Raw genomic sequence first — 260380 nt, 5'->3', positions numbered from 1 at the left:
AAAATGGTAATCCCCTCTTTTTAAATGGCACCTGTATATACATCTAGTTAATATATATCCAGTTAATAATTCTTACCCAATCTGAATGTTATTTTGCATTATCACAGTCATCAGAGTGGCAGATTTGAGGTGTGCCTGATGAAGACTCATCTTTCCTGGAAAGACCAACTTGGCTGCTTATGACAAAGCTTTGCAAGTGGCCTTATATTGGGGTGCCACCCTTCTGGGTTATAAAGCTCAATTTTGTCGGGCACCTCTGAGGTGTTGGCTTTTCAGGACCCAACTACACAAATCAAACTCCCAAAAGACTGGTATTCTCACCAGATTGAGAATTTATCTGTCTGTAATGAGAAATTTACTCTCTCCAGAACCAGAACACTCAGGTCTGCTGTGTAGGCAATGCCTCTCCCTGAACCAAGGTGCCTAGGAAAACACTGTTTATCCGAAGATTGGATGAGCATGGAGTTAGTGAAAGATAGTATATGTAGGTCCTGAATAAGACGGACAATTTCTACTCCACAAGAGATTCCAGGAATGTCAGTGTCTCACATTTGGTTCATTGAGTCACTCAACAAACCTTTATCAAGCCCATCTCTTTCCAGTACTACATCTCAGGCATATTTCTTGCGGAGAGTGGCATTAAGAGTTATTACAGGCATTTTTAGGATCTGAAAAGAAGCCATTGACTTGGGAATCTATTTGGTGAGGGTTTAGCGGCTCGCAATCTCTTCTGTAAATAGTTTAGTCCTCGCTGGCTTCCCCATGTTGGAATAGCATCTGGGAATGCTTCTGTAGCCCAGTGAGGTGGCTTGCTCAGCAATGAGGCATGAACATGCCAAGCCAGGAGTCACATTACAATCTGAACATGTCCTATTGCATCGAGAGTATATGGAAAGTGGAAGAGAAAAGAGGTTTCAAACATAGAATTAGAAGCAAACCCATGGAAAATTCTTTCAGTCTTCATGCATGTGAAATTTTAAGTAGAAAATTTAGTTATCACTAATACTTATTCAAAATGAAAGTTTTCCCCATTAGGAATAGACTGAATCATGCCATATATACAATTATAAACATGCCATACTTTTGTTTTCTTGACAGAAATGGGGCAAAATAGAACTTATTGGAATCCATGTATTTATAGGGTAGTGTTGTAACTCTAAATACATCTGTGTGGAAAGTTGAGTATTCTTTTAAGATTTTATTTATTTGAGAGAGAAAGAGAGAGAGCATGTGCGCACATGTGTACAGAGGGAGAGAGAGTGAATCTCAAGCAGGCTCCACACTGAGCCCAGTGTGGGGCTCAATCTCACAACCCTAAGATCATGACCTGAGCCGAAATCAAGAGTTATATGCTTAACGAACTGGTCCACCCAGGCACCCTGAAAGTTGAGTATTTTAGATATAACAAAATTTTTTTTTAATTAACCAGGCTAGAAGACTGAATTATCCTTCCATTCTCTCCATACAAAATGATAATACAAAATTATTGTCACTTAGAGATTATCCAGATTTTAAAGTGCAGTAAAAATAGCGTTATAGAAGTAATTTATTTATTTTTTAAGATTTTATTTATTTATTTCAGACAGAGAGAAAGAGAACGAATAGGGAGAGAGGCAGAGAGAGAGAGAGAGAGAGAGAGAGAGAAGCTGACTCCCCACTGAGCGGGAAAGCTGACGCACAGCTTCATCCCAGATTCATGATTCATGACCTGAGCCATAGGCAGATGCTTAACCGACTGAGCCACGCAGGTGTCCCCTATAGAAGTATTTTAGGCAACTAATAAAGTATGTTGTTTCTTTCTGGATTCTGAGAGTGAGTGGCATTTGTCATCTCTTAAAAATTTACCATGAGCGGGGTCCCTGGGTGGCTTGGTGAGTTGAGTGTCTGGCTTCAGCTTGGGTCATGATCCCAGGGTCCTGAGATTCAGCCTCCCCATCAGGCTCCCTGCTCAGTGGGGCGTCCGCTTGTCCTTTGCCCTCTGTCCTCCCTGGCTCATTCTTGTGTACATTCTGTCTCTCTCACTCTCTCTCTCAAATAACTGAGTAAATAAAATCTTTAAAAAACAACAACAAAAAAATTTTTTTGAAAAAATTTCCATGAGGGAACCCTAAAAAAAATGAAATAAACTTTTTTCATTAAAAAATGTATTTGTCGAGGCATCTGGGTGGTTCAGTGGTAGAGCATTAGACTTTGGTTCAGGTCATGATCCCAGGGTCCTGGGATCAAGTCCCACAGTGTCAGGCTTCCCATGGGGAGCCCACTTCTCCCTCTGCCTATGTCTCTGACTCTCTCTGTGTGTCTCTCATGAATGAATAAATATTTTTTTAATAAAATGTATCTGTGGTGGTTTTATTTTCTCATTCAAAATAAAAATTTTCCTTTGTACCTTTTTTTTTTTTGTATTTATGCTGTTGTCTACTTTTTCTTAAAGAGAGTTTCAGGCCCCACAAAACTTGGATCTGCTGTTGATTGAGCAACTGCCATCTGCATAACTACATATCTAGGAATGCAGAGGTGAACTAACATAATCTTTGCCATCAACAAGCCTGTATTCTGGTTGAAGACCCGTAAAGCAATCAAGATGGTACATTGTTGCAGTTTTTATAGGGAGTAGACAAGATCTTTACAGGGGAAGTGTGAATCTCAGTCCACACACTCAGAAATGCAACAAGTATCAAGTTATTGTCTTTGCAACAACTTAATTGCAATCCTGAGTCTCCACACTCCAGGTTGGCTGGAAATTCCATCACAGGCCCTTTTCTCATTGGAACTATCCAGATGTAGACAGGCTTTCCCAGTACCTAGAAAACGACAAAGTGACTCTCAGCTCTTGCCCATCCAAGTCACTGCTGCCAGTCTTAGGGACCCAGCCTGTGGATCTTAAAGGCTGGCAGCGTTCTGCTATCACACCCAGTGCTCCAGGCCAGGAATCTTCCCTGGCCGGGACCCTGGTGCAGAGGTTCTGGCTCTGTAGATACAACATGGGGCTGCACCTGCTGACACTTGCCAGGGAGTGCTGCTAAGCAGTGTGAGGGCGCCTGGTTCCCCTCTCCTAGTCCACTTTGCCCTCTCTCTTTTTCTCCAGGACATCCCACATAGTCTTTTCAAGGGACTTGAGACTTTTACCCCATCCAGGAGGAGGCATTGACAGTACACTATCTGCCACGTTTTTTGGTCTGGTAAAAATCCCCAGGACAAGGAAGCATGAAAGGGCCTGTCAAGAGCACCTGGGTGGCTCACTGGTGTAGCATCTGCCTTGGGCTCAGGTTGTGATCCCCGGGGTCTGGGGATTGAGTCCGGCATGAGGCTCCCCATGGGGAACCTAGCCTGCTTCTCCCTCTGCCTATGTCTCTGCCTCTCTCTGTGTGTCTTTCATGAATAAGTAAATAAATTCTTTTAAAAAAATACAAAAAAAAAAAAAAAAAAAAAACTTCTGTCCCCCCCCCCCCAAAAAAAGGGCCTGCCAATCTGCTCGAACTGGGGAAAAGTGAAAAATATTGAGAATACAAATTAATAGGACTTAAATATAGCACTCAGGGAGGAGTGAAAGTACTATAGGAATAAAGTGTGGAAGAGGGGAGCATAGAAGAAGGTGTACGTGTCTGAGTGCAAGTGGAAGGGGTTGAATCTGACAGACGCTAACAAATTCTTGCTCTCCAGGTTCCTAGAGAAGCTGAACAGATCTTTCCAAAGGCCTTCTTTTTGCAAACTCTACTCCAGTTGGTTAGTTTAGGCTTTGTTGGTGACAATGGCATTCCAGTCATGCCTCCCTGAGGTCATCTGGATTAAATGTGAGGATTTTTTGAACACTTTACAAAGTCTTTACTAAATATTAAATAGATTGAAAAAATGTATAATATAATACAATATAGCTATATAGATATATATCAAGTACTCAACCTTCAAGAACACAAGTTAATCCCCTTCTCTTCCCCCTCAGAGGTAAGGACTATCTTGAATTTTGTAAATAGCATTCCTTTGCTTTGCTTTATAGTTTTATCTCATGTTTGCTATCCTTAGACACTATATTGTTTGGTTTTGCTTATGTTTTATTTTTAATATAAATGGGATCATGATGTAGGTATTCATCTGTGACTTGCTCTTTGGCTCTGTGACTTGGGCAAGTCTCCGGCACACATATGTAAGTTTCTCTACGGAATTTATCCAGTAGTGGAATTGCTAGCTTTTGGCCTATGTGTCTCTTCATCTTTGATTAGATAATACTAACAGTTTTCAAAAATTATTGTAACGATTTATATGCTTATCAGTGATCTGTGAGTTTCTTCCCATACTCGATACACTTTATTACACTTGCTACCATCAGAAATTTTAGTTTTAGACAAACTGGTTATACAGTGGTGTCACTTTATGATCCTAATTTGCATTTTCCTGATTACTAAGAGCATCTTTTCCTGAGTTTCTTTTGTGAAGTGAAGGTTAGGACATGTTTTCCTCATTTTTCTATTGAGTGGTATGTTTCTCATTTGCTTTTTAGGAGTAATTTTTTATCTAGTTATACATTATCTCTCAGTTATATTTTTACAAATATCTTCCCCAACTTTATAGCTTGTCTTTAATGACTAGTTTGGGGGGATTATTTTTTTAAGTGCAGTTGGTTATATCAATTTTTTTCTTTCAGCTTTATGTTTTCTAAATCCTGTTCAAGAAATCCTTCCCTACCATGAGATCGTTAAGATATTATTCTGCATTTTTTAAAAGTTTTATAGTTTTGTCTATACTTTAATGTATTCAATCCACCTGGAACTGATTTAGGGGATATGGAATAAGATAAAAGTCCAAACCAATTATTTCCCTGTGGGTAAACCATTGATCCAGTATCCCTCGTTGATCCTTTCCCCAGGACCTCTGCTGACAGTGTAGACCCAATTCAACTCTTCATTTCTGTGTGAGTCTGTTTATAGGTTCTTTATTCCGTTTTATTGGTCACTTTGGCTATTCCTAAACTAATATCACACACTTGATTACTACAGCTTTATAGTAAATCTCAGTATCTTGTAAGACAACTACCCCCAACTCACCCCCAACCTTGCTTTTCTTTAAGCTATTCTTGGCCTGTTAGTTCCTATATGTATTTTTTTCTTTTTAGTTTTTATTATTTATTTATTTTAAGTAGGTTCCATGCCCAACATGGGGCTCAAACCCACGACCCCAAGATCAAGAGTCGCCTGCTCCACCAACTGAGCAAGCCAGCACCCCCTCCCACCATATGTATGTTTAAATTAGCTTATCGAACTACAAAAAAAAAATAGAAAAGAAGAACTGTTATAATATAGATTGAAATTGCACTGAATTTGTAGAACAATTTGGGTAGAACTTACATGCTTATGAAATTGAGACCCCCAAACCTAAAGTGATACATTTTCCCATTTATATAGGTCATCTTTAATGACTTCAACAAACTTAAAAAGAATGTTTCATATTTGCCAAGCACTTCTTTTGTTACATATTTCTATAAGCTTTGTTAGGCTATTGTAAAAGGTAACTTTAAAATTTTCACATTTTAAAAAAGATTTATTTATCTATTTTAGAGAGAGAGTGCACACAAGTAGGGGAAGGGGCTAACAGAGACAAAGAAAGAAAGAATCTCAAGCAGACTCCCTGCTGAACATGGAGCCAGGGTTGATTCCACGACCCTGAGATCATCACCTAAACCAAAATCAAGAATCAGCGGCTTAACTGACTGAGCCACCCAGGGACCCCCAAATTTTACGTTTTCTTACTGTTGCTAGCATATAGGTAGTATCATTTTTACCCATTAGCCTTGTTAAACATTCTCATTAACTAGTTAATTATCAATTTTATCTGTAGATTCTTTCCAATATTCTTTCGAACTCACAACCCCAAGATAAAGAGCCACATGCTCTGCTGACTGATTCAGCCAGGTGGCCCTCTAATCCTTATAATTTGATTTTCTTTTTCTTTCTTTCTTTTTTTTTTTTTTAAATCTTATTATTCCCATCAGGATCTCTTATATGATGAGTATAAACAGAAGGGATAGAGGTACTCCTGTCTTGTCCTGATCTTAAAAAGAATTTGTTCAGCATTTCACCATATGATACGATAATTGCTATAGGTTTTTGGTAAGAATTATAACATTCTCACCAAATGGTAATAATGGTAAAAATGGTAATAATAATGGTGTGTATTGCTGTGTAACACACCATTTAAGAACATAATGGCTTAAAACAGCAAGTATTTACTAATGGTTCTGTGGGTTGGCTGTGGGGTTCAGTTGGGACAGCTCACCTCTCCATTCTAGGTACAATCAACAGGGCTGGCTGAGATTGGACAAGATTCAAGCTGGTGTAGTACAGCTGAGATGGCTGGAATACAGGGACTTCTTTTTCTTCATGGTCTTACTTCTTTTAGGACCTCTTTCTTTGGTTAGTTTATTATAGCAAAAGTGCCTGACTTTCCTATATGGAAGCTCAGGGCTTTCAAGTGGATAAAAGTTAAGCCACATGCTTCTTAAAATTTAGACTTGGAAATCACATAAGGCAACTCACATTGCATTCTGTTGGCCAAAGCAAGTCATTAGGAAAGCCCATTTTCAAGGGGAAGGAAAATAAAGTTGACCTCCTGATAAGAGGAACAGCAAAATACTATATATGGCCATGTTTTTCCAACCTGCCATGTGGCTTATCTCTTAATGATTTGCTAAAAATTGTGGTCATTAATGGACACTGAATTTTAGCCAAATCTTTTTGTTCATCTTTTAGAATAATCATATAGCTATACTTCTTTAATCTGTTAGTGTGGTGAATTATATTAGTTGATTTTCTAGTGTTAAAATACTTTGTATTTCAGAAATAAATCCAACTTGCTAGGTACAATTACAAATATTTTGCTTAGTATTTGCCCCTTCACATCCATAATTAAGACTTTTTTAAATTTTAATTCCAATATATGAGTCTAATTTTTGTTTCTTGCTCTGTCCTTATTGTTTTGATTCCAAGTTTATATTATCCAAATAGTATAAATTAGGGAATTTCTGTCTTTTGCTCTAATCTGGAATAAGTTTTTAAAGATTAGAAGGATGTGTTCCTTGGATGTTTGGTGGAAATGACAGCAAAACCATTAGGGGTAGTGGCTGTGGTGGATGTTTTGGTTTGATTTTGTGGAATATTTTAAACACTTTTAATTTTTTAAGAGTATACTCAGTTTTGGGGTGCGGGGTGCTTGTTCTTTTTTTTCTCCTTGATTAGCTTTAGTCCTAAGTATTTTTTCTTTTTTTTTTTTAAAGATTTTATTTATTTATCCATGAGACACATACAGAGAGAGGCAGAGACATAGGCAGAGGGAGAAATAGGCTCCTCTCAGGGAGTCCTATGTGGGACTCGATCCCGGATCCTGGGATCATGCCCTGAGCCAAAGGCAGATGCTCAACTGCTGAGCCACTTGGGCATCCCTATTCCTAAGTATTTTATCATTTATGATAAAATAATGATATGATAATTGTAAATGGGTTGTTTCCTTAGTTTCTCTTCCTTCTACGTCATTATTAATGTATAGAAATATAACAGATTTCTGTATAATAATGTTGTATCTTGTGACATTACGGATTTAATCTATCAGTTCTGGTAGTTTTTTTGGTGGATACCAAAAAAACCTTAGGGTATCATGTCACCTGTAAATAGTGAAAGTTTGACTCCTTCCTTACCAATTGAGTTGTTTTTCTTGTCTGATTGCTATGGCTAGGACTTCCAATACTATGTTGAATAAAAGTAGTGAGAGTGGCTGTCCTTGTCTTGTTCCTGATCTTAGAGGAAAAGCTCTCAGTTTTTTACCACTTAGTGTGTTCTCATACGTGGCCTTTATTATGTCAAGGTACATTCCCTCTAAACTTGTGACAACATCTTATTTTATATATATATACACACATATATACATATATATGTATAATATATATGTAATTTTATATGCTTTATTTTATATATACATGATCTATACACATATAATAATATGTAATACATATATATTGCCACTTTTTTTGCTTTTCATCTCTTCTCACATCTCATACTTCCCATTGGGGATTATGTTACTTCTGCTTGAAATACATTTTGTAGAATTTCCTTCAGTAAATTGGAAAACTCTTAATTCTTGAAAGATACCTTTTGACAGCTATACAGTTTTTTGTTGATTGTTTTTTCTCAACCCATTACAGATATTAATTTACCATGTTTTGACTTCAACTTTTACTGGTGAATCTAATTTCTATTCCTTTGAAGATAATTTTTTTTCTCTCCATCTTTTTTTTTTTTTAATTTTTATTTATTTATGATAGGGCACACAGTGAGAGAGAGAGAGAGAGGGGCAGAGACACAGGCAGAGGGAGAAGCAGGCTCCATGCACCGGGAGCCCGTGGGACTCGATCCCGGGTCTCCAGGATCGCGCCCCAGGCCAAAGGCAGGCGCCAAACCGCTGCGCCACCCAGGGATCCCTCTCCATCTTCTTTTAACATCTTCTCTTCTACTTTGTTGTTCTGCAATCAAACTGTACATCAAAGTGTGAGGTTTTTAAACTTTTTGTTTATCTTGCTTGGGATTCTTAAAAACTGACACAAAATATAGACAACTATTGAAATTGGGAAGACAGGAGTCAGATTATGGAAGGTTTTGAAAGTCATACGAAGGAGTTGGGATTTTATTGTGTAGAGCAGTGATCCTCAAACTTTGTAGCTGTGCACACTCTATCAAAACTTTGAAAAGTATTTGTTCTCTTGCACATGATTAAGTTGAAATGTATGATTTTCATCATAAGGTTAAAAATGTCTTTCTTGCTAATAAGAACAAGGGTATGTTGAATATTTTCAAAACTAAAATAAGGTGAGGACTGACTAAAATTGGGACTACATTTTATGGTATGCCTTCAATCTATCATATTTGATAAATATTTGGGTGTGACTATATACTACTTGAAATTCATTTGTGTGCTTATTGAAAAAGCATGCCACTAAAAATAAATCACATAAACTTTATGCATCAGTTTTACTAAATGTGTCTTTACAATATTATACATTAAAACATGGTTTACTTAAAACAATAAAGAATTATTTACCTATATGCTGCTTCAAATGTTTTGACTTTAGACCATTTCCCTGTATGAGATCAATACTGTTTCTAACTTAAAGCTTTACCCTTAACAGAACTATGTGTAAGATACAAAAAGACAGAAGGACCCATGGTGTTTGATTAATCATTAAGGAAGCTTCCCCGAAACCAATTGTCATTCCAGGTAGTGCAAACAAGTTCTACAATGTGATCATGGTTTCAGCTTCCACCTATGAGAATTTCTCCCTCCCCCACTCCCTCTCTCTTTTGACAAATATGTAAGCAGAACTGGATGCCCTACATCAACTTTTTGGGAAGGGATTCACATAGACAAAGTTTTGCTCACACATGAGTATTTGCTTCAAAGAAAGAATGAGTGAGGACCTTTTTTCTGGGGCAAAAATGATTGGCTGTGGAGAGGTCCGGTCATAACTCTCTCATTTGGAGGTAGGTTCAAATGACCCACCTAATGGGCAAGTCCTTCTCTGTTCTTGTAGCATTAAAGAGGACATTGGCACAAGGTGGGACAGAGACTTTTTTGAAGAACATGCGAGCATACATGTTCTATTATTGCAATATTGTGAAACTTACCTTTTTGAGAAATGTACAAACTGATCTTGGTGTATTTTACTTGAAAATAATACACGAGAGTTACTAATAGTTATTTCCACTTTTTTTTCCCAAAAAGAGAGAAATATGGGAAAAGTGTCATGGAACTTTAGAGCTATAGAGAGGAATTTGACCCAGAGTATACAAGAATGAGGGTTTTTAAAAAAATTTTTAAAGATATTATTTATTTATTTATTCATGAGAGATACACAGATAGAGGCAAAGACATAGGCAGAAGAAGAAGCAGGCTCCCCATGGGGAGCCCAATGCAGGACTCAATCCTAGGACCCTAGGATCATGCCCTGAGTTGAAGACGCTCAACCACTGAGCCATCCAGGTGTCCCCAAGAATGAGGTTTAACGCATATTTTATGGTTAAGCATTAACTATCATCAGTTATAGGTTATAGACTTGATAATAGACTAATCATTCAGTAACTGGAGGAGGTATAGCATAGTGACCAAGGGCATAAGCACAAGAGCTACACTGCCTGTATTCAATCCCAGTTTTACCCCTAATTAGCTCTGTAGTTTTCAAGACCTCTCTATGTGTCAGTTTCCTTGACAGAAGTAAGAGGATTGAAATGATATTTACCCCCAGATGATTATTTTGAAGATTAAACAAAGATGTTGGTTTCCTTACCCATAGATGGTCTCTTTTCAACAGAGTGGTTGTAGGAGATGAGTTATGGGTGTATAGTGTTTAGCACCAGGGCCCACCTTGTGGTAGGAAAATAGCAAGTAAGGAAATAAATCTGTCTTTACAATACAAAATTAAAGGCTCATTTTACTTTCACACCCCATATTACATTGGAAATTTGGGAACTTAACACACTGTGCTGATAGTAAATATGCTAAAGGAGAGAGGCAAGGCATTAACTTTGAAGAAAAAATTCCCCTAGTACCTTTGTATTGCTTTGCACAAATTACCAATTAGATATAATGGGAAAGAATAGTAAAGATATACAAAGACCTAAATGATTTTCTGACTTTTTTAAAAAAGATCTTATTTATTTTTTCATGAGAGACACACAGAGAGAGAGGCAGACATCGGCAGAGGGAGAAACAGGCTCCATGCAGGAAGCCCAATGTGGGACTCAATCCCGGGACTCTCGGGTCACGCCCTGAGCCAAAAAGGCAGGCGCTCAACTGTTGAGCCACCCAGGCATCCCGGTTTTCTGACTTTTAAATAGAGCATATCTAGATTTTAGTTCTTTTTTCAACCCAATTATAGAAATGCAATAACAATGCAATGTCTCTGTTTTTACCTCATATTCGTTCTCTGGTTTAGCACTAACTTGTTGAGAGTGAACATGGTATGGTAAGACACTAAATCACTCATTAAAATCTGATTTTTTTTTTTTTTTTTTTTGGAATCTGATGGTTTTTAAATCATGTCCAAAAAACCCAGGTTACGTGTTCTAGATCCTAAATGTAATTCATCTGATTTATATAGCATCCAGATTTTTAAAATCGAGATAAAACATGTAAAAATCCAGCTAAAAAAATAAAGGAGTTAATTACCCATATTTTTCATAAAACACCAAAATAATTAAATATTTAGAAACGTTATAGGACTGACTGAATTTTTCACTTTTTATTTAGACATTTATCATAATCGTGAAGACATTCACTAAGTGAACATAAGCTAAAGCTAGTCTGAATTTTTGAGCTATCCAGTGGAAGCCCCCTTTTTATTTTTTCCTTTTTAATTTCCCCAATTTTCAAGCTAGCCATAATGTTGAACATTATAGCAGGCAGCTATAGTCTTTGATTGTTCAGAACCACTTTTTATTTGGAGAACTATCCCTTTGCATTTTCTTAAGACATTGCTGGGGCTCTCAATCATAGTACTGGGTCACTCATTCTCTTCTTATCATGGTGACAAGTAAATAAACTAGCCCTGGCTAATCAAGGCAACCCAATTCCCCAGGTAAAGTGCAATCACTTTAGGCTCAGGACACACAACCTAAGATCACCTAATCAAAGTCCTTCCCTTGGACTTTTTAATCAGAAATAGATGTGTGGGCTAGAAAAACGTTCATCTGGAGTGCTATCTTCTCATCTGTAGGAGTAGATGAGATCCACACACCAATTGAAGAAGTTCTGAGACAAGAAGAGGAGGACTGATTATATTGCTTGGGCCTCTAGATTTAGTTCAGGTTTGACATTGAGGCCTCATATCACCACACATGTGGGTATATTTTAAAGATAATTTGAGTGGGTTTATCGCACTTGCAACTGAAGGAGTCCCCGTAAGTACAGACGTCTTTCTAATTTACTCATAAATGCAATGATTCACCACGAAAATGAATATATTGCAATAAAGCACATTAAAAATATGATCCAGGTGTCACTTGAACCCAGGCAGGATAACAAAGCAATTGAGAGCTTAGCCTCTGGAGTCAGTGTCTGCCTCCCTGCAGATTATACATCACCTGGGGCTGAGAAGTGCTGCCTCTCCATAAGAAACATGCACTCTCCAGGTGCCACAGGGAGGGCCTCACACACCATAGACCAGGGCTGATGGCCATTTATCACCAGAAGGACACTGCATCTTTCTTAGGAGTATGTTATGAGGGGATCCCTGGGTGGCTCAGCGGTTTAGCGCCTGCCTTTGGCCCAGGGCACGATCCTGGAGTCCCGGGATCGAGTCCCGTGTTGGGCTCCCAGCATGGAGCCTGCTTCTCCCTCCTCCTGTGTCTCTGCCTCTCTCTCTCTGTCTATCATAAATAAATAAATCTTTTTTTTTTAAAAAAAGGAGTATGTTATGAGACATGTCAACTATTTCTTGTGTCTTTCTTTGTACCAACACTAGGAAGAGAAAGGCAGAACAGGAGAACCAAGAAACACAGGAGTGAACCTTTTTCTCTCTGGATGAGAACATTCCTACAGGTTGTGCTTGTAAGGAAAGAATACAATCTAAGTCATCATTGTGAAGTCACCACTTCATTTACTTTCATCACCTACGTGGACATTTACCACCCTGGCTTGATGGCTGCCTGTCCCATAATATGTTCTCCAATACTGCTTGAATATTTTCACTTGCCTGTTATGCTGCTCAAAACGTAGAGATTCATGTGGGTTAAGAAGCATTTCATAATTAGATACCACCACCACCACCCCCAGTAAGGTAAGGATGAGAGCACCATCTTCAGTAGTAGACTGCCTGGATTCAAAACCCAACTCCATCACTGACGATAGCGTACTGACCTTGGGCAAGCTATTTAACCACTCTGTGCCTTGGTTTTCTCATTTGTGGAATGCAAATGATAGCACCTCCCTCTCAGGACTGTTGAAGATATAAAGAGTGGATGTGTGCAAGGAACTCAGGAAAACACTTCCTATGAAAGCTATGCTTGTTCTTAGGTGTTCACACCTCATTTAAATCAGATCTCCTTCTCCCTAGTTTAGCCGTGGATGCTTCACTGAGGGAGGAGAAGAGAGGGGGTTGGTGACTAGATAGATGAGCAGGAGCTAGGGATGGAGCTGGGTAGAGGAAGAGTCGGAAAAAGGGACATGGAGAGGATAAAGACCGCTAAGGACAAACTTGCAAAGTGAAGTAAGCCTGCATAATGTAATGCTACAGTTGTAGAGTTTGGGCCCCTAGAATAAAAGATATTAGAAGATGGAAGAGAAGAAAAGGAAAGGAAAGGAAGTGAGAGTGTGCCAAAATAAATAACACACTCTTCAAAGCCTTGTCTAGTGTTGACTTGCATCCAGAAAAGGGGTAAGAAATTCCTTTTCCTCCCCCTTACTCTTGGACTAGGGTCATAATTTAACCATGGTATGAATGAAATAGAGTGCCGTGAACAAACCTGGGATTCCAACCATCATTTATAATGCTTCAACAGGAAATATTTTCTGAGTTCCAAATAACAGGCTTCGGTGATCTTTTGGAACAGGATCCATTTGTATGTTGGGGGCTGCTGGTTTCATGGGGTAGGGGTGGGGTGAGGGGTGGGGAACTGCAGCTGGGCAGGTCAGATAGAGAGCTAGTGTTTCATGATAGAAGACACTGGAGCTTGAAGTGGTTGAGTTGTCTGGATTAGTGACACAGCTCAGAACAAGAGCCCAAATCTCCAGGTCTCCATACTTCTGGCAGAGGCTGGATGACCACCTGCTGTTCTTTGTAGTGGAATCCAAATATCAGGTAGGAGGAGGCGGAAGAGGGGAGGAAAACATGGAGAGCTCCTCCAAATCCAGGATTCTACGATGCTACACAGCCAGATTTTAGCCTAGACCATAGTAAACATTACTTGTTTTCTTTTTTCTGTTTAGTTGCTGCTGGATCATATGAATTCTGCATTGATAAAAATCAGTTTTATAACCTGCCCTGAATTTCCAGGAATTTAGCACCAGTTATAGACAACATCACATTAGAGGAGCGATAGTGACATTTTTATTTATTCTTTTTAAAAGAAATATCCCAAGATCAATGATGTCATTGTCCTCTCTTCTACTTGACAGCTGTGAGGCTAACCATGGGAGGTGAAATGTACTTTCCACTTGACAGCTGTGGGATTAACCATGAGAGGTGAAATGTGAGCCACCTCCCAATAAATTCTCTGGTGGGAGAGGGAGCTAAAGCAGTGATATGTGGCTCCATACTAAGAGAATTGTCTCTTTTTACTGATTAATGAGGCATAAACATCAATGAGATTAATAGTCTGATAGGTTTTAACACAACACAAGAAAATAACAGCACTAATAGGCTTGGCGAAAGGGTAGATCCTTAAAAATACCTCTATGTTGATTTTTTCATGCAACAATAATTATGTGAATTGCTAAGAGAATAATAACAACTATATTAATTGGGCATCTACTATGTGCCAGATGCTGTGCCAGTTGTCTTTCCTACATTACCTCTGAAATTCACAGTAGCTCTCTTACTAAGATTTTATTTTCCCTGTTCTTCCAAGAAAGAGCTGAAGCTGAGAGAATTTCAGTGACTTGCTTGAAGTCCCATGGTTGGTAAAGAACCGAGTTGAGACTCACCTTCTGGTAGGTCTAATGTTGCCATCCTATGCAAGGCAGCTAGGGGCTTTGGGTTTGGTATTCTGAGAGGTTCTCCAATGTTGGAAATAACCATACTTAATAGTTTGCAGTGTCATGCGGTGTCATAGTTTGGTGGTAGTGTGAGACTCGCATGAAAAACAGAATCCTATGATAACAATAAAGGAGATGTGTTAATAATATAAAGGAGACAGCGGGTGGAGGAGAATCATCTCTGCTACCTGAGTACATTACAAACCTTTTTTTTTCTTTTTTTACCAAAAATCATACCTTTAATAAACATTTTAGATTAAACATGTTGTTCAGGAAGCCATTGTAATAATGCTTTCGGCCTAGGCGGCAATAGAGTAGAACAGTTAAGACCACGCGCCTGGAGCAAGAATGCCTTGCACCAAATCCTGGTGCTGCACTTCCTAACTGTGCGACTCTGAGCTGACTACATGTGTTTAGTACTTGCCCTGTAGGCTGCCATGAGGGTTAACTGATTAAATGTATATGAAATGCTTAGAAAGCACCTGGTCTGTGGAAAGCACTTGGTCAATATTGATCAATACTGTGTGCAGAAAGATGAATGAATGGTGTGATAGATTCAGGTTATGATCCCCACTTTTAAGAAACTTTGAAACTTGCTGGGAAGAGAAAGGAGCTGCTTATAATATGTCTTGGGAAAAGGTTCAAGATAAAAACAGCTCCTGTAGGCAAGATATACACCATTGTATCACTAATAAAAATAAAGTAAGAAAGGGAGTAAAAGAGAAAGTCAGCGATGACCTGAATTTTGAAAGGGTTGCTGGCTTACTACTACAAACATTTTAATTCAAAGGCTTTGGAAAAATGACTTGTCCATTATTATTGTTAATCTTGATTCATTATATACCTAATGATAAAACTTCTCTGGGTAAAACATTGGGATGATGGTAAGGAAGGACTACACATTTATAGATCTTATTCTCAAGGAGTTTAAAGTCTTTCTATAAGAAGTTAGATATTAAAAAAATACAATGTGGGGAGTGCCATAGAAAAGGCATTGCCATTTGGTAATGCAATGGTTTCCAGAAGTTCTATTAAGTACATTAAAAAAAATTGGGTGAATCTGGCACACAATGGATGTGTGTATCAGATGCCAAATGTAATGAACGTGAGGGAGATCTTGTGTTTTTTTTTTTTGTTTTTAAGATTTTATTTATTTGTTCATAAGAGGCCAGAGAGAGAGGCAGAGACATAGGCAGAGGGAGAAGCAGGCTCCCCACAGGGAGCCTGATGTGGGACTCGATTCCAGGACTCCAGGATCACGACCTGAGCCAAAGGCAGACACTCAACCACTGAGCCACCCAGGTGTCCCGGGAGATGTAGTTTTTTATGGAAGGGCCTCCTGGGGTATAGTAGGTATTGGGACTAGTTCTCCCTGGCCTTTGCAGGATGAGAGACTGAGTCAGGATCCAGAGGATAAACAGACCCTACTCAATGGGCAAGATATGAACCAGAGTGAGAATTTTCTAAATGCCCTGGCTAGACTGCAGAGCTGATCATCTATATGGCCTTTTAATTTCTCTATCCACCTCCACCCCTCACCACTCCTGGTAAGATTCATTTTGGGAATAAATTATAGATCAAGAGATTGCCTGGTGTGAGTCAGATAGATTGACATTTTCCATCTAAGAATATTTCGGTTTTAACTACATGACCACTTTCGTATGTGGACAATTACTTTTTACACTCCTCTTTTTCCATTTTTTCCACTCCAGTAACACATTTCTTTCTTATGAAATTTTTTCACATGTTAAAATTTTCAAGTTTGGATTTCTTTTTTTACATTGGCTACACTTTGAGTTTGTTTTTGATAGCATTTGGGGAGAAAACTTAAGTTTCTTATAAATCCCACTACGGGATGGGTTATGTTGGAAGGCTTTCTATAGAAAACAAATACTATTACCTAATAGTTGAATTATTTCTTTACCTGAAGATTTCATCTTCTTTTTTGGCTTTTTGTCTCCACCTCTTGTCCTAGATCTTAAATAGTATTTTTAGATTTGACTTCTGTTTGCTGATTATATAATACATTTTATATGGTTAATTGAATAGGATTCCTATTTCATCTGAAACCTAAGTACCCAGTTGCCTGTACCTAGGCAGTTGTATAAAGCCTGAGAAAATCACACTGAGAGCCTGCCTAATGGGAAATAGATGTATACAGGTAACACCAAATTGAAATAAATATAAAAGGAAAAGAAGTTAGGAAAGCATTTATAAGAAGAATAGGATAGAGCTTCGTCCCTTCTAAAGAAGGATGGAGGTTGAAAGATGATTGATTTCTTTGGATACCGCCAGGTGGCTGCCTCCCTGACACAGCAGAGATGCAACAGGAAAGTGAGTTCTTAAAATGTGAGTCTAGAACTAACATGGGTTTATCACATAAATAACTGGAAAGAATAGGTATGTTGATTAAATGCTGCCTGAGTAAATATGTGAATTCCCTTTCCAGGTAAGATAGGCCCAGTCCAGTTTCCAGGAGCCTGAACTGGACATGGGGAGGGCAAGGCTACCAGGCATTAGTAAAGCAGGGCATTGGACGACATCTGAAAGACAGTGTCAAGGCACAAATCTGGAATAAAGTTCACACAGCCTAACCTAAGCATTGACCTGATGACCTTGAGTAATTTGGAAACAAGGGAAAGAAAATGGAGATACTCCAGCAGTGCAGGTCTTACAACCTCAAACTAGCACCAAAATTTAAATCAACATCAGTGATGGAGAGAAGCGCTCTGAAATGAACATTTTAACACATAACAAATAATATTACTTATAATAGCTGGCATTTAAAAACACTTCTCAAAACGGTTTTGTTTTTGTTTTTGCTTTTGAAATGTTATCTTCAGAATAATGATATGAATCTTCAGAATAATGATATGAAGAAGATACCATTATATCATCATGGAATATTATCATGGAATATCAGAAATATTATCATCTTATTTTTAAAGTGATAGAAACTGGATAGGGAAAGTAGTGTTGTGTTGTTGATTGTGATTTACTGGGATAGTGATGACTAACTCCCAGTTTACCAGTATAATAGTACTTGAACTAAGATCAACATTGAGAAGTATTAATAAATAAAAGATTAGTTGTTAGTAAGGAGGCTTGAAAATAGTCTATATGTCATAGTTCATATTTTAGCTAGGAAATGGTTGGGTGTATGAAGTAGAGAACCACTCCCAGTAGTTCAAGAAACACACAAGACAGGCAACCACGAGGATAGGCCTGAATTGTGAAGTCAGGAATCATCTCTCATATGACTTCTGTCCCTGTCCTCACCATGTTTGTACTCCTCTCTGGAGATGGGCTTTCTTTCCCTGCTTCCTTGTGTCTTTCCCGCCATACATCGAGTGCTATGTAACTTAGCAGTTTGACCCCCACGTCCAGCTGAATGTTTCTGTGAACTTATTCCAAATTCCTGGGAGAAGCATAGTGGTTTAGTTTAGCTTAGGTCATCACTCCTGGTGGTCAAGGGAGTAACATTTTCTGGTTCATTGTCACTTAGGGTCACCATTTTAGCAGGGGCTCTGGGTGATGGCTGAAGTAGAGAGGTACACACACTATAAATATGAAAAAAACATACGCTATCAGTATTGTTCTATAAGTAAAAACCAAAGACACTACAGAGTATATAGTCATTAAAATATTATATTCAAGAGCATTGTTTATTATAGTGCAGGGCCTAATTTGGGGCATTTCCACCAAAAAAAAAAAATGCTAATGGATTCAGGAATGATTCAGAGGAGAATTACAAAATTTATTTTGATTGGAAATTAAGACTTTTTAAATAATGATAAATGGAGGCATGAGCTCAGTAGGTTAAAAATGAGTTTTAAAAAGGAGATATAAAATTTGAAAGACACAGGGTGCCTGGGTGGCACAGTGAGTTGAGCGTCCAACTCTTGGTTTTGGCTCAGGTCATGATCTCAGGGTTGTGAGATGGAGCCCCGCCACCGGCTCCATGTACGCTTTGGAGTCTGCTTAAAACTCTCTCCCCCTCCCACTCTCCCTCCCTCCTGCTCTCTCCTCTCTCTCAAAATAAAAAAATATATATCTTAAAAAAATCAGGGCAGCCCGGGTGGCTCAGCGGCTTAGCGCTGCCTTCAGCCCAGGGCATGATCCTGGAGACCCCGGATCAAGTTCCACGTTGGGCTCCTTGCATGGAGCCTGCTTCTCCCTCTGCCTGTGTCTCTGCACCTCTCTCTCTGTCTCTCATCAATCAATCAATCAATCAGTCAATCGTTTAAAAAAAGTAAAAGACACAAAAAGGCAAACAGCAAAAAGTTAGTATCTCTTTCACCAGGACATCTAGCTACCAGTTCCCCTTACTGGGGGAATCACCATTATCGATTCTGGTGTATCCTACCAGAAATAAGCTCTCTGTGTATAAGCACACAGCTCCACATCTTGCTTTTTTCAGTATACTTTAGAAGTCATTCTATATCAGTACATCTAGAATGATCTCATTTTTTTGCAGTATTCCAGTGTATGAGTATAATATAATTTTTTGGACCAGTTTCCAGTTGATGACATTTCATGTATTTTCAGCCTCTATTACTATCCTTGCATATACATCTTTTTATATACAAATGAGTTTATCTGTAAGATAAAATTCCTAGAAATGGAATTTTTGGATTAAAAGGAATGTTTATTTTTAATTTGGAAAGAAATCGCCCAACTGCCCTCTGTAGAAATTTTACCAGTTTTCTCCCAATCAACAATTTATAATAGTGCTGGTTTGCCCACATGTTTAGCTCAGTGTAGGGTTATGATATGGTTAGGTCCGGAGTCTTTTACTTGCTGGGGAATTTCCTCAATTTTGTCTTCCAACCTCCTGCTGACATCTTTATACTGGTTGTTATATTTTTAATTTGTACGAGCCTTTCCTCTGTTCTTTGATGGTAACTTTTTCATGGTATCCTAGTCTTTTTTTTTTTTTTTTAACAAATGCTATAATGTATCTTACTATAGATATTGATTCAATCTTTTAAAAAATTTCCCTTTGCTTTCACCTTTTTTTTTTTTTTTAAATTTATTCATGATAGTCACAGAGAGAGAGAGACGCAGAGGCAGAGGGAGAAGCAGGCTCCATGCACCGGGAGCCCGACATGGGATTCGATCCCAGGTCTCCAGGATCGCACCCTGGGCCAAAGGCAGGTGCCAAACCGCTGCGCCACCCAGGGATCCCTGCTTTCACCTTTCATGTTAAACACTTTCCTAAAATGTGTGGTGGTCCTTGATAGATTGCTCCTATTTAAAAGTCAGAGACCTCTCCTCAATATCTCTGGTTTAATTCTCTATGGAACAAAAATCCATTCTCCTTCCTGGAGGCAGGGAGGGATGGCAGCTTGAGGGCAAGGGGCTGTGTGTCCAACTGGTCCTTATGTGGACTTTTCTCCAATTCCATTTTTAAAGACTTTTATTTGTGTGAAAGAGAGAGAGAGAGGGAGAGACCTTGCTTGCAGGAGCAGGGGGAGGGGCAGAAGAAGAGGGAGACTCAGGCTCCCTGTTGAGCAGGAAGGCCAGAGGCAAGACTCCATCCCAGGAACCTGAGATCATGACCTGAGCCAAAGGCAGATGCTTAACCTATTGAGCCACCCAGGAACCCTCCAATTCCATTTTTTTTTTAAAGATTTTATTTTATTTATTCATGAGAGACACAGGGAGAGGCAGAGACATAGGCACGGGGAGAAGTAGGCTCCCTACCAGGAGCCCGATGCGGGACTCGACCCAAGACCCCAGGATCACAACCTGAGCCAAAGGCAGATGCTCAACCACTGAGCCACCCAGATACCTCTCCAATTCCTTTTTTTTTTTTTCAATTCCATTTTTAAAGGCATTTTTCATCCTTGCTGTTCTCTGTCCTATTGTCTCCAATTCCTCAACTTTTCAGAGTTCTGATGTGCAAATCAACTGACTTCTTTTTACCTTCCCCTTCAACAGTTTCACTTTTCTCTGCTTAGTTAAATCTGTTTACCCTTTTTCCCCCCCTATCTTCCAAATTTTTTTATTTGCTATCCTCTCCCTTCCCATTCTTGTCATTCTTCACTGGAATTTTAGGGCAGTTTTGGGAGGTAAAAAATGTAAACATGTATATTCCATTCACCATGTTTAAAAGTGGTCAGTAAATATATTTTTAACTATCAGAAGCCCTGCTCCTCTTGTGGTTAATATTTAAAAATTAATAATGTTGACAAGAAAGAAAAACAAATACTGAAACGTAAGTAAATCAACATAAGCAATATTTATGTTTAGATATAACTCAGCCCAAAGCCCATTAATTTTAAAGTGGTTTTATTTTAGTTTCAGTGTGTAGGCTGGTAATGTTTATACCAGTAAATTTAAAACAATTTTTTGAAAAGTAACTAACATATCAGGCTGTTTTTATTTTTGAAGTCATGTTTTCTAACTGGAGCCATAGTCTGAAAGTCAATCTGTAACTAATTTTGCCACACTACACTTTCTCAAGTGAAATACTCTTAAATAATAACTACTGTGCTACAGATACGGTGACTTTTAAAGGCAGATATAATTGCCAGTATCCAACAGTGAGTTTCAAATTTGTGTATGCAGGATTCAGTCATAATGAAGAAAGTCTGTCTTGCTAAATGAAGTCTCAATTAAATACAGTAAAAAGTACATAAAATATATTGCTTGATCTAACAGAAGTACTTTAAAATGCTTATGTTACTAATTTCCAAGAGGAGTAAGAATATTTCTTTCTGGAATGTGAAACCACAGATAGAATTGCATGTCTCCAGGGAAATGGACTCAGTGGTTATGCAGTAAGCTTTTCCCATCTGTAATGTGATAACCAACTTTATTACCGCACTACTATGGTAGAAAATTATCTCCTGAAACATATTCCTTAATACACTTGAGTGGACAAAATGAGGAATTGGACCTAATGCAATTTTTTTCCATTCGACTTTTCCTATTATTCTAAATGTATGTAGGTTTTTTGAAAGCAGTTTTATTCTGAGACTCTTGAACAAGCCTCTATAACCAAACTAAATTCTAGAGAAGACTGTTCTTTTTTTTTTTTTTTTTTTTTTTTTTAAATAGAGAGAGCATGCAAGCAGAGGGTAGATGAGGCAGAGGAAGAGAGAGAATCTCAAGCAGACTCCATGTCCAGCAAAGAGCTTCAGGTGGGGGTCCATCTCATGGCCTTGAGATCATGACCTGAGCTGAAACCAAGAGTCAGTTGCTTAACTGACTGAGCCACCCAGGTGCCTCTAGAAGACTATTCTTAAACATGTATGAGGCACCCGGGTGGCTCAGTCAGTTAAACAGCTGACTCTTGGTTTCAGCTCAGATCATGATCTCAGGGTGGTAAGATCAAGCTCCGAGTCCGGCTCCTGGCTCAGTGCAGTCTCCTTGAGATTTTCTCTTTCCTTCTCCTCCTGCTCCCCCCTCTAAAATAAACATATAAAATCTTTTAAAAAATTAAATATGTATGAGGTATCACATGTCAAATTATTTGTTGTTAGCATAAAGTATATTATATTTAAGAAGTATTTTCCACACTGTATTAATGTACATGCTATTGTGCTGTTAATTGATAAGAATATATGTAAGATAAGAATTAGCCCAAACTATGTACATAAAAAAGTACTCCTGCTTGATCTTTTAGATTTAGCTATTCTCCACACCTTTTATTTTCTTTTGTACACACCTATTCCTATATGATTTTCATTTTCATTGTCTCACATATCTTCCCCACCCCACTCAAAAATTTCCAGTCCTTCATTGTGATTTACTAATGTGACATCCAGGGACTTCCATAACCTCAGTTTACCCCACTAACCCACCTCATCACCACTGCACACACTAGCCAGGCCATCTTTTGATTTATTCATTCAAAAATCAATCATATGGGGTGCCTGGGTGGCTCAATAGGCTCTGCCTTCAGTTCGGGTCATGATCCTGGGGTCCTGGGATTGAGTCCCGCGTCGGGCTCCCTGTTCTGGGAGGAGCCTATTTTTCCCTCTCCCTCTGCTGCTAAATTTAATTTAATTTTGATAAGAATATATAAGAAGCATAATTTTATAGGGAGACAGATAGCCTGGAGACTGAGTGAGCCTGCCTGGATTTAGTTCCCAACTTTGTCATTGCCTAGCTGCATGACCCTAGGCAAGCTGTTGAACTTCTCTAAGCCCCATTTTCAAAATGTAAAAATATCTTCAGGGTTGTTGTGAGAACAAAATAAAATGACATAGGCTAAGCATTTAATGTGTTGTCTGTCTACTGTAAATGCTCAATAAACATAAATCCAGAGAGAAAGAGAAAGCGAGGGAGTGAGAGTAAGAGGAAAGAGGGATTACATTGTGTTCTCCAGGAGCTTAAATCTATTGGAGAATATAAGAAATGCATATACTGGTAAAATTAGAAGTCATGATATAATGAATTTTCAAAGTGAAAGATTGATACCAACGATAATCTGCAGAAAGGTTTAGAGAAGAGAGATGTCAACATGAAATGGATGTACCAGGAGGTATATCCTCGTGGAAGTTGCAGAGGCCAGTCTTAAGTCAGGCCCTAAAGAGTTTTGGAGTAGACAGACAAGAGGGCATGGGAAAGGTGTGCTGGAGTGGAATGATAGGAGTAGGTCCATAATTGGTGCTTATGAGGAGAAGTACATTTTTTAAAAGATTTTATTTGACAGAGAGAAAGAAAGAGAAAGCACAAGCAGGGGGAGCAGCAGAGGGAGAGGGAAAAATAGGCTCCTCCCAGAACAGGGAGCCCGATGCGGGACTCAATCCCAGGACCCCAGGATCATGACCTGAACTGAAGGCAGAGCCTATTGAGCCACCCAGGCACCCCATATGATTGTTTATTGAATGAATAAATCAAAGGATGGCCTGGCTAGTGTGTGCAGTGGTGATGAGGTGGGTTAGTGGGGTAAACTGAGGTTATGGAAGTCCCTGGATGTCACATTAGTAAATCACAATGAAGGACTGGGAATTTTTGAGTGGGGTGGGGAAGATATGTGAGACAATGAAAATGAAAATCATATAGGAATAGGTGTGTACAAAAGAAAATAAAAAGTGTGGAGAATAGCTAAATCTAAAAGATCAAGCAGGAGTACTTTTTTATGTACATAGTTTGGGCTAATATTTGAAAAAAAAAAAACCCTGCAAAAAAACCTACAAGGATCAGAATTAATTGGATAAATAATAAATAAAAGAGTTAGAGGTGATTCTGAAGCCTAGAAGATGAAAAGAATGATGGGAACAATGGTGTTGGCAGGAATACTGATTAAGGAATTAAAATATTTCAAGTTCAAGAGAAACCCACACCTTTCTTGTTGTTGTTGCTTTTATAAAGCTATACATACTTCTAAAAATGGGGCAGCTGGGTGGCTCAGTCAGTTCAGCATCTGCCTTCGGCTCAGGTCCTAATCACAGGGTTCTGGGATCCAGCCCCTGCATTGGGCTCCCTGCTCAGCGGGCAGTCTGCTTCTCCTTCTCTCTCCACCCTCCCACCTCCTGCCCCTGCTCATGCTCTTGCTCTCTCTCAAAGAAATAAATAAGATCTTAAAAAAACAAAAACAAAAACAGCAATAGCAAACAATGAAAAATGAGAGTTCCCTTTTCTATCCTTGATTCCATTCCCTGGGGGTAACCACTGTGATCGTTTACATAGCTTTCCAGCCTGATTTCTACGTATGTACAACCAAGACAAGGAAATGGAACACTAGTGTACATAGGCCTCATCAACTTGTTTGGGTTTTTTCCATACTGGTTTATAGAGCTATCTTTTCATTGTAAGGAAGTATTATAATTGCATATACCCACTCCCGTTATTGAGGGACATTTAGTATGCCAACTTTTGCTATTACAGACAGTATTTAATGAGCAGTCTTGTGTATTTCTTTGAACATTCTCAAAGCATTTTTGTAGGACAAGTATCTATGTGTGAAATTGCTGGGTCAATGGGTACGTACATGTAAATTTTTCTCTGCTTTCGGCAAATTGCCCAGCGAAGAGATATGCCCATTTATACTCCTACCATCAGTGCAAGAGAGATCCTATTGCCCACATCTTGGCAAAACTGAATATTATATAGATCTTATTAATTGGGGAGCCTTTGAGGCAAAACATCTTGTTTTAATGTGTCTTTCTTTATCAGTAAGGATGGACTTATTTTCCTAGGCTTTATTAGCCATTTTAATTTGTTCTCCTGGGGTTCTTTCAGTTTTGACATGTAGAGGTTGAACTGGTGATGGAATGTCCTCATAGAGATGTCACGGAGGCAATTTAATGGAAGTTTGGGTAAGAACTCCCAGTGGAGCAGTGGTAGCTGAAACAGTAAGACTGTCTAAATCCCCTCTATGATCACAGACAGGAGAGAATATAGGCCCACAGGAACCTCAGAGTTAGAAAGGGGAATAAGGGAAAATGATAGAAACTGAACAATAGCAGGTTAGCAGCTGTAGACAGAAATAGAATCAAGACTGTGCCATCCTGCTAACTGGTTAAGGGATTTCAGGTAAATCTTGAATCTCTGAGGCTCAATTTCCTCATTCATTAAATAAAAAGTTAGATGATTCTTCAATTATAAAGTGCATTGTTTCTATAATTTTAACCCAAAAGGTGAAACAATTTCAAAGGAGCAAAAAAGTCAGTGGGATTTGGCAGTAAGGTGGTCATTTAAAATAATTATAATGCTAGAGTCTATGGGTTGCTTTTGCTGCTGCTGCTTTTTTATTTTTATTTTTTGAAATTCTAACATTTAAAAAAAATCTTTTTATTTGGAAATAATTTCAAATTTATAGACTTTTTTGGGGGGGAACACCCAAACTCCCTTTACCTGATATCATCTATTGTTAACTTTTTGCCTGTTTATTATGTTTTCTCTCTATATGTAAATATTTCTCAATCGTGCATACCAATTAGTCGTTTACTCCTAAGAACCACAGCATTTAGGAACATAACCACAGTACAGTTACCCACTCCAGTGATTTTAACATTGATACTTTAATCAGTCTACTATCTATTTTCCAATTAACCCAATAATGTACTTTATAGAATTATTCTTTTCTCCATTAAAGGTTCCAGTCTAGTATTTCATATTGCATTTAGTTGTCATGGATCTTCAGCTGGAATATGTTCATAGCCTTTGTCATTCATGGCATTGATATCTTTGAAGACTACAGCCACCACCACCCTCACCCTATAAAAAAAACCAGAATATTCTTCATCTGGAATCTGATATTTATCAGATTCCTCATTTGACTTCTTCATTTCCTCATTAGGTGCTATGTCCTCTGGGGGAATCACATTTCAAGGCAAACCGTGTCCCTCATTCATGATGTTAATTTTGATTACCTGGTCAAGATTTTGTCTAATTTCTCTAGCATTTAATTAGTGTTTTTCCTTCTTTGCAACTAATAGGAAGTCTATAGGAAGAACTGTGAGATGATGCAAATGTCTTGTTCCTCATCAAAATGCTTCCTTACATTTAGCATCCATTGATGGTTTTTGCCTTACCCAATCTTTGCCACAATGGTTGCAAAATGATGATTGTCCAACTCCAGCACTCCCTCCCCGCTTACCTGTTGGCATTCAATATTCCACCCTAAACAAGAGTACTCCTTTCTTCCCCACTTATTTTATCTACTTATTACTGGTGTGGATTTATGAATTCCTGGGGCTTTTAATTCTAACCTTATTTTGAATGCAGGACATATATGGAAAGTACTGTGATGAATATTATCAACAAAGATCCTCACCTTCAATTAAGGATGGAGAACAATACCTAAAGCAAGTACAATGCAATAATGATTCATTTATCTGGTAAACTCATCTATCTAAAATATTGAGGAAAGCGTGAAAGTAGGCAAATGGCCTTTCTGTTAAATAAACGTCCTCCAAATACCAGAGTTGTTTTAGCATAATCTGAGGTTCTTTCCTCTCATTTTACACATACATTAAAAATATTGGTTGTTTGGCTTCCCAGACTAACGTGATAAGACAATCCAAGGGAGGTGTGTGAATATATGTATGCAAGCAGTGCTGTAGTAGAGCTGCAATGACAAGGAGGGACAGCAGGAAGGTCGATAATGAGCACCATCCAGATCAATTAGACTCAAAGGAATTCAGGAATATAGTAGGCCACAATTATTGTAGGGTGAAGGATACAAAGTACTTCTATGCTCCTAGAGACATCTCCGCATTATCACTTTTGATTATAAAACACTTCTGGGTCATTAGGAATATTAAAACTTACTATGTTCTAATAGTTTAAGGCAGAGAAACCAGTGATATTTCAGGGAAAAAAATCAATACACGTGATTTAAATTAAGTTGTTTCTAGTGCTTTAAGACGAAAACCTTTGTTATCTAGAATATCTGATTATGTTCACTGCCTCCTTTCTTTATCCTGTTGGATAAATGAGGCATTACTGAAATCGTCTTTAAAGTTAATATTGAAAATTATTAGTTCGTGTAAACATTTATATACTAGCTGGTCCCCAAGACTAGTTCCAGGGAAACATTAGTCATCATTAGGTAAATACTTCCCCACTGATCCATTCCCTGCATTGAGTTGTTCATATGAGAAACAGCTCAATCTCAAGTTAGGCCTTATGCCTTTTGATGGTTAGTACTACTTGTATTCGAATGGACTTATCTTTATTCTTGGTATCTGTGGCATGTCTCACTTGATTGGGAATCACAGCAGGCTCTCCTTGTAGCTTGGTGTCAGATTTCTGGAGAATGTGTGTATCTGTCTCTTCAAAGTCCTCATATATCTTTTCCCTCAAAGTGAATTCTGGGTATGTTATTTTACCAATATTTTAAATCAGAATATTGCAAACATTACCGATAATTTTTTTAAAAAACGTCCAGCCAGATATAGGTATTTGAAAAAAGAGATTAATGGTTAGAGAAATAATAGAGATCTATGTGATTACTGAAATTCTGTTGGCTGTGATAGAATTGGGTGTTATTAAAATAATAATCTTTCTAACTATGCTAGTTTGATTTTGACAGCGATAATGAGAAGAGTTGTTTGTTGATCTGTTGCTGTGGTGGTCTCTTGTTTTTGAAACTCCTTGTTCTGTATCTAAATGAGTTCTTTGGCTTACCTCTTAGAAACAATTTTGATGGATAGTAATAAAACTGATACATAATGGTGATTCCTCTGAAATGATTTTAAGCATATTGAATTCTTATTGATTTCTATTTTATATAATGGCATTTCTCTTTTATACATTAGTACTTTTTGTTATACTAAGGCTCTGCCTATTTTTTGTCTTCTGGCAAAAGCACATGGAAATACATACATAAAGCAACTTACAGAATTTAACTGTGATAAAAGATGCTCTGGTAAAGAGAATTTGCTGCTGGTCCTCTCTAAGTGTAAAGAGCCATTGTTCATTTACATATCAATAAATGGGAAAGGACACTGGCTTTCTAAAATAATTCCCAAACTATGACAAAAAAAAAAAAAAAGACGTTGAGAATAAACTTTCTCTATTTTTATTTGCAAATTCTTAATCTTCCCAACTTCAGAAGTTTGAACATAACTCTAAAGGTTAATAAAACTACTATTTTAGAGGTTATCCACATGAGAAAGAGATTTTTTTTTCTCTTTTTGAGAAAGAGATTTAAATCATTATTCCAAACTCAGAAATTCCGTACGTATAAGAATTTAGTATATCCATGGCCTAGCTTCATGAGTCACATGCTTTTTTCTCTTCAAAGTCCAAATGAAAACTTCACTGCTCTTACAGTAAACTGTGAAAATTATTGGCAGAGGTAGGAACATAGGCTCATTTGTTTTTACGAAACCCTGACTCAACTTTAGAGTAATTGCAAGACATTAATATGCAGTAGACTCTCTTGCTGGTCCTCAGTTTTCTTATTTCTTAAAAGCAGTGATAATGGGATATGTGTGTGTATGTGTGTGTAATTGTTGTATGTATTATTGTTGGCACACAGCCAACCACCTATTCCTTAATCTCTTACTAACACTTAAAAAGAATAAACATTTACCTAACCTGATAGCTATATGGGTTTTTCTTCCAAGTGCTAATTCTGTTTGCCTGTTGTTTCTTTGGGACTTGAAGCAATTAGCATCTATGGGAAAACTTCCTTTATACATAAATGCTTCCCCCCTTTTAACTAATAGTCTGTTTTCTTTTTTCCTAAGTCTATTCTTGTTTGAAAGTTGTTTTTTGGTTTCTCTACTTCTCCTAGTGATTTCATTTATGATTCCTCTCAAGACTTTCTTTGGAAGCAAAATGCAATAAAATTGAAAAACCACAAACTCTGTCCATCTCTGTTTTTGTTTGTCAACTTACCTTTGGGTGTGGGGAGGGGAAGGGAAGGCTTTAAAGAGGTAACCCTATTTGAGGGAAAGGGTTGAAGGACATTCTAGTTTCCCTAAGAGTAAAGGGCTGGGATACCAGGTGGTCAAAGAAGGAGATAGATAATTAGCATTCTTCAATATACAAGATTAAGCATTTCTGCTTAGTGGTTATTAAAGGGAGAAGACCCCAAAATGGGAACAATTTTGGTCCTTTTATGTTTTACACCCAGTGCTAGTACGCAGTATTCCTTCCACATTCTACTGCACCTTGCCTAAAGAAAGAGCTGCAGATCATCAAATAATGATCCATTTCCAAATGGTCTAATGACAGCATATACAAAGGCGGCTCGCTTAAAACCTTCCATTTATAGTCACGCTGCATCAAACGGTGCTAATTTTAAGTAGGCCACCCCATACCGTGCACCCTCCCAAACAACACCTTTCCAACCGTTTATACCGAATCTATTCCTTTTTCATTCACGGAAAATATTTGAGATTTCAGAATCTCGTTCTTGCATTGACGTGAACACACTTTTCGCCTGGAACTCATCAGAGCCCCCCGCCCCCGGGGATGCCAAATTTCTGTCATTTGCTTACACTTAACAAAGGCCTATTCCTAACACCTCCCGAACCTTTACGCGGGAGCATAAATCGATCGCTAGCATGTGGGGTGGCTCTTCTTCACATTTGGAGCCCTCTCACTAATTCTAGAGCCACCGCGGGCAGCGTATTCCATCCGGGGGCCAAGCGTTTGCAGACTTTGTTCTCGGGCCTCGGAGGCGAGGTGCCGGCGCCGGGAGCGGGTGGGCCCCGCGCGGGGGGCGGGGGGCGGGGGGCGGGGGGGGCGGAGGCGGCCGGCCGCAGCGGCAGCCCCACCTGTCGGGCCTCCAGCCCCGGCCCGCCCCTCGGCTGGGCGGGTAGCGGCCCTTCCCTCCCGCGCGCGCGGGGCCGAGGGGCTGCGGCAAGCGGCGCGCGCTGCGCACAGCGGTCCCCGGCGGCCGTTGGGCTTGCGGGCGGCAGAGCGGCCGGGGCGCGGGGGGCACGCGCGTGCGCGCTCGTTGGGTGCGCGCTCGTTGGGTGCGCCCCGCCCTCCCCGCGCGCGCCCGCCGGGCCGGCTCTCCTCCCCCACCCCCGGCGCGGACGGGGTGGATCCAGCGCGCTCCCCTCCCCCGAGCGGCGGCGGCTGGCGCTGAATGAGAGACGCCGAGTGCTCGGGTCCCCGGGCGCTCGCCGAGGTGGCGGCGGCGGCGGCGGCGGCGGCGGCAGAGCCGGAGGCCGGCGTGGTCTTCCCGTCCTCCGAGGCGACGGCCGCGGCTGCACAGGTCGGTGCTCTGGCGGCGGGCCCGGTGCGGGGGAGGGAAGGTGGGTGCGCTGCGCCCCCCGGGCGGCGCGGGGAATGGCGGCGGCCCCGGCGCCGCGGCGTGGATCTCCCGGCCGCGGGCCCGGGCCCCGGGGCTGCTCGCCCCCGGCTCGGAGAGGGGCTGCGGGGCCGCGCCTCGCTCTCGGCGGCCGGCTCTCGGCGGCCGTGCGGTCCCCGCTCCCGGGCTCCGTGCCGCCCCCGAGGCCGCCTCGCTCGCCCTCCCGGCGGGCGGGCGCCTCCAGCCCCGGCCCGCGCTGCCCTGGCGCCCGGCTGCGCCTCTGCCTGCCTTCAGGTAAGCGGGAGCCGGGAGCCGGGAGCCGGGAGCCGGGAGCGCGGAGCCGGGCCACACCCCCTCCCCTGGCCCTGCCCTGGCCCTGGCCCTGGCCCTGGCGCTGCGCCCCGCGGTCGCGGTGACCTGTTGCGGAGCGGCCCGCAGCCCGGGTCTCCCGGCGGCCCCGGGACCCGGAGAGAGGCTGGCGCTGCGCTGCGCTGCGCTGGCCCCGGGCCGGGCGCGGGGCTGCGGGGCGCGGGGTGCGGGGCGCGGGGCCGGGGGCGCGGGGCCGGGGGCGCGGCCGGGGCTGGGGGCTGGGGGCGGGGGAGCCGGGGGAGCCGGGGGAGCCGGGGGAGCCGGCTGTGCGGCCGGGAGCTGGCGCACTGGGATAGCGAGCGGTTCCCGACGGGATCCGAGGATTCCCTTGCAAAGCCGGGATATCAGTCTGCAAAGATCCGGAATTCCATTGCAGTATCGGGTTAGGGAGGCTCGTAAACACCGCGCTTTGGAGGTGATTTGGCAGAAACCCGAGCCAAGTGTGAGGACCTAATATCTGGAAAAGAGCCGTAAACCTGTGCGGCGCCAAACCATCCTCCCACCTGCCCCCCTCGGAGCTCTTTTCCTGTAGCCGTGTGTTGTGTAGACGCAGGGCCGGTTTCTGTGTACGTGGGCGTGTTTGGGAAGAAGCTGCGAGCTGATAGGAGGTACCTTAGTACAAATGTTAATTTGTTTGAACTGGGAGGGGTGAGGGAGGAGGAAGAAAGGGCACCGATGTGAGCTGTGGAGGAGGGGCGATCGAAACACTAAATTTCTGTTTAAGAAAGCGCTAAAAAAAGAGAATCCTAAACCCCGGGGCTTAACACCGTAAAGTAGGAAACAACAGGCACCGGTTAATTGTGTTGTACCTTTTACGTGCCCTGGGTTTCTTTTCCCCCCTTCTCCCAACGCTGTGTAGATATAGAGAGCCTTATTTTCGTGCCGGTGTTTATGAATTGATTTTGTTGGATTTTTGCTTTCACCGTCAAATCGACTGGTTTAAGCCTCTTTGAAGATGATCAGCAGAATCTTGGGACACTTTTCGATCCTTGCACGTATATTATTGCACTCACAGATCATAGCTTGCTAGCCATAAAGCCTGTTCCACCCAGGTAATTATGATTGTGCAAGTTGGGTAGAATCATAAATATACTGCATATTACTGTACTGTTACTGCCGCATATCTTACTGTAGACTTTAGAATTAGGAAGGAACTTACCCATACAGTATTATTTTAATAAAAATAACTTCTAATTCAGGCTTTGTGGGTGTGTATTTATAGATCATCTAGCTCAGAAATTTTGGAAAATAACTTGTTTTATCAGCTTAAAGATCAAATATAAGGATATTAGATGCCTTCTTGCAGAAGTAATTTAAACTGTTTTCTCTTTTTAAAATTCAGGATAATAATTTTGAAATGGTGAGATATACCTTTTTTTCCACCATTTTATTTCACCTTTAATTAAAGAGTTTGACTTTTCAAAATATTCTAGATGGGACTCTGGAAATGCTGTTCACTTTGCCTAAATTATTCTACATTGCAACAAAACTTAAAGATAGTATTTGGTTTATCAAGACTGTAGCAGTGCTTTTCTAATATATGTGTATATTTTGATATCAGAAGGAACACACTAAAATTTCCTGAGGAAAAAATATAACTAAAAAACTAGCTTTGTGAATCTTTTACTTTGTGTATTACACATGTGAGTAATATACTTGTGTGTTTAAATATCTAGTGTGTGTCTTTTTCAGTTTATTAGGTCAATACAGTTGAGACTGGTTGTACTGAGTGATGGATATTTAGTGAAAATGTTCTTTTGCAACTTAAAACACTTAAGCTTTAGTCTAGAAGCCCACTTCACTCCCTCATTCATTCATTCCACACATATTTATTGAGGTCGTACTGGTGCCAGTTAGGTGCCTCGGTGTTGGGGTACAACGGAGAAAAAGACAGGTCTGTGCTCTGATGGAGTTTAAAGGCTAACTGTGCAAAATAGTCTGCTACTCCATTGTCAGATAATGCTGTTTGTTTAATGTCATTTAAAAGTTTAAGACGTAAAAACTCCTGTGATGAGTTTCTGTTAAGGATATTGTTTGTGTTTCTCCTTCCACGAACAGTGGGAATTATTACTGAGTGAACAAAAGCATTAAGACAGTTTGAAAAGTAAAATAATGCTGATGTTTATATATATTGGTTATCTGGTTCCCAAGTATAACCAAAAATAAACATTCTACCTGAAGTCAGAGATGCGCAGTTTACATGTGGTTAAACAACTTTAGTCTTTTGGTTTGTATAGTTAAATATGTGCTAAAAATATTCTCTCTTGGCACTTGTTTTTAAGGGAGTCTAATTTTTCTTTAGGTCTAAAAAAATAAAATAAAAAAAATCCTCTTTTCTTTTTCTGGCTGTGTGTGAGTGGACGGACCAGTGTCCTTCTGTTCTTCCATAGAATCTGAAAGCCATTATTGCTAAAATCAGAAAAATTTGAAAGTGATAGCTTTCCTTTTTGTTTAAAATATGACAATATTGGTATAGTTCTTTGGAGATTACAAAGCTTTTTAATATATACTATTGATACTTAAGTATATGGGTACTTCTCATTGACAGAACTGCTAACTTTGTTGTTTTTTTCTAAAAAGATTTATTTATATGAGAGAGATACACTCACAGAGTGCACATGTGCAGGAGACGTGTGCCAGCAGTGGGAGAGGGAGAGTGAGAATCCCCAAGCAGATTTCCTGCCCAGCGGAGCTCTCCTGGGACTCAATCCCAAGAGATCATGACCCCTGCCAAAATCAAGAGTCAGATGCTTAACTGACAGAGCCACGCAGGGGCCCCCAGGACTGCTAACTTTGTCAACGTTATTATCTCTATTTTAGATGTGGAAGCACAATGCCAGTAAGCAAGCAGGTAACCCTAACCCAAGTTGTAGCTGTTACTATAAAGCAGTGCTCGATCTTGGGAGTGTAGAGCTTGATGAAGAAAGCATTAACATCTGGTGCTACAGTTCAGTGTACAGTACAGTTACTGGTCTGCCTTTCCAGAAATTTCTTTTTTTTTTCTTTCCAGAAATTACTAAACAACTTTTAAACTTTAAACCCTACTCTTAATTGAACTATATAGTTAGTTGAATTTACTTTCTTTCTGTAAGTTAAGCTTTAAAACCTAAAAGTATCACCATTACAGGATTCTTCTCCTTTGGTGCCCACGGTTCTTGGTCATGCCACTTGGAAGAATGAAGAGGTGGTAGACCAGACCAAGAATGATGAATAGCAAAGCAAAGCTGATGGAGCCATAGTAGAGTTTATTGACTGTACAAATTTCCTAAAGAGGGAGGGGACCGGAAAGGGTTGCTGATTTGGTGGCTTTGCATTTGAATCTAGGGGTTTTTATGGGGTTGTTGGTGGGCTGTTTTAATCTGATTAACCTTCCATGCACTTGTCCTAATCAGGTTTTTGTCATCTATCAGTGAAAGAGGTGAAGGGCTCCTAGTAAAATCCTTGTAAGGGTGGTTTCCTCTTAGGGCACGGAGAGGGGGTGGTGGCTTGTCCCTGCATGCCTTTCTTCTAACTATCCTTCATTATCAATTTTTTTTGCTATATGAAAAAGGCAGATAGTTTTGATGTACTTTTTTTTTTTCTTAAGATTATTTATGTATCTATTTGAGATAGAGCTAGCTGGAGCAGGGGGTAGGGGCAGAGGGAGAAACAGACTCCCCACTGAGCAGGGAGTCCCACACTCGCTGATTCCAGGATCTTGAGGTCATAACCTGAGCCAAAGGCAGACACTTAACAGAGTGAGCCACCCAGGCGCCCAGTTCTGATGTACTTTTTAGTGGCATAAGTGTTTTGAAAATAAGATGTATTAAAATCAATCCTATTTTTTTTAATATGCAGTTTTTATTGTATGACAACTGTATGTGGAATAAAATTATATCTGAATATTACATTTTTTTCAGTTACTCAATTTTCAGTGAAAAGATAATTCAAAGAGATTGAAACACTACCTCAGCCTGAATGAAGTTCGTTGGAGAGGAAAGTGAGTGTATTGCATTACCCTATAAATTGTATCTTTACATGTGTCTTATTCCCATTGGTTTGGAGTTCTCTTAAGTGAGAGAGTAAAGATTGGATGTGATAAATTTTGGTAACGTGGAATTGATCTGGAATCTTTCTTGGTTAATGTGTTGAGCTTTTGATTTAGGAAAACTTTTAATTACATAGTTAGAAACACCTATGTATTCTATGGAAAGAAAAAGTTTGAGTATAAATTTATGTAGTAACTTTAACAAAGTAATGGCTAGTTATGGATATAGGAAGAGTATGAATAACAGTGTTCCTGTGACATAGGTCGAGGGTGCCTAGTGATTTATGTGCCACTACTGAGAACTCCTGGTACAAGCTCTAGAATGATACGTTGCTTTGGAATATGAGAGACTTCAACCTCACTTTGAACTTAATTGATACTCTTCTGTAATTTTACTTTCATGACGTTTTCTCAAAACATATTTTCATTTTTAGGTTGATTTCCTTTTTGCTGATTCTTGGAAGGAGCCGTTTTCTAAAAATCATACTTAAATAACATCCTTATCACACTCTGCCCTTTATTTTTGCCTTTATCTGCCTGCCCTATTACCTTTTTTTTTCTTCACAACTTTAATTTATCTGACATTATACATTAATTTGTTTATTATCTTCTTCTCTCAGGATGTAAGCTTCATGAGGGCAGGGACTTAAGTTTTCTTCACCGTTGTATTCCTAGCACCTAGAAAGTACTGGGCATACAGTCAATACCTAGGTAACATTTGTGGGGTGAGCAAATTAATTAATCTTAAATGACACACAAACCATTATTTTTGTTTTGTTTTAAAAAACAAACACATTAATTGTTGACTTTTAGTAATACAACTGTGCTCTTAAAAAGAAAATTGTACTACAGGATTTATAATGAAAAATGTCATCCCCTGCCTCATCTTGGTATAACTTTTCCTCCTATGTTCTGCTCTCTGGGCAACCATTTCTGATACTGTTAGCTGATATTTACTCCCATATTTTAAAATACTATTTGTTTTTCAATTTTAGATATTATCTCCTGGCTTGCTACTGTGGAGGATGAGTCTGTGCTTTAGGATTCTTAGGCCACCTTGAACATCCCTCTCGTTTTATCTCCCAGCATATCATGCTTTCGGTTAAACCAGTGTTCATTGTTCTCTTTATTATGACCTTGTAAATATGTTCACCATTGAACCTTGTGGTGTACTATGATTATATTTCTCAGAGTTAAAATTTTTTCTTCTTTTTTGATTTTTGCTTAGTTTCCCATTTGTCTCTAATTTTTTTTTAGAAGCTCTCCCAATATGTTTAAATCAAATAAATTGATAGTTCATTTTTTTTTTTTTAATTGGAAAACCCTAGGTCTTTCTGTGCTTTTGCTCAAATCTGGACTGTGGCTCTCCACTTCTGCTGCACAGGTTTAGCCCGTGATTTCCCTTCATGATTCTGAGAATTCTCTTTTGCCTTTTGTATCAGAGCCTGTGGTCTCTGGATCTAATGCCTTCTTTTTTCTCCATTTATACGTCTATTTTGGTGAAATGCATCCCTCACTAACTTCCCAGAAGGAGTGTCTGAAGAGGTGAAATTTTTGAGAGTTCGTATTGTTGAAAATACCTTTCTCCCATGCTAATATTGGGTTAATAATTTGGCTGGTCTGCGTGTAGAATTCCAAGGTAGAATAGTTTCCCCTCAAGATATAAGGGATTGCACTATAGTTTTCTTGTTTCAAGTGGTTGTTCGAAAATCTTAATGCTGTTCAGCCTTCATCCATTATATGTGACCTCTCCCTATTAAGATCCTTTCTTTTATATATCAGTATATCTGATATGTCCCTGATGTTATAGGTGTCTTGTGTGGATCTTACTTTATTTCTTGTTCATGGAACCTAGTGGGCCCTTTCAGCCAGCAGTGCCCATATTAGATGAGAGGAAAGAGAATCTAGTGCAGGGGTCAGCAAAGTTTTCTTCAAAGGGCCAGATAGTATTTTAGGCTTTGTGGGCAAAATAGTCTCTGTTACTACTACTCAGCTTTACTTTTGTAGGATGAGGATGAAAGCAACCATAGATAGCATAGGCATGGTTTGCTGACTCCTGATCTATGCACAGGTGGAAGGATTAGCCTTTGCTTTAATAGGAGTAGGGAGAGTTTATCTATAGAAACAGGAGAGAAGATGGAATACAGTTGACCCTTGAACACCACAGGGGTTTGGGACGCTGACTTCTGTGCAGTCAGAAATTCTCATATAACTTTTGACTTCCCCAAAACATAACTATTAATAGCCTACTGTTGACAGGAAGGCTAACTGATAATATAAGTGGCCAATTAACATACATTTTGTATATTAATATGAATTATATACTGCATTCTTACAAAAAGTAAGCTACATAAAAGAAAATGTTACTAAGAAAGTTGTGAGGAAAATGTATTTACAGTACTGTATTATTGAAAAAAAAATCCACATATAGGTGAACCTGCACAATGAACCTTGTGTTGTTAAAGGGTTAGCTGTATATAGACAGAGACATGATGGTGGTGGCTTAGGGAAGTTTTCACCTCAGATTTTCTGTTTGCCTTAGCGTATGGGAAGCAAGGTCATTAGTTAAGAATAAGGAAAAATAAGAGTGTACATTGGAGGTTTGAGAAGTGGGAAAATATATGATGTAGTCCTCTATCAAAGAATGGAAAAGTGAAGAGAATATGGAAATACAGTGTGATTGCCGGGCAGCAGCATGAAGGGCTCACTTGAATGTTCTATTCCTGACTTTAGTAGGAGTGCCTCTAAAATCTCATCATTAAGTATGATATCTTACCATATAGGTTTTTATTAGGGTTATTTTATTAATCTTATTGGAAATATTTTCATGCATAATATGTGCATATATGTATTGTATTTTTATGATTACAATCTTAGCCTATTGTAATGCTTATATCGAGGGAAATGGCAAAAGAAAGTACTATAATTTTCTTTCCACAAGTAGAAATTTTGATTTAGGAATCATTCACTTATTTATTCATTTAAAAAAAGTCATGGAATGGGGCACCTAGGTGGCGCAGTCATTTGAGCCTTGAACTCTCGGTTTTGCCTCAGGTCATGATCTCAGATTTGTGGGATCAAGCCCTGTGTTGGGTTCCATGACCAGCAAGGAGTCTGCTTCAGATTCTCTCTTCCTCTCCTTCTGCCCCTTACATTTGTGCTTGCTCTCTCTCATTCTCAAATAAATAAAATCTAAAAAAGTCATGGAGCAGGGGCACCTGAGTGACTCAGTGGTTGAGTGTCTGCTTTTGGCTCAGGTCATGATCCCGGGGTCCCCAGGGTAGCCTGCTTCTCCTTCTCCCTATGTCTCTGCCTCTCTCTCTGTGTCTCTCAAGAATAAATACATAAAATCTTTAAAAAAAAAAAGGCATTTTTTTTTGTGCAGGAATAGTTCTTGGTGCTGAGGATACAGCAATCAACAAAAAAGATAAGTTTAACCAATTAACATATAATATAACTAAAAAGACACACAAGAACAAGTAAGGAATATTTGTAATGTGTTGTGAAAGAATTTCCCCATTGAGTTAATTAACCCACCCATCACTTTACATGTTTACCTTTCTTTTGGCGAGAACATTTAAGTTCTACTTTCTTAGCAAATTCCAACAATATTATCAGTTGTTGTTACCATGTTATACATTAGATCCTCAAGTCTTATCTTATAATTGAAAGTTTGTATCCTTTACCAATCTCTTCCTATTTTCCTCTACCTAAGTTTTGACAGTAAAAGCTCAAGAAATACCTTCTAGTCTTGGTTTTGCAAGAATTTTTTTTTTTTTTTTTTTTTTTTACTATCATGTAAGGGTTGAATTTTATGAAGTGCTTTTTCTATGTTGGTAGAGATAATCATGTGTATTTTTTCTATTACATTAATAGATTATCTCCTGTTTGCATTATTGGGTCCAATCCTACTTAACTATGTTGCATTTGTCATACACACTGTCATACACATTGCTAAACTTGGTTTGCCATTGTCTGAGAGGTTTTTTAAAATCCACATTTATGTAAATTTATCAGAATATCAAAATATGTATGTATTTTGGTGTCAATAAAATGAGCTGTGGAGCTTTTTTTTCCCTATCCCTGAAATAGTTTTATAACACAGAGAATGCGCATATGCTCCCTGAAGGAGCTATAGATGTAATATGAAAGGTGAAAAAATAAGTTTCTAGAGAAAAAATGGAAAAAAATCTATATGACCCTTTGCTAGGCAAATATTTTTTTTTAAACAGGACACAATAAGTGCTAACCAGATAAGACTGATAAATTGTCCTTTATTACATAAGAATTTCTGTTCATCAGAGGATACTATTAACAGAACACGTAGGCAATTGACACACTGGTAGAAGTGTCTGCACTACTTAGACCTGACAGAGGACTTGTATCTAGAGTACATAAAAAAATAGTCAAAACAAAATAGTAAAAACACCAGGAACCTGTTTTTGAAACAAATGGGCAAAAGACTGGAACAGGCATTTACAAAGTGAGTTATTCAAATGGCTAAGGTGAAAAGGTACTCACATAATTTTTTGACAATTGCAGATTAAAACTATCACATGATAGCACTGTATACCCACCAGAATTATATTAATGAAAAAGTCTGAAACTACTAAGTGTTGACAAGAATGTAGAGCACTTGGAACTCTCACACATTTCGAATGGGTTTGAGAGTTGGTAAAAACCCTTTTTTAAAATTCTTTGATCTTGTTTGCTAAAGCTCTACACATGTATGCCCTATGATCCAGCAATTTCACTTGTTTTAGACTCAATAGAAATCAATACATATGCACATCAGAAGACATGTACTTTAGAAGAAAACATAAGGGTAAATTTTTATGACCTTGGAATAGGCAAAGCATTCTTAAGATACCAAAAGCAGGAGCAACAAAACAAAAATAAGATAAATTGCATTTCACCAAAATTTTAAACCTGTGCTTCAAAGGATTCAAAGGAAAGTAGAAAGACAATCCACAGAATGGGAGAATATATTTGCAAATCATATATCCAATAAAAGACTTACATTCAGAATATATGAAGAATATTACTCTTAACTTAGTAATAAAAAGACAACCCAATTTAAAAATAGACGATCTGGGGATCCCTGGATGGCTCAGTGGTTTAGCGCCTGCTTCAGCCCAGGGCGTGATCCTGGAGTCCCTGCATGGAGCCTGCTTCTCCCTCTTCCTATGTCTCTGCCCCGCCCCCCACCTGTGTGTGTGTGTGTGTGTGTGTGTGTGTGTGTGTGTATCTCTCTCATGAATAAATAAATAAAATCTTAAAAAAATAAAAATAGAGGATCTGGGGGGTACCTGAGTGGCTTGGTTGGTTAAGTGTCCAACTCTCGGTTTTGGGTTAGGTCCTGATCTCGGTGTCATAAGTCCTGCATTGGGCTCCATAGTCAGCAAAGTCTGCTTGAGATTCTCATTCCCTCTCTTACCCCTCCCACTCCTGCACATGCATGTGCACACACACACGCACGCGCGCGCACACTCAACTCTTAAAAAAATAGAGGATCTGAATTGACATTTGTAAAAGAAGATATGCAATAAGCACATGAAAAGATGCTTGGTATTATTAGCTATCAGGGAAATGAAACAAAAATCATGATGAGATAGCACTTTTACTAGAATGACTAGAATCAAAAAGTTAGATGAGACAAATGTAGAAGAGGATATTAAGAAATTGGAATCTTCATACACTGATAGGAATGTAAATTGATATAGCTACTTTGGATGACCGTATGGCAGTTCCTCATATTATTTAACATAGAATTACCATAGGACCAGTAATTTCTCTCTTAGGGATATACCCAAGAGAAAGGAAAACATGTCCTTGAAGAAAATTGTACATGAATGTTTAAAGCAGCAATGTCTTATTCATTATAGACAGAAAGTAGAAGTAACCCAATGTCTGTAAACCAACTAATGAATGAGCAGCATGTGGTATATCCACACAATGGAATAGTATTCAGTCACTAAAAGGATTAAGGTGCTGATACATGCTACAACATCAGTGAACCTCGAGAATATTATGCTAGGTAAAAGAAAAACAAAACAGAAAAAGCCTGTTATGTGACTCCACTCATATGAAATGTCCAGAACAGATCTGTAGACTAGTAGGTTAGTGGTTGCTGAAGGGGTGGTGAGAGCTAAAGGACATAGAATCTCTGAGATGATGAAAATGTTCTAAAGTTGACTGTAGTGATGGTTGTGTGTACCACTGAATTGTATTCTTTATTTTTTAGACTTTTAATTCCAGTATCATGAACATAAAGTGTCATATTAGTTTCAGGTATACAGTATAGTGATCAAGCAATTCTGTACTCTGTTTATCAATACAAGTGTACTCTTAATCCTCTGAATTATACACTTTAAATAGGTAAATTGTATGGTATGTGAGTTATATCTCAGTAAAGGTGTTAATGAAATAAGACATGGCAAAAATATCAGTGATGTGAGGACATTGCCATCATGCCTAATTGAGAAAAGCAGGATGCAGAGGAATATATAAAGTATCACATTTTTGTAGAACAACAAAAACAATGTATGTGTATGTGTGCATCTGAGTGTAAGTGATCTAGGTGATATAGAAAGGGTGAGAAAACGTTGCACACTAGATCTAAAAGTTTCTTTCTAGTTCGGCTATGGTAAGGAGAGGGAGAAAAAAAGGAAAAAACTGAAAGGAAAAGGGATTGATGTAGAAAAAACAGCATGTGTAACATAATCTCAACTATGTAAAACATAAATCTTAAAATGAAAATTGTAGTTGTATATGTATGTGGTGAGATGTCAGATTGTTTTTCCTTATATTTCTCTGGGTTGTCTGATCTGTTTTATTTTATTATTAATAGAAATATCTAAAACTAAATTAGGAGACAGTGCAAATAAAATAAATTATGAAACCTGAAAAAACATAGCTTTTTTTTCATAAAAACTCCCAATGAGATAGAATCCAAATGTCCATTAACAGAAAAATGGACAAATAATATGTACTATACTTTACATTGGAACACTACACATTAGTGAAAGAAAGGAGCTACTGCTCTTCCCAGAAAATATGGGTAAACATCACAAGCAGAAAATGTTGAGCAAAAGAAGGCAGGCACAGAGTATATATAGTGTATGATTCTTTTATTTTATTTTATTTTTTTAAAGATTTTATTTATTTATTTATTCATGAGAGGCACAGAGAGAGAGAGAGGCAGAGGGAGAAGCAGGCTCCACACAGGGAGCCCGACATGGGACCCGATCCCGTCTCCAGGATCACACCCCGGGCTGAAGGCGGCGCCAAACCGCTGAGCCACTGGGGCTGCCTTGATTCTTTTATTTTAAAGTTCAGGAAAAGGTCAGACTCCCCTGTGTTAAGTGTCTAGCATTTAGGGGTTAGGACCAGAGGAGCAAGACTGCTGGAGCACTGGAGATGTTCTATATGTTCATTTGGTGGTTACATGGAATGGCTATATAGTAAACATTTGGTGAACAGTATACCTTATATAACTGCACATTTTACTATTTTAAAACTCAATTAAAAAAGATAAAATCAGGAGTGCCTGGGTGGCTCAACTGGTTAAGGTCATGATCCCAGGGTCCTGGAATCGAGCCTCATTGAGTTGGGCTCCCTGCTCATCAGGAGTCTGCCTCTCCCTTTCCCACTGCCTCTACCCCTGCTCATGCTCGCTCACTCTCTCTCAAATAAATAAATAAAATCCAAAAAGATAAAAAATAAGCCAGAAAAGATTTTTTAAAATCTAGTGCTCATTTAAAAGCTTTTGTATACTTGTCAATTATACTTCAATTAAAAATAAATAGAAGAAATTTAAAAATTAAAACAAAGGGAAAAAATAGGCTTTGTATATTTCCAGGAATACTTACATGGCTTTCAACGACAGTTTCCATTATTTTTAATACTGGCATACTATGATGTTGTGTGGTATAATTTTTTAAGCAAGCTCTTGATGGACACTAGGTTGTTTTTAACTTTTATAAACAGTTAACATCTTTTTTAGTAGGTCTTCCTGTATTTTTCTGATCATTTCCTTCTGATGAATTCCTAGAAGTGTTGCTTGTTTGGCGGTTAAGTAGATTTGCATTCTTGCCGGTGGTGTATAAGTGTTTCTGTATGCTATCACTGATTTGGTGATAAGCTTTAAAAGCATATATATTGATCTCTTGTGTAATAAATTCTTCCTAATTGTTTTAATTTGCAGTTTTAAACATTTTAAATGGAATTTTTATTTTCATGTATTTGGATATTTGTGTTATATTCTCCAGTCTCCTTTTCATAGCTTTTACCCATTTTCTTATGTTCTTTAAAAGCATGTTTTTTGATTTAAAGTCTTTTAATGAGGGATCCCTGGGTGGCGCAGCGGTTTGGCGCCTGCCTTCGGCCCGGGGCGTGATCCTGGAGACCCGGGATCGAATCTCACGTCGGGCTCCCTGCATGGAGCCTGCTTCTCCCTCTGCCTGTGTCTCTGCCTCTCTCTCTCACTCTGGCTCTCATGAATAAATAAATAAATAAATAAATAAATAAATAAATAAATAAATAAGTAAATAAATAAATAAAATAAAATAAAATAAAATAAAATAAAATAAAAAAATAAAAAGTCTTTTAATGAAATAAATCAGCTACACAAAAAGTATAGACTCTAGTACATTTAACTCCTAATTTAAGAAATGATACATTACCAGTTCAGTGGAAACACCCAGTTAGTTAACATTAATAACATATAAGAGCTTTTTTTTTTTATGATTTTATTTATTTATGGGAGACACAGAGAGAGAAAGGCAGAGACATAGGCAGAGGGAGAAGCAGGTGTTATGCAGGGAGCCCGAAGTGGGACTTGATCCTGGGATCCCGGGATCATGCCCTGAGCCAAAGGTAGATGCTCAACTGCTGAGCCACCCAGGCATCCCATGTAAGAGCTTTTTATGTATTAAGAATATTAAGTCATTTGCTATGGATCTTTTTCCTATTTTATCTTTTGTCACTTCAGAGTATCTTATTGAATCTAAGATGGTTTTGATTGTAAGATACAATTTTATTTACAACTAAGAACATATATGCTGTCAGTTAAACCATGGCACTCTTGATTTGGAGAGACATCTTGATTTCAGAGATGTTAAAATGTTAGAATATACTCATCTTAGAATTGATGAAGTGTTTTACTGTGTGTCTTACATTTTCTTTAGTCAGATATATCAGTCTCTTGTGTTGTTTGTTTCTACTGTTAGTCCTAGAAAGACTTTCCTATGCCAAGATTTCTTTTTTTTAAATCACATATGTTTACTTCTAGTATTTTTATGGCTTAAATGTTTTTCATTTTTAATTCATCCAGATTATTTTACTGTAAGATCTAGTTCTTGTCTTTTTATCTATTTAATTAGCTGTCATAAAGTTGATGGCCCTAATAATTTTCTGCACAAGGAATGATACACTTAAATGTACTTGCTTGAGAAACATTAATATGGCTATGGATTTGGTTGAGTCTAGTCTAAAAATTATCATTTGCATTTTCTATTAAGTGTGTATCTTTTTTTTAAAGATTTTGTTTATTTATTCATGAGGGGGGAGGAGGCAGAGACATAGGTAGAGGGAGAAGCAGGCTCCTCGCAGGGAGCCTGATGCAAGACTCTATCCCTGGACCTGAGATCCTGCCCTGAGACAAAGGCAGATGCTCAACTGCTGAGCCACCCAGGCGTCCCTATTAAGTGTGTATCTTAAACTATAGTTTAATTTTCATTAAAATTCTAATAATACATCTGAGTGTTCTTAGAATCAATCAGATAATTTTCTAAGATCTAAAATAATTTTTTTGCAACATAGGCAGTGGCTTTAATCCTGTTTAAAGTATGTATGAATCTGGGCAAGTTACTTAATTTCTTTAGCATTCAGCTTTTCTATTTATAAATAGGTATAAGAGTGTCTTTTCATAGGATCATTGTAAGGATTAAATGAGAAAGTGTAAGCAAAGTACTTAGCTGAATTAGTTCTTCACTCTTCCTTTTTCAGGAACTTGAATATGGAGTGTAATCACAGCCTAGATTCTCTTGTATCTGGGGTTGCTCTAGGTCTCTAGGGTTACTGAAGTAAATTATTTGTTAGACCTCTTCCAATCCTGATTTAGATTCCCAGGATTTGACTAGAACTTTTCTGGCCTTTCAGAATTAACTTACACGACAAATCTGTAGTGTTTTCTGTTCCTGCTCTTAAGCTGCTCTTCTGTGAATGTACTGAAATCTTTATAGATTTTCATAGATTATAGGATTTTGTAGGTGGGGAATTAGTACATAAGTTTGATCAACATAGCTTTTTTTTTTTTTTTAAGATTTTTTATTTATTCATTAGAGAGAGAGAGAGAGAGAGAGGCAGGCAGGCAGGCAGAGACACAGGCAGAGGGAGAAGCAGGCTCCATACAGGAAGCCTGATGCGGGACTCGATCCTGGGACTTCAGGATCCTTCGCCTGGGCCGAAGGCAGGTGCCAAACCGCTGAGCCACCCAGGGATCCCCAATCAACATAGCTTTTATTCTGTTAGTTGTTGCTAGATAACAAGTCTGTTACTTTTTAGTTTTGATTTGTGGATGTAGTTTTTGTAACTTTATGTGATTTAGATCGTGTCTTTTAAAGCTGGGGAGACAAGGGTAAGTCCACTAAAAGAAATATTTTGAGGATATCTTACAGATAAGAAATTCCACTTTTGACTAGCTTTTCATCAACAATACTTTTGCATGTTTTATGTAAACATAGGACTGTGTTACAATAGAAGTTTAAATCTTCTTGGTAAAATGAAATCTTATCTCTGAAATCACAGTAAATAGCATAAAGCAAAAAAAAATTGCATAAGACCATATGTAGTTATGTGTCCAATTGACTGGAGAGGAGGCTCAGTGAGGGAAGGGTGGAGTGTTCTTAAAGAATGTGTTTCACGGGGCATCTGGATGGCTCAATTGGTTGGGTGTCCAACTCTTGATTTCAGCTGAGGTCATGATCCCTCAGAGTTGTGGGATTGAGCTCTGCATAGGGCTCTGTGCTGGACGTGGAGCCTGCTTGAGATTCTCTCTCATTCTCACTCTCTAAAGAAAAAAAAAGAATGTGTTTCATTTGCAGTGGGATGGAAAATACAGTTACATTTGATAAGGCGGGACAAGATTATATAAGGTGGACATCCATGCTGGGAGAAGCACAAAATTCCAAGTGAAAAACCATGAGGTTTGAGAGAGAGACAAGCTCAGAGTAAGAGATTGAAGATTTTGGTTTCTGGCTCTGTGGATGCTCTTCCATTATTCTAGTACTTCTGTGGTTCCTGCCCTTCTTGGGACCATATCCATTTTGCTCCCAGAAAGGAGTACAGGCATTGGTGTCAGGAGACTTTGGTGGTAGAAATCTGACTCTATCTGGCAATTCAGATTTGTGACCTTGGGCAGGTTGTTTAACTTCTCTCGGTCCTCCTCATCTATAGCATGAGCATCATAAATAATAGCTTTCTTCATAGGATTAATCTCAAGATTAAATGAGATGACACAATGCTCTTAGAACAATACTAAGCATATAACAGATGTTCAATAAATAGCACATAGTGCATACATGTATCATACATGTCACATGTATAGTGCTGTTTGGGGTAACTTGAATGAATTTCTTACAGCTTAAAGAACTTAAGGAATTGGGCAGCCCGGGTGGCTCAGCGGTTTAGCGCTGCCTTTGGCCCTGGGTGTGATCCTAGAGACCTGGGATCGAGTCCCACGTTGGGCTCCCTGCATGGAGCCTGCTTCTCCCTCTGCCTGTGTCTCTGCCCAAAAAGAACTTAAGGAATTAATTTGCTTGCACATTCCTTAGAGTAGGGCAATCCAGTGTGCAGGCTGGGTAAGAAATAGTATTTTAGGTAGTGTGTAGAGCATTAAAAAATACTGTTTTGTGTAGTTTGAATAATAGGACTTGGTATTTATTAAGGATTTAATAGAGACTTGGCGCTGTTCTAAGCATTTTACCTTTATCAATTCATTGAATCATCATGATAATTGGCAAACTGTACATATTATTGTTTTCATTTTAAAGAGAAACAGAAGGCTAGCCATTTTGCCTAAGGTTATATACAATATGTAAGCGGCAGAGCTAGGATTTGAACATAGGTGGTATAGTTGTACAGTTTAGTTGGAGATTTCAGGACCTCTTCTGAGTATTGAGGGTCACAAAGATATAGAGAAATTGAACAATATTGTTAACTGATTTGCCCTAATTAACATTTATAGAATAGTCCACCTAAACAACAGCTGAGTGTTCGTCTCAGTTCTTTTTTTTATTTTACTTTTTTTGTTTTTTAAAGATTTTATTTATTTATTTATGAGAGACACAGAGAGACAGAGAGAGAGAGAGAGAGGCAGAGACACAGGCAGAGGGAGAAGCAGGCCTCACGCAGGGAACCCGACGTGGGACTCGATCCTGGGACTCCAGGATCACGCCCCAGGCCGAAGGCAGGTGCCAAACCACTGAGCCACCCAGGAATCCCCGTCTCAATTCTTCTTAAGTACATTTTCCATGATGGACCATACTTGAGACCATAAAACAAGTCTCAATAATTTAAAAGGGTTGAGAACCTATGTTCTCTAATCACAGTAGAATTAAATTAGAAATTATTAGCAGAAAACTGTGGAAAATTTGCTAATACTTGGAAACTAAATACAAATCTAAATAACCTATGCATCAAAGAATAGATCAAAAGGAAATTTTTTTTTAATTTTTTTATTTATTATTTATGATAGTCACACAGAGAGAGAAAGAGAGAGAGAGAGAGAGAGGCAGAGACACAGGCAGAGGGAGAAGCAGGCTCCATGTACCAGGAACCCAACGTGGGATTCGATCCCGGGTCTCCAGGATGGCGCCCTGGGCCAAAGGCAGGCACTAAACCACTGCGCCACCCAGGGATCCCCCAAAAGGAAATTAAAAAGCATTTTTTTATTAAAGATTTTATTTGTTTATTCATGAGAGACAGAGAGTGAGAGAGAGAGAGGCAGAGACAGAAGAAAGAAGAAGGCTCCCCACAAGGAGCCTGATGTGGGACTCGATCCCGGATCCTGGGATCAGGACATGAACTGAAGGCAGACGCTAAACCGCTGAGCCATCCAGGCATCCCTAAAAAGTATTTTTTATTAATGAAAACACATACCAGAATTTATGAGGTGCCACTAGATCAGTACCTAGGAGGGAATTTATAGCACTGAATGCCTATATTAAAAACGAAAAGATTTCAAATTAATTACCTTCACTTCTACCTTAAGAAATTAAAAAACAAGCAGATTAAACCAGAATAATTAAAAGGAAATGGTAAAGATCAGCGTGGGGAAAATGTATAGAAAACAGAAAAACAATAGACAAAAATCAGAAACCAAAAACTGTTTCTTTGGGAAGTTCCACACAATTAATAAAGCTTTAACTAGACTGCTTAGTATCAGGAATGACAGAGGTGACATCACTATAGATTCTACAGACAATAAAAGGATAATAAGGGAGTATTATAAATAACATTATGCTTATACGTTTACAAGAGAGATGAAATGGACAGATTCTTCAAAAGACACACACTGCTAAATTCATTCAAGAAGGAATACTTCTATCTGGTAAAGAAATTGATTCTATTAAAATATACCCACCAAAAAAACCTCTAGGCCCAGATGGCTTCACAACTGAATTCTAAATATTTAAGGAATAAATTATACCAGTTCTAAACAAAGTTTCAGAAAATTGCAGAGAAAAGAATATTTATTAATATTACCAGCATTACCCTTAATTTCAAACTAGATAAAGACATTAGGAAAAAGATGAGCATACCTGCACAAATTCTAAAGAAATTATAGCAAATCAAATGCAAACATTTTTAAAACAAAACATCATGACCAAGTAGGGTTTATTCTAGGAATGCAAGGTTAGTTTAGCATTTAAAACCAATCAATAGGGGTGCTTGGGTGGCTCAGTGTTTGAGCCTCTGCTTTTGGCTCAGTTTATGATCCCAGGGTCATGGGATCGGCCCTGCATTGGGCTCCCTGTGGGGAGACTGCTTCGCCCTCTGCCTATGTCTCTGCCTCTCTCTGTGTCTCTCATGAATAAATAAATAAAATCTTTTAAAAATAAAAAAATAAAACAAATCAATGTAATTTATTCTGTTAACCAACTAAAAAAAAGCCATATGATTATCTCCATAAATGAAAAAATATATATAAAGAAAAAAGCATTTGATAATCTTACCTACATTCCAGGTAGTAACTCTGGGCAAATTAGGATTAGAAAGGGACTTTTTCAACCCAATAAAGGACATCTCTGAAAAAACTACAGATAATACAGTTTTAATGGTAGGAGACCAGATGCTTTCTCCTTAAGACCTGGCACAAGGCAAGATTGTCTGTGCTCACTACTTCTGTTCCACAGTGTACTAGGGGTTCTAGGCAGTGTAGTCAAGCAAGAAAAAAAAAAAAGGCCTCTAGAATGGAAAGAAGGAAGTTGCAGTATCTTTTTTTTTTTTTTTTTTTTGCAGATGACAGGACTACAGAAAATCTGTTGAAACCTACAAAACTACTAAAACTAAGTGAATTTAGTAAAGTTGCAGGATACAGGATTCATATATAAAACATCAGTTGTACTTTTTAAAAATTTTTTTAAAAATTTTTATTTATTCATGATAGTCACACACACAGAGAGAGAGAGAGAGGCAGAGACACAGGCAGAGGGAGAAGCAGGCTCCATGCACCGGGAGCCCGACATGGGACTCCATCCCGGGTCTCCAGGATCGCGCCCTGGGCCAAAGGCAGGTGCAAAACCGCTGCGCCACCCAGGGATCCCCCATCAGTTGTACTTCTTAAACTAGAACAATTAGTTAAAAATTGAATGTAATATAAGCAATACCATTGGCAGTAGCAGTACGTATGAAATACTGAAAACTATACAGCATTGTTGAACAGAATCCCCAAATTGATCTGTTGATTCAGTGCAATCCCATTCCAAAATCTGCATTGGTGGTTCAGTGGTAGAATTCTCAGCCTGCCATTCCAAAATCTTAGCATGCTTTTTTGTAGAAATTGACAAGCTGATTCTAAAATTCATTTAGAAATGTAAAGGACTGGGATGCCTGGGTGGTTTAGTGGTTAAGCGTCTGCCTTTGGCTCAGGGCGTGATCCTGGAGTCTCAGGATTGAGTGCCACATTGGGCTCCCTGCATGAAGCCTGCTTCTCCCTCTCCCTGTGTCTCTGCCTCTCTCTGTGTGTGTGTCTCATGAATAAATGAATAAATTTTTTTTTTTTTTTTTTGAAGAGGGGGTCCCTGGGTGGCTCAGTGGTTTAATGCCTACCTTCGGCCCAGGGCATGATCCTGGAGTCCAGGATCAAGTCCTGCATTGGGCTCCCTGCATGGAGCCTGCTTCTCCCTCTGCCCCCCCCCCCCCATAAATAAGTAAAATCTTTTTTTTTTTTAAAAAAGAAAGAAAAGAAATATTAAGGACCTAAAATATCAGAAACAACTTTGAAAAAGAACAAAGTTGAAGGGTTAATACTATCAGATATCACAATTCATTCTAAAACTAAAGTAATCAAAACAAGTGTAAAGGTAGATAAATAGATTAGTGGGATAGAAGAGTCCAGAAATAAGCCAATGCATATGTAGACAACTGGATTTTAACCAAGTACAAAGGCAATTCAGCAAAGAAAGGATAGCCTTTCTTTTGACATCATTTGACAAATGATTGGTGGCACATATACAAGCACATGATTTTCAATCTGTATCTTGCCTGTAGAAATTAACTCAAAATGAATCTTATTTAGACTTAAATGTAAAAACCTAAAATTATAAAACTTTTAGACAAAACCAGGAGAAAATCTTTGTGATCTTGAGTTAGACAAGTATTTTTAAATGTAACATCAAAAGCATGATTCAGGGATCCCTGGGTGGTGCAGCGGTTGGTTTGGCGCCTGCCTTTGGCCCAGGGCGCGATCCTGGAGACCCGGGATCGAATCCCACATCAGGCTCCCGGTGCATGGAGCCTGCTTCTTCCTCTGCCTGTGTCTCTGCCTCATTCTCTCTCTCTCTCTCTCTGTGACTATCACAAATAAATAAAAAAAAAATAAAAAAAAAAACAGTAAAAAAAAAAGCATGATTCATAAAACAACACATTGAAGAAATGAACTTTTATCAAATTAAAAATGTGTGCTTTTCAAAAATATTAGAATGAAAAGATAAGTTGTAGAATGGAGAAAACATTTGCAAATCAAGTATCTAAGGATTTATATCTAGGATATATAAAGAATTCTCAAAAATATTTATATATAACAAATATTAGTCATTAGAAAAATGTAAATTAGAAGCATAGTGAGCTACCAATACATACCTTCTAGAATGACCAAAAAGGCTAATTAATTACCAAGTGTTACTAAGGGTGTCAAAGAACTCAAACTCTATACTTTGCTGTTGGAACTGTTAAGTAGTACAACCATTTTAGAAAGTACTTTGTTAAAATGTTAAATATAGTAGACCTAGTAGCTGTTCTATACCTAGATATTTACTGAAGAGAAAAGACTTGCATACTAATATTCACAGCAACTTTATTTGTAATAACTACTAAAATTCAGACTTCTCAATAGATGAATGGATAAACAAATTATGATATATCTGTACTACTTAGCAATAAAAAGAAATGGGCTGTTGATACACAACAACAACACAGATGAATCTCAAAATAATTATGCTGAATGAAAGAAACCAGGCACTTTGAGAACAACTAGGTATGTTCACTATCTTGATCGTAGAGGTTTTTTCTTGGGTGTTTACTGTATGCTTTGAACATGTGCAGTTTATTGCACACCACCTGTGTATAAATAAAGCTGTTTATAAAAAGTGATGTGATAAAGCTCCTAATGTAGATGTGAATTGGTAAAAGAGTTATTACTAAAAGCTTTATATACCATGCATGATTGCTGTACCTTTCATGTAATTATTTTAAGTATACACAAAGCAGAAAAAGTCAGTTGAAATCTTTTTCATAGAAGTCATCAAGAAATTTAACTCACTGGAAGCAATGGTTCTCAACTGGGGTGATTTTGCCCCCCAGGGGACATTTTGTAGTATCTGGAGACATTTGATTGTCAAACTGTTAATGATGTCTAGTGGATAGAGGCCACAGATGGCTACCAAACAGTCTACAATGCACAGCACAGTCCCTTTCAACAGAGAATTATCTGGTCTCAAATGTCAATAGTGCTAGGGTTGAGAAACCCTGATTATCTAAACCCTGAGTATCTAAAGTCATTGTAGCTGCTTGTTATTTGAATCCTGTGTTATTACACATTCCTGTATTGAACACTGCTATTGACAAAACAAGTTGCTAAACAAAAATCTTTGAAGAAACTAGTGTCTTATACTTCTGGGAATGTGTGAATGATATGAGACTCTCATTTTTGAAATATTTTTTTAAGGATTTATTTATATGAGAGAAAGTACAAGCAGGAGGAACAGAAGGAGAGGGAGAGAGAAACTCAAGCAGACTCAGCTCTGAGGGCAGAGCCAGACTTGGGGCTTCATCTGAGCTGAAACCAAGTCGTTTGTACCACCCAAGCGCCCCGAAATTATTTTTGTATAGCTACCTGGAGTTGACCTATTTGGATATGTCGCAATATTTGTTTTCATATAATTTGAAAAAAAGGTCAAAACATCACCACCACCATGGATATAATTTCCCAACCACGGCTATTAGAGGCTATCAGTAGAGCCTAATTTTAATCAGTGGACTAAAATTTAGTTTTTGTTTGGTTTTGAAATAACTAGTAGCTATTTGAAATACGAAGTTTAGATTTAAGAGACATTAATTTTAAATGCCTATCTTTTTGCCCATGTTCCACATACAGACCAAGGACCCTTGTTCTCAGATCAGATACTTCAGCAGTTTTTACACGATGATACTTGGATATTAGGATTTTCTTTTTCCATCTTAAAAGAGAACCCAAGGGAGGAAAGGCAAGTTTGAGTGGAAGAAAGAAGGCTAAGGACAAGTATTTGGATTGGGTTGAGAACATTGGCTCTTCATACGTTGCTGGTGTGGAGTGTTATTTTTCCAATAGAGTCATTCTTGGACTTTTGTATATTTGATTAGGAGTAACTTGCTGCTACTACAGATATATCTGCAGCTGCACCGGAAGACTGATGTTACATGGCTGAATTTGGTCTACATACAGCTGCCTTCTGCATACCCCCATCTATTATGCTAATGGAGTGCTTTCTGAAGTTGAATCTGTCCTGGTTTTTGTTCTACATCAGGGATCTGCAAACTTTCTGTAAAGGCCCAAATCATAAATACTTTAGGCTTTTTTTTGCAGGCCAGTCTGTTGCATCTATTCAGGTCTACCTTTGCGGGGGGGAAGTAACCTATAAACAATATATAAATGAATGAGCATGGCTGTATTCTAATAAGACAACTTTAATTTACAAAAACAGGGCTGGATTCAGCTTATGGGCAGGTTTGCCATCCCCCTGTTCTAGACCATCAGCATTTCCTCTTTGGGACATTTGGTGTTAGTTCCCAATGGTAACTGGTTGCAAATGGAAGAAAATGGTGCCCTTTCACTTGTAGCTGCTCTTGATGAACTAGATGGCTTTTATAGATGATGGTGTGGAATAAGTGAATGACACGAACTATAAAGGAGAGGAAGAATGATAAGGCATGGTTATGCCCTTTTCTCGCTTACAACCCAACCCATATGCAGATGGTCAACAGCTTCTAGCAAGTTTACTTTTGAGAAGTCTATGGGATTAGGTTTTTAAAAATGTAAGATAATCTCCTGCCTGAAGTAGGGCAATAACCTCCTTATTGCTGTCTCTGCTTTTACGGTTCTTTCTCTAATCCACCAGCCTCCACACATGTTGCCAGTTCCTTTTCTAAAATAAAAGTGTTATGGCACACATCCCTGCCTGTAGTTACTGTATAACTCCCAGTCACCCAGAATAGTGGTTCTTTACCACTTTTTATTCCTGGGCCCTTTTGAAAATCATTTGATAGCTCTGAATCCAGGAAAATTAATTTTTGTGTGTTCGTTACACAATTTTCATACCTTTGGGAGGTTGTGCAGTTCATGGCCCTAGGATTTAATTCATGGTCTCTTAGGTAAGGAATTTTGATGGAGAGAATCAAGTGCCTATTTCTTCCCATGCTGTTTTACATGCTTCATGACCTGTCTCCAGCCTGTCTTTGAAATTTGTTGTCGGTGTTGCCTTCTTCCCTCCCCTGCCTTCTCTCTCCGTCTCTCTTTCTCTCTCACACACACATGCACACACACACACACACACACACACACACACTTTTTTTTCTGCAAAGAATTAACCAGTATTCATTCTTCTGCCATGCTGGTTTCTTCATTTCTTCTGTCTTTGCGAGTGTGATTTTCTCTTGCCGGGAATGTCCTTACTACTTCTCTCCATCTGCCCAGTTTCTACTTGTTAAGACTCATTTCAAATATCAGATTCTTAGTGAAGACTTCCCTGATATTTCCTCTTTGTCAAACATAAGTAAGTATGAAGGAATTGTAGCCAATGAGACAGGAAAGTCTTCCTTTTTGGGGGTTGGGATGGGAGGAGAATGAGGGGACGAAAACTCTGAGGGAAGATTTCTTTGCTCTTTGCTAAGAGATCTTCCTCTTCACCTCTTTGAGCCTCAGTTTCCTAAGTTGAATATGATAATATTTATCTTGGGCTGTTCAATAAAGAGCAAGGTTCCAATCTTTATAGCACCTTAATATTTAGACAGGAAGTGCTCTTCTGGTCAGGGGGTGATCCTAAACATATGCAGGAGTCAGCATCTTCAGAGACCCACTTCTGCTAGTTCTGAATAAACTGTCCTAATGGAAAACTATATTGTAAATTTACTAAAGCAAGATTTCTTGAAATCCTTCTGCTGAAATTATTTTAAGGTGTGTGTAAGGTACAAATTGCCATGCAAGTATTTGTGTTGTTATAGGTATTGCTACTTTTTAAAAGGCCAGTGGGATTTTTACTGTTAGAGTACATGGTGCTTTTTTGGCTAGTGAGTTGCTGATAGAATAGATCTCTCTTTCACAAATTAGCACTTGTGGTTTTCACTATTCTGTGAATGACTTGATGAGTGTATGACATGATGATTTGTGATTTTGCTGAGCACAGATGTGTTACTAGTCCATCACACTGTTGTCAAAAACCAGCCACTGTAGAGTTTGGGATAAAGAAGAACCATAGCTTTTTGTTTTGCTGGGCAAAAGAGGTTGGAGCAGGCTAAGGCCTTCAAAACTGTAAGCCTGCCCGGAGGAAGGGGCTGGGGGGATTTATAAGGAAATACAGGATCTAGCTTGTTTTGACAGTATCGTGTACATGCTGCTAGCCTCCTTGGTCATGTTTTCAGGGTAGTACCAGGTTTGTGAAACAAAAGCCTAGGAAGGGAGGAGGGGAGGTTTTCCAAAAAGAGGAGAAAGATTACTTTGTTGAAGATTGAGCCTCTTTGCTGAAGCATTAGTGCAGTCATTTTGATTTTTGTTCAGCTTTATGCTTTTAAGTGGCCTCAAGCAGGTAGGCATATCTCTATGGCACTGGATATGCTCTACTTTTTTGTATGGTAACTTTTGTTGCCAGTACTGTTTATGCTGCCCAAGCCAACTCCTAGTGCTGATGACAAAAGAGAAGCAAAAAGCAATAGGTCTAAGAAGAGGAATTTTGGATAGAATAAAATGTAAGATTATGTGATGGCTTAAAATAATGGTATAAATCAGTCCACTTTGCGATTTGTATGGCAGTGTAATAATAAGTATAAATTACACTATTTTTAGATTCATTAAAAGGCTTGTAGGAGTAAAAAAAAAAAAGTTAGTTATACTTTAATGTGTTGTATGCCATAGCAGTATTTTCAAATTTGGGGATTTTTTTCAAGATGATCAGAGACAGATTTCTCATAACATCACGGATCTGTTGTACTTGAAGTCATCACCTTGGTTATCTATTTGTTGAGACTTCTGAATTCAGTAGGAATGACTAATATGGTTTCTCTCTGTGTGTGCAATATAAATCTCTCCTTCTGAAAGTAACTTCTAAGATCATATAAATTAGCAGTCCATTTATAAGGACTCTACCTTTTTATTGCCTAAGGATAAAGTCCAGGCTTTTCTTTTTATTGTAATAAACATTGCCCTTTTTACCTACTTCTCCAGACTCAGTTTCTAAAGCTTCTCAGCTTTCTTTTACATTTTGCTCTTTTAATTATACTGTGCTTAGCGATTGGGAGTTCCCTGAATGACTGTGACAAAGGATTTCACCATTCCTAGCCTTTGTACATGCTATTTCCTGTGTTTCCATGTTCACCTGATGAACTTCTATTAAAAGTGAAGATGGAGAGAAACTAGATATTTCACTGTCTGCCACTGCTGAGTTTTCACAGTATTTAAACATTCAGTGAGGGGTTTGTTAGGGGGTGGGGTAATTTTGTATTGTAGAAAGCGCTGAGGATTTGGGAGCCAAAGACTTAACATTTAAGACCTACCTCTATGATGAACTAATTATGTGAGCTTGGCCAGGTCACATAACCTCCCGTGAGATTGTTGTCTTCTGTAAAATCGGGGGATTGAAAAAAACCGTAAGCAAACTTGCTTTTTTCCCCTCTTCCTTTTCTTTGTCTTTCCTTCCATTTTTCTTCCCTCCCCTTCTTTCATTCTTACACATTTAAAGAATACAGTATTTTTCCATTACTTGATAGTAAATTACTACAGCTGTGATTTTTCAAGAGTGGGTATAGGGCATGCCCTGGGAGTAAAATAAAGGAAGACCTGGGGATTTGAAATGTACCCTAATTTGAGATCTCCAAAGATCTGAAACTTTCCACCTCTTAAATAATATTCATCTATATTATTCTTTGTATTAATAGCATGAGACAAAAATATTTGTGGGTATATGTAGCTTTAATTCTAAAAGACTGTTCAGGGAGTCCATCTTGGCTCTGAAGTAAAAAGTGACCAATCACGCCATCTGTTGGTGAGAGTTGTACTTTTTATTGGATGTGTAGCTTAGTTTCTACGAAATTTTGCAAATAAAGGTTTTTAAGTCGAGCTTCTGTATAATTCAGGGGAATTAACAGGGTCCCCCCTCCCTACTTTTTGTTTTGAAATAATTTCAAACTGTCAGTTATAAGTAGGTCAGAGTCACAAAGTCACCAGTTTTTTTTAACATTTTGCCCCATTTGCCCTATTAATTATTTCATATACATATGGATACTGTTTTTCTGAAATATTTGAAATTAGTTTGAATACCTTATACCCTTCTACTTTTTAATATTTCAATTTTATTTCTTAACAGAATTATTCAATTTTATTCTTAACAGTGTAGTTATCAAATTTAGGAAACTGATACAGTACTTTTTTTTTTTTTTTAAGATTTAATTTATTTATTCATGACAGACACGGGGGTGGGGCGGGTGGCAGGCAGAGACACAGGCAGAGGAAGAAGCAGGCTCCATGCAGGCATCCTGACTCGGGACTCCATCCTGGGTCTCCAGGATCAGGCCCTGGGCTGAAGGCAGTGCTAAACCACTGAGCCACCCGGGCTGCCCAGTACTTTAATCTATAGTTAATAATTTTGTTATTAATCCACAGTTAATAATTTTTTAAATTGTTCTGATATTTTATAGCATTTACTGCCCTCCAGTATAGGCTCTTTAATTGTCATGTCTCTTGAGTTTCCTTTAATTTGTAATGGTTCTTTAGCCTTTCCTTGTGCTTCATGAAACATTGAGATTTTTAAAAGAATGAATTCATAAAATGTTCCTCAGTTTATTTTTGTCCATTTCCTCGACATTAGATTCAGGTTATGCACACCGCCAGCTCAGCTTCTCATAAGTAATGTGCCCTTCCCAGAGTATCACAACAGAAGCACATGATGTCATTGTGTTCCTTGTTGTCAATGGTAATTTTGATCCACACTCTGAAGGTGTTGTCCTGTTTCTTCACATGGTGTAGCTATTTCTTTTCCTCTTGCAGCTAATAAGCAATCTGTGGGAAGACACCATTTTTGTTTTTTACTTTTTTCTAATGAAAATAATGTCTCTATAGAAAATTTTAAAAATACAGGTAAGCCAAAATTAGGAAAAAGTGACTTGGAAATCTAGAAATAGCTACATTGTAGTGCATATTGGTATAATCTCTGATCTATACTATACTAATGATAATGACAGAAGGGTTATACCTTAAGTACTGTTTGGTAAGTTGCTTTATTCATTTAGCAGTATATTGTGAATATTTTCCCACATGTCACTGAGTTTCTTCTGTGGTATTTTAGTGACTGCATAGTGTTGCATTGTGTATAATCCTTTGCCAATGGATTGTTCCGTGATGTTCAGCTTAGCCTCACATTTCAGGTACAAGAATTTCTTGGGGCCCAGGCTATTTAATTGCTCTTCTTTTTAGGCTTTTTCTCTTTTCTTAGAGCTTAAGAGAAGCAATGCTGTACTGTTAGCCCATGTGAAATTTTCACTCCAACAGTATAGTCCTTGACAAACTGTGCTATTCCATAGTTTGGTACTACCACACTGAGTTCCTTTCTCTGACCATTTCTGGGCCTATAGTGGCATACTTCTGCCAAATATATAAAGCTGTTTCTGATTCAGCTGGATTGTTTTAATGCTTTAATTGTTAATATTGTATAGTATGTTGAGTTTTTTGTTTTATTTCAAATATATAGTTTTATGAGTTAAATGGACGTTTATGGGCTAGTCTTCTGAGCAGAGCGTCTGGCTAAAATGCACACACACACCCCCACCAAAACCAAAAACATACAGAAACATTTGGAGCACAGCTTATCTTTTTGCTTGCAACTTTCTGTTATCTGAATTCTAGTTAACCTATATTTATATTTTGGGCCAGGTTGCCTGGGAGATCTCAGAACTCTTAGGTATTAGAATCACTTGGCAAATTATCTTCAGTGAACCTTCTCTACTGGAGATAGAGCAGAACCTTTAAAGGCATACTTAAGACTTTTCCTCTTTATTGTTCAGTCATTTGAAAATCTCTCTTCAAGTATTTCGTTTGCGGCCAGTTAGGTACATGGATATATAAGCTCTCTGCTTAGATATGGGCCAGTTAATAAATGGATCATTCCAGTATTGCTGCACTTCAGTACAAATGCAGCAAAATCACATCTGAAAGGCTATGTGTAGTCTTTGACTTAAGGTAAAACCATTAAAAAAAAAAAAGGTAAAACCATTTTAATGCTAGTGAATTCTTTAAAGTTGCTTCATTATTTTTAATCCTTTCTTTACACTTTGGATGGCTGCTATTTTATAGATGGTGGGGTACATTTTACATGGGTCAGTTATTTTCCGTTGCTCTTAATATATGCATTCTACTCCAGGTAGGGTAATAAGGTGGCATCGTGATAGGTGAAACAATTTCCTGCTATCCTTATCTTTTTCTTTTTAATTTAAGATCTTAGTTTAGTCTGTTTTGAAAATTGGCTTTCTCCAGATTCTCATACACATCTTGAGTATGTACCTAAATATTTAGAGATAAAATATATGCCTGGAAAAAATATAAAGGTATTTAACTTAAATAATAATTTGGTAATGATCTACAAACTGTCTTGCTAGGAAACAATTAATTTAGTTTTTTGACATGAGTCTTCTAAATGTGTGGATTAATTTAGACATCATCATTTTTTTTTTCTTTTGCAACGTGGGTGGTGTGAAATTGCTAAACCTGTCATTGTGGTTGGCTCACAGTGATTGAAGTTTCTCCAGAATTTTTTTTTCCTTATAGTTTGGTGTGTTCTTCTTTTCCATGGGAATTGCTATCTTTCAAAAAAATGCTTGCCACCCTTTGATTAAGAACGATTTGAAGCTTAGAATTGTTTTAATCACTTATTCTATAATACTAGGGTTAAATGGAATAATTTCAAGCTGCATGCTTTTGGATAAATTTATAAAATAATTTATAACATTTATGTTTAATTTTCACTTAGAAATTAATCTCTCTTAGGAAACCCATCATCAGTTTAGTGGCTTAGTATTGCAACACACTTGTATATCTATCTTTTCTTTGTCCTGAGAGATATAATTATTATTGGTTAACATGTATACACATTTAGACCTTCTTTCAAAGGAATGAAATTTTTTTCAAGATTTTATTTATTTATTTAAGAGAGAGAACAAGCAAGGGGAGGGGCAGAGGGAGAGCAGGCTCCCCACTGGGCAGGGAGCCTGATGGGACCCTGGGATCATACCTGAGCTCTGAAGGCAGATGCTTAACTGACAACCACACAGGCACCCTGAAATGAATGTTTTTTAAGTAGAAGTATTTTTTAATCATTTGGTAAATTTCTTTTCCAGTGTACTTAAGTCTTTCAAAATGCTTCATTTAGTGGAATACTTTTACTCTTTCTAATCCATTGATTTATATTGTAATTTTCACATGCTTCTGGAATTTAGAAGTAGAAGTGTGCCTCCTCCTCTGCTTTTTTTCTTTTTTAAGCCATGTCACTGATAGATGGACTTGGAGCCTGTGGTTAAATATTAGCAAAGTTTTTTGTCCAAGGCCTTACAGCTGGCTGATAGTGCCTAGACTAGGATTTGAACCCAGGGCTTTTTGAGTCCTAAATCTGTGTTCTTTCTATTATACTATACCATTTCTAGATACATGGGATTTTTTCCTTTGATTTCTTTTAATTCTTACAGAATCTCTCTGAGGTGTATTTTGTCATTCCTTATTTATAAATGAAGAAACCAAAGTTCAGAGATTAAATAACCCAGCATAAGACACCTGGTTAAAGTCCTAGAGTTAGTATTCCATATCTCATGATTTTACCAATGAACTGCTGTCTCTTCTCCTTGGTATAGAGTGGGGGGAGGGGAGTTTTGCGGGTGGTGTTCATGAATTGACATGAATTCCATTAATTTTTTGTTAATATCCTCTAACTAGGATTGCCATTTCCACAGCACCAGGGATTCTGAATTAGAAACTGGTAATGGGGATTCCTCGGTGGCTCAGCGGTTGGGCGGCTGCCTTGAGCTCAGGTCATGATCCCGGGATCTGGGATCGAGTCCTGCATCAGGCTCCTGCAAAGAGCCTGCTTCTTCCTCTGCCTGTGTCTCTGCCCCGCCCCACCCCCCTGTGTGTCTCTCTTGAATAAATAAATAAATCTTAAAAAAAAAACAAAAACTGGTGGTGGTAGGAGAAAGGTGACTGATGTGAAGGGGGTACAATGTGACCATGGAGATTTATACAGCAGAAGACTAGAAGAAAGTCCTAGTGAGCAGAGATTGGAGAAGCTTGGCTAAGAAAGAGGTCTGCATACCACTTGAGATACTTTGCTGTTTTTGGCAAAAGGTGGAAGAGTGTTGTTTACTATTCACCTTCCCTCAGACATAGTGGCATACCTCTGGCCACCAAAATACCTTGAAAATACTGGTTTAAACCTTGAAATACTGGTTTTAGTTTTCTAAGATCACTTCCCTACTTAAGAGACCTTTCATGATTCCTGGTGCTTGTCCCTTCTGATCTAAATTCCCCCAGTTGGCAATTGAGATCCTCCACAGTCTGGTCCCATCACTTCTTCGAACCTTTCCAGAGTTCACTACAAAGGTTCTGCTAAGCCTGCAGGTCAGCACTCCACATTGCACTTCCTCTCTAGGTCATCCCCGCTTTTAAATTTGCACTCTTGTTTATGGTGTTTTTATTTCTCCCTTCTTCTGACCCTTCACCTTGTCTTTCTTTTTTCTAAGATTTTATTTATTTATTAATGAGGGAGAGAGAGACAGACAGAGCAGCAGAGACACAGCAGAGGGAGAAGCAGGCTCCATGCAGGGAGCCTGACTCGGAACTCGATCTGGGGTCTCCAGGATCACACCCTGGACTGAAGGCGGCACTAAACTGATGAGCCATGGGGGCTGCCCTTGTCTTTCTTTATAAACCTACACATCATTTCATTCTGTAGAGATCATGTGACTCTTGAAGCTGAATAGAAGTATAATGGATAGTAGCATTCTGATTATTTCATTTCCTGCTCTTTTCCCTTCTACTTGCTCCGAGTAGGAATAGCTTTTAGGTTCCCTTTTCTGTTTCCCTCCTTCCCTCATTTTGTTCTCTCCTCTTCCTTCTCCCTTCCACCTTTCCTTTCTCTCTTCCCCACACTCCTCCTCTGTTCTGTTTTATTTCTATCCATTTATCAATTCATCTGTCTTTTCTGTCCTTAATTTTTTCCCTCCATCTGTCCTCCCTTTTTTCCTTCTTCCAGCTGTCTGTCCCTACTGTGTAGACTTGGGCAAATTACCTATCCTTTTATTTCTAAAAATGGGGTATAATGTTATATTTCATAGGGTTATTCCAATGATTGAATTGTTAATGAAAAGCACTCAGAACAGGCCCGTGAGGTAATAAGCACTCCTGGATGTTATCTTTTGTTTGTGACTGTTGTACTGATTTGTGTATTCTAATATACAATTCCGATATAAAACAAATGCTAGAATCCACGGTAAAAGGAGAAATAGTTCTCTTTTTTGCATAAAAGTAGATAATTTTAAAAGTATTTATAGAAATTAATTTTGAACTTTTAAGCACTTAGACAATAATCAAAACATTAGTCCTATTAATCATAATAATTATTTCTGCTTTGAGACAAATTAGTTTTTCATGTATTACATTTTTAATTGCTTGCCATATAGATTAATTTTGTGGTCAATTCTTTGTCTAAAAGTGTCTTTATTTTGCCTTCTCTTGAATGAGAATGTAGCTGGGTATGGAATTGTAGGTTGACAGTTATTTTCTCTTAGCACTTTGAAGATACTTTCTTTTTTTCTGTGTGCATTATTTTTGTTGAGAAGCTTTTCATATAATTTTGTTCCTATGTAAGTAAAGTGCCTTATTCCACTTGCTTTTAAAACAAATATTCTTCAGTTTAGAGTAATGTATATACAATATGACTCTTTTTATTTTTCCTGCTCAGGGCTTATGATTCCTAAATATAAAGAGGTTTATGTCTTCCACATATTCTGGGAACTTCTCAGCCTTTTTCATTATCTCTTTCCTCTAGAACTTTCCTTAGACTGTGTTATATCTTATTCTATTTTTCCTTTCTCAGTCTCTACATATTTTCTGTATCATTAACTCTTTGTATAGAATTTTTATGTAATTTCCTTTCTATTTTCTACTTCATAAATTCTCTTCAGTTGTGTTTAATATGATGTTTAATTCTCCAGTGATTATATTTTTCTTTTCTTAAAAAAATATTTTTTATTTGACCTTCTAACAAATATTTGTCTTGCATTCTTTGTAACGTCTTGTTGTGTTTCCAGTTTCTTCTTTTTAAGGTTGCTGATTTTAACCTTTATTAGATACATTTTCATCTAAATTTTTCAAAAGGTAATCCCAATAATTGTTGTGTTTCCCGCTCTTATGTATAGTGTGTCGTTTGCTTATAGAGTTGATAAATATTTATTTTGAGCTTGCCAGTGGGGCTTTATTCATAGGAATCCCACATTGCCTTTTTGTTCCCTCCATCTGTCTTGGGTTCCCAGGAGTTTTTGACTTTTGAATATATTTTGAGGATATTTTGTCTTAAGGGTCTTGAACCATGCTGATAGTATAAATTCAAATTCTATATCTGCTGGAGTATGCCTAGGATTACTGATTTTCATTTTGTAGACAAATTTGTGGACACTCTCCTCTAGCCTTAATGTTAAGCTCAGAACAAACAAGTTCCCTTATCTTATAACAATTTTCTTCTTTTCTTTTCTTTTCTTTTTTCTTTTCTTTTCTTTTCTTTTCTTTTCTTTTCTTTTCTTTCTTTTCTTTTTTTCTTTCTTTCTTTTTCTTTTCTCTTTTCTCTTTTTTTCTTTTTCTTTTCTTTTTTTTCTTCTTACATTGGTAGGGTAGACCACCAGTCTCTTTCTTTTTAAAATAAACCATCTTACATTGATAGGGTGGGTTAGGGAGGAGAGAGTGTGTCTCTGTTCTCATCTCTTAGTTGTCTTGTCTATCCAACTGGTATCAAAATTTAACCTACAATTCTTAAATTTCTTTTGTAGTACAATGGTTTCTTTAAAAAAGATTTTATTTCTTTATTTGTGCGAGAGAGAGTGCACAGACGGGGGTGTAGGGGCGGAGGGAAAGGGAGAAGCAGACTCCCCTTGAATAGGGAGCCTGATGTAGGGCTCTGAAACCATGACCTGACCCAAAGATCCCAGGACTCTGAGTCCATGACCTGAGCCAAAGACAGATACTTACCCCATTGAGCCACCCACACACCCCAAGATTTTTATCTAGTTTATCAGATATATTGCTGGAAGTAGAAATCCTCATCATATCCTCTTAAATATGTGTAGTATTGTATGTATTGATTATTTGATTGCCATTCACCTTATATTTTAATTGGGCATTTATATAATGTTGTCCTGTAAATGACTACTTTATTCAGTTATTCACTTTTTTGGTAAATACTAATTAATAAGTAGGTAATTGAGATCAATTATTGTGTTCATGTGTACATTAATGAAAAGGTAAAATAATGGTTTTTGTGTCATGTTTTAAGTATTGGGTCTTTAATATGAAGGAACTCTAAATCCAGTAGGGAGAAATACATAAATAAATGAGAAAAGATGGCATTAGAATTTTGACAAAAGAGCAGTGGAAACACAGAGGCAGGAGGCATTGGGGGACTCATATAACCCTGCGAGTGTACATCAGAACCTTTTTCTTTTTAATTTTTTTTGTAATACCTTGGATTTTATTTATTTATTTATTTATTTATTTATTTATTTAAATAAATTTATTTTTTATTGGTGTTCAATTTACCAACATACAGAATAACACCCAGTGCTCATCCCGTCAAGTGCCCCCTCAGTGCCTGTCACCCATTCACCCCCACACCCTGCCCTCCTCCCCTTCCACCACCCCTAGTTCGTTTCCCAGAGTTAGGAGTCTTTATGTTCTGTCTCCCTTTCTGATATTTACCACACATTTCTTCTCCCTTCCCTTATATTCCCTTTCACTATTATTTACATTCCCCAAATGAATGAGAACATATAATGTTTGTCCTTCTCCGACTGACTTACTTCACTCAGCATAATACCCTCCAGTTCCATCCACATTGAAGCAAATGGTGGGTATTTGTCGTTTCTAATGGCTGAGTAATATTCCATTGTATACATAAACCACATCTTCTTTATCCATCCATCTTTCGATGGACACCGAGGCTCCTTCCACAGTTTGGCTATTGTGGACATTGCTGCTATAAACATCGGGATGCAGGTGTCCCGGTGTTTGATTGCATCTGTATCTTTGGGGTAAATCCCTAGCAGTGCAATTGCTGGGTCGTAGGGCAGGTCTATTTTTAACTCTTTGAGGAACCTCCACCCAGTTTTCCAGAGTGGCTGCACCAGTTCACATTCCCACCAACAGTGTAAGAGGGTTCCCTTTTCTCCGCATCCTCTCCAACATTTGTGGTTTCCTGCCTTGTTAATTTTCCCCATTCTCACTGGTGTGAGGTGGTACCTCATTGTGGTTTTGATTTGTATTTCCCTGATGGCAAATGATACAGAGCATTTTCTCATGTGCATGTTGGCCATGTCTATGTCTTCCTCTGTGAGATTTCTCTTCATGTCTTTTGCCCATTTCATGATTGGATTGTTTGTTTCTTTGGTGTTGAGTTTAATAAGTTCTTTATAGATCTTGGAAACTAGCCCTTTATCTGATACATCATTTGCAAATATCTTCTCCCATTCTGTAGGTTGTCTTTGAGTTTTGTTGACTGTATCCTTTGCTGTGCAAAAGCTTCATATCTTGATGAAGTCCCAATAGTTTATTTTTGCTTTTGTTTCTTTTGCCTTCGTGGATGTATCTTGCAAGAAGTTACTGTGGCCGAGTTCAAAAAGGGTGTTGCCTGTGTTCTCCTCTAGGATTTTGATGGAATCTTGTCTCACATTTAGATCTTTCATCCATTTTGAGTTTATCTTTGTGTATGGTGCAAGAGAGTGGTCTAGTTCATTCTTCTGCATGTGGATGTCCAAATTTCCCAGCACCATTTCTTGAAGAGATTGTCTTTCTTCCAATGGATAGTCTTTCCTCCTTTATCGAATATTAGTTGACCATAAAGTTCAGGGTTCACTTCTGGGTTCTCTATTCTGTTCCATTGATCTATGTGTCTGTTTTTGTGCCAGTATCACACTGTCTTGATGACCACAGCTTTGTAGTACAACCTGAAATCTGGCATTGTGATGCCCCCAGCTATGGTTTTCTTTTTTAAAATTCCCCTGGCTATTCGGGGTCTTTTCTGATTCCACACAAATCTTAAAATAATTTGTTGTAACTCTCTGAAGAAAGTCCATGGTATTTTGATAGGGATTGCATTAAACGTGTACATTGCCCTGGGTAACATTGACATTTTCACAATATTAATTCTGCCAATCCATGAGCACAGAATATTTTTCCATCTCTTTGTGTCTTCCTCAATTTCTTTCAGAAGTGTTCTATAGTTTTTAGGGTATAGATCCTTTACCTCTTTGGTTAGGTTTATTCCTAGGTATCTTATGCTTTTGGGTGCAATTGTAAATGGGATTGACTCCTTAATTTCTCTTTCTTCAGTCTCATTGTTAGTGTATAGAAATGCCACTGATTTCTGGGCATTGATTTTGTATCCTGCCACGCTACCAAATTGCTGTATGAGTTCTAGCAATCTTGGGGTGGAGTCTTTTGGGTTTTCTATGTAGAGTCTAGCAATCTTGGGGTTTAGTCTTTTGGGTTTTCTATGTAGAGTATCATGTCATTGGCGAAGAGGGAGAGTTTGACTTCTTCTTTGCCAATTTGAATGCCTTTAATGTCTTTTTGTTGTCTGATTGCTGAGGCTAGGACTTCCAGTACTATGTTGAATAGCAGTGGTGAGAGTGGACATTCCTGTCTTGTTCCTGATCTTAGGGGAAAGGCTCCCAGTTTTTCCCCATTGAGAATGATATTTGCTGTGGGCTTTTCGTAGATGGCTTTTAAGATGTTGAGGAATGTTCCCTCTATCCCTACACTCTGAAGAGTTTTGATCAGGAGTGGATGCTGTATTTTGTCAAATGCTTTCTCTGCATCTAATGAGAGGATCATATGGTTCTTGGTTTTTCTCTTGCTGATATGATGAATCACATTGATTGTTTTACGGGTGTTGAACCAGCCTTGTGTCCCGGGAATAAATCCTACTTGGTCATGGTGAATAATTTTCTTAATGTACTCTTGGATCCTATTGGCTAGTATCTTGTTGAGAATTTTTGCATCCATGTTCATCAGGGATATTGGTCTGTAATTCTCCTTTTTGGTGGGGTCTTTGTCTGGTTTCGGAATTAAGGTGATGCTGGCCTCATAGAACGAATTTGGAAGTACTCCATCTCTTTCTATCTTTCCAAACAGCTTTCGTAGAATAGGTGTGGTTTCTTCTTTAAACGTTTGATAGAATTCCCCTGGGAAGCTATCTGGCCCTGGACTTTTGTGTCTTGGGAGGTTTTTGATGACTGCTTCAATTCCTCCCTGGTTATTGGCCTGTTCAGGTTTTCTATTTCTTCCTGTTCCATTTTTGGTAGTTTGTGGCTTTCCAGGAATGCGTCCATTTCTTCTAGATTGCCTAATTTATTGGCATATAGCTGTTCATAATCTGTTTTTAAAATCGTTTGTATTTCCTTGGTGTTGGTAGTGATCTCTCCTTTCTCATTCATGATTTTATTAATTTGTGTATTCTCTCTTCTTTTTAATAAGGCTGGCTAATGGTTTATCTATCTTATTAATTCTTTCAAAGAACCAACTCCTGGTTCTGTTGATCTGTTCCACAGTTTTTCTGGTCTCGATTTCGTTGATTTCTGCTCGAATCTCTATTAACTCTCTTCTTCTGCTGCGTGTAGGATCTATTTGCTGTTTTTTCTCTAGCTCCTTGATGTGTAAGGTTAGCTTTTGTATTTGAGTTCTTTCCAGTTTTTGAATGGATGCTTGTATTGCGATGTATTTCCCCCTTAGGACTGCTTTTGCTGCATCCCAAAGATTTTGAATGGTTGTATCTTCGTTCTCATTAGTTTCCATGAATCTTTTTAATTCTTCCTTAATTTCCTGGTTGACCCTTTCATCTTTTAGCAGGATGGTCCTTAACCTCCACATGTTTGAGGTCCTTCCAAACTTCTTGTTGTGATTTAATTCTAATTTCAAGGCATTATGGTCTGAGAATATGCAGGGGACGATCCCAATCTTTTGGTATCGGTTCAGACCCGATTTGTGACCCAGTATGTGGTCTGTTCTTGAGAAAGTTCCATGTGCACTTGAGAAGAATTGTATTCAGTTGAGTTTGGATGTTAAGTTCTGTAGATATCTGTGAAATCCATTTGGTCCCGTGTATCATTTAAAGCTCTCGTTTCTTTGGAGATGTTGTGCTTAGAAGACCTATCGAGTATAGAAAGAGCTAGATTGAAGTCACCAAGTATAAGTGTATTATTATCTAAGTATTTCTTCACTTTGGTTATTTTTTTTTTTTTAAAGATTTTATTTATTTACTCATGAGAAACAGAGAGGCAGAGACACAGGCAGAGGGAGAAGCAGGCTCCATGCAGGGAGCCTGACGTGGGACTCGATCCCGGGAGTCCGGGATCAGGCCCTGGGCTGAAGGCAGCACTAAACCGCTGAGCCACCTGGGCTGCCCTTCACTTTGGTTATTAATTGATTGATATATTTGGCAGCTCCCACATTCGGGGCATATATATTGAGGATTGTTAAGTCCTCTTGTTGGATAGATCCTTTAAGTATGATATAGTGTCCCTCTTCATCTTTCACTACAGTCTTCGGGGTAAATTTTAGTTTATCTGATATAAGGATGGCTACCCCTGCTTTCTTTTGAGGACCATTTGAATAGTAAATGGTTCTCCAAACTTTTATTTTCAGGCTGTAGGTGTCCTTCTGTAACTTGAATTTTTTAAGGGTGGCAATAGCAAAGATAATTTTGCTTAGTGTTATGCTAGAAACGGTTTTAAGATGCAACCATGTTTTTTTAGTAAACTTGCTAGAATAGCTCGATATCAGTTATGTCAAAAACCAGATCTTTTTTCTTTGTAACTCAAGAGCATTCTGGTGACTTTAATTATTGAAACAAAGTACTGGGGAATTGGGACTAACTTCTCATTTTCTTAGATTAAAAAAATAAAGGTGGTAAAAGTTTAACTGTCACAAATGCTGAAAGTGAGTTGCCTTAATGGTATACACAGGCTGTGTAATTTCTTTTTTTTTTTTTTTTTTTTTGAGAGTGAGTGAGGGGTGAGGGGCAAGGAGGAACAGAGGGAGAGGGGGAAGCAGACTGAGCAGGGAGCCTGACATGGGGCACAATCCTGGGACTCCGAGATTATGACCTGAGCCAAAGGCAGACGCTTAACTGACTGAGCCACCCAGTTGCCCCCCACCAGGCTATTTAAATCTTTGGACCTTCCATGAGTGTCATGTAAAATATATCTTTAATACTTACTTAAAAATGTTAAAGGAGAGCAAGCTCTTTAATAAGTTTTAAATACTAAACAGCAATTATAGTGTTTTAATTTTACCCTCTTTTTTTCTCATGAAAATTGTAAGAATATTGTTACTATGAAGGTTTAGTTTCTATTGTTGAACCTTCATTTCTATTTTCTTCTTTTGTATAGTTGTCCATTTGAATTTCTTAATGTGGTTGTGTACAAGGGCATTAAAATGGTTCTCACAGTTGTAAATATCACTTGATTAAATAAGCTGTATCTAGTTTTTTCTTTCTCCAGAGTTTTTATGAGTTTCATAAGATGAGATTTTAAGCCAAAGTGTATGAGCATATCAGTTCTGTATTGTCTGAATGTTTCCAAAGAAATTGCTCTAATTAATTTCATTTCCCTACCATTTCCCTTATGGTTGTTTAACTCATTTAGAGTATTTCTATAAAACTATTAAATTTCTGTAGCGTAATATTCCTAATGATGATAGCATAACTTGTTTTAGAAAAGAATATGTAACTACTACTGTGAAATGAGATTAGTGAGAAGTTGACATTTTTACTTTAATCCTTGTTCATTTGGTTAGAAAATACTGGCTTCTGGTGTGAATATCATTGAGAAAGCAAGTGTTTAGGAGACTGAATATGTCTGCAATTTAACAATCTAGTTCAGTGACCTCAAGGAAGGAACTAAATCTACACGTTTCAGATTTCCTGTTTGGGGATTATATTGCGTGGAAAGAAGCAATATCCTTGTTTTTGGATTATAATTGCTTAGAAAGAAGCAATATACTTGTTTTGGAATTTAAACCCAGAAGAGATTAACTGTCTTTAGAGGTTTCAGAAGAGAATAAGTAGGAAATAATGAATTTCGTTAAAAAAAGAGCGGTTGTGATGTTGGTATTTATGAATGATTGTGCCATTCATAGCACTAGGAAAAGCATGTATTTGTGTTGTTTAATTTGAACTTTCCTGTGTGCAAAGTACAGAAAGGTTAAAAATAAACCCATTTTTGTCTCTAAGGACTTAGTGTTTTTATGGTATCATATGAGGTTTTGTTGTACTTAAGCAATATTAAATACTACTGACATGTAGTACATTTATAAATAGTTTTGAGTACAATTTTCTTTAAGGTATGCTTTGCTGTACTTATTAATTTTTTTACATGTAATGAATTTTAATATAAGCTTAGTAATATGGAATATTTGAGTGGTATTTTAATTAAAACCAGGCAGAGAAGATTGATTCTTATCGTTTAGAATGTGTAATGTCTTATAGTTTAAAAATGTATAATTTTTATTCCTGGTCTGTATTATCTCATTTTCAGTAAATAATAGTAAAAAATATATATATATATTTGAAGAGTAGATTAAGAATACAGTTCCTTTAACAATTTAATTAAAATATTTTTCTTAACACTAGGGGGCACTCTTGAATTACAGATTCATATCTAAATCCATCTACACTCGCACTGTGGTTTGAAATTATTTGAAAACATGTCATTGCCAACTGAGTGTTGACTTCAGAGAGAATTTGGATTATCAAGCTCCTAGTTTGTAGTAGTGTAAATACAAGTTGATCCTTAATAGTGTTTGTCATAAGGATAATGAAGCTTATGAAATGCTGTAGATTGGAGGAAATTAAAGTATTTCAGTGCTCTGTTCACCTTTGCATTGGTTTTCTAAATGTGTTCTTTTTTTTTAATTTTTTTTTTCTAAATGGGTTCTAAATGGTTTTTAAAACCCATTATTTCTAATATCTTTCTCATTTAAAAAAAGTCTAGCACCATGTCTTGCTCTTAGCAGGTACTTAGGGTATCCGAAGAAATGAAGATTAATTTAAAATTTAAGATGTGGCCGAAGGCTGCTATCATTAATAATAATTTTTAAGCATTTGAAAACCAGCAGCATATTTTGCTACATACAGGAAACATTTTAGACATTTTCATTCACTTGTGTTTGCAGTTAGGATTTTGGAGATACCCACGAGCATGTATTTTGCCAGAGGTATATTTCTAAGGTTTTTGTCTTCTTTAATTCGAAGGCTCTATGGAATTTAAGCTTTGTGTGGATTAAATAAACAAAATCTACATCATCCTAATTGCATCCTTACCATGTTTCAGCATTGTTTTATGGGCTTCGTATGTATTCATTTCTCCTCACCACAACTCTATGAGGCAGGTAGCTACTGTTATCTTTAATAGATAAGGAAACGGAACCCAGAAAATTTAACTTTGCTGGGCTCAAACTTAGGCAGGCTTGTTCTAGAGTCTGCTTCTAAATCACTGTCCTCTATTGATTCTCCAGAGTGGAAACTTAGCATCAAGAGAATTATTATTGTTATTTCAGACTTAGTTTTTTAAGTCGGTATAATTTAAAATGCCTAATTTACAGACACTTAACATTTCTCTTATGAGAAAAGGTCCTTGAAATTCAAAGTTGGAAAGGGGCCTTGAGTTCATTTGCTCTTGTCATTTTCATAGAGGAAGAAATTCCATTGGAGAAAGGTGAAGTTACCAACATAGTGCTATAGGACAAGTTATTTGTGGAAAGGGATGGGAAACACAAATAAATACTCTGGCTTACAGTATAGTGGAAAGAAATGTGGTGTTATGGAAATAATATTTGACTAGAATTTCAGATGGCTTGAATTTTATTCTTGGCTCTTTCATTTACCAGTCTATGTCCTTAGAGGTTCTGTTTCTTTGTGTTATGTGAGCATCATAATGTCTTCCTTAATTTAGTCTTTTTTTTTTTTTTAAGATTTCATTTATTTATTCATGACAGAGACAGAGAGGCAGAGACACAGGCAGAGGGAGAAGCAGGCTCCACGCAGGGAGCCCGACATGGGACTCGATCCCAGGTCTCCAGGATCACACCCCATGGTGAAGGTGGCGCTAAACCGCTGAGCCACTGGGGCTGCCCCTCTTCCTTAATTTAGTCTTACTGGTTGTTGTGAAGATCAGTGAGATAATGATTGAAGATATTTAATAAACTTTAAAACCCTAAACAAATAAACATACATTGTAGACTCTGTATGACACATTCCATAATATTTTATTTTCAATTATTTGTGGTATCTTTGTAAACCAGTTTATCAGCAATGGCAAACTTACTCAGTGTTGTTTCTTTATAGAAGTCATTTAGATCTCTAAAAGATATATTTATCTTTTACCGTGTTAATTTGTGACATGTAGTTTTATACTTTTTAAATTAAAACTAAAAAAGCATTTTTGGGATACCTGGGTGGCTCAGTTGGTTGAGCATCTGCCTTCAGCTCAGGTCATGTTCTCAGGGTCCTGGGATCAAGCCCCCATGTAGGGCTCCCTGCTCAGGGGGGCATCTGCTTCTCCTCCCTCTGCTGCCTCCTCTGCTTGTCAGCTCTCTGTCTCTCTCTCTCTGTGAAATAAATAAATAAAATCTTAAAAAAAAAAAAAACAACTAAAAAAGTGTTGAATTTTTCTTACAATAAGTGAAAAATTATACTTAAGCTTTACTGATGACAAACAAAAGAGTAACCTGTTTTGAGCATTGCCCGTTTGGGGGTTCTGAAACTTAACTGAAATTTTTAAAAAAAGGTTCAATAAAGTTGAAGTGTTTTATTTCTTGGCATGGTGATAGACATCAATTTGTTTTCTCAAACCTTTTTTAAAAGATTTTATTTATTTGACACACAGAGAGAGAGATTAAGAACATAAATAAGCAAGGGGAGCAACAGAGGGTGAGGGAGAAGCAGGCTCCCCATTGAGCAAGGAGACTCAGGGCTCGATCCCTGTTTTCTCAAACTTTTAATAAGACATAGATTTAAATTTTTCTGTTTATTTCTTACAGGAATAATAATGTATTTGTGGCCTTGGACATGAAGCAGTCAGTCTTCTGTTGCCGTTAACATAGCGTCAAGGACTGATGCTGTGGGAAGCATGGACCTAATGAACGGGCAGGCAAGCAATGTTAATATTGCTGCTACTGCTTCCGAGGTAAGACATTTGAGAAGTTTAGCTGTAGAATTTCTTACCTGACATTCTAATTTTTCAATCATTATGGTTGGTCACAGATTTAAATCAGAACTTGAGGGCAGCCCCTGGTGGCTCAGCAGTTTAGTGCCACCTTCAGCCCCAGGGCCTGATCCTGGAGATCCGGAATCGAGTCCCATGTCGGGCTCCCTGCATGGAGCCTGCTTCTCCCTCTGCCTGTGTCTCTGCCACCCTCCCCCCCCCGCCCCCGTGTGTCTCTCATGAATAAATAAAATCTTAAAAAATAAATAAATAAGAACTTGAGCTACAAATTTTTTAGTTTTAAAATTTTAATTATTCTATTCACATGTTCACTATACATCTTAGAAATAGTTCATCCTTATCCACCTAAGATATTTGACAAATAATGATTACTTAAAACCTTTTCTAAAAAAAATAAAAATAAAAAAAATAAAACCTTTTCTAGATTTTAGTTTTAAAGGATATATAAAACATCTTTTTTTTTTAAAGATTTATTTATTTATTTATTCGTGATAGACATAGAGAGAGAGAGAGAGGCAGAGACACAGGCAGAGGGAGAAGCAGGCTCCCTGCCGGGAACCCCACACGGGACTCAATCCCAGGACTCCAGGATCACGCCCTGGGCCAAAGGCAGGCGCTAAACCGCTGAGCCACCCAGGGATCCCCATAAAACGTCTTTTTTAGGGTATTTTTACATTATATGAACCTTAAGGGCAGTAGTACAAGTGAGAATAAAAGACTCTTTTATTTAGAATCACATAATTTTCACCCTGTCTAGATCCCTTGATTCCAAGCCTGTTGAAGATCATAAACGATTAGGCTGCAATGTTGGAAGCGATGTGGTTTAGAGTGTAAAGATGGAAGTGAAGACTAAGCTGGATGCCCATCTCTCCAGTTAATGTGCTGTGATTTTATTTATGCTTCACAGTTTTTCTTTGCTTTGTCCTTAAATCCAGGGTCTTTGCCTGCTTTCCTTAATAACTTTAACATCTAGCTATATTTCTCCTTTATTTTTCTCCTAAAATAGAGATGAAAATAATGTCTATGACTTTTTAACACGTTGGCCTCAAAGTTCATTAATAACTTCAGCTCCATTTTACTCCAGCCAGTTACTTAGGGCTTGCTACCCATGAAAATAGTCGGAGTCTGTGGTTTTGATGTTTCTTCTTATGCTGATGATGTCTGTATTTCTATCTATAGTTCTGATTCCCTCATACATTTTTATTAAGTGTTTCTGATGGACCAGAAATTTTATGTATAATATGAACAAACTCAAATTACTCATTACTATTCTGCTGTGCGATTTGTAAAGAAAATAGCGCGACCCCTCTCTCTGACTTCACCATTTCCCATCACTGTGTATCTCAGCACTGTTTTCCTTGCTGTCTCAATTTAATCTTTAGATTTCCCCTTGGCGTAGCACAACCATTTTCTCATCACAGCAGAGAGAGTTTGCTAGCAGAACAGAAGTTACGCTCTTCTGTAATGTCATCATGGAATGTCATCATGGAAGTGACAGCCTGTTCTCTTTGCCATATTCCATTGGTTAGAAACAGGTCACAGTCCTGCCCACACTCAAGGATGTGAGTGCCAGGAGACGGAGACTGTTGGCAGCTGTCGGAGAGCCCGCCTCAGCATACCTCATTGCCTGAGTCCGCTCCTTTTCTCTTATTTCTACTAGCACCATCTGGGTTTGGTAATTATTTTGTGTCTAGATTATTACAGCAGGCATTTAGTTTGATCTTGCACTTCCATTCTCTGCTGTTTTTGGTCCATTTGACTGTAATTCCATTTTAATATTCTTAAAATACAGTTCTTAAGCTTTATTGTATCCCCAAATTGTCCATGGTTCCCCGTTGCCTTCTAATTAAATACAGATGGCCCTAAACCTTTTATTCAAGACTTCTGTCAAAGGGACTAAATTATCCTTTTAATAGATTTAACTCCCACCAATTATTGACTTGAAGTTTCATTCTAATGAAAGAGTACTATATCTTACTGATTATTTGTATAAACCATTCTTTTCTCCTACTTTGTTATAGTTTTATCTGTATCACTTTTTATACATCAACTTTTCTTTCTCCTTGAGACAGGGATTATATGTTTGTATATATGTTTATATTATATGGATGTTTACTGGAGATATTTTTATAACCATGTTTTTGAATATGTTAAGTGTATGTGTGTGTGCATATATGTATATCATATTTGTAACTATATATTCTGAAACATTTGGTCTGGTATTACAGGAAACAGTATATAATTATTTGTTAAATAAAATAGATTATTTTACTTGTGAAAAATATCATTTGACTTTCCTCAGGACTCAAAGTAGTATAATACAGTATATGGTAAGTGGAAAAAGACTGTCTTTTAAATTGTTCTACACTGTGGCAAGAAAGTAAAATTGAAAATACGTATTTTCCACCTTCTCTTAAAATATAGATCTGTTAACATACCAAAATGCAAATGTCCCATAAATCTGATGAGCTTACAAAATGGATAAATACTTGATCTGGGTGAATGGCTTCCCTTGTTCCTTTATATTTAACCTGTACTAGAAGCTTCTGAGATTAGAGTGAATCTTTTTCAGATATTTGGAAGTTTCAGTGATTTTAGTCTTCTCTTAAATAAAGAATTACTACTATTCCCTTAGTGGACATTATGTTGAAATGCTGTGTAGCTTATCAATACCAACTTATTTATTGGTATTGGGGAAGCAGATAGAAACATCTTGCTCATAATTTCTTAAGCCTCTCCTGATGACTTGTAAGAAGGAAAAAAAAGAAAGTGATTATTTGTTTTGATAAGCAATAAAATTGCCATTATTTGCTAACTTGTCTTGAATTAGTTAAAAACTTGGAGAAAGTTAGGTTTAAAATTAACATCTTTACTTGACAGAATGAATTTAGTTATTTGAGCAATAACATATCTGTTTGAATGTTTAACATTCTGGATAAATTTCTAAATTAATCTTGGGATATAAAAGAATACTGTTGACATACTATAAGCTAGTCATAATTACAGAGAATAAACAAGTGAAATAAAATAAAATACTATGTATAAAATCTGATTATGGGACTTTCGGTTTCTGCTCAGATATGTAAAGAGGTTGGAATTTATTACTCCTGTCTTCACAACATGAAAAAAGCTGAACAAACTGAAAATCAGTAACCCTTCTTAGCTCTGTCAGAAAATTGATGTCACAGAGCAAACTGACAGTGATGACCCAAAAACTGGAGAGAGAGACAAGTAAAGAATTAGTTTACCAAGAGCAGAAATCACTGAAGGCAGAAATGGGTAGGAAAACTTAAACTATAGTTGAGAAATTGCTGGAGGCTATGTATGGGCTACCCTGAAGTTAAACACTCCCGGGGCCCAGTCTTAGGTTCTCCCAAACCTCACTTTTGTGTTTTACCTCTGGAAGCTCCACCAGATTCTCAAAGGGAAGATTGGAGAAAAATTCCTTCTTGCCTCACATTTTGAAATGTGCCCAGGGCCTTCGGTTCTCCCCATGACCTCCAGGGAAACTACTTTATCAGAGCCTAACCTACTGGGAGGGCGAGAAACACCCAACTCCAGCCCCTTCCAGGATTGGCGGTGGCATTGGGGTACTGGGAAGTATCTGAGGTCACACCCAAGGGCAGGCACAGGCTCACTAAAAGTCCTGACTGTAGGACTTAGAGAATACTTGTCCCCCCATACTTTACCACCACATCAGCAGGATTCCTGTATAATAATGAAAGATTATTAAAAAATAATAAATTAAAAAATAATGAAGGATTATAGCTGAAAGAACTGCAGAGCATAGATTCTAAGAGGGAGTTTCTAGAGAAACCCAAAGAAGGACGCTAGAGGAAATTGAAGACTCAAACACCTCAAGTACAACAGACAGTAAACACAGCATAACTCCTCCCTATATAGAAGTATATATCCTTACATTAAAGGCCTATTTACCTCAGTTCCTTATTACACAGTATGTTATGTCTGGTTTTCAGCAAATTATAAGCCCTACCAGAAGGTAAGAAACATACATAGTCTGGAGAAATAAAGCATGTAACAGAGCCAGACTCAGATATGGCAAAGATTTTGGAATTAGCAGACTGGGAATTAAGATAACCACAATTAATAATGCTAAGGGCTCTAACGAAAAAGTGGACAACTTGTAAGAACAGATGGATAATATAAGCAGGAATATTGAAATTCCAAGAGTCAAGAGAAAATATTAGAAATCAAAAACATTGTGACAAAAATGAAGAATAACTGATTGGCTCACCAGTGAACTGGTAGCCAGTATTCAGCCAATGAAAGAATTAGTGAGCTTGGAGATATGTCTATAGAAACATCCCAAACTAAAATGCAGAGAGAAAACAGAATGAAAAAAAAAATGGGATAGAATATCCAAGGACTGGGACAATGACAGAAAGTGTAGCATACGTGTAATGCAACTACCAGAAGAAAAAGGGGCAGAAGAAATATTTGAAATATAATAATGGTTGAGAATTTACCCAAATTAATGACAGATCCTTTCTTTTGAAATGATTTTGATATTTAGCTGCTAATGAAAGTGAAAGAAAACATAAAAATGAGGCATAAATGACAAGCACTCAAAACTGATGTGTAACAGCTGGTAGGTTGACATATGTATTATATACTGGTAGCTGAAACTTTGGTTAATTTTTGAGACATTAGCTGTAGTTCAGTATCCTGTCTCCGTTTAATAGAGCATAATTTAAATGTTCTTACAGAAATGACACTCAGATTTCAACCAACGGAGGCAGAAAACATTTTTGTCTCATAGTACACATGTGGAAATAGGACAGAAGTAAGTTCAGAGCCAAAAGCCACCTTTTGTTCTACATGTAGTAACAGCAAATTCAAACTTGAAATAGTAACCTTTAAGCAAAAACCCCTTAAATTTATAATAGTAAGAATAATATCAGTTTTACTATCACAGGGGGACATCACTTAGTTAATGAAGTTTTGAATATTGTCTTATGGTTTAAGTTATGAAAACAATTTGTCTTTGTCTTTAAAAAATTAGTTTAAAAATTATAGAGATGTTCTTCTCCCCTAACTTTTCCCCTTAACCTCATTTGAGAATCCTCGAACTTGTTAAAATCTTTAATTTCTATAAGAAATGGTAGGATGTCAGCATGAGGAAATGGACAGACAAGAAAATGACTCAAGAACCTAGAAAGTAGGAGAGGTTAGACATTCAATTGCCTGACCCTTTATCTAGTGCTCTTCAGCTGAGCAGGATGTTGTACCCATTTTATCTGCTGTGTTTGTTGACAAAGTGCTTTCCCATTCCTTGTTCAGTGTTTAATGCCAGTCGAATTTCTACAGCATCGAATGTGAGACAGTATTAAAATGGCTGCATTTTCTTTCAATTTAACAGAAAAGTAGCAGTTCCGAATCGCTAAGTGACAAAGGTTCTGAGCTGAAGAAAAGCTTTGATGCTGTGGTATTTGATGTTCTTAAGGTTACACCAGAAGAGTATGCGGTAAGTCTCCCACCTCCCCTTTTTCCCGTTCTTGAACATAACCTACACATTGATGCTGTTGAGTGAAGGCACAGCAGAAGGAGGCGGGGGCAAAACACTGGATGTGGGAATTGATGGAGAGAGTAGCACAGCAGCGGAACAAGCAGAGGGATGAAACGGGGAAGGGAGGAAGAGGTGGAGAGAGGTTTAGAGCAGCTTCCTACCTTATACCTTCAGCTTGGCAAATGAGAAGTAAATACTTACTACCTGAAAGGAATGTAACATCCTGTGTCAATTCTACTCAAAACAAAAAAAGTCACATGAGGAGAAAAAAAATGTATTTACCTTTATGGTAAATTGCTTTTGCCCCCTAAACCAACTGTGCTTTACTGACCTATGTAAGAAGTATTTTCACATTTTTATAAGTTAAAAAATTGAAAAATGGAATTTGAAGGCATTATTGCAGTATCATGAAAGATACTTAGAAAAACTTATTTTTTAACTGATACAAATATTCACTTAAGTTCTCTTTCTCCTTTAACTTGTGTTAACAGCATGTATTGATTTCCTGATGGTTGAGCCACTCTTGTATTCCAGGAATAAACTGTGTTCAGTCATACATAGCATATTCTTCTTTGGTGTATTATTGGGTCTTGTTTTACATCTGTAGCCTAAAGTGAGATTGAGGTAGGTCCACAGCTATGTGCAGTCCTTCCAAGAGCTTTAACCCCTGAGCTATGGAGCCAATCCGTGTGCAGTCCTTAGGTAGGAGTCGCCACTAGCATAAGTTTCATTGACTTTTATAAATGGGGAAGAAAACTGTTTTTTATTAGTATCAGATTTTATATTACTGTTTGAGGAAATATGATTTAATAATCACCATAATACTTCTTTCTCCATGAACCAAGAGAACTGATTTTTGGTTTTGATTTTGATATAATGTATGTCCAAATTTTTAAAACCATTTTATTTTCTAACTTTACCTCATTTATCTCATAAGAAAATATGCATAGGCATGAGAAAATTTGAAATAATCATATTTAATAATGGTATAAGGGCAACTTTTCATTTTCTATAATCCTTTTTAAAATTGATACTTTTTCTAGTAAAAATTTTGAGTATTCAATATATTTTAGTATAGAATATAATTTTAATTTACTATAGAGTATAATTTCATGTCATAGAATTCCCAAGGAGAAATTGTCATTTTTTACCTTTTATTTCAGGGTCAGATAACGCTAATGGATGTTCCAGTATTTAAAGCCATTCAACCAGATGTGAGTAATTTTAAGAATTTTTCCTTTTAAATATACAGAATGATCATTAACAGTATCCCCAAATTAAGAAGTTTTAGAAATGTCAAATTCACATTAGTGTTTAAATGTTTAAAGCTTTTGATGTGACTATCCATATGATATTCAGGCCTCAGAAGCTCATGTGGCAGTCATAGGTATACATCATTGAGCCATAGGTAGGATTTTGAATCATTTTGGTTGATTAGGCTTCATCACTTTTCTGAGTGGTGAACAGACTTAGGTTGAATGATTTACCCAAGGCTTTGAAGCTTTTTCATAAGAGAATAGGAATAAGAAACTGGGTTTCACAACTCCAACACTTTTTTCCCTTACATCTTTACTTATGACTTTATATATGATGGTGTGTTGACATTTTGGTGAGAAGAGGGAGGATCATGGGAGGCATTTTTTAGGTCTACCTACTATAAGCCATTTATTATGCTATGTGTGTGTGTGAACCTGAGTGTGGTGTGTAGTGTATTTTACTGATGAGAAAACAGAATGACAGTTGTCCTTGCTTCACAGCTAAGTGTGGGAATTGGATTTCAGACTCTAAACACATGCTTTTTCCACATTTACCAAGTAAGAATATAAGTATGATTTTGAACCCCAAAACTAAGGAAATGATGGGGCGCCTGGGTGGTTCAGTTGGTTAAGTGTCCAACTCCTGGTTTTGAGCTCAGGTTATGATCTCAGGGTATGAGATCAAGCTCCACATCAGGCTCCAGTTTCAGCATGGAGTCTACTTGAGATTCTCTCTCTCCCTCTAACAGTCCCTCTTCTGTCCCTCCCCCCAATTGTGTGCATGAGTGCACACATGTGCTCACTCTCTCTCTCTCTCTCTCTCACACATCTTAAAAAAAACACAACTAAGTGATAATACCAATATTCAATACCATGAGATATATTTCTTAGTCCTTTTGGAAACAAAATATAGTGTGTTTGCCCTGAACCCTGTAATTATTGTAAGGAGTTAGAGAAAACATCTGTGTCTCAAATGGTATAGACCGTATTAGTCTTATGATTTTCAAGTAAGTTACCTAATGTCTTAGAGGCTCAAGTTTGTCACTTACAGAATGAAGGGGTAGGCCTAAATTATCTCTGAGTCCCTTCATTTCCACAATTCTGTGTTTTCCTAACATTTACCCCATACTATGAGGATTCTCTCAGCAGAACCATTAGATTAACATTAGGAACAGTGTATTCTATACATAAAGCCCAAAAAGAAAATGGCTATTGAATTTAAATGACAAAAGCTGAAATACTAATTTCCTCCCATCTCCTGAACAAAACAAACTACATTCTTGGCAGACATTATACTTTTTTTTGACCTTAAGTTCAGCCGTCTTACCTTTGATATATTTTTTCCTTTTGAATAAATGGCAATGACCATATTGTTATTTCCCATGAGATTAGTGCTACCAATGGAAATACAATGTGAGCCACTTATATAACTTTACATTTCTAGTAGCCATGTTATGAAGTAAAAATGAAACAGATGAAATTAATTTTAATAGTTTAATTTAACCTATAACATCCAAAATATTATCACTTCAACTTTCAATCAGTATAAAATTACTGAGGTATAGTCTATATTCCTTTTTTCTCTACTAAGACTTTGAAATTCAGTGTGTATTGTACAGTTATGAAACATCTTTATTTGGACTAGCCACATTTCAAGTGCTCAATGGCTGTTTGTGACTAGGAGCTTTGGACATTGAAGTTCTAGGTGATGATATTAAAAACAGAATTCAAGTCAATATGGGAATTTTTTATTTTCCTGGGACATCTAAACTACTTTGTAAAATTTGCAAGTGAACCTTAAAATTCCCTTGGCTCTATTCCCTTATCTAACTTAATACCAGTCTCATTGATTTTTTTTTTAACATTTTAAGAATCTTATCAACCCATTCTCTCTCTCTACTCCCAACACCCCAATTGAAGATACCATTTTGTGTCAACTGTGTATCCTCTTACTGATTTACTTGCATCCACTGACCATTCTAAACTCTTCTCTATCCGACACCCATGGTAGTGTTTTCAAACATCTAAATCTGCTCATGTGATCCTTCTGCTTAAAACACTTTAGTGGCTTTCTGTTGCTCTAAGAATAAAGACAAACTATCATAATATTGTCTACAAATCTCATAGTTTCTGGTCTAGCTACACTGGCCTTTTAGTCCCTGTACCACTGAGCCTGTGCACATCCTAATTAACTCCTATTCATCCTTTGCTTCTCAGATCAAGTTTGACTTTCTCAGAGTTAAGCTTTTCTTGTCTTCCTGCAGGTTCTTCTAGCACTCTTTGCTTCTTCACTGAACTTATCAGTTGCAAGTTTACATGATGTTTTGTTACTCAACAAGTCTTTGCTGAACGTCTATTATGTGCCAGGCACTGGTTTAGTTGCTGGAGGCCCAGCAGTGAACAGACTAAAACTCATGCCCTGGTGGATCTTACATTGAGTGAGGTGAACTAGATAGTATGTCATGAAAACTATAAAGCAGTCAGAAGAGACTAGAAAGTGAAGGCAGTGGGAGTTTTGATTGCAGATGGGGTGCTTTCACTGGGAGGGTGCCATCTCTCTGAGAAAAGACCTGAAGGAAGAGAGTAAATCATGGGTATTTGGGGGAAAAATATTCCAGGCAGAGAACAGCCAGCACAATGGTCAGTGCGCTATAGTGAGGGTGGGAGGTAAAGGCTAGATGTCATTCAGGCCTTGCAGATCATTACTCTAAAAAAGATAGGAAGTTCTTGGAAGGTTTTGAGGAGAGGAGTGACAGTTTCTGACTGAGACTGTAAGTAGTACCTCTTTAAGTCTCTTCTGACTCCTGACTGCTGACTGGTACCAAAGACGAATCAAGGAGACCAGGTGAGAGACTACGTGGCAAGCTTGGTTCAGGATGGGAGTGGAAGAAGTGGTGGGAAGTCGTCAGACACCACGTGTAAGAGTTGTCAAGGATGATGCCTGGGTTTTTGGCCTGACACCAGAAACATGCAGTTGATATTCTCTGAGATGGAAAATTATTATTATTGTATTCACAACTCCTGGCACTGCCATTCACATGGAATATTATGTGCAATGTTGCCTTGTGGAGAAAGGCCCGAGCAGCAGATGGGGAGGAAAGAGCAGGAGTTTGGCTTTGGACATATTTAGGTTTACATGTTTGTCAGAATGCTGAGTTAGGTCATACGTAACTACATTATTTGTCCAGGCAAGTGTAGTTTGAGAGAGATGACTGTAGAGATAAAGTGTGGATTAGGTTACCAAGAAAGTGAATATAGATGGAGAGAAGGGTTCTAGTTAGTGTTTAGGTGGAACTAGCAAAAGAGATAAAAAAGCAACAGTGAGTGATTTAGGAGGAAAGTCAAGTTATTATGGTATTCAACAAGACAAGTGAAGGAAGGATTTTTAAGAAGGAAGGAGTGATGAGGTGTAAAGTATGTTAATCGTGTGCTAATTTGATTAAATGCTGGCTGCTTCCACTAAGTTTTAAGCTACTGAGGGCAGAGACTGGTAATTTTGTTTCTTCTGTTTTATCTGTCTGACATGTAGTGGGGGTCAAAGTTAGAATGAGAAAATGAATATAGTGTTCAGTAAATATTTGTTCAGTGAGAGAACCATTTTCAAAAATTGAAACTAATTCTTTTGGAAGAAATGATATAGCACAGAAATATTCTTAAGTGTTAGTCTCATATAATCATCAAGATTACATGAAATCTGGCAGTAAAAACAGATTGTCATCTGGCAGAAAAATGTTTTCTAATTTATTATGAAATATTCAAGACCTACAAGGCATGAAGACTGATTAAGATGAACCCCTGTGTACCTACCTAACCAGTACTGTTGAAGCCACTCTATGTTCTCCCTTGTTTGCCCTCTTCCCTCCTCCCACCATGGTAGCCACTATCCAGTATTGATCTAGATCATTCCTTTGTGTTTAACTATATTTCTTCTATAAATATGTATAAATTTTTATGTAAATGGCATTCCGTTGTTTTAGTCGTCCTTAGCTTGCTTTTTATGTTCAACATTGCTGACGAGCACCCCTTGTAATATGTGCATTCTAGTGCATTAATTACTGAGTTGTAGAGCATGAATATCTTTGAGTATGTTAAGTACTGCCAGTTTCCTGAAATGTTTGTACAGATGTTGTTTATCATGTCAAAACTTTTGTTATTGACAAACAAAAGATTAAGCTATGATGTCAGTCTAATGTATTAGTCTTATTTATTAGCATAAAAAAGTGTTTACCTCATTATGTAGTTAACTTCAGTAAAGAATGAATTCTTTGGTTAAATCAAAATTTAACCTCATGTTATGAAAAAAGAGTAGTTATCACTGAATCTAGTAAGTTTATCTTTGTGTTTCTGTCCATATCAATGTTCAAGTCTCTATAGATAACTTTATGGAAAACTTTTAAAAAGTGTATATATACTTTATGAAACTTTAAAAGCTCTTTAGTTCACTAAAACTACTAAGATTCACTATTACATGTATATATCCGTATGTAACTTTATTTCAGATGTTAATTTATTCATGTTTTCTAACTTGAAATTTGTAATAAATTTGAACTTCAAAGAAAAATAGATTCTGAATCCAGCCACGTGGTTTAGTGATTTCATACAGATTGGTGATTACACCACCCAAGTCTCACTGGATTTGCTATGATAGAGGCAATTTGAGTCACCTGGAACTTAGTAAAATATGTATCTCTCATGAATTCAGTTCCCAGAGTAGATCCTGTAATTCCCAGCAGTTTGTGGAATTCTATATTCTCAAGCCTTTTGTGTTAAGCAGAATTTAGCCAAAGTTTTTCTAAATTGGTAGGAAGAAAGGGGCACCTCTGCGAAGGGCAGCCATTTCCTCAGGGCCAGGCCTCTTCCCTATGATGTCAGTCACACAGCACAGCACACCTCAGAGTTGCTCAGGGGAAAGGCAAAATTCCAGGCCTTTTATTTCACAGTAGAAACCGTTCTTCCTAGGGACTTCCCTTAGTCATCAATAGAATACAGGCTAATAAAGTCACATCTTTAAGAGCAGATGTGAATCAAACAAATACTAAGTCTGGGTTTTCTCCAGCCATGTCTCACATATGAAGTTACCTCAGATTGAAAGAAGAAAAAAGAACAGATTTGGTACTTCATTTCTTAGTTTTTTTGTTTTATGGTTGGAAGAACCAATGCTTACTAGTGAAAAGAATTTAATGTTACAGGAAAATTCATCAGTGATATAAAAACTATTTAGTAGGAATATAACTACAAAGAAAAAAATCTGTTTTTATTTTTAAAGATTCCATGTCTGTGTGATGTACACCATCTGTCCGTTTTTAATACCAATTTATTTTACCTCCTAAATAACTTTTCTCCCCTTCCCCATCTCTGTCAAATCTGAAGGATAGTTATTGAGAGTACAGTGTTTTTATAAGGCTGTAGCTCACTGGTTCTAGAAATGTGAGCACTCCCTAGTGTCTGTGAACATTTGTTAGGCCTGGGACACGGCTCTGCACAGCCCGTCCTCTCTGTACCAACAGGTCCCTCTCTGTCTGAGCACTTTGCCCTGATATTCCCATAGCTGGTGCTACAGAAATCCTAAGAATCTTCATTTGCCCACTGGCCCAGTCAAAGTGGCCAAATTTGGATGCTTCTGTGGATGGTGATCCCTCTCACTCAAAACCAGCTCTTCTCTCTTCTTCCCTCCTCTCCGTGAGTGGTCATCTCTTAGTGATGGGGAGACCACACAATGATATGGTTGTCCAAACTGTCATCATAGTGATTACAAAGAAGGGAAAAGGTTAGCAGTTCTAATGTTTGTATTCACCACTGTTAATGTGTCTTTACAACTCTTATTTCCATGGAGCCGCCTATCTCTCTCTTTTTTTCGTTTGTTCAAACCAGTTTTGGGCACAAATTGCCATGTATTTTGCTGCCTCTTTTCTCCTTTTTTAATTTTTTTAATTAAATTTTTTAAAAAGATTTTATTTATCTATTCATGAGAAACACAGAGAGAAAGAGAGGCAGAGACACAAGTAGAGAGAGAAGCAGGCTCCATACAGGGAGCCTGATGTGGGACTCGATCAGGACTACAGGATCACACCCTGGGCCGAAGGCGGTGTTAAGCCACTGAGTCACTCGGGCTGCCCTCTTTTTTCTTTTAGTCAGTGTCTAACATTCATAGCTCTAAATGGGTGCTCAAAATTTTAATTACTAAATTTCAACTATTTTAAAATTTATTTTAAAGCCTTTTAAAAAAAATTAAAAAAAAATAAAGCCTTTTGAGTCCCAAAAGAGAATTTTTAGTGGCAAAACATAAAAACAGGGAGCCAGAAGACTTGTAGTTTTTTTCAGCTTTGCCATTTATAAATTGTGCCATTAATAGAATCTATTTCATATCTTTGGCCTTTTTAAAAATTATTGAATCTCTGAAGTAAAGGGTTTTGGACTATTGGGTCTTTAAAATACCTAATGTGTCTTCCAGAAATTCCTGGAAGTAGGATTATTTTTTATTGGTGACTTCAGAGTAAGAGCTGCACTTAAGGGTAGTTCTCAATCAGTAACATATAATTTTGATCAAAACTGCAGGAGTCTTAAGGAGGTAAAAAAGGGTTGAGTGGTGGTTATGAGTCAAGCTCTTTAAGATTAAGGTGTGTTATCCTCTCACTAGAACATAAATTCCACAAGGGCAGAAACTTTTGTCTTTTGTCTGCTTTGTGTTCACTGATGTATCTCTAATGCCTAGAATAATACCTGTTCAGTATTTGAGTTTGGTAAATGACCATTCCAAAGCTTTATACTGCATAGCCTACAGACACGTCATCACCCATTGTTTATTATGTTTGGTATCATTTCTGCAAAAGTATGTTACTAGTCTAAGAGTGTGATTCTTATTAAATAATATTCTTTCTATGGAAACAGGAGTGTGGGTTTTTTTCCCCCACCCACAATTAAGAACATTTTCAGGGGATCCCTGGGTGGCTCAGAAGTTTAGCGCCTGCCTTCGGCCCAGGGCACAATCCTGGAGTCCCGGGATCAAGTCCCACATCGGGCTCCCTGCATGGAGCCTGCTTCTTCCTCTGCTTGTGTCTCTGCCTCTCTCTCTCTCTCTCTCTCTCTCTCTCTGTCTCTCATGAATAAATAAATACAATCTTTTTTAAAAAAAGAGAACATTTTCAGGTTTTTCTCCATAGTATGAATTATTTAATGCTTAATAAGGGAAGGTTAAGGATTCTGTACATTCATTAATTTCTAGTATAAATTTTCTGGTACTTGGTCGAAGCTCAGCTCTTGTTAAGGCTTTTCCACATTCTTACACATACAGATTTCTTGGTGTGGTTTCCCTTTTGATCTTGGAGGTTTGTTTTCTTTTAGAAAGCTCTTACACATCTATAGGGCTTCCTTCTCTGTGAGTTCTTTTATGTTGAGGAAGCAATGACTGTATTCTGAAGGTCTTTCCATGTTTATTATATTTATGGGTTTTGGGGTTTTTGTCTATTATGAGTTCTCTCATGTTCTATAAAGCTTGTATTTCTTCTGACGACATTGCCATGGTTATCACATCAATGGGGTTTCTCTTCAGAATGAGTATTGTATTACTCAACATAGGATGTGTTACAACAGAAAGTTTGCTTGCAGTCAGATTTTCTTTCTAGTCGCCATTCTCTGGTGCTTTGAATAATTCTCAAAGGGTGAACTGTGCTTGAAATCTGTACTGTAGTTATTACAGTGGATAATGTTTGCCTGTCTTATGAGGTTCTCAAGTGTTCATAAAGTGACTGACTGACTGAAGGTCCCTCTGATGTGTATTACAGTCAAGGAAGAAAGCTTTACACTTTACTATAAGTTCTAATAATCAGGTCAGTGAGTGGTTTAGATTATATCAATAAACAGGACAGATAAGGCCCTCTTGTGTAACTGGGATACACTAGAGATTGAGGAAGAATGCTGGTGAAATGAGGAAAAGCACAGAATAGGTAATCCCGACTCTTACTGAAACATTTCTGAAAAACGTACAATTGAGATATTTCTGACAGAATATGTAAAAGAGCTTTCTTCTGTATGCTGATTTTTTTGTGTATGCAGAGACTAGATTCTTGGCATTATCCAAAGTTCCAAAATCAGGATTACCATAGTTCTATGTTTATTTTAATGAAAATTATCATTTGCGTTAGAATTAAAATACAAACAATTCATGAATATAGTAAGAGGTTTGAAGAAAGCAAAGAAGACATGAAAGATTTGACATTTTCTGTTAGAAGCAAGGTGCAAACTGTTTTATAAGTTATATTATTGCTGCTCATCACCATGAACTTATTTATTATGTAGTACGGTTAGGGTTAGAATAAAACCAGAGAAGTAAAGAGGAACATTGTTGATTAGGAGAGTAGGTATATCATGGCATCACTGGTAGCACAAGATAGCTCCTGCCTTTATCTCTGCACTCATTCTAGAGGCAGCTTTAATGTGTCAGGAGGCAGTGTGGAGAGGGGACAGAGAATGTGAGTATGTTAGAAAAGAGAAGGGATATTTTTTATTTCATATAACACATTGAAGTTTTATAGTTTCAAAAGTTTGTTGTTTAAAAATACAGGAATCATAATGAGCACATCATCTGTGGCTGAGACTTCTTTCTGAATAGCCATATAGACTGAATGCTAATGGAGATACTATATCCCTTTAAAGCTTTGCATTTTTGAGCATAAGAGTATCTTAACAATAATTATCTTCTGTGTGTCAATTATACCTCAATTAAAAAAATTTTTCTTCTTGTGAGGACCCCCTCTCCCTCCACAGTCTTTTATAGATTCCATCACTTTTTCTTTTCTTCTCTCAATCTCTGTCTACATGCTGGTCTATATTGGCCTTTTCTCTTCTTCTATCTTTAGGTATCCCTACAACATCACCCTTAGAGCAGTCCTTTTAAGAGTGTTGGAACCTACAAGATGAAATTTAGAACAAGAATTTGACTTTACAGAACAAACCTACAAGAGACATAAGAGAAGCTGTGGCTCCTGTGAAAATCAGTAATTCTTTCATAGGGTAGGTGGTCACCAGTTGTGGTGTTTGCTCCCCACATGCTTCCAAAATAAAGTCAGTGCAAAATTGGGCTCGACAGTTTCATGGTTCAAAATGAGCCCATGAATATTCTTTCAGATACACTTCAATGACCATTTAAAAATTGCTTTTATATCTGTGAGTTGCTGTTAGATTTCTTTTTACTGCCTGATTCAAAAATTGTAAATTAATCCAGTTGAACATATTTTAAGAGGTATCAAGGCTGTTGTGTTTCATTGTGCCTTTGCCAAAATAGAGGCTTACTTACATAGTGCTTGACTTTAATCATTCCTGTTCCTAAATCAGACGTGTAAAAAGCATCCTTTGAGTCACAAAGGTTACTTTTTGATGTTCATGCAAGATGTTTTAGTATAGAATAACCCTTGACTAGGCTGATAAATGCTATCAAATGCAAGACCCCGCGCACGAGTGGAAGAATTTATTTCTTAGATTGCTTATGGTGCCTATTGGAAGAAGATTCTAGAATCTGAGACAAAAAGAGAAAAGGGAAAAGCAATTTTTTTTTCTTATGGGGAAGTTCAGTGACTATTGAGAGGTAGATGTGGAACAGGGTAAAATTCCTTTTAAGGCTAGCTAATATAAATGCATGGAAGTTTCAGAAGAAAGTAGTGAGTTCCTGGAGTCCCAGTGCAATTTCAGCTCCATAATTCATTAAATTGATTTTTATTATTGTTGTTTAACTTTATTTTGAAGTAATTATAGATTACTGGAACTTGCAAAAAACCATACACGGAGAGATTCATAGGAGGTTGCAAAAATATTGCAGAGATTCCCCACTTACCCTTCACCCAGTTTCCCAGGGAAGCTACATGGTACATAAGGATGGTACAGTAGCAAAACCAGGGAATGAACATTACACAACATGTATCTATATAGTTCTATAACATTGTTTTCTGTGTACAGTTTTGTCTAACCATCACCTCATGCAGGATACAGAACTATTGCCATACCACAGAGCCCTCTCTCCCTTGTGTTACCCCTTTGTAGTCAGCCAGTCCCACTTCTGCCTACTCCCCACCATCCTTAACTCCTGGAACCACTAATCTGTTCTCCATTGTTATAGTTTATTGTTTGTTAGATGTGCTAGTAGTATAGCATTGTCTCAAAGGGGAAATATTTTATGAAGCAGAAGCTACTGTCTTAAGAGGTTTTGTAAAACCTGCTTATGTCTTTACATTTTCCAATTATACTTTCTTTAGAGTGGATGGATCCAGTGGAATTTTCATCCATTTGCACCCAAGTACTATGTGACCATAGATTCATTCATACCTACCTCCTTTCTGTCACCTTCCAAGAGAATTTTGTTAGAGGGACAATACATTTTTCTATTAAGGTAATGATTTTGAAATATTCTACGAATTGGATGAACTTTTTATCCAAATTTTTATCTTTTTTTATTTGAGGAATCAGAAAAGCATTCAGAAGTTTTTAGTGTAAAAAAAAATAAAGCCGTGATTCACTGATACTTTTATCTGGGTTCCTTGTTTATCATTATTTATAGTAATATCGTGATGAAGATAGATTCAAAGGACTTGGTATGTATGTATAAAGTATTTAGAATAGTGCCTGGCATTCAAGAATCTCTGTATTAGTATTAACTATTACTTTTACTGCTTCTATCAAGACATCTGTTCTCAGGCTGAGGCAGCCTTTTAAGCATAAAACCAGAAGATTAAATCACACAAAAGAGGACAGTAAAAGTATTGGCTACTTTAGACAAGAACTAGGCCCCCAAATTCACATAAAGAAAATTGGGAAGATGTTTTCATAGATTCTCTCCATGGTGGGTTTCCAGGTGATTCATGGCCCCTACCTTCCCTTTTCTCTCCTTTGAACCAACATGATTACTCTTACAGATGGGGAAATTAAAGAAGTGATATATGGAAACTTTTAGGAAAGTGACACTCAATTATAGTAGTATAAATGACTCTGTACTTCAGGAGGGCAATTTGACAGATATCAAAGCCTTGAAAAGGTTCATACTCTTTGACCTAGCGATTTGAAGGACTGTTTTTTTAGGAAATGATCAGAAATGTTAGAAAAGGTGTGAGGATATTCATTATATATAGTGTAGCCTTACTTATAACAGGAAAATGAAATTCATTTTATATGTAAAGCTTTGCTATTGAGTTTGAACTCCATCAAATGGCTACGTGAGTAATTTGATAAGTATAAATCAATTTGACACAGACAGCATGAATATAAATTTGGAAATAATATTAATTTGTTAAAAACTAGTTCATTATTTATAGATTTAATCCTAGGAATCCCTAAAATGCGCCATCTTTCTATAGTTATATTAATATGTATTAATATATTTATATTGATATTTTTTAGAACAAAAATACTTTCTAGCAGTTAGATGTTTTTAATATAGTTATATCATTTTTACATTCACGTAATGTCTGTTACTAAGTATCTTCTGTCTATGCAAGGAGGTAATGTGAAATGACCCTAGATCTAGGCTCAGTAACAAATAATTTTTTTTTCTGTAACATTGCTTCTGTTGTTTATATTTTCCTTCAGTAAATTCACTTTTTTTTAAATTTCTTTTTTTTACATTTGTTTTTATTTAAGTTTGATTTGCCAACATACAGTATAACATCCAGTGCTCATCTCATCAAGTGCCCTCCTCAGTGCTCATCACCCAGTCCTTCAGTAATTTCAAATCTGAAGATTGTAATCTAGCTTTCGGTTTTAAAAAAGTTAGTGATTGATATCTTCAGAGCATTGACTGCTTATCCACTGTGTTGAAGCAGTAATTGCTGTTTTCTTCCCTCAATATTCTCCATTCCAATTACTCAGACCAAAAACAGGAATCTGAGTACCTTTGGATACCTCCTTCTAAGCTTATACTGTGTGAATACTGTTTTTGACTAAGGCCTCCCTGCCTCCAAAATATCTTGAATCTACCACTTTTTTTCAGTATTCACTGACACAGCCCTAGTCAAGGGAATAGTACCTGTGTTTATGGAGTATTGTATCGTCATGACTATTTCCTCCATCTTCCCCTCAGTCCATTTCTTTTTGTTCTATTTGTAAATTTTGTGGAAGATCGGAATATATCACATTTATATCACATGTCATGTATTTCTACCAGCCCCACCCTTGAACCCACATCCATCCAGTGTCTTAGCTGTTCCTCCTTGGAGAAATATATACCCAGTTTTCAAATAATGCATTTAACTGCCTATTGTTTATAATTTTGGATATGATTTATTGACTCTGTACTGTAGAAGATGATTTCACACTCTTACATTCTCTTACCCTGACATTTATACATTTTACTTCGTCCTCTTTTTCACATATAATTAGGTAATAATTTTGACATAAGTAATCATGGGTCAACTATTCTTTACAGTTGAGCCACAATCAATTTTGTTTTCCATGAGCTAATAACTTATTTAAGCTTTCTCTGTACTTGTCACTAATTTTTCTGCCAGTGGTGAATATAGTGAATTGTTTCTTCCCAGTGTGTTCAAACTCTTAGTTAGGTATTGCTTCATCTTTGAGAGGCACCTCTCTTGGAATTTCTGTCCTTTTGCTAGTTAATATCTGAGCAAAAAAACTTTGCTCATAGTCTTGTCCCAGGATCTCCCTTTAAGTTAATCTGGGTATTTATAGTATTTTCTTTTTATGTTGGTTACTCAATTTCCTAGATCCTGTGTCTTTTTCTTAATTTGCTAGTTTATTTTGAGGAACCACATACTTTTCTAGCTCTCTGATAATAGATGCATGGAAGACAAATACTCTGAGACTTTCATGTCTGAAAATCTCTGTAGTACATTTTCATACTTAATTCATATTTTTGTTGGACACAGAATTCTAGGATTTTGAAGACATTGTTTTAGTTGTCTTTGACTTTCAGTGTTATTCTTAAGGTATCTGATACCTTTGATCCCTTTTTTCTCCATGTGATCTATTTTTATTTTGGTTTGTTATTGAATCTTACAGATTTATAATTTCATAGTCTTAATGTGCTGTAATTTTTTGATGTGAGGCCTTGGTTTTCAGGGATTTTTAAATTTAATCCATTATAAAGGGCATGAGACAGGTCTTTTCTTGTCCTTTAAGTTCTAGGGGGCATTAAAAAATTTTTTTTGATAAGTTGTTTTTCTCTGTTCTTTCTTAAAATTCTTGTTATTGTTCAGACACTGACTCTTATGAAGTCTAATTAACATAATATTTTTACTCCTATTTTGAATTTATTTTTTAAAAGGTTTTATCACTTATTTCACAACTCTTATGTTGGTTTTAAAAATCTTCCTTATTGTGTTTTTCATTTCCAAAAGCTCTTGTTTTGTTCTCTAAATCTATTGCCCTGTATTTACCTAATGGGAGCAATATCTATTTTCATCCATCTGAGAGAAATAACTATATGATTTTGTTTTTCTTTTCTCAGTTTTTGTTTGTTTTGTTCCCTGCTCTAACTTATTTTCCTCTATTTAGATAGATTTCTTCAGATAGATTCTGTTTCTTTCTAGTGGTGGTTATTGCATTACAGCAAAGTTCTTAACCTATTTTGAACCTTGGACCCCTTTGGCACATGAATAAAGCCTATGGAGTTGAACTCTGCTTTAAAATAAAATCAATTCTCTTAAAACATACCTATCAACATACTTTTCTGTCACATAGCAACATATATATGCTTCTTTATTAACATATTAAGGTCCACAGATGATGAGCTCATAATTTCATACTAGTGATAAGTATAAATGATTATATCTGTACCAGCTGTAATGTGATATGAAAATTTTTTCAGTGATAAAGTCATACGTATTACTAATTCTTCTGTAATTTGTACTCTACATTTATAATTAAAAGGAATGTCACATCGTTAGAACTTAATATGAAATAAAAGTTTAATTTTTTACATACAAGTTTACTGAGCCCTTTGAATTCTATTGACAGACCCTGCAAGGTACCAAGAACTAATCTTTATTAGCAATTTCGTTACATATCTGGGATAGTTGGCTATCAGCTCAAATAGTGAAGTACTGGAAAGCTAATTAGAAGCTCTGAGTAACTGAATGGGGCCTGACTAGGCTTCACTGTACATTGTAGGAAGCTCAACTTTCATTATCTGTAGTTCCTTCCTTTTGGGATTCAAAGGTCTACAAAGATGAATCCACCAACCTCCCTGTAGAGTGTAAGTCTTGTTATCTATATTCTCATAGACAAGTAATTTTGCTCTCTTGCATTATAATAGAATTTGTTTTTATGATTTAACTGAGTGGTTATAGCATTAGATATGTTCCTGTTAAATAAAATGGTTCTAGGAAAGGACACAGCTGTCTTGTATGTTTTGAAACCCTAAATATAACATGAAAACTGGGGTATTTCATGAATGTATTTTAAACTCATTTTTGCAGGAGCTTTCAAGTTGTGGATGGAATAAAAAAGAAAAATATAGTTCTGCACCAAATGCTGTTGCCTTCACAAGAAGATTTAATCATGTGAGTTGCTTATAAAATTTTGGTAATTTAGTTTGTGAAATACAATTCCTCAATGTATTTTCATTAAGAAGTAGCTTAACTTTTCACATCAATGCTGAGATACTTTCAGCCACTCTCTCCAAACATTGTCTCTCTGCATGATCTCTGTTTTTTTTTTCCTGTAATTTCTATTGGAAATTTGTTGAGGCTTGATATTCTTTTCTACTTGTATCTTAACCTTTCAAATTTTTATATCTATTTCTTGGTGCTCTATTCTGCATGATTTCCTCAGATCTATATTTCACTTCACTAATTCTCTTATAGAGAGATCATATATGTTTCAAATATGTGTGCTTTTACACTAGTGTCATTTTTAATATTTCTTAAATCATTTTCAACATTTTATTTTATAATTTCTGTGTTATCCAAAGTACTAATTCTTTTAATTTCTGCTCATCCATATGCAAAATGGTTTGTTTTCTTAGGCATTTTGTAATTTTAAATTGAGAGCTTATGTTCCTTTAAGCTTTATCTGTACTTTATGGGAATTCTGCTGCTGCCTAGATTGAGGGTGTTATCTCTTCTGAAATGCTTTGTTTGCTTTTGCCGGTACTAAGGACTATAACTAAGGACTATAATGACTTAGTTCTGTTTTTCATGTTTTGGTTGGGAATATCCATACTTTGTTATAGTGAAAATTTAAACTCCAAATCCAATTAAGGACTGTTTACATATTCTTACAAAAAACTTACTAAATTATATTATTCTTAAACCAGAAAGTTGTCAGAGTCAAATATGTCACATAGTACCAAAAGCTTTTATCCTTATTCCAGATCACAGTTGATCCTATAATCTCACTTATTTGCTCCATTATCCTATTAATTTCTCCTAGTAGGGTCCTAGGAGATTTAAAATAGCAAATTATGAAAGATATTAGAGTCTTTTAGAAGGAGCCTATCTGCGCCATTATTTTTTTTTTTAAAGATCTTATTTATTTGAGAGAAAGACACACACACAGTGAGCATAAGCAGAAGTGGAGGAAGGGCAAAGGGCTAGAGAGAAGCCGACTTCCCACTCATTGGGTTGCCCAGCACAGGGCTCAGTCCCAGGATCCCAAGATCATGACCTGAGCTGAAGGCAGACTTAACTGACTGAGCCACCCAGATGCCCCTGCACCATTATTTTTAAAATGAATCTTTTGTAGACAGCATATCATTGGGTCTTCCTTTTATTTTTTTAAATCCAGTCTGCATCTCTGCTTTTCAGTTTAGACTTAGAAGAGGTGGAAATATATTTCAGAGTTTCCATTTATCCCTATATATCCATAATTGTTGAAGCTGTTTAATATGTATCAGAGACTTCATTGTTTTTTTCTGTTTAACTCATTATACATTTTAAGTTTTCCATGATAAACAGTTAAAAAATTATCTTTAAGTTTACTGTATTTTGGGCTGCAGATACAAGGTTTTTATAACACCTCCACGTGATTATAAAACTCTGAATAAAGCAACTACAGTTAAAAATATACTATGAATAAATGTTTTCTAAGATTTACTTGTTTATGAAATACTGGGTATATTTCAAAGGATGTGTTAAATATTTTAATCATGTGAAATTGCTGCTGTTAGGTTCAACAATTGTTAGCCTACAGAAATGACAAGTTCATATAATGTTTTAAATATTAAGAAGCATTCTAATAAATGACTTTTAATTCACCACATAAGCTAAGAAATAGAATATTACCCAACCTGTTGAAACATTTTTTCAGGTTCTTCCCTCTACCCTCTCTTAAGGGGTAACCATTATCTGAAAACCTTGGGGTTTGTGTTTTGGGGGCTGGTCTTTTAAATTTTCTGAAACTCTTCTTGTAATTCTTTTATAGATGTATCAGAAATATTTGTATCCCTAAGTAGCATGTTGTATAATCTTGTTTTTCATCCTTGTAAAATATAGCATCAAACTATATGTATTCTTTTGTGGTTGGCTTTTTTTCACTTTGGTGTTTCTCCATATATATGGTCATGTATATAGCTCTAATTCATTGATTTTTCACTGCTATCTAGTATTTCATTGCACAAATGCATCAAAATGAATTTATCATTCTTTTGAGGATGAATATGAGATATGTTTCCTAATTTTTTGCTATTATGAAGAATGCTACTAGGAATATTCTGAATCTTGGTGCAATAGTTTCTCTAGGCAGTGGCTTTCAAACCTTCTTGCAGGTGACCCACAATAAGATAAAATATTTTACACTGCAATTCAGTATGGACACACAGCTGTAACAAGTATTCTGAAATAATATTTATTTTTATTAGATGATATGTTCTTTGATCTTTACAATAACTAAAAAAAGCAGTAACATTAATATTTATACTCACTAAATTGATACATTAAGATGTGTTAAAAAAATTTGCCTAGATGTAAAATTTGTATCATAGAAAGTGGCTGCATATTTAACTATAAAATACTGTGTCTTTTTTTTTTTTTTAATGGCTGAACCAGTTTGCATTCCTACCAGCAGAGTACAAGAATCTTTGTTACTACTTATCCTTATAAATACTTGGTATCATCAAACTTTGTGATCTAATTGTTATCAAATGACTTCAGCTTTCATTTGTATTCAATAAATATTAAGTTTCTGATATGTCCTGGCACTGTTCTCAGTGCTTGGAATATATTAGTGAACAAGAAAAACAGATCACTACTTCCACAGACCTTCTCATTCTAGCTCTTTCTCATTTTAATTTCACTCTCCCTCCGCATCATTTTCACAAGATCTGTCATTTTCAAATCTCCCTGATCATTTTTATTATTCTCTTATTTCTTACTCATTTTAAACTAAGTAAAATTAATTACTCATTTTACTAAGTAAAAAATGGACACAAAAAAACCCACAAAACAAATACATGGTTCAATAAATTATTGTCAAGCAAATATCCTTGTAACACCACCCAGGTCAAAGAATAAAATTTTACCAAATACCCTAGAAACCCCTACATGTGCCTCAGCCCTGTCACACCCTTTTTTCCTCCGAGAGTAATCATTGTCCTAACTTTTAATCATACTTTCTTGTGTGTCTTTTTATAGTTTTATCACCTATATGTAGCTACTTAAATTCTACTGTTTAGCTTTGTCAGTTTTTAAAATTTGTTAAATATATAAGATTTTTTAATTGACAGTATCTTCCTTCATCCCTTTCTTTTCCTTACCATTTACCTGTGAAGGCACCCAAGCATTCTGATTTAATTTTGAGTCTCCCACAGTCCAGATTGCCTCCAGTATAGTTTAATATGTTATGTTTTCTGGAAAGTAGATGCTGGTTCTAAAGATCCGTGTTCATTGCATTTGGCAAGAATATGTATTATGTTTTTTTTTCTTTTCATTAGGAGGCACATAATATGTAGTTGTCTTTTTCATGGTATTAGCAGTTGTGTCTTAATTCATTGAGTTGTTAAAAGGTTCATTCTCGTTTCATTCTTTTTCATTTTATTAGTTGAAATGCCTTTATAAAGATTACTTATTTATTTGTTTGAGATAGATAGACAGCATGAGCAGGGGGAGGGGGAGAGGGAGAAGAAAAGCAGAGAGCCCAATGCAGGGCTTGTTGTGAGGCTGGATCCCAGGACTCTAGGACCATGACTTGAGCCAAAGGCAGACAATTAACTGACTAAGCCACCCAGTTGCCCCTTGAAACACTTTTACAAAGAAACATTTTTCCCTCATCTGATATTTGCTTGTCCAGAGGTTCATTTCCTATAAACAAGGAAGGATAAATGTTTGATTCTTCCCTTTATTTAATAATTCTGAAGGTAATGAATTGGTGTTCTCCCTTCCTCTAATAGTGACCAAGTACTTTTTACATTTTTTAATATCATTATGAACTCATAAATTTAAATGCATATGATATGTTTCAACACACTGCAGTTATTATCTTTATTTAAAGTAATATTGTTCTATCTTTGGCCAGTGGAAGTCTTTTCAAGTTGGCTTTCATGTTCTTTGTCATGATCCCAGTAGTCTTGAATAGTTTACTAGCCATCTGGAACACAAAGATGTTTCAGGTTCACTTTATCCATTACCTGTCCACCACCTGGAATCAACATTTCTTTAGTAAGACCTGGTTTCTTACAGGAGGAAATGGACCTGGATGCTAGGAATGCTCATTGCTATCGGAATGACAATTTCCACACCTTTTTCAGCAGAGATAGCTAGGTTATCTGTATCATACACATAGACATAGAACTGTTTAAAGATAGAGTGTCTCGTGAGTTCATATTGATACTTCTAATTCAAATTCAGGACTAGAGTTTTACTTCCAAGCTCTTCAGTATTACATCTACATGTTCTTTCTTCCATACCCAGGATCCTGGCTTTCAAGGAAAACAGGACATGTTACAGTACCCTATACTCATTTGCTTTATCCTTCATAACAAACAACAGACTCAGAACAATAATACTAATACCAATAATGTTATTATAAACAGATACATGTTTTGCAGATGTTCTGTTTTTTATAATTGTACTACATATTGTCTTAGTATATAGGCATTATATACTGTACTCTCTTTAAAACTCTTCTTAGTCTTAGTTCTATGAAAAAATACCATCCTTATATTGGTGTTTCTCTAGGCATGTTGGTTGCCTGAAGCTCATTCTCCATTACAATACTCAGAAGGGCTCATTAGAACACTAATACCTAAAAAATAAAATAAAATAAATAAATAAATAAAATAAAATAAAAAAGAACAGTAATACCTGAATTCTTCCCTGCTGACATTTTTTTCTGTCCTCTGCATAAAATTTACTTTCCTTGATGATATATATTATTCCATTTTTTTCCTGATAACTTGCTGTTGAAAAGTCTGATGATAATTAAATTTTCTTTTCCTTAAAAATTACTTTATCTTTTTGTCTGAATGGCCAACAGATTTTTTTTCTCAGTAATTTCATTGAACTTTATCTTAGTGTTGGTCATTCTGGATCAGAATTCTCAGGTGTGGTTGGCTTTAGCTGGGACTCTTAACTGGGGAGTGCTGGCTAATCCACACTTAGCCTTTCCAGCATGGTGATCTTAGGTAGTCAGTTGAACTTCCTACGTGGTAGTTCAGGAATCTCTGACAGAAGTTCCAGCAATCAAGGCAGGGGCTGCATGCTCTTTTATGACCTTGTCCTGGAAGTTAACATCAATTTTGTTAATCTTCTGTTCATTGAAGCAGTCATAAGCCTGTCCAGATGACATGACAGGTGACATACACCCCAACTTTTTCAGTGGAAAGAATGACGAAAACTTTTTGGCCATGCTTTAAAATCGTGTCTCACATTAAATTTATAAAGTCAGTGATCATGCAGTTTAGATTGAATTCACGAGTGATACTTGCTAAGGTTGTTGATAAAATATCTATAGCTTTTTATATATTTTAGGAGTATACTTTATCAGAATCAGGGATAATTATTGCCATTAGTACCCCAATTCAAATATGTGAATTGAGTAGTAGCTGTAGGGCATGGATAATAAATGCAGCAAGAGAAAAGGAACATGGATTTCAAGGATGATCAGAATTTAGAGATGAGGTTGAATAGGGCATTCCACAAGAATAATATTTTATTAAAACTCATAACAATTCCAAATATACTAACAAATATGAAGAAAACTAAAATATAAACATTTTATATTTACATAGGTACATTTATAAAATCTATACAAAATATGTTCATTTTAGCAGTTTATAGATGAAAGCTTTAAGTGAAATCTGAAATGTTTCTCACTAAACAGGGAAAAAAATATATATGAGGCAATGACACTGTCTTTTGCACTGTCATTTCTTACTAATATACCCTGTTTTTAGAAATATATAAGTTTAAGCCAGCTGATAGTGCTTTGATTTTCTTTTCATGGTAAATGAATTTTTAAAATATGTTACATTATATCATATGGCAAGCAGACTACTTTCATCAGAGTAGATAGAGTATTTTAGTAGTGTTGTAGATCTAGTCTGCCTTCTAAAGAATGATTTTTAATGTTTTTAAAAAGAATTTGTGAATATGGTTTATTGAATTAGAGGAAGCATTACTGATTTTTAAAATACAATCTTAGTTTAATTTTAGAATGACTTAGATATATTTTTCTTCATGATATTTTCATTTTATTCATACCAAGAAACACTTGGGTTCCTTCACACTTAGGATTATGCTTAATGTAAATAAATGGCAGTGTGGGCCATTTTCAGCCACAGAAAAGCATGCTGTAAGCAGCATATTTTATAATGTCTGATCTTAAAGCTTATCTAATTCTGCCACAGTGTTTCAGAATATAGCAAAATCACTTATATTTGTGTAGTGTTCTTATTGTATCACTGGTTTTATTGCAATTTGTTCTTTTTCTTCACAATTTCTGTCTGCTTTTACAAATCAAAATTCATAGTGATGTTTTTATGTGTGCAGTATCTGATGATAGGGTGGATATATCCTGGCGGTGTGCTGGGAAAGAGTATAGTTTTTTAACCAACTATAGGTATAGTTCATCAAGTAGCTCTTGTTATTATTTGGGTTCTAGTGAGTAAAGAATCTTGCCATTCAACTATTTTTTGTTTTTATTTGCAGGTAAGCTTTTGGGTTGTTAGAGAAATTCTTCATGCTCAGACATTAAAAATTAGAGCAGAAGTTTTGAGCCACTATATTAAAACTGCTAAGGTAAGAAAGACTTATGTTTTTATTTTTGAGTCCAACCATTCTGCACTGTTTGTGAGTGAATGTTTGCCTCTGACACTTCATTTACTATTTAGTGACACTCAAAAATAAGACCTACTGATAATCTGTCAATTTTTTCAATTGAGTACCTGTTTTCTTTGCCTTTTTTGTATTTCTTCTGTCTTCCTTTTATATCTTTCTTCCCTCTCTCAGAGTAGCTGGATTATATTATTTATTTGACTGGATAAGTAGGCAGAAATCAGATTATGGTGAAGTATGATAGTTACAAAATATTAGACTCTTCCTGTAGGTAATTGGAAAAACCTTACAGGATTAAGTACAAAGATGCATATCAGTTATTTGCTTTTGAAATATGTCACTGCCAACCATGTGGAGAATGATAAGACTTCATTTATAGAAGAATAATACAAACAGGATATTAACCAAATATGTGAATGGATATTAACCAATATGTGAGTAGTAGTTGTAGGGCATGGATAATACATGCAGCAAGAGAAAAGGAACATGGATTTCAAGGATGGTCAGAATTTAGAAAGGAGGTTGAACAGGCCTTCCACAAGAATAATATTTTATTAAAACTCATAGCAATTCCAAACTTACATTAGATTCAGTAAAAGGTGGTATAATTGTAGCTACATTCTTCATTATTCTTATAATAAATACATAACTTATCCCATGTACAAATGAAAGTGGACTAAAATGAGGATACCATTTTTTCAGGTTTAAATTATTATAATTATGGTAAAATTGTAATTGTTGTAAAATTGTAATTACCGTAAAATATTAATTACTGTGAGCTGTAACGCTTCCGTATTTTCTGTGAGCACCTGGAAGCAATCGTATTCTAACATTCTATGGCACTAGGTGGCAGAGCTAGCTTTCTAACTATGATATTTTGTGGGAATGTCATAAAATGTTTAAAAACATTCTCTGTGATGTTTGATAAATATTGTGTTTTAGCTAACAGAAATTCATGTCTTTTCTCCAAAGAGTCTGAAGTTGTTTTATTGTTTTCTGGTATTTTGTTAGTTTTTTATGTGCTTTGCATATTCTACTCAAAACACCAAATTCTGTCTATCAGGCTTACTGTTATTCTCCTCATCAAGTAATCATTTAATTCCAGTTCAGACTCTTGAGCTTGAAGTTATTTCGACAGTAGCCCTAAATTCACAACTTTTTTGTCTCACACCATCTCTTATCCCTCCGTTCTGACTCTCTGCCTTCTATATTCAGTCTGTGTAAACTAGCAATACCTTTTTTCTTTTAGTAGATTATATCAGTTAGGATTTTCTAGAGAGGCAGGAAAAATATACATCTATATAAAATATATAAAGAAAATTAAGGAGTTGGCTCCAGTAGAAGGGGGAGGGGGCTGCCAAGTGTGAAATTTATTGTAGAGCAGGTGGATAGTCTAGAAAGTCAGACAGGAATTGAAGCTGCAGTCTTGAGTCACAATTTCCTCTCTGAGAAACCTTAGTTTTTATACTCATAAGGCATTTCAGCTGATTAGATGCAGCCTACCATATTATCAAATATAATCTCTTAATTAAAATAAACTGATTATAGATGTTAACCATATCTACAAAATTATTCCACAGCAACACCTAGATTGTTTCATTAAATAACTGGGTGCTATAGTCTAATCAAATTGACACACTAAACTGATCACATAGACACACAAAAAATTATAAAATAGATTTAAGGTATCAGAAGAATGGTGAAGTGGATACCCATGTACCCATTGCCCACTTTGAATTCCCATAGATCTCTTCATAAGCAACCCCCTACTCTCCCACTACATAAGGAACCATTGCCCTGAATTTTGTTTGCTTATCTTTTGTAGTTTTATACGTGTGTGTGTGTTCCTGAATAATATATTGTTGTATATATTTTTAATTTTGTTTAAATTATATCATTTCCTAATGACTTTCATACTTTTAGACCTTTTTTTTTTTTTAAACTCCAAACTGTTACTGGGTTTAGGGTATATCTCTGTAGTAGAGTGCTCTGTTGTTTGCATATACTACAAATTGTTGTTTGAATATAAACAAATTCTTGTTGTTATAAACATTGCTCCTATAAAGCTTTCTTGTGGAGTCTCTTGGTGCTCATATGAGGGTTGAAACCTTAGAAATACAGAGAGAAAAGATAAGTTACCTTTTAAAAAAATGACAAATGGCTTTCATTGAACATGATGAGAATAAACATTTTTTTATGTGTTGGCCATTTAGGTTTTCTCTCCTGAAATGTCTGTTCAAAATCTTTGAACAATTATCTATTATGGTGTCAGTCTTTTCATTGATTTTTGTAAGGGTTTTTTATTTAATTCTAGATGCTAGTTCTCTGTTACATTTTTTTCATATGCGTCTTTCTATTTGTGACTTAACACTGTTCATTTTATCTTTTGATATAGATATTCTTAACTTTAGTAGTCAAACTTACTGATTTTTAATTTTATTGTCTTATTTAAGAGTATCTCATTTAAGAAAGTTTTATAGCTTGATTTTTGTACTTGAGTATTTAATCCATGTGGAATAAATTTTTATATATGTATGAATTATGGATTATTATTCGTATTTTTCATATGAATAATCTGGCACCATTTTTTATTGACATATAATCGATATCTGTTAGTTTCAGGTGTACATCTTACTGATTCAGTGTTTTTACACATGAAATTATCTCAGTGATAAGTCTAATTACCATACAAAGTTATTACAATATATTTTACTGTATTTCCTATGCTGTACATCACATTCCCATGACTTATTTATTTATTTAATCCCCTTTGCCTGTTTCATCTACTCCTCCAAACCCTTCACTTTGGATAACCAATAGTTTGTATTCTATAAATGTTTGTTTTGGTTGTTCATTTAGTTTTTTTAGATTCCACATATAAGTGATATCATACTATATTTGTCTTTTTCTGTCTTATTTATTTCACTTAGCATAATACCCTCTAGACCCAACCAGGTTATCACAAATGGCAAAATTTCATTCTTTTTTTATGGCTGAATAATACTGCATTGTATCACATATACCACATCTTCTTTATCTGTTCATCTATTGATGGGCATGTGGGTCTATATCTTGGCTATTGTAAATAATGCTACAATGGACATTAGGGGTGCATATATCTCTTTGAATTGGGTGTTTTCATTTTCTTTGGTTAATTACCCACAAATAGAATTGCTGGGTCATATATGGTAGTTCTATTTTTAAATTTTTGAAGAACCTCCACAGTGCTTTCTGTAGTGGCTATATCAATTTACAGTCCCACCAGCAGTGTGTGAGGGTTCTTTTTCCCCACATACTTGCCAACACTTGTTATTTTGTGTGTCTCTGTGTGTGTGTATTTGATAGTAGCCAATCTGACCAGTATAAGAGGATATCTCACTGTGGCTTTGATTTGCATTTCCCTACTGATTAGTGATGTTGAGCATCTGACACCATTTCTAAAAATCCTTTGTTAAAGTAATCTTTATTTTATCTAACCTGGAAGTATCTTTATGTCACCTTGTTCTTAGAAAAATGCTATTCCATGGGACACGTGGGTGGCTCAGTGGTTGAGTGTCTGCCTTTGGCTCAGGGCATGATCTCAGGTCCTGGGATCAAGTCCTGCATCAGGCTCCCCACAGGGAGCCTGCTTCTCCCTCTGCCTATGTCTCTACGTCTGTGTGTGTGTGTGTGTGTGTGTGTGTGTGTGTGTGTGTGTCATGAATAAAATCTTTAAAAAGGAAGGAAGGAAGAAAAAAAGAAAAACAAACACACTTCTAGTGGTTCCTGGGGAGCTCAGCCAGTTAGGCATCTGTCTTCAGCTCAGGTCATGATCCCAGGGTCCTGGGACTGAGCCCCATTTTGGGCTCCCTACTCAGCAGAGAGCCTTCTTCTCCCTTTACCCTCTGCTTATGCTCTTGCTCTTTCTTTATCAAGTAAATAAATAAAATCTTTAGGGAAAAAAAATGCTATTCCATACTTACAGTTTTATGTATTTGTTTTTGTTTTTTACTCTGCTTGGGATTCCTTGAGCATCCTGACCCTAGAAATTAATATATTTTTCAGTAATCTGGGAAAAGAATCAGCCATTATCTCTCAGATATTGTTTCTGCCATTAATTTTTATCATCTTCTTCTGCAACTCCAACTAGATAAGTGTTGGCCTTTTTTCTCTGTGTTTCATGTCTCTTAACCTTTGTTTCATATTTTTAAAAAATTCTGTTTTTTATGTTGCATTCTGGATAATATCTTCATATTTAATCTTCATTTTATTTGAGGCCAATACCTGATACTGTTCTCCATTCATATGATTTCTTGTTTCTTTATGCTCTTTCAATTTCCATTTTTTAGAAATTGGGTTTTATTGAGTTCATATTTCTTGAAATTTTATGTAAATTCTTAGACCTGAGTTAAGGTGATATATTGACCAGAGTTTTCTAGAGAAATAGAACCCCTCTCCTTCCCTTAGTTCTAATGTTCAAAATGTATTTTTGCCTTGGAGTCTCTTGGTGGTAGGCAAGGACCATTGTAAATGATTTTCACATAGAACCATTAAGATGTAAGTATCTGGTAGTATGAGGAAATCTAGGAAATTAGCAATAAATGTCAAGTAGATCTGTTGGCAAACTGATGGAACCAAATGTTAGATGGGAGACTGTAAAAAGCAAGGTCTAGTATTGAGAAGCAAGTGGATGCCCCAACATGAATGACGAACAAAGGATCTGAGAATTCAGGCAGGAGGAAGCAGGAAATTAAGGACTGTGGAAAGCAGGTTTGAACCCTAACCCTGGAATTATGAGGGTACTGAGTAGGAAACTAGATCAGGATCCTGGGCACAGACCCTTTCTTGAAGCTGAGATCATAAGGCAGAGGCTTAGTATTTCAGTATATAAGGAAGAGACTCTTTACTAAAAACTGGGATGGATGATCATACTGGGTAAACTTGATACTGAGCCATAACTTTGGTTTTCTTAATTTATTACTGAACTAGAGGTAGTTTTGTTCCCAGAGCTTGAGGACAATGCCAGGTTAGAATGTGGAAGTTCTGTTGTGGGCCAAAATCAACTTATTGTTGGCTACTCTAAAGACAAATCTCATGATGAGGGTAAGAAGTACTGGAATACTACCAGTTGCCTAGATTTTACTTGTTGTTAATCTGAATTTTTCTTGTATATTATTCTCTTTATTTTTCATCTCCTCCCCCTCTTTCTTAAATCTTCAGAAACTGTATGAGCTGAATAACCTTCATGCACTTATGGCGGTGGTTTCTGGCTTACAGAGTGCCCCGATCTTCAGGTTAACTAAAACATGGGCGGTAAGTCATCTTCCTGGTTAATGAAAGAGTTAGACTTCCTGTTGAAAGTAAAGATGTATTTATTTTGTTTGTAGTTCTTAGTACGGTTGATATGATGATAATAGATATGATCTTTAAATTAGTTTGTACTCTATTTTTCTGAAACCTGCATTTTCCTCCCTCAAATGTTACACTGGACTTTTGAGGTAAATTATTGCTTGGTGCTTGGTTTTTGCTATCTAGCAAATTTTTGTAGAATCTGTATAAGCATCTATATAAGCATTTCATGTTTATTGATGGGAAGGTGTAAATTTTCTTTTTGCATTTAATGCAGGTTTTTCTGCATTTAATCTTTGCAAAGATTAAGCTTTTAGAAAGTTCAAAGAACATCTGAATTGCAACTTTTAAAGAATATTTACTTATTTAGATTTTCATTATTTTTTAGTCCGTAAACTCTTAGATTTTTTTCCCTCAGGAATTATGCAGTGTTGCTGCACATCCTGATATATGTTAATTGTATTTGGTTCTATCACTTTGACAAAGTCAGGGTGTGAATTTTTTGCAAATGTATGTACTTTCATATTTGAGTGACATGGTACTGCCTTCAAGCTTTCTGGGTATTTTTCATTTAGATTTTATATAAGTAAATTTTTAGATCTGATTAAATCTGTTCTTATTTAATAGTATTCTTTGGTGTCAAGGAATGATTTTGTTTATTACATTTTAATCAAAGGATTACTGTATTGTTTGAGTCCTATGATAAACTGATGACTTAACTTTTAAAAGTTTTTTTTTTCCTAACTTAAATATAACCGTTTTTAATTAGCCTAGTATTGCTTTTACATTTCATAGTATCTGAAGAGACAGATGTTTCTCATGAAAACCAGGGGGTTTTCTGTATTGGAAAAATATGAATATGGAAGAACTTATGATCCCCTTTATACTTTATTTGCATTTTAGAAGCACCTGGGTAAGGGGTTTTCTTACTCTAAAAATTCTTTTTTAATAAAATGGCCTTACTCTCTTTTCTTAAAATTTGAATTTCATTGGGGAATGGAAATGATTGTAAATATACAGTAATGAATTCCATCTTTGAAGTTTTAGGGAAAAGAATTATATTCTGATTTACGTTGTGGTTCAGAAATGAGATATATTTCCTGTGAGTTTATTTTCCTTGAAGATATTTTTGTTTTCTCCCTCATGTATTTGCATGGAAAAGAATTTTTTTTATTTCATAACAGTTTCATTATTAATCTGAATAAAATCTTTGGTGTTTATATTAAATTTTAAAATAGTCTATTCTGTGCCAGGCACTAATTGTTTGAAATACAATAGTAAATGATACAAAGTCCCAGCTACCATTATACTGAGAAAAGATAAACTGTAAATAAATAAATGATATATCATAAATAGTGATGAATGCTATGAAGAAAAATGAAGCAGGTTAAATAAGATAGAAGGGAAGATAGGCAAGTATTTTATATAGTACAATCAACCATTGAACAACACAGGAATTAAGGATGCCAACCTCCCTGCACAGTCAAAAATCCACATAAAGCTTTTGACTCCTTCCAAACATAACTACTAATAATAGCAGGCTGTTGATTTGGAAGTCTTACCAATAACATAGAGTTGATTAACATGTATTTTGTATGTTTATGTAATATATACTGTATTTTTACAATAAAGTAAGCTAAAGGAAAGAAAATCTTAAAATCATAAGGAAGAGAATATGTATTTACAGTACTGTGCTATAAAAAGTTCACATATAAGTGGACCCACATAGTTCAAACCCATATTGTTTGAGGGTTAACTGTATATGGGAAGAGAATCTCTGTTAAGTGACAGTTGAGTAGACAGCTGGAAGAACTGAGAGAACCATGTGTGTGGAAATCTGGGAGAAGAGAATTTCAAACAGAGATGATAGCAGTACAAAGACCCTGATAATGTACAGAGAATAGCAGGGTAGTCGGTGTTGCCAGAGTGGAATAAGCTATGGAGTAGTTGATGGTAGGAGATGAGTCCAAAGAGATCACATGAAATCAGATAATGGAGGTACTATTTACTGATATTCTGGGGGTATAGGGAAGGAGTGTTGGTGGCGGGGCAGGGAGGTTCTCTCTTAAACATACCAAGTTTGAGTTGGCTGATAAATATCCATGTGGAACTATAAGACCAGAGGTAGGTATACAAGTTTAAGGGAGGAGTTGGGGCTAGAGATATATTGCTTTTGATCATCAGCATAATCATAGTGTTTAAAACATGAGATTAGATAGGGTCACCTGGGTCGTTAGTACAGATGAAGAGCCCTGGAACCCTCCAAGATTTAGAGATTGGAAAAATGAGGAAGAAGGAAATATCAAAGGAAATTCTACAGTCTGGTAATAAAAGTGTTTCAAGAAAGAGTGATCACATGTGTCCAGTGCTGCTAATAAGTTGAATTACATGAGAACTCTGAGATGGCTATCAGATCTGGGCAGTTAGAGAGGATTGGCAACGTTGGCAAGAGTAGTTTCAGTATAGTGATAGAGTGAAAACTAATTGGATTTGAGAGAATGGTAGAGGAAAAAAAAATGGGATAGCAAGTATAGAGAATGCATTTGAGAAATTTTGCTGTAAAGGACAGAGTTGAGATGCTATAGAGAAATCTGGCAGTGAGAGAAGAATGTAAGACCAAAGATTTGTGGCATTTTGTTTTGTTTTTGGAGATGACCATGTTTGTATGCTGGTGCAATGGTCTAATAGGAAAAAAAATGGTAGGAGAGCAAGAACTTACTCCAGCAATACCCTTGATCAGGCAGGAGGGAATTTGATCCAGTACTGGAGTGGAGCAGGAATAGTTTATCCATTTTAACAGGAGAGCAGGAGATGCAGTTGGTAACAGATACAGATAAGTTGGTAGATGTGGTGTGAGATTCTATAGAAATTCTTCTGGTGTTTACTTCTTAATAAAATCTTTAAAAAATTATAAAATAGGGATCCCTGGGTGGCGCAGCGGTTTAGCGCCTGCCTTCAGCCCAGGGCGCGATCCTGGAGACCCGGGATCGAATCCCACGTCGGGCTCCCGGTGCATGGAGCCTGCTTCTCCCTCTGCCTGTGTCTCTGCCTCTCTCTCTCTCTGTGTGACTATCATAAATAAATAAAAAAAAAAAATTAAAAAAAAAATTATAAAATAAAATTTAGTTCCTCATTAATACTAGCCATATTGCCAGGACTCAGTAGTTGTGTGTGGCTAGTGGCTGTTGTATTGGGCAGCACAGACATAGATCATTTTCATCACACAAAATTTAATCAGACAGCACAGATCTAGTGCTTGAACTTGGAAGAGCTAGAGGATGTTAGAGAGGGAAAGAATTATGAAGAGCAAGGAGCCAGGATTGCACCCAACTCAAATTCAGGCTCATGTTACAAAAAAAAGAAAGAGAATGCATAAAGAAAGGGTTAAGAATGGAGCTTTGCAGAGATAGACCATGAGACCTGGAAGGTGTAATTAGAAAGGTGTAAATGGTCTAAACATCTACCAACAGGTGAATGGAATATTATTTATTATTTTAACATTAAAAAGGAATGAAATTTTGACACGTCCCACCATTGATGAATCTCTCTTTTTTTTTAATACTTTTATTTATTTATTCATGGAAGACACACAGAGAGAGGGAGAGATATGGGCAGAGGGAGAAGCTGCCCCATTTATTTAATTTCTTAAATTGCACATATGAGTGAAATCATGATACTTGTCTTTCTCTTACTTGATGTACTTCACTTAGCATTATGCCTATATCTATACACACTGTATATATAGCATCTTCTTTATCCATTCTTCTTGTTGAGGAACACTTGGGTTGCTTCTTTACTTGGCTATTATAAATAATGCTACAATAAACATGTTTAAGGAGTGCATAGATCTTTTCAAATTAGTTTTTTCATTTTCATTGGTTAAGTACGCAGTAGTGGAATTACTGGATCATATGGTTTATTCGATTTTTAGTTTTTTGAGGAACTTTCATACCATTTTCCTCAGTGGCTGCACCAATTTGCATTCCTACCAACAGTGTATTAGGGTTCCTTTTTGTCCACATCCTTGCCAACACAAAATACCAATAGTATTTTTCACAGAACTAGAACAAATAATTCTAAAATTTGTATAGAACCACAAGACACCCTAAATAGTCAAAGCAATCTTGAAAAAGAAGAACAAAGCTAGAGGCATCACCAGTAGATTTCAAGATATGCTACAGAGCTGTAGCAATCAAAACAGTATGTTACTGGCACAGAAATAGGCACATAGATCAATGGAACAGAATGGAGTCCAGAAATAAACCCATGCTTGTGTGGTCAATTAATCTATGACAGAGAAGGGAAAAAGACAGTCTCTGCAACAAATGGTGTTGGAAAAATTGGACAGCTACAGGCAAAAGAATGAAATTGTACCACTTTCTTACACCATACATAAAAATAAACTCAAATTAAATGTGATACCTGAAACTATAAAATCCTAGAAGAAAACATAGGGAGTAATTTCTTTGGCATCAACCATAGAAACATTTTCCTTGATATGTCTCCTTGGCGAGGGAAACGAACACAAAGTTTAACTTTTCGGACTACACCAAGTAAAAAGTTTCTATACAGCAAGAGAAACCATCAACAAAATAAAAGACAGCCTACTGAATGAGAAAATATTTTGCAAATGATATTCCAATAACGGGTTAATATCCAAAATATATAAAGAATGTATACAACTCAACACCAAAAAAACCAATCCAATTTAAAAATGGGCAAAGAACCTGAATAGACCTTTTTCCAAAGAAGACATGTCGATGCCCAACATGAAAAGATCCTCACCATCATTATCATCTGGGAAATGCAAATCAAAACTACAATGAGGTATCTATCACTTTACACCTGTCAGAATAGCCAAAATCAAAAACACAAGAAACAAGTAGTTAATACTACTTTGGGTGATTGACCTTGTTTTTCTTTTATTTCCCTTGATTGTTTCCGTTTTTTCAGTGGACACTCACTGCAAATCTACCCCTTAGACTTCCTTAAGTAATTTCAGTTGATTGTTCAATTGTATGTGACGTAGCCCTGATCATCAGGATTCAAGAAAAAATGTCTTGTTAAAAATCTAAAAATGGTGAATCACAGTTCTGTGGTTATTGTTAGGACTAACCGAGAAAAATTGTTACTGAAACCACAAAATTCAGTATTTATCTCTTAATGATTATGCAAGAATGATCTTTACCTTTGAGGAGGCAGGGTATAGTGTATTAAAATATTTGGACTGAATACGAATATATAATTATTTTAAGTTAGGAAAATAAAAAATTGCTCAACCATTTAAAACAGTGAAGATGAGAAATAGTGTTTTATAATTTACTACTTAGGAAGTTAGTGATTTTATGTACATACAAAGGATATTATATCTTATAAATGATGGATTTGGTTTTTTTAAAGATTTATTTATTTATTTTTAGAGAGAGCACAAGTAGGAGGCACAGAGGGAGAGGAAGAGAGAATCTCAAGCTGACTCTGCACTGAGCAGAGAGCTGGTTGTGGGACTCTATCTTAAGGGGCTGAGATCACAACCTGAACTGAAACGAAGAGTCCATTCCTTAACTGATTGCACCACCCAGGCACCCCTGGGTTTATTATCTTAATAGACATGTCTGATTTTGTTTTATTTATACAGTGCTGAAATATAGTTGAAGAAGGTATAACTTTGAAATTAATTTAAATTCATAGTAAATACAGTTTCCAGTCTTTGCTATAATAAAATGGAATTTGGGAATAACCGACTTTTCTGTTTGTTTTTTAGTTACTAAGTCGAAAAGACAAAACTACCTTTGAAAAATTAGAATATGTAATGAGTAAAGAAGATAACTACAAAAGACTAAGAGACTATATAAGTAGCTTAAAGATGACGCCTTGCATTCCCTATTTAGGTGAGTAGTGTAACTGTTGTTCCTTATGCCCAATTTTTCTGTCTTGATTAATCTGTAATTTATAGCAAATCCAAGATATTTTAAAAGTGTTTGTATCCTTTAAAGAAATAACTGCAAGACTGTTAAAAAAATGACTAAAATGTTACCTTGTTACCTAGAATAAATTTTCATATTAAATTAGCTTTCTGCCCTTAAGGTTTTTCATAGACTATCATTTTTTCTTAAAAATGGACTGTGGAGGGATCCCTGGGTGGCGCAGCGGTTTAGCGCCTGCCTTTGGCCCGGGGCGCGATCCTGGAGACCGGGATCGAATCCCACATCAGGCTCCCAGTGCATGGAGCCTGCTTCTCCCTCTGCCTATGTCTCTGCCTCTCTCTCTCTCTCTGTGTGACTATCATAAATAAATGAAAAAAAAATTTAAAAAAAATGGACTGTGGAACAGTAATACATTATAGCTCTTTTAGTAATGCTTTTAAAGAGTGAAACGGTAGTTTGCAATGACGTTTAATGCCACAAAAACATTTAATGTTAACTAAAGAAAGTGATCAGAAGATTTGTTGAATTTATTTTCAATGTCGTAAGTTCCTATTATTTTGTGTAGTTGGCAGATATTTTAGGATGAATTGTGAAAAGTAGTCTCAGTGAATGTGGGATTGTTGTTTTCCTGAATAGAATAAATTGTTTTAGCTGTGAAAATTTAGCTAAGTGCTAAAACCAAATGTGTACTTTATATATCATTTCTTTAAGAATTTACCTCTTTGTTGCATACTTTATAGTGTTTATAAATTCCAAAAAGTGTTTAACCAATAATATAAGGCTATTTTCAACTAAAAAGGAATAATGCTTTGTTAGGTGTTTCAATGAAGAAGTCTCAGACTGCCCATTTTAGAATGTCTGTAAATTTAAATACAGAAAATACTCTATGTGATCTTTGCCTAGCATCTATTAAGATAAATTGGTTTGATCCTGCGGAGAGAGTAATCAAAGGATAAAGATTTGTTTCTTTCTAATATCACTTTTTGTCCTCTATCTCCACTGTCTTTATGTAATTATGCTAGATTTTATAGTAATTATTTCTGAAAGTAATTGAAAACTCTGTTATTTGTTTAGATGTCTCAGTGTCATCTTTGAAGTTTTTATCGGTGACTAGAGGACAAAGTAGAGACGGGGCAATTGATAATACTCTGATTCAGCTGCAATACAGTATCAGCCTTAGCTTTTCAGAGAAGAGTTGAACTCACTAGAACCTTGTAGAACATTGTAGGATTCCAGTGAAAACGGAATGTTGTGCCTCCTGGTTGAAGGCAGAATATCCCAAGCACGGCATGGATGGTGGCCAACTACGTACCAGAGTACTGTGTCGGTTTCTTTGGTAAACAGCACAGGGCAATAGTATGCTTGACTCTGTCAGAGAGGCTCTAAGCTAGGTGCTAGGAGAGGCTTTGTTCATGTGTTCCACTGTTCACCATGGCCTTGGCTGTGCCCATTCTTGACAGTGTCATTGGGGGTGTGGAGGAATAAAGGATTTTTTAAAAATCAGTATCTTCATACTCCATAAGAACATAAAACTTTTTATTACTTAAAGAACATTAAACTAAGAATCAGCAACCCTCAATTCCAGAATGGCTCTTCTATACTAACTTTTTAAGTCATTGAATTTAATTGTCTTCTTGGAGCCTTGTTCTCTTTACCTGGAAATAGCACACAAAGGACTAGAATCATATTTTTCTCTAGACTAGATGACACCACGGTGATTTCTTCTAATTCACTTATTTTATAATTTAGAAAATTAAGGTCCAGAAAGGTGGAAGGCTTGACTTAGAGTCCAAAGACCTAGTTACTGACAGATCTGCATTCTCATGTCTTGTTCTAATGTCTTTCCAGTTGTTCCTGTTAAATTCTCATTCCAAAATTTACGGACTCTGTGATTGTTTCTCATTGAATGTTTTTCTCAAATTGCATAATTTATTCCTTTTAGAGAAGGAAATTAAGATTCTTTTTTGCTAAAAATGAATATAAATCTTGGTGTCATGATGTCTAGTTCAGGAGTCTGCTTTACATTTTTCCACAGTGGAGATTTTGGTCCAGGATTTGAAGTTGTCTGTGCATGCATACATTTTTACCCTGTTGTGCATATGAGAGAGAGAGAAAGAGAAAGGGAGCAAACCACCAGCATAGTTGGAGTTTAATGCAATCTGGAACGGTTGTCATCTATTAGTCTACCTGTTAATGTCAGTTCTTTGTCATTTTTCCCCCTTTGATTTCTAATTTTTGGATACCTCTCAGAAACATGAATCTCATCTCACTAGGCAATATGACAATAGCAGAGAATTCTAGTAAAAACCCAAAACGAACACAGTGATTATTCCTGTTGGTTATAGCAAATGAGGTGAATGTTGAGGTGCAGAAGTTGATCTGGAGAAAATATTAGAATAATTTTCTTTCCTTTATCTTCAGTGTGGTCTCCAGTGATTGACTCCTCCTCTTTTCAGTGCACTGTCCTTTTCTGTGTTCTCATGGCCCAGATTCTTCCTTCCCACTATTACCATGTCCTTCTCATTCATTTTATACCTAAGCTAATAAAAATTACCGTATTCATTTCCCCTTTTCTTCCTGTTTTCTTTTGCTCAGCAGGCTGTTGTCTCCCTCTACACTTGTAGGAATGTTCCCAGTAAAGCCACCATTGATTTCCTAGCTGAAATGTTTGATAGAGTTTTCTCAAGCTTCATCTTCATTTTGGGAGGTTGATAGTAATTATTTATTTCTTGAAATTTTCCAGTAGCACCAATTCTCTTGGTTTACCTTCTGCTTTCTGGCTTTTGTATTATTGACTCCTGTTTCTCTGCCTTTTCCTTACATCTGTTCTTTTAAAGTCTCGGTTCACGGTTTTACTTACTCGATAAAGTGGTCTCATTCAGACTTCTTCCAAAATTTACCCAATGGCTCCCATATCTAGCCTAGCAATTCCAGTACATCCAGCTGTCCAGCAGTTCCCAGAGCCTGTAACATTTTAGATATCAAATACTGGCTGGATGAGTTATCTGTAGGTAACTATAATTCAGCATATTTAGAAGTAACTTCATCCTCCTTCCTCCTTCCTCCAAACCTGTCTTCTCTCCTTGCTTAGTATACCAGTGAGCACGGTGTAGCATCATCTATACCACTCCACCACACTGAAAACCTGGGTTTTTACTAGAATTCTCCACTACTTGTCATATTGCCTAGTGAGATGAGATTCATGTTTCTGAGAGGTATCCAAAACTTAGAAATCAAAGGGGGAAAATGACGAAGAACTAACATTAAAATAGAGAACATACACTTTAGCATCTACGTAATCTTTTATGTTGGTAGTCTGCATGTAATAGTCCATCCCTGTGCTGGTTTATAAATAAGCATCTGAGATTGTGAGATAATTGTGGAACATTTAGCAATATAAACTTTTTGGTAGACTGGAGAAAGGAAAACTTAACATTCATTAGATAGTTATGACACAATTTAGTTTGTTTCCATTAAGGAAATAATCCTTTTAATGTAGTGACAGTTCTGTTTTGCTGTACAGCAAACCTTGAGATTAAATGTATTCCATCTTTCAAAATGTACATGCTTTTCTAAGAAAATGTGAAGCATTTTCAATTTATATAAATTTTGACTATTGATTTAACATCTTAGGTAGCTGGTAGCTGGTTTGTTTTTTCATTCTTGGTCTTTAATACTGAAATGTTTTAGAGAGTGAAGACTAAACAACAGCTTATATCCTGTTAATATTTACTTTTTTTCATACTTTGTTCTAATTTAAAATTAATTAGGACTTTGGTTTTTATATTTAAGTTGTCTAATTTTCAGAATCCTTTCCCACTCTTAGGAATCTAGGCCTAGTGCAGTTGCTGCAAATGTCAACATTTACAAGATGCCTTTGGATAGGACGGAACTTGCCCTGAAAGTGTAGGAAAGATGGCACTCATTATGCATACTAGTAGCTTCTATTTAACTCATCCTCCTCAGGAAACAAAATTTGCATAATGCTACTCTCTATCAATTGTGTTGCAAAGGTCCTATGGAAAGAGTGTATCAACCAAAAGAATCTATATGGTGTGCCTAGAAAAGGTGAAGGCAGGTCATCTGTTTGTTAGATGAGAGATAGGATCCAAACTTACAGTATTTTCCTTCTAAGAATTAAGTCCAAAACCAACCATTCTTAGAGAAGCTTTAAAAAGGAGGTGGTAGTTTATATGCTGACAAAATTCTTATTTTGATAACTGCCAAATTTATCTACAATTCAATGTGGATTAAATTATAAAAAGTAAAAATGTTTTCTTGGCTTTCACCTCATCGTCCCTTGAAAAATGGTCTCTTCTGTTGGTTTGCATTCAAGGTAAAAATTAGCCTGGGCAATATAGTGAAAAATTCTTAGAATAAGGATGCAGTATTTCTGGAGAGGAATAGTTTGGCAAATATCAAGGAAAAAATTGTTTTATATGAGAATTATTGCTTTAAATCTGAAAATTATTAACAGCACTCATTTGTTCTTGTCATTGGAGAAAAATCTTAAGGGGCTTATTGAAGAATCTGGTGTGGGAAGCTTTGCTTTGCTGGAGAGAGAAAAATAGGACATTGTGCAAAAATAAAAATAAGGTGTATGAAACATAAATATTCTTTTCATGTGCATATCCTAGCCCCATTTCTACTTTATTCATGTAGTTTAGGGGGAAAAGACAGTAGTTTAAAAGCATAGGATGTTTTCTGGGAAAGAAAACATATTTGTAAAACAATAGAAATAAATAATTGTTGTAGTTCTCTTTATTGTTTTTGATCAAGTAGAAGCAAAAAAGTTTCTGTAAGATCTGCCTTTCTGTAGTACATGAGTACATTATTCTGATGTGTCTTGATATGACTCCTCTCACTCTTATAGACACACCCCCCCCACACACACACACTTAATTTTTGATATGTTAGATTTTCATAATAGGCCTTTTGTTTTTTAAGAAAAGAAAAGCTATCCTTATAATCTTCTGTAATATAATATTCCCTCCATCCTTGATTCTGAAAAGCACCATTTTATTTTCATTGTGATGTTTCATTCATCTTTCTCTCCCTTTGGCAGAGTATAAGTCTTATCTCTTGGCCCAAGGTTTTATCCTTAGCATCTAGAACAAAAGTAGGCACTTATTATATATTGGTTGAATTAATTAAATGATCCCTTTCTACTCTTCTCATTGTTGCAGTAACTTTATTTGTTTTAAATACAGATTCATTTATGAGGCAGTTTTATATACATCAACTTCCTACCCACCCGTGTTTTCTTTTGGTACATCAGTTGGCCAACCGGTATTTGCTCAGCAGTAGCTTGGTGCCACAAAATGGACTTTGTCCCTACACTTATGGAACTTAACACCACTTTAATACTAACGGCTCAGAATGACATAATTATCTTGTGAATAATCTCATTTCTTTCTCATGTCATGGAAGTAGTACATTTCATTGCCAGACCTTGTAGGTGATGTCTTCATCAACCTAATGAAATGTTAAAGAAGGTATGCCTAAACTTATAATGATCTTCTGATTTTATTTAATCCTCTTTGATTTTTCAGTAATTTTCACCTATCTTGATCTCCTAATAGGATACAGTTCTTTATTTTACTTTAGTTTGAGAAATTTCTACTAACTTGTGTAGTGTTTTCAAAAAATACTAGGTTTTTATTCACATTTTTATTCAGTTAATTTTGACAAAATCCAAAGCTGTCTATAGCGCTATGGAAATTAACGAGATTTTTCCTCTTCCCTCTTGGTAGGGTTTTACTCATATACATATATAAAAGGCTCCAATACTGGGTTTCAAAAATGTCTAATGGTCAAAAAATGTCTTTGGCTTTTGATATTTTAAGACTTTTATTCCCTTTTCCTTTCTTTGGTTTGATTTGTAGATAATATACACCATGGAGCACTTTATTTTCCTCTTCTCACTAGGTTATATATTGTATTCTAAAACAGCAATAAAGCATGTTCAGTCCCTTTCTTTTGAATCCTAAGAATTAGCTCTGACCAAATGGCAGCTAGCCCTAGCTTTTTCTTTAGCCAAAATTACATCTGCATTTTCCATTACCTCACTTACATCCCTTTTGCCCTCATTCTTTTTTATATATTTAAAATTCCTGTAACATTCTTCAGTGGTAATTTTCTGAAGTTTACTTTAGATCACTTGAGGACTTGTGATATAAAAAGACTCAGGCTAGGGTTGCATTAATTTCTTTAGCCTGTTCATAGTCTTTCTTTAAGAGTTTTTATCTTAAAAATAATGTGTAGCAGCGATACATATCTGCATTTTAATCATAAACAAAATTCAGATTCCCCCAGTTTCAGCAGCTTTGCCAGTGCCATTTCTGGTTATGATGTTTCGGTAATCGCAGTTAAAAAAAAAAAAGGTAACATTTTGAGCAAACCTTATTAACAGGAAAACAATAATAAAAATCTTAATAACTGACATTTATTCAGCAGTTAATCCTGTATGCCTGACTCTATGTGTTTTATATAAATTATCTAATTCTTAACAATTTTATAAGGTAAATGATACTATAATTCATATTTTACAAGTGAAGAAACTGAGACAAGTGAGGTTAAGTTGACTTGCCATAAAGATATGCATTATAACTTTCATTTATAGTTCAAAGAAAGCTTTAGAGAATAATATTAATACTTTGGAAATCTGTATTGAAATTAAAATTTTGAGTTCATTTGTCAGTCTTTTTACAATTATCTGTAGAATTACAACTTAACTATTAACCCCACTGATATAATTGAAAACTTATTTTTAGATGGCTTTGAGGGAAGACAGGGATGGGGGCTTGGCGTTATAAGTGAAATCATTCTTTTCTTACTTGGTTATCTTTCATAGATACTAAAAAAGACTAAAAATTTGTTAGGGTATAATCTTAAACTTACTATTAAGGTTAAGTATATAAAAATCATATCATATTAGTACATGTTCATAAGTAATTTTGAACATTTTCATGATTGCAGAAGTTTTTACAGGCTTATTACATTATTACCAGGAGGAGCCCTAAGAAATATAACACTAGAAGAATTAGCACTCTCATATCATAAGTTATAGAGTCAAATGAGCACTAGACTGAAAATTTGCTTGGAGCCTGAGGATAAATTTATTTGTAGATACCTGCTGAATTTCAGGGCATTGTCTAATATTGACATTATTCAAAATCTCAAGTTTTTAAAGTCTGCTTCAGAGATGCCAAGTTTCCTAGACATCGATGGTCTCTCTCATTGAGTACAAAATAAGAGTCTAAGTCATTTTTAGGGTAAGCTTCATTTTATTTAGTTAAAAATAACTGAATCCTTCTGTAAACCAGCTCCAGGGATACAGTTCAGTCTTATAGAAGGTACGGCAACCATGTCTTTATTCCTAGGTAACCTGCAAAGTAGCTAGCTATTAGACCACACAAGTGACCTACTTCATCTCTTAGAAGATCCTCATTTGGCTGAAATTCCTACCATGACTATCCCTACCTTAATTTTTCTTTATCTTTTCTTATGATCCAGTCTCTTAACTATCCATCCAATATAGGCAGATAGTTTGACATAGCTCTGTTAGATTTGCAAATGAAGATCATGGATCAAAGTAATTTTATGCGTGAAAACTTGGATAGTGTTTCTTTTTAACACATTTGTTGATCACCTACTCTGCGCAAGGCACCATGGTAAGTATGGCAGAAAGCACATAGATGAAGAGTAATAATCTGATGGCCAAAGTCTACAGGGTCCTTATGTCAGATGTTATTCTAAATGTTTTACCATATGCATTACCTCATTTGACTTTCATAGTAAACACGTGAGCTCAGTACTGTTCATATCCTCGTTTTTTATAGGTAAGAATACAAAGTATAAAAACCACCCAAGGTAACAGCTGATAAAGTGGTGAATTGGGCCGCAAATCCAAGCAGTACAGACTTTAGAACCTACACATAGCCATCATATAATTCTGCTGCTTATTCCCTGCTCTCCAGGAACTCCAGAACAGAGCTGTATCATGTCTGTGAAGGAGAGCAGAGCAGGCCCAGTGGCCAAGGCAGTTTAGCATTCAGCCCAGTTTTTTAGTTTGAATGTGGACTTACTCTAGTTTTAATAACACAATATCCCTCTTCTGTGAAAATTCCATACGACTTGCCTTTGATAGGGTTTTGGATATTTAAGTGAAATACTATAGTTCTGACAATAAATGGAATGCCCTAGTAAAATTTTATTCAATTAAGATTTGATAGAACAATTAGATGCCTGATTTATCCCAAAAATCTTACACCAGGTTTTTTGTTGTTGTTCTGGGGGTAGGAGGGACTTCAGAACTATTTTAAGATGACCATAAGTAAAATAAAGAATAATATTACTATAAGGTTTTAATGTTCTCTTACTTTCTTTCATCAGAATTTTAATTTTAACATGTGACAGGAAAACATTGGTCATGTTAGTGGGCTTGAGTTGTTCAGACGTTCATCTTCAGTTCTGATTGGGTTTTCTTTTTGCTTGAGTAAAAGTTGTGAGATTTTGCTAAAATTTTAGTTCACAAATGAATTAAGGGAAGGTCAGCTGTAAGCAATGAGCATGTTTCTGGAAGGAAATTGTTCCAGAAGGTTGGTAATAAAGTTGTTAAATCCAAAGGTGAGTAAATGACACACATACACCATAAGAAGGAATTAGCAAACTGGACTAGCCAAACCCCTATGGATTCTGCTCTGAAACTGTTGAATCTCTAAATATCTAACAGTTCCTTGAAATTGTGCTAGTCCCACCCATCAGTATGCGGTAATGCTTATAAAGCTCTCCAAGCTTTCTGACTTGAATGGCAGATTTGGGGGTGGGTGGGGAGAGCAAGAATTAATAAATAAGCTTAGAGTTATAATTCAGATCTGAAAACCTTTACTAAATTTTTATAATATCTATTTTGGTAATACCAGTGCTGATATAACAACACATGCATTTCAGGAAATTTTAGTGTTCGACAGATCAGATGAAGATAATGTTGGAAAAAAACATTTATATATTTCTATTTTTATAAATTGACTATTTAAATATTGCCTGCATTGTTTTTGTTTTAAAAATATGTATTTAAATACTATGGGTCACTTACTTTTAGGAAATCGGCACAAAATATGCTAAGGATTTGGATCTAATCATTTCATGTGAGAGGCACAAATTCAACTTGAAATAACTTTTATTCTATGCAAAATGTGTTTTCTATTGGCAAAACTAGAGTTTTCTCTAATTTCCTGTCTATATTTTTATAAATAAAATGTATTACTTGGCTTGAAATCTTAAAATTATTTTTCTGTTGGAAGTTAGAGCAATCTCATAAAGTTTTAAATAAATTGTTCTTGAACATGTATTCAATTTTGATTTAAAATAAAGCTAAGATTTGTTACATATTGTGGCAAATATTTACATTTTATAAAACAAACTTTGCCCGTATTTACTCAATATAATTTTTAAAATAGCTAAGGTTATGGGCACAAATAATCTTCTGCAGTATACTGAGGAAAGACGAAACTGCATTCATAAATCTCCTTGTACAGTTACGGTAAAATTACTTTAAAAACTGTATCTGTAGAAATGAGTTGTGCAAAACAATATACATGTAACATTTACATTTTTAGGAACTGAAAAATACGGAGTTCTATGTCATTTGAGTTGCAGACTGTCTCTCTTCAGTCAATAGGCTTGATCATCATCTGAACTGCTCTCAAGGAGTACGACCCGCCTCGATATTCAGCCCAAAAAATTCCATCTTGGTACTTGCTTCTGTAATGGCCTCCTCTGTACCATACTCCATTTAGGTTAGAATGTGCACAGGCATTGTACCACCATCCTCCTTTATGAAAGTGAGCACAGTTTCCTTTGAGGAAAAAAAATAGAGATATCAAAGTAAAGGTTTCTTCTAAGTGTGGGACTCTGCAAACCATCTAAAACTACTCCACCTTTGGAATGATTTAATTTGGGTTTCTCTTACTGATTTCAGTTACCTTTATCTTTATTTTTGTTCTTCATTCATTTTGTTACTGTTCCTGAAGTATCAGCTACTTGAAAGATCACTCGAATTGCCTTTATCTTGCCCTTTGCTTGCTTACTACATGCTTTTTTTAGTTAAGTGATTTAACTTTTTGGGTAACAGTGTAAATAAAACATAAATTGCATTTGTGAAAGAGAAAGAGGGAGGTAGGGATTGGAGAGATTGGGAAAGATACGGAGTTGCTAAAAGAGTAAATTTGGGAAAATTGAATTCTTAAAATAGCACAGAATCATATGCAATAGAATGGCAGTACCAGTAGTCAAATGTGTTTCTGTAAATATGGTATAGTTTGGTTATATCTTTCTTCCTTTTTTTTTTTCTTTTGCTTTCATAAAATAGGTTATTGTGGAGACTGTGTGCTCCTGGCCAAGATACAGCTGGACAGAAAAACAGATCAGTTTTCAGGGGGGATATCTCTTTATTGGGGCCACAGACCTGGGTTAAAAAGGCAAAAGTATATGAAAATTAATGTTAAGAGTTATATCTGGATGGCCTAATTGATTCTTTCTAAAGAGAACATTAATTTCCCCTCTGAGTCAAGCTTTTCTTGCTGTTCCTATTACGAGTTTCAGTCCTACTGTTCTCCTTCATGTGGGTACTAAAAAATGTCTTTATCAAAGCCATGTACCCAGATGGCCGGCTTCCTTCGCTCTCTTCAGGCATTCAAACGTTAGCTTCTCAAAGTAACCTTTCACAGCCATGCTGTGGAAAATAGCACCCATCTCATCCCCTGCTACTCATCACTCACTGTTCCCTCACTGGTCTTATTTTTATTAGAGTACTTATCCCACCTGATAAATCATCTTATCTCCTAGAGAGTAAGCTCTAGAAGGGCAGGAACTTAGTTCACTGCTGTATCCGTAGCACATATAGCAGTGCCTGGCATGTGGTAGTTTGTCACGAATTTTAGGCATTAGAGTGTTTTATTTCCAGATGAATGAGTTTTTGCTTTGTTCCCCACCCCACCCCCAAATTAGAATAGTAGAACTTTGTTTTTCACAGAATTCATTCACACTTTGGGATTGCCTTATAAAAGAGATTCTAAACTTTCAGCAGCTTATGTAACCTATGACTGAGTCCAAAATTACCTTTCTGGAAAGCTTTTTAGTAACATATACTTTAATAGCAGGGTTCTGTGTAATGCATATGATTATGCAGTTAGTGATTATATCAGTTAGTGATTCTGCAAAGAATACACATCAGTTTTTTTCTTACTCACCTGCATACATATCTTTATCTCTGTCCAGTGTGGTGAACTGTTTACCATTATGCCACATCATGGAGTCCCCTGCATTTCCCTGGTAAGTTCCTAGACGCAGTCTAAAGAATTCACTTTCAGGTTCAAGGCGAAAGCTGCTATATTCTGCATAGACTTTTTTGTCACTCCAGTCTTCTAATTCAATCAACAACTTATAATTATCTTGATTGCTAAGCATATAGATATTTTCCAGTCCAAGCCAATATTCTCCATCAATGTTTCCAAATCCTTTCTGTTAACAAATAGACAGCATGAGTGCATAAATAAGTGTAGAGATAGTAAACCTTTTTACAGATAAATTTTAAACCTTGATAACATAAAAAATATTCACCATTTAAGTGGTAATGTGAACTTCCCTCTTAATGGATCACCTGATCTTTATAAGCCCCACTTAGTCACCTTGTTTGTTTTGCTTTCTCATAGTTTGTCTGTATTTATTTGTACAGCTAGCTTCAAATGTTATGGATAAGAAAAAGGCAAAAGAGAATGAAAATTATTCTTAGGGAATGAAAACATTAACCTAGTGAACTACCAAATCCCTTAAAAGGATTTCTGATCTCTCATACACAAAGAACCCAATTTTTTTTTTCTGAAAGTCTGCCAACCCTACCAGTCAGAAAGGCTATCTAACATTATTATCACTCATTAAAAATAAACAGATAGTATCTATTGTAAAGCAAATTGTCGTCTTAAGCTCTGTATAATTAAATATCAGAAGATGTAACAGTAATCTTTGGAGTTCCACCTTGGAAAAAATGTAGACTGTCTTTAAAAAATTAAATACATGAACTCTCCTCTTTCAGTAAGCATTTATCATCGCAAGTATGCAGCACAGTGTAGGGTTTGGTAAACCTCATCTTAACATTGTGTTTTCAAGGAGGTTGTGTTGCGGGACTTTTTTTCCCCCTAATTATTTGTTTAGAAATTTATATAACTTTTGACATGGATGTATTAATGTCTTATTTTTAACTGCCATTAAAATGTCACCTAAAAGTGAGTAATCCTGTTACTTCACAATTTTGAATGAAGAATTGACCATCTAGACAATATTAATTTCACCCATCTGCTGTCCTTAAACTGGACAATGTATACCACTCATAAAATTAGCATATAAATATCAAAATTATTAACAAAGATTAGTTGCTTATTTTTCTAAAATTATGATTGCATGGATCTGGTATGTTATTTCCTCACAGCACCGGTGTCTGATGTTACCAGGTTAAGACATGAGGGGATGATTATCAGAGGTAATTTGTTCTAAAGAAAGGGGTCATTTTTTTGAAGTTCTGTACTTCATAATATTGCTTAACTGCAGTTGCTGATGCATACAAATGTCATAAAAGCAGTTGTCTTTTTAGAAAATGGAATCAGTAATAGTCTTTGCTAAGAATTAAATACATTTATATTTTATATATTTGTTTTTATACATATTTTATATATATAATTAAATATATTAAATATATTTATAAATCATCCAGACTAAAAAGGGGCAGCTTAAAGGATATCTTCTTTTTTTTTTAATAAATTTAGTTTTTATTGGTGTTCAATTTACCAACATACAGAATAACACCCAGTGCTCATCCCATCAAGTGCCCCCCTCAGTGCCTGTCACCCATTCACCCCCACCCCCCCTCTCTCCTCCCCTTCCACCACCCCTAGTTCGTTTCCTAGAGTTAGGAGTCTTTATGTTCTGTCTCCCTTTCTGATATTTCCCACACATTTCTTCTCCCTTCCCTTATATTCTAAAGGATATCTTCAGTTTCCCTTTTACTTTAGACTTTAAAGCTGGAGATGAGAATTATCTTTTTGACAAAGGTAGATAATGAAGAATATATGGATAGTTATTTTTAAACTTTATCTTCTTTATTGCATGGAATGGCTGCTATTGCAAGAGCTGTTTTGTTCCACCTGTTTCCCAGGTCTGGATCGCTGATTTACCTTATAATTTTCCCAATTTCTGAAGAAGTTGACAGAGCCATCTGTTCTTTTCTGAATAACAGTCCAACCTCCAGGATCCAAACTGTTCTCACACCATAACTGTATTGGTCCATTGCTGTTTTCAGGTTTAATCATATAAATCCCACTGACTGAATGTCCAGCTTCTTTTGCATGCTGACAGTCTTTGAATGGTCCTATAATTAAAATATCATTGAATTACCAGAAAACTTAATAGGAACAGGGCCATATTAAAGTAGTTTTTAATAAAAGTCTTACCTCTGTATCTTTCTTTACAGATACCACTTTTTGATACCACTTTTTATCTATTGTATACACAACACCATAAAAGTTAAAGTAACTAAATAAAAGGGTTACCCCAGTCCCACTATCTGGAACATTAGCTTGTTTCATTTTCCACTGTTCTTGTGAGTTTTTGTCCATATACATACATTGTTCTATTGTCATAATTCTGGCACACATGGAAAATTGGATTCTGTCTTTTAACAGAAATTTCCTTGGGACTACAGTCTTCATTCTGGCACTTGTAGTAACTGTAATAAAAATTTTAACATTGATATATCATTGTTTATTCCTTGGTCATTAGATATTGAGGTTTCATCTAATTTTTGCTATTATAAAAGTGCAAAAAATGTCTTCTTATGGCTTCATTTTTTCAAATATTTACTTACAATAATGCTATGGGATCTATGGATCAAGAGGGTGTGAGCACTTTTATAGCTTTTCATAGGGCCTGGTATACAGTTTCCAAAATTTTCTTTCAGTGGGACACACTAGTCCCTTAAGGTACTTAATGAAAACAGCCTACCATGGTCAAATAAGTTTCATTATTGCTAAGTATTCTGTTACCTTTTTGGAAACCCACAGTGTACATGCACATACTAAAGATTAAGAAGCCCTGAAATAAATCAGAGTTTCCCAACCTTCTAGAATCCGTTAACTTTTTCCCCCATTCAACAGCCCATAAGAATACATTTCAGGAATGTTGGCAAAATGCCTTTCTAAAGAATTGTATCAATTTATATGACTAACAGTAATTTTCTTATTTAGTCTACACAATGACCTTGTGATAGTTTACAGATGTTCTATAGATGAAACAGTTAACTCGTCTAACGTCCTGTATCTTAGAAGGTAATAAGCCCTAGGTTTAAACCCATTTCTTTCTAATCCCATGCTCTGGACTGCTGGCTACATTTGCTCCCATGTTATTTCATAGTTTTATGGATTCCCTCCCTATTTTTAAATATACTAGTAAGTTCTTCATATCTTTTAAATGACAAAACTTTTTGTGAAATCCTTTGTAGAGGATCTGACTCTTGAAATTGTGATTTCCACATTTCTTAGATCTAAAGAAAGATCTCTTCTGAGTTTTACTGAACATTCTTTAGTTGCACCATTCTTCAGTGTTTTGATCCTTTGGTTTTTTTATAAGCATGTAATAATATTAAGTGATTCAGAAATAAGAATTACCCCACAGATCTTTTAGAACCACAACAAAAAAAAGATGTAGAAATTCCAATTGTCAAATTTTATACTTTACAAGAAATATTTAAATTTTAACATATGCAATTTTTAGAAATTACGTGAAAATATTTAGTCTAGTAAAATTCATATAAGAAAATCTGCACTATAATGATAATAGGAATAGGATTATTGAAATTTTGAGAAATGTATATTTAACACGTCTATACTGTGCCAATATACACAGGGTCCCCTTTGCGCTAGTTGGAGAAGGATTTATCTCATTAAATAAATAGTTACACAGTTGCATCATTAGGAGGGGTTCTACAGACTGAACTCTTCCCTCTAGATTGCTCCTTGAGGATGGAGACTATGTTTTAACTGTTAGCAGGCTATCAGTCAGTAAATAAATCAACTTTCCTTCACATTTTAAATACAAGGAAATCGAAAACCACACACAAAATCTCTAGCCTACATTTTTGTTTTCTTGATATTTCTCTTTCAGACTTTTAAAAATTATGATACAATGACTAAATACTACAAATACTAGTAAAAAGGATCTGAGAAACTGGAAGGTCTTTCTTGGGTTACATTTTAAGTATTGAATTTTTTTTTTTTTCATTTCAAATTGATTCTTCTTCTTTTTTTTTTTTTTTTTTTTTTTGAGTAAGCTCCATGCCCAGTGTGGAACCCAATGCAGGGCTTGAACTCACAATGCTGAGATCAAGACCTGAGCTGAGATCAAGTTGGGCACTTAACCAACTGAGCCATCCAGGCGCCCTCAATTTGATTCCCTTTTTATAGTTTTATATCTCTTCTGTAATTTCCAATCTTGCATTCATTATGAATATCCTTTAAGCTATAGTAACTCCTTTAAAAATTCTTGTCTGTTCTATTCCTAGTTTTCTAAGTTTTTATCATGATGGGCTTTGGATTTTGTCAAAAGCTTTTATTTATCTGCTGAGATAATAAGGTTTTTTTTTTTGTTAATAGGTAAATTCTGTTAATTATTTTTTGATGTTAAACCAACCTTGTATTCCTGGGATAACCTTGACTTGGTCATGGTCATGACCATGGTTATGGTGTATTAGTGTTTTTAAATATTGCTAGATTTGCTAAAATTCTGTTAACAATTTATGCTTCTGTATTTATGAGGATATTGGTTAGTCTGTGAAAGCTTATAGATAGGTTCTTAATGTAGTGAGGACTATGATAAAAATAATATTCTGAGATATTCAGACTGGATATAAATTAGATTACATTCCATTAAAATTCAGTGTGAATTATTTTTATATTTCCTACTTTATCAATTACTGAATCTAAATTACAAAGTATTCAGAATCTTTAACACAATATTTCGCAGAGTAGTCGTCATCAGTAACTATTAGTTGCCTTTTTTTCCTCGCTTGTTGCTGTCCCTGACACACAGTTGTAGCTCAATAAATATGTGCATATTTAAGGAATACATTTAATATGGTTAATCAGAGTTGAATGCACAGTCATTTCTATTGTAGAAAACAGCATATTCCTGAAAACCCTCATGTTCTATAAAATCTTGCATGAAAAATAACAGCTGATGTTAGCTGTTAAGATACTTCATATTTGGCTGTTGACACTTGTGGCAAAACATAGTATAGCTTGGAAATACTCCCAATGAACCAGTATGACTTCTTTGTTTTATTGATATTCATCTTCTGTTCCAATCACATATGAGCTACTAAACATTACAGAAGTATGCATTATAATCAAGTCAGAGACAAATAGATGTAGTTCAGATCGGATGAAATCTATAGAACTTTAATTTTATACATGGGAGTGAAATAGAAGGAAAAGTGAAGTCTAATTTCCAGATCCATTCTTAGATTATTTTGTGTAATGCATGGTAATATATTAATTTGTTTATTCCTACAATTTCCCATATGCAAAGACACTGTCTTTTGGTTGTGTATCCACAGGTGAAGCCCACTTAGGCACTCAAATATTTGGTGAACTAAATGATTCCTGGTAGCCACCGTGGTTTCCAGAATTTCCTCAGTTCTACATTATTTTTTTTAGATGTGTCTTTTCTGCATCTGTTACAGGTTAGAAAATTTTAGGCTCAAGGGGTAAAGAAACAACCATAGAGTCAAGTGGCAAGTAAAGAGAGAATTCCACAACAGTATGACAAGTGCTTCTGATGGAGTTATGCAGGCATATGGGAACACTGGTCAGAAATAGTTAACCTAGATTTGCAGAAAAGAGATCAAAATCTACCTATATGTGGGCTGAATCTTGAAGATTGAAGAGGAATTAGGCAAGTGGAGGTGTTGAGTCTGATTACAACCACACATGGGTCACCTGAGCTGAGGGATGGAATCAGAAGAGAGCATCATGTTAGAAAGGAGTTCCAAGTATGGTACCTCTGAAATATAAATGGCTAAGGGTGGTACTTGGAGCTCTTGAGGTAGGCTGTAAGGTTGAAACTGATTTCTTCAGTGTAGCCAAACTTGGTCTAAGTTGTCACTTCCACAATAGTCAAAGATAGCTGAGGAACATTGCTCTCATTTTAAGCAGTGTTGTGGTTAATGCACACATGAAGTGGTCTTGTTGCAGTCCACATAAATATTTCTCATTTCAGAAATTTGCTTATTCTGCAAATGTCACCTTTATATTGTTTATGAATGTCACCCTTGTAAATGTTTGCTCTGCACTCATTTGACTATAGTTTTGGCAATTTACATTCTATATTTAAGTATATATTCAGCATTGGACTTTCATTGGGTTATTTAAATAGCTATAAAATACTGAGAAACATCAAGGTTTTGAATGTTGACAAAATATCTGTAAAATAGCATTTGTTTCTTCTTCTCTGCTATTTAAAAGGCCCTTGGATATTTAAGCAAATTGGAGAGTCCTGGGTTTTCTAAAGCTTTAGTTTGATAAGACTTCATTTTATGCAAATTTAAAATGATCTTTAACTTTAGTTTTCAACCCACTTGTTAGTGGTAGGCTTACATTTGCATTTTGAATGCCTGTTAGACTTATTTGATCAAAAGATTTAGGAAAATTTAGTTGAAATCCTTTTCCAGAACATGTGTATAAAATTAGTAGTGCTTTTAGCTGCTTTTTTCTCCTAAGAAAAGATAGTAAATATCAGAATATAATATTTGTTTGTATTTATTTTTATAAATAAGCCATTAACCTATCTTAGCCCCATATGTATTGTTGATCTTGGCAGAAATATTTTTTAATTATTATTTGCACATGTTGCTTACTTTCTGCTCTAGAGTTAGATTATAAGACATTCTTATATTAAATGTTTTACCACTTTCTCTACCATAAATATCATTGCCTAATAGGAATTCTTAAATGACTAGTAGAAAAGTAGCAGCTTTGTTTTAGAGAGGTCAGATTTAACTTGCAGATATGCATATTATTGGGAATAAATTAATTGACAGGTTTCAGGAATTTATTCATAATGGTGCACATAGGGTATAGGGTATAGACTAGAAGTACCTTTCTTTTAAAATAGAAATTTTATTAGCCTTTTTTCTTGCATTGAATAATCTTGAAATAGTCTTCATTTTTGTTGACATACAATTGGATTCTTCTCAAGGCAGGAAACTGAAATTCTGTACATTGAAATTGAAGGACCAGTGCCTCTCTTCCTTAGTTTATTTGATGATTAAAGTTTGTATAGGACTAACCAATTCCAGTTAATAGATCTGATTCATAGAAAGAAAAATATTGACCAGTCATGCCACATTATTTCCCAAAAGGTATTTTCCATTAAGAACCCATATTTTGAACATAACAGTGGGTTGACAAAATTCTTTTTCATACTTTGAGTATGGGAACCATCTTTAACATACCTGTCTTTCTTCTGTAAAGAAACTGTTTAATTAAGTTAAAAGGAAAAACCTCCCCATTTTCAAGTTGTTGAATTTCTCATTTATTTTCTTACTTTGTCCCAATCCTTTGCTCTTTGTGATAGGAGACAGGACAAGAAAGATAATCAGTTTAGAGTATTCAAATAATTGGTCAGCAAGTAAAATCTTTCAAGAGGTGAACTTTTTAATTGGGTTGCAAGCTAAGTATAAGATAAATATGTTGGACAGCGTTTCTGAATGGGAAGTCTGAGGCAAATACTTTTTGAAGCAATAATAGATTCTTTTAGTAATATAGGTTACTATGTTTATTAACCTGTAAGTTTTGAATGCAGCTTGCAACCCAAACTTTTAGCTTTTAATTACTAAAGAGTTTATCAGTTGTTTCCCGTAACTAGTTAAAAGTCATAATCCAACAGCCCTTCTTTTGTACCCTTCTTTTTTTTTTAAGTGTTAATATAACTATTCCACTGAAACCGGTTGCATCTTTAAAATATACTAATAAGCATTACAAATATTTGAAAATTAGCTTATCCACTAAAAAGCATATTAAGTTTCTAATGACTGCTTTTCAAGTATAACTTTATATGCTTACCTTTTATGTCCCCATACATGGCCAAGCAAGGCACATATAGGGAAGGGTACAGAGAAGTGGAATAATTAATGATGGTCAGACCATACACAAAGCATGTTTATATGTGTCACCTCTTTAATCACCATAACAATCTTTCGTATAAAAGAGGCAACAAAAAAAGTCTTGCCAAAATCCAAGTTTCCTGATACTCAGATTTATGCTCTAACACACTGTGAAGGAACTTTCTCCAGTCCCATCTGCCTACAAGAAATAAACTTATTTTTATAAATATACCATTTGTAAAAGAATAATGTTTTCTTCTGTAAAAGACTAACCCAAAATACAGCCACTGAGGAACATGAACAGTTAAGAATTTTATTGGTGGCAATTTGCCAGGTATTGTAGTTATATTCCTAACATTTTGTTTTTAAGCGAGAGGGAGGGTAACATTTCTGGAGATAATTGTTTTTAATCTAACAAAAGTATTGCATTATTTGCTCTAAGTTCATGGTAAGTTCTTTTGAGATGCATTTTTCTTATAACCATTTTCACTCACACACATATATACACTCATGCACATATACACACATTTTTGTTTATTAATTAAATGGCTAGAACCCCTAGATCCACATTAATTCATAGTTGTGTATTCTCATTTCAAAATTTTTTTTATATAGATGCTTTTAGTTTTTTACCATTAAGAATACTACTGATATTTGTTTTGAAATACATGTATTTTTTAATCACATTAAGGGACTTTCTTTTTTATCTTGATTTACTATGGGATTTTTTTGTTCTGAGAAATTTGAAAAATACTCCAAAGTAAAATGAATAATGACAATATTAATTTACTTCCCAGTGAGATTTGAGGATTGGAAATGTTTTGTTCCATTTGCTTTGTCCTAATCTAAATGAAAGAAATAAACCATTATGGAGAGAGGGAAAAAAAATATATAAACTTGTCATTAAAACACTTTTTTAAGGAAAATGATGGTAAGATATATGTAACAGTTTACCAGCTTCCCATCATTTTTAAATGTACAGTGGCATTAGTACCTTCTCTTTATTGTACAGTGTCCAGAGTTCTTTTCATCTTGCGGAACTGAAACCCTGTACACATTGAGCAACTTTTGATTCTACCAGAAACCATTCTGCTTTCTGTGTTATGAGTTTTACTTCTTTAGGTACCTCATATTAGTGGAATCATACAGTATTTGGCTTTTTTTGTGAGTGGCTAAAACACTTTTAAAATAATACATACACATTATACATTTAGAGACTTCAGAATTCTAGACCATGTTCCTACATGTAGAGTACAGTAATATGAACTTTTTGGTGCCAGAGCATGTGTAAGTACAGCAGGAGGACCATCCATCTTTGCCCCTTTTGTGCAAGTATCCAAACAGCTCAGACATATTTTCCAGTCTGATAAGAATAATATGAACAAAGATTTTAGCACATTATATAAAAAGAAAAGAAAATAGCAAGTCTGTTTATTGCTGCTTATAGTAATTTATATTTGATAGGAGTCATAAAATATTGGAACTAGAAGGGGATGTTAGAATTGTCCAGTCCAACCAGCACTCTCACCATACAAATGAGAGAACAGAGACACTTACCCAAGTCATTTACCCAAGGTTAATAACAAAGGAAATAGGTTTTCTTTATTCTATGCACTTTCCCTTATATGTTTATTAGTGTTCTAATGAACATTCTTATGGTGTAGCTAATTATGTCATTGAATATCAAAGGACCAATATTTATAGAATAAAATAAAAAGTTAATATTTACTTGTAGCAACAAATAGTGAATAACAGAAGTTATGTCTGCCCTTAATTTTGACATTAAGGATTGGTTAATAGGAATATAAACACCATTGTTTTATTAAAACAAAAGTCTGTTTAATGGGACTTTTTATATGCTATATCTCTAGCATGAGATTTAATTCTGAAATACAAGATTAGTCCTGCACTATAGCTCAATGTAGAGTAACATCTAGAACTGATCTAGATTTTACATAACATAAACATTTTACATAAACATTTTTAATGTGTCAGTGTATGAATATGTGAATAATAATTTCTTCTAGAACTGATACCATCCACTTAAGATTCAGCACCCACAGAAAATACTTCAGGGTGGTCATCTCCATACCTACATAATTGTACATTCCATCAGTTAAATAAATTCCACACACTTCAATTATGTTTATCTATGTTATATGAAAAACTATGCTGTTAAGTTATATACATTAAAAGCTTACACAAAACAGCTTACACAAAACATATACTTTTTAAAAAGATAATAAAAATAAATATGTATTTTTTTCTTTATATACTCAGTGGATCATTTTGTACATGTCTTTCCTTTGAAAATTAAAGGGTATGGGAATGTCCGTAATGATTATTTACCTAAGATAATGGTATTCTAGCCTGTTGTTATTGAGAGTTAGAACAGTATAAATTGAATGAATCCAGTATAGTAAAATGTATTAAAGTACTTTCATAAAGGTTTGTGGAATGTGACAGCTTTACAAAGCTGTATAAAAATAACAAGTTAACCATTTATTTATCTGCAGATGAGCTATAATATCCATCTGTCAGGAAGGAGCTTACATTATAATTGGAAGGCATTTTATTTAGATATGTATATGAGTACTTTATGTATATATAAAGATAACTGATAATTCAAGAGGGAATATAAGGAATGTATATACTTTATGTCCCACAGTAGAGCAACATACATGTAGAGGAGCAGTCACTTTAAGGAAGTCAACAAGGGCTTCAAGGAGGAATTGCTATTTTATTTTATTTTATTTTATTTTATTTTATTTTATTTATTTATTTATTTTTGGTCTGAACCTTATAATTTGATAGGCAGAGAACATGGAAAATATTTCAGAGACAGTGAATTGACTCATTTTATGAAGGAAATTAATTGAAGGAAAGCTAAAGAAGTAAGTTTGAGGAGGATATTGTTCTTACCCAGGCTAAGCAAAATGCACCTTTTCTGTGTGTAATGGGGAACTGCTGAGCAGAAGTGTGATGTGATCAAAGCGGTAGCTTAAGAAGATAGATCTGTTGACAATATAGGATATATTTTGATGGAAAGAGAAAATGGAGTTAGATTAGTCAACAAGCTATTATAGCATTCCTAAATAAAAGTTAACATTTTGAGTGCCAGGCATTGTTCTAAGCACCCCTCAAGTGTTAAATTCTATGAAGTAAGTACAATTATTATCCTCCATTTTACAGATCAGGAAACTGTAAAAAGCAGTTCCCTGCCCACTGCCCCAAAGTTACATAGCTAATAATCCAGAAGTCTCAATCCTCCAGCTGCTGCCATAGATAACTTGGATCTAAATTAGAATTCTGGCTCTGAATAGAAATCAGGGACAAGGTCCATGAAAGATGAAAAAGCAACATGAATAGAACTCAGCAGAGGGGAAGTAACAGAGATGAGCCATGCAAATTCAGAAATAGGGAGTAACATAAATCAAAATAGAGAAATCAAAATCAAATGACCCATCAGTCTTACTAAAGGAGATTTATTTTAAGGAGGAGAGAGAGAGAGAGAGAGAGAGAGATTTATCCTAAGGATATAATCACAGAGAAAGTAAAAGAGCAATATAGTTTTTTAAATTGCAAGAATATTGATTACCATGTTAACAAGAAGGGAAAAAAAGAAAGACTTGAAGGTTGTTACCAAAGTGTTAACTTTTGTTTATTTGTATTTGGATATTCAGTGAAGCTTTTAACAAAGCTTATTAGTATTTTCTAGATTTTCTTCAATAAATATGTATTACCTCTATAATATTTCTAAAAGTAAAATGCTAGGTTGGGGAAAAGATTATTTTAAGCTTTAGTTATTCATCCATTCCTCAAATATCTATTATAATGCTTAGCTTAAAATATGCTGAGCACAATGTGCCAAAATTTGATCCTGGCTAGGTGTTTGAAATAGAAAAATGAAAAGACAGTTCATTTTTCCAGAAGCATTCAGTCTAGCAGGAGACAGACATACAAACAACCTGGTGTAATGTGATGTAGAAAACGTGTTCAAGGCATAGTTAGCAATTTGGGGAAAGAGCCATCAAGATACGTTTGTTTGAATCTGGGAATGCATAACACTTAAGATATTATTTTACTTAAGCCTTGAAATCTGCCAGGTTGACAGATAAGCTGGAAGAAGGCATTTCAGGAGAGGAAGCAGCACTGTGTGAGGTGATGGTAGATCATCCAGATGCAAACATTCAGCACTGGTTAGAATCAGGAGGGAGAGCTCCAGGCAGGAGTCATTGGAGCAGTGGTGATACTTGTAGCCTTGAAGGTGTGAGAAACCTGTAACATAGAGGATCTTGAGGAAAACTTTTCAAGCTGTAGTAGAAGGAAGAAGATACAAATAAGGACTTAGAGAAGTAGGAAGAGTCAGAATATCACAATGTGGAAGCCCAAGAAAGCAGAGATGTGATGTCTACTGCTGCAGAGAGATACTTTATGATATATGTACTTCCAATCTTTGTTCTGTTTTTGTTTAAAATTATTCCATAGTCTATGTGCAGTTTTATGTGCTGCCCTTTCCATAGGTGAATGAAGTATGATTTATTTACTTTTCACTTTTGGGTATTTGGGCTTTTCTTTCCACTCTAAGGAAACAAATCAACTTGTAAAGATTTCAGGAGAATGCCTTATGAGAAAATAGATGCAGAGGTAAAAATAAAAGCAAAATATTCAGAAAGTTAACATCTTACTAAACTGAAACAAAGGTGAATTATTCATCTTTGTATTCTGGGCTCGGAGATCAGTAACCAATAAGAAAGGAAGGAAGGAGTGAGGGAGGGAGGAAATTAAGAAATAGAGGTACAGGTATTAGGATCAATTCTAGGGTGTTATTTTTTTTATCGCAGTGAAAACTTATACAAGATACAAATCGTAGCTTGTTTAGCCTTGGAAGATAGAAGGGATACCTTTTCCTCTTAAGACTGAGGATAAGAAGGCACGGGTAGTTGTCCAGATGTTTTCAGGATAGGAAAGAACAAAGAAGGAACGAACCTAGGACCTGAGTAGACTTCATCTCAGTACAGTAGTAGATGATGAGTGTCTGAGAGTGGCGGTGAGGAGGAGATATAATTGTAGGCGTAAGGAGAGTGGAAGCAAATTTTTAAATGCTCCTTTTGGAGAAGAAAATGAGAAGAGCAGCAAGAGGTAAAAGGATTGTTTTGCAGCAAGAAGACCTGGCTGGAGGCTGATAGGATGGTTGTAGAGATTACAAGTGGATGGTGGACTCATTAGTAACAGATTGTAAGAACTTGGTCGGAAGGCAATACTTTTCTTACAGAATCATACAGAAATATGCTATTTTTAGGAACTCTTAGCTGAGAGATGTATTTAAATCAATTCTTGATTAATAGAAAACAAAAATGTTCATGTATAATTACATGACCAAAATGAAGAATAAGGATTTATCATGTGCATTGTTTCATAAACCATAAAATATATTAACCTCATATTTCCATTTTTAACAGTAAGAAGCAACTTACCTTCATTGATGAAAGTTACTGGTGGTATTTTGAAGGGACTTTTAGTGGGTGAGGTTCCCAGATCAGGTGGTGGCATTAAATCTCTGGGATAACCTGGATCCCTCTGTATCTCGTTACCTCCCAGCAGTCCAGGAGTATACTGATGACTGTTAGGAATATGCTGTGGCACTACCTGGACAAGAGGAGGAGACACATGGGGGTCTTGTCGGGAAAATATCTTCAAGCACTGTTCTTCCAACAAAGTGATCATCACAGACTGGTTATTGACGAGATCAGTCAGGGAAGCGTATTTTACCTCTAGTTCCTTGTATCTTGTTGCCATCTTCAACATTTCTGTAGTGATATTGAGGATTTTATTTTCCAACTGGGAAAGTTCAAGTGAATTATCCCTCTTACGGATAATCTCATGTAATAGTTGCATATAGAGTTGAGTAACTCGTGAGTTCATGTTACGGCTTTCTTTCCTCAGCAGCTTTACCTCATTTACAATGTTTCCATCTACATCTACCACCAACTGCAGGACATCTATCTCCCGCTTCTGCCTGGAGAGCACGTCCTTCAGGTTTTCAAGGTCCATCCTGGTAATCATGTCTTTAATCATACTTGCATCTTGCCCTTTGGTATTAACACAAATGGGCCCTGTAATTTTTTGTTCAGGTACCAGGAATGTGTATGCACATTTCTTTGCTTCCTCTTTAGCATCCGTGGCACGAGGGTATCTCCTTTGGGTTATTTTTTTCATTTTGAACTGTCCTCCTCTGCAATGTCCAATGCCCATTAGTAGAAAGAATAGTGCACTTAGGGTCCAGATAAAAGCCTTCATTTTGAAATGAGGTTGTATGAAGTCTTTTAAAAATCAAAGCAATGAAGGGAAAAAGTAAAAAGAATTAATATTAACCTACTTTTAAAGTCAGTAATATAAAAAAAATAAGGGAAAACTGGGTATCGATCTTACTAAATTGGGCCAGAATTAATATTAACTTGTTAAATTTAACATCATGATGCCTGTGCATTTGTTTAAAATTTAGATTTCAGGGAATAGCTCTCCAACTACCACTTCATTATGATACTTTTCAGCTCAGTGAGCAGATTTTGGTGATGCCCACTGTGACCAAAGGCATAGGGTTAGTGTTCTTGGGTGCTTTGAGACCCTAATAAGACACTTTTCTTACGCTTAAAAAGCTTACTTATACTGCCTTAAGATTCTGAAAATGGTATATAATGTGTTTCTAAGGCATGGATTAAAGCAGTCTTCCCTAACTAGTATTAAAGCTAATGGCAGGTGACTTTAGTTTATATTTATATTACATGCTTTTAATTAGGTTGGCCCTATTATAGTAATTATGTTTTTTATCTATCAAATTACAGAAACATTTTTAGACAAATCTCAGACCAGAAAGTTTTGGCATCATATTTTTTGTTTTTGTAGCGTGTCCTTTTGGGATTAGTAACAAGTTTAAGAATGAGAGAATTTTTACAGTCATTTATTGTAGGTCATTGTGGTTTTTTTTTTTTTAAGATTTTATTTATTTATTCATGAGAGACACAGGGAGAGAGAGAGGCAGAGACACAGGCAGAGGGAGAAGCAGGCTCCGTGCAGGGAGCCTGACGTGGGACTCCATCCCAGGTCTCCAGGATCACGCCCTGGGCTGAAGGCAGCGCTACACCGCTGAGACACCTGGGCTACCCGGTCCTTGTGTTTTCTAAACCATAGTCATATATATATACTCTAAGCTTACGGGTGAGTTAGCAGTGTTTTTGTTTTGTTTTGTTTTGTTTTTTTAAGCAGGTCCATTTTTCTAAAATTCTCCTGAACTGTATCTTAGTAAAATTTCAATAGTTTTCTGTAACTATTGCCAAGGAAAGAAACTCTCTGTAATTGAATATGATTATTAGAGTTGGAAAATGCCTTAAAGACCATCTCTTTCAAGAACCTCTTTGTGCACATGTGCATGTTGAAAACCAGTGCCACACAAATAGGTAGGATTAGAACCAGGTCAAGAATTCGGGTTCCCTGGCTCCTCAGTCAGTGTCGATATCAGTGGCACATATTGCTGACACATGTGCTTGAAATGTTTCATTTTTGCTATGACAGAGAAACACTTGTCCCTTCTGGTACAATTTCTGTAGAAACACTAGAGGAAACGTTAGCACTAGCTCTAAGAACCACATCTTCTTCCTTTCCCATGAGTTCCCTCCCTCAGCAGTAGGAGCAGTAGAAGGGGTAAGATGTGCCACTTCATCGGGTGCACAAGCAGGCTGCTGTAGCACAGGGCCCACCTTCCCACTCTCATAAACTTAACCCCTGTCTGCTGTTTTTGAAGGACAGTAGTGGATACACTAAGACAGAGCTCTTCTGTCCCACTTTCCATCCAAGTTCTTGTTTTTTTGATTTGAGAAGTCAGGTCCCAAGTTGTTTCTCCCTCCAATTAATAGTAGCAATGCAGCAATAACAGTACTTACTTACTGGGTACTTGGCCTTGTTTTAAGTTCCTTTGCATGTATTAAGTCAACTACTTGTAACTACAACCCTCTGAGGTAGATTATTACAGTCCTTATTTTCAGGACTGGCATCCAGAAACTAAGTACCTTACCCAGAGTCACGCAGCTTCTAAGAGAGGGAGGCAGAATTTGAACCTAGGCAAAAGACTCCAGAGTTCATGTTTTCTTTTTCATTAAACACTACAGCATATGGCAATATATTCTGTCCTATTTTCTATCACCAATAGCATAGTAATCCCTTACATTTCTATAGTATTTAATACACAGTAACTATTTGCATTCACAACACTATGAATGTATACCCTTTTACAAAGAAAGTCCCAGAGAAGCCAGAATTAGCACTCAGGTTGGAGTCACATCTTCTACTCGTTACTTTTCTAGATCTGTGATTTTTATCCTAGTCATGCTATAACTATGGAGGAACCTTAACTTTGTACATCTTGTTTTTCCGTCTTTTCCTGGTCTGTGTGTCTTTACATGGACCCATTACTTATTTATGGAAAGGTATTTGTGGATCATTTTTGATCGGCTCTCTTTCCATCATTTTTCAATTCTGTATTTTCTGCTGTCGTTCCTTTCCTTCTGTATGTATTATACCCATTGACAGTTACATATCTAACTCGTGATTATGAACACTCCTCCCCAAAAAAGGTTATTAACAATCAAGGAAATAGGACTCTTTTAAAACTGCAGTCCTAAAGATGACTGCTACTTTCTAAAACCATGTCCCCTGGTGTTTTCAAATAAATGGTGCTTTCAAAGTGGAGTGATAATGAACATAAAGCAACAAGTGGATGGAGTGTGGAAAAGTATTTTTCTCTTACTAATATCAAAATTGGATGAATGAGCACAAGACTATTCCATATTTATATCAGGAGCCTTCTATTGCTGATAATCAAAAGCACACTTATCTGAGTACTTTTAGGTTTTTTTATATTTTGCCTCTGATGTCAGTAGAAAATTTAGACCTTAAAAGTCATCTATTTTATAACAAAAGGACTTTTATTGTACTAGGGTTACTGATACAAGATTTCTTGTTATATTTGCAGAGTCATGGAATTTAGATATAGTTTATTTTTAAAATTGAGACAGTAAAATACACAGTATTTCTCTTACATAAACTTACTAGTCCTCAGGTTCCCTCATTTCATTTTAATAATAGAATAGAAACTCTTAGATCATAAAACTATTTTACTTAAATAATCTATGAAATAAGCTACAAAAACGAGAAATTCAGAAGCTATCATTGCAACTTCAGAACAAGTAGAATTTCGTGAACAGTGTTCTGATTTGAACAGCTTGTATTCCTACTAAACACAGCTTTCTATGGAACAGCTAAGACCATAGAACCCAAGACTGTTATCATAACTTTACATAAGTATTGTCATGAAGGAACAAAAATGTGAAATTAAAAAAGCAATAGCTTCACTTTGGTGTGTTCTGCTTTGTCTCTTTGTGGGCTCCTATACATGATCAAATCATAAGATAAACCACTGTGTGCATAAGAGAATCTGATCTAAGTTTTAATTTAAAGGAGGCAACTAAAAGGGTTTTTTAAAAATAAATATAATTCTTTGACCTTAATAAAAGTAATGACTTCGTTGTCACCGAAAGAAGAATAAGGAGCCACATTTCTTAAGTAGTAGACGAGCTACGTCATGAGTAAGGAACTGGTTTTAAAAATACACTTACTGTTACATTTCTGAAAACATTCTCTTTTTTAATATTTTCCCACCACGTTCAGTTTTAAAAGTGTAAGATCTATAAATCTGTGTTACCTCATAAAACCTTTCTGTATATGTTAGAACTTTCCTAGGTCCCAAGAGAATGTTATAAATTAGTTACAGTATACTTAAGTTTAAATCTATGCCTTTACTTGGCTGTTTTTAGAAAAAAGAAAAAGAAAAAGTCGTCCATGCTTTAGGTTAATTTTATTAATACTGTTTCTCTTAATAGTTGCTACATTGCCAGCTACTAAAGAGAAGAAATAAAAATCAGAATTTACTTCCTTTCAGATGGTAAACGTGTAGAGGCATTTAACTGGCTATGTCACGCACTGAAAACAGCATGAGGCAATGAGCCTAAATTTATGAAGCATCAAAGATGCTGTAGATACTTCTAGATTGTGAGTTATGTTCTGGGGAGAGACTTGAGAACAGTCTCGTCCCCTGGAGATATTAAAGAAAGGGATAGTAGTTAACTGTGTGTTTGGGGTTTCAGAGTCAGTGCTTGCCTCGGCTTCAGTAAGAACTGAGATTTAACGAGGTCTTGCACTTTTCATAGCAAACACAACAGAAAAGAGAGAGGTGGCAGTATTTCAGATCCAGTATTGCTTGGACATTTTATCAGTTTCTTGTAAAATATGTTTAACAGAGATCCTCCCAGGATTTAGAGTTTGAATCTTTAAGGAAAAAACATGAAAGTAAATTTGAAAAAATCTGAGCTTTATAACTATTTGCTTATTGAAGATTCTTACCATTTAATGCCTTTAGCATTTAAAAGAACAGAGGATACCCAAATGATAAAAAATTTAAGTGTCTGGTGTGAAAGCTTACTCATGGTAACTAGTAGTTTTATTTTTAATTGTTTTCATGATACAATTAAACAAAGTAGAATACTGAAAGAAACCTCATGTATGGTTACCAGAATTATGTCTGTCTAAAAATATTACATATTTTTGGTCTTTCAATCATGTATTTAAGTAACTGTTATCTTCTGGGTTCTTTATTTTCTGCTTACTGCTGACTACTTACATAATACTTCTATCACATTTTATTTTTTTTCCTTAATCCTAATCTATAAAGTTTTAGGTTTTTTTTTAATATATATATTCATAACTTTGCTTTTTTAAGTAATTCTACATATAGCAGTTTTAATTTCTATTACCCAGGTTCAATTACTGTTACGTGCAAGCCTGGAAAGTTATTTAAAAATTTGCATTTTCCCAAGAAATGTCATAGGCTTATCTTAAACCTTTATAAAAATTTCTGCTTGATATTTAGTTATAGTATAACTGAGGGATTGTTGCAAAGCCCTTCAGTTAATTTTGTATCTTTTTAGCTGTGTTTTGTAGCTATACTTTAAGATCTCTAACAGTATACATGAACTTACACACACACAGACATACACACACTGTAATTGCGTGGAGAGAGACTGTTTACAGCTCTTTTGTTTGTATCCCTTTGTTTTTAATCACTGTGTTATAAACCTTATACATGAATCTTATTTGTTAAAATTTCTTTCTAGTGTCACTAAAGCACTTGTCTGAAACCTAGCATGTATGTATCAATTTATAAGCACATATACTAAATATTATTAAATTGAACCTCAAATCCTGCCTTAATCATCACAAAGTACATAATGATCAGTTTTTACATAAAGGTGCAAAAGAAAATCTTTTTCAACTAAAATAAATTATAGTAGATTTTTAAATTATTTGTTTAATAAAAGATTTTGAAACTTCTACAAATGTAAAATTTTGATATACACAGAATTTTAAATAAAAATAAAAGAATAAAATACCTTTATGCATCTGTTGATAAAGCAGACCCAGAAACTTGCTGCTCTTATTCTTGCCTTTAAAAATCAGTGTAGAAGTTTGTTCATCTGTGACTTTAATGGCAATTGCATTTTTGTTTTGGACCGTCGAATCCAAGCTGTAATAAGGAACTTCTTTTTCTTCTTACAACACTAATCGATTGAACTTGACAAGCCACCTATGTAATTTTAAGTAGTATAGTGGAAGTTCTGGTCTGTGGGCTGTCTTTAATCCGGCAGAGAAAGCATTGTGGCTTTGCTCTGTCTGCCACATGGAGAAGTGCAGTAACCAGCTGCAGCTGACCCAGATTGTATATACAGTACCCTTGAATAGTGATTCCCTCTCTTTCTCAGTAAACTCAAGTTCAGCCCACATATTACGTCACCAAAAAATTGCTGGAGACTAGGGGGGGGAAATCTCCTCCTTAGGATTTCCTCTCTGTAGCCTTAAATAGGGGTGGGGGTGGTGGGATCAGCAGGAGGTTGAATAGCTCCGAACAAGGAGAGACTGTGTGCAGGTTGAAGGAAGGGCACCATCTGGAAACAAACTATCATAGTTTAGCAGGCAATTATAAAACAAACATTTTAGTCTGCTGGCCAGAGATCTTTTAACTTGAATACTGAAAAATAGTACTCAACTTCTCAGAAATAGTAGCAGGCTGATAAATTTGGTTTTTGTTACAAAGAACAAGAATTAGACTTTGTCAGGAGGCAGCCACCTAAATAATGTAATACTCTTTATAGCCCAGAAGAATTTTTAAACATTTTACTAAGTTGCCATTTCAGAAGGTTTTAAACATAGACAAAATCTGATGTTGTGATATATCTTACTGTGTAATGTGTCTTAAGATAAAACTGCTCATATATATAATTACTACAAATAAGTGGAAATCTGTATATAAAATTCAGAAATTTAGTTCTTTTAGAAATTCTGATGTTATATAATGTCACTTCCTCCTATTCTAAAAACATGACCCCTCTTGTCTGAATAAGGTTATTCTTAGTAGTTGATGTTTTGAGATTTAAAAGCAAACATAACCCTGGCCTGAAAAAAGAGAGTTCTGACTCCTCGCTGGCTATGTGAACTTAGCCAAATCTAGAGAAAGAATTAGTAACTGTTCTGTACTTACTGTGCTATTATATTTCATTAAACCCAGAAATGTAAGTAAGTAACTTAATAGCTAATGAAACAAAAATTTAGGCATCGTAATTGATTTGGCTTAGTATTTTGCCTCTACCACCATCTCTTTATTGATCCACATTCTTTATTAAGTCATCCAGTTTCTACCTCTTTATTGGAATTATTTCTTTAAGTTCTGTGATACACATAGGTATACCAGGGGTTGCAAACTCAAGGATCTGCAAAGACAAATGCTACATGCTCACAAGAACAGAGTAGGTAATGTAAGTAAGTACAATAAACCAAAAGTAAGATAACAAAGGAAAAAGAGGACAAACTGGCATCCTTAAGGTTGATACAGTGGGATCTACACCCTTCTCAACTGTACCTCATTGTTGCCAGATCTCCCCATTTCTTAGGAAGAGAGTGTTACTTAGATATTTCCTATGATATTTCCTGATTTTGAAAACACTAGGGACAGATGGAATGCCAGCTTTTAGCCTCTGTATTCACTATTTAGTGATCCTCTTGTATTCACTAATAGCTTAATCTGGGAAAAAAATATGAGATATTAAGGTTCTGCTGAGCTTTTTTACTTGAGTGGTTTTAAACTTTCTAACTTTAACAATTAGTAATATCACTAACCAAGGTAGGAAGTTGGGATGTCAGGTGTTTCTGAACAAATAATGATTCGTTTGGTTAAATTGAAAATGAAAGGAGTTCAGTTCTAGAGAGAAATGTGGAAAGTCATCAGCAATTAGGTGATAGTTGAGGCTACAGAAGTAAGATAATCCAGAAAAAGTACATGAAGAATGAGATTAATGACGGAACCATGGGGAACACCAACTTCTAGAGAACATGAGGAAAAAGGAGAATGGATGGGTGTGGGAAGCTAGGAAGGTTCAAGCCAGTAAAGCCAGTAAAGCCCCAAGGAACAAAGGAACAAACAAACAAAAAAACCTGCTGAGACACTAATAAGCAGCAGGAGGAGACCAAGGGAGTTGTTATAATGAGCAAGTCCCTTATACCTTTGCTTGTATAAATTTCAGCAGCAAGATACAGATTTCAGATTATTCAACAAGTTGAAAAGTGGATAAAATTTAACTGCCAAATGGATTAGTTTCTACAATATATTAAGAACTTAGAAATCAATAAGAAAAAGACAACCCAGAGGGAAAAAAAAATGGATAAAAGGCCTTTCATATAAATATAAATATAAATATATATAAATATAAATGCATAACCTCATTACCAACCAAGGAAATGAAAATTGAAACTCAATGAGATGATTATTTTATACCCTCAAGATTGGCAAAAGTTAGGAAGACTGATAATATCAATTGTGGATCAGTGGAAACTTACTGTCAGTGGCAGTATGAATTGATAAAGCTTTAAAAAACAATGTAAAGCTGAACATTAAAATACTATATAAATGCCATATGTATATAGATATCTATATACTAGGGAAATTCTTGTACATGTGTTCCAGGAGATATTTACAAGAATGTCAACATGGAGGGAGGGAAAAAGTAACTTAAAAGTCTATCAAATGAGTAAGTGAATTGCGACATAGTTAAATGTCAATTTATTCTCAATTCAAGGAATTATAGCTGCATTTAACAACACAAATAACTCCTAGAAATAAACTGGTGAGACACAGCAATCACAGAAGGCCATATTTTTAAAAATTTAGGAAACATCTGTAAATTACTTATTGTGTACATGTTCTAACTTTACCAGTGTTATCACTGAACTTAATCACACATGCATAAAATGTTATTTTTTTTAGTGTTATTTTTTAAAGCTTAAAAATAAGCAAAAGTAAATAATGTGCAGGGATACAGACATACATCTTGGGGAAAAAAGGGAGGACATAATCTTAAGTTTTAGAATAGTGGTTGGTTACCTCTGGACAGGAGGCAGGGAGATGCTGCAGGGAACGAACAGCACTGGTGATGTTGTACTTCTTAACCTGCCTGGTCATTCACAAGCATTTATTATATTGTTTGGTAACAACCAATATTATATGGGGTAAAGTATACTTTTTTAAATGGTAAAATCATAGTTTTCACACAAATACAAAATGAATACATGTCAAGGTTTTATCATGGTTCTCACAAATACAAAATGAATACATGTCAAGGTTTTATAATCATTAAATTTATAAGGGAGCTAGGAAGATATTGCAACCATTTCAAGGGAGAATTCAAAGTCCCACACATACTGTATAAACACTACAGAATACTGAAATTAATTTACACATAGTTGCAAAATTGGTCAACATCTATAGAGTGTTAGTTACATTTACTGAACATAAGTCATTGGCATATTTATGGACAAGAATTTGTATTATTACTACTTTTCAGCAACCTACAGAGTTGCAAATGCTCCAGAAGGATAGCTGGAGACAGGACACCTATAATCTTTTTTGCCTATTTCAAAGTCTCAATTTCTTTACACATGTAAACTTTTCTATGTGTCAAATATTTCATTCCAAAGAGATGAAGAATAAAATAAGTTATGTGGACTAGTCTGTGTATCTCTTTCAAGGTGTTTATTATAGGGAGAGGAACGAGGTTCCTATCTGGAGGAGGTATCAGATTTGAAGGAAGGGTCACCTTGATTTTGTTTCTTTTGAGAGAGGCAGTGTATAAGTATATACATTTGCTCTGGGAAAGGAGCCCATGGGGGGCGGGGGGTTGGTGAGTGACAGTGGAGGCAACAACTGCAAAGACCATTGCGATTACATTCAAAGTCACAATGTAGATTTGGAAAGGAAAAAGGGACTTTTCTTCCTCTGAGATTGAAGGAAAGGAAAGAAGCTAAGCTAAAGATATTTGAAGTCATTACAAAGAAGTTGAGAGTCTCTAAAGAAAAGGAACTGTTTATGATAGATGACTTAATAGATTATAAAGTCATAAAAAATTACCAAGTGAATGGTATTATAGATGTTGTATGAATTTTTAACAACATGTAGTAGAGAAACTGAGTGTATACTTGTTGTATACCCTGAGTTCCAGCTCTGTTACTAATAGTTCACATGGCATTAAAACAATCCTTTCATATCTGTGGACCTAAGATTCTTTGTCTATAAATAAAGAGGAGGTTAGACTAAATGGTTTCTAAATTCCTTTCTTGGAATCTATGAGAAAACTAAAGAACAGTTGACACTGACCTGGATATAAAATATAATCGAGATAGGCAGAGATGAGTCTCAGAAACAGTCAAGATGAAAGAAATAGCATGAGAAAAAGAAAACATAGGGCTTTTTTGGCAGGCAGAGTATGTGGTACATCAGTTGTGGTTTTCCTGAGAGTTTGTGAATATAGAGTAATGAGGTAAAAAGAAAGTATATTTTTCTCTTTAACTGTAGTTGTCTTACATACTTTACATGTGCATAATAAACTCTCAGGAGATATTTTTAAATAAGTGGCCTTGAATATCTAGAACTGATAGGACCAAATTATTTTGGAAGTTATGTTATTTCTGTTCATAAAGAGAAATGGGGCAGCGGGATCAAGGTGCAGGAGGAAGAGTTAGCTTCAGTTTGTAGTTACATGCACTGTTTCAGAAATCCAACTGTCAATCTTCAAAACAAGACCGTATACAAACACTTCATGTCTAATGCCATGGAAACAGAAGGCTAATCAGGATGCCTGGCTGGCTCAGTTGGTAGAGCATGCAACTCTTGATCTTAGGGTCATGAGTTTGAGCCCCACGTCGGGTGTAGAGATGATAAATAGATGATAAAAAACTTTAAAATATAAATACATAAAAACAAAATGGCATCATAAGAGGTCATTCACAAAAACATACTGTTTACATGTCTGACCCAAATGCATGCAAATCTAGGCCTCAGTGGTTATGTTTTAACAAGACTGTGGTGTTATTAAATAACAACAGTCCTGAATACAGCATATATTAAAGTATAGCTATAAACAAGGTTTTGTTTTGTTTGTTTTTTTTTCTCTCTTCTTCATTTTCTCATCCTCTCCAAGCTATAAGTAAAAACACTGATTTATCTCATTTTCTTTCAGGTATCTATTTGTCAGATTTAACATACATTGATTCAGCATACCCATCAACTGGCAGCATTTTAGAAAATGAGCAAAGATCAAATTTGATGAATAACATCCTTCGAATAATCTCTGATTTACAGCAGTCCTGTGAATATGGTATGTTTCTGGGGACTAATACTACACCATTACATTATGCTGTGATTCTGTTGATTCATTTACCTGTTTTGATAGCCATTTTTTTGCATAGCAGAGAACAGCATCCTAATATAAAGGAAAATAATGATTGTTTAATTTCACTGTTTAATATTTAGCATCCTGTTTGAGATCCTGCTTTAAGTAGTATTTCATATTTAAAATTTTAAGTTTTTTCTTTTGCAGCAACTTTGCTAACATAATTTATAAGATGATTTTCCATTATCTTCATCTCGTTTGATATCCTTGGTTTATTATGTAAATAGTTCTTCTGTTTTTCAGTTAGGGAAGGAGCCTAGACCTATGATCCTTGTAACAGTTGACTAGCTTTCCTGAATTCCATATTGAATAAATAACTAATTTTTTGCTCAAGAGGTATTGTATGGAAACACATATGTACAAACAGCTTACACAAGCCCAGATGATGAGAAAAAGGGTGGATTGGGGTTTTTTGTTGTTTTTTTTTTTTAATGTTTTATAATGTTTGCATGCCTTCAGTTTGACAGGGAATAAAGATACCCTTATTTATTGGGATATACTTTTAAAATACTTAAGCAACTTATTGTCTGATTTATTTAAATAGATTTGTCTTAAAGCTAATTTATGTGCATGTATACTTAAAAAACTCAAAAATTTCCTTAAAGTTTATGTGTGGAAGGAAATTTATCAAATATGTGGGATTTTATAAATTGTGCTGTTTAATTTTTTTAATATGATCTGAAGAGAAACCAGAGTATGTTTGTTTTAATCTATACAAACATGAACTCCAATTAAAAAACTATACAAAAAAAATCTATACAAACATCATGCAACTGTGATTTTTTAAGTTGCCATCAGTTTTACATTAAATAAAATCTGTCTCAATAATGTCTTTCTAGAGTTCATTTAAATATTGGTGCCTGCAGCCTAAACTTTTCTTAAAGTATATTTTTCTCTAACTTTTAAAATTCTAGTTAAGATATACTTTGTCAGATAATTATTTATTACATTTTGCCTAGATATCCCCATGTTGCCTCATGTTCAAAAATATCTGAACTCCGTTCAGTATATAGAAGAACTACAGAAGTTTGTGGAGGATGATAATTACAAGTAGGTTGGATCTTCAAAAATGGTTTATTTAACTTTGTCCTGTCTTCTACCCTTTCATGCCTTTGTGTTTAAACATCTGAATTTTACATCGTATCATACAAATGTCTAATCCAGGTATATGTTTACAGTGGTAAAAGTACTTATATGTATTTATTTTTGTATGTAGTTATTTTTAATCACTTGATAGGATTGAAACAGTATACAAATAACCTCATCTGTTCTTCTGTTTAAAAGTATTTCACTTTTCTCAAATTTTGTTAAGAGCTAATGTTTGATAGTTCCAGTTTAAATTTCTTCCTTTCTCTCTATATTCAAGCATGATATCTTTATAGAAATTTGTCTTTTAATAGATTGAAAAACTAATGAAACTCTACAAATCGGAAAATTTACTCCTTTTGGTAATTTTTGACAAATCTTTGAATTTCTTTTTAATTGTTTTTTTTGGATTGAGCAAATATTGAACCTTCTTACCTCTAGGTGAGAGATGTGTCTAGCACCATACTTACCATTATCTATATTATAGCAAGTACTTTATTAAATATTTTAAAAATCACTTTTAAGATACAGCTGTCCAGGGCAGCCCGGGTGGCTCAGCGGTTTAGCGCTGCCTTCAGCCCAGGGCCTGATCCTGGGGTCCTGGGATCGAGTCCCACATCAGGCTCCCTGCATGGAGTCTGCTTCTCTCTCTCTGCCTGTGTTTCTGCCTGTGTGTGTGTGTGTGTGTGTGTGTGTGTGTGTGTGTGTGATGAATAAATAAGTAAAATCTTTAATAAAAAAAAAAAAAAAGATACAGCTGTCCAGGGACGCCTGAGTAGCTCAGTGGCTAAGCGCCTGCCTTCAGCTCAGAGTGTGATCCTGGAGTTCTGGGATCAAGTCCTACATTGAGCTCTGTGCATGGAGCTTGCTTCTCCCTCTGCCTGTGTCTCTGCCTCTATCTCTCTGTGTCTCTCATGAATAAATAAATAAAATCTTTTAAAAAAATAGAATAAAATACAGCTGTCCATTTCCTTCTCCTTAACATCCACAATACTGCCCAATGTGGGAAGGACTTTTAAATGTTAATAACCCTTTCTATTTTCAGTGGTATACTGCTGGGGATTTTTTCAAAAGATGAGAGGATAAAGAGCTTATGTATTTCTCTTGAGGCTTCTGATGCTTCTTGTGACTTCATTTGTTAATTTCAAATAAAGTTTTGCTTAGCTTTATTTTATTTTATTTATTTTTATTTTATTATTTTTTTATTTTATTGGTGTTCAATTTACTAACATACAGAATAACCCCCAGTGTCCGTCACCCATTCACTCCCACCCCCCGCCCTCCTCCCCTTCTACCACCCCTAGTTCGTTTCCCAGAGTTAGCAGTCTTTACGTTCTGTCTCCCTTTCTGATATTTCCCACACATTTCTTCTCCCTTCCCTTCTATTCCCTTTCACTATTATTTATATTCCCCAAATGAATGAGAACATATAATGTTTGTCCTTCTCCGACTGACTTACTTCACTCAGCTGCTTAGCTTTATTATGCCAATTATTCCCAAGGTTTCACATTTAACTTTGTGTCTTTCAGAAATATTTTTTCTAATAAAAGGCCATACTTATACATACTTACTTTAAACACTTATCAAACTGAGAGACTAGGCTATTTTTAATTATTAATACATTATATAGGGGCACCTGGGTGGTTCAGTCAGTTTAAGCATCTGCCTTTGGCTCAGGTCATGATCCTGAGGTCCTGGAATTGAGTCCCATGTCAGGCTCCCTGCTCAGCAGGGAGTCTGCTTCTCCCTCTTCATTTGCCTCTCTCCCCCGCTCATGCTCTCTCTCTCTCAAATAAATAAAATCTTTAAGAAATAATAATTAAAAATATATATTAGGTAAAATTTTCTTATACAATAGTGATCATCAACTTTCTTGTTCCATAAGTTTCAACAATTTTTGAAGAAAAGAGTACCAATAAAAGGCTAGTAATTCTGGAAAATAATTAGAAATAACTTTTCTTCAAGGATTAAAGCTCTAGATAACATATATATTTAAATGTATCAAAGTTTATTAATGTTTAAAAACACCTTTATTACCGTCTCTTTTCCTACACCATAATATTGCCGCTTTTATATTTCTAATATCAATTTTTATTTTATAAAACAAAAGTTTTCATTTGAGAAATGTATGACATCAGTGGATCAGCTTTTCAAGGCTGCAGTGTTTTCATAAATCTGTTGTCGCCCTAGGTTGTGAGCTTCATGAGTTTGATGGTCTGTATCTTCTTACCACTATCTCTTCTTAGTTCTAATCACTGGCATGGCGCAAAGCACTCATGTTTTGTCCAATGAGGTATAGAAGATTATCTTAAAACTCAAAATATGGTTATGTAGTTATTCAGAATTTCTGCATCTGGCTCACACTTGTTGGATTTAAAAGAAGCTAAACTATTCAATAGGAGTGAAGCCTAAGAAATTGTTGCAAAGTTATAGAGGATGGTAAATTTTTATTGACTGTGATGAAAGTAAAGATGTTTATGTAAGCTAATTTTTATTTTGTTAGAAGGATATAGTAGCCAATTAAGCCATTAAATAATTTTAACTGTAAACTAACCTAAGATACCTTCATTTTGGTAGGAAAGCTGATGTTATTATACTGATCTTTGTTTTCATGAGTAGCTAAAACCAGAATAGCCTTCCCATTATATTCACTTTAACATATTTATTAAGCTTTTGCTCTAGGTGAGTTACTGTGCTAGTTGCCAGGATTACAAACAAAATCTTGTTCTTGCCCTTAAGAAGCTCAGTCTAATACAAAACACATCCACAAAACAGACGATTACAAAGCAGTTCAAACATTAATAGAGATATGTCCAGGATGCTATGGGAGCGTAGATGGGGGTGGGGGGAGAACTAATTCAGCTTCAACTGGGAAAAAAAAACATGAACAGCTTCAGGAGACAGTGTCACCTGAGGCTTATTAATCTTAACAGGTGAGTAGGAGATACCTCCACATAAAGGGTAAGGAAAAATATTCCAGGGGATGGAGTGATCAGAAGATTAATGTGGGAAACAGTGTTTTTGCTTGGGGGAACAAGTCGCTTGATGGTATTGGGAAATTAGATGGCAAACTGAAGAAGATAGTTTTTAAAGATGCAGTTTTGTTGTATGAACCTACTAATTCAATGTATTTTAATTATTTAAATTTATTTAATTATTTAATTATTTTTAAAAGTTTTATGATGAGAGATTTAAATAAAAATTACACCTTTTGTTTATTCAAAGGCCTCTGTTTTTGGCAATTTTGTCTATATAGGCAATCAGTATAGATACTACAAATTAATGCATGTTTTTAATCAGGATGAAGATCTTTCAGAGTTCCTTCATTTTGATACTGAACAGAGTATCTTTTCTCAGTGAAGCAGCATCACTGTTACTATATGGTGTTTTGATGATGACATAGGCAACTTACCTCTGACTTCACTGCTGTTCTTTAAGATGCTTCTGCCTTTTATACTGCAGACAGCAGTGTGATTCACCCGTAGCTTATATTCTGTTCCTTTGTGTTGCCAGTTCTGTATTAGGAAATCATAGTTATTTTGTTTACTTTTGTGTCCTCCGCATAATAAGCCGTGAGCTTCAGAAGTGCAGGGATACTATGTCTGCTTTGGTCTCTGTATATTCCAGTGCAAAGAGCACAGTGCCCAGCACAAAACAGGTGTTCAGTAACTTATTTATCAAATGAATGAATTAAGCATAACCTATAGCCCATATAATTCAAGTAAACTGCTCTGTTTACTTGAAACAGAAAGAAAAGAGAAAGAGCAGAGAGTTCTGGTTAAGTACTGTTCTGTACTGCAGTTTACACTGTCAAATAATTGGAATATAATAGTATATAATTCCCTCTGAGGTTATCGTGGAAATAATAAGTTGAGAACCTATAATAAGATTTATCATGATGAGTATCACATGTAGTGTGCAATTTCATTTAAAAACTCCAATTGGTAGAATGCTTTTTAAAAAAATTTATATTTAGACTAATAGTAATAATAGACTTTGTGGACCATACCAAAGTTCTACACCTGCTTTATTATCCTATTTCCTGAAATAGTTTCCACTGATAGGAGTCATAATCTCTTTTTGCTGTGGAACTCAAAACTGGATATATTATCCTAAATGGAACTTAAATACCAGCTAATAAACTTTGACTTAGGACAGGGATTTACCAGGAATTTTGCAAACAACCTTTTTAATATTGAAGATCTTTCTTTTAAGAAGTTGAATTGGTTATTTTTTGGGATGTTTTAAAAATTTTTAGTATTACAGAAGCCATTAGTCCATCCAGTACAGATTCTAGAAGTAATTTGTGTAACACATTTAGTAATATACATGAAAATTCCTGAATTCAAGTGTCCGGTACCGATATAACCTCAAATTAAATCGCTTTTTAAAAGTCACAAATCCAATATCTTTAAATGTGTTGAACCATTTGGCATCATTGGGGTAGTTTGGGGAGATTTTTCTGTTTCTAAATATGGACTTTAATGTTTTTTCCTCTCTCTAATATTTCCTAGAATAACCATAAGATGTGCTTTGTATAAAAGAGATAAGAGCTTTACTGTTGAAGATTGCTCTTGAAGACAAATACACAGCTGAGATTATTTTATTAAAATGCTTAATTTTTTGGTGAGGAAATACATAATTTTAATATTGTCAAATATTAATCATTTTATGTGTTTTGTTTCTTTTTAAAATTCAGGCTTTCGTTAAAGATAGAACCAGGGACAAGCACACCACGATCTGCTGCTTCAAGAGAAGATTTAGTAGGTTAGTGTGTAGTTTTTTTTGATTACCAAATAATAAATCAGATAACCTAAATAGGACAGAATATGATTCAAAATAAATAAATAAATACTTAGCACTTTTTATTATGCATGCAAGAATTTATTTTTGGTATTAAACTAGATCACTTATTTGCTTGGGTTTTTTTGTTTTTTAATTAAAAAGTTATTTGGAGTTTGTAGTAACATACAAACAAGCCAACTAATCAAGGCAAATAGATACAGCAAACCAAAAAAAAGGTAAGTGCTTATGAATAACTGTTCTTTTTTATTAAGGATATACTGTCCTAGTTAATGAAGGTTGATTACATTAAAATTTCCTGTGGTCTCAGTGGAAAATTTTACTAATTTGAATAATTATGGAAGTCAGTTTTAGTAACTTAACTCTTTGGAAATTTCACTCTAATACTGGGCCAAGGACTGAATTTTTTCTTTTTTTTTTTTTTTTTTGGCGGTGTCATCTTTTTTTTTTTAATTATTTTTATTGGAGTTCAGTTTGCCAACATTTAGCATAATACCCAGTGCTCATCCCAAGTGCCCCCCTCAGTGACCATCACCCAGTCATCCCAACCCCCCGCCCACCTCCCCTTCCACTACCCCTTGTTCATTTCCCAGAGTTAGGTGTCTCTCATGTTTTGTCACCCTCACTGGTATTTTCACTCATTTTCTCTCCTTTCTCTTTATTCCCTTTCACTAATTTTTATATTCCCCAAATGAATAAGACCATATAATGTTTCAAGGACTGAAAATATTTAAAAAATAGTCATAGTCCCGTAATAGACCTGTCACATTATAATGGGGTAATAAATGTATACCACACATAATTAAAAATATAAAATTGGAGAGAATTGTTCATTACTTAAGAGATTATTAATAAGTACCTTTTTAAAAATTTCAAATGCAGACTTGGGCATCAAGCTTCATAATATTGCATATCCTGTAGGTAGATGCCCATCCAATAAGATGTGGAAGAAGCAAGGGGACAAGCCATGACCATATCTTGCAGGAGAGGATTATAAGCAGAGAAAAACATGGCAGTCTAAATCTCTTAACTTTGCTTTTGTTTGCATTGTTAAAGTGATCTTCTGCAAATCTGTGTACTCTTCAAGTTCTGGTTTTTTAATTCCCATAAGTCGGAACAGTGTCAACGTAGATTGAAATTCCAACTTCAATGCTTGACCTGCCATACACATCCTTCCTCTAAGAGGTTGAAACTAAGAGAAGTGTGTAAACTTAAATGAGCACTGAAGTGGGATTTAGAGACCTGAGTGATTAGTCCGGGCTTTATCTGTGATATGATATCCTGAGCCCATCTCTTCTAATTCTGCTTCCTCTATAAAAAAGGCAAATACTGGGGATCCCTGGGTGGCTCAGCGGTTTAGCGCCTGCCTTTGGCCCAGGGCGCGACCCTGGAGTCCGGGGATCGAGTCCCACGTCGGGCTCCCGGCATGGAGCCTGCTTCTCCCTCCTCCTGTGTCTCTGCCTCTCTCTCTCTCTTTCTCTCTCTATCATAAATAAATAAATAAATCTTAAAAAAAAAAAAAGAAAAAGGCAAATACTAATACTGCCTCTTAATGCTATAAGATAGAAATTAACAGGGATCCCTGGGTGGCGCAGCGGTTTGGCGCCTGCCTTTGGCCCAGGGCGCGATCCTGGAGACTCGGGATCGAATCCCACATCGGGCTCCCGGTGCATGGAGCCTGCTTCTCCCTCTGCCTGTGTCTCTGCAGCCTCTCTCTCTCTCTGTGACTATCATAAATAAATAAAAATTAAAAAAAAAAATAGAAATTAACAGCTGCTTTTGGGCACCCCCGGTGGCGCAGCGGTTTAGCGCTGCCTGCAGACCGGGGTCTGATCATGGAGACTGGGGATCGAGTCCCGCGTCAGGCTCCCTGCATGCAGCCCACTTCTCCTTCTGCCTGTGTCTCTGCCTCTCAGTCTCTCTCTCTCTCTGAATAAATAAATTTAAAAAAATACTTAAAAAAATAAAAGCATGTAAAATTAAAAAAAAAGAAATTAACAGCTTTTGTGTGTAAGACTCAGAAAATATTTTAATGTTCAGTCAATTAAATAGAATTAAAATATTGTCATCTTAAAATTTAAAATGTTTTGTATTTTTTATCAAAGGATTAAAAAGACAGCAGTCTTTTGAAACCATTTGAAAATTTCTCTCTCTCTCTCTCTCTCACACTTTTTTGCATTTAACCTCTAGGTCCTGAAGTAGGAGCATCTCCACAAAGTGGAAGAAAAAGTGTGGCAGCTGAAGGAGCCTTGTTGCCACAGACACCGCCATCCCCCCGGAACCTGATTCCACATGGACACAGGAAGTGCCATAGCTTGGGTTATAAGTCAGCATCTTTCATTTTGTCTTTCAAATTTTTAAGTTTTTATAGCTGGATTTATTTTCTATATATTTTATTGGTTAAACAGAAAATAGTGTCCTTGCGTAGTTTTATTTGTATAGCAATTGTTTTCTCCTGATTCAGTAAAATATCTTGTTTGCCTAAAAGCATTTAGTTCTTCCTTTACCTTAATTTGGAAATAAGTTTCTCCCAACAGTGCCTTTATATTTGGGGGAGATGTATTAACTATACAGAGTATCATCATAAAATCAGGAAAGCTATATGCTATTTTCCTTTTAAATTACAGCCTTTATTTCAAAACAGTCATTGTTTGTCTTAATCAAAATAAGTCACCATAAATTAAGGTCTATAAAAATTACTCCTTTTATTCCTAAATATAAAGAAAAGGAAACTGATTTTTTGTTTAACATCATTACCTTTGCAAGATTGTTAACTCAAAATGGGGCCCATAGTTCACTTTTGCTATGATTTTTGTGAAAATTTAATAGCTGCTTTCCAAAAGTGAATGTGAAAACAATTTTTTCCTGGACCTACAACTCAAGATGAAATTAAGATACCTATTACATAAGATATGGCCTGGCCTGGTTTCCTAAAATATTTTCCCTAAACTTAATTTGTGGCCTTCATGGTAAAATCTGTTTCTTTATTACTGTGAGAGTTCAGAAGTCCATTCAGGATAGAAGCTAAATCTTCTGTCTTGAATCTTTATGAATATATTTTATATCTTGAATTACCTGAATTATACCAACATTAATAAAAGATATTAAACCTATTTCTCTTTTTCCAGCTTCATTCATAAAATGAACACAGCAGAGTTTAAGAGTGCAACATTCCCAAATGCAGGGCCAAGGCATCTGTTAGATGATAGCGTCATGGAGCCCCATGCACCATCTCGAGGCCAAGCTGAAAGTTCTACTCTTTCTAGTGGAATATCAATAGGTGAGAAATACTTCTCTGAGAGGATTCCAGTTTATGTAAACTGGAATTTTTAATAAAACTCCGCTGGAAAAAAAGTCATTAACCCAAATACATAGATAAAACTTGATAAAAGCAAAGTAGCAGTTAGATACAGGATCATCTTACTTGTAGCTACTGAAGTTAATAAATTATGGTGTTTTAAAAACTGCTTGATGGTTTTGACTCCAGCAGGGGATACATTTAAGGAATGGAGGAAAAAGGAGATGGGCTGGATGAACTGATTACCTCATGCAGTCTTTAGGAATGAGGAAGGGGGAAGAATTGGTATACTCCCAGTTTTTTGGATTCACCAGCTATTTAGATGATGGTACTATTACCATGATAGAGAAGACCAGAAGAGCAATCATTTATAAATGATAAGGTATTTGTGAAGGATGACTGGGTTTGAGGAATTAGGAATCCTATTTTGGACATGTTCAGTCCACATGGAGTTATCAGATGGGTAACTGAATATATTACTCTTGAGCTCAAAGGGTTCTGTAGGTCTGTAGATATTAAATATAGGAGTTAGCATATTTATAGTATTTCAAGCCATGGGATTGGTTGAGGTCACCAAGGGAGAGAGTGTAAATAAATAAGAGAAGACATAGTAACATTTAGAGGTCTGATTAAATTATTTTTATTTTTATTTTTTTAAGATTTATTTATTTTAGAGAGAGCACAAGCAGGAGAGACAGAGGGAGAAGGAGAGAGAATCTCAAGCACTCTGCCTGAGCCCAGGTGTCTCTAGTATTTTTTTTTTTTTTAAGATGAGCCATTGAAGGAAATATGAAGGAGTGATCAGTGAAATAGGAATAAGAATCAGGATGTGGTATCACAAAAGCCCAGGAGAGGAAGTATCTCCAGGAAGAGGGAAGTATATAGTGTATCACTGTCAAATGCAAGAAATAGAAAAGATGAGAATGGGAATTGATCAGTGCATTTGGCAAGATAGCAGTCATTGGTGACCTTGGTAAGAGTTGCTTCATAGAATAGTGGAAGTGGAGCCATTGGAGTAGATTGGAGAATGAGAGGCCAGGAAATAGAGATGAAGGGGACCAGAAAAAAATCATAGTGAAAAATGATGTGAGGTTGTTAAGAAAAATTTGTTTTTACTTCCTAAACTACTTTATTTTCTGAATCTTTTAGATAGCATTATTTCTCTTGATTGTTAGAAAAATCTTTCAATACTTTTTTTTATTTTTAAAAAGGAAGAAAGGAAGAAAATCCCTTCCTCTCTGATTAAGTGCCCAGTTGCTCAAGGGCTAAGCCTATTTATTGTTAATAGGATCATCTCAATATTGATGAAGAGTCAATAGAAAGAAATCCGAGGAGTTCATTTTCTTAAACATAATGACCTCCTTAACCCTTTAGAATTCCAAGCCCTCTAAACAAAACTGATTTAGAGTTTTCCAGCACCATTCAACAGTTTTTTAATTCCAAAGTTCCCCTTTTGATAAATGCAAACAATTAAATGATGATAAAATTCACAAAATAGAAGACAAGTTGGGCACCTCAAATACCTCATTAATACTTCATTAATGCTATAAGCTATCTGTATGCAAATATCAACCTCAACCTAAAAGATAATAGTAATTTTGCAAAAGAGAAAGAAAGAACTTTTTTCCCATTAAAAATTTATCATACTATGGAATCTGGCATGTAACTTAAACCAAAAAATAATAATTTTTAAAGTTACAGTTCTCAAGTAATATTTGACATTTCCCCATCATTTTATGGTGATAATTCTTTAGTTTTTCTGTGGCTTTAACTTTCCATTGATGTTTCTTTGATTTTCACAAGATAATTACTTCATTCAGTTACAATTAGTGTCCTAGTTTGGAGGCCTTTATTTTAGAACAGGAGGAAACTATTTTAGGGATGCCTGGCTGACTCAGTTGGTAAAGTATGCAACTCTTGATCTGGGGGTTGTGAGTTTGAGCCCCATGTTGGATGTAGAATTTACTTAAAAAAAAAAAAAAAAACTTTAAAAAGAGAAAAGGAAGAGACTATTTTAATCTTTGCCTTTGTATTTTTTTTTATTCTAAGGTTAAGTGGGTAAACAATATAGATTTTTACAATCTTGTTTTTAAATTAGAACATTAGCCATAACTACTACCTTGCACAGTTTTTGTTTTAAAGCTATATATTCTGGAAAGAAAGTAAATCTATAACCATAAATGATAGATGTTTCACACATGCACACAGTTTTTAATCACAAAAGGGTTTTTTCCTTAGCCATAACTTTAACATACAATATTAATCTATACCATAGAGATTTTGAGAAGATAATACAGAGAAATTAACCAGTGCTTGGGACAGTGGCCTCTAACATCTTCTAATGTGGTACAGACATCTTAGATAACCTAAGTGGTCTTAGCTAAGAGAAGTATATTCTCTCTTGAGTTTCATCCTTCTAGAAAAACTTATATTTTCTACAAGTAAGTCATACTAATTATTAAATTTTGTGTTTACCACAAAATGCTACAAATCAAAAGATAGCAAGACCCTACCACCACTACCAGAATACTTCCAGTTTCTCATCTAAACCACAGAACCAGAAAATTTCTTCAGTTACTATTATTCAGTTCTTCCAAGGATAGTGTATATAGCTAGTGCCACCCTAAATATGTAGACAAGGTATTAATCCATCACATATAATGCATACTTTTTTTGGAATTGGAGTTTGTGTCTCCATTTTACCAAATGCCTTAAAATTACTTAAATGAATCAGAATTTAAGGAAATAATACGGATACTGGTATGAAAGTCTGATAGTTCAACTTGATACATAAGTGACATATTAATTATCAGTTTTATTGAGAGCCAGAATTATCCTTAAAATAGCTTTTTTTTTTCCTAAAGATTTTATTTTTATTTATTCATGAGAGACACAGAGAGAAAGAGGCAGAGACATAGGCAGAAGGAGAAGCAGGCTCCAGGCAGGGAGCCCGATGCAGGATCCCGGGACTCCAGGATCACGCCCTGGGCCAAAGGCAGGCGCTAAACCACTGAGCCACCGAGTGTCCCTAAAATAGGTTTTAAATCCCTGTAATCTCTTTTGGACTCTCGAAATTTATTCCCCTTGGTTTTTCTTTAGCTAACTTAAAATTTTATATTTTAACTTTGATTTTGGCCAAAGAGAAAGTTTTTAGATTGTTACAGTACGATTTTTTTTTTAATGTAGAGATTCCATCCTCTTCTACCTTGCCTCTGAAGGCAAAAATTAAATTTCATTAAGCTTTTTATCCTTAGGGTAATAATGAGTTTTAAAAGGAATACAAAGGGAAAGAAGTATAGCATGAACCTCTAAGAATTTCACAATTATTTTGGTCTTAAATTTTGAGAAAATTTTGAAATATTGAAAAATTTTGCAACTATGTACATTGTCTGATGGTAGAAAATAGTTTATTAACATAACAAATCTAAGCTATAAGTAGCCCTACAAAAATGTTTTATGCTGTTTTGTTATTTTAAGTAGTCTTGTCAACCAGATTCCAACATATTGCAAAATGAGCCTAGCAGCATTAATACTAGAATGAAGAATTAATATGTGGATGCTCACTCACAAATAATATGACTGTCATTTTATAAGTACAATTAATTTATTTTTTAAATATGAAATTTAAACTGTAATTCTGATGTTTAAAAAATAGAATAACTTTTGATTTTAGGTAGCAGTGATGGTTCTGAACTAAGTGAAGAGACCTCATGGCCTGCTTTTGAAAGGTAAGAAGAATTGTCCATTTGAACTGCTTCAAGCTTAGTTTGTCTTTCTTAAAAGATATGATCATACACATTTTAACAGATATTATTTGTCACATATCTGTAAGGGACTATTTATAAGCTTCTAACTGGTGGCAGAAATTAGAAGTTAATATTTAAGTCTTAGCTAATAAACATGTTTATTTGGTGACTTGACACATGTATTTGAATTTTAGTACCTTTAAAATTATAATTTTAAAACAGCAATAATCACTCATAGTCAATTTACCTACTTATGTGTTTAAAGTGAAATTATTTCCTTAAATTCTGATTCATTTAAGTAATTTTAAGGCATTTGGTAAAATGTTCTAATTTTCATTCTCTGCTATCTTGTCAAGGGCAAAATGACTTAGTAAATTCTAAATTATACTATAAGTAAAGCAGTTTGATGTTTGAATTTAAATTGTCACTAACAGAGCACACAGATTTTATAATGAAATACTGTAAATCATGCTCTCTTCTCCTTTCTTTATTACTGTAAGCTTTAAAAGTTGTCATGTGTCAACAGCAAATATCATGCTATCTTGATCTTCCAATGTAAGATCTCCTTAAAAATGTAGCCAAACAGTGAAAATAATTTATTTACTAAACATCTATTTGGACTTTTTGTCTTTGACCATTTCAGTTCTTCCATTTTCATATTTACAGGATGCTTGACTCTTGCGAAAATAATTGCTATTTTTTGTATATAAACTGAGCAACCTAAGTTTCTAAGCAGCAGAGTGTCATTTAGATTCAATTTTGAGTGCTATATTAAAATTGATAAAGTCGAAAATAATTAACCTAACTCTGTATCAGCGACTTTTTAGTAGAAAACAATTTTATTAACTATATGTAAACTATATTGGAATTGGTTAATTTCATGCGGTTTAATTGAAAAGTTATATTCTTGTTCTTGATGAAACTTCATGAAGGAGGGGATCCCTGGGTGGCGCAGCGGTTTGGCGCCTGCCTTTGGCCCAGGGCGCGATCCTGGAGACCCGGGATCGAATCCCACATCGGGCTCCCAGTGCATGGAGCCTGCTTCTCCCTCTGCCTGTGTCTCTGCCTCTCTCTCTCTCTCTCTCTGTGTGACTATCATAAATAAATAAAAATTAAAAAAAAAAAAAAAAAAGGAAACTTCATGAAGGTTTCTCTCCATTATGTGATTAAAATTTTATTTATAAACAAAGCATTTCATATTAGTCTTGAGCTTTTCTACTCTACTTGTCAGTGTTCCCAAGTCGTCTTTGTTTTGGGGGGCCCTTAACAACTTGTTTTTGCATATTATTTCTCTTCCAACCTTTACATTCAGTCTCTTTATTAGGGTTTGCCTAAAATGAGAAAAACACAAGAGTTGGCTCTGGCGTGCTGTCTGTACAAGTGATTTTAGTTCTTTCCCTCCAGGAAGAACATTATATGTTGATTATGGAGTGTATTGTAATCTTTAGATTAAAAAAAAAATTGATGAAAAAAATTGTTTCTCAGTTTGCATGAGTTATAAGTGAGTAACCAGGATGGTATCGTGTTCAGTAATCTGTCCTCATCCCAGCAGGTTACTTGTGAAGACAGTATTTAACGGTGTTACCTTCACATCTCAAAACAATATATTTCTTTTACGACATATGTTTTGCTTTACAGACATTTGCAGCTAAAAAAAAATCTGTACTTGTGCCAAGTTTAAATCTGTGGGTCTTGGAACATTTTGAGAGCAAATTAATACTTCCCAGCAAGATTCAGACATGTAATAATAAAAAGTAAATAAAGAACTAGGATTTTTAAAATACTGCTTATAGAAAGTGAATTTGAAAATAGTTCTCTGAATGTTAAACATCACTCTCTGTCCTTATTTCCTACAGAGACATCAAATATGTTGCTGCTTAAGTTGCTAAAATAATGCTTTTTGCTTTAAATAACATTTATCAACAGTGCTGCTTTGGCTTTTCCCAGACAAAGAAGTGTTGGTGTATCTTTGTGTGTGTTTATTTCCTTTGTTAAGTAATTACATGCCATTTTGGATAAATATTAACTCAAAGTATGTCTATCCTTTATTGGCTTTATCATTTATTTCATTTGATGTGGAAATAAAATAATACCTTTATTACTCAGCTTATCTCTTTTATTAATTTTCTTGGATTTAACATAAAGAATAGAGAGGAAGATATAGGTGTTTAGGCCACATTAATTTTAAGTTTACAGCCCACATTGCTTTTAGGTGTCTTCATAGGGACATATAATAAAAATGAGTTATTTATATAAACCCAGATATCATTTTTAAACTGGAATCCAAGAACTGGAATAGAAACAAAAGGATTTTTGAAGTATTTTCCAGGTTTTGATAGTACTGGTTATAAATAACTCAAATTATTTTAGCAGATTTGTGAAAGCAAACATATATAAAATGTATAGTATATACTAACACCTGTATTTTCAGTCAGTAGTCAAAGAAAACATCTTTTTTTAAATCTATACTGCATGCTTAAAAAAAAGAGGAGCAACCACAAACTATCCTTTTGTAGGATTTAAAAGTTATATTACAGGAAGAAATTATTATATTGTTCTAGGTATTGATGATTGTGTGAATAAAAGCATATGTAATATATACGATTTATAATGGAATCCAACAGGAACAGATTATACCATTCTCTCGGCCCGGTGACACGAGTGGCACGAAATGGCTATCGAAGCCACATGAAGGCCAGCAGGTACAATCCCCCTGCATTCAGGGGTCACAGAACTCCCCTCTGGTGTTGGTGATTGGCTAAATGGGTGTGATCTCACAGTATCTCTGTTCTTTCTCAACTAAATGGTTTAAAAACTAAAAAAAAAAAAAAATACCTAGGAAAGTTTTCTTTCCAAGATTTAATCTGGAGATAAATTTTTTCTTCTCTTTCTGATTCACTGAGCTGATTGCAAAACAACTTCCAACTTGGCGGCCTTATAACTGCACGGATCTCTCTAATGCTGCTAGTTTTTGGATAAGCAGTACAAAATTCTATGTACTAGTCAAAGGCTACTGTCACAGTATTTACTTTGCTAGTTAAGTCTCCATTCAGTTCATCTTTGTTAAGAATTTTTCAGATAAACTGCAGGTCCTGAACTTAGACAAGTCTATTTTATAAATAATATTTGTACTTTTAAACTCATTTTTATTCAATGGTTTATGTAATTAAACCAGGTCTCTTTCTGTACCATATTAGCTGTGGAAGAAAATGAGAATGTTAGATTGACGTGGGGCTGGGGGCTACTTGGTAATGGGAATCAGCCACTTCGTAATACAACAAATACAATAGCCAACTTCGGAAGTAAACTTTTTATCAATTTGGTGTCTAATCTCTTGTGTAAACCTCCCTGAGTATAAATAGAACTAGCATGAAATTTCTAGTGGTCTCTAGGTTTTTAAGTCACTTTGAAGACACCTAAATAATCATAAAGGGATAAACTGGCAAACTCCAATTTTCTTCCCTGTTGTATTCTGCAGATCATGTCAGATCCCCAGAGAATGACAGATTTTTTATTAGTGTGTATGTTTTAATTGACTCATGGAAGTTATTGTTGTTTTAAATATAGGACCTTAAGTCAGCTGGGGAAGATATTTAAATGTTTGGTTATTTTGTGGTGGTTTTCTTAAGGTATGTGAAAAAGAAATCGTCAGTTTTAGAGTTATTCCTTCCTTGGAGATCTGTTAGGCTATAATCAAACACACATTGACAGCATTTAAATATCATTAGAATATATTGCAGTATGCTATTGTTTTTTAATATGTTGTTATTGCCTATATTACTTCTCTTACCTATTTTAGAGTTAAATTAAGCATGGGTTTTCTTTTTCTTTTTTGAGCATCTGCTCTTTCTGTTTTGAGTTTTATATGCTTAAATACTTTTAACAAAAAGAATCCTCATCCTTCTTGCCAGGACTTAAAGTTTCTAATGGGAAAAAATGTTTACAGCAGTAATGCAAATGTGGCACATTAAGAAGAAGAAAAAGTCTTAAATCCTTAATTTAATCTTCACTAAAGTGAATTACTCTATTCTTTCTAAATTATACATGTTCAGATATGTAATAAAGTGTGTGTTTTGTAACCATCTGCTGACTTTAATAACTTCCTGATTAAACTTCCGTGACAGCTTATAAATTTCAGATCAGTAAGCCTTTATAATTGTTAGGGTCATCTAATTCTGAATACAGTAACAAAGTTTTAAAATTAAGAGTAATTACATTTCATATAAGTACCTACTTTGTAACTACTATACACAAAAGGGTCTTACATGTTCTTTTCTTTATTCCATTACTCTAGTTCTGCAGAATCAGAAGATTTGGCAGTACATTTATATCCAGGAGCTGTTACTATTCAAGGTGTTCTCAGGAGAAAAACTTTGCTAAAAGAAGGCAAAAAGCCTACAGTAAGATCTTATTGTATTTTATTTTTACACAGCTCTAAAAAATATATGCAAACTTATAGGACCCTAAAAAATATGAAAACAATTGAAATAAAGCCAGATACATAGTATACTTGAAATAATTTAGAATACACATTTGCCTCACCATGTTTCTTAATTTAGACTTCAGTTAAATCAGACATTAGGGTGTGTATATCAGGGTGCTCCTGTACTTCTTTCTGTCCCTTAATATAGTTCATACACGAAGGCATTTCTCAGAGAACCTTGAAAGTATATGCTGCTATGAAGTATTTGAGGAATAAATTTAGGAAAAATAAAGAAGAGAGTTACAACCCTAGAAAGTAGAATTCAGCCAATTTTGTTTTGTCAGTCCTAAGTTGTTTATTTGAATCTCTGTAATGCGCTTTTATTTCCATTCATGAAATAAAACCCAGATATTCAGTGTCCTCCAAACCATTGTTATAGTTTTTAAAAATGATAAAAGTTAAGCAGCAGAAAGCCTTTTGTGTGTAACATAGAAGTTTCTTCTTTCCCAGCAGCAGCGAGCAGTTTGCTAAAAAAAGAAGACGTTTTTCTTTTCTGAAATAATAGTATAATTTATCTAGTTTGGAATAAAAACTTCAACGTGTATCCAAACAACACTTTTGAAGATATGAGGGCTTCTTAAAATGTAAAAATGGTCTACATGTAAGCATCCAGTTTTGCTGCTTACATTACAGTAAACCTCAGGTGCATACAGCCAAAAAGCTACACTAGGCCAGCTAGTAAAAACTAGGAGTAGCGTGTCAGTTGAGGCATTACCACACTTTGTGCACCAGATGCTGGAAATAGAGCAGCAAACAAGATGAGGCAAAGTGCCCGCCTTGTGCAGATGACATTCCAGTGAAACACATAGAAAGTAAGCCCTTGAAATAAGGAAATGAAATGGTGAGTGAGAAGGTGAGGAGAGGTGCACAGTGAGGCATCTGAGCTGCCATCTGAATGAAGCGGGTAAGCTAACCATGTGAGGCTTTCGAGTTCAGGAGGTTAGGAGGCCTGTGGAGCTGAGGCACAGAGGTGGAGGAGGCCAAGTCAGAGAGTACGGTTAGGGTTGCTTGATGATGTGTTAGATGCGATGTCTGACAGAGAGTGGAAGTGAAGGCGGTATCTGGGTTGGGGGCTAAGCTAGATGAATGTTGGGGACATTTACTGAAATAGGGAAAGTTTTTTTTTAAGAGAGGCTGGTAAGTCTTGGCTAAGTTCACTTTAATGACCTTTTTAGGCATATAAGTGGAAATGTTGATTTAGCTCTAAAAAGTAGAGTTCACAAGTTCAGCAGAGAGGTGGTGGCCAGATGTAGAGATTTGGGTGTCGTTAGCATACAGATAGTATTTGAAGTATGGGAGCAGGTGAGACAGATTATCTGTGGAAGACAGTTTAGTGGGGAAGAAAAGAGGACCAGGAAGAGAACTCCGTGGCTTATAAAGGTCTGCAAGATTTCAAAAAAAAAATAAAATTAAAAAAAATAATAATAAAGGTCTGCAAGAAGAAGCCTAGAGGACGACAAAGGACGTATTAGCAGAGAAGTGTACCAGTTAAAGTATTTCAGGGAGGAGATAGCAGCCAGCCATGTTGAATATTGTTAGGAGGTTGACCGAATATTGTTAGGATGTTGACCAGGGTAACAGAGGCTTTGGTAAAAATGTCAGCAATCAGTGTGACCTTGACAGCAGCAGCCAAACTGATAATAACCTGAGGAGAAAATGGGCAATACAGAAGTAGAGTCAGGAAGCAGAGACACCTCACAAGAGGTTATGCTGTAGACAGGAGCAGAGAAATCTGGTGCTATCTGATGGGGCAGGGGAAGGGGCAGTGGAGGGATTTTTCAAAGACGAGAGTGCTCTGAAGCCTCATTTGTGTGCTGATAGTAGAGGGAGAGAAATCAAGATGCAGTGGAGAGAGGAGTAAATTATTTCAAAAGCAGATTTCTTGAGGAAATGATAGTAGAAATCTAGGGCATGGAAGGAGAGTGGGGTTTCTCCTTTGGTAGAAGCAGCATTAACTCTTCTGTTGGAGCAGAAAGAAAGGCTAAGTATATATGGATCTATGATCGGGTAGTGAGATGGAATTGGTTTGGAAAGATGAGTTAGTCCTCGGCAGATTTCACCTATTTTTTTCTGGGCAACGCTACTTTAAGGAGACGGAGTACTATGATTTGTAAGAGAAAGAATGAAGAGGTTATCTTCAGAGAGAAAGAGTGTAGTGACTTCATTTCATAAAAATGAAGTACTGTTGTTTTCTATTTGAGGTTGCCGGTTATAATTTTATCAGTTGGCACAATTGTGTGATATCTCCAGCCACGTTCAGCTGTTACAATGTGTCAAGTAATCAGATGGTTAGATTTAAATAGGGCTAGATTTATATCAGGAGAGAGGGACAGTGAGATTCAAGTATTTGGAAGGAAACGGAGATATAGTGCTGGACCATGTGGTATTGGCTAAATACGAAGAAGGGAGAGGGAGGAGGATACAGGATGGGGAGGCAATGGCAATGCTAGATGTTAAGAACTGGTAGGATTTTTTTGATGAAACCAATAGTTATCTGAATGCAAGTAGTAGTAGAATATAGTCAATAGAAGTGATAAGAATATGGGAGATAAAGATTTCAGAAGTGATTCAGCTCTAAGATCAGGCTAAGGTGGCTGTAATGGAGCTAAAGGTCATGGCACTAAGAAAGTAAAGGGACTGAGAAGCTGGTAGTGGTATATTCATGTGTGTGTCTTTTCAGGTAGCATCGTGGACAAAGTATTGGGCAGCTTTGTGTGGGACACAACTTTTTTACTATGCTGCCAAATCTCTAAAAGCTACAGAAAGAAAACATGTAAGTATTTGTCTAAATTGTTAGCCAGAGTTTCACTGCTTTTCCAGAGTTATAAAGAAAGTAGTCCTAATGGAATATAACACTTTGGATTTTTTCCATATTCTAATCCAGAAGTTCTTACATCTATTCCTTGGGTGAGTGTTGTGGTAGAATTATTTTTATTTAGTAAGACCATCCCAGGGAAGGTTTTGGAATAACTTCCACATTCACCAAGTTTCTTTTTTTGAATGCTGTTTTTCCATCAAACGGTCAATAGTGCACATTAACAATATCTATCTTGGCATTAAAACCTTCCCAAGCCTGAGTTCCTTGTTCAGAAAATAGTTGAAAATTATTGCTTTGGAGTCTCCGTTCATAATCTGTAAAATGTGAAAAATTGGGACCATCATCTAAAGTTCTTTCCACTTCAATCTCTGGCGAAGTGGTTTTTCTCAACAGTGAAGAGGAGTAATAGTTACTGTGCTAACTACAGTCCACTTTCTTGTGTGCGTATTACTTAGAAGAAGCTTCTCAATGCACTTTTCTCCAAATGTAGAGTCTTCCTATAAATCTTTTTTGCATGCTGTTTTGTTTTTATATGCTAGTAATACAGTGTTTGAAAGGAAGAAATTTTCCATGTTGCATTAATAAAATCCCCTTGAGAAGAATTTTATTTCTAAGTCATGTATTTTGCAGGGAAATTAAGTGGTTTACCATGCTGAGGAAAGGTAATCCACTAAAAAAAAAAAAAAAAAAAAAAAAAAATATCGAGCCTTTTACTATATATAAATTACCCAATGACATTGCATAACTCAGAGAAGCTCTTCTTTATTCTTATAGTTCTGGTTCTTTATAGTGAAACCAGAGGTATAGAAGAGTACATTTTTTGGTTTAAATGAATGTTAGAAGTGCCGTTAAGATAGTATCACCTGCCTTCCTTCCTTACTCGCCATACCCACACCTGTCATTGTCCTGAATTCCACATTAATCATTGCCTTTCTTTTCTTTAGAGTTTACCTTATATGTTTCCTTAACACATTGCTTCTTTTTTGAACGGTACCTGAATGGAATCATATAAAATCTGAAATTCTGGTGCTTTTTTTCCTTTTGGAAATGGAGAGGGTGGAGGAGGGGCAGAGGGAGAAAGAGAGACTCTTAAGCTTCATGTGGAGCCCAATTTGGGGCTCGATCTCACAACCCTGAGATCATGATCTGAACTGAAATCAAGAGTCAGACACTTAACCAATTGACCCACCCAGGCGCCTCTAAAGTTCTGGCTTTTTTTGCCCACTATTGTTTTCCAATTATTTAGAGACCATCCTCTTGTGAAGTAAAGGACTGGGGCTCTTTTTTTGTCAAAGTGACCAATGCTAGCACACCCAACAGAGTTATGCAGATCAGTTCCACCCAAACATTTGGCAGAATAATTACCTCTGATTAACACTGCTGTCCTCAAGAGGAAGAAAAGGGGTTGCTATAGCTAAATTAAATCCTTTGTGTTCAGATACGGTTAACTCTTCACATAGCCACTTTGAGATGCCTGGCTCGATTTCAGTTAGTTGACAATTATAAAGAAGCAGCTATTCAAAATTAAATGTTTTTTGCTTTGTGCTTGCTTCAGCAGCACATATACTAAATGTTTTTTGTTTTTCCCAAACTCTAATTAGAAAGAAGCCAAATGGGGCAGACCCCGTGGCCCAGCGGTTTAGTGCCGCCTTCAGCCCAGGGCGTGATCCTGGAGACCCAGGATCGAGTCCCACATCAGGCTCCCTGCATGGAGCCTGCTTCTCCCTCTGCCTGTGTCTCTGCCCCCCCCCCTCTCTCTCTCTGTCATGAATAAATAAATAAAATATTTGAAAGAAAGAAAAGAAAGAAAGAAAAGAGAGAGAGAGAAAGAGAAAGAAAAAAAAGAAAGAAAGAAAGAAGAAAGAAAGAAAGAAAGAAAGAAAGAAAGAAGAAAGAAAGAAAGGAAGGAAGGAAGGAAGGAAGAAGCCAAATGAAATGAGAGCATAGTGGGTCGTGAGGAAATCAAATTGAGTGCCAAGGAAATGGACTGTATTCCTAATTTTTTTTAATTAAAACTGTTAAGGTTAAAGAAGGAATTACAAGGACTACATAGAGAGTATAGAGACAGGCTCATGTTTATATTATGGTATCAATTTTGGAAGAAATGTGGCATGGAACTAAAAGCAATGAAGGAAAAACTTTTTGAAATCCTTTTCAAACAAAATTGAAATACAAATTGGAAGAAAATATTGGCTATATATGAGCAATAGATAAAGTATTAAAATATATTGTATAAACATAGCACCATCTATGTAGTGTTCTTGCCAAAAATTTAACCTGAATCCAATCATGAAGAAACAACCAAATCCAGATTCTGAGACTTTCTATAAAACATTCTATAAGGCTTGGATTCTTAAGACCAGAATTTGGTAGATGGAGGAGGTGGGGGGAACAGGAAGACTATTAGAAATTAGAAGAGACTAAAGAGTCTGAGAAGTAAATGCAATATGTGTACTTTGTTGAATCCTTTTTTTTTTTTAAATTACAAAAGTCATAGTTGGGATAATAAAAGAAACTTTAATATGGACTTTATAAAAAATAATGTGTCTGTTAAATTTCTTAGATACTTATATTGTGGTTATATAGAAATACATTCTTAGGCTACACATACTGAAATATTTAGGACTTGGTTTTATGATGTCTGCAGTTCAAAAAAGATCAAGTAAATGTACAAAATGGAGATTCGTGGATAACCACTGTGGCATTCTTTCGACTTTGTAGTTTCAACCTTTCAAAATTAAAAGCTAGAGGGGAAAAACATTACTAATGAAAATATACTGTTCATATATGTCTATAAATGCAGAAGGAGGAAATCTGGAAACCTGTAAGCCTGAGTTTTCTTACCCTCTACCCAGTGTTTTTGCCTATGAGGAACAGAATAGGCTTGGCCGGGTAGAATAACTAGGGAGGGAGAAGGGGGGGGGGGGGGACTTGTATTATATCTACATTTTTGATGTTTTAAAATGAAAACATTCACTGTAAAAATACCTGTTAACGGAAGTTTATTCATTGTAAAAAAAAAAAAAAAAACGTTTTGCAGGTATGTTTGAGCCCAACACTGTATGGTACAGAGTGAATAACTACTGTTTGATTAGTTGAATTTTTAAAAACCAAGACTGCACCTGAAAAATATGTAACAAAACTAAAGGCCTTCCACAGCCCAGTGAGAATAGAACAGAACACTAGAAAAAGGGAAGGAGGACATAAATAGAAGATGAAATATAAGTGGCTAATAAACATGAAAACATTACTATTAGGCAAAAACTTTGAAGATCATTAACAGCATTGGCCATGGTGTAGGGAAACAGACTATTATCCATGATTTGCAGAAATTTAAATTGGTATTATTTTTGTGGTGGGCAGTCCAGTCTATATTTAACTTAATAATAACCAGCAGTTCCTTATCTGAGAATCTGTCCTGTGGGAATCCTTGAACAAGTGCACAAAGATATCTGTAGAAGAATATTCTTATAGTGTTTATAATAGCAATCTATAAACACTCAAAATACGTTTCAATAAGGAAATACTGACAAGTGAAAACCACAAGTCAGTATAAATATGCCCCCATTTGTATAGTTGACCCTTGAACAACTAGGTTAGAGGCAGCTACTCCACCTCCCTCCCATGCCTTTGCTGTTTAAAATCTGTGTAAAACTCTCAGCTCCCAAAAAACGTAACTACCAATAGCTTACTAATTAATGATCAAAAACTTTACCACTAACAGTCGATACATTTTGTATATATATTATATGATGTATTCCTATAATAAAGTAAGCTAGGAAAAAATGATATTAAGAAAATCATAAGGAAAAAAATACACTTACTGTAATGTATTTGTCCAAAAAAAAAAAATCGACATTTTAAGTAGACCTGCATAGTTCAAACCTATGTTGTTCAAAGGTCAGCTGTAAATGAAAACCCACAGCATCAAAAAAGTTTTTAGTGTACATACATAGAGAAAGGTCCAGAGCTATACCCCAAATGATGATGAAATTGGGGGAGTGAGATGAGATTCAGCTGGTGGTCAAGGGGCATTTGCACTCTGTATGCTTCAGCCTTCTATACAAAGAGAGGTTTATGTGGCTTATTTTATTTTTTAGGGTTAGGAAAAGAACATTGGAAAATTAGGCTATCTGCTTTTAACATAAATTATAAGCTGTCAAATCAGCAATTCTGAAGTATTGCCAGTTTCATTCTTCATAGTATTAAAACTTCCTAATTAGCTTTCATTTTTGTAGTACCCATGTTGTTACGAGTATTGTGCTGCATTTGTATTTTTTCCCATTTCTTTAAAATTGTGAAACAAAAATAAAAACATAACTATGTATAGATGAAATTGTGAAACATATGCAAAAGAAGAGTAGTGTACATGTACATTTTAAAGAAAAATATAAATAAAATAAACACCTACCTATATAACTCTCCCCCCAGCATAAGAAACAATCTTACCAGAACCATCCACATCTTCCCAGACAGTATCTTCTTCCCTACTTCCAGCCTATCCATGTCCTGAATTTACATTAATTATTGCTTTTTGTTTGTTTAGGCTCTTACCACATAGGTTTCCTTAATACATTGTTTTATTTTTTTAGCTGTACCTGAATGGATTCACCTATATAGTCTTAAGCACTACCTTTTTTGCTTAATACTCTATTGTTGAGATTCATCCCAGTTGATGCATAGATGCATATAACCATCACTTATTTCTTTTCACAATTGAATAGTCCTCCATTTTATGAATGTACATACTTTATTCATCATTCAGGGAAGCCTGGGTGGCTCAGCGGATAAGCGCCTGCCTTCAGCCCAGGGCATGATCCTGGAGTCCCAGGACTGAGTCCCACATCAGGCTCCCTGCATGGAGCCTGCCTCTCTCTCTGCCTGTGTCTCTGCCTCTCTCTGTCTCTGTGTCTCTCATGAATAAATAAATAAAAATCTTTAAAATAAAAAAAATTTATTCATCATTCTACTGTTGATAAATATTTGAATGGTTTCCAGTTTTTTACTGTAGCGAGCAGTGCTGCTGTAAATATTTTTGTGCATTATGTTCTCTAGGAATGCAAATGTTCAACTTTATGAGAAAATGCCAGATTGATTTACAAACTCCCAGTAGCATAGTGAGGTTCCTCATTCTTCCATATCTTCACCATACTTGTCATTCTCAAGCTTTTTAATTTTGGCTAATCTAGTTCATATGAAATGATACCTCGTGATTTTAATTTATATACCCCTGATTACTTAATGAGTTTGAAATGTTTTTCATGTTTATTGGTCGTTCGTGTTTCTTTTGTAAAATGCCCGGATAAATATTTTGGGTGATATATTGTTTTTTTTATTAATTGGTAAAAGTTTTTTAAATATTCTGGTCACTAATCTCTTAGTAGTTATGTATTACAAATATCTTCTTCCAGATTGTTTGACTTGTTTTTTCACTCTCTCTGTGATGTCTATTAGTGAAGAGTTTAATTTTAATTTTTTTTTAAAGATTTTTTTATTCAAGAGAGACAGAGAGAGGCAGAGACATAGGCAGAGGGAGAAGCAGGCTCCTCTCAGGGAGCCCGATGTGGGACTCGATCCCACATCCCGGGATCACATCCTGAGCCAAAGGCAGATGCTCAACTGCTGAGCCACCCAGGCATCCCTAATTTTAAATTAATAAAATTTATGTTTTCCTTTATGGTTCATACTTTCTGAATCATGTTTTAAAATTTTTTCTCAGGCAGCCCCGGTGGCTTAGCGTTTTAGCACCGCCTTCAGCCCAGGGTGTGACCCTGGAGACCCGGGATCGAGTACCACATCGGGCTCCCTGCAAGGAGCTTGCTTCTCCCTCTCTGCCTGTGTCTCTGCCTCTCTTTCTCTCTCTGTCTCTCATGAATAAATAAATGAAATCTTAAAAAAAATTCCTCTCTAACCTTACATCATTAAGATATTCTCCTGTATTTTCTACTAATAGATTTAGTTTTGCATTTACTTTATAAATCATTGATCCACCTAGAGTCAGAAGCATGTGTGTGTGTGTGCTAGAGAGAGGGAGATGTGATGATTTTTCTGCATGGATAACCAATTTTCCTGGCATCATTTATTGAACAGTTCATTGTTCCATCATCAGTCTGCAGAGTCCACTCTTGTCATATGAATTTGCATCTCTATACCCAGATTGCTCTTTGACTTCCATTCCATATCCCAGCCCAGTAGCCCATGGCCTCAATTACTATAGCTTTATGAGTCTTGATGTGTATCCAGGGCAGGTCCTGACTAATTGTTCTCAGGAGTGTATTGTCTGTCTCTGCTGCTTTGCTCTTGTATATAAATTTTAGAATCAGCTTCTCAAGTTCCACCTAATATTCTACTGAAATGATACTGAATCTATATAGATTTAGGGAGAATTGACATCTTTACAAATCAAAAATTTTTTTCATCTCACAGTGTTTCTTCATTTATTTATGTCTTCCTGGATGCCTTTTAATGGTTATATTTTCCCTGTATATCTTTTGTTACATGTATTTTTAGGTACCTCTCTCATAAATGACTTTTATATTTCTTGTGCATGGAATTACAGTTGACTTTCCTACTCCTTTTTTCCAAGCATCCTTGCTCATCATTCTTATTAACTTGGTAGAGTTGAGTGGATTTTCTTTGTCAATATTATCATCTGTGAGTAATGGCAGTTTTGTTTCTTCCTTACTCCTTATACCTTTTGCTTCCTTTTTGTTATTAAGCTGACTGGGTCTTCAAATTCTGTATTGAGTGGAAGTATCAATGGTGGACGTCCTTGTCGATATTCATCTTGAAATGTTTTTAGCATCTTATAGTTGAGTATATGTATTGCAGGGTTTTAATTTGGGGATTTTTTTTCTTTTTTTTTTTTCTTTTCTTTTTTTTGTCTTTCCTGCCTTATTTTGATTTGGTTCTTGTGTAGGTTTTGTTTGCTTGCTTGGTGGATACTCTTCATTGAATTAGATAGTTCCCTTCTATTCCTAGTCTGTCACAAATATGCATTATATTTTAGTAAAGGCTTTCTGGGTAAAATGAGGTGAACATATTTTTTTCTTTTTTGATCTATTAATATGGTGATTTATTTTAATAATTTTTCTGAAGTTCAAAAAATAATTTTTTTAAAGTTGAACTAATCTTGCTTTCTTGAAATAAACCCAACTTAATTGCATTAGTTGATTTCTAACATTAAACCAATCTCACATGCCTCAGATAAATCCACATTGATCATCATGTATCAGTTTTTTTTGTTGTTGTTGTTTTTTGTTTTTTTTTTAAGATTTATTTGAGAGAGCAGGAGGGGTAGAGGGAAAGAGAAAGGATCCCAAGCAGACTCGATACAGGGCTCAATCTCACAACCATGAGATCATGACCTGAGCAGAAACCAAGGGTCAGGTACTCAACCGACTCTGCCTCCAGGCACCCCATCAGCTTTTTTATACACCAGTATTTTATTTAACATTTTTTCATTTATGGTCATGAATGAGATTAACCTAATTTTGTGATCATCTATAACAGTCCTTTTTTCATTACATGTATTTCAAGTATAACTTTTTTTTTTTAAGATTTTATTTATTTATTCATGAGAGACACAGAGAGAGAAAGAGAAGCAGAGACACAGGCAGAGGGAGAAGCAGGCTCCATGCAGGGAGTCTGATGCGAAACTCGATCCCGGGACTCCAGGATTGTGCCCTGGGCCAAAGGCAGGCGCTAAACTGATGAGCCACCCAGGGATCCCTCAAGTATAACTTGAATAGAAAAGTAACAGGCATACTAAGAATACCTTTTTTTGAGAAATATAAGACTATATTATTAAGAATTGGCTGGGGCACCAGAGAGACTCAGTCTGTTGAGCTGAGTCTCTTGATCTCAGCTCAGGTCTTGATCTCTGGGTTATGAGTTCAAGCCCCACTTTGGGCTCCATGCTTAGCATGGAGCCTACTTTAAAAAAAAAAAAAAAAAGAATTATCTGATAGCACTGCTAGTTTAGTAAATCAAGTTTCAGATAATACCCCTATTACAGGGGATCCCTGGGTGGCGCAGGGGTTTGGCACCTGCCTTTGGCCCAGGGCGTGATCCTGGAGACCCGGGATCGAATCCCACATCGGGCTCCTGGTGCATGGAGCCTGCTTCTCCCTCTGCCTGTGTCTCTGCCTCTCTCTCTCTCTCTCTCTCTCTGTGACTATCATAAAAAATAAAAATAAAAAATAAATTAAAAATTAAAAAAAACACCCCTATTACATTGTATACCTTAAACTTATACTGTGTTATATATTAATTACATCTCAATAAAGATGCATAAAAATATAACACATCTATTAAAATGCAGGTGTGTTCCTTAATAAGGAAGGGGTGAGGAGCAGCATAGTAAAGGATGGAAAAAAACAACATAGACAATCATGGTTTTTGGGAATTGAGACTCAGACAGGTTTTGATAACAGAGTTGAAGCTAGGAAGGATCCAGAGAGTAGGAGACTGTCTAAAGAGGGCATGCCTAAATGAAATTTAGTAGTAAGAAAAAGGCTATGAGCAGACTTAACCAACATGAAGTCACAAATCTTCTCTCTCATGGGAGAAAATGAAAATATTCTTATCCTTAACTTTTGCTTAGGATGAACCATAAATTTCATGTTTCCATTAATGCTCTTTTTATCTTTCAGTTCAAATCAACATCAAATAAGAATGTATCTGTGGTAGGATGGATGGTGATGATGGCTGATGACCCAGAACACCCAGATCTCTTCTTGCTGACTGACTCTGAGAAAGGTGAACCATTAGAATATCTAGGGTTTAATGTACTGACTGCGCATAACATTCAGTTGGTCAAAACATAATTTAACTGGAATATTTGACCAGGAAGTTGTTGATACAGTTTTCTCTCTTGGGAGATCATTCTGTCGCATAATGTATAGTAATGATATCAATATTTTTAGGTATCAATATCTATTGTAAGTGTATTTTCTTTGCTGCATGGGCATAAGCTTGAAATTAAAAGCCCAAGTAATCCTTTGGGAGCTAAGAATCAGCCAGGGAGGGAGGGAAGGAGGGGATTGGGGAATCTATATGCAGTACCCCTTATTTTATTCCATGAAATAAATTATTAAATTCTCAATGTGTCAGAGATTTTTCTCTAATAAGTGATTTTTATTCCATCATTTTTAAGTAAATTAATTGGTTATTTAACTCCTACCACTTTCCAAATAAGTATAATAATTAATACTTTGATTACAATATAGAGAGAGACTTATGAATGAAATTATTGACTGTTGACCAGAGGAGTTTTACAAGTGGATCAGAGAAGTCAGAGGGTGGGCCCTGTGGAATCAGATCCTACCTCCTGACCCTGTGTACATCTTTTAAGGGGAGATCGCAGGCACCATCTGAATAGATCCATACTTGACTGCTGCTCTTCTTTCATAGCAACTGCCAGCTGTTGATAAGCACCTCAAAGGAAGCCAGACAGGAAATTCTTTCATGTCTGCCCAGAATCTTCCACTGCAGCAACTCACCACTAAAATTATATTTATTTATATTATATTATATATGTATACAATTAAATTTTGACCTCTATTTAGGTCTATTTATTTTTTAACAGATACTCTGCTGTTAGGATATGATAGCATTTTAAGTGAAAACTTAAGCAAATATATTGGATATGGAAAAAAATAGTAGCAAAATGTCTCATTTTGAGATGAAATGTATTGACTTACATAGAGAGTAAAGACTCCTTGCTCAGCATTCTGAATTCAAAGTCCCTGCCCCACCCCTCAAATCCCAAACATATTATTCATAAAATTACATTTTAAGGAGATCATTTTCGTTGGGCTTAGTTAACAAATTCTTTATTTTCTTTCAGTTTCCCTAGTATAGCTTGATAGTACTATTTCTAAGTAGCCAAGGTTTTTGTGACATCTATACTAATGGTCTCTTGTTGGGGGAGAAGAAAGTAGATAAATGACAGCTATGGGCAGCTTAATTGTACATATGCCTTATTCAGATTGATCTAATGACCACATCTGAGTTCAAGTAAAACAGTATTATTTAACATTAAACATTTGGTAAAGAAACTGTTGCTTCTGAAAATGGAAAGGTTCTTTGAGTGTTCCAGTCCCAAAAGAAAGCTCTGTCATGCCTAAAGAAAAGTCAGGCTCTTAGGCCATTGAGTGCAGTTATGAAGAAGAGAGTAGAATTCCATACTAATTGGGAAATAAAATGAACTTAGGTCAATGAAAAAAGGGAATAAAACTCAACTTAGGGCAGGCTTCAGTATATGAATCCTTTCTTTTTTCAGTTTATTACCTTAGTACATACAACCATATAAGATATATTTATTATGTGTCAGCCTTGAATTAGTCAACATAAATCCTAAATATGTACAACACAGATGAATTTCTAATTTTCTAAAAGAAAAAAGTAACTCTTCAGATTTTCCCAGAAAGCCCTTGGTAGACCCAGAAATCTGTAATGATTTTGGCAAATGTAATTAACAGCTAAAAGCATAGTTGATATTGGTGTTGGCTAATTAATTCTTAATCACATTGAACACCTAATGTTTAAGTGTTAAACATGTTAAAGTGTTTTGCTTGTAAAAACTTAATATTAACATTTTCTGTACTCTCAATCCCACATACAAATCTAGAGGAGCCAAACAATTTTTTTAAACATGTTTTAAAGAACCTTTAAGGAGACAAAAATACCTCTCTTCCAGTTCATAACCAGCACAACAAATGACTTTCTGAATAAATGATAGCATGTGAATGTAGCATAGAGAACTCTTCTTTTTATTTGTATTAGAAAATCAGGTGTTCGAGATAGAGAATTCTGAAATTGAGAATTCTAGTCATGTTTTATTTTGCTTTTTGATATCTGGCTAAATATTATATTTCTGAGTCCTTAAAATTTTATTATTTTCCTCTTGTTTTTAATAACTTTAGGAAACTCCTACAAGTTTCAAGCTGGCAACAGAATGAATGCGATGCTATGGTTTAAACATTTGAGTGCAGCCTGCCAAAGCAACAAACAACAGGTGAGCAGTTCCTCTCAGTCCTCCAAATTGTCTGTAACTTAGGACTGTCTTTAAAAGAGTTCCAAGGGTAGTAAGCAGACTAATTTTATGAATGAAGAGGAAAAATGATACTGTTTTTATTCTTTTTTCTTACTGACAACCATCAGCAAGACATGAAGTCCTCATTTTAGTGAGGAGATGGTCAATAAATAATGAACAAATACATTTTCACATGAACACTATATAAAGAACTATATATATAAACTAAAGAAAACAAAATAGAATTATGTGATACAGAGTGATGAGAATAGACACAACTCTATATAAATACAAGTGAGCAGCAGAGATCTCCCCGAAGACACTGACATGAATGACAAGAAAGAACAGTCCTTTGAAGATGAAGAGGGCAAAGGCTGGTGGTGGGCTGGAAAGGTCAAAGTTCCTGAGGCTGGAAGCAGCTTACAGTGTCCGAAAGAGGCCAATGTAGCCCATGTCAGTAGAATATAGTGAGAGGCAAAGAAACAGAGAGGTAAAGGGGTAAAACTTAGATGGCACTTTAATAAAAATTATTCTGATTCACCTTTATTAATAACCTGATGCAGGTTCCTGCAGTTACAGTGAAACCCAAGACCATTTGGATTTCTTTGTTTTTATTTTACTGACACAAAGATGGTCTAATTCAAAGGCTCTCTGCTGCAAGGGAGAATGAAGCCATGGTGTTGTTTTCCCCAAACCCTGTGGCAGATCTAAAGTTGAACCACAAATTGGTTAGAACATATGTAAAATAAACATCACTCCAATTGTGGAGATATTTGTAGACCAGTTTTTAGTTGAATATATTTGAAGACCATTGATTTCAGGTACTGAAATTCAGAAGTGTACAGGTAAATGTTTTCCATACTCTAATTTTGAATAATACTCTATGTAAGTTTACATCGCATATTAAAAGTATTTTTTGGGGCAGCCCGGGTGGCTCAGCGATTTAGTGCCGCCTTCAGTCCAGCGCATGATCCTGGAGACCTGGGATCAAGTCCCGCATCAGGCTTCCTGCATGGAGCCTGCTTCTCCCTCTGCCTGTGTGTGTCTTGCCTCTGTGTGTGTGTGTGTCTCTCGCGAATTAATAAATAAAATCTGTAAAAAATTAAAATTAAAAAATTAAAATTAAAAAAAAAGTATTTTTTACCCTGTGCTGTCAGGACCAAAGTTATTAACCCCCCCCCCTTTTTTATATATAAAGGAAGAAACTAAACTTCAGAAATATTAAATGACCTACACAGGGTCAAACAAATATCTTTATCCTTTAGGTCCATTCTTTTTAAACACTGTTAGATTAAGTTCTATTCTCTTACAATTTTTATTTCAAATATATGTATGAAAGACTAATAGCGGTATTTGGTATCATTTTTAACACCCTCCATTAAGGACATAAAATGCCATAGAACAAAGACTACTTTCTTGCCGTTGTCAAGTTAGTATCTGGGACGGAATGAAAGAAACAGACCTTCTTTTGCCTAGACTGAGCTTATGTGCAACTCAGCTTGCAGTCTTTAAATGTGCTTAAAGTATTAAGTATCGTTTTTTTAAAATCTCAGATTTCAAGATTGATCTAGACAGTGTATGCATACCAACATATTCAATTTCTTTTGCTTTATTAGTGGACTTTCCAGATGAACAAGTCAGCCAAATGTGTGTAAGTGAGTTTTATTTGTGTGCTTGGAAGAATCAGAGTAGTGGCAAATGTATAAATAAAAGCTGTAAAATCTGAAAATTTTTAGTAGAAGACGCTGATTCATCCAAGTACAACACCTTAAATCACATTTAAGGAACTTAGGAGGAAATAAACTTTATTTAAACATGGGTTTTGTATAACCAGATCTGAGAATTTATACTTTATAAACACTGGAGCAGTTTTATTATATTTGATTTATGATTCAGTTGTGATTGTATTATTGAAGAATTTTTCATTCAGAAGGTGACACATGTAAAGAAACTGCCCCTCCTCTTTTTATTGAGTATCCTAGGTTTTCAGAAAAAGATTACTAAAGTGATAGCTGTTAGGCTGGGTTTTTTTTTTTTTTTTAATTTGGTTAATTAACATGTATTATTGGTTTCAGAGCTAGAGGTCAATGATTCATTAGTCTTATATAAAACCCAGTGCTCATCCCATCACGTGCCCCCCTTAATGCCTCCACCTCCCCTTCAGTGACCCTCAGTTTATTTCCTGTGATTAAGTAAGCTGTTTCAAAGGATAGAGAAATGACCACTGAAGTGGGACTATCTCTCCCAGTACAACTTTAGGAAACAGATAGTAATGGTTAAGAGTGTTTTTTTTTTTTTTAAGATGGTGAAACTCTTCTTTAGTTTTTGACTAGAAGACTCATCAGCTGATTTTTTTTTAAACAAAATATATTCACATTTCAAAGAATTATTGTGGAATTTCTCCTCACTACAATGTGAACTCCATCCATGTCTTGTTGATATCTATACAGAATCAAATTAAATTCAATCCAGTCTATAAGCCTCAAACTTATATAACCTGTTGATTTTTCAGAGTCATCAAGTGTTATTAGATCAGAATTTATCTAACAATGAGTTTTGTTCTTTCATGCTTACTTTCATGATGACGTCACAGAGAAATGCTTAGTAATGTTCATTATAACATTATCTGTGCTGGTTGTAAAAATGTGCATACTGGAATTCCTGGTAACACATATACTGAGGAAATAGATGATGATAAGTCTGTTTGTCGGAGTGTCACCCTAACTAGACCTACACTTCTTTTCTCATTCATTTGTTCACTCAGCAAACATCTGCCGAGGGCCTTGCATTAGACAAGAAAGATACCATCTCCACCCTTTCTCTTGTTCCAATTTCAGTTTTTTGGAAAGGGAGTATTAACTCAATGATTTTCTCAAAAATGTTCTAGCATATTTTATTCATTATTCATAAATGATTGCAGTACCTTCTGTCAGATTCCTTTTTTAAAAGGCTATTTGGGCTTACTTAAATTGACGAGGAAAGATAAGAAATAGTACTTTGAAAAACAACTTTTAAATACTGTCAGTTTTCTAATGCTTATATTTTTAAGGTTCCTACAAACTTGATGACTTTTGAGTAGAAGCCTAAGAAAGAAGCAAGGTGAACTGTTGCCCCTGAATGAGAGCAAGGAGCTGATGAAAGCGCCAGCTATAAACCAGTTCTGTGCCAGGAGGAGCCCAGAGGCTCCAGGCTCAGCCTTTGGAGTTCTGAACCAAAAAAGCACTAATTTCAGGGAATGAAGTGAGATATTCCCAGAGAACAAATTGGAGTTACAAAACAAACTGCCATGGACCATGCTTCTTTTCTCTGAACTGACCTGCGGAAACCACTGCCTTAAAAGAATGAAAGGAAAACCAACATGAAACACCAAATAGTGTGTGTGAATCTTCTGGCGGTGCTGTGCTTGGAATAGATCGTAGCTAATTTGCATTTCTTTTAACTTTGTACTAATTTTGGAGGGGGGAATTGCCTTTTTTAGATACACTTTAAAAAGGAAAAACCTATTTCTTCTGGGTTTGTGAGGGGCTGGTTTTGAATGGAGGGGTTAAGATAGTCTGCCTGAGGAGGATGCTCCCAGCAGCCTACCCGAGGTATTTCAAGTAACCTGCTGCCTCACTGGCTCTCGCACAGAAGGAGGTTAGGAATTAGACATGTTCATAATGTGAGTTGTTGGGGTGCGTTTGGGATTGGGGGCGGGAGTTGTTTTGAATGAGGGGAGATTTTTTTTTTTTAAACACTAAACTTCTGAAACTTAGTACTGTATGGGGAACCTCATTTCCTGCAGGAGGCATAAAGGCTGAGTGTTCCTATTCCAAATGCTCTTTTCAAGTGGGCCCCAGAAAACATGGTTGTTTTTAGCTGGGTGTAATATTTAGCCTTCTATATGAACTTCTTATTGGACCACAGATCTGCTTAGTAAAGAACCGTAATCCCAACCTAAACTATTCTGAGATTTTACAATATTTTTTTTCAAGTTAATTGAATTATCCCTTCTACCAGTCACTGATGATTTTTGTCGTCAAGAGGATTTACTGATATTTCATCAAAACATTTTCTTTTATAGCATTTAATGTACACAATACCAGTTTTTTTATTATTATTATTTGTTTTCATTATTTTTGTTAAATACAAGATTCAGGATCACATTTGTTTAAAAGAGCTTCTGCATATGTATGTGTGTATGTATTTTATCACAAGGCACACAAAATAATTTTAAAAGGGAAAAAGGTGAAAGATTGAGATTCTGGGAATCTCAAGTATCAAAACTTTCCTTCTTCTATAACTTCCCTTTATTACAAAACACTTTTCTGAAAACTTACTATAGGTCCCGGCCATGAAACCATATTTTGTCAGTAGTTGACCAAGCTGTTTTGCGAGAGCTTTTTCATGCAACAGTGCATTTAATTTCCAGAGTAAATGTTGAATTCCAAAAAGAAAAAAGAAAAGTTTAAAGGTGAGCTGCCTTAGAGTTTTAACAAAAAAATGGCACGCGAACAAAGGCTATATGTTAGATGTTATAAACTCATGGGGCATCCTGTATTTTAGCAATGGCCCAGAATAAGAAATGCTTTTTGACTGATCTCTTCCAATAAACTTGTAATACTTTGGGCCTCATGTAAAATTTCCCACATTTGCATTCTTAGAGAATTTCAGACTTTTTTTTATCATGAATATTTCATTCTTGAAGCCATAAAACTTAAACATTAAATAGAAAATATTGCCCACAGAATAATTAGCTAAAAGTCTATCCAAAGGAATGTAGAAGAGCTTTTGGAAAGGATGTTAGGAGTTCAAATATTTTTCTCATATAGCAGAGTTAGAAATTCCATTATTTCTGGTTTTGTGGAAAGCGATATGGACTAGAGAGGGCAAAATGTTGCCTGTGCTAAGTGAGTTTTCAATTAATGATTTTCCAAGCTTAACCCATTTTGGGTACAGAGAAAGACACCACCTGCATAGCCAGCAGTATTACTATATAGACCTTGCACATCTTTCGTTTTACATTGTTTTTTTTTTTTAATTCTTAATTTGTGTATTTCTCTTCAGAAATAAGTGTTTTTAACAGTGTAAGTGCTTTTTAAAAAATACTGTGGATGAGAACCCTGTGGATTTTTTATTATTGTTTTGTTTGTCATAAATAAGCTAAAGTAGATAAATTTGTAGGTTAACCATATTTGGGGAGATTTGCAACTGGAAGTCAGAGCCTGACATACAGTTTTGCCAAAGAGAGCTAACCTGGAAGATGTGTTTGATATTTCAGCTCTAAACATTAAGGGATACTTGCACAAGTAAAGAATAATGTTCAAATTTGGTGAATAGCCCTTATATAGATTTGTGGCCTCTGACTGAGCAAAACCTTTAACATAAGTGTGCGGTAGAAGTAGCCATTGTTCTTCTATCTTCAAATCTGTCTATTCGAAAGATTAGACATAGCTTTTGAAGACTATTTTAGCATTTGAAGCAAATGGAAACCCGTGAGAGAAGTAAATTAAAATAGCATAGGTGAATTTTTTATCTATAATTCACCAAATGATATAATAATTCAAGCAAAGAAAATAGGTCACCAAAATATATTAAATATTTAGGTAGCTTATTAGTAGGAAGATGAAATTTTTTTCCTCTTATTAAGCTTATGCTTAATAAATTAGTAAATTAGTGACTCAAAAGCTGTGAAATTTCTATCACTATTAAGCTCATTTGTTTCTCCTAGCCAAGAACAACTCATTAGAAATTCCATTATAATTTACATTTAAGCTAGTTTATGATAAGCATAAATATTGGCATATTATGTGGCCTGGTGTAGTAGTATATAATACTAGCCAAAATACAGTTTGAGGCACATCTCATTTATTTCACTGTTTGTTTGAACATGGAAGCTTATTTTTCATACAGAAGTAACATTACTTTTTAAAATACAACTATAAAAAGAACTGCATAATAATGACCTTCAGACACTAGTTTTGGTTTCAGGCCCCCTCTGTGTTTGTACTTCTCTTTATTTTTTCAGAAGTATTATTTTTACTGTAATCTCCAGACTATAAGAATTGAAAGAGGACTGATCAAACACACCTTCCTATAGCATTTTCTTCGCTATGTAAATATGATTTGTATAAACATTACAAAAAGGGGTCCAAACAATTTGAGTATATTTTTTTTCTCCCTGGGTATGTGCTTCAGTGACCATTTGTTTTTCTTTGTAAAAATGCCATATGACTGTCCCACTACTTTTTGTGTAGACTCTCTTGGTATTGGGTCTTTCCATGGGTCAAGAGTTAGGATAGTCATAGCTCCCACGTTTTTATAAGTGACTTTATTCCTCTTCTGGATGACTTCTAGAAGAGCCCAAGGAGCACTACTGTTCTAGAAGGGAAAATGTTTGCCATCTGTGGTGTATACACTCCATGGATTAGTTAAACCTGGGCGCCCTGGGATTACTAAGATTTACCTGGCCGCATAACTTGAGCAGAAGTCTTTTGAGCTTAAACCTGCAAGCTATACCCCTTTCCTACTGAAAACAAAACTCTAAGGTATTGATCAGAAATCTATAATAAAAGTAGACTTCATCCATTAACTTCTTAAAGAATATTTCCACTATTGATTTCCTTATTTTCTGAGGCACATTCCTTTCCTCCAGTTTTTAAACCACCATATTACCTTCTTCTGCCAACAAGGGGTAGCAGTGTTGCTTCACAGAGGATAATTTTTAATAAAAGAAACCCTCTGCTTCAAAGGCTTTTGAAATCATTGGATCCCTTTTTGAAAGTGAAGATGAGCTCACCTGGGCCCCAGTGGAACTGTATGTAGTGCTGCTGTTGCATGAGCAGATGATACAGAGCGAGTGGTGAGGTTTACCTGGCCTTTTCAGTGACCTTCTAGGGCTTGCTCTCATTTTCTCTCCTTTTGTACTACTTTTTTCAAACATAGTAAATTTATGATTTTACAGCCAGAGTTGTATTCTGTTTTTTCTAAGCTTTGAGATACAAACATTTAATCACATTGATGAGCATTATTTTCCATGTGAAGTCAACCTTTTCAAAATGATCTAAGTCCTTTTTGGTCTTGTTCCCCTAAAAATGGCTTGTAACTAAAGTGACTTTTTTTTTTTTCCCATTTAGAGGATTCTGATGAAAGATCTGTGCATTGCAAACTTAGAGTCATTGAAAGCAATTTCAGTTACACCGGTATCTCAAGTTGGAGTGTGGGGAAAATTTGGTCAGTGCCTTAACAATTTGAAGACCAATTTTAGGGCATCGAGTATGACAATAATCATTTGCCCTCTTACTCCTCTTATTTCAGGAGTGTGTGCTATCCCTCTCTCCACCAGCTTACTCTTTGTCCCAGCAAGTGTAAGAGAGTCTGTACAGATGCCTCCAGGTAATTGTTGCAGCCTTCCATGGTCTTGAGTCTTTTTAGACAAGCTCCCTCTCTGCTCTTCTCCTGCCAGGATAGGAGATTAAAAATATGCCCACCCAAGTCAACCTTTAGATGAGTACTTATAAGAACAACTTTGAAGAGCATCCATCCAGCTGAGTTTGTTTTTATTTTGTGGTGTTGATGTTGTTTGGAGCATTGATTTAATTATGAGGCTTTTCAGAAAATCCCTAAAAGAATACATTGCAGCCAGAAGGATTATTTGTTGGGGTTTTATTAAAGCTACTGCAATCTTGTAATGAGATTTGACCAAAAATGAGATTTAGATTGGTTCATTCTCCTATTTAAATAAGACTCAGAACAAACAGGCAGTCACTTAACCTACCAGATATTGTTTCCTTGGAAATACTGTGTCAGGAAGGTGAAAACAATGTCAATATTTAAATTCAAAGGGAAACTAAGAGACTAAACTAGCTTTCTTAGTCAAAACAAAACTTGGAGACATTTTGCTTCTCTGAGACTCTTGCAAGATCTGGAGCTACTGTTGTTCAACTGAGTTAAGATGCTATTTTCACATATTTTAAGGACTAGTACATTCCAGAATAGGGAAGCAGACGTAATTGTTAAAGCCAAAAGAAGGGTTGACTGATCTTTGAGGGTTACTAGCAGAATTCAAATTTTGATTCTAGTCATTTGGCCTGCAAAGTGGTGACGAGATTAAAGGAATGGAATGCATAATTAGAATGCTTTGGGACTCAACTTTTTTAATAGATGAGCCGAAAATTTCATAAATATTACCTGTGCTTTAGATCCCAGGTAACCAATGCTGTTTCCCCTAAAGATATCACCTGTTAGGACTATTCACAAATATAGTCCAATAATTATTGACTTATCAGGTGTGACACAGTAGCTAATTATAAGTCATCAGACTTTCAAGAGTTTCTACATTTTAATTGTTGACAAATTTATTGTTTTACAGCCCACGGAAGTGTGTATGTGTGGGGAGGCGGTGGGGAGCTTGTTCATAATGTAATCTACAGGAGATAAACATACAGGAGATAAACATCTGTGGGGGTAAATATCCAATGATGATAATATACAGGAAAACACAAGCCATTTTTATTCTTCTTTATCCCAATTAACTTGAGGTACTCCCAATGATGAAGCTCTCGATTGCACTATGACCTCCCTGAGTGATGTGCAGCTTGGTTCCTCTCTCACTTTCTGTTTCTGTTTAATATGCAAATGTGAGTGTGAGATCTTCAGTGTGTTTGCATAAGCTAACTTAAAATGAATTTAAGTACAGTTTTCTGAAACATTTCTATTGAAATAAATTACTTAAAAATACAGATTGTGTGGGGATAATTTGTTGCCATATTTACATTTTTATCATTAACATTTAAAAGGCATTTTATCATTAAGTTTTAAATAAGTGATCTAACTTGATCTTTTTCCCTTTTCTAAACTAGTTGACGAGGTTTTTGTTGTCACAGGAAGCTTCTCTCTGAGTCCTGGAATGGCTCTTGGCTCTGGCATGCTGACAGGGTCTGGAGGAATAAGGGTCATAGGTCTACTTTTTCCAGCTTCATCCTCACCTCCCAAGTATATGATATATGAGCAATCACCAAAAAGGCCTTCTTTGCTAATATGTCCTGTATTTCAGTAGATTCAAGGCATGACGTTATCCTGTATGAAGTACAGAAATAGCTGTACTGTAGTCAGCCTCTAAGTCATTGGCTGAGGTGTTGGTTATGCCCCATCTAAGAATTCCACATGAGCTTGCCTCCAAGAATGAGTTTTCAACAATTTCCTCTCTGACAGCCTCTGAAAATGTTCACTGTCCCTGTATCAGAACCAAAAGAGCATCAAATCTCCGATGGCGTCAACCATCTTTACTTCACAACGTGCTACCTTTGTCTAACAGGAGTTTTCCATATGCACATGCTCAGATTCTGGGTCCCCTCTCTGTTTCATTAGCTGTTTGTCCTTGAGCCAGTACCAGCATACTTCAGAGCTACTGTGTTTTTTACAAACTGAAGATTTGTGGCAACCCTGCTTCGCACAAGTCCTCAGGCGCCATTTTTCCAACAGCATTTGCTTGTCTGTCACATTTCGGTAATTCATTATTTTAGATTTTTGCATTATTAATATGTTTGTTCTAGTGATATGTGATCAGGGATCTTTGCTATTATTGTAATCGTTAGAGGTCACCACAAATCACTCCCATATATAAAGCAACAAACGTGTATTCTGACTGCTACAACAACTGTGATTCCTCCATCTCTCCCTCTCCTTGGGCCTCCCTGCTCCGTGAGACACAACAATATTGGAATTAAGCCAGTTAACCCTACAGTGACCTCTCTGTGTTCAAGGGAAGAGACGAGTTGTAGGTCTCTCACTTTAAATTAAAAGCCAGAAATGAGTTTAGTCAAAAAAACAAGATAGGCTAAAAGGCAGGCCTCTTGCCCAAACAATTGGCCAGGTTGTGAATGCAAAAGGAAAGTTCTTGAAGGAAATTACAGATGATACTTCAGTGAACACACAAATGATAAAAAATCAAAACAGCCTTAATTGCTGATCTGGAGAAAGTTCTAATAGTGTGGACAAAAGATACAATAATCACAACATTCCCTTAAACCAAAGCCTAGTCCAGAGCAAGGCCCTAATTCTCCTGAATTCTGTGAAGACCGAGAGGTGAGGAAGCTGCAGAAGAAAAGTTGGAAGCTAGCATTCATTTATGAGGTTTAAGGAAAGAAGCCAACTCCATAACTCAAAAGTGCAAGGTGAGGTAGCAAGCCTTCCAGAAGGCTGAGCTAAGATAAAATGTAGATGAAACAGCCTTATATTGGAAGAGGATGTCATCTAAGACTTCAGTAGCTGGAGAAGTCACTGCCTAACTTTAAAGGAAGGCTGGCTCTCTGGTTAGGGCCTCATATATAAGGGTGATATTAAATTGAAGCCAGGTGCTCATTTTCCCATTCTGAAAATCCTAATGCTCTAGAAATGGGCCAAACCTTGATGACAACACTTTTTTACAACATGGTTTACTGAATATTTTAAGCCCACTGTTGAGACCTTCTCAGGAAAAATAAATAAATTGCTCACTGACAATTCAAGAGCTCTGGTGGAGATTTATGTTGCTTTAGTGCCTGCTAATACCACACTCATTCTACAGTCAAGGAGTGACTTTGACTTCTACAGATCAAGGCGTGATTTTGCCTTTTAAGTCTTATTTTTTAAGAAATACATTTTGTGGGGCACCTGGCTGGTTCAGTTAGTGGAGTGTGCAACTTGATCTCGGGGTTGTGAAGTCGAGCACCACAGTTAGGTATAGAATTACTTAAAAATAAAATCTTTAAAAAATATATAATTCATAAGGCTACAGCAGCCACAGATAGTGATTCTTCAAATGAATCTGGGCAAAGTAAATTGCAAACCTTGTGGAAAGGATTCGCCATTCTAGATGCCATTAAGAATAGTCACGATTCAAAAAAAAAAAAAAAGTCACGATTCATGGGAAGAATTCCAAATAACACAAGAAGGTTGATTCTCACAGATGACTTTGAGAGGTTCAGGACTGAAGTGGAGGAAGTAACTGCTGAACTAATGGAAATTGCAAAAAAAACTAAAGTAGTTTCTTGAGGACAGAATCTACTCCTGGTGAAGATGCCATGAAGGTTATTGAAATAACTACAAAGGGTTTAGAATTTTACATAAATTTAGTTGACAAAGCAATGGCAAGTTTTGAGAGGATTGACAATTTTGCAAGTAGTTCTATGGATAAAATGTTATCAAAGAGCATTGCATGCTACAGAGAAATTGTTGTGAAAGAGTCCATTGATGCAGCAGACTTCTTTGTTGTCCTACTTTAACAAATTGCCAGAGTTGACCCAGCCTTCAGCAACCCCCACCCTGATCAGTCAACAGCCATCAACATCCAGGCAAAACCATCCACCAGAAAAAGAAAACAAAAAACAAAACCCTGATTCAGATGGTGGTTAACATTTTTTAGCAATGAAGTATTTTTATTTATTTTTTTAAGGATTTTGTTTATTTGAGAGAGCATGAGAGCGGGGAGGGTCAGAGGGAGAAGCAGACTCCCTGCTGAGCAGGGAACCAGATGCGGTACTGGATCTCAGGACTCCAGGATCATGACTTGAGCTGAAGGCAGACACTTAACTGACTGAGCCACCCAGGCGCCCTGAAGTATTTTTTAATTAAGGTACGTATATTAGTTTTTTTAGACATAATGCTGTTGTACACTTAATATACTACAGTATCATGTAAACATTTTTTTTAAGATTTATTTATTCATGAGAGAGGCAGAGATACAGGCAGAGGGAGAAGCAGGCTCCCTATGAGGAGCCCTATGCAGTACTCGATCCCAGGATCCAGGATCACAACCTAAGCCAAAGGCAGACACTCAGCCACTGAGTCAACCAGGCACCCTAAACATAAGTTTTATATGCAGTGGGAAACCACAAATGTCACTTGACTCATTTTATTGTATGGTCTGGAACCAAACCTTCAGTGTCTCCAACATGTGCCTGTACCATATTCTCCAAATTTGCCTTAGCTATCTTGACTTGTCTTCTCTATGAATCCTAGGATCATTGTGTCAAGATCAGTAAAAACATCATTGGTATTTTTATTGGAATTTTTGAATTTATAAAATTAATTTGAGAATTAAGTTTTTAAACATTTATTCCTCTCATCTATAAGCTTGAAATAGTTCTACATTTTTAAGACTTCTATCCATTACCTTATTGAACTTAACTCCTTTATCTTGTTTTAGTGGTTTGTCCTGTATGCTTCTGTTGTCATATTAGCTATAAATAGGTGACAGATTGGGAGAAAATATTTGGAGCTTATAAAACAAAGGAACATGCAAGGAATTTTTGCAAGTCAGTAAGAAAATTTATTAGTAGAAAAATGTGCTAAAGGATATGAACAGTTTATAGAAGGGAAGCCTGTGTGGCTAACCTATGAAAAGATACTCAACCTCACTGGTAGAGAAATGCAAAGTAAATCACCCGGGCGGTGTCACATTTTATCTGTCAAACTGGTGAAAAATAGGCAGATAATACCAGTTAACAGTGAGACCAGGAAAAATCAGAGTTGTCAGGCATGCAGGTAAGGGTATAAGCTGGTCAGCCATGCCAGAGATTTTTTGGACAGTATTAGGGAAATTGTATTTGTATATAGAGCAATGCAACACTGAATCACTTTACTGACTGCATGACCTTGAGCAAGCAACCCAGCCTTTCTCAAGTTCCTCTCATGTAAAATGTACACAATAGCAGAACCCTACTTAGAGAGTTCTGAGGCTCAGCCTCACTAGTACATCTCAGGCTCCTAGAGCAGAGCTACCGAGCCCATAGGAATCACAGTCAATGTTAGAGTTGGTGTCCCTGTTACACAGTCTAACCTGCCAGCTCTGTTCTTTGAGGTAGGTGCAGCAAGTGGGAGTAGGGATGAAGGAGAAGTTTTAAATAGAATAAGAGGAGTATTTGCTTAGTTAAATATCTTCCTGTAAACCTGAAACCAAATAAATAAGCCAAGTATATTCATCATAGGCAAACTGGCAAGTAGAGAAAAACATGAAGAAAAGGCATCCATAAAAGAACCCCCCATTTATTGTTGGTTATCAAGACTAGTATTTTACTCCCCTCCAGTGCTTATTTAAAACAGTGACAAAATTTAATTTAATTTAAAACCATGACTTCTGAATACCACCCCAGATTGGTTAAATCAGAATCTGATGCAGGTCCCTGGTACACACTAAAACTTGAATTTGATGTGGGCTCATTTGCCCACCACCCACGCACAGCAAGAAGTAATAACAGTTGCTGAATCTGCTCTGTTATTGCCTGATTATCAAAGTCAGGGGGTTTGTCCAGTTTCGGTTCAGAAACTATTAGCATTTATATATTGAGCTGTTGTAGAAGAAAGACAAGCAAGCTGCTGGGCTTTTTGCCAGAAGCTCTTCTGAGATTTTAATGTAAAAACAAGACCCTGTGCCATTCACTGTGGAAGAAAAACCTAGAGATTCACTGTGAATCCATGGATGAACCTCTGCCAGCCATTAAGTTCTGGAGCAGTCATGTTTCATGCCATCACACCACCTCAGTTCTACTCTAACAAATCTTAACCACACAAATATGGGGTTAGAATTTCTATTTCAAAATAGGTAAGCTACCATACTTTGAATGTGGTCATATCTCACTGGATTTGGGGGATAGACAACCTAAGAAAAGTCCAGAGTGTGGCCTGGAGCAATTTGAATGGAGACCTTTGATTCTAGCCTAACTTGTTATGATATAACTAATGAAGTGTTAGATTTCTTTTTAAATCAAGGTAATTTACTGCACTTGAGTAACAGAAATTGTAGTGATTCCTCAGTTCTACTAAATTAAAACTGATTGCCCTCTTAATGGAATCCTCATTTCTGGTTTCACAGTTTTTCTTTAATAAGAGGCTTATATTCTATTTTCATATTGGTTAAAATAGTCCATGAATGATGCCCTTTGTTCTTCGAGCTGACTGGGGACGGGAGGGCTACACTAAAGGGACTTTCACAAGGACCCTTCCTGCTCCTGCTGGGGACTTGAGGCTCTCTGTCACAGTTTCAGCTCATTTTATCTGCTCCTCTCTCTGAACTCACAGGAATGGGAAAAGGACAGTTAAGGGAACATATCAAATGTTTAGTGTTTCATAACATAGCTGTGTTTTGAAGCAGTAAGGGGACTTTTCAAATAACACTAACCCACAGTATTTACAAACCATTGATATATACTTGTTGCCAAAGGAGGTAATGAGCCTTCCACCCTCATTTAAATCCTAGGAGTGGATGGGGAGCCTGAGTGGCTCAGTTAAGCCACTCTTGGTTTCATCTGAAGTCATGATCTTTTTTTTTTTTTTAATTTTTATTTATTTATGATAGTCACAGAGAGAGAGAGAGAGGCAGAGACACAGGCAGAGGGAGAAGCAGGCTCCATGCACCGGGAGCCCGATGTGGGATTCGATCCCGGGTCTCCAGGATCGCGCCCTGGGCCAAAGGCAGGCGCCAAACCGCTGCGCCACCCAGGGATCCCTGAAGTCATGATCTTAAGAGATCAATCCCCACTTTGGGCTCCACGCTGGGTGTGGAGCCTGCTTGGGATTCTCTCTCCCTTCCCCTCTGCCCCTCCCCACCCTCTCCTCCTGCAAATGCACACTTTCTCTCTCTCAGTAAATAAATAAATCCTGGGAGTGGAATATCTCCAACAGTATCTAAGCCAAATCATCTCTCTTCCCTTCTATTTTTACAGTTTAATCTGTCATGTTAGGTTTTTTCTTTTTCTTTTTACATTTTATTTCAGTGTATGTATCTCAATTTTAGATTTCTATGTGATCATTTATAGTGTAATTGTCTCCTTTCATATTTATTTAGATCATTGGTTCTCAACCTCAGCTACAATTTAGAGCCATCCAGGGAACTTTTAAAAATTCCAAAGCCCAGGCTGCACACCAGACCAATTAGTATATAAGAATTGGGGTGTGGGGGTAGCTAGGATAGGACCCAAGCATTAATAATTTTTTTAAAGCTCCCCAGAAAAAAAATAAAAAAAAAAAAATAAAGCTCTCCAGATGGGTAGCCAGGCTTGAAAACCAATATTTAGGTTGTTGGTCTCTAAACATTCCAGAGACTTTAGAACAGTAGCTTTCAAACTTTAGAGGGCACCAGACAGGAGGACTTGTTAAGGCAGATTTCTGAGTCCTGCCTCCCAAGTTTCTGCACCAGCAGGTATAGGGTAAGGCCTAATAACGCACATATCTATGGTCCCACCCAGGCGGTGCTGATGCTGCAGCATACAGTACACACGTCAGCAATCATTGGAACTTAGAAATCGGGTTAGAAGAGAGCTTTAGGAGTGTCCATCCTAAACTGTGAGGATCTCAGCTCAATCTGTGAGCCATTATGGGGCACCATCCGGAGCGTGACCAGCGCATGTGATGGGAAGGAGCCAAGGGAGATGTTGCCCCCACTCTATGGACGCTTGGGATTTTGCTCAGGAGCCAGAGCTCATGACTGGGCAGCAGCCAGGTCCCCAGCCGCTCTAGAGCCATGAAGTGAAGCTGGGAAAACCTTCACCCTCACTTGATCTCGGGAAGGTCAGGTCCTCCTGCTGCTCGGGGCTGATTTCTGTAAAAGTGGATCCATGACTGTTTCAGCTGCTCACAACAGTGTGTTTATGCTCAAATGAATTATTTCAGGACATCCATGATCCCCATTCCCCCTCTGACAACAACAAATAGTCTGAAGCAACAGGGGAAAAGAATTGTTTTGTATTTGAATGCCTGCTGCAAGGCCAGTCACTCCAGGCCACTTCAGTCCCCATAGCTTCCTGCAATCAGTTGACGGATTTTCTCCCATTTTCTTTACCGACCTAGGTGTTGTAATGTGATCCCTGGAACCAGGCTCCCACTTTATGACCAAGAGGGAACCTGGCCAGAAAGCAAAGCTGTCCTCAAAGAAAAGGGAAGATGGAAAGAACCTCGGTCCTTAATGATTTCCTTGTGCTGCAGAATTCATCCAAGCCTACAAGAGCCTCACTTTTAGACTCATGTATAATTTTAAGAGAAAAGAAGGAGGTGAAAGAAAAAAGGAAATAAAGGAGAAAAAGGAGAGAAGAGAAAGAAGGGAAAGGGAAAGAAGAAATGAAGTAAAAACAGAAAAGGCGGGCTACCTCTAGGATTTTTGTGTGCTAAAGAATGATGTAGCCAGAAAAACTACTGGAGAACAATCTCTCCAGATTTCTGCTTGTGTTCGCTTAATTTTTAGAAGTGCAACTAAGTGGTTAAAAACGATCTCAAAACAAGGGAGAGAGACACCTATTCCTTGTGTGATTTTTTTTTTTTACTCAAGTAGGAAATGCAGCCTCCGCAGGCCGCAAGGACATAACCCCTAAAACTGGGGATGGGCGCGGAACCCCGGCCTGGCCGCACCTTCCATGGCCACAGGACCCAGTCAGCGGCCACTCTGCTCCAAAGGGAACATCCTTTTCCTTTCCTCAGTAAAGCAACCACGAGCCCTTGCTGGTTCTGGAGTTCAAGGGGAGGCTGACACAAGGCCCACCACCTCCTCCCCCCCTCTACAGCCCCCCCCCATTCCCTCTAGGGCCTCCTTCTCTCTCCACCTACAGCACCCACTTCTCCAGAGATGCTGAATTCTCACAAACTGTTAAAGCCAGATTGTTTCCCTCACTGCTTTTGTTTTGATGTATCTTAAAATAATTAGGCTTTTACTGTCAAATATTTCCATTCCCCCTACTGGCTAACGAGGCATCTCACACACCAGGGCAAGGCATGCTACTATGGTAGCCAGTAAACAGTTGCTAAACAAAGCCAAAAGGCTTGCTTACATCAAGCTCTCCCTCCTACTTTTCTTCCATCTGCCCTGAGCTGTGTGATTGCTGTCAAAAATGTAACCTGCTGCACCTCTATGCAGAGCTTTAAGAAAAGCAGCTTCTGGAACTTTTACCAATGACTTTCTTACAACATCTTAATTATCTGTTCATTGGTTAGCAAGTCAGTGAAGGAAGGAGTCTTTCTTTTATTCTTGGAAAGTATGTACTTGGGAATGTCCAGTAAAAAGCAGTATGGGATCCCTGGGTGGTGCAGCAGTTTAGCGCCTGCCTTTGGCCCAGGGCGCGATCCTGGAGACCCGGGATCGAATCCCACGATGGGCTCCCGGTGCATGGAGCCTGCTTCTCCCTCTGCCTATGTCTCTGCCTCTCTCTCTCTCTGTGTGTGATTATCATAAATAAATAAAAATTAAAAAAAATTTTAAAAAAGCAGTATGCACTAAACTCATGCTGCATGCCAGATTCTGGGGAGAGGGAGGCTGCTTCTGACTCTGGGCCCTCCCAGTCAGGGTGGGGGAACAGGAGCACTGAGAAGAAATAACCGGGAACCAGGAATGACCCAAGAGCCTGGTAAGCAACCACCTGCATGAGACCAGCAGTGCGTCAGCCAGCACTTGAGGTCAGACAAGAGAGGTCACTGGGAAGAATGGACACGCTTCCCTGTCTGAGGCAACAAAACCACCCTGTCACCCAGTCCCTGCACCGTGAACCTGATCCCCTCCAGGCCAAGATGACTATCCTCCTGCTGGCCTCTTCTCTGGTCCTGCCCCTGCAGACACCATGCTAAGTCTCTGACTGTATTTCACAAAAACTTTGAAATGTGATTCATCCTATCATCATTGATGTCTTGGTTATGATCTTATTTGCAATATCTCATTTTTTCCTCATAACCCTGCAAGGGAGAGATAACCCTGCGCAGATCACAACAGGAGATATCAGAGGTTAAGGAATTCGTGCAGCCAGGATTCAAATCCAGTTGATCTGGTTCTCCACCCTGGTGGACCCTGGCTTTCAGAGCAGTAACTTGCAACTCTGGTGCCCAGAGCCAGCAACACAAACACTCAGCAGCTAACGTTGTGATTTATTACCTGACTCATAGAAAGAACAACCTAGCAGCTTCCTGTTTTAATTATCCTTGCTAATAACCATTTCTGAAGAGATTCATGCGGTGTCAACATGCAGATGTAACTTTTCTTTTCTCCCCAGTGGCTGTGCAGGTCCCGAGCCTCCCTTCCAGAGGTCCCTGGAGTTTTGCAATCCCACTACAAATGCAAAACAGAAGTTAGCACAAATAATCCTGAACTGCTTTCATGCCACATGTGCATGCTAGACCAGGGATGTTCTGCTTCCAAGGAGAGCACTGCAACGTAACGGGGAAATCAGGGGAGGATGGGTGGAAGGGGCAAGATTTACCTGTGGGTAGGACTCCGGGCAGAGGAGAACTGGAAGTATACGACTAAGGCTGGGAAGAGTTCATGCTGCAAAGTGACAGGACAGAGAGTTAGAGTTGGACACATAGCCTAGAGCCAAACTGCTCAGGGCTTTAACTGCCAGGATGAGGACCTGAGAGAACAGGCAGGAGGCAGTTACACTCCCAGAGAGGGACAAAAAGGGTCTGTCGGCAAGTTGGATCACGGACGGGAGGGGCACTGAGAAGCACGTAGAAGGAAGAGTGCCCCTCTGTCTCCTGCACCCAGGAACCCTGCACTCTGCTGAGCAGAACGACCATAGCGATGACTCACTGGGCCATCGGCAGTGAGTCCTCAAGGACAATATGATGCCCTTTCTAGAGCAAAAGTGGGACCTCCGCTCCCAGTAGCCTCCATGTTCAGAATGCCCATTTCACTTGACTCCTTCTGTCGACTGTCCTTAACCTCCCAAGCCTTTAAAATCAGCATGAAACAGTTCCTCATTCCTGAGGTTATTGCGAGGTTGAATGAGATAATGCATGGAAAATGCAAAGCACGGGGCCTGGCGCGAGTGAGCAGTCAGCAGCTGCGAGCCCGTACGACAGCTCCGCTCCCTTGGTCAGCTGAAACTAATGCCTCCCGAGTGATGAGCATGCTTTTTGAGGACTTGCCTGCTGTGGAAAGTGGCTGTTTTGCTCTTTCTCTGGGAAATGTTAGACACGGGCAGACGGCGGAAGGTGCCACAAAGCAGATTCAAAGTATGATCCCTTTTAGAGGGCTTCCCATAAGATAAGCTGGACAGAGGCAACTTTCTCACACGAGGGGCAGAAGTTCCTTTCTGACAGTGAAGTAGGACTTCACTGGTCCTTATTTTATGCTATTGCTGTACATACAGACTTAGTTTCCCCTTTGTGCTTATACTTTGATGTCTGTAACAGATTCCTGTAGCATATCCCTGGGTGGGAATCCAGGATGCTTTTGGACCCCAACTATAGAGCTTGAGTCCTGGGAACACTAAACGGACCCTTCACATAAGACTTGACTCATATTCCCAAGGCCCCATGCACAGGAAGAGAAGAAAAACTAACATTTATCCATCTCTGTATGTCCAGGCACTGCGCCGGGCATTTGACCAATATGTTATACAGTCCTCACATCAGTCCTGAGAGGTTAGGGATTGTTATCCACATTGCTATAAATGAAGAAAGAGAGTCTTGGTTGAACAGTCTGGCCCAAACTCACATCTAGCCAGGGTTGCTACCAAAATCCTGCCTCTTGTGCATCTGGCTAAAGCCCCTTCCTTCCTGCAGGTGCTTCTTCCCCTAGGTTGTCCTCAGGCCTCATAGTAAGCCTGGTACTACTGTTACTAGGACTCTTCGTTCAACAACTTTGTTGCAGGCGTCTTGAAAGGTTTGTAGTTTGGTGACTTGCTATATTAATTACCTACAACTTTAAGATTGGGAATAAATATTAACCTTGCAAGCTCTAATCGGCCCAAATAGCATCTTAGTTCATGATAAGTAAAGGACAGGTTGAATGAAAACAAAAAGGAGAGACTATAGAAAAGTGTGCTCAAAGGAACTTCCTGCTCATCACTCAACCAACTAGAATGGCGTGAGAGTCGATTCAGACAAACAGAAGATCCAACCACAGAACGTGTTGGCTCATTTTAATTATGCTTTTTACAGTTGGATTCCAAAGAAGATAACTTTGCTCTTCTTACCTCTTCACATGTCTTTGCTGATAAAGTTAGTCAATTTACTGAGTGTCCCTGTGGTCGAGGTACCATAGACTTAATAAACGATGGAGGAGGGACGGTGTCCCTGCTACAGAAAATGTGGCAAGGTAAGGAAGAAGTAGAGATGAAGGAGTCACTTAAGACAAAATATATACAAAGTAACTTCCCAGCAAGCAAGAACCAGGACAACTCTGGGTGTGGAGTTGCCAGATTATGATGTTCCATGGCCAGCTGCGTGATCAAGCCGAGCCTCAAAGCCATCTGTGTCCCAGTGCAGGCCTGTGTCTAGATCTGGCCTGTAGCTTTCGGGTTTCAGAAACGTCATGTAATTGGTCCACACAAGATGGATCAGTCCCCAAGAGGTGAAGTCCTGCCAACCAAACTCACGGTAAACTGATAGAAAAACCAGAATGCCAGTTTAACTAACAATGCAGGGCATACCTTTCCAATTGCTTCTGCAGGGCATCCCTTTCGGCTACGGGCCAGAAAAACAGAATTCACATTTTTTAAAATTGCTTTTTATTTCTAGTTCAGCATGCAAGGGGCTTGGAAGTCACTTCATCCTAACAATCAGTAAAAAAACTGAAGAAACTGAAAAGTCAACCATTCTTTTAGGACCCGTAAGAGAAGGAAGAGGACAGGGGACAAACCACTGCCCCTAGATGGGAGAGACAGGTGAAAACAGGGAATCGTGGCTCACCAGACAGACTCATGAGCGGCAGCCCACCTGGAAAGAGTGCCAAGTAGGGAAACCTGTACTGTAACTGATGCTGGAGGCTCACTGTGGAAGAACTGAACGTTAAATATTCCAGGGGGAGCCTAATCATGGCCAAGAGGGAAGGGGCTTCCTATGTGAAATTCACCTCAATCAGTTTCCCACAGTAAGTATGGGAGGCAAATCCCCCTCATCCTTCCAGCACAGGGAGAGTAAAAGGAGCCATGTTGAAACATGACTGAGCACACTTCCTGAGGCCTTTCCTGGGGGAAAACTGGTTAATCAGAGCTTAACCTGCTGGGGTATTTTCAGAACCTAATTGACCTGGGAGAAGGATAATACCCACCTTCAGCCAATTCTAACCATCTTGTCCCAGTTAAGGGGAAAGGGGAAAAAAAACCATTCAAAACACTTGTGAAGTTCACGGTCCAGAGGCATAGGCACAGTAAAAGGCTGAGACCACATCACAGGGCTAGAGCCTGCCTCTGCTCCCCACACCCCACCACCACATTACTAAAGGACTATTCAGAGAAATTTCTTTTACCCAGTGTGTTGTGTTCAGCTATCAGAAAGAGATTTCAAGACAGACAAAAGTCAGCAAATACAATTTGAAGAGACAGCAAGCATTAGGACCAGATATGGCAGGGACATTGGAATTTAGAACAAGTATGATTAATATGTGAAGGGATCCAACGGATAAAGTAGACAGTGTATAAGAACAGATGGGCAATATAAGCAGAGAGATGGAAATCCTAAGAAAGAACCAAAAAGAAATGGTAGAGATGAAAAACACTGTAACAGACATGAAGAATGCCTTTGATGGGCTTACCAGGATCCTGGGCACAGCTGAGGAGAGAATCTTGGAGTTTGAGGATATCTCAACAAAAACCTCCAAACCTGAAGAGCAAAGACAACAGAGACTTAAAACAAAAAACTTAGAACATCCAAGGTTTGTGGGACCACTGCAAAAAGTGTAACATACTTGTAACACGAGTACCAGAAGCAGAAAAAAAAAAAAAAAGCAGAAGTATTTGAAACAATAATGACTGAGAATTTCCCCTAAAATTAATGCTAGACACCAAACCACAAATCCAGGAATCTCAGAGGACACCAAACAAGATAAATACAAACAGAAAAACAACAAGAATCTATGCCTAAACATATCATTCTCGAATTACTGAAAATCAAAAAGAAACAATCCTGAAAGACACCCAGAGGAAAAAAACATTTTACTTATAAGAGGAGCAAAAGAAGGAATCACATCTGGCTTCTCCACAGAAACCATGCAAGCAAGAAGAAAAAAGTGTTGACAGATAAAAACCACCAACCTAGAATTCTGTATCCTGAGAAATTGTTGTTCAAAAATGAACAAGAAAGTAAAGAGTTCTCAGACAAACAAAAATGGAGAGAAATTGTTGCTAAGACACCTGCCTGGCAAGAAAAATTAAAAAGAGTTCATTAGAGGGAAGAAAAATAGATCAGAAACTCAGATCTATATAAAGAAAGGAAGAGCACTGAAAAAAAAAAGTGAAGGTAAAATTTAAACATTTCTTATTCTTAGTCTAGCAGATAACAGTTTGTTCAAAATAATAATAGCAACCATGTATTAGCTTATGTATCTTGTGTGTATACACACACACACACACACACACATATGCTTGTGTATGTTTATATATAAGTGAAATGAGCAACAGCAATGATACAGGGACCAGAGGGAGGAATTAGGATCCTTTTGTTCCTATAAATTAGGATCATTTTGTTAACTTCCTATGAAGCTGTGTGGTATTATCTGAAAGTAAACTTGTATTCATTGTAAATGTATATTGCAAATGCTAGGGCAAACTACTAAAAAAAAGTGAAAAAAAAAAGTATTATTGAAACACTAAGAAAGGAGAGAAAATGGAATCACATAAAATGCGAAAAAGGGTAGAAGAGAAAAATAGAATCAAAGAACAGGGCAACATATTAAGAAAACAGTAACAAGTATGGCTGACATTAATCCATTTTATATCAATAATTACTTTGTATGTCAATGGCCTAAACGCTTCAATGCACTAAAAGAATCATCAGAGTAGATTAAAAAAAAAAAAAAAAGACCCAACTATGTGTTACTTAAAAGAAACCCACTTTAAGTATAATGACACATATAGATTTAAATCGGATGGATGGAGAAAAATATACCATGCTAATCCTAATCAAAAGAAAGCAAGAAGAGTTTAATTTCAGACAGAGCAGACTTCAAAGCCAAGAAAGTTACCAAGGATAAAGAAAGGCATTCCGTAATAATAAAAAGGTCGGTCTCCAAGAAGACATAGCAGTCCTTAGCATGATGCACCAAACAATAGAGCAGCAAATTACACGATAATTGCTTGTTAAGCAGGAATCAGGGAAAAGGTGTTGAAAGGTGTGAGGCTCAGATTGTGGTAGTCTGTGTTGCCCTCTCTACCATTCCCTCCACACCCCTGGATAAACACGAATCACAATGTTATTCTTCAGCCCCCTTTTCCTAGGCTCTGTATGAGATGTTTCATACCTACTCACTTAATTCTCTTCAAATAACATGGCTTATCACAACTTACTTGGTCATTACTATATGTAATGTCATCTTCTGATAATCTTAATGTAGCAAACTGTGAAATCCTCAGCAATGTATCTGCAAAAGTTCCTCCAGGGCAGGTTGCATCCGGAAATGATTAATCTCCATTATATTGTGAAGATTCTGTTAGTTTCTCCCTTGAACACCTGACACCTTCTGATCATGGCCCCAGATTCTGGAGATGCTCTCTACTGCCCACACAATCAGTGTATTATAGATTGTAAAAGTACTAGAAGATTCTGGAGGCAAAGAGGAACTGAATTCATATTGGCCTGAAACAGAGGTCTGGTATCACATAGTTTTTCCTTCATGTCTAATGCAGCTCAGGTGTTAAGGTAGTTCATCCCCTAGAGTTCATGGTGATGGAGCACCTCTTAGCTTACCTGAATACCATCTTGGTCTGCTTGGGCTGCTATGACAAAGTACCATAGACTGAGTGACTCAACAGACATTTACTTCTCACAGTTCCAGAGGCTGGGAAGTCCAAGATCAAGATGCTAGCAAATTCTGTTCCTGGTGAGAACTCTTCCTGCCTCACAGACAGCTGTATTCTTGTTGCGTGCCCACAGGGTGGAGAGACAAAGAGCTCTGGTCTCTCAACCTCTTCCTAAAAAGGCACTAATCCCAGGGGCCCCTGGGTGGCTCAGTTGGTTAAGCATTGGACTCTTGATTTCAGCTCAGGTCATGATCTCCGGGTCGTGAGATAGAGCCCCATCTCAGGCTCCCTGCTTAGCCTCTCTCCCTCCTCTTTAAAATAAGTAAATAAATCTTTTTTTTTTTTAAGGCACTAATCTACCATTAAGGGGCCCCACCCTCATGACCTTATCTAAATTGAGTTGCCTCCCAAAGATGGTCCCTCCAACTACCATCAGATGAGTCAAGATTTCAAACTATGAATTTGAGAAGGACACAAACGTGTAATCCATAGCAGATACCCACTGGGTCCCTTCATACTAGGCATTTTCTTTTTTTTTTTTTAAGATTATTTATTTATTCATAGCGACACACACACACAGAGAGGCAGAGACACAGGCAGAGGGAGAAGCAGGCTCCATGAGGGAGCCTGACATGGGACTCCATCTAGGGTCTCCAGGATCACGCCCTAGGCTGCAGGCGGTGCTAAACCGCTGCACCACCGGGGCTGCCCCATACTAGGTATTTTCTATGAAAATGATGAAGAGTTTTCAGTGCTCATGCAACTATTGGTATAGAGCCCAAATGAACAGTGGGACAGAGAGGTTTGTCTTCTAACCAGCTTATTAAATGAGCTTCAAATACAGGGTAAAGGAAATTAATGTGCCTAGATTTTGGAATATGATTTTGCTGAGGATTGTCCAGGGTCTTTTAAGGCCATAATTAGAGACCAGACCAGAGCTTTCCATTCCTCATCTGCTCTGCTGGACTCCAAAGTGTTGCCTTTCTCCAAAAAGGAAAATTAAAAACACAAATTCTCAAGTGGCTTGATAGTAACTCAGCCCAGCAAATTTTACTTTCCATTAAAAGTCACCAGCTGTCATGTGCTTAGCTTTAAATGGAAATAACTTGCTCTCAAAGAACATTTTTCAGTTGATGTCACTGTGAGTCTTATTTTCTCCTAATGAAAAATATATTCGCATTCATGTGGCTTTGGTGACAGGAAAGCCCTGGACAGAGGCCTGACTTGGTGATCTGCCCCCACCCTGAGGAAGCTGATTGCTCTGCCAGCCAGCCCAGAGGATTCACACTGCTGTCAGGGGTTGGTGGGGGAGAGGGGGAGGCTTTGGAGGACAGAGGGGAGGGGTGATGGTCATGGTCTGTCTTCTTGCAGTGAGGGTCTCACAGTGAGGGCTCCTCCCCTTAAAAAAAAAAAAAAGACTTCCACCAAAAATTGCTTTTAAAGTGTTAAGGAGGTTTGGAGAGAGGAGTGACTATCTTAACATGATTAATGGTTTTAGGAAGGCAGCCCTTCTGATGCGTGTTTCCTTGGAGCCTGTTGTAGCTGAGGCCGAAGCCCTCCCAAAGCTCTTTTCAAAAGCATCTCTGTGGGCCCTTCAGCTGATGCAAGTGCCTAGAATCTCTTGTCTAGCGGCAGTTGGAATCATCTCTCCCTGCCTCTCAAGAACAAAACAAAACAAAGAGAATCCCTAGATTGAAGCTCTCTGGGGCGCCTGGGTGGCTGTCTGCCTTCGGCTCAGGTCATGACCTCAAGGTCCTGGGATTGAGCCCCCACGTCAGGCTCCCTGCTTCTCAGCGAGGAGCCTGCTTCTCCCTCTCCCTCTGCCTGTGCGTGCATGTGCTCGCGCTCCCTCTCTGTCAAATAAATAATCTTTAAAAAAAATAGATTGAAGCTCCCTGAGGCCTGAACCCTGGTCATGTACAGTCATGACGGTGGCACCTGACAGAGGAGCCTGGTCACTCAGGAGAGGCTTCTAGGGGTCCTGTGACTAGCATGGGGGCCCAGCAGACAGAAAAAGCAGGAGGATGACCCCCAGGACACAGCCCCCCAGCTCTTCCTATGGAGTGGTTCCTGGTGGGGAAGACAGCAGCGTCCGACCTACTGAAAAATGACCCCGAGACATGGGGAGCTCGTTAACCCCTGGAAACCAGGCGCGGAGAAGGGGAGACAGCAACCACTGCAGGCTTGAGCCCCCAAGCTGAGGCCGGGGACGCCCTCCGGCTGCACCCTCCGAAGGGGGCTCTCCTGCCTCAGGGGCCGGGCCGAGCACACGCGACCTCAGCGGCCCCACCTCGGGAAGCTCCTCGCCCCAACCCCAACCGCGGCCGCCGGCCCGGGGCTGCTGCAAGGCCCTCGTCGCGCTCCGAGGCGGGCCCAGAGGCGTCCCCGCAGCCCCCGCGCTGCTCCTCCTCGCCCGGAGCTGGGGCCGCCCCAGGGAGACTCCCCCGGCCCGGGGCGCGGGGCGCGGAGCGCTGGGCCCGCTCCAGGAACACGGGATTCTGGCTGCGCTCCCGGCCGGCCGCTTGCTTCAGATCCCTGCTCCCCCCGCGGCTTCGCAGGAGCCAGCCAAGGGATTCGTCATATTTCCGAGCTCTGCCCTGCTGATGATTTATGCACAGAAAGGGCAGGAGCGCAGACTGGGGGGGGAGGGGGTGGGGTTGGGGCTGGAAGGTGCAAGGGCCCTGTCACCCCAGGGGTCACCCAGAGGGTCCCCAGTTTGGAGACTGGCTGTTCAGTGAGGGCAGAGAATCCCCCAGGCTCCTCCAGTGTCAGGCAGGACAGAGACGAGCGCGCTCTCTCTCCTCTCTCTCTCTCTCTGTCTCCTCTCTCTCTCTCTCTGTCTCCTCTCTCTCTCTCACTCCCTCTCTCTCCCTCTCTCATCTCTCTCTCCTCTCTCTCCTCTCTCTCTCCTCTCTCTCCTCTGTCTCCTCTCTCTCTCTCTCTCTGTCCTCTCTCTCCTCTCTCCTCTCCTCTCTCTCTCTCTCACCCCCTCTCTCTCTCTCTTATTGTGAGACGTAGCCATAAAAGGAGTGAAGCTCCATTTGCCCTCTCAGTGGGTTTCACCTAAAAGGCTTTCAGAGAAGTTTCCAGCCTTCCCCTTCGGGACATTGGATGTGGTCTCTTCGGCCAAAGAGAAAACGAGTAACAGATGAAGCCCACGCAGACGCAGAGGCCAACCCGAAATGTTAATCACCTCAAAATATGCGCCGCCGCCTCCCAGGCCGCCCCTGGCTCCGCTCAGAGGAGCTGTGCCTGGGGCCGGTTCCCGCGGGCGGGTGGCGGGTTCGCGCCGCTGGCCGGGCCTCACCTCGAGGGGCCGACCTGCAAGAAGTAAATGACCGTCACCCGGGACTCGCTGCGGGCCGCGCAGTGACCGCATGGCTCAGGTATCGCCTGCGGCTCTTGCTTAAAGTAACACTTCTACGACGCACTCATAAGAGCTCAAGATGCTGTCATCCAAGATGAATAAAAATGCCTCTTTTTATTGCCCTGCAGATGAAAACATGAGATCACTGAATATATTTAGAGTGAGGTTTGGCAGCCTCTACATGTTTACAACTCTTGGCCTCGACGCTCTCACGTGAATCGAAGGCTCTCTTTTCCCTCTTCACCCTCTTTTCTCTCTCAAAGATGGTGAATGCAGGCGCCCCGAGTCCACGAGCCCTTTCCTTGCCAGGACCCAAGGGCAACCTTGCCCGGTGGTAACAACATCCTCAGCACTAATGACGAGCTATTGAGCCCACGTCTGGAGATGCTAAGGCATTGGTGCCTCCCCTGAAGTGGCTCCCCACCATCCGTCACCCAGGCTGAAGTGCCCAGGACGTTTGAGCACAATCCCTGAAAATACTGTCTTTTCCTCAGTTCTTTGAATCATGATTTGCTCTGACCCCACTGGGTGGAAGTCTAAAACGCCTCATGATCACTGACGCTACCCAGATCCCCTAGTTCTTTCTGGAGCCTTTGGGAACAGCGCAGACCCAGCGAGCGGGGCGGGGGCTGCTTTGGCTGTCCTGTCTTGTACTAATTTCCCTCTAGCGTGCAGGTTCTCGACGCTGGCTGCACATCAGAATCATCTGGGAAGCTTTAAAGAGCACTCATGCCTGGTCCCCCCGCCCCCAAGAGAGTCTGACTGTACTGATCTGGGGTACAGCTAAGCATCTAAAGTTTTAAAAACAGCATTATACTCTACTCTCGTAATTATGGTTTCTGAAATTCTGTATCACAGGAAAGAGATTTGGAAGAACATCGATCCATATGTTGACTATCTGAATAGCAGAATTAAGAGGAATCTTTATTCGCTTAGATATTTTCCTGTGTCCCGATTTTTTTTTTTTTTTTTTTTTTTGCAACAAAAGAAATGTCAATGAAACAAATTGGTATAAAGGAGGGAAAGGCTATTTCTCTGCTTAAAAGGAAAGAGACTCGGGATACATAACACAGAACTCCTCTTCTTTTCCCCTGCCCTGCTTTCCTCCTGCAGCCCCCTTTCTGAAAATGACTCCGGGTTGTCACCTGCTGCCCTCAACCAGTGGCCATCCAGGCCTCCTGCCTTCCCCTAACTCCATTCATCCAGGGACTTCCTAAGTCTCTACACTCAGCTTCCCTAATACTGCTTCAATCTCTCTACCCCATCCACACAGACCCCCTTCCTCTGCTCCCTTAATCTGAGCCTCCCATTATCTTGCTTCCGTATTGATGGAGCTGGTTGCTCAACAGGCTGCTGTGCTCGCAGGCCTCTGGGCAGCAGGGCACGCTGCAGACACAGCTGCAGACACAGACCTGCCCCTGTCACTCCCCTGCTTACAACCTCACTGTCACCCTCTTCCAGAGCACAGCCCCAGGGCCTGGAGCGGCTTACAAGGCCCTCCCTGACCCAACCTGCCCACCCTCCTAGCCCTCACTCGTACCCTTCCCCTCACCACGGGCAACTGAGGTCCTGATTCCCAGCCCTTGTGCTGCTCTCTGTTTGGAAAGCCCTTCCCATCCGGACCTTTCCCCGGTGGTAAATTCCTGCTCTGCAAGACTCTGCTGGCGCCTCCTTCTCCAAGGAGCCTCCACTTTGCGGGCTCCTCAACCCCCAATCTCTTTCACACTCCTGTTTGCCAGTGTCTCTGTCAAGCGCTGGCTACTCTGTCAGTCTGTCCCCCCACTGCTGCCTGACTGATGAGGAACTCTCACCGTGTGCCCCAGCACCCATCGATCACCCTGCCTAACAATTCCCAGGCTGCCAACAAATGAATTAAGGAAGGAATGGGTAATAACCAGCCCTTATGTTTATACAGCTCTTTATGATTTTTCAAAGAATTTTTATATGTGTTTAGGGTTGGATTTTGTGCCACAAAAATTGTCCCCAAAAGGTATGGTCTGCGTTCTAATTTATCCCCTGGGCAAGGTTGAGAGAAAGGAGGGGCATACCCCTCCTCAGATGCCGTGTCAAAAGTGAGATGCAAAGTGATCAGGAGGGGGTCCTGTGGCCCAAAGCCACACGATAGGGTGTGGAAGAGCCAGGAGCCGGACTCCCTGCCTGTGTTCTTGCCCCTTGCCTCATTTCTCCAGCGTGCTGCCTCAGTGGCCCAGATCCAGAGTCTGCACTGGGCACTTGCCCACAAGGACGTGGAGATTGTCAGCCATTGAAAATCCTACCTTCCTCATCTCCCAGCCATGCTTTTAGAAAGGGAAGGAGGGAAAACCAGGAGATAAGAAGTGGAAACCACAGCCCTTTTGGGTTTGAGATGAGCTAGTCAAAGGTATGCAGACTTCTGCAATCAAACATCCTAGAGAGGAAGCAGACTCAGTATGTGTGGACTTCACCTCTCTGGAGGAAATACAAATTCACTCGTCCCTTCCACTTTAACCAGGCCTGGGAGGTAAGGGCTGCCAGGGGATCCTTTCCAGAAAGTGCAGAGCCACCTGTCTTCTGACTCACTGGCCTACGGACCACATCCTAAGACTGTACCCAAGCCAGTGACCAAAATCATGGCTCATGGTTCTGCCAACTTCACCAGATTTGGGAAAAGTTTCTCTGAAGTAGAATGACATCAAGAGAGCCTTGTCTCTGGCACATTTGAGGTCATCCTCACCCAATCCTTGTATTCAGTCTGACCCAGAGAGGGCTCCTGGGCCCCCCTTCATTCAGGCAGGACCACTGGTGCATTTTATCACTCCCCCCTCCCGAGAGACTGGGTAGATAGAGTGGGGAGGTTGTGAGGGTCACTGGGAGTGGGTGGAGTGGGGGGGGGGGACTTGAGGGGCAGGTACTGCCTCCCCCACTGCTCCCTACTCAGATGCTTCTACAAGCTGTAGTGTGGCACCCTGGGACAGACACAGTCCCTACGAGGAGCAGGAAGTCACATAACTGAGTTCAACTCCTAAAAAACACCTACGAAGTGCCAGATATGCTGAAGAGCCAGCCAGATAGGGATAAATTAGACATGGTACCTTCCTCAGAAAAAAGCACGTACCCTATAGCCAACCACCATGCCGGGAAAATGGTGACAAAAGAGATGCAAGTGAGGTGCTATGGGCATCTTTCCTAAGGAAAAGATGATTTTCAGATAGGAATTCAGCAAAGACTTCTTGGAGGAGGTGGCATTAGACTAAACCTTGAAGTGAAGACACAATTTGAACAAGAGAGATTGTTGGTTGAGGATGGAGGGAGAGGGAGCAGTACAGATACGTGAAGGCTCTTCCAGTTGCAGTGTCTACTATTAGTTTGAACCACATGACAGTGCTGATATTTTACTGGTTTTACCTATAACAACATGGATTTCAGATGATTCAACATGATACTTACCAGGTAAGTGGCAGTGGGAAGGCAGGTTGTAGAGAGAACACAAGGCAGAGAAGTTCAGTGTCTGTTAGTAGCTGGTGTGCTTTACACTGAATTTAACCTTTAGATAATGAGTTGATAGGAATGTTCTAGGGATGGCATTTTCCTGCTTCCTCAAAAGGAGACAGATATTGTAAGCTTCGTCTGTTGTCCAGAGACTAGTCCAAATTGCACTTGAACTTTAGAATCAGCCTGAATTTGCCAGTCACAGGAAGGCAGTGTTGCACCCCCGAATCTGAGAGATGAGACTTTGAATCCTGGCCCTGCCACTTGCAAGCTATGCGACCAACTGCATAACTTTCTGAGCCTGGCTTTTCTCACCTAGATACTAAGAGAACTTCCCTTCCTCCCAAGATGGAGGAGATGTTACGTGATGGTGCCTATACATTGCTTAGCACAGTCACTGGCCCACAGGAAGTACCCAGCAGCTGTGTGCAGGGTTATAACCTGCATCAAGAGGCAAAGAAGCATGGAGGGAACGGAGGGACACACCAGGTCCACAAGTCATAAAGGGAATCCCATCATTTGCCTTGGGCCCACGGCTTGTTCACGTGGCAGCAGTTGGACTGTGACCTGTTTTAGCACCTACTCTACTGACCCATAGAAGAAGACACAGGAAACATGATGCTTGGCTGAGGTCCGGATGACAAGAAAAACGAGGCCACCACAGGATCCTATAAAACCACTGAGTAGCTTCCAGCCCTCACAGCAAACCTGCTGAGAAATTTCACATTCCCAGCTCTCTCTGGCAGGCACACCTGCCCCAGAGATGGGTTCTTTTGAGCAAAAGTGTTTCTACAAGCTACCAAGTCTCACTCACACACACACACACACACACACACACACACACACACACACTCACACACCCAAGTCCTGGGGCAGTGGTGAGATCCTCAAGGGCCGGCCTACATGGACACCAGAGGTTCAGGAAAAACAGGCTCTTGGCTTTCCAAGAAAAGACATCTTGGCCACTCTGAGGAAAAGCCAAGTCCAGAGAGGTAAGTACAGCCCAAGTACACATCCCAACCCGGACGCCCAGGCGGGGGTGGCACCTGGGCAGGACTCCTGGCTGTCCCTGGCGTGGGGTGACTTGCCTGTCTTGGCTCCCGGCCTTCTACTTTATTATAAACAGTCTCCAGCTGGGGTGAGACAGTGTCCTACCAGAACCAGGAAGACTGGCTTATGTATCCTACCAAAAAAAGGTCAATATATTTCTAGACAACATTTAGAATTCTGAAGCAAATAGTGTTTCTGATGGGGCACTTCCTTGAGAGAGAATGAAGCGGCATCAGGCATCAGGGAGGGTTCTCTGACTGCCCCTCTCCTCGTGGCCACTGTCCTCAGGAACCCACGTCTCCCTGACCAGAGGGGTGGCAATGCTGTCTGGGGGGCCATCCAGGGGGCTCCACTCCCTGCAGGTTCCTGAGGCTCACTCTCTGTTTTCCTGTTCCTCTTCTACCACCTTTTTCCCCAACAAGAATCGCTGGAGCTGAGGGCAGGAGTGAGTTTCGAGCACCCCGAGACAGCATCCACTTTGGAGAAGAGACATCCTTGTAAGACCCCAAGAGTAGCTCTTCAATCTACAGCTCTGAAAAATTCTTTTCTTTTTAAATTTTATTTATTATTTATGATAGTCACACACACAGAGAGAGAGAGAGAGAGAGAGGCAGAGACACAGGCAGAGGGAGAAGCAGGCTCCATGCAGGGAGCCCGACGTGGGATTCGATCCCGGGTCTCCAGGATCGCGCCCTGGGCCAAAGGCAAGCGCCAAACCGCTGCGCCACCCAGGGATCCCTGAAAAATTCTTAAATTTTTCACTCGAGTCACCATTTCCAGTCCTGCTGACACTTCCACAGGACCAGAAAGTGACTCTGGCTGGGAGCAACACGGTCAGCAGGTGGCCAAGGCCTGGGCCCAGTGCTCTGACACCTTGGAGCCACACCAGAGCCTGGAGCCCAGTGCACGGCAGGACAAGTGGGACCCCAGGAGGCTGCTGCCATCTGGAGGAGCCCCAGGCTCCAGCACTTGTCCGGGGGCCTCCTCATTCATCCCCTGTCATCATCAGCGGGCCCTGCTCTTGCTGTTCCTCAGCATATTTCATCCAAGAAGCCCTGGAGAATTTCCCTCTAAATTCAAAGATGGCATCATCCTCCAATTGGTCCCACCATGACAATCCTCAAAAACTAACCTACCCTGGGAGAGCAGTCTGTGGAAGTTCAGGGAGGTTCTGGCCCCATTCCAGGCTCTCCTGACTCAGAAATGATGAGTCCACAGCCCCATCTCACGGACCTTGAGCTGGAGGGGATGGGGCAGGAGGGAACACCCCACAGGGTCAAGACACTTTTTCCTGGTGGATTCACACATCGGCCCTGGAGTGGAGCTTTGCCCCAAGAGGTGACACTGGAGTTGAAACTTGCAAAATGGCACGTGCGGTCAGAGAAAGGGGGAGAGCCTTTGCAGAAAGCCAGGAGGCGGGAGTTGGGAAACCCCTGGCATTTCTGAGGTGTGAAAAGTAGGATGTGACGGGAGCCGAGCCTGGAGCGAGGCCAGGAACCAAAGCACCAACGACCTCACCTGCCGTACGGAGCTGGTCACTGTTTAACAAGTAGCTGTGAGCAGAGCTGGGCATTGCTGCTTTGCAATACGTGTGCCAACGTCTGTGGTGCAAATGCCTCGGGGCAGATTTCTATCTACCAATAATTTAATAACCAACTCACAAATTCCTGGAAATGGAACAATCGGGTGAGCTGATAAAGGCTGGTTCCAATGCACTGCTGCATCCCGTGTCACATGGAAACATGGAAACCCCTGCCCCTTCCCGATGCCCCTGGTGGTGGGGTGGGGACCCACATTAATTAGTTAGCCTACGGGCTGCCGCCACAGGCTGTGGGTGTCCTCACCTCTCCCTGCCTATCGCTGGTCCTTCTCTGCCCCTCAGGGACACAGGCAGGGAGCTGTCACCTCTCCTGGAGCTCCACACAAAATACCCACACGGCCCGCTTGTGGAATTGAACACATCACAGCAATGCTGATTACGTCAAACAAAATATTAAGCTCCTCATTCTTAAGATTTTTCTTAGCCATTTCCACCAACCTGAGTTTTGTTCTCCCACCACGTTTCATTGTCACCGTCTCTCCAGCCTCGACTAACTCCTTCTGCCCTTGAGCCTCCTCCCTAAGTCCTTCTAACTACAACCAGGAGTAACGTGGCCCTTCCCCACCCCCTTCACTGAGTCCCGTGCTTTCTGACGTGACATATTCGGACCACCGATGGCTCGGTCAAGTCTGAAGAGCCTCTGGGCATGGAGAGGAATGTTGACTATTATTTACACATGGTTTAATGCCCATTTTTTAAATTTTTTTATTTTTTTAAGGATTTTATTTATTTATTTATGAGAGACACAGAGAGAGGCAGAGACACAGCAGAGGGAGAAGCAGGCTCCATGCAGGGAGCCCGACGTGGGACTCGATCCCAGGACTCCAGAATCATGCCCTGGGCGGAAGGCAGGCACTAAACCAGTGAGCCACTCAGGGATCCCCTTTAAAAAAATTTTAATTGAAGTGCAGTTGACATATAATATTAAATTAGTTTCAGATATAGAACATACTGATTCAATGGTTTTATACATTTTGAAATGCTCATCACGATAGTGTATTACAGTATTATTGACTGTATTCCCTATGTTGTAGTTTCCCTCCCCATGACTCATTTATTTTATAACTAGAAATTAGATTATTTGATTATATGATTATTTCTTAATCCCCTTCATCCACTTCCCCCTTCCCTGACCCTGACCCCTTGGCAACCACCAGTGTCTTCCCTGTATTTACAAGTCTGTTTCTCTCCCTTTTTTGTGGTTATTGGGTTTGTTATGTTTTTTAGATTCCACAGATAAGTGAGATCATATGGTATTTGTCTTTGGCTTATTTCACTTAATATAGTAGCCTCAAGGTCCATTCATATTGTTGTGAATGGCAAGATTTGATTCTTTTTTATGGCTGAGTAATATTCCATTGTACATATATACCACCTCTTCTTTATCTATTCATCTGAGGATGGACGACACTTGGGCTGCTTCATGTCTTGGCTACTGTAAATAATGGAGCAATGAACACGGGAGCACATATATCTTTTCCAATTAGTGTTTTTGTTTTCTTTGGGTAAACATTCAAAAGTGGAATTGCTGGATTGTATGGTACTTCTTTTTTAGTTTTTGAGGAACCTCCATACTCTTTCCCACAGTGGCTGCACTGATTTCCATCCCAACAGTGCACAAGAACTCCCTTTCTCCATGTCATCACCAACACTTGTTATTTCTTCTGTTTTTTTATGCTAGGCAGCCTAACTGGTGTGAGGTGAATGACCTTTCATTCATTGATGGTGAGCATCGCTGAGGGGGGCACCAGTCGGGGGGCCATTGCCAGGGGGTGGGAATCAGTGAGGGGCATGCAAAATGGTATCACCACTTTGGAAGGAAGATAGCAGTTTCTTATGAAACTGAACACACTCTCATACGATTAGCAATTGCACACCTTGGCATTTACCCAAACCTCCGTCTGCACAAAAACCAATACACAGCTATTTATAGCAGCTTTATTACTAATTTGCAAAACCTGAAAGCAAACAAGATATCCTTTTGTAGGTGAATGGACGAACAAACTGTGGCACCTCTAGACCACGGAATAATATTCAGCACTAAAGGGGGGAAAATGAGCTAGCAAGTCATGAAGACATGGAGGAAGCACAAGCACGTATGACAGAGTGAAAGAAGCCAAACTGTAAAGGCTATATACTGCATGATTCTAACGACAGGACAGTCTGGAAAAGGCAAAACTATGGAGAGAGTAAAAAGATCAGGGGTTGCCAAGGACTAGCGGGGAGGGCAGGATGAGTACAAGAGCACAGAGGATGTTTAGGGCACTGAACCTATTCCATAGGACTCTACAGTGGTGGACATATGTCATTATACATCTGTCAAGATCCATAGACTGTAAGCCACCAAAAGTGAATGTAATGTCAACTTTGGATTTTGGTTCAAAATGACCTGCCCAAAAAATAGATAAATAAATAACCTGCCCTTGTGGGTTCATTGATTATAATAAATGTACCGCTCTGCTGGGGAATGGTGAGAGTGTTGGGAGGCTGTGTGTCGTTTCAGGGAGGGGTGTATTGGGAACTCTCTACTTTCTACTCTATTTTTGCTAAAGCTGTTCTAAAAAATAAGGTCTTTAAAAAAAAAATCCACACATTTAGCACATTGGATTTTCACAAACATTTAACATTGATTGCCAGCTCAAAGAAACCCCTCAAAACATTTAATTAAATTCACAAATTTAATACAGCAGATCTTTTTTAAAAGCTCTAAATGGGGGATCCCTGGGTGGCGCAGCGGTTTGGCGCCTGCCTTTGGCCCAGGGCGCGATCCTGGAGACCCGGGATCGAGTCCCACGTCGGGCTCCCGGTGCATGGAGCCTGCTTCTCCCTCTGCCTGTGTCTCTGCCTCTCTCTCTCTCTCTGTGACTATCATGAATAAATAAATAAAATCTTTAAAAAAAAATAAAAATAAAAATAAAAAAATAAAAGCTCTAAATGCATTAAATATACAAAACATCGCAATTTCAAAACTGCTTAATACCTTTATAGCAAAACCTGTTATAAAAGTGCTAATAATGTAGATTTCACTCTGTTTCTCATCCTAAATTCCACACCTTGTTGGAGTGCCAATTTTGACACCTTCCTAGGATTTCAGTAATTTTACCAAATACTATTTTTACCTTCCTAGGGAATTTAACAATCTTACCAGACCAAAAGAAAAAGAACCACCTCAAACCTCCGGAGTTTGTGAAAATCTGAGTGGTTGAAGAATCGATTCTGGGTCAGGATGTGAGCCTGGGTTGCAGTCTGATGAGAAGAAATCAAATATGGGGAGTTTCCTTTTTATAATTCAATTTTATCACTTGAGTAAGACTTTTCAAGTCCACACCTTTTTGGGAAGGTTTTCGGGTTTCTGGCATTACATCTTCCCCCCTGAAATTAGATGAATTGGCATCTTGCTTGGCCAGCATTGTGTCATGATATATTGTCCTGCTCTGTTAGCATTATTAAAGATGCACGTCTCCTTTGTTGGTGCTGGATTATCACCTACAGGGGCGATCTCGAACTTTCATCCTCTAAGGAAGGAAGTGCCAAATCTCTGTAGTTACTCTCTGGGCCCACAGTGAACACATGGGGACCTTGCTTTGCTCCGTTGTCCTGAGTGACCTCAGGATTGAGAAACCCTGGGACAGTGCCTACATTAAAAAAAAGAAGAAGAAAAGAAAAGAAAAAAAATGGCTGATTCAGAGTTCCCTGCACTTATTCTTTCTTGATTTCACAGACAGAAACCAGCACGTGTCTCTCCTCCTTTATAAACAGATTTATAATTAGTAGAAGAAATAAAAGACCTGTTTCTGTGAAATGCCCCCTTTACTAAAGTCAATACAAATTACCATAGCCCAGTAGATTCACCCTCTCCTGGATCTCCAACCACTTTGCTGTATACTTTAAGGTGTTTTTGAGTGTTGTAATGAACCCACATTCCTTCTCTGGCTCAACCTGTTCTAATTAACACCCAAATGGTCAAGGCTTGGTTCAGGAACCCCTTGGTTTGGCTCCTTTGTCCTGACAGTACTGCCCTTGACATTTTTTAAAGCATTCTTGCTTTCTGGCAACAACAAGACGTTCCAGACCCCATCCTGATGTTTTTCCTGCCTCTTAAAGACATGGAATCAGCTGTCCTCTATAGTCTTTGGAGAATGATATTAGGGACCACGATCTGGGAGCTTGGGGTTCATATGAGCATGAGGGTGGGAGGAGATGAGGGGCAGGGATGCCGTGGTGGTAACAGACACTGAAAATTATTTTTAAGATAAGGTGTTCATAGCCCTCTTTCCAACTTAACACAATGTGCCTTTTTTTTTTTTTTTTAACAACATGAACCTTCAGTGACTGCTGTCTTTCTCTGTGCTGACCTAAACAATAAGTCACAAATTTGGCCATTCTCACCTATTCCCCCTTCTTATTCCTGCAAGGAGAAGGAAGCTGGACAGAGATCTATATCCTCACTCATAGGAACTGGATCACCACCTTGCCCTTAGAAGGATACTACCCTGCAATGCCTGGTTTTCCACTGTTTTCTCCACTGTACAATCCAAGGGAGTGGGTACAGGGCACCCAGTGGATTTCATATTTTGGATGGATTCCCCTGGTAGCTGGGTCAGAGATGGTTTTGAGAATGGACAGGTCAGAGGTAGAATGATCATCAAAGAATCCAATGTGACAGTTCAGAACAAGACCCTTAAACCAAGGAAGGAGCAGAAATGGGGAGGGAGCTGGGGAGCTGGGGATTGTCTGCTGTCTAGATAGAGGAGACAAGGATGTGTCCTGTGTGCCTGGTTCTAGTCTCTGGGAGGTTGGTGGAACCAGCTGCTGAGTGAGACAGACAGAACAAAATGGATATACAGGGCTGTCAGGTGGGGGGAGAATTTGGCTTTGACCTGTTGGGTTTGAGGTGTTTCCATTCAGATGGAAATATCCAAGAGTCAGCTGGACACATGGGTCAGAGTTTCTAACAGGAACCACAGGCAGAGAAAACCTCCCCACTTAAGGCAGGTGGTGTGGAGCTGTCTGTTGCCAAGGGGTGTTCTCCAGGGGCCATCAACAGCTTGGGCTGTTGTTTGCTTACACTGCTTGGGAAGAGTTGGAGACTCTTCTGTTTTTCTAAGTCTCATTTTGTCTGAGTCCTTGCCAGGAATCCCTGATGTTTTCACTTAACACCGGAGTTCCAACCAAAATTAGCAAACAGCCCAAGAGGCTGGGACCCAGAGAAGGGGCTGACTGCCTCTCCCCATTGCCAACCCTAGGGAGCAAGGTAAAAGTGGTGGAGACCCAAGTCAAGGTGCAGAGGCTTTTGGAGCAGGCCCTGACCGCCCCAGGAGATGGTCTCTGCCTTCTTGGGTTGTCCTGGTAGGTTCTGGAGCCTCCGGAAGAACCACAGAGGTGAGGAACAGAGAGGGGGTTGCAGAGAAAGGACCCTGTGCCACCTCCCAAGCAGCCATCCTGGTGGTGCCACACAGCAAGTCTGGCCTAAGGGTCACCTGCCCCCAGAACTCAGTGTTGGCCAAGGCAATGGCGAGGCCCCCCATCAGAGCAACTTCTGCTCTTTCCCGGGACCATCTGCAGGATGGTGCTCATCTGAGAGTGTTGTTTGAATTGAGACAGGCATGGAGCAGCCTGTTTTCACTCAGGATCTGGACTTGGCAACTTGGACCTCGGCTGTTTACCTAATCTAGCGTTGGGTTATGTTTTTCCCCTTTACTGATTACAAGAAGGTGCCAAGTGTAATCAACCCCCTCACCCTCATCACTGTTCTCTACCCTGAGCCCGAGCAAGTCAGACGTGGAGAAGGAGCTCTCTCCAGGCCGGCAGTTAGGCCAGGGCCCCTGTTTCCGGCCTGATCTCTTTCCCCAACACGGACTCAACTAGTGCCTGCTGTCTCCTCCCTGCCCCCCACCCCTCACCTCACACACTCTCTGCCCACTTCCAACTCCCAGCCTGGGTCGCCCTTCCCATTTCTTTATACCAACTGGGATTACACCCATCCTTCCAAGCCGAGCCCAGTCTCCTTCGCTCCTGGCCTTGCGGTGGCGGAGACTCATCAATTCTCAGGCCTGAAGTAGAGTGTAACCCAGAACTGGCCTTCCAAGAGCTTCTGGCTCAGATGGAGGCGCAACATTAAAAATGGCAACCACAATTGAGAGGGATAGGAAATTCCTCTCGGGTGCTTACAAGAAAAGCCCGAGTGGACTTAGAGCTTTGCCTTCTTCAGCTCTCCCAGGAACTTTTGCCTGTCACCTCACTGTCACCCACCACCACCCTGACCACCTCAGCCCCCCTTCCTGCCCAGGTTAGGGTGTGGTTCCAAAGTTCTAGCTGCTTCATGGGGTTGTTGGAAATGACAACTTTTGCTGTGTTAAGACTTCCTTGCTCGCTAAGGTTTGGGAGGGACGGATCAGAGCCTGGGATCACCTCCCTACTAGCACCCAGAGACAGCCTGTGTCCTTCCGGGGCACTGGGGCCTCCTCTGTCAAACAGCTACCCCACCGTGTGGGAGGACGCAAGAAGATCATTTGCATGACGCCTTTCTGTCCAGCACCCGGTCCTCAGGCCGTGGACCCCAGAGCAGGCCTGCGTTGAGTACACACCTTCCCGCCCCTCCTGTCACACAGACACACGCAGTGTCCTGCATCCATCAGCTCTACATAAACAGCATCCTGCATCAGAAAGGATGAACACCTACCATTTATATCGACAGGGATGGAACTGGAGGGTATTATGCTGAGTGAAATGAGTCAATCGGAGAAGGACAATCATCATATGATCTCACTCATATGAGGAATATAAGAAATAGTGAAAGGGACCATAAGGAAAGGAGGGGAAACTGGGGAAGAATGAGGGAGGAAGACAAACCATGAGAGACTCCTAACTCTGAGAAACAAAGGGCTGCAGAAGGGGAGGGGGTCAGGGGATGGGGTAACTGAGTGACGGGCACAGAGGAGGGGATGTGATGGGATGAGCACTGGGTGTTATACTGTACGCTGGCAAATTGAATTGGAATAAAATTTTAAAAAATAATACATAGATAAACAGCATCCCAAGGTGAGTCTTTTCTTCATGGTCAAGTTTTGCAAATGTAAGCAGGGCAGAGCGCCAACGTCTGCAGAGCCAGAGGCTGTGCAGAAGCAGCCAGTGGTACGTGTGCCTCGGCTGCCCACAGGGTGGTGGCCCGAAGGCCCGCTTTGTGAGCTCGGCCACGGCAGACGGAACAGAGGATCCCCCTGCAACTCTCCCTCCCCCCGGCCCGGCCCTGCTCATCCCACGGCCACGTGCAGCGTCCTGGCCTCTCTGCCCCTCCGAAGGGAGTGTGTGGACAAAGGTGTCCTCACGCAGTTATGTGGACAGTGAACCTCAATTTTCAGCTAGTGGGGAACGATCTGACTGTGGCACAAAGTATGCGTTAGAAGCCCCTGCAGATGTTAGATTGGCTCAGCTTGAGGATGAGCCTATGAAAACATGCTGATAAGCTAGTTCCAAGTAAAAATAAGCAGAGCACAAAATTGTTTATAAGCACTGCAATTAGAACTGAGTTTTTAAAAATGTGTATTTCTCTGACCAAAGATTAGAAAGTGGCACGAATAAAAACAACCGGGTAAGAGGAGTAGTTAAGATGATACGTTGGACTGTTTGCTCTTTAAATTCTTTTAATGTCATTGTAAAGTTACATTAATAATAAAAATGTCGGGCAGCCCCGGAGGCTCAGCGGTTTAGCGCTGCCTTCAGCCCAGGGTGTGATCCTGGGGACCGGGAATCGAGTCCCACGTCGGCTCCCTGCATGGAGCCTGCTTCTCCCTCTGCCTGTGTCTCTGCCTCTCTCTCTCTCTCTCTCTCTCTCTGTGTGTGTGTGTCTCTAAATAAAATCTTATAAAAAAAAGAAGAGTAACTGGCATGTGTGGTATTCATGGTTGAAGTATTAGCTCTGATGATGGGGTGGTGGGGTAACTATTAGAAACATGCAGAAAAAAAAAGAAAGAAATATGCAGCATGTGTTATGGAAAGCATTCTGTTAAAAAAAGAAAGAAAGAAAAAAGAAAAGAAATAATAAAAATGTATTAGAGTGCCCGTCCGCTGTCCCATGCCGAGGACATCCATGTCAGGTTGGTCATGGCTGGTGCAGGTACCTGGGGCTGCAAGACAGCTCTTGGGATGGGTGGAGGGACCTGTGGGCTCCTCCCACGGGTTGGTCCCCAGGGGTCAAGAGGAAAGTGAGAGATGGTACCATGGAGGACGCAGACGGGCCGGGCCCAGTCCAGGCTACAGCGTGGGTACCCGGGGCAGGAAGCAGGTGACTCACGGAGCTCCCCAAAGACCAGGGGCCTCAAGAGCTCCCCGCCGAGGGCAGTGACGGGTGCCCGTGCTGGGACACGGCGCTCCAGGTGAGAGAGCCGCGCTCCGCATCCTGAGCCTCGAGCCCGGTGCCATCGGTACTACCCAGGGGACCTGGGCCCAGCTAGCGGCCGTCACACGGGGTGGCCGGCACCCGGGGAGCCCCCGCCAGGCAGGCGTCGCAACTTAAGGTCGGGGCTGGCGGACTCGGGCAGCAGGGGTTGAGACCCCCTCGACTTTGATCAGAGAACCTGGGTGAGGCAACCGCTCCCCTAGCAAACCCGAAGGGCCAAGTCAGCTGGATCCACATCCTGCTCCCACCGTGTAGGACGAGCCCTCGGGGAAGTAGTGTGACCTCTCCAGGCCGCAGGGGCCTCGTGGGCAAGAGGGGGCTTCGAGCTTGCTCAGACCTCACCCCGATCCAAATGAGGGCCAGCTGGAGGCCCACCCAACCCAAGCAGGCCAGGCCCCGGCGCCCAGATTGCCCAATTTAATTGGTTTGGGATGAGGCTAGGGCACGGGGATTTTTTTAAAGTTCCCTCGATGGCCTTGTTTCAAACTTGGCTGTACCCCGGAGTCACCTAGGGCGTCTTAAAGGTGACTGGTGCCCGGGGCCCACCCCAGAGACTCTGAAATAGTGGCTGTGGGGGGAAGCCTGGACAGGGGCGTGCTCAAAGCTCCCCAGGGGATGCTAAAATGCAGCAGAAACCCATCTCACCTGGGGCCGGCTCCACGGGACCTTGCGGGGAGAGGGGCGCGGCGAGGGAGAGCCCCGTGGGAGCAGCTCGGGAAGCTGAGGCTGCTGCCCCCCTCACCCCCCCCCACTGGGTGCGGGATGCATGCGGGGCACCTGTGCCCTCCCCGCCCGGGGCAAGGTGAGTGTGCCGGCTGGACGGGGCTTGGTGGGGCTGGTGCCTACAGCCCCCCGCCCCGGGCCGCACCCCCAGACACCCAGCACAGACAAGGGTAGGAGAACGCCACCCAGCTGGTGCCAGACGTGGGCTTGGGACTTGGTTTGAATACTGGGGGGTGCTGGGTGGGTCCTCCTTTCTCCAGTTCGTCATTTTTTCATACACGTTTTCCACCAGCATTTATTTATTTTTTTAAAGATTTATGTATTCATGAGAGACACAGAGAAAGAGAGGCAGAGACAGAGGGAGAAGCTCCCTGCAGGGAGCCCAGTGTGGGACTCGATCCTGGGACCCTGGGATCACGACCTGAGCCAAAGGCAGATACTCAACCACTGAGCCACACAGGTGCCCTCCCCCACTCTCACCCCCCCACACCACACACCACCAGGATTTATTCAACACTCTTCTGCTGGGCCCGGAGAAGGGTAAACTGATACAGGTGATCACCCAGTGGCAAGGCATGGCGGAGGCAGGGGCTGTACAAGGCGGGGTGAGGGTGGTGCGGGCCCAAAGGCCAGGCAGGGTGCAGGCAGGGGCCTGGGGGTCAAGCAAGGGCCTGGCGGGTCAGGCAGGAGCCCAGAGATAGGCAGGGGCCGCTCATGCCTCATGGGCCTTCTCCTGATGGCCCCCGCTTCTCATGCACAGGAGCCTCAGTTGACTCAAGTAGCGTCACAAGACTAACAGTGCTGCTCTCTCTACCTCCACCTGCCATCGTGGGACCCCTGCTTCAAGGAGCTGTGGTTCTGGGAGGCCTCCGGGAGTGTCTCAGTGCATTCAGGACAGCACTGCAGCGCCCACCCCACTCCTGCCATGACTTCCTTCCAGTCCCTGGAAAGCTTTTCAGCCCCCAAGAAGGGCCTCTGGGCCCCTGTGATGGCCGCTGAGGCGTCTCTGTGCGCTGCCCCGTGTTGGGCCTTGTCCTGCAGCCTGACAGCACTTAGGGGAATCTCTCTGTCCCTCACGTCTGTTGACCTTCCAGCTGGAACTCCCCAGAGGTACTCGAAGCCACTCCTCCCCTTGGGATGGCCACCCCAAGGCTTGTCCTCTACCCTTCCCTCCCACCGCACACGTTCTCCCTCAGAAGGCTCTGCGGTCCAACCTAGAACATTCCTCAGCATCCAGAATCCTGAGACCCACACCTGTTGCTGGCAACGCAGAGCACCCAAGATGGGAAGGTAAGCCAGAGAGTGACAACATTCATTTTCTTTTGTAGAAAAAAATATATATATATGGAAAACTGCAAATTTGTTTGTCATCCCTGGGCAGGGGCAGGCCCTTATTTGTGGAGACCTGAGCACCCAGTGAGATGTGGTGTCAACTCCACACCAGCCACCTTCAGCCGTTAGAGCTTTGCAACTTAAAAGCTTGCTCTCTGGCATTTTCTCACAGACTCACGACTGGCCTGGGAGGCGGGAGTTGTTCTTGTCCTCCTTTCACAAATAATTGAGGCTCAGGGAGGTTAGGTGATTTACCCAGGCTTGTACAGCTAGGACAAAGAATCAGAATCCAAGAGTTTTGGCTCCCAAAACACTGGCTACATCAAACTGCTGACAGCATCTTTGAAACTATGAAGTGTTACCCAAATGGCAGGCATTACTAATTATTATCACTTCCACCACCCGGTGCTTGGCTTGAAGCCCCAGGACGGCCTGAGCTTCAGGCTCACTGCACTGTCCATGCTCCCCTTGCCCCTGGCCTGTCCCTAACCCATCCTGCAGGAAGAGCCACCAGCAGGAATGCACACAGCTATCTGGAGACGCTCGTGGCCCAGGCTCCGGCTCCCAACAAAAATCTGGATCCCTGTCTGGTTTCGCAGAAGTCATTGGACTGTCTGGCTGTTCTGACTCCAAGTGTGTAAAGAGGCTTTGAGATCCCTCAACCTGCCTCCACTGTTTCAAAAGTACCGCTCAGGGAGGAGGACACACATGGAGCAGCTGAGGGCAGCCAGTGTGAGGCTCGGAGGTGACAGGCCTTGGGGGATGTCCCCGAGGGCATCTCAGTGGCCTAGAGCCCTCTCAGAGCCCAGGCTTACCGTTTCCCCCAAGGTTCACTTTTGCTGGAATGTGACTTCCTGTCTCCAAGGTGTTGGGAGTGCAGAAGAGAGGGAGAGGAAGGTTTGGGGGGAGGTTCTGAGGTTTGGCAAGTCAAATACTCCCTAGGAAACATTTCAGTGTATAAAAGGTTGAGAAACATATGGATTGAATTTTCCCGGAAAATACATATATATTTAAGAATTAAGGGGCAGGGATAGGGTTTGGATTTTTTTTTTTTTTTTTTTTGGATGATTGTGTGTTTCCCCCCGCCCGCAAAGCACAATTGGAGAATTTTACTGGCAGCCAAACCACTTAAAACACCCTGAGATGTTAACCAGACATAGAATCATCCAGGTGACCCATCACCCAGCTCAGCAGGTTAGCAAGTTTGCCCCCCTCCCTGTTCCGGAGCGCACATTCTTGCCTTGCTCCACATCCAGAGGCTGCCTGTATATAAGGAAATGATGATTGCAAGCATTCCTGTTGCCAGCTGGCACACTCCAGCTGTGGCCTGTGGGGCTGTTTCCCGGGGTTCATCCACTAGGAGCTCCACTGTCACTAAGAGTCCAGCAGAGACCAGTGGGTCTGGCCTCCACGTCTCTGTCCTGTGTTTTCCTCATCTGACAAATGGGAATAACAATAGCACTTACCTCATATTTAATTATTAAGAATTAGACGCGTTACGTACGTGTGGAATCCTGAGATCTGTGCCCTGCAAACTTCTAAGTGCTTGGCGCTCAAAAAATAATAACCATGATTATTATATGATACACATCGAGTGGGGTTTTTAAATTCAGGACTTTAAAAAAACGACAGAAGGATTCTTTGGCAATTCATTAATTTATCCAACGGATATTTATGGAGGACCTGCTGTATCAGCCTGCACCAACAAATCTCCCCAGTATCTCAGTGACTCAGAACAGCAAGGTATCTGTTGTATCTGTCTTGCCAGGGCTCCTACCACCTCGGGCCACAGGGGCTCTGCTGCCCCAGGGCCTGACCAAGGGACAAGGGCAAACAAAGCCACCACCACCACCTGGGGAGGCATCGCAGATCACTGCACCAGGATGAAAGGGGAATTGCCACCCGTCACACACCAGCTCTTGAATGTCTCTTCTGGAAGGAGTACATGTCACCTTTACTCACATTTGAGGAACCAAAACAGGAGCCCTGTGGTCCAGCCATTGCCCCAGATGCTTGATATCTAGCCAGAAACAAAAGAGACCAAACCCCTGCCCCCAGGTTGCTTAGTGAAGAGAGAAAGACAAGACAAGAAAGCATCGTAAACCGGGGGCTGCAATTTTAAATAGGACGGTTGGGGTGGGCCTCATTAGGAAGGTGAAATTTGAGCAAAGACTTGAAGGCGGTGAAGGGGCGAGCCATGCAGACATCTGGAGGAAGAGTGTTCTCAATGGAGGGAACAATCCATGCAAAGCTCAGAAGAGCCTGGCATGTTTCAGGGGGAGCAGAAGACCACAGGGCCAGGATGGGGTGAGTGAGGGAAGGCAATGGAATGAGGAACCGCTGGAGAGCTCGGACTGAGATTGAACATGGTAGTTAAGAGTGGGGTTTGTGTCTCCTTTTTTTCCTGTGTTCATTTGTTTCTTAAATTCCACATATGAATGAAATCATAGGGTATTTGTCTTTCTCTGACTTATTTCACTTAGCGTAACATCCTCTAGATCCATGCAAGTTGTCGCAAATGGTATGATCTCATTCTTCTTTATGGCTGAGTAATACTCCAATGCAGATATATATACCACATCTTCATCCATTCATCTATAGAATTGTTGAATCACTATCTTGACACCTGAAACAATATAACTCTGTAGGTTTGAGTTTTTAAGGATTTTATTAACTTATTCACTTATTTGACAGAGTGCTAGCACAGGAGCTGGAGAGGGAGAGAGAGGCAGAGGGAGAGGGAGAAGAAGACTCCCCGCTGAGCAGGGACTCGATCCCAGGACCCCAGGATCACGACCTGAGCTGAAGGCAGATGCTTAACTGACTGAGCCACCCAGGCATCCCTATATACTGGAATTTAAACTTTTTTTTTTTAAAGAAAGAACTTGACAAGTGAAAAATAATGATGGAGGGTAGACCATGGGGAAGTAGGGAGAGGGAGACCAGTCAGGAGAGAAATGATAGCTCAGCCACCCTCTGTGACAAGAATACATCTGACCTGCTGCTCCTGGACACATTTACTTATTACCTCCTGACAACACTGACCCTTGATCAGCCCTGTGGGTTGCCAAACGGGACCCACAGTCCTGGGCAAGTTGGGTCAGGGTTTCTTCTGCACTTCTCACATGCAAAGGTAGCAGAGTTTAGGGTGGAAAGACTGTCCTGTGTTTTCCTCATCTGACAAATGGGAATAACGATAGCACTTACCTCATATTTAATTATTAAGAATTAGTCAAAGTGTAGTTTAAAGCGTTTTGAAAAAAAGTATATCTACTTACTCTTTCTTCCCACATGGATGTGTCCTCACACAGCAGAGAGAGAGCTCTGTTGTCTCTTCCTTTTCTTACAAGGGCACTAATCCCATCATGAGGGCCCCATCCTCATGACCTCATTGGAACCTAATTACATCCCAAAGACTCCACCTTCAAATGCCATCACATTGGGGGTTAGGGCTTCAACATGTGAATTTTTGAGGGAGGACACAAGCGTTCAGCTCATAACACCATCTAACCAGGTTTTCATGTGGTTGGCAGTTCTTTATCTTGACCTTGAGAGGTCTCAATGGGAGCCTTTATTAAGGTTCATGTTTCAACCTAGAGCGTGATATCCCAGTGATCCTCCAGTCTGGGGGACCCCATTATTAAAGAAAACAAGACCCTTTCCTCTGCTAATGGCTTAAAAATTACGTGTTTAATCTTTTCAGAAGGTTTTGCCCAACTTCAGATCTGTCAGTTTTGGAATCTACCACTTTTTCCATTTTTAAAAAACTGGTTCAAAATCTGCTAGTCTCCTGGCACCTCCTGCCTTCCCAAGACTCCTCAAAGAGGCCCAAGTAATGAATATTCTCTTCAGGTTCTCTCCATGCTCTGGGATGTGAATGAACTAGCTCAAAGATGCTGCGCACTCCCTTCCTTGTGCGATGGCATAATTTCATGAAGTCTTAACAGGGGCATTTTAATCTTTAAATGTCCTGGTCCCCAGATTGGTGACGGTAGCTGGATCTGTGTGTATTCCCTCCCCATAGGGGAGTTTTGTACACTGAGGCCCCAAATAGAAGTATTCACTTGGTTGTCTATTCCTGGCCTTGGTTGAAGAAAAGATAAGTTTTTTTAATGGTAACTGATAACCCTGAGGCAAAAAAAAAAAAAAGTCATTAATCAGGGTAGAGGAAGGAGCAGGACTGGGCAGTGCGGTGGAAGTGATAGGACCTGGGTGGCTGGCTGCATGGTACTGGGGAGGCTAGGGCACAGGTGCCAGGGTGCCCTGTCTCAGCAATGATTACCCCACACATGGCATGGAGACAGGTATCTGCAAGGAGCTCCTCCCCTGACGAGGAAGATGTCCAGGCCAACCATAATGGCCTGGAGCTGTGCAGCCTCAGGTGAGTTCCTGAACCTCTCTGGGTCTCCATTTCTTCACATGTCAAATAGGGATGTTAGTATTACTCATCTCGGGACTGTAATGAGTTCATACGTGTAAGTACTCAGGACAGTGCCAGGCACACAGTGTCACAGGGAGGAGGAGGAGGAGGAGAGGTCACCTTCAGAGGGGAGGCCTCTGAATGCTGGGGAAAGGAGAAGCTTTGGTAGTAATTTAAATTGGGTTTCCTGCCAAACTGGCCAGATAGGAACTTGGAGTCAGGCTGAGGTCAATCTGAAGAAATTGGAGAAATGTGGCCTTTCTTGCACCCTTGAATTCGGGAGGCAAGAGTCCCCTCTGCTCCCCTGTCTCACTCCTGCGTGGGATCGCAGTTGTCTCTCAAAACTGCTGGTGTCGCCCTTATCAAGCAGGTAGCGTGTGAGCAGGCTCCCCAGGCCTTGGCTCTGCCCCTTTCTTCTTAACCCTCTTCTCCCATAAAGCTTCCAAACATCCCATCTCCAAACCAGAATGGTCCCCCAAAGATGTCTCCATCCTCATCCTCAGAATCTGCGAATGGTAAGCTATGTGGCTAAGATGACGGGGGTGGGTGGAGGAACGTCAGGTTGCAGGTGGAATTAAGGTTGCTAATCAGCTGCTCTGAAAATAGGGAGATTATCTCTGGGAGCAGGGGTGGGGGGCAAGGCCATCTCCAGGAGCCTTAGCACAGGTGAAGGAGGCAGGAGAGGGAGAGGCAGAGACAGCAGCGTGAGGAAGACACAGCTTGAACATTCCCTGGCCTGGGAGATGCAGGCAACCTCTAGAAACCCCAGGACGAGGAAATCCATTGTCCCCTAGAGCTTCCAGAAGGAATGCAGACACCTTGATTTTAATCCATGAGCCCAGTGTCAGGCTCCTGACCTCCAGCATTGTCAGCTTATGAGTTTGGCGTGCTTTAAGTGCTGTATTTGGGGTCACTTGCCAGAGCAGCAGAAAACAAATATGCAAACGATGGTAACAATGAACAAAATAATCAAACAAAAACACTTTGTTTTTGCAAAGCTCTAGCTTTCCTGACGTTCTTCAGGAAGCGCTCTTGAGCTTGTCCTTGTTTCTCTGCCCCGCACTCCAGGGCTGATGGGTGGTGTTCCTTTATGTGAGGAGCTTTTTAAGGAGCACCCTGTTCTGTTTATTTAGACACGTCCCCCTTCTTCATTCACATCATCCCTGTTATACTCTCAGATCTTTCTTGTCTAGAGTCTCCTGATCCTCTTGCATATTTCTTTTTCATGCCCCTGGCGTCACTCCTGCCTCTCCTCTGGGCTTGCTGAAATCCTTTCCTAAAGCTAATATATGTGACCCACTAGTTAAGACCCTGTACTGGGTGCTGAGGACACCAAGACACAAAGCCACTCGTATTGACTGACACAGATTACAAGTAGCTCATAATCTATTGGGTTGGGACCATGCAAAATTGGCTTTTTTTTTTTAGATCTTAAAAAGTCAAATATTGGCAATAATTTCATACAGTTCAACCTGAAGAGAGAGAAGAGCATAAAGAACCATAAGTGTGACAAATACACGACAGGAAGCAGAAACAAGAAGACGAGTCATGGTGGAGGGGACCAAAAAATAAGAAGATAGGGATTAAGGAGAAGTGCTGTGGAGAAAATAAAACTGAGCCCCATCATGGAGCACCCCTGGAAGCCGCTTTAGATGGGGAGGTTGAAGAAAGTAACTGGTGTGCCCCACGCTCCCCACACAGAAGCCTGTGCTCTGGGAAGACTCGGGGAGTGGGGAAGACTTCAGACAGGGAAGACAGGCCCCCACTCTGTGGTTTGCTCACTCTGGGAGGAAGTGAGGGTGGGGGTGGGTGGGAGAGGGCCAGGCCAGGAGATCGTCATCGGTTGGAGGGGTGCTCACAGGGGTGGTGGCCTAGAGGAAGGCCTGAGAGGGTGGTGGCCTAGAGGAAGGCTGCAAGGGCGGGCTGGGGAAGAGTGGAAGTATTTAGGAAGTATTTCCTCTGTCACGCAGGAATCTGTGGTGACAGAGTAGGGGCAAGGGCAGGGAAATGTCAGGGAAGTGTCTGGGTTCAATGTTAGGGGGCTGGATGGTTGTGCCACTCCTCAAGATGAGGAACCCAAAAGGAGAAACAGACTGGGTAGCCAGGAATGTGAGTAGAGGAGAATGGAGGAGGTAATTAACCCCAGTTCTAGAAATGCTTGGTATGGCAGCTAGTGTCTAAAAGTGGCCCCCAATGACCCATACCACCCAGCATGCACAGCCTGGTATAGTCCTCCCCTTGATCCAGGCTGGGCCCGTAGCTCTTTTGAGCCAATAGCCTGTGGTAGAAATGATGTCATGCCAGGCCTGGGCCTGCGTCACGTGAAAGCCTGGGAACTCTTGTGTTTTACATCTGTGGGAGCCCTGAATCACCATGCAAGGAGCCCGGCTACCCTGCTGGAGTGACAAAGTGGAATGACCGTTTGGAGAAGCTACTTGGAGAGGAAGAGGCCCTATGACTACAGGGAGAAAGAGAAGCTGCGTCATGCCAGCGTCCCAGCTGAGGCCACCGTCCAGATACTCCCATCAGAGTGCTAAGCGTGTGCGGGAGCCATCTGAGACGCTCCAGCCAGGTCGGCCCCGGGTGTCTACAGCTCCAGCTGATATCACCACAGGAAAAGTACCTCTTGGGCAAGACCAGTGAGACCCCAGAATCTTGATAAAGAGCAAATTGGTATTTGGTTCGGACAGATTTTTTTATGGCTTTTTTTTTTTAAGTTGTAATAAGATACATATACCACAAAATTTCCCACCTTAACTATTGTTAAGTATACAGTTTGGTGGCATTCGGTGCATTCACATTGTAGCGCTACCGTACCCCCACCCATCCACAGAACTCTCCCTTGTGCCCATTACAGTAACTCCCCCATTTCTCTCTCCCCTCTGCCCATGGCAGCCACCATTCAGCTCTCCATCTCTATGAATCTGACTCTTCCAGGTATATTGTGCAAGTAGAACCATGCGGTATTTGTCTTTGGGTGACGGGCTCATTCCACTTAGCATGATGTCTTCCAGGTTTACCCACGGTAGAGCATGTGCCAGGATCTCCTTCCTTTCTAAGGCCGAATACTAGTCTCGTATATTTATACACCGCCTTTTGTTTGTTCATCCATCAGCGGACGCTTGGGAAGTTCCACCTTTTGGCTACTGTGAGTAATGCTACTACAAACATGGGCATACAAATATTTGCTCAATGGCCTGATTTCAGTTCTTGTGGTAATAAATCCAGCAGTGGAATTCCTCGATTATATGGTAGTTCTATTTTTAATTTTTTGGAGGGAATTGCTGTACCACTGTCCATAGTGGCTGCCACATTTTACATTCCCACCAACAGTGGGCAAGGGTTCTGATTTCTCCACATCCCCACCCACGCATTAGTATTTTGTTTCTTGGTTTTTTTTTTGTTGTTTGATTTGATAGCAGGCATTCCAATGGGCGTGAAGTATTATCTCATTGTGGTCTCAGGTTCTTGTTTTAAGCACTAGGTTCTGAGATTGCTACTACAAGACAACCAAGACGCTGATGCTTCCTTGGCCATCTGGGTATCATGGGCCCTAAGGTGATACACTTAACCTCCTCACAAGATCTGCCATCTGTACTTGCCAATGTTTTGTGCTCAGTCAGAATTTTTTTTTAAAGATTTTATTTATTTATTCATGAGAGACATAGAGAGAGAGAGGCAGAGACACAGCCAGAGGGAGAAGCAGGCTCCATGCAGGGAGCCTGACGTGGGACTTGATCCCGGGTCTCCAGGATCACGCCCTGGGCCGAAGTTGGCACTAAACCGCTGAGCCACCCGGGCTACCCTCAGTCAGAATTAAGTCGAGTAGCTGCCCCTGACGAGAGCAGTGGAAAAGCATGGTGAGAATTTCCCCAGCACTGTTTTTATAAGAATTAGGCACCCCTCCTCCCTTGGCTTAATGTAACATTTTGGGGTTGGCCACACAGGTGGCTTGTGCAGGAAATACCTGGAACTCTTCCGAGGTAGAAGGTTCTAAGACCAGGGCTGGCCACCCTCACCTATCTTCAAACACATAGACAAGTCCAGACAAGTGCTAGCTCCACTCAGTCTCCCACTCCCGAGTATATAGTAGACTTCCTCACGTGTTCACATATATATCTGGCTTTTCACTCTCTTCCACATTCACACACTCAAGTACAGGTCAGACCCTGCTGACACAAGTTATAATGAAACACAACCAAGATTAGCCAAAGACAATCCATCTAGCTGCCCTGGGGCCGTCAACAAGCCTGAGAACTAGAAGGAAGAGATGGGCGGCCAGGTGGAAGTGCGAGGGAAGGTCCCGGGCTGCTGGGATCACTCTGGGGAGCTTCCACAAATCTCAACCTTCAGGCCACTGCTCGTGCCAATTAAATCAGAATCTCTGGGCGTGGGACCCAGGCATCAGTATTGGCTGGTGACTCCTACATGCAACCAAGTTTGAGAACCAAAGGTCTTCAGCCATCATCAAACACAGGCCTGCAGGGAGGATGTATATATTCTTTTAATTATAAGATTCACAGAACATAAAAATCAGCCATTTTATTTTTTTTTAGAAGATTTTATTTATTCATGAGAGACACACAGAGAGAGAGGCAGAGATTATAGGTAGAGGGAGAAGCAGGCTCCCTGTGGGGAGCCTGATGCGGGCCTCGATCCCAGGACCCTGGGATCACAACCCAAGCCAAAGGCAGACACTCCACCGCTGAGCCACCCAGGCGCCCAGCCATTTTAAAGTATATTGTAGTGGCACTTGGCACATTCACGATGTTGTGCAACAATCACCTCTAGCTTCAAATCATTCTCATCACTCCAAAAGGAAAGCCCGTGCACAGCAAGCAGCCCCTGGCAACCATGAATTCATATTGTTTCTGTTCAGATTTACCCAATCTGGATATTTCACATAAATGGAACCATGCAAGCTATATGGCCTTCGGTTTCTGGCCGCTTTCACTCACGGTGGGTCCACCCTGTTGTAGCGGCACCAGAACTCCATCCCTCCTTACAGCTGGGTTGCATTCCATTGAATGGACACACACCACATTTTACCCGCTTGTCAGCTGACGGACAGTCGGGTTGTTTCTACCTTCTGACTATCGTGAAGAGTGCTGCTGTGAACATCCCTGTATAAGTCTTTGAATATCTGGTTTTGATTCTTGGGGGATCTAGATCCAGAAGTGGAATTGCTGGGTCATATGGTAATTCTATGTTTAACTCTTTTTTTTTTTTAAGATTTTATTTATTTGACAAAGAGGAAACATGAGCAGGAGGGAGGGGTGGAGGGGGAGGGAGAAGTAGGCTCCCTACTTGAGCCCAGCACAGGGCTTGATCCCAGGACCCTGAGATTATGACCTGAGCTGAAGGCAGATGCTTAACCAACTAAGCCACACAGGGGCCCCCCTTGTTTAACTTTTTGAGAAAATGCTCAACTGCCTTCCACAGCAGCTGAACTGTTTGACATTCCCACCAGCTGTGCAGGAGGGCTCTAGTTTCTCCACATGCTCACCAACACTTGTTATTTTTCATTTTTCTTTTTTTTTTTTTTTTCATTTTTCTGTTCTTATCTTTGCCATCTTCGTGGGTATGGCCTGCTATCTCCCCGAGGCTCTGATGTGTGTTTTCTACCTGACTAACAACGTGGAACACCTTTCATGGGCTCATTGGCCATTGGGGTATCTTCTCTGGAGAAATGTCCAGAGAGGCCCAGATATTTCATTCTCCCTGAGTCCTCACACCACCATTGAGAGGAGAGGATCGTTCACATTTTTATAGATGAAGAAACCGAGGCTGAGAGAGGCTAGGTCGCCTGATATCTAGGTTGCACAGATGGAAAGCAAGGTTGGCGTGACCCTTAAGTTCACAGCACACACGTGCCCCAAACTTTTATGTTCACCGATGCTGGCGCCAAATGAGAATTGCAGTCAAAGAGATACAACGTGTGGAGAGAGGTGCACGCACAGACATGGAGCCCCCCTCAGGGAGGGGGTCTTCAGTTGGGAGGAGGGAAGGGATTCCACACCGGTTCCCAGCAAGAAGGTTCCCAGTGACAGAGAGACAGAGTGTGGGGCACCAGCAGGGCACAGTGAAGGGGACCCTGTGGCCAGGCCTGTGTTTGCTGCAGAGAAGGACACGGTGGGGATGTGCAGTGGGGGGGGGGGCCTCAAGTTTTGAGCTCTGGGCTCCTGTCCCCAGGAACTCTCCCAACTGAGCTGTACTGGGCTCCAGCTACAGATTCTAGGATGGGCTCAGACAGACCCAGCTCACCCAGGGTCACTCACATGGAAGCAGTAAGTCAGCGCCCTGTGCCGGGGCCCCTGCAGCTGCAGGGAACTCGGAGGGGTGAGACACGGTTTCTGTTCATCTGTCCGCTGCATCAGAAACCAGTGCCAGTAAATGGCTTTGCAACTCTGTGTGTGTGTGTGTGTGTGTGTGTGTGTGCACGCGCACAGACCCCAACACCTCTGAGATGCCCCCTCTACCCCAAGAGGTGAGGGAGAGGTGGGGTGCACCGACGGGAGGGCTCGGATGAACCAAAGTTGAGAAGCAAGGACGAGAGCCGCTCTCGGGCCCTGGCAAGGAGCCCTCGCCTCTGGAAAGGATGCCGAAATATTTCAGCCTCTCTCCTGGGGTTTCCTGTTTCCTATTTGGTCTCTGGTTTCCAGGCAACACCGAGCACCCCCAAAGTCCTGCAACGTGCAGGTCTGCGGAGACCCTCTGACTCCGGGCTCCCAGGGACAGCAGCGCCCTCTGCTCTCTCCGGAGGACAGGAACCACCGAGGATGCTTTGGGGCTTGAGGGGGGAAGGTCCCCCTCAGAAGGTTCGTCCAGTTTAATAAATCCTCCTGCAAAGTCAGTTTGGCTGGATCTGGCGCGGGGGTGGGGCAGGAGATTTAGGGTTTGCAGCTTTGATTTAGTAAAGCAGTCTTGGCGGGAGGCCAGCAGCCTGGAGGGAAGGTGGGGGGAGCACACCCGCTGGGGCGCTGTTGGCTGCCTTCCACCCTTACGGCCACGCAGGGACTGCTCCAGCTTCAGGTGACCCTGGTGGCCCTCTGGGGGCTCGAGCCCGCCCTTGGACGCCCGGCGCAGAGGGCCTGGAGGGGAGCGGTGTGGAATTACTGGCAGGCAGAGTTTGGGCACGCGTTTGTGTCTAGCATCAAAATACGGGGGGCGTGTTTTCCGAGGCGAAATCGTACTTCAGGCTCCTGTCTGCCTCGCGCCCCGACCCCAGGGGCAACCACCTTTATTGCCCTTAGTCCTTAAAATTTACCTCCAGGTCTCTAAGACTATTTGTGAATATCACGGTAGGCATCCTTTACAAACTTGCACCAGGGCAAACAGGATCTGTCTCCCTTGCACACACACACACCCGCCCACATACGCTTCCACACTCCCAGCTCACAGTAAGCTGTTGGGCGATATTTAAAACATCGTGTTCAGTATTTGCATCATGACGAGGTAAATGCTGTTCCCTGCCGAGCATCTCAGCACCGGATGACATTTCCTTCCCAGCGAAGCTTCTCGCCTCTGCCCCCCTCCCCGCACACCCCCCCCCCACCTTAAGAACTGCCCTGCTTTGTTGGTTTTGTTCTCTATGTACCCATCATTAATTTTTCTCCAAAACCCCCCTCTCTGTGTGTGATCCAGGTAACAGGCCACTTTTGTTTTTCCTCCGAGACATCTGTCCCCCAGCCCTCAGCCCCCTGCTCTCCTCTGGCCCTGGGACAGCTCAGAGCCCTCCGCCGGCACTTCCTGCAGCCTTAGCCTGGAGACTCGCGTCCTCTCTCTCCTGGGTTCCTTACCGCCCCCATCTTTCTCCCTCTCAGTTCACCCCCCCATTCTGGTGGGGAGCTCCTGCTCCAGTAGCTTCTTAAGAAAAGGGTGCGTGAAAGGTAAAGCGTCAGGGCACCTGGGTGGCTCAGTCGGTTAAGTGTCTGCCTTTGGTTCAGGTCATGATCCCGGGGTCCTGGGATGGAGGCCCGCAGCCTCCCCAGCAGGGAACCTGCTTCTCCCTTTCCCTCTGACCCTCCTCCCTCCTTCTGTTCTCTCTCTCTCTCTGTCTCAAATAAATAAATAAAATCTTAAAAAAATAAAAGAAAGGTAAATCGTTTTGAATCATGCATGCCTTAAAATGCCCATTTAATCTGTCCTCCCAAGATTGAGAGTTTGGCTAGAAATAGAATTTGAGTTTGGAAGTCATTTCTCCCATTATTTTGGAGGTACGATTCCCTGTCCTCCAGTTCCCAGTGGGGCTGGTGAGAAACTTCATCCCCTTGTTCATTGCTGGTATTTGTATGTGACTTTATTCCTCTGCTGCATACACTGATGGTATCATCTCCCCAGTTTTGACATTTTGACAATGCAAGACTGAGTACCTTGCTGTAGGTCTATTTTCATTCTTCTTTCTGATACACTGGATCCTTTCAAACAGGTAATTTACAGCCCCAGCGCTGAAAATGTTTCTTGTATTTGTTTATTGATACTATCCTCTCAATTTTCTTTGGGCTCTCCCACTGAAACTTCTTTAGTATATTTGACCTTCTTATTTTCCAGCTCTCTGTCTTTTTGTTCTACTTTTCAAGAGATTTTCATGAATTTATCCTCCATCCCTCCTACTAAATTTATTTTAACCATTGTATTTTCCAAGAGCTATTTCTTGTTCTCTGGGTGTTCCTTTTGATCTTAATCTTTCTAAAAATTACTATAATTGTTTTTTTTTCTTTTGTACCTTACATCTTTTGCATCTTTGTTTCCTGAATTCTTCTTTTTTTGGGAGGGAGGGGGCTTGTTTTGGCTCAGTCTTTAATGTTTGAGGTTGTCTGGTATAGATGAAAAATACCTAAGTGAAAAAAAAAACAGAAATAAGCCTTCTCTTAGAAATAAAATATAATAAAAAATATTTAAGCTCCCCTCTTTAAAAAAAAATCAAGTTCTTTTCAACAAAATGCTTTGCTAGGTAAAGTCACTAGTATAAAATTTACGATCCCAAATTAGATTGCATTTTTCTATATACTGTATTTTCTGTTCTTAAAAATTCCTGACATCCAAGGAATAAAAAAAATAAATAAAATGTGTTTGCATTAAAACTTATTTTTAATATAAGAAATGCATAGAAAAAAATCTTTTTAAGAAAAAGGGGACCTTTGGATGACTCAGTCAGTTAAGCATCTGCCTTCAGCTCAGGTCATGATTCCGAGATCCTGGGATGGAGCTCCATGTCCGACTCCCTCCTCAGTGAGGAGCCTACTTCTCCCTCTCCCTCTGCCTGCCGCTTCCCTCTGCTTGTGCTCTCTTACTCTCTCTCAAATAAATAAAATATTTTTTAAAAAAAGAAATGCATAGAAAACACTTCCTAATCTTGAACCAGTCACCAGATTTGTGAAACTTTCTTAGATAATTACAATAATCATAAATCTATGGCTATGTGAATAATATTAATGATTCCTTAACCTTAAAAATAAAACTGTCAGCTATTTTAACAGCAAAAATGGGCCTATTTAGGAATAGCAGAGAATTGTAATTCAGGACAAACAAGCTACAGCTAATAAATAGGCAAGTCGGGAGAACAAAGGAGACAAATGTTTTTTCTTAGAGGGAAGAGGGATTTTGGGAGGGCTGTTATAAAGGGAAAGCCCATTGGTGTAAAATGGGAGTTTAAAGTGTGGTGGCTTCTCACTGGCTGGGCTGTTGCTAGGGTAGAGGAAAGCCTTTCTTCTGGGGCAGTCAAGCAGTATCTTCTGTAGATATCTTAAGGCACCTCTCTTCTTATTGGATCTGTAACTAATGACAAGTGGTAGGGTGTGTGAGCTCCTCTTTCTGGCCTCCTGACTCCATTATATATTGTCTTTTTATTTAAGATGTGTTTATTTATTTGAGAGAGAGAGAGAGAGAGAGTGGGGGAAGGAGCAGAAGGAGAGAGAGAGAGAGAGAATGTCAAGCAGGCTCTACACCCAGCAGAGCCCGACACAGGGCTCAATCTCACAACTCTGAGATCATGACCTGAGCTGAAATCGAGAGCTGGATGCTTAACCAACTCAGCCACCCAGGTGTCCCATTAATGAGGTTTCATTTCATTCTCAAATGAAAGATCTTGATCAAAAGGGGGAAATATGAATTTGTTTGAAAGCATCACTGATCAAGAGTAGGGTTTCTCCATATTTAGTGGCTTTGTCCCTCAGTCCCAGGAAGGACCTTTTCTGGTTGTCATGTCAAGTGCATGGTAGTTGGAAATCACTTAAGGCCAAATTTGAGAAACAAAGAATGTTAGGAGGGAGAACTCTCAGGTACTTCCCACCTATAGTCCATATTTATCAAGATGGTAAGCGTTAAAGATCATCTCTTTACTGGGCACATCATTTTTATAAAAGTTTGACAGGTAACAAAATGCAAAACTTAAAATGGTTATATAAGACAAAAGAAATCACATGACAATTCCAAACTGAATGGTGTCTCTAAACCAGGACCCTAGGTCTAAAATAATCAACTGAAATATTTCCTGGCATTTATTCTGACTTCAGGGAGGAAATTTCTCCTTATGGGTACAAACCCAGAATCACATATGCCTCCAGGAATCCCCACTTAAAGTGGCCATCAAAGCAGAATAGTGAGAGAATTAATCAAGTGCATTTGAGAAGATACAGCACAATTATAGACATGAACTTTTTGCAAAACAGCCAAACTTAAAAGATGTTTTAAAACAGTATTGTTTAGAAAATATATGTTATCAATAATACCACCTATCTCGTTGCAAATTCAGAAACCATGAATTTGAATAAGAATCCAAAGTCAGTTCAGATGAAGGAAAGGCTTTTATGAGTTCTGAACCGTCTAACCCTTGCAAAAGTTTACAGGATCATGATGATACTGTTTCCAAAAGGCCATAATCCAAATAAGAAGTCCCACCCACCCCCCGCCTTTCACAAGGGTTTGGGAAGTATGGGCAAGGTAATTTTCTTTTCATAAAAAGGATCAAAGAAGCAAAGAGTAAGAAAACGTTAAGCCTCATCCGAACATCTTGTGAAAGTTGTCTTGACACATGTCATCCACTCCAATTCCAAGAAGTCTTTCCTTTCAGGTCACCAGATGGGTGTGCAGGTCCAGTCTAGTTTGGTGCTTCCTTTTGATATGTCACATGAGTCCAAGAGTCTCTTCGCTGGAGTTTGGCAGAATGGCTGGTCAACAGAATTGACAAGGCCTTTCTAGCGAGGTTGAAAGGAGTCTTTCTGGAGGTATGTTTTCCAATAGACAGTATCTCCAGGTTGCAAAGTGTGATTTGTAGGGTCTTTGCCTCCCAGAATTACACTGTGAAAAGATTGCTCTATCAAAGCCTGGTTATTTCTGATAGAAGCAATCAGGCCTTTACAATACTAAGCATATCTCCATTTATCAACTGTGGATCAAAGGAGGCAGAGGCCAAGTGCATTGGATGTCCTGTGACTCTCTAAGAGTGTGACAGTATAGCGAAGTTCCAAAGGGGGTGGATCTGAGATTTAGAAGAAGTAAGGCTTTTGGCCAAGGTATTTGGCAAGTCTCTACAAATTTTTCCACTAAGTCTTAATACTGCCATTAGTGTGCTCAACTAACCCTGAGGATCAAGGATGATGTCCACAATGAAAATGTTGCAAAGCCAAGCCAAACAGCACAGACTTTTCAAAGCACTTGACTGGTAAAATAGGTTCCCCAATCACTACGAAGTTCAAGAGGTGACCAAAGTTAAAGATAATCTTTTCTAATGGAATTTTAGCCACAGAAGAAGCATTGGCCTATTTCTAGGAGAAAAATCTTGGCCCAGTGAGAAAATAGACAAACCATGACTAAAATATATTTATATTCATGAGACAGGGAAGCTGTAGGAAATCTATTTGTGTGGACATGTTTTCCTGGATTATACTTTGGACAGGCAGGACAAGCAAGGTAGATGATTTTGCAGCCTATGATTATTTCCCACCAATACTGGTTCATGAACACTTACCATTTTGTCAGTAGACCAATGGTTTATTGCATGTACACTGGTAAGTAGTGGGAATTTTAGAATTTTGGTAGGGTCAGATTGTTGTTTGGTCTAAACCAGAGTTCTCTTTTTATTAAACAAACAATTATTAGATTTCCAATATTCTCTTTCCTTTTATGGGGCCAATTGTTGGGTGTCTCTGTTCAATTTTCCCAAGTTATTTTTTGGTAGAACACCCCTTTGGGACACAATGACAGGTTTGGCTATTGGTTCCCTCGAGAGCAGTGTTTTTTTACAGAAATATCAGGAAGGTGATTTCCTTTGGCCTCCAGCGAGACAAGTCTGAGATGCACAGGAACCTTAATAATAGAGGAGAACAGCTGGCAAAAGTATGGCATCTAATAAATTTTGAACATAGGAGCCATTTTAAATTTTATCCCCATTGGAGGTAAGGATTTCTTGTTGTTTTCCATAATATTCCAAAGTCATGAGCTACCCCAAAGGCATACTGACTATCAGAATAAATGTCTGTGATTTTTACCTTTGGTTAAGGTACAGAGTTTAGGAAAGGGCATATTAACTCGGCCTATTGGAGCTGAAGTAGCCAACGGTAAAGGTGCCGTCTCAATGACTTCAAAAGGAGTTGCAGTGGCATCTAGCACAATATTTACCATTTTTGTACCATCAGTTGGGGCTCCTGGATGGCTCGGTTGGTTGGGTGTCCAACTCTTGATTTCAGCTTAGGTCATGATCTCAGAGTTGTGAGATTGAGCCCCAAGTTGGGCTCTGTGTTCAGTGGAGAGTCTGCTTAAGGACTTCTCTCCCTCTGCCCCACCCCCCACTCATGCTCACCTCTGTCAAATAAATACATAAATCTTAAAAAAAAAGAAAAGAAAAGAAAAGAAAAGAAAAGAAAAGAAAAGAAAAGAAAAAGAATCATCAGTAAACCACAAAAAAATTTGCATTGGTTATAAAGAAGCTTCCTATAAATTATGATGGGGTCAAATGCTGACCTGTCAGCCTTAAGCAGTTGTGAAGGGGGTTTCATCTGAATCTAAATGTAGTCCTTGTTCCCAGATCCAATGCCCTAAGGACTGAACCTTCATTTGAGCAAACTGCAATTTTTTTCTTTGGAGACGTTATGTCCCTTTAGGGCCAAAAGTAAGTTTTAATAGGTAGATGCTGTCATCTGTAAAGAGGTTTGAGAAGGGGAACAGAGAAGCGATTCATCTACATATTCTAACAAAGTAGAACCCACAGAGAACTTTTTTTTTTAATTTTTATTTATTTATGATAGTCACAGAAAGAGAGAGAGAGAGAGAGAGAGAGAGAAGCAGAGACATAGGCAGAGGGAGAAGCAGGCTCCATGCACCAGGAGCCCGACGTGGGACTTGATCCCGGGTCTCCAGGATCGCGCCCTGGGCCAAAGGCAGGCGCTAAACCACTGCGCCACCCAGGGATCCCACACAGAGAACTTTCTATCATCCGGTTCAGCCTTTAAGGTTTGTGAAAAATGAGGAGGACTCTGTGTAATCCTGGGGCATGACAGTCCAGGTATGTTTCTGCTCTTCCCAAGTGAAGGGAAGAAGATATTCATTACCCTTAGCAACCGAATAGTCAAAATGAAGAGCATAGATTGCTTCCAGTGAGAATGGATGTCAGTAGCACACAGGGGTTAGGAGCAACGGGGTGCAGAGGGATGACAGCACTGTTTATTGTCAGTGGACAAGCCTCCATCCTTGGCCATTGGGTTTCTCCTGGGTAGAACAGAGGTATTACAAGGACTAATGCAGGGTTAATGAGGCCCCACGCCTTGTAATCTTCTCTTATGGGCTTGATGTCTTGAAGGGTTTCTTTATTTACAGGAAATTGATTAGTTCTGGGGGGAGGTTTTGAGGGATCTATTTGAATCTTGATGAGTGACACCCTGTGGATTTGGCCAATAGCAGTTGGAGATTCTGCTCACAAAGACAATGGCAGCTGGTCCAACAGGAACAAATAATCAGTGTCCTCAGGGTGGCTATAGTGCCATCAGAGCCAGAGCAAAGGAAGGATGTCATTTCACTCACCTGCTTGTCTATTTTGATTACCATCACATTCTAGAATCTTCTCCCCTTTGGGAGAAGAACCCCAGCATGCCACTCTTCTAAGAAATCTCGGCACAATAAATGAATAGGGATGGAGGAAGTAAGGGAAAAGGGGCATATATCTCTCAAAGGGCCTTGACAAAAGGGAAGAGGTTTAGAGGCAGGAATCTGTGGAGGCTTGTTAGAGACCCCCACTTCTTGAACTGTTGTAATACTTCCGGAGGGCTGAAGACCAAGAGTGTAGCTCTGGTGTCCCTGAGGGGAGAGAGAGATTCATTCCCAGCCTGCAGAGCGGTTTCTCTGAGCCAATTAAGACGGAAGATTGGGAGGATCCCCTGTAGTTCCCCATCACTGGGAATCAGGAGGACGTTGGGGAAGCTGGCTGGAGGGTTGAAGGTGCCTGAGTACTTAAATTCATAATGCTATTTCCCCCCCAATGTCCTGGCTCTCTGCAATAATAGCAGAAACTCTTGGTTTTCTTTAGGGACCTTTATTTGCCAAGTTGAAAGTTGAAAATGTTAGCCATCTCTCTTTTAGGTGACTCATCTAGGGTGCCAAAGAGCTGGCTTGCCCAATTAATTAAATCTGGAGTGAACATAGTTTCCTATTCCATTGTGGTTTCCTTTTAACTAAAAGAGAAAGATCCCGATTCAGTCATTTAATAAACAGAGTTAAGGGCTACCCATGCTAATTCAATATTTAAAGGAAGACCAGAATTTTCTTTGAAGACAATTTGGAGGTAATAATATTAGCCACAAACAGGTTCATCGGGCTTTTGTGTGCAAGCCTAAATTCTGTTCCAGTCAACAGGCTTAGGAAAAGCTACTGCAATTGCTCAGTGGAGATTTCCAACAAGTGTTCTACCATCTTGCTGAAAGTTAGGGGCCTGTATCTCTACATCCCTTTCCGGATGTTCCCATCAGGCTATTTTCATTCAGTGCTTGGCCTGCCCAATTAATCCACCAAGAGTCATGTGGATTAATTGATATAAATCTGAGAAACTGGGTTGTTTAAATAACTAAGTTAAATTCTTCAGCAAACCTATGGGAGTTACTTTAGGAAACTGTGGCTCAAAATTCATCCTTAATCCAGGGAACAGAAGGAATGTGGAGTTTATTTGGATCCTCAGAAGACTTTCTTTTTTTTAAAGATTTTATTTTATTTACTCATGAGAGACACAGAGAGAGGCAGAGACACAGGCAGAGGGAGAAGCAGGGTCCCTATGGGGAGCCTGATGTGGGACTTGATTCCAGGACCCTGGGATCATGGCATGACCCAAAGGTAGATGCTCAACCACTGAGCCACCCAGATGCCCCAGAAGATTTTATTTAAAAAAAAAATTTTTTTTAAAGTAGGCTCCACACACAGCGTGGAGCCCAACACGGGGTTTGAACTCATGACCCTGAGATCAAGACCTGAGCTGAGACCAAGGATGTTTAACCAACTGAACCACCCAGGCACCCTAAAGACTAAACTTTAAAAAGGCAGGCTTTAATAGATACAGGAGAAGAGGGCGTTGGGGAGAGGTTCAGAGAAAAAGGGAAATTGGGTGAAAAGATGAGACTGAAGGAGCAGAGGGTTGGGAGGGGACAGGGAAGGCGCAGAGGGAATAGAGGAAAACAGTGCCTGGGGTGGAGCTGAGCACAAGGCAGCTGTACACCTGCAGACTTGACCAACTTTGGAGGGCAGGGGATGGAAGAGGCCTCAGAAGCCATTTTGACTTCTTTCATTGTTTATTTGTCTCAGTCAAGTTAGAAGCAGTATTTTGCAAAGAAGCCAACTTAAAATCCTGAAAATGTTTGGAAGCCTCAAGGTATCAATTAAAATAAACATCCCACACAATTTTTTAGTTTTTGGAGCCGTGGCTTTCTAATTTAATTTTGAGTAAAATTCAAGGAGATCAGAAGTTCCCCATAATGGCCATTGAAATGCTAAACTACTGTTGATTTATTTGGTCCATTTAGTTAGTAATGTACTTGAGGAGAGACCACAGTTTTGACCCATAAAGCCACGGAGGAACCCAGAAAGCAGGAAAGGAGACACTCTCAAAGCATTTTGATGACTGGTATCCTCTTTCTTAGAGACTTTTCTCTAGACTGAAAAAAGAGAAATTCCTCAACAGTACAGTTTCAACAGGAACAGCCTGGTTCCAAAAGGAATCAGACCAAAGGCCAAATGAGACCTCTCAGAAAGGACAGGACCTGAGACAGATCTGAATAAAGCCTGGAGAGCTCAAAACACAAAGAAAGTAGAGTTTATAAACCAGAAGAAAACTTACCTTCAGACTCCAGGGATGGCAGGATGCAGTGAGCTCAACTGGTTGTGTAGGTACAAGTCCCTGTTTGTTCACCAGCCTTGGAGTTGTTGGTTGGGGGGTGGGGAGGGGAATCTTCTCTGGATCCCACTTCTGATCACCAAGGGCTATTAATCTTAAAACTGTCCGTTCTTTTAACAACAAAATGGGTCTGTTCAGGAATACCAGAGTTGCCATTTGGGACAAGCAAGCTACAGCCAAACCAGAGGCAAGTCCAGGGAACAAAGAAAGCTGCTCTTTCATAGAGGAAAGAGGGAAGGTGTGAGAACCCTTGAAAGGAAAATCCATTGGAGCGCTTAGGACCTGAAAGGACCCTGACCTCTCATTGGCTGGGTTGTAAGTCTCTCATTGGCTGGGCTGTTGCCAGGGGAGGAGAAAAACTTCCTCCTGCCAGGGTAGTAAAGTAGCAGCTTAAGGAGTATCACTTTATAAGGCACCTCTCTTCCATTTGGGTCTGCAAGTGATGAGGAGTTGTAGGGTGAGAGAGCTCCCCCTTCTGGCCTCCCGCCTTCATTTTATAGGAGATTCCCTTTCAGTAATTTTCACAATTCAAAGCTGATGTAAGATGTTTTTCATAAAAAAACAAGATTTTCAAAACTCAGCAGACTCCTAGCAGATTAGAATAATTCTACTTGTTCTCTTCTGCTCTAGAGGGATGGTGGTTTTTAAATAGAGTGTTTTCTCAGCATTTTCCCTACAAGTTGAACACAAGCAAGTTGGGGTGTGTTTGGCTTACACAATTTTCTCCTGCCTTGATGACCCCGGGCTATCTGTGGCTGGTTGTATAGGGCATCTCTGAGTGTGGGGACAGGGCATGGGAACTGCTGACTTCTTTACAGAAGGACGTGTGTGAGACTTGCATATTTTGATGGAAGGACCCAAATTTCAGTAATGGTAGGTCTTGTCTCTCAGGCTGGTCAGTGGTTCCAGAGAAGAATCCTCCAACTGCCCACCTGGAAGGTAGCAGCCAGCACTCAGATCAGAGTGAGAAAGGGTCCCCGAGGTCCCAGGGCACAGGCTGGGAACTTACACTCCATTGTCCTGACTTCAGCATGCACCTTTCTCCCCCATCTGCTGGGTCTGGTGACCTGGAACCTGAATCTGTCTCATCTGTCTCCACAGAGAGTGAACCTCCTGTCTCCCCCAAGGTGAGAGGAAGAAAGAAAGATGAGTTCTTACTGCCCCCTGTGTCCTCTGTGCCCCCTCTGGCCTGACCTTCTGAGGAAGCCAATGCCCACTGCAGCCTCCTTGGCCCTGACAGGCCAGTTCCAATGATTCAGTCTGTGAAGCAGCTGTTGACTTCTCTTATCTTTGTCCTTGGGATTGTGCATTGTTCATATTTCTTTATAAAACTTCTTAAATGCACCATGGGGAAGGAAGAGAGATGTACAGATGCTCTCAATCCATTTGGTTAAGTGAAAGTTTTCATTTTCCTTTTGTGATATACAGAGATTGTGCCTATTAGGTGCCAGTCCCTTCCCAAATGCCTTCTCAACTACCCATTCATTTGTTCATCTGTTTTGTATTTTTTTACTCAAATTCAACTGATTAATCTATAATGTATTATTGGTTTCAGAGGTAGAGTTCAGTCATTCATCAGTCTTACATAACACCCAGTCCTCATTACATCACATGCCCTCCTTAATGCCTATCACCCCGTTACCCCGTCCCCCCACCAACCACCCCTCCTGCAACCCTCCTATAGTATGTTTCCTATAGTTATGAGTCTCTTATGGTTTGTCTCCCTCTCTATTTTCATCTTATTTTATTTTTCCTTACATTCCCCTATGTTCATCTGTTTTGTTTCTTATGTTCCACGTATGAGTGAGATAATATGATAGTTGTCCTTCTCTGATGACTTATTTCTCTTATATATTAATTTTTTTAAAGATTTTATTTATTTATTCATGAGAGAGAGGCAGAGACACAGGAAGAGGGAGAAGCAGGCTCCATGCTGGGAGCCCGATGTGGGACTTGATGCTGGGACCCTGGGATCACGTCCTGAGCAGAAGGCAGATGCTCAACCACTGAGCCACCCAGGTGGCCACCCTTATCTATTTATTTAACCAGGTTGTTTGTTTGTTTTTTGGTACCCCACCCCAGCCTCAGAGCCTGGTGGAATATTCATGGAAACAGACCAGTTAGAGGTCAATGAGATAAAGCTTGTCACTGACAGATGCTGGACTCAAATCTGGGATTTTGAATCAGACCCAGAGCTCTTTCCACACAGGAAGCCAAGTTAAAGATTCCTGTACTGACTTCCAAAGCTCTGACCTGGGCAGGACACAAGGAATTTTATTTCCCCAGGGAGAAGATGAGTACTGCCCTCCGCAGGGCCGGGAACAGTGGGGAACGTGGGGGTCATTGGTAAGGAGACAGGGGGTGAATGGTTGCCTGTCATGGTTGTTCCACCAGTGTGATGTCACTGCAACCCACCAACCCAAATACATATAATGCCCTCAGGGCTGAGATTTCCCCCAGGAGTGATATGGACCAAAGGGATATGGATATAAACCTAACAGTTCCCCCCAACCAGTGTCCAAGCCCCCAAAATTTGACCCTCTTAATCCCCTAACTTGAAATTGGATCCTCACTGAGGCTGGAATAGAGTTTCTAAACTTTTGAACAGATGTTTAACATCAGAATTCATGAATAAGAAATTGGAATCCAGGGACGCCTGGGTGGCTCAGTGGTTGAGTGCCTGCCTTCAGCCCAGAGCATGATCCTGGAGTCCCAGGATCGAGTCCCAACTCGGGCTCCTGGCATGGGACCTGCTTCTCCCTCTGCCTGTGTCTCTGCCTCTCTCTCTCTCTCTCTCTCTTTCTCTGTGTCTCTCATGAATAAATAAATAAAATCTTTTAAAAAAATTGGAATCCCTGGGAATTCTTAAAAGTTCCCCAAATCCCAGTTATTCTTAAAACACCTCCAACAGGGGTGCCTGGGTGATTTGGTCGGTTAAGCTCAGTCAGTTAAGCATCTGCCTTTGGCTCAGGTCATGTTCTTAGGGTCCCTGCTCAGTGGGGAGTCTGCTTTTCCTTCTCCCTCTTTCCCTCTCCCCTGCTCATGCTTGCTTCCTCTCTCAAATAAATAAATAAAATCTTTAAAAAAGGGACACCTGGGTGGCTCAGCAGTTGAGTGTCTGCCTTCAGCTCAGCTTGTGATCCTGGAGTCCCTGGATGGAGTCCCACATCAGGCTTCCTGCAGGGAGCCTGCTTCTCCCTCTGCTTATGTCTCTGCCTCTCTCTGTGTCTCTCATGAATAAATAAATAAAACCTTTTTTTAAAAAGTCTTTTTTAAAAAGCCTCCAACATTCTTCATATTCTTTACTGACAAGTATATCTTAAAATTTTTGTTTAATGTATAAAAATGCTAAGGTTAGGGACACTGGGGTGGCTCAGTGGTTAAGCGCCTGCCTTCAGCCCAGGGTGTGATCCTGGAATCCCTGGATCGAGTCCCACATCAGGCTCCCTGCATGGAGCCTACTTCTCCCTTTGTCTGTGTCTGTGTCTCTGCCTCTCTATTTCTCTCTCTCTCTCTCTGTGTGTCTCTCATGAATAAATAAATAAAATCTTTAAAAAAAATGCTAAGGTTAGTGGTATTCACAAAGCACGACTGCCTACAATAGAGATTCAAACACTGGAAAACACCAGTGCACCTTGTCAGGTAGTATTTGGATATGCGACATTCAGATCTTTTAGCAAAGAGAATAACACTATACAATCATGTGTGGAAATTTACCACACATTGATTTATTTTGCTTTCAAATATTTTTTCCCCCTTGGGACTCCACTCATAAGATTTCTAAAAGATATACTGAGTGTGTAAACCTATTAATATTTATTTTGTTTGCAATACTGCTCAGTACCAGAACAGGGCCACACACACACACACACACACACACACAATATTATAAGAGCTGCAAGCAAGACCGATTATATGATGAGCACATCTCTCCCATGTGTTCCTGTTCCTGTCCTCCAAAATGTCAACCTTAACCTTCAATTGGCATTATTAGTGCTTTCCGCTCCTGGTTTCACTTGACGTCAGTGGAATCCTTCAAACCCATCACATCTCTGTTGATTAAGCTTCAGTTCTCACAGGAGAATGATAGTATTTTTCCTGTTTTCCCAATTGATTTTTCTCAGGATTCATGGTTTGGAAAACACATGCTGATTTCCCAAGAAGTGCTCAGAAGAAATCCCTGCATAAAAAATGCCTGGCTGTGAGTTGGTCTTTGCCTGATTTCTAAAGGAACAATCTTGCTAAACAAAATAACATCACAAAGCAGAGCCCCCCCTCCAAGGGAGGAGACGTGGGAGGGTTTGGCCTGCTTGCTTACCTAGTTGCTGCCTCTTCCTGGCAGTCCCCTGGCCTCCACAGACTTGGGGCCCCTCACACCCAATGCAGTCTTTCTTGTTCCCTTAGGGGCCACCACCTGGGAGCAGTCAGATCCCCCAGCCCCGTTCCACCCTTTCAATTCAGCATTCATTGAGCACCAACTATGTACCAAGAACTCTGCTAGGTGCAGGAGACACAGCTTCTGCCCTCAGGAAGTATGGTGTCATCCAGGGACCAGCTCAGGATGGGGTCTGGTGGAGCCAAGTGGGGAGGTGGCCATGACCCCAGCCTTGGCCGCCAGTTGCCCCAGCCTCTACCCCATTTCTCCAGCCAGAGCTTCAACCCTAATTCCAGAGAGAAAAGCTCCCAGGAGATCCTAAATCTGTTTTCCTTGGAGATACAATTACTGACCTCGGACTCTGGTCATAGCTGAGGGTACACCATAACACCTGCATGTGACTTTGTGTCTCCAGGGCCCCCAATGGGAGGAAGGGAAAGGCACGTTCAAAGAATTCTCTTTATTTCCCATGTCTGTGGTCTCCAGCTGTCAAATCTGTGGAAAGCCTAGAAGGGCCGTATGGTTAGATGAAGGAAGGGGAAGGCCCCAGAGAGGCTGGGCACTCAGATCTGCTTGGCCTTCCACCTGGAAGTATAAGCTTCAGGCCACATAAAGCCTAGATCTGGGCCTGGGCCTAGGTTTGGGGTGCAGGGGTTTATACCAGCCAGTCCTGGCCCTCAGAGTTCCCTGGGAGCCCTAGCCCACTCCACTCCTCCTCAGAGTCTCCATCCTGGCCTTCATCCCTTAGGCCCTGGGAGCCATCAACAGGCTGAAGCCAAGGAACCCCTAGTTGCTCTAAGGAGTGGGGGTACATGAGCTGGTGAGACATGCATTTGCTGGATTCGAGCTCTGGGGGCTTTCCTCCCACAAAGCCCTCTGAGAAGGGTGGTTGGCCACTTTCCTGGTGTAGGGTGAGCCTCCTGGGCCTTGTAGCCTAGCCCGAGTGTCCCATAGTTATTGAAAACAGGACCAGCAGAGGTGGTCTACAGCTGATTGGAACCGCCAGATGTTCCTGGGAGTATGACACCCTCTCTTCCCAAACTCACATAATTCAGACGTCGTCCCTGCTCTGATAGATCTTCCTGCCTACCCTACATCAGTCCAAATGAGCGCCTACTGTTTGTAAATTAGCACCGAGTCAGCTTGTGCACAGCAGCTGGGCAGGGCCCCACGTTGCCTCTCAGCGAAACCGTGACTGTGGAAATATCTGCTGCTCTTCCTCCTCACCCAGACCATGGGCTCCCTCTTCCCTAAAGGGCCACATTGCTTCCATCCTCAGGGACATTTTCTCCTTCAGCCAGAATTCTGCAGTCTGCAGAGAGAGCAGTAGGGTTCCCCAAGTCCGGACCAGTCGCGCCAACCCAAGCATGAAAGCACACTGACCCCGTGTGGCCACTTGTGGGGGTGCAACACCAATGAGAACCCACGGGGAGAGTGGGCAGCAATGTGGTCCCCTGGCCCTTTGACCTCAGCAGGGACCCCTTCATGCCCTCCCTGATCAGCCCAACTCTGGCGCTAATCACAGCACAGAACCCCCAAGGAGGGATGTGGCCTCCTCAGGACCTACTAACCGCTCTCCTCTGATGACAGGTCCCTGTGAGGCACTCTCAACTTTGTGCTATTTGGGGCTGTGGCTCCATAGACCACCTGAGCTCAGCATGGGGGTAAGGAGGAGTGAGCCACAGAGGGGGTGTGATAAGCCCAAAGAACAGGGAGGATTTTGGCAGGGGGAAGGGGAGCAGAGTCCTCTATCTCACTCATGCTCAGGCCCCAAAGCACAGAGTACAAACATAGCGGCGAATGCTCACTTAGTGATGTGGAATCCACAGACACAAGCACACCTGCCTCCTAGGTGAGGGGACTGGCCTGAGCAGAGGCAGGCAGGCAGGAATGGGGAACATGCATGGAGGGCTGACCAGTGAGCTGCCTCTCAGCGAAGGTTCCAGGTGGCAAAGGGCCTGGATGCTGCAGTCTGAGCTAGGAGGACTCATGGGAATAGAACCTGGCGATTGTAGCATTTCTGATTCCATTTGCTTTCCTAATATAGCAAAAACAGGTTCTGTTTCTAGACATTCTTTCTTCATTGACACACTGCAGTCAAGGACCCATAAATAGAAAGTGCCATGCTTGGGACAGCCGAGAAAGGAGAGGCTCAGAAAAGTCAAATACCATGTCTCAAGTCAAAACCACTCTGTAAGCAGCCACACTGGGATTTGAACAACACAATCAAAATATAGCACAGGCAAGACTGTTGGGCTCCTGGGTCCACGCCCAGTCCCTCTCCACCCTGTAGCTTCTAAGGGAACAAAAGCCTAACTTGTGTCTAGGGTTTCTGCCTCCCCCACTCGATCCACTTTCTCCAGCCATAAAAAAAGAATGAAATCTGGCCATTTGCAATGACATGGATGGAGCTAGAGGTATTATGCTAAGCAAAATAAGTCAATCAGAGAAAGATAAATACCATATGATTTCACTCATGTGGAATTTAGGAAACAAAATAGGGGTTCCCAAGTGGCTCAAGTGGTTAAGCATCCAACTCGTGATTTCAGCTCAGGTCATGATCTCAGGGTCATAGGATGAGCCCTGTGTCCAGCTCCACACTCAGCAGGGTGTCTGCTTGTCTCTCTCTCTCTCTCTCTCCCCCTCCCCATGCTGATGTGCTCTCTCTCTCTCTCTAATAAATATTTTTTTTAAAAAGTGGGGAAAAAGAAAGAAATCCAGAAACAGACTCTTTACTATAGAAAACAAACATGGTTACCATAGGTGAAGATGATGAGGGAGTGCACTTGTGATGAGCACCCAGTGATGTATGCAAGTATTGAATCACTATATTGTACACCTGGAACTAATAGTAAACTGTATGCTAACTAACTAGAACTAAAATTCAAACTAAAAAAAAAAAAAATCCACTCTCCCCATTGCAACAGAGTTGCTGTCTAAAAGGCACATCTGATCATACCACTTCCTGCTCAAAATGGTTGGCAGCTCTTCCCTAGTGTCAGGGTAAAGCTTGAGCATTTATCTTCACAACTCACACTGCCCCTTACTCTGGCCACAGCATTCCACCCTTCTCTCCTGTGGCAAGGGCCCTCAGCAGCTTTATAACCCAGCACCTCTCAGACCTGGATGTGCAAACATTTGGAGATTTTTTTTTAAGATCTTATTTTTATTTATTCATAAGAGACACAGAGAGGCAGAGGGAGAAGCAGGCTCCCCACAGGGATCCTGATGTAGGACTTGATCCCAGGACCCCAGGATCATAACCGGAGTCAAAGGCAGACATTTAACCACTGAGCCACCCAGGTGCCCTCACCTGGAGATTTTTATTAAAATGCAGATTCTGATTCACTAGGCCTGAGGTGGGGCTAACAAGTTCTCAGGTTGTGCCAACTCTGCTGGTTGACAGACCATAGATGAGTGACAAGGTACTAAACAGGCCATATCCCCTTTACCTTTGACCTCTGCCTAAACTGTTCTTTTGGTCTCAAACCTTCCACTTTGCCCCATCTCTCCCCCCATCACTTTGACCTGACTGCTAATCCTCTTCTTTCTCCTAGCCTCAGTTTTGATGCCACCACCTCCAGGAAGCTTTCCAGCCCCCTTTGAGTCTGGTTAAGGGCAATGCCTCATTCTTTCAAGCAACAAAGAGAAATCTGAAATAAGTGAAATTATATGATATCTTGGATTGGTTTTTAAAATACTCAGGGGAAAAAAAGTAGGGGCAAGGAATGAAAAAAGAATAACAGAACATTGATAATTATTGAAACCAAGTGATGGATATGTCAGGATTCATTGTACCATTCTCTCAACATTTGTACATGTTTGGAAGTTTCCAAAAGAAAACTTAAAAAAAAAAAAAAACAAAGCCTGGGCGAGGAGTGTCCGTCATGTGCCTGTGTCTCCCTAGCCCTTGGCTGTCCCCATCCCCAGTTCAACGCTTATCCCACTGTACTGTGAGCTGCATACTTTTGCTCGAGGGCTGAGATTGGGCTGTGTTTTGTTTGCTTTTGTACACTGGCCTCTAGCACACTAACTGGCACAAAGTAAATTTGCAACACATTTTGTCGAATCAATGAAAATCCTGCCAGTTTGTGATAGTTGGCAGAAAAGAAGCAAATCCTTAAAAATATATGTGTGTTGAAACAAAACAATGCATGTTGTTCTGCCTAATGTAGAGCCATGTTGCATCTGCTCCTGGAATCCTCTGTGAAGGCCAAAAAAGATTTAACGGCACTTGAGAGAATCAATTTAAACAGTGGAGAAGAGAGCACATGCGGACATGTCCCTGTTGTCTTGTTCTTAACAGAAGCTTGTGTTTGGCCAAATGGAAGACGCAGAAGTGGGGTGGGGAAAAGGGAAGGGGTGTTTTGTGCGGGGGAACCTAAAAAGAAAGAAAAAGGAATGAGGCAATGGGCAGGATAGGGAGATTTCTGGGCCCCATACCAGTTGAAATAAAGGACTAACTTAGAGCTAGAGGTTGAAGACCTGTTGAGATGCCTGGGCGGCTCAGTGGTTGAGCATCTGCCTTCGGCTCAGGTCGTGATCCCAGGGCCTTTTGAGGAGCCTATTTCTCCCTCCGCCTATGTCTCTGCCTCTCTCTGTGTGTTTCTCATGAATAAATAAATAAAATCTTTTATAAATAAATACAGACAGATGGACAGACTTGTCTTTGTAGAACCCTGAGTATCGACACAGCTAATGAGCCACTCTCCCGAACTCCATTTCCTACACCCACCTGCTCAGACCCAATGCTCTGTAATACTTGGTGATCTCACGGGAACCCCCCCCCCAAGCAGCAGGGGACAGGAGAAGAGCATCACCTCAGTTTTCTGGCTTGAACAACGGGGTGAGTGGGGATGCCATTCCAAAGCACAAGAAACACAGTGGGAAGAGCAAGCTCAAAGAAAACATGGCAAGTTCACGCATGGAGACTGTTACTGTTCACTAGATGGTCCCCCTTTACCGTGGGTGATGGCAAACCTAGAAGGAGCTTACTCAGGTCCATGACAGGGAGCAAGATTCCATGACTCATCACCTTCAGAGGCAGGATCAGAGACCGGAGCCACACACAGATACACAGAAGGGTGGGTCCAAGAGTCAAGAGAGACAGAGCTTAGGGAAATTAGGATGCATTGTGGCAAGCTTAAAACTTCTGAAGTGGACGCAAGAAAGGCACTAGAGAAGAAGACACCCAGATGGTAAACAGACATGCAAGAAGATGCTCAACATCACTCATCATCAAGGAAATGCAAATCAAAACCACAATCAGATATCACAGCACATCTGCAGAATGGCTAGGATCAAAAAGGCAAGAAATAGGGGCACCTGGTGGGGCTCAGTTGGTGAAGTGTCTGCCTTCGGCTCAGGTCATGATCTCAGGATCCGGGATCAAGCCCTGCATTCGGCTCCCTGCTCAGTGGGAAGTCTGCTTTTCCCTCTGCCTCTGCCCCTACTTGTTCTCTCTCTCTCAATAAATAAATAAAATCTTTCTTTAAAAAAGAGAAAAAAATAACAAGTGTTGATGAAGATGTGGAGAAAAAGCAATGCTCAGGCATTGTTGGTGGGATTATAAATTGGTATAGTCATGTGGGAAAGAGTATGCAAGTTCCTTAAAATATTAAAAATAGAAATACCATATGATCCATTCATTCTACTACTGGATATTTACCTTCCAAAAAAGAAAAAAATGTTAATTTAAAAAGGTATATATACCCCTATGTTTATTGCAGCATTATTTACAAAAGCTGACATATGGAAACAGTCTAAATGTCCATTGAACAACGAATGGATTAAGTTGTGTACACACACACACACACACACACACACTCACACTGAAATGTTACTTAGCCATAAAAAAGAGATCTTTCTTTTCTATTTGTGACAACATGGGTGTAACTAGAAGGTATTAAGTGAAATAAGTCAGAGAAAGGCAAATACCACATGATTTCACTTATGTGTAGAATCTAAAAAACAAAACAAATGAATAAACAAATAAACAAAAAGCAAAAACAGACCCATAAACACAGAGACAAACTGATAGCTGCCAGAGGTGGGGGAGAGCTGAGGGTTGGGCAAAATGGGTGAAGAGGTGCAGGAGATACAGGCTTCTAGTTATGGAATAAGTAAGTCACAGGGATGAAAGGTACAGTAAAGGGAATATAGTCCATAATCCTGTAATAGTGTCATATGGTGACAGATGGCAGCTACACTTGTGGGGAGCACAGCATAATGTAGAGACCTGTCAAATCACTACTTTGTACACCTGAAACTAATGTAACATTCTGTGTCAACTATAATTCATTTTCAAAATGTATGTAGTAGGTAAGTCATACACAAAGAAAGTGAAGTCCTTTGACAGCACATCTTTGTCCAGGAATGGCAAAACTTACACACTTAATGATCTCATGTTCAGAAGCTGACTAGCTTCCACTAAACCATGCATTTTTTGAGGACAGTCCCAACATCTTACCCACAACTGTACAACAAGCCCCAGCACGTCTACTTCAGAGCAGGTGCTGAGTCAACGTATGAAACATTAGTGAATGACATGAACGCACTTGCAGTGATATTGACTTGAGCTCCACCTCCAGGCTAGAATGACTGGAGGCTTTACCTTGCAGCCCTCATCTGCTTGGGTGAGGCCTATCAGATATGGGCCTGGTACCCGCCTCACAAGCTACTTCTTTCTCTCTTGGTGCTCCCTCTTGGGGTCTCTGGTCCTCATTTGCTCTCATTCTTCTCTGGACTTCTCTGCTGCTTGCTCTGCTAGCTCCCAGCCACATTTCCTCACTCCACATCCAGGTCTATGGACTTCAAATTTAGGAGTAGTGAGATTGGTGCCCTTTGAACCATGTTCATTCATTAAACAAATATCTATTGAGCCCCCCAAAATGTACGAAGCACTGTTCTGTCAAGCATTGAGAATATAGCAGTAAACAAAACAGATAAGTTCCTGACCTCATACAGTTCATATTCCGATGGGAAAATGCTGTATTATTGCTAAACAAATGAACATGCCCAAAACTTTCTGAAACCTCTGGGTGCATCCTTAAAGGCAATCATCTACTCCCTCACCAACAATGTTAAATGGGTAAAGCCTGATCCTTGTGAACTGCTATGACAAAGACCACCACAACCATGGCCGACATTTGGCAGAGCTGGGATTTGAACCCAAGCAGTCTGGAGGTGGCACTCATGGATTTGCCTTTCTGCTACACTTCCCAGGGACAGGAAAGGAAAATTATCTCATCAAGAGATAATGTGCAATGTTGAAATGGTGAAAGAAAGACTTTGGGGTCAGGGGTAAGTAAGAAGGCATGATTTCCCTCCATTCTAAACCACTGGTGCACATGCGTGTGGGTATGGGTGTGGTATGGGGTGTACAGAAGCACAGATGCACACATGTTCCTTGAGCCTTACACCCAGAACTCATGGCCCAGAACTCATGGGCAACCCCATCTCCTTCTCCATGGCTTTGGCTAATCCTTCCTAAAGTTGGGAAGAGAGTAGGGCACTCAGGTGACTGGCTGGTGAACATGTCATTGAAACTAGTCTGCTCAGTGACATTTGTAGGGCTAATGTTAGTTACTTGAAGCAACTACCATATTCCTTCTATAATAATTTAAGATGCTATTTTTACTAATGAAAACCAACACGGAGTATTTACTATGCTGGGCCTCCTTTAAATATGAATTATGTATTATCTTTAGAAAAGGCCAACCTGGCTTTAAAAGGTTCAAGAGAGCCTGCTAAGTCCTTATTCCAACCTATTTAGCTACATTACTTATGCTAAACTTAGAAATTAAATTACAATTTCAAGGCCATTGCCCATTGGTAAGTGGAATTGCTAGATGATATTTAATACAGGTGAGGTTGGCCATCCCACAACTTTTGCATGGCAGAGAGAAGAGAACCAAGAAGATTAGTACCAGGGGAGTAGCTTCTGAAATAGCTCCAGCTACCTACCTTTCCCTGAACCCTATCCCCACCTTCAGGAATCCTATGTAGATGGAACTGGGTTGGTGTTCTGACACACTGTCCCATTAGTTGTCACAAATGAAATGTTTAAAAACCATGAGTCCCACCAGAACGGCTAAAGATTGAAAGTTGACCATAGTAAGAGGAGCAATAGGAACTCTCATGAACTGCTGCTGATCAAAGCGTAAATTAGGACAGCCACTTTGACAACTCTTTGGCAAAAGAGTGAACACATGGGCAGCCCCGGTGGTGCAGCAGTTTCCTGGAGACCCAGGATTGAGTCCCACACCGGGCTCCTTGCATGGAGCCTGCTTCTCCCTCTGCCTGTGTCTCTGCCTCTCTCTCTCTCTCTCTCTCTCTCTCTCTGTCGCTCATGAATAAATAAATAAAATCTTTAAAAAAAAAAGAGTGAACACATGTACATTTTATGAGCTAGCAACTCTATACTTAAGTATAGATCTATATGAAGTTCATGATTATGTGCATCAAAAGACATACAAGAAGGTTCATAGCAGCACTTTTTGTAAGAACCCAACTGGAAATAACCCAAATATCCTACTACAGAAGGATAACAATTCTGTGGTGTAGTCACTCGATGGAGTGCTCTATAGCAAGCAGAATAACTGGTCTACAACCACATGCAATTATGTGGATGGCTTAGTCAATATAATGTTGAGTGAAAAGGTTAGAGAGAAGAGAAATACAACTGCATGATTCCATTTATATATCCCTGCATATAAAGTTCAAAAACAGGCAAAATTCATCTATGCTGTTAAAAGCCAGGATAGTGGTTACCTTTGAGAAAGACCAAACATAGATTGGGAGAGGGCAGGTAGGGGTTCCTGGGATCCTGGAATGTTCTATTTCTTGACCCAAGTGGTTGTTACCAGGGTGTGTTCACTTTGTGCTAATTTATTTATCCATAAGCTTAGAATTTTTAAACTTTTCTGTAAACATACTTCATTTCAATAAAAGCTTTAATGATTAGACTATATTCCTAAAAAGACAGATGATGTACATATAACTTACATAGTCAGATAGGATCACAGGCCCAGGGGTATAAGCAAGTGAAGTCTTCTGGCTGTCCCATAAGTCCCCTTGGAGAGACTGCTGGAGGACCCAGATGTTACAACTCCCTCAGAGGTGTCTCACTGCATTAAAGAAGCAGTTATGTCGCTGGGCAGAAACCTGTCTCATTCTGCCAATCAAAAAGTCTTTACTCAATAAAGAGCCTGGCCAGTTGTGAAAAGCAGTCAGCCCTGTGATCCAGGAGGAAAGGCCAGTCCCTTCCCAAATCCCAATCTCCTAATATTTACCAAACACTGGGAGGACCTTTGAGGTGGGAAGGCCAACTATACAGAACCTTCCAGGCCATGCAAGTTTTCAGAGGACAGCTCCTCTCTCTTTTCTTCCCATTCACACCCAAAAAAGCATCATTTGCCCCTGGTCCAATGTCAGTTTTCTCTCTGAGGTGATCACTAGCTAAGTTTAGATACTTCATACAGCTTCCATTCTCCTGCAAAGAAGTGTCAACACAGATAACTTAATTTTTAAAATAGACAAAAGATTTAAACAGGCACCTCACAAAGGAGGATATCCAAATGGCCAATAAACATATTAAGATGTTCAGTATCTTTAGTCATCAGGGTAATTAGAATTAAAACCACAATGAGATCCTGCTATCTTTTTTCCAGAATGTCTAAAATGAAGGCCTGACGATGCCAACTGTTGGGATGCAGACCACTCTTCCACATTCCTGCTGAGACTACAAACAGGTCCAGCCTTTGGAATACAGTTTGGCACTTTCTGCTGATACTAGACTTACACAGTCATTCTACTCTTGGGTATATACCCAATGGAAATGAGCGGTATCCACCAGAAACACAGAAACATATAGATAAGAATATTCAGAGGAGCTTTATTTCTACCAGCCAAAAACTGGATCCAACCCAAGTATCTATCATAGGAGAGTGAATAAATTATTTGAGGCATATTCCTATAATGTAACATTACTCAGCAATACAAAAAAGCCTGAGATGCTGCACTACACATGAACCCGGCGAATTTCACATTATGTTCAGTGAAGTGAAGGCAGACACAAGATTATACCGTATGATTCCAAGTAAATGCAGTTCTCAAACAAGCAGCACTAATCTATGGGGATAGAAGTCAGGATAGCAATTCCTTTGTGGGACTAGGGGGTATTTACAGGGAGGAGGTGCTAGAAATGTTCCACATCTTCACCTGAGTAGTTGCATGGATGTAACTGTATATCTAGTTTTACAGAGAAGGTGGCACATAAGCTATGCTTCAATGAAAATATGAAAGAAAGAAAAAACAAAGGAAGAAAGGAAGGTAAGTAGAAAAGAAGGGATGATTGAAAGAAGGATCATCTGAACTCGGCCCTCTCAATTGCAAATGGTACAGCCACTTTGGAATATAGGCAAATTCTTTTTTAAAAAAAATATTTATTTTATTTGAGAGAGAAAGAGAGATTGAGAGAGCACAAGCAGGGGGAGGAGCAGAAGGAGAAGCAGACTCCCCACTGAGCAGGGAGCCCGACATGGGGCTCAACCCCAGGCCCCTGGGATCATGACCTGAGCCAAAGGCAGATGCTTTTAACCATCTAAGCCACCCAGGTGCCCCCACAGGCAAATTCTTAAGAAGTTAAACTTTCACCTCTCATGTGACCCAACAACTCACTTTTGGTATCTATCCTAGAGAAATGTGAATTTATGTCACATTATACCCTACATGTGAATGTTTATAGCAGCATTATCCACAACTGCCAAAAACTGGAGACAATGAACTATCTTTCAATGATGAGTGAGCGAACCATTCCATCCATACAATGAAATGCTTCCGCAAAGCAGAGAAATGGGTTCCTGATGCTTGCAGCAACGTGGGTGAATCTCCAATGCTTTCTGCTGAGTGAAAGAAAATCCAGCTTCAAAGGCTGCATACTACATGATTCCATTCACAGGACATTCTGGAAAAGACAAAAATGTAGGAACAGAGAATAGGTCAGTAGTTGCAGAATTCAGGACTAGGGGAGAGGTCTGAATACAAAAGGGGCAGCATGAGAGAAATCTTTGGTGTGTGGGAAGTGATCTGTATCCTGCTGGAGGTAGTAGGTACGAGAATCTGCATGTGTCTAAAAAATGCATAGACTCTACACCAAAAAAAAAAAAAAGTGACTTTGACTCTATGCAAATTCAAAATGTTCATAAAAGCCCAAATAGACAGGGAAAGCCCACAGCAAAGCTCTGCCCTCTCCTCATGGACCCTGGCCTTCACTCCAAGCTCAGAGAAGGGGGCAGAGGCCTTCCAGGACTGGGCCGGTGCCTGACTCCGAGCAGCCTGTCAGGAGCTTACTTTCCCCTCCCACTCTTCCTGCGATTCGGGAATGATCACTGTTCTCTGAAATGCCATCAGCCTCCCGCCCGCCCCGGTGCCTTGGCTTTTTAATTCTTAGTCCTCACCACTCAGGCACAGCTAAACTGCCTCCATGGCTCCCTAAGGGAGAATTTGTCCTCTGAGATCATGGAGAATGCAGAGTCCTCTTGGAGGCACGGAGGAAAACTAGATGCATCTTACTCACAGTGCAGGCCTCCTCCCCGCTTCTGGGCCCAGGACGTGAGCTGTTACTGATGCACACGGAGAGGCCCGCAGGGCAGGGCCTGCAGGCTCAGTTAGCCTTGGCCATACGCCCTCAAGCGCATTCC

At 38.7% G+C, this 260380-nt stretch overlaps 2 protein-coding genes and 1 long non-coding RNA gene across 11 annotated transcripts; 2 read left to right on the top strand and 1 right to left on the bottom strand.

Annotated features, from left to right (window-relative positions):
• The first annotated feature begins 30213 nt into the window (after positions 1-30213).
• Positions 30214-188622, top strand: RALGPS2 (Ral GEF with PH domain and SH3 binding motif 2). 8 transcript variants are annotated; one of them, XM_049112182.1, is made up of 21 exons: positions 30228-30364; positions 34669-34748; positions 73108-73253; positions 78673-78777; positions 79983-80033; positions 94493-94576; positions 101159-101248; positions 106484-106576; positions 112374-112500; positions 148420-148557; positions 149592-149682; positions 154418-154485; positions 156712-156847; positions 157650-157801; positions 161493-161547; positions 164190-164267; positions 165860-165965; positions 168729-168821; positions 177521-177626; positions 179795-179886; positions 182954-188622. In XM_049112182.1, exons 3-21 carry the CDS (start codon positions 73197-73199, stop codon positions 182981-182983), a joined length of 1752 nt encoding a protein of 583 aa, XP_048968139.1. In that variant the 5' UTR covers positions 30228-30364; positions 34669-34748; positions 73108-73196; the 3' UTR covers positions 182984-188622. The 8 variants fall into 8 exon arrangements, with proteins under 8 accessions (XP_048968140.1, XP_048968139.1, XP_048968145.1 ...); XM_049112184.1 differs by lacking the exon at positions 30228-30364 and adding an exon at positions 31022-31377; XM_049112183.1 differs by lacking the exon at positions 34669-34748 and having other exon boundaries at positions 30214-30364.
• ANGPTL1 (angiopoietin like 1) lies at positions 117708-144704 on the bottom strand. 2 transcript variants are annotated; one of them, XM_035718816.2, is made up of 6 exons: positions 143248-144704; positions 137519-138069; positions 137224-137395; positions 125766-125959; positions 123789-124059; positions 117708-122395 (listed from the first exon to the last, which is right to left on the bottom strand). In XM_035718816.2, the coding sequence occupies exons 1-6, from the start codon at positions 143255-143257 to the stop codon at positions 122208-122210; spliced, it is 1386 nt and encodes a 461-aa protein (XP_035574709.1). In that variant the 5' UTR covers positions 143258-144704; the 3' UTR covers positions 117708-122207. The 2 variants fall into 2 exon arrangements, with proteins under 2 accessions (XP_035574709.1, XP_025285955.1); XM_025430170.3 differs by having other exon boundaries at positions 137224-138069.
• Positions 188623-191072: 2450 nt separating the features above from the next.
• On the top strand, positions 191073-196152 carry LOC112648541 (uncharacterized). The gene is made up of 2 exons (XR_003129112.3): positions 191073-191497; positions 195709-196152. It is a non-coding gene; the product is annotated as an uncharacterized LOC112648541 (long non-coding RNA).
• Positions 196153-260380: the final 64228 nt, after the last annotated feature.

The sequence above is a fragment of the Canis lupus genome, chromosome 7 (assembly GCF_003254725.2).
Source record: "Canis lupus dingo isolate Sandy chromosome 7, ASM325472v2, whole genome shotgun sequence".
Classification (NCBI taxonomy): domain Eukaryota; kingdom Metazoa; phylum Chordata; class Mammalia; order Carnivora; family Canidae; genus Canis; species Canis lupus.
This window is presented reverse-complemented; position numbering and strand designations above follow the sequence as displayed.

What these genes read in the sequence shown, in the direction of transcription:
- RALGPS2 (XM_049112183.1), top strand. Translation starts at nt 73,197, where the DNA reads ATGGACCTAATGAACGGGCAGGCAAGCAATGTTAATATTGCTGCTACT. An exon ending in GGTTAACTAAAACATGGGCG is followed by an intron (nt 106,577 to 112,373) that starts GTAAGTCATCTT and finishes TTTGTTTTTTAG; the next exon opens with TTACTAAGTCGAAAAGACAA. An exon ending in GCCAAAGCAACAAACAACAG is followed by an intron (nt 179,887 to 182,953) that starts GTGAGCAGTTCC and finishes TATATTTTTAAG; the next exon opens with GTTCCTACAAACTTGATGAC.
- ANGPTL1 (XM_025430170.3), bottom strand. An exon ending in GAAATTGGGAAAATTATAAG is followed by an intron (nt 124,060 to 125,765) that starts GTAAATCAGCGA and finishes ATTTGTTAACAG; the next exon opens with AAAGGATTTGGAAACATTGA. An exon ending in AGATAAAGATATGTATGCAG is followed by an intron (nt 122,396 to 123,788) that starts GTGAGTAAGAAA and finishes TTTTCCTCAAAG; the next exon opens with GAAACTGTGCTCACTTTCAT.